The following is a 274,968-nucleotide window of genomic DNA, read 5'->3' on the forward strand; positions in this document are numbered from 1 at the left end:
TTTAAACGAAGATTAAAGACCGAAAGAACAGTAAGTATACAGTAAAAACGGATGAATTAGACAAAAATTAAAAAATTGAAAAATATTAACATATTGCCTTACAAACACTACAATAATATTCAAACAATTCTACTGCGTGTTTAAAGCAGAGCAAGCAATTTCTTAAGTTTGATTGGTCACTAAGCGTGCACTGCGGTCACTGATCATTGAATTTCCACATGTTTTAGGAGAAAGCGATAATGGCTAACGTCAGATTATTGAATGTTGCCTTTTTTGACTGATAACCTTTTAAAGAAAATTTTCTATTAAAAAGTGATCTATCAAAATTGCTTGAAGGTTACTCTATATAATCTAAAAGTTTTCATTGCTAAGTTCATGTTCTAAAATTACTGCCTTCCTACCTGATACATAAATCTTATGTCACTTTCCTTCGCTGACATTTTCATGCTCACTTGACGACCACTCCCTTTCTGCATTTATTTGTAGAAGGCATATTGCTTTGCCAGTAATACGAGTACTTGTACAATGTGTCTCACAATCACATGATTATGCCAACTTGGTTCATATTTTTGTTGTCAAGCTGTGGTCGTATTTTATAATTAAAGATAGGAATTCACTCGGGCCTTTCCGTTAATGATCGGAAAAGCAGAAGAAGAAAAATGATGCATTCCGATTGACCTAGTCTACTTTCGCTTTGATACAACGAGGGCGGATTTTTAAAGAGGTAAGATAAAATAAATTTCATAGGTGCAAATGGTCCTTTCCAACAAGACTCGATTAATATTAAATTCGTAGTAAATACACGTATTCAGATTGTGGTTGGTCAAAGTGAAAAACTGTTGGTTAAGAAAAAATTTCAAGACATTGTCGGTAGGATAACTTACGTCTCGAAGGGGCACAAATCATACTAACAAATGTGGTTGAAGCAGAACAAGTACGATAAATAAATCACTTCTGGTATATATCTAAACCGGCATTCAGATGCTTATTCACCGAGTTAAGAAAGAGGGGTGAGGTGCATGTTGTGGTGGTGGGGCTATACTGTATACATTCGAATCATATTAACCTTTTGAGAATATGCGAACAGATAATTGATATCGGAATATTTGTTTGCTTGCCACATGTGTTTGTCAGTATTTGATTAAAGATACAAAACAATGCAAAATATAATCTATGCCATGCTGAATTAATTTACTGGACAACAAATTCAAAAAATCTTTGGATATTTGGGGTAAACTTATGACTTCTAGCGGGAATCGCGCCAAGGTTTGACAACCGCTTGGTCAAATAAAGACCCCTGGCTTATAACAGTATGTTTATTCATAAAGCAACATAACTAGGTCTATGTGACATTAAGGCTATCTTCTCTATATCCTTCCTGCAAGATATCAAGTTGGACCTAATTAATCTTCAGTATCTTCTTAAGACCATGACTTTCATAAATTTCATAGAATTGAATCAAAAACAGTGCATTTATTTTTCTGAGCACTATTATACACAACTGAGTTAACCCTGTTAGGAATCAAGGTCAAACGTCAATTTCTAAACTGTTGTCTTTTTGAGATAATTAACACAGTGACTTGTACTGCACAAATGTATTTAGGCCACACTTTGTATTTAGTTGTATTCCAACTTGTAACTTAAAATAGTGCAAATAATTATTGAATTTGATCAACTGTGACACATGGTATAGCTTGGCAGTATAAGGGACGAGCTAGGCTAAATGGACCCTTTCTAATATTTTTTCATCGATACTAATGCCCAATTCAAGACGAGGCTAACTAAACATAGCTGCCTTAGTTGTTATAGGTTTCATAGTGATATAATAGCCACTTCCTTGTGTCACAACGATTTAGATTTAGTGCCACCGCTTATGTTTGTTTTTGAAGATTATATCAAGGTAAAAAAGAACTCATCTGGTGATAAATCCATAAATAAGAGATTCGGGTATTTCAGTGAAGAATTCGTCCATGATCTAAGAGGTAAGTGGTGTTTTCCTTATCACAAACACTCTGAATGAAACAATTACGCTATTGATATATATATATATATATATATATATATATATATATATATATATATATATATATATATATATACTTAGCATTTATTTCCGCTCATTTTGTTAAAATTTATTACCCACCCAACTCCACCCCAGGGTGTTACACAGAAATAAAAAATGTGATGTTATGAGCGATTTTTTTTATACATCTAATTAGATATATTCCTTACTGATTGATCTGTTCAAGATTAAATCCATCCCGAGGGTATCGTTTGCCACAACGATAAATGCCGATATAATAGAAGTTCGTAAACCCAAGTTAGTTGATCAAATTTCAGTTTCACCAAACGATACCAAGGTTAGAATATTTATGGCATCGATGACTGCCACGTGTTGAATAGCATTTTCAGTTTTGTGATACCAAATGATAAATTATTAAATAAGTTATATAATCAAAATAAGGGTGGAGTAGTTATTATTATTATTATTATTATTATTACAGTGAAAAATGTTGTTAACAGGTCAGAGGCAACGAGTAAATGCTATAGATCTCAGAACAAAAATGAAACATCACGTTAGATTAAAATAATTTGTTTTAATTTTTAGCATGAATCATGTCTATTTATGTATACAATTTATAAACTCCTTATAAACTTGAATAGTTTATATGTATTCAGTTTAATCTTTGCCGCTTGCATTTAAAGAAATAGATGAGGCTACATCAACTGCTGCAATCTGCACTTGCTCTATAAGTCTAACATAATATTGTGGAAATATCATTGGTCTACTCTATCAGCTAGCCAAATGCAAAATGCTGAGACAAAGGGCTCTTCTGGAAGATATAGCAAAACATCAAAAACTCAAACCGTGCATAATGCGGTGGAGGGGAGACTTCAAGAAAATCAGAGCTGGATATTCTAATGAAAAGATATGTCAGTACGAAGATCGGAATGTATGAAATCGGAGTTTATGAAAATGTGAATAGATTAAACAGAGAAGTCTAATTAGCAAACAAGACTTCGAAATCAGAGTGCATTATGGCACAGTATCAAATCAAATACAATTACGGCATCAAACGTGGAACGTTAAAATCAGCAAGTATTACATATTTAGCTATGTGCCACAAGTTGGCAACCGACCCGGAAGTACAAAGGCCTATGCAACACACTAAGGAAACAATACTAACCTCTATTCTTGTGGGGTGATTGTAAATTGATGTTGTTGTTTTTCTGCAAGTCCAGACAGAAGATTATACCATCAAGATAATATCCAGCGTTTAGGTTTTTTAGAGATTAAATTCACACAGGTTGAGAGTGTCATAGAGTTCTGAAACTGAATAAAAAGCACAAGTAATATTGACAACTAGTGATTTCAGTGATGTGATGTTTTGATATGGTGTCAAAATGACCAGCATTTAGAAACAATGTTTTAACCAAGCTGCCTGGCAACACGTAACAGGCAAGGTAGATGATTTTTTATTTCACCTACTATCTGTAGGGAGGATATTTAAGATCAGCATTTGACCATACTGGAACAATATGACCTCTAAAATTGTCAAGCAAACGGGCGATGGACCAAAGTTGATTTGTTAAGCCAATTAGTGAAAGAGGAATAGTGGAACGTATGATTACACGTTCATTCCTTATTTTTCTGATGTGTTCTGTTGATCATTTTCATTGATAATTAACTGGCTTATACTGCTCTGAAAAATAAGTTATATTTAGTGTAATACCCCTTTAAGCCAAAACTTTATGAAGAATAAAACGTTTGCCTGTCATTACACCATCCTCTGGTTCAAAAAGATCAAAATTAACCAAATACAACCTGTATAGAGTGAAGATATGAAAGTTCTTGCACAAAGAAGTGCTCTACCGAAAAGACATTTTAATATGTTTGCATTTGTGGACTTCCAAAATGACTGCGAGTTCAGTACAAAGACGATGTTTGTTGAACTCTAATATCCGTTTAATAAGTTACGATCCAGGTGCATGGATACAAAGCTCTGAAACGATACATTCATTATTTATAACTATGTGAAATCATATTAATTCTTATTAATTTTCCCTCTCATTATATAAAAGAGTTCTTAACTGCCTTTTAGAAACTGGAAGTGGAACTTCAGATGCAATCAATTTTCTCTTTGAGGGCAATGACAATGAAAAAAGGCATATTTTTTTCTAACTGGTTCCCATGTCATGTAATCACATTTTCTAAAATGTGTTGGCACGCAACTGTCGACTTCGTCAACTAATCATGGAGAATTTTTAAAAAGTTGAATTAAAGACAAGAACACAATTTGTTCTGAAAACGTGTCTCAAGCAAGAAGATTATCTAAGGCTTTTACTAAATATTATTAGGATTTAGCATTATCTGAAAAGATGTTTTTTTTTCTTTCATGTTTCCCGTAAGTGTCTTTGCTTCCTGTCACCTAAAATAATACAGTAAAGAAATATCACTTATCAAAATATTTTATTAAAAACATCGTAATGATGACTAAGTCCAAGTTATGACAATATGATTGAAATAAGACAATCGTGGCATACTATTTAAATATAAATGGTAAGTGTAATGACACTTCGATGTCTTCATTAAGCACGAATAATCGTTCCAGCTCTACAAATAATGTACATACACCAATAGAAACGAGTAATATATGCTTCGTCATGGAACATCATCAGGAGACAGGACACAGGCGTCTGGAAGATTCTCTGACAATATTGGGTAAGCTATGGTTTCTTCTGATTGGTGATTTTGCTGAGCAAAATACATAATTCACATTCAGTCAACAACAAAAAATAAATAATTATTGGCCTAGCTTAGCACTTGTGAGCTATGAGCTTCTAGAATGAATTTCAAAGTCTCCAATTTAATGTCAACTATCTCCTGCCCCATCTATCCAGACATCTGCCAATCTTGAATGCTTGCGTAAAGGTCGAAGCCAACAACATACTTAATGCCACAGAAGATATCGGTCTACTCTTCTTAATAGGAACAAATCAGAGGAGCAGTCAAAATATATCCTGAGTATGATGCGACGGCAGATCAGGGTCTTATTGTTTATAATTAGACCCGGCTTATACGCTAGTTAATATGGTACGTTTTACGTTAAACTCACATTGGTGGGGCATTTGTGCCCCAAGAATACATTTTCCTTCCATATTTTGTTTCTTCATAGTCAAAACATGTAAATTAGGCATTCAGTTGATGCATGATATTAGAAACAAGTGAACTGAACCCGGCTCCCAATACCTCAACCCTTACCATATTCCCCATTACTTTGCCTCCATCAGGAGTTTTGGCACATTTGCGTATCCGCGATTATAACTCCTTTTCGTCACCAAACGAAGTTTCCATAGGATGCTCTAGTATCATGTTACCGCAGACCAATACACTTCTGAACACTCCCAGGCAGGTCGATATTTGCTGACAAATTTTAACTCAGTTTTTACAAAATGTAAATCAGCTACCCGTGTGGTGGTCGCTAGCGCCCTTGTTCAGTTTGGTGGTTTTCTATTTCAATCAGAACCTATTCCATCTTAACCATGCTAATCGTTCTATCGTATATAACCACAGAGTACAGCTTGGCAATTGTGCTGAGACCAGATTCTGCTGCCTCAAATTTTACCGAACAGACAAGTGTTGAGTTATGTAAACCTAGCGAAATTATTTTCACAGTGCCGCCCGCGACAGTAGTTACTATCGATACAGCTCCAACAACAAATCTGACTGGTTACCCGTAATGATTGGTGTTGTCACAATTACAGCAACACCAATGTCCATCAATAGCATCTACCATCTCACACTCACGTTTCTATTTGATTTGTGTCAGCAACGATGGTTCTCGTTTTCGCCCAAGAACTGTTACACAAACAAGTGCGTAAATCTTGAATAGCAGTCAATATTTTTTCTCTTCATTCAATGTTGGTTCAACATAATCGCCGGAGAATATAATCGGCGTGAATATGTCGATGGATTTTTCTACACAGTTTCATAAATAATACTTGGGTGTTTCTTCACGCATGTTTATTTAGTCCTGGACTGGGTTTCTACGCGTGCACGCGCGTGATTCCAAGCTGGTCTGGATTTGGCATTTGTATATCATGGTTTCAACAGTCAATTTTCATTTGACCCTTGGCAATATACTATTTCATTGTATACAAAGGTTTGTTAATGCTCCTCTCATGCAAATATTCGTCAACAATGAGCACAAAACATCATCGATGTTGGCACCCTTTCACCGTATCCACCACCCCATCAGTGATTTCCACAACATCGGCATGATTATATAATGACCAATCTAAAACAGACACCCCAAAGATGTTTCAGCACCGATCTGGATGTATGTTGAATACTTAAAACTGTATTGCTTTCTCCTGATAATAGTGACGTTGATATTTTACAAGTGACAAATTATGTAATTGTACCGGTTTTATCGATGAGTTGCATCGGTAACAAAAATCAAAGATGCATCTGCTCATTTATCTACACTGATATTCTGCCAAATCCATCTTTACGTTCGGTTGTGAAAAACAAGAATGATCCAGATTCGTACACTTTTAAGAAGTGATGTTTAGGTCTATCAAAGATATTTAAGAGGCTGGAAAACAAGTCAATCATTTAATAAGATTAAGCCATAAGTTTTTCCCCATGCTTCTGTGGTCAATACACATTGAATTTCGTTCCATGATGTTCCTATGTGCGATGGTGGAGGACTTGGCCGATTTTTTTTATCCGCATACAACTTGCAATTTTGGTCAATGTCCAGTTTGATCATAAAAATCACAAGTTTGCCAGTGTAGTTGGCTGGTAAACAAGGTAAAATCCGCTTTGGTGGCAAAACTAGTCATTTACACCTCAGCGTCGCATCTGTTCGTTTCGCTCCCTCTTCTTTAAATGTCAACCGGCATTTCGTATAATATCAAACGCAGTTTTTAAGTGACATTACAAACTCAGTAAGCACTATTGGGGTTGGGCTTCTACGAGTGCAGGTAATGTATCGCAACGGCAATGTTGAATTACACAACGGTAGTCAACTTTGTCGTCCAAAAGATCTGCTTCAACTACCATGGAAATAATCGATGACCTCAAGTGGTGATGCAAACCTATAAGAGTGAAAATACAAAAGATATCGAAACATTGCCACCTACGTGGCCCAAGGAGCGCTAACCCAGCTGCTTTTGCAACCATGGGAGCCCCAGCGCATCAATCGATGCAAGGAAGAGAAATAATCCACCGTCGTGTTTCATCTGACGACCCTGAATGATGACAACTTAAAAATTATTCCTCAAGTTCTTTCGATGCTTCGAACTGTTGCACCTACGTCGGTGTCAATATCAGTCGGGCGTTTCAAGATAACTTGTCCTCATTTTTTCATTGCGGTTGAGAACTCTTCCTGTTGATCTCAACTTAATGTCACACGTTTACGCAGATGTAATATTTTATTTGAAACCCTTTAAATTATATTAGAAATACGAGGATCACAACAATGCATCTGTAATTATCATCAGGCGCATATACACGCACATGTCGATCACAGACTGCATGAGGAACTCAGGTGTTCAAATGAAAAGTATAAACCAGGTTAAATGTAGAGAAATATTTCTAGGAAATCTTCATACCATTGTCAATGATTTGTATGCATGACACTAGCTTGTGAGATGAACTTGCGATTCGCCTCTATTCGAAGTTATGAAAAACTTCTTCATAGGATTTCTGTTACCGTTGTACCGAGGGGAAACTGGATACACTCCTAACTGGTCAAATATCATCAAACTACTCTCTTTTCCAACAACGACTGGATTTTTAATTTCAAACACAGGAATACGTGTTTTGGTGCGATGAGACCATGATGGGTACTTAGTTTGTATGTAAACTCACTGAATACCGATGACGTATATGGCCAACATCCAGTAATTGTCCATGTAACTGGCGAATTATAAAATTTTCGTGGGAATGTCGACGTTGTCGAACATTGTTTCCTTTTCCTGTTTATCAATGCGATATCGTGCGCTTATGAACAACGATATGACGACGTTTGTGCGAAATCCCATATTGGTGTTGACATCCGTTAGTCTCGATAGACGATGGAATTGCGCCCATGAGAGATGTCCCGGTTGGTGGTTGTGCAGCGTCTGCTGTGGCTAAGTAGTCCAATGCGGGAGTGGCAGTCCCTGCTGCACTTGCTGAACTTGAAGGTTGTGTCAGGTGTTGGTTGGAGCTGCTTCTTCTTCCTCTGCGATCGTCTTTCATCAGCTAGCAAGCGTTGCTTGTCCTCTCCGGCTTTCAGACCAGTGATCAGAGCATGTCGCCAGCTTAATCAGTCTAGAGCGGGCTCTTCCCACGTGTTGACATTGATATCAAGGGCTTTCATGTCATGCTTACAGACATCCTTGAAGCGGAGATGTGGCCGTCCGATCGACCTTTTGACAGAGGCGAATTCCGAATAAAGAATGTCTTTGGGGATCCGTCCGTCACCCATCCGACGTACATGGCCCAGCCATCTGATGCGGCGTTGGCGGAGGAGTGTGATCATGCTGGGAATCTTGGCACGCTCAAGCACCTCGTTGTTTGTTACTCGATCGCTCCAGGTGATCCCGAGTATGCGTCGGAGGCATCGCATGTGAAAGGCGGTCAGTATTTTCTCTTGTCAGGCGTACAGAGTCCAGGTTTCACTGGCGTACATGAGAGTGTTTAGCACGCATGCACGGTACACGGTGATCTTAGTGTTCATGGTCAGCATGCTGTGGTTCCACACTCTCTGCAACAACCTGGAGAGAGTTGTTGATGCCTTTCCGATCCGCTTGTTGAGCTCAGCATCGAGCGAGAAGTTGTTGGTGATGGTACAGCCGAGGTACATGAACTGACTCACCACCTCAAGTTCGTAGTTGTTGATGATGATGCTTGGGGGGTCCGCGTCCTGAACCATCACGTTTGTTTTCTTTAGGCTTATGGTTAACCCAAACTCATCGCATGCTTTAGCAAAGCGGGCCACCAGGCGCTGAAGCTCAGCTTCCGTGTGGGTGGCTAGAGCAGCATCGTCTGCGAAGAGCATGTCCCTGATGGTTACTTCACGCACTTTTCTCTTTGCCTTCAGTCGTGCCAGGTTGAACAGTCTGCCGTCTGATCGTGTGTGCAGGTAAATCCCTTCTGTGGACGTCCCAAAGGCGTGCTTTAGCAGGAATGCGAAGAAGATGCCGAAGAGCGTGGGGCAAGGACACAGCCCTGTTTAACTCCACTGCGGATGTCAAAGGGGTCAGATGTTGAGCCATCGTACTGCACTGTGCCTTTCATGTCATCGTTGAAGGACTGGATCATGCTTAGCAGCTTTGGAGGGCAACCAATTTTTGCCAGGATTGTGACGAGTCCATCTCTGCTGACCAGATCGAATGCCTTGGTGAGGTCTATAAAGGCCAGAAAGAGGGGTCTGTGTTGTTCTCTGCATTTTTCCTGCAGTTGCGTGACAGAGAAGATCACGTCGATTGTGGACCTCTCTGCAAGGAACCCGCACTGTGACTCTGGGTAAACAGGCCCGTTTGAGGTGTGGAGGCGGAGGGATAGCAGTCTTCCATTTCCTTGTTGGCAGGGTTCTATTATCCCCAGCAGAGTCTTCATGACAGCGAATCCAACACCAAACTCTCTGGCTTCATCTGCACTCTTTCCTTGCCAGAAGAATGTGTAGTTCTTTTCTCTGAGGGACCCAGAATCTGGTAGTCGTGTCTCCTGTAGTGAGGCGATGTCGACCTGGAGTCTTGCAGGTTCGTCGTTGATGACTGAAGTCTTACAAACATCACTGATTGTCTGGAGATCATCTAAAAGGCCATTCAGCATGGTCCGGATATTCCAGGTACCTAGCTTGAGGATTGAAGTCTTCTTTTTATGTTTTATTTTGTTTTTTCTTGGTGCAGTAGTTGCAGTCCGCTTGTCAGGTACTCGCGTACCTTAAGCCTTACGCACCCAGCAAAGCAGGCGAACTGTGGCGGGACGGCACCTTATTGGCTGGTGGCTGCCCAGTTTGAGGTGGGCGGTAGCTGTCCAGTGAAACATGTTGGTCTCTCCCACCGTCAGGAGCAACCCCTGGCGTCTGGCAATACGTCAATCGAGCGGTGACTTATAACCAGGAAACTGCTGCTTCCCGTGTTGTGTCGACGCTATGGAGCGAAGCTGGAGTGTTCTCTCCAGGGCGCAAGCCTGGGCAGGGTGATTTGGAGAATCAACTGTTGCCCATGCAGATGATCCCCCCTCTCCATGCAGCTGATGGATCCAAGGGAAAGGACAAGCCGATACGTCATGGCACCAGCTGCGTCGCAGGAGTTGCTGAGATGACACTGAAATCAATGCCAAGTCGCCTTAGGGACTCCGTCTCCGTATTTTCTGTTAGGGTGTACTCCCTTAGCCTTTCCCACAAAAGGATATAGTGGCAAGACAGCGAAGGTTTGAAATCGGAATTTACCTTCTCCTAGATGGGCAACCACCCAAGGTTAACGAGCCCCATCTGCCCAAAGCATCTGGTTTTAAGGCACCAGCAGCACGCCTGTCTTCCCTTCTCCAGTCAGTTTAAACAGGTTCCGCCACTCGTGAAGGCCTGGAGCTGGATTTGGTTGTGAAAGGCTCTATCAGACGCAAGCCATTGGGAGATTTCCAAGGGAAGTGGGTGCTTATCTTCTACAACCCTTGAAACCCTCACATATTGGTACAGAGGGTGTAATCATTACCGTTATAGTCATGTGTAACGTTTCCGTCAATTTCCAATTTCCATTAGACGATAGAAAACATCAAGATTTTGTGTACGAGAAGCACCTTACTGGCCCAAATTGCATTCATGTATTATTATTATTAATTCAAAGGTTTCAAGCCATAGTGCTGTGTATGATACATCAGCCAGTCTTTATGTAATGTTATGGATACTATAAGAAAGTTCTGATTAATGTTCATTTGTGAATCTAAATCAAGATTCTTTTCTTTTTATTTTCAGATCTTAAAAGGTTATCCAGTTTAAGACCTCCACAGCCACAGGTACAAGTCCACGTATCAAAAGTTGTATTATATAATGTTACAATTTTTGTTTTCTGTGCCCATTGATGTAAGATCGGTATTGTTTTGATTGATCCAGTTTAATTTATACACATCTCACTAATTTGTCGGTTCTAATTATTCCCGACCTTTTCATCCATCCACACCAAAGGCATAAAGGGAACGGAATCTGTCCCACTCTCCAGCCATCTGCAGACAAATGTGTTTCCACAGCATGACTTTAATTAGTAGTGTTTCTTATTTCAATACTTATATATGGCTTCCCTATTGATAGCGACAGAAGTCTGTTGATTTTGACACTGATACCATAAGACCAATACCAAGGTGACTAGAAAAGAAAATGTCATTTTGCTATCTCTGGAATAAATCAAGTTTTCTTGAAATATACATTCATCAAAATCACTCATATACAAGTTTGTGCTATAAAATGTTTTAATGCATGATATCAGATCCCCAAATTCAAGAGTTTATAGTATTTGACATTGCTTAATCTCGTCGCTAAAAGTCACTTGAATTTCACATGCATTACCTCACCATGAGCATTTGCCTTATTCAACAATGCGGAAATAGCGTCTCATTTACTACAGCTATTAAAATGTGTTTTCTTTTGTTGTTATTTTGTTCTGTTTTGGTAGGGATAAAGCAAAATTGAATTATGCAAAACGTACCTGATACTATTTCAAAGGGAATCCACGTGTTGGTTACGATGTTGATCTCAGCTGCTAAAGTGTTCCATTAAGCATAAATAAATCATAAACATGAAATTGAGCAGCTACGAGTAAACATTTATATGCAGGATCTGTCTCGTGAAAATCAATTCTTTTCATATAATGTAAATCATTTTAGTTCCATAATGTTTTTAATTGAAAATCAATACATGCATCTAAACTAATTCGTGAAGCCTTTTTCTAACATTCATAGATCTTATCGAGCTAAGATTTGGCACAGTTAAATAATATTCCATCGTGGAAGCAATATATGCAGTGTAGTATAGAATTCGGACTTATTTAAGTAAATTTTTCTTGATTCAACTGAGTAGGGCAGATTTGAATTAAAGCCCGTTAAAAGGTTGTTAATATGGTCATCTCTTTCTAATTATTATTTATTGACCTAAAAGATTTTCGTCTTAGATGTTTTCTAACAGACAATTATTAATTGATAGAGATAATTTGAGGTTTCTTAACTTTTGATGTTTTGTGATGTCTCCAAAATCAAACATTTTGTTTTGCCTTCATTAGTTACATAATTTCTTTGTTGTGCAGAACTTAAAACTTTAACTAGGTATGAGTCTAAACTTATTAGGGTAACTTTATTATTAGAACTTTATGTATACAGGGTTGAATCATCTGCAAGTACACTTGTAACTGTGGTTCTTTCATATATAGTTGTCGTTAGTGAGGCCTTTCTCTTGTGCAGGAGGCTGAGACTGGATTCATTTGACAGGGATAGGACACATATGTCCAGTTCTCGATAGAAAGTCAGGTGAGTCAGTATTAAATTACCTAATCTCAAAACCTCTCTTGTACTAGAATATATAAAAGAAAGCCAGGTATCTCCATGAGTCTATGTATTATTGAAGAATTGATTATTCGTATTCCACTAATAATTCATCTGTATGTTTTTGTTATGATTATCTATATATTTTGTAATTCCTGGTACATGATTCTATTTAATTTTCTTAATTTTTATTCATGGTTGTAAACTGCATAGAATTTATTTTGTTATAAATAGTGTACATGACATGGCTGTATTAAGAACGAAAATTACATAGGATCTATAAATAGATGTTTACGTACGTGTTGACAATTACTAACAATAACCTTAATAATAAGACTTAAAGTGGCGCCTATGGCGTAGTTTCTCAGTGCCTCTTGAAATATCGTTGTTTCCAGAATAATTATTTGGCTACCCATTGACTGTGCTAGGAAATTTGAATATGATTAATTCGACGGAAAATCAATAGTGTATGCTGTCACGTGGGGTCTATTGCAAAGTACTGTCGCGATATACGGTGTATATAAGGAGAAAATAAAGTACTCAGAGTCAGTCCGATATTTGGAGTCATTCACACTAATGTGTTTCTGTTATAAGTCTGCAGAAGTATTTTATGTTGTGCTTAGACATTTTTCGAGTGGAAAAATGTGTGTTTGGACTGTTTAATGGGCATAAAATGTGCTCTTTTATTGGACTGTAATATTATTTTTGAACTCTTACACATTATTCGAAGGAATTTTTGATAACGCCATCTTGACAACTTCGCGGTTCTTGGAGGACCCGTTCATTTCCGGTATTGAAATGTATAAGGGACTTTTCATTCATTTGAGACTTTCATAGATCGTTATAAGGACTAGTTTGGATTAACTTCATAATATTCCACGTTCCTCGCACATTTTTTGTTCATAACTTTGATATTTAACTTTTTTATTAAGTTTTATAAAACATGTTGGTGTTGCTTTTTTTTCTGTTGCTTATGTTTGTGACCATAGAGTCGTAACAGTATTTCCCAGTATTTGTTCCGATTCGTGAGCGTCACAATGGACTACACCCTCAGGGCAGCATTATATTCAGTTGGTGACGGGATTATGTCTACTTCTGCTGACTAGTATTTTGTTTATAGGTGTTTATATCTCATAAGTTTCATAGGTTGTGAAGTCTAAATAGGTTTAGAAAATCTGACGAAAGCCAGAATCTGGAAAATTTAAGATATATCGTTATTGGGAACATGTTGCTTTAGTGTGTTGTGTATTGCCTGGATACTTGCTTCTCTCTTGTTCATGAATGTTTCGACAAGTACTAAATGAATGTATTTCATACGTTTGAACTCGTTCCCGTCATTTATCACCTGAAACAAAAGCATTTACGTGACGGCCTAGAGCAGGTGTTCTCCAGGATAGTTGACTTCCTTTGAATCCCTCAATATTAAATTGCCTTTACCATAGCCTTTTAGAGGGTCTTTACTACGCAACCCAATCTCTCTTAAAATGTTTCTGAGAAAATATATGTATCCATGCTAATTTTGTGTTGGAAACTTCATCTTAAATCAGATTAAAAAAAGTAAACTTAATTCTAGTTGATTCTTTCTATGTGGATGTCTTTAGCAATCGCTCCCTGGCTCATATTGTTGATATTTACATCATTTAGCAAATATTGGTTTCATACTAATCCGGGTGTCTACCGTTTTTTAATTTTAAGCTTTCTTTCTCAAATTGACACTTTAAAACATAATATTTTGTTGCACGCTTTGCAAAATAGACTTCTTCAACTCATTTGGATCATATATTAAGGATTAAAATTCAGTAATACTATTTTAAACACTCTTGGAAGGAAGTGTTTTATTCTTTATTAAAATATTAAAAGTGAACAATTTTTAAACTAAAAACTTATCTTCTGCTTCCTCCTCCTCAAAGATAAATCAGCAAGTTTAATATACATTTAAAAGAACGGTGGAATTGAAGAAATGTTTTAATAATGGAGTTTGGTTTGTAGACTGTTATTTTGATGTTATTTCCAACACATTTTTTTGTTCTATCCTGTTAAGAAAAGTGGAATTGATTTTGAGTATCTTTCTTAAGAGGACATTGAGAAAATCAGTTCAGGCTACACATTGTTGGTATCAAATCAAGACCCATTCATTAAAACTCCGACACACCGACAGTTGAGTTCCTTCGGTACTTTGATGAGTCAGTTTGCTCAAAGTAAATTGTACATTTTTTTTATTTGACTCATATTTTTCTGATTTCTTTTCTCCAAAAGGTTTGCATGTGATGGGGTTAAAGAAAAGGCTTCTGCACCAAAACAATGATCATTCTGCCGGAATTCATTTTATCTACTGCACAGGACTGAACAATGTATAAATTGTTATTAGGCAACAGGTGTGATTTACTGTTTGGTAATGGGATGATGTATTAAGCTATCGACGTTTCCCTGAAAATCAGGCTGCACATTGATAGTCTGTTTCTGTAGAGCCATATATTTAATAGATCCTTTTGATCGATTATCATCCTACTTGACTTAAATTTATATGCGGGTAAGACAGTTCATACTGTAACATGCAAATATCGCCCTTTTGACCTTCTGGGTCAAGATCACATTCACAACATTTGCTTGAAAGGTTTGGTTAAAGTTTTTAATAAGTTTTCTTACATTTGTTGTCCACCCCTACCCCAATTGTGTGATTGTCATATATGCCTTGACTTCGTGTTCTACAGCAATCGTTTTCATATAAGCTGTTCTGATTAAAAACGGTACACAAAGTTATTATCACCTTGATTTTAATTTACTATCTACAGACTAAAACGTATATTCTTACATTTATATTAGGAATTGGACTTCTTTGTTCCCGATACTTTAGCATCGAGAGCATACACTACAGACCAAATACAATAACTGCGTAACAGTTGTATAGAAATATACGGAGTTGTGTAACTTCTTACCAGATGTATAGTGCAAGGAACTATGAAGAATCCCTTGAAAATAGACCCAATATTGAACTAAACAAACAAAGCAAAAGCATGTCTTCAATCACTTCAGACGAGGCGTCACTTAGATCTCTGGGTAGATTAGACAATATGACTGAAGTAGAATTCAAGGCATTGGAGATTTTAGAAAATGGCTTTGAAAAGATGAAATATTTAAATATTTCATGGAATGGTGATTCTTTTACAATATTTGCACCAACATCATTAGTAAATTTTGCAAAACAAAACCTATACAGTCGGTTGAAGGTTCTTAGAAACAAACAGTCCGACGAGATATCTGTGGATGAAAAGGAAAAGAGCTATATTAAAGATGTCATAGGAGAAGTGCAGTCGAAAGACATAATATTTGTCCATGATGAGAAGAACAGTCGAATAGTTGTTTACAGTGACAAGCAGGAAGACATCACAAAATTTAAACACCAGCTCAAATTCAGAACTGGAAAGTTGAAGAAAAATGGAAGGAATATTGAACGATTTGCAGAAGAGACCCAATCATTGACAACATCACAGGAATATCTCAGCCCACTTATGAGATCCTCAGAGGTTGAACGGGAAATTTCTAGGTTCAAGGATGCATCTAATGTTGAAATATTCAACACCAGTGAAAATATTAAAGTAGCTGTATATAATGCAAACATTCTCCGTCTTCCAGTTGAATGCATTGTAAATGCTGCTAATGAGAACCTGACACATAGCGGCGGGCTTGCCAAGGTGATATCAGATGCTGCAGGTCCTGAACTAGTAAAGGAAGGGAATGCAATAATCGTGGAACAGAGAAAGGGAAAGATCCCAGTTGGCTCTCAGGTGACAACAACTGCAGGTAAACTTCCATACAAGTATGTGATCCACACAGTGGGACCATGCTGGGCAAATTATGAACCTCATAACCTTCAGAAGGTAAAGGAATGCGAAAAAGACTTGCATGCGGCTATATATGGATGTTTTCTTGAAGCTGAAAAGTATGGCCTTTCTACAATTGCACTGCCTCCGGTTAGTTCAGGTAATTTTTCATACGCTTTTTATTGTGCCTTATGATATAGTTCTGTATCCACCATTTATGTGTATATTGTAGTATATGGTAACATGTGCTATTTGCAACATTAAAAGCCTGAGACATATATTTACCCCTTTCTTCTCAGTCGTTTCTGTTATGGTATGCCTGCCTTCCTCTGGATGATTGGCAAATGCATTAAAATTGAAAGTCTAGTAGAGAGAATTCCTGTATGACGCCACAACAAGATATTGTGGAGCTCGGGTTGGCAGAGCAACCATGACAGTGAAGAAACAAGATAATTCTCATACTTCGAAAATGTTTTACAAATGAATCACATGCTCACTATATGCAAAAGTTCTATGGCATTACAGGTTAAAAGGTACTACCTGATCCATATACATTCAGATCAGAATGGATAAGATTTGTCTTGCTTGCTTGTGTTTGGCTGTTATTGTGCATATTTACAGCATTCTTATGTTTTCAACGATGGCCTTTTGACATAGTTCCAAACTATCTTTTGTTTTTCGTGTTACAAACTGGAATTTTATTATTTTTTACAAAACATTTTGAAGCAGTGTCATTAAATAATGACGAGATTGATGAATAGAGGCTATTTATACCATTATGACAGAAGGGTTATACACTGTTTCATACATCCAGACTTTTTTACCACCTCTTCGAGCTTACTGGTGTCCACATTTTTAATTAAAAGAGCCCTTAAATTTGATTGCCATCTTGGAGTTTGCATTACGGTATTATTGACAACAGAGAAATGTTTGCCTAATTTCGTAGTAAAAACACACACAAAAAAGTTTAAAACACAGTGACTAACTATAAAAAGGGGGTCAGGTTGATGCAGGCAGAATTCATTATCATATATGAAGCATTGTTAGAAACAACATAATATAGTCAATAACTGAATTATTTAGGTTAGGTATACAAACAATGTTCATATTGTCACCACATTTAATATGCCGATAATTTTTTTTTAACATACGTATGTAAGCATTTACCCTTATGTATATATTTCTTGATCTAGTGTTATTAGTTTATTAGGCAATTTATACTTAATTTGTGCGGTATTATTGAAAAACGTAAAGCAATCGGCACGATAGTCAAAATAATTTCCAAGAAACTCATCTATTTCCAAATAATTATTAATGTTATGGGCTCTGGAATTAAAACATCACATTAACACCCTTATTTATTCGAATTTCATGATCGAAATGTATGAATTTCATCATAGGTATAAAACTTAGAATTTTGGGGGCGAACATTGATGACTCCATAATAAACAGCATCGTCAGGTTTAAAACCAATTTTAACGAATTTAAATCAAAATATGTAATCTGAGTCAAAATGAATGATAGTTGCATAAGCAGATTTTTATTAATTTTGTTAACGAAGCAATTAGTTGACAAACATGGAATAAACTTTTTTTTCTTTCTGCCAACCTGACTAGGGCACACATATACACACACACACACACACGTAACAATGTCTGATGAAGTCATGCGATGATCTCTATTTTTATGTTGTATCTAGGAAAGGGCATTTCACATATTTTTGTCCTAACTCGATAAAAGTTACAGATATGACTTATGATGTAACACATTTTATATATTTGGCAAGAATATGTATGCACTGTAAGATTTCTATTTTCGTTTATAATAATATAACTCAAAATGGCTTTGATTTTTACCCTTCTTACGGTTACCATATGTTCGTATAATATTCATACAAATTTATAAGTATTAAAGGAAAACAATGCGATTTTAAATATGAAGAATTTAAAAATAGTAAATGTAAGCTTGTCACGAAAGTAAAACTAAAACTTTAAAGTTCACTAATCATGAGTTAGCACAAAAAGTGTGAATAATATGATTAAATAAAACCCTGGCCTAGACTGTATACCATGCTAAACTCCCCGATGTCAAGAGAAAAGGCATGTGATGACCAAACGTCATAATTGGCTCAAAGCTTGTCTGACTGTATATGTTACTGATTTCAGCACCTTTCTCAAACTCTGCTTCGCTTCGTCTAATGATAGCTCCACATCACTACGATTATGAAACTCTATATCACTCCCGTCTTCCGCCTTTTCTAAGTCCGAATCTGATATCCAAACAGGCAAACCTGGCAATGGAGTAATACTGTTAGTATCTTCACTATCCAACTCTGAAAAGATCGGCTCGCTATCTGAGAGTGTTCCAGAAATATAATGTCTGATTAAACCTCAGCTAAGTATCATAACTTAATCCACACGCCCTTTATGTGAATATTCTTTCTAGACAGTTTTTGTGGGGGTCATATTTATTTGTGCGGTTTGATGGTTTCAAGACCGGATATGAAGTGGGATAGTCGTGTTACTACATGTGGTCTAGAACGATGATTTGCAATAATAATAAAAATATAGAAGTTAGTTGGCTCTAATGGCCTCTTTAGTGTGCAATAAGTTTAATGTAAGGTAAAATATTAATAATTGATTCATGCTCGAATGAAACAGTTTGGGTCTTTGCATAATGACAAATGATGCCAGACTGTTCAATTGTATATTGTTCATTCTTATAAATATTAAGTTATTAATAAGAACAGTTAGCATGACTGCATGCTATATTTTTATCTTATTCATTTTAGTTTTATTTAATTTTGAAAGAACAATCCACTAATCAAACACCTTTATTCAATTCCAGATACTTTTATTTCTATTTTCTAGGACATGAACACACACACACACGCACACACACACACACACCACTTATATTAAAACATGGCTTTTACAGTGTTGGTATAAGGCAATAATACTGTTGGCATATAAAATTGTGATCCACCCATGGCAAAATAATACGTATTCATAAATATTGTTCAACATTAGGCTATATTTCAACAGTTGGCTATCGCTTCTATATTATCTAAATCTGTAATAACTTTCCGTTGATTAATCATTAACTTTGTAATAAAATAACGATACAATTAATGATCCCCATCTTCTGATTTAATTAACCATGGTGTAGAATTTCTTCGTGATCCACCTTTCATGCTTAAGAGAGATAATACGGGGATTGGAGTGAGAGAAAAAGAAATCTGAACCTGCTTCAAGTAACGTACAAGAACATGGGACATCGTAAAGGTTTGGTATAAACGTTCCATGAGATTTTAATACAGTGTTCACATTACCGATGATACAAATTGCAATAGCCAATCAAGATTTGTACGGTACATTTGTAGTAAGGTGGAATACACAGTGTAACCTATTTAATACTTTGTATATTTTTATTTCTTTCTTTATGTTTTATAAGACCTATTAACATGGGTCCAAAACTATATTTATTTAGTATTAAAATAGTCGAAGGCCGCTCTATCGTCCTTCAACCATTCTCTATCATTCTGTTGGTTGGTAAGGCAGCAGACTACTCGACCAGTAAAGAAATATAGGGATGGCAATTATTAAATCATAGAATGCATCCATGGTAAGTCTATCCAACTACACCACTACACACCCCCCTCCCATCTCTCTGTCTCATAACCCCCATCTCTCTCTCTCTCTCTCTCTCTCTCTCGTACCGTCTGTCATTATGTTTTAACACAGTGTGTGTGAGTGTACCTTCGTAGATAAATGCCAGCGAATATCAGGTGGATGTTCGCCTTTGTCATGCGACGATGTCGATCTCTGGACCTATGAATGATGGAAAAAAGTAGTTACTCAAAGCAACGGAAAGGGAAAAGTTAGATATGAACGATGGAAACAATTGTATGAATGGTAGTAATGTTAATTATGTATAGTAATGGCTTAGATGAAGTGTAAATACATTTAACTGTTTGAATTTCATCTTGCCGGTTCCTTATTTCCTTACTGTATATTTCCAACTCGTTTAAATATGCTAACCACTATGTGAAAGCCAGCGTCTTCAATGTTCAAGTAATTAACTTTACCGTGTTAGCAGTGCTCTACTCTCTTCATTTAAACTATCTTTCTTGTTTAAATTACGTCTGTCTCATATTTATTTAATCAATATGAATAAAAATAGAAGTTCAAAAACTAAAAGAAGCAACTTATAAATTTGCAAAGGAGATTGCGATTATTCTCAAAAAGTTTAGAACTACAATTTCTAACGGACACACTTGACAAGGCTGTGCATAGTTCATTTATTTTTTCAATACACATTTGCGTATTGTCAATCTTCCCTGCGTTCGAAATGCAAGCATGTGTAGTTGTATGTGACATGAATAAAATATATGCAAGCTGTATCTTTGATTTACCACTTGTTGTAATCATTTGTTTTCTTCTAGAAATAGAAAAAACAACAATGAACATCTGCATTTGTAGGAATGATACACTTATTATACGCATGATATATCTCATAACATGAGTGCTCCTGACTCTTTTTCAATATTACCACAGATTTTGAAAATATATCAAATAAAAAATAAAAAAATAAAAAAATAGTATAAGATACAATTTAGACAAATGGATTTTTAGTTTGACAAAGTTCTCATCGGTGTTATAAGCTTTCATATATTTGATGATAGGATTATACTGAAGAATGTCAAAAGCGTTGATTTATTAGGATTACGCTCGCTTTGTAGCCATTGTCTCGCGTGCCCTTTCAGTTCCTCCATCAGTCTCACTAATACGTTTTGACATCCATACTGTATTCGAAAAGTATATGCAATATTAAGAAACACGTTATCAAAGAGTAAATGGAGCCTGACTGCATAAAACTCTTCAAATGATTTTGAGTTGCATCGCAAATACTAACTGGTATGTGATTGCCCATTTCCATTCGATCAAATGGTTTTATACATTTGGATTAACCGTGCTTAGCTGAGGAGATTTGAAAATGTCCATGTTTAATACAAATATTAAAGAGTTTGCTAATTTTAATTTCTGAGCATATCATTGGTAAACGTCATATCAAACTTGTAGCTGTTATGTTTTCAACAGCTGTGGTTTTCTTAGCATTAATGCGTTTGATAGTGTTCTGAAAAATGCGTTCAAGTGCTACATATTTCAGTCGTTTGTTTGTTAAATAACTTGTTAGCTAGGGTAAATAGTAGCATTATCTGTGAATTCACTTAATCCAGTTTATTTTGAAATGATGATGTTGTAAATGTATTCATCAAAAGACTTTATTTTGGTCAGTAATCGGAAAATCATTGTTCCATCTGAGTAATGATGCAATATGAACATTAGCTTTTGGCATTGACCCTGGTTTATTGGTGAACCAATAGTCCTTTGAATTTGGATCACCACTACATCTTGTAAACGATATAAAATCTAGTAGATTTTCACGTAAGCTTGGTGACATTTTTATTTCTTTTATAAATTTTCGTACAATGGCTGGGTTTGTTCTTTATGTGTTTGCTATGAGCCATACGCTTTTAAGTATGGTCTTCCTTTCATATATCGAAGTAATTAATTTGGGGGGAAATTGTTGTTTTATTTGAGCATGATTATTAATGACATCTAATTGTAACTTTTCGTATACCCAGATATCTGTCGTCAGTATCATCAACTGTACCAGTGCCATAAATATGTATTTCATGTGTATCATTATGGAAGTATCTTTTCATTAAATGGTTTTTTTTTTGTAATTTCTTTGAGTGGTTTTCTCTTGTCTGTGTGGGACATAACATTCCGTATAATTGTGTTTGTCATGTACAGGCAGTCAATTACGATATATTCTGCCTTTATACTATGATCAAGGAAACGTAGATTGTAAGTAGCGATGATTATATAAGGTTATAGGGAATAGGGAGGGTGGGTGTGGGTGGAGAGCGAATGGGTCAGTCTATAACATTGTAAGTAGCATTCCTGTGATATCTGGTAAATTAAAAGTATGAAAGATTGTCCTAAGGGTTTCACTTTTCTGTGCTTAAATATGCTAGTTTGCCGTAAATTAAGGCAATGTATCTTCATACATTATATAGGTGTTATTGAACTTCTCATCTTGACCAGAATAAAATCAGCATTTACTATGCTCATATGAAGAAAATTCCAGACATGTTTTCAACATAATTTTATGAAGATTGATTCTGTTTGATTATATTCCAAACTCTGTGTTGAAATGAATCTTCACATATCAAAACAGGATCTTCAACTTTAAAACATTCCCAGAATGCAAGTTAGTGTTCTTTTCCAGAATGTCATACCAATTCTATTTGTTCTGCAGGAATATATGCTGTACCACAAGACATGTGTGCTGTCCAGTATGCCAAAGCTGTTCTAGACTACAGCAGACAATCTATACCTGGAAAATCCTTGAAAGAGATCCACTTCATTGACAAAGTCCCAGATATCGTTGAAATGATTCAGGATACATTCAGAACCATGATTGAAAATGGGAAGGTACCCAACTATAACATACAAAAATATGTTGCCTGTTCACCCAACTACCAGAGACAAGAAACAAAGGAGACTGGACGGAAAGGACGTAAAAAACAAGATATTACAGCAAACAACAGGCAATATGAAACTACTAAACTGAAAGAATTGTCTCCTTTTTACTATGAGCCAATAGTGCAGCACACAAAACAATTTGTATTCCAGGTTTCCTCAAAACCAGTTATTTGTATTTATGAAGGAGACATTCTTAAAGTCAAAAACATGGATGCAATAGTTTGCCCTGATGACACCAAAGGGACTGGGAAAGGCAGTATTGCTTTAGAACTTGCGAAAAAAGTAACTTATAAGAAACAGAAAGAAAAACGATTTGAGAGTGAGAAGCCAGATCTTGGAGATGTTGTTATAACCCGTAGAAAGAAAACTCCTTTTAATGTGGTTTTTCATGTTGTGATTGAAAATAACTCTCCCCAAAGGCCGGAAATCATTTCTACAATGAAAAAGTCCATTGACAATATTTTTAGGAAGACAAATGAATGTGTAAACGTGAAAACCATAGCTATGCCTTTGTTTGGTGTGGGTAAGTATGCATTAATTCTGAAGGTATTAGACCCGTATAAATATTTGTATGAAAATCTTTTCCATTAATCAAGAAGATTGTATTAAAGTAGTGAGTTTTCTCCAAACTTCATCTTTGAAGTAAGGTCCCAGATCACATGAACGTTAGGGGTATAAGCCTGATACCTCACGAAAACAGAACTTCTAAAAAGATGATATCTATCTTTTATGTTATGTCATACAGACAGTGTGCAATGACTCCTGTATATTGCTTCCCCTTGCCATCACCAGGTGTAGATAGATTTAAGATCCGTATATTTAATATCAACTTAGTACGTGACACCTTCCACAAATCCGCGTAAATATCTGTCTAGGAATTTTGGACTCATTTTGTGTAATAATCATTTCTCCATTGGTAATATGCATTATGTTTACATTTGTTTCTAAGTTTTAGGTGAATATGTCCTATTCTAATATTTCGACTATTTCGGCCATGTGCACAGTACGCTATTGTTGAATGCACGTTTTCATTTGCGGTGTACCGCGATGCTGAAGATTGTTTCGTACTCAGATAGTAGCGGTGTTGTTTTAGTTACTTCTTAACATGCTAAATTCTTAATTTATGCTTTCTGTTTTCTTGTGTCGTGACAGTAATGCATGTCTACCAAGCACATTAAGTGCAAGAAATTTAAGGCAAGGGAAGATACACAACGAGCCTTATTTAGTATGTACCCTATGTATTGTATCACTTACCTCCAGCGTGAGCGCTGTGTGTTCAGAGGAAGTCTTGACTGAAGTTTTACAGAAAGCATCGTATGGGAAAGACCAAGGAAATATATTTCTTAAAAATAACATCAATATCTTCGGCATGCACCCTCAGTTAGCATCTCTTGAGATATTTTGGGTGTGACATTTCTGGTTCTCTCACCACACCACACCCACACACACACACACACATAAACACGTACACACCCTGCAGTGCGATGTTTAGAACCGTCAGCTATAATTATTGCAGCGAAAGTTTCGTTCAGTGGTAAAACATCTACTCCGATACATTTCACGTAGACCCCCAGGCTCTGGATAAAATAAAAAAAAAACAAGCAGTGGTTCATGTTTTTCACATTGTTTTATATCGGGGACAAGAGTATATTCCTTAAATTTCAAAGCTAGTTCGAAGTGTTGTCGCCACGTCTTCGGTGCTATATTGGCTTCACATGCGAGTTTTCGCTGAATGGGGGAATGAAACATTGAGTTTTTGCAACCTACAACATTTGAACAGATCCGTTGTCTGGTTCTGGAAATGGCGACACTATTAAATTTAGGCCAAATTTCACCCTTGCTTACATTTCGTGCCTCTACGGTTTTTCAAGCTCATTTGGGGATGTACAGTGACAACGGCACTGCGTTATGTATACCAATGGATAAGCAAGTCTAACCAAAACAGGATGATACACGGAGAGAATGAACGATACTCTTAAAAGACAACCTTACCCAGATCCAACCATAGAGGGGATTGAGTTAAGTTTCAAGGCTTCAGTCGAAGAAATATATACTTGGTTGTAGGCTTCATAATGACCTCCACCCAATACAGTCACGCACGACTATAAAGTCAAAGCGTTGGTGGATCTCGATGAAGATGAAAGTACTCCAGCCTTTCGCCTGCTTCCCAAGAATCTGTGATCCGAGGAATGCAGAGGCTTTATATTTTGAAAGCTAAGTGTCAGCGACATTCGCATCTCGCAGGCACAAAATCCACTCCGACGCATTTCATGCTGATCTCCAGGCTCTTGATAAAAAACAAACAAGCAGTTGTTTATATTTCTTTCACATTGTTTTATATCGTGGACAGGAGTGTATTCCTTAAATTTCAAAGCTAGTTCGAAATGGTGTAGCCACGTCTTCTGTGCTATATTGGCTTCACTGGCGAAGCCAACTCGAGGAAAAATTGGGCAATCAACACGCCTGGGAGGTGACGTACCTAGTTTGTCGGGTTATTAATTGGGCAGCTCAACACCCATGGTCAATGCTCTGACCGCCTTTGCCAATCTCACCCTGATACAACGTGATGTATGTTCACTCTCCACGTCACTCAAATCATATCCTATCATAGCACTAAGGATAACCCTGTTTAGCTCGCCATTATTATCTAGGAGCAAAATAAAAGACATTAAGTTGCCCTTCCAATTTACCGCACAACCCACGTTGGCTTTTGGGACCAATCCGTCCTGTCTTTGCGAAGGAAAAATAGATGGGCTTGGGGAAAAGGATCTTTTAAGTCAAACATCTGGCTCAGATCCAAGCTTGATGTCAGGAGGCAACATCCTAACGTATTTAGGAGACAGGCTTACAGGGGAGGCAAGAAACCAAGTTAATCCGCCTTCAAGACTCAGACGGAATATTGATGCGTATACGGCTCCTGAAATTCTAGTCTTACTGAATCATGCTATTTGAGCAGAATGAATGGGTGTTCCAAGTCATTTCAGAGGGACTTCGGATGTCATTTATCAAATATCCTCCTGTTTCATCCTCTCTGTTTTCACACGCGTACCCACACATTGGGAAACGGACGCTTTACTGAAACAGGAGATACAGTCGCAATTCAACCAATGGGCAATGGACATTGTGGAGGAAAAAAAAAAACACCACGATTTTATTCCAGGATTTTTATAATCCAGAAGGCAAACAGCAGGTTGAGACCGATCATCGACCTGAATCACCTCTACCATAGTCTCTGCATCAGAAGGGACGAGTATGGCGTCAGTCTTGATCTAACTGACGCATATTTACACAGCCCTATATACCCCGTCTCAGAGATATTTCTCCGTTTTGCTTACAGCAACTCGTCTTATCAATTTCAAGTCCTCAACTTTGGACTAAACATCAGCACCTGAGCTATTACCAAAGTATTGAATTGTGTCGTCATCCTGTTCCAGCTCAATTCATCCACAGCGACAGCGGCATTTCTGGACGGTCTCCTAACACTTTTGATTCATTTACGTTTTCCAGTGAGTTACCGATTTTCATCCATACCAGCATCTTGTTCATTCGGGTAGGGAGTTCCTCACCAACCTAAATATAATACGGCTTCCTCACTTTTGCATAGTCCAGACTGTTTTACTCGTTGAGTCTGTTTCCAACAGGACTTAGATTTCATTGAGAAAGTTTCATCAGTCCTAATTATGTCAGACAACTTTTAAGTGCTGACCTACCTCCTCAAACAGGTTGTCAATAAATCACCCGATATGTGCATTCCGATTCAACAATTTTTTTTTGGTACCAACTCCATATCAATGTACAAGTCATGTACATTCCCGGCAGAGTCACTGTCCTAGCTGACACTCTATCCAGAAAGGGTCAAATATTTCATAAAGAATGTCTGTCCGTGAATCAGTCTTTTCTCGTATCTAGGTACATTTTTGCATCCTATGATAAATCATTTTTGTGACAATGTGGTCTCACAAGTATTCCACCTGTGGCTCTCCAGTTATGGACAGTCATTACGATGGGAGGGGTTGTGGACCTTCGCCTACCCTTGCGTCGTCCGGGTGCCGAAAATAATCCAGAAGTAGCGGGGTCAGAACTGCACGGTGCTTTGGATAGCCCTTCTAATAACGGCAAGTCCCGGGTCACCGATATACTCATTCTAGCGATAGATCTGCCCGGGATGATTCTAGACAGCCCAAAATGTTCTCAAAATGTATGTGTGTTCTACTCTTTCCCAGACCGTCTCTTTCTTCACTCTTGGATCTCGTCCGGACAACATTGAGAGAGAAAGAATTTAAACCTTCAATTGTAGAGAGCATGTCGCAAGCAACAATACCCTCCATTCTGAAGGCTTATGAGGGATTGTAGTGGTTGTTCCAGGGACTAGTACATAATCAATTCGGTTGGCCCCAATTGCTATCAAAAGCTACCGCTACGTGATATCTGACACATTGTGTCATCTTGGCAGACGGAACACCAGTCATGATACAGATCTATCTGAATTTTTATCCAACTTTGATCTGAATTCCTTAACCTGTTTCTGAAATGGAATATGTCCTGGGTTTTAATCTGGCTAAGTTCAGATAATATCGAACCAGGTATCCTAAGAGCATTAACTTCAGCATGCAGGGTAAGAGAGTTACACGCCTGTTTCCTTGACTCAAACCCTTCAGCTAGATCTGATGGTTCGGTGGTCCTCTTGATGCAGCCAGGCTTTGTAGCCAAAAATAATTTATCATCAGTCAAGAACACAGCAGGTATGTAAGACCCTATTCACACACTTGAGCACCGATTGAAGTGTACAGAGGCAAGACCTAGCACACGCAAGAAACTCTTTACCGGAAGTTGCATTGTGAAGATTTCAGCTCATGAAATTAGAACGATTTCTGCTAGCCTCGCGTTTGAATGTTTCTATCCAAGACATACAAGAAGCTAATGACCGGCATGCAGAGTCAAATTTGTTTTAATCTCCAAGACAAAGTTTAAAGCTGGTGAATCTTGGGGTTGCAGCCCAAATGACCACCAAACCCATTTAAAGTCTACGCAGCCTATTAGCTTCTCTGGATTTGCCAGTGAAATTTTGTTGGAAAGAAGATGTTAATAATCATTTTCTTAACAGGATGTAATTGTCACATATCATGTGATTCTAGGCTGTGTTACTTATCAGATTAGGAGAACAGGTTATTGTTTGTAGGTGGTATCCACTCGTTATTACCTACAAGGATATCGGAGGTATAGGTCAGATGCTCAACATTCCTTCCTGCTATTACCTATTCTCCTTACGTTAATGTGATCGGAGAATGTATTTTGAAGGAGAAAGCAAATTATTAAGTAAATCATGTTTCCTAGGATACGTACCTTCTGACTTTAGTTAAAAACCTACTAACCACCCCGCCATGTGAGCATCCTTGCTTGCATATTATTTCTCTTGAAACCTCCCAATACCTTGTGGTGGCAAGGGGATGTAATGGGCAAGAGCTATTGCCATTTCTCTTTATGAAATAACAGAAAATACGAATTTTCATCTTTTTTGTATGGCTGGATTCGGGAGGTAACGTGCTTATATCATTAATGTTACTGTGATCGGGTACTTATTCTCAGAGAAACATAATTTACCTAAAATTTTGTTTTCTTTGCTTTTCAGAAATTAAGATAAAAATGGATATCCACTATTGTAGTCTAAAGATAAAATAATTATTAGCTGGGATTACCTCTTGCCCACCATCCAAAGCCCATCCAGTGTCCATCAATCTCATAGCACAACTTGTTGATTTTTAGATACTAGAAGATTTTCCATGACATTAATTACAGGAATTACTTGGTTATTAATGAAAATAGTGCCTCTAGGACAATCTTAAGTTTTTGTAGTATTTCATCTCATTGTCTTACTGAGTACTGCTCAGGGACAAAATGAAACTGAACACGTGTTGTGCTCACAATATCACCTGCTGTGTTATATGAAAAACAATAATATTGAATTTTAGTGAGTAATACAATACCTAACTGTGCCAGGGAACTGTGATAACAGCCATGTCATAATATGTACAGCAACTAAATAATTAAAAGAACAGTGTATTGTCTATACAGATATTCATTGTAATGCACATTAGCTCAGGAAACAAAATATTTAAGTTCAAATTATTCTGTCAATTTTTTTTAAATTTTGTATTGCTTATACTTGGATGTTCTTGATTGTCATTTTGCTTGATGTATCAAACAGCAACACAAAAAACTAGATTACAGTTAATCTTGCATAAACTGAGTTGTTGATTCCATGCTAATTTTCTTCTATAAAGTCATTGTCAGGATCAACTGAATAGTCATGTTGTATACATGTATATGGGTGACAAAATTTTCTATACCGTTTAATTTGACATATGCAACCTTAATGGAGTATGGACATTGTCAAACAGATTAATAAGTAATTGCATTAGGTATGGCATTTTTTGATGGTTCATTTTATAAAGCTTGTAAAAGTGTCAACACAGAAACATATTTACAAACAATTTTATGTTGTATACACCCACCACAAGGTGAAGAATGTATTGCTATGATGTCCATCCATCCATTTGTTTTTCCATTACCAATTTTATTTCTTAAAAATATTTCAAGTTGTATTGCATCAAAAGTTACATTATAACAGAATGCACTTGGTGTAAGGAAGAAATTTATACATCTGGGAATCAAAAGCTGACAAATCGAAATCACATTGACCGAAAGAAACAAAATGTCATTTTCACATAATAACTCAGGTTCTGTACCATATATGAGTTTTTATGCATGGCTATAGCACTTGTAGTAAGGAAGAACCTTATAGATTTTGTTGTCATAAATCAAGGTCACTACTAATCAAAAGAAGCAATGGTTTCCATGAATTTGTTTTGTAGTTTTCTGCCATTTACATTTTCCAATCATTGTCAATGACTTGCATTTATTTTGAAAAATCCTATCAATTTGATAGTGTATTTCAGATTGGTTGTTTTAACACAATGGAAGAGTCATTTCTTTGTATAAAAAAATCAATTAAGATGACAATGCTAATGTAAATTACTGTTATTTCTGTTTATGTAAATAAGTGTTTAAATTATGTGTTTAGGACCACATCAGCAGGACAATGAGAACATCAGAGTAAAACAACTCTGTTCTATTACTCAAGAGTTATTTGGTATATCTAGATAAATCTTGTCACGAATGTTTCACTGCCATAAAATATCCCAAATATATATTCCACATCCTATCTTGACCTTTAAACTCAAGGTTGCAAGTCAACATTTTTTTGTCTGCTTTAGAACTGTTTAACCATTTTGGATAGACACATGAACCTGCATGTTTATATATCACTACCACAATTACGACAGAGTGTGCTGCATACATCAATTCAGTCATATGTATGGTAGATCAAGTCACAGTCATTGTCACTTTACATGTCTTCCAAGGAACATTATTGAACAGTTTTCTGATATCACTGATATTGGTTCAGGGGCAGATAATTACAACTGCATTAGCCTTGAGCTTGGATCTATTTTACTGCATTGGGTCATGTTTGCAAACATAAATGTATTTGTACTCTAAAATAATTCATAGCAACTAATGAAAATACCATGCATAATTAGTTGATCTGAGCCTTTAAGTAAAGTTACATGTACTGTGTATATTTGTCAAACATGTTCCTGAATTTGACCAATGAAAGTTTTAGAATTATCTCCTATTTACAATTTGGCACTTTAATTAATTAATACTGTCTCCAAACAGGTACATTATAGTGAAATGGTTGACCACATGAGTTATGTGTCAGGGGCATACAAGATTTAAAGATGTTAATTCCAACTCAGAAGATGACTCTGTGCAAATAGGCAAACTGTGTGTGCTTCATAGTGATCCTCTTATTTGTGGAGGTGACAGAAATGCTCCAGCAGAACAAAAGTGGCATACTTAAAAAGTGGATTTAATAAATGTAAATAATTTTCCCCATTTTATTTCTCATTTGTCTATCTATCTAGAACAACAATTGCTGACTGAAACATCTTGGGCTGAATTATTCCTGGAGAGATTTGTTGCTTTCTGTCGTGAAGTGGAAAATCCCAATCTGGATGAAGTCCATATTATTATGCATGTTTCATCAAGCAGTGCTTATCCTACAGTGAAGAAGGTTTTCTGTGACTATGCTGATGAAATAAATAAGACACATGTCCAAAAGAAGGTGCCTCCACCTAGACCACCACCACCTAATATTTACAGAAAAAGTGATCATAAAAAAGTGAGTGAATGACAATAATAGGTTGTAGAAATTACACATGGACTAACATTAGGTTTTGTTGTTTTCACCTTGGCAGAGGCTTGACACAACAGTCACTTTGGAAAATATATTCATGTCCATATATCAGTCCATGCTATGGCACCCACATCCTTCATTAATTACTCAAGTTTGTTTTCATACTAAGCTCACTGTGAAAGAGTTTTGCTTTTCTTATATCTATGTATTCTCTATATAAATAAAAAGCAATTGTGACAAACATGGGTCTCATATTTTTCCAATGTGAAGACATAAAGTATAAATATGTATGTTTTTCTCTTTCACAGATCTATTTTGAAAGGAAGACATTAGTCCTGAAAGTAATGACTAAGTTCCACATGCTGCTTGTCTATGGTTCATCCTTGAAAATTTTAGTCTTTGGTCGATTGTTTTTCAGTGTGTTTTTATGTGCATATATTTTCAAAATGGTAAGTTCTGGAATTAAACCAGTAAACTGAACATTATATGATGAAGAATGTACTACACTATAGTGTTTATCACATAATTAAAATTTAAGACAAAATGATTTTATGAGAGATTCACTTTCCAATTTCTTTGTTCAAATATCTCATTCAAATTATTACTGTTTTACATTTGCCATAGGGTCTAGTGTCAGGCAGAGGTAATGAATCACAGAATGAGGAGGGTGATACAGATGACAGTTGTACAATATGTTTGTGTCCAAAAACTGACCCCAAATCTCTCTCCTGTGGCCACTCATTCTGCTCTGAATGCATTGATCAGATGTTTAAACACAAACCTGTTTGTCCAATATGTGGTAAAATTGTGGGAACACTTACTGGTGACCAGCCAGATAATGGGAAGATGGATGTGAAGACATTTTCAATGAGTTTGGCAGGGTATGAGGGACATGGCTGTATTATGATCACCTATGATTTTCCCGCAGGCAAACAAGGGGTTAGTACACATCAATTCAATCATGCATTTCCTAGTACCTCTGCCAGATAATGTCATTAACGATAACATGCAAAATCCACATGTGTACTGAAGTGATAACAAGGCTGGTCTGTAGATAAAGTGGGATGGAAAAGTTATTTATTTTCATTTCTTCTTGTTTTATAAACCTTTCTTTTCCATGATCTTGATTTATTAGTTGATGATGGCAACTAAATATTCCATACAGGTTATATCATTCGCCTGGTAATCAATAAAACATTTGTAAATAAAACTCTTATTGGCAAACGTATCCTAAATTTACACATTGCACTACCTAATGGAAATTATTGTACTTTGTTATCGTAAGGAATATAATTATGCAAACCTGGAACTTGATCAAAACTTGATGTCGCAAATCAAGACTGACTTAAAGGTTGCCACATTGCAAAAAAATAAATCAAACCAACTATCCTAACATTTAATAATATGTAAGTTAGGAATATAACAAGATGAAAAATATAACTGTGGTAATTATATTGTTCAAATCTCAATTGTGAAAATGAAAAATAAGTTAAGATAACCATAGATAAATCCTTGATCTCCAATGTTTAAAACTATGTGAACCATCTCCAAAGAGACAGTCTTGTGTATCAAAAGCATTAATTTTTCATTTATTATTTCCTCGTACAATAAAAATTAGAGCATTATTAAAAATATTCAAAAATATACTTTTGTAAATTATGAAATATAACTAGATTTTATAAACTTGATTTTGGGATCAAAATCAAAAAGTTTCAGACATAAATCAAAGTTGCATATTACAAATTACATATATTAAGATACACTGTATCATAATATCCCTGTGCTTTTAAATAAGCGAGGCACCGAAAATAACATTGCACAGAATATAAACTTACATGATACACCTTTCCATTTTTGCTGTAGGAAAATAAGCTTTTAAAATAGACAGACATACAGATTGATAAGCTCCTGATTAAGTGATAACCACTTCCTGCAATTCTGCACAACCTATAATCAATATTTCTGTCTTCTCCTTCTTGATATCATTAATTTCTTGTATATTTATGTACCAGAAAGTATATTTCAAAATCAAAAAATGTATGAAATTAACCAAGATTTTTATTGTGATCAAATTCACTGTCAATAAGTGCATATTTTTAAAAAAAGCATAAAAGCATATGAAATCCAATGAATTATATTATTAAGCTCATTCATATTTGAAATATATTTTTAACTTTTCAACCACACACACGAACACAATAGAGAAAGCTAACCTGAATCTTTCATCTTCATGCTGAGGACTTCAACAGCAGACTGATTTAATCTCTACTGACTGTTAACATCCCTTATTGGAATGGTGAGCGAAGTTAACAAATTCTCCCAGATATGTGGCAGGGTGTAAAGGTGTAAAGGCCCCCATCCGTTTTCAGTGTCGGTTTGTGTATATGGATGTAGAGTGATTCCTTAACCCCCAGCTCAATCCAGGCTTGTTCTCAATCTAGGATTTTTATTGAGTTCCTAGTTAAAGTATGGCACAGCAAACATTCTGGATGTGCCATGATACTTCAGACAAGCTTGAACTTGGTCTTCTATGTTTATTAAATCCTGCTTTCAATGTCCTTTCACACTTAATGTGATAGATAGGTCCCACAAATATCTCTTCTTAGACTTACCCATAGGGTAAGGACCAAATCTTCAGGTTAGCTTTTTCTATAATGTTTTTGTGTATGTGGTTGAAAAGCTACAAATATTTTTCAAATATGAATTATATTACCACACAGCTAAGCTTTCACCAAAGTACATGTAATATTCTTTTAGGCTGTTTCTCTCTCTGTGAAAATGTATATTATGCAGTTTTTATTGCCCATATATTGGCTGCAGAATTTGTCATGAATATGCATATTTATGACTCAGTCTTCAATTAAAGCTATAAATATGTTTTTGGCCTACTGGTATAAAACTATATTAATATAAATATAATTACAATGATAATTACCAGCTGGCTACAAAGCTGATTTGTTCATTTATGTATGACAGTACTTAATTATAATATATTTCAGCCAAGTCATCCATCCCCAGGAACATTTTATGATAGCATGAAAAGAGTTGCATATTTACCTGACACCAGTGAGGGCTGGACTGTATGCAAAATGCTTCAGTTGGCCTTTGAAAGGAGACTGATGTTTACCATCAGCACATCACGAACAACAGGAAAGGAGGGACTTACATGGAATGACATTCATCACAAAACCAATCCAAAACCAGGGGGACAGTAAGCAATATGTCATTAATTATAGTGCAGTACATGTTGTCTCTTTTACGGTCATCAGGACATGATGGCCAGTGAGATTATGCTATGGACCTGCATCCATCATGCATACAGCAGCTAATACTCTTTTCAACTTCTTTGCAATAAGCACTAATCAAAAATGAACATGAAAGCCTTTTAAGTTTGTACAGTTGATGTTGATTTGCCATCAGATATGGTCATGTTACTAAATATAGAGGAGGGGTCTAAAACACATGGTCTGTGGGCTGCATGCAGCCTGCCAAGCTGCATCCTGTGTCCTGCAAAATGATTGGAGTCACAAGGTTTTCATGAGAGATAACAAAGGTGGTGCAGCCCTTGGGCCATAGAAAATGCCAAAATGCAATCCTCAGGGAGGTTTGAGTTTTAGACCCCTGATATACAGGAACCTTCACACAACTTTTTGAAAAAATGCTCAGCAAGACTGAACTAAATTTGACAGCATTCTGACATGAAGTGCTTTTAAGTTTGTACAAATGATAGCAGTCTGACATGAAGTGCTTTTAAGTTTGTACAAATTATAGCATTCTGAAATGAAGTCCTTTTAAGTTTGTACAAATGAGAGCAGTCTGATTTCTGATATGGTTGCAGTTAAAAAAATAGAAAGGAAAAAAACATTTTTTTAAAATTCTTCAAACAACACTAAACAAAATTTGACCAAATTTAACAGAATTCTGGAATTAAGTGCTTTCAAATTGATATATAAGCTTGGAATCTGTTATCAAATGTGGTCATTGTTAAAAATAGAACAATTTGCAAACAAATTCCTCTCAAAAGCTGCTGAGCAAACATTCACCAAATTTAACAGCATTCTTGCATAATTTTAGGTTTTAGCTCTGCTTGGCCATAGATCGGAAGAGCCTTTTGGATGCACTGTTATTCCTTTTTTCTTGTCTGTGATTTGCCCATTTGTTCAAGTTTTGATTGCTACTCTTCCTAAACTACATCAATGATTGCCATTAAATTTTACACACAAATGAAAGTGATGCTACTCACACAGCTAATATTTCCTTTTTAAATTTTTAATTCTGTGATCACTTCTCTTGAATGGATGGTCATATCAAAATGGGGTTTTCAATAAAAGACTACTTATGATGTCTAGTTGGCACTAAGCAAAATAGTGCTGTTCTGATTCCAATCTGGCCACCACAGCAGCCATCTTGAAAATAGTGCTATTGCTTCTCCATCTGAATGGAAAGTTATATTGTCATGGAGTTTTGACCAGAAGACTTTTTAAGATGTCTGGTTGGTCCTAAATGAAAATAGTTCCACTTGGAAATCCAATATGGCTGCCATGATGACCATATTGAAAATATTGTTATCTCTACCCCTCCTGAATTGATGCTCATATCAACTGGTGGTTTTTACTAAAAAACCTTTTATGTTATCCAATTGTTCATAAATGAAAATGGTGGAGATCTAATACCCTGCATCTGTCATTAGCAGAGTATTATAACAAATCAGACTCAAGGTCATCATTTAGAGTTGTAGCCACTGATTACCCATCCCCTAAGGTTGCCTTTTGTGTGATAACTTTACTAGGAATATTTGGATTTCATTCAAATTTTGTATGCAGCTTGAAATTGATGGATCCTTAAATGATATATTCCCAGCATTCCACAGCACCATTTTCGAAGAGTTTTAGCTATATTCAGTCAGCTTTGATTTCTGCAGTATAACATTACTTTGGTTGTTGGATTTGTGCCAGATAGAATATGTAGCTTTCTATTGATGGGATCTCCAATGCCTTTGATTTCCTGTTTTCTGCAACATTCTTTACAAGAGTTATGTCCCTGATTAGTTGTCCATGCAGATTTCATTTCAACACCATACCTTATGTTGATTCACAACATCTATAGGATGTATGGTGCTTGACAGTCTTCTGTCTTAACTTTGGTTTCAACAGCATAACTTTAGTAAGCATTCTTAGGATTTGACTATGTCTGACATGTTGCATTGTATTAATTAGAACTCAAACAAGTCTGATTACCAGCTTTCAGAAATGCAATTTTTATGAGTTACAGACTGGTATTTTTTGTCTGCATTGTATCTTTATCATCTATTTTTGGATTTCAATCAAATTTACATTCTGCTTTATCTTAATGAAATTATGACTGAATTTTAGTTCTCATATTATGTAACATCATTAAAGGAGTTATGGCCCTTGAATACTTTTCCTTCTCATTTTAGTTTCTGCAGAATTATGTAACTAAAAATTGTTGGATTTCAACCAGGCTGGCATGCATCTTAATATTGATTCAGCATTCCACATCATTATTCAATGAGTTATGGGCCTTGATTTTGTACATTGTCTTTACTTTTGGTTTTCCAGCAAAACTTAATAGTTCTTTTTACTAATTTTAGCAAGCAGCTTTATATTATTGATACCTTAAATGAGTTTGATTTCCAGGACCTCATTTACAAGAGTTGTTATTACCAATTAATTACCTGTCATCCTAAATATTTACTTCTGCACTAAATCCAGCGTGTCGCCTAGAGTTGCAAGACTGAGAGTCAAAAATCTCCATGGAGTCAAACCTGGGGGACAGACTGAGTAAAAAAACAAACTTGGTATCAAAAATGGGGGTCAAATTAAAAATTTGGGAGTCTCTGAAGCACAAATGAGGGTAAAGGGAAGCACTGATATCTTTACCTAGAAATGACAGATTTCGTTTTTTATGCAGGTTTATGTTGATGAACTCTGTGCTGCATTTAATTTCCAGATTTTCTACATCCCACAAGATTTATTGTAAGGTTATGCAATCATTCATGAATGACATAGTACCCAGTTTTCCCTACTTTTGTATTTGTTCATCATGGATTTCAAAGTCAGTGTGCTTTATGTGCAGCATACAATTTTCAAACTCATACACAATTTTTATTGCCCAAATATGACAGCACCATTTTATTGATGTATGGGCCATTATTGTTGTTTCAATAAAATTGCTCTGTTTATTTAGGTCCAGCTGCACATATTGTAGAGAGTAGGACCCTTTGTAGTCCACCAATTCATCATAGCTCTAGCTTTATTGTTAAGAGAGAGAATGTTTCAGAGTAATACAGCCAGTACTCCTAAACATACCTTTACAAGAACTATACAGCTAGGTTACACTTCAAGACACAAAGAAACCATCTGCTATCAGGACCTAAATCTCTTTAAAAAACATCACATTAAGCCACAAAGGAACCACTTAATCATCCTGACATCTACTGTAACCAAACACATATGTCCTTAAGATTACATGCATGCATATTGAATCTGATATAAAAATGTCCAAGGTCAAGGCCACTAAACTTAAATGGAAATTGTCAATAGCCAGGATTATACTAACAGCAGTTCACTTAACCTTAAACATATCTCGACCCAAAATCCAAAAGAGCAGATATAATTTCAGATCTATGCTTGAAATACAAGGTCACTGTGCACCAAGGAAGTAGAATAGTTATGGTGCATTGCACCTACTTACATCAAAATTTCAAAGTAGGTTGCATTAGCAGCAAAATGTCACTCATAAAAATGTATTACAGTATGCACTTATTTCACTTGCCAGTTAGCAGGCTAGCTGTATATTGTATATTACACTCCTTTAGCAGTTTGCAGTAAATTTCTACCCCAAAAATATTAATTTACAAGAATTTCTCCAGGTCACATTTATGAAGTTGTTTTAATTATGTATCATGTTATTGGCATATTGTAACTACTCACAAATAGAATGATAATGTTGTAAAAAGTCAAGGTATTTTTGGATGAAATTTTTTTATTTCCAGATTTGGTTACCCTGATCCAGAGTATCTCTCAAGGGTGAAAGATGAGCTGGCAGCCAAAGGAATTACGGAGGCTGATCTCCCACAGGAAGAGACTGGATTGTCTGAATATGAGTCGCTTGTTTAAAATAGCTGTGAAGTTTGCAAGATAACTCCATGCATATGATTGCTGTTATAGTTTAAAATTAAGCTATTATGTCCCCACTCCATGCATTTGCTTATTTTTACAGCAAATGTTTTAATTTTATTTCTAAATGTTGTATCTGTGTAATATAAATTGTTCAACACAGGATAGTCCTACCTAGAAATGTTCGCATCAGAAATGAATTATGTGGCATATGTGTTTGAGATCATAATCATCACTCACATTCTACGGTGTTTCACCATTTTAAACATAGTTAGCAGTTTGGCTGTGTAGGTGTACATGCACCTTTCCAACAAAGTATACCAATATATTATAAATATGGAATGACCCATTGGCTTTCTGGGTTTATTTTTTTATTTTTTTGCTTGACTTTTTTAAAACTTATTTGTTTGAATACCATGTATTCATTTATATTTTCATCAGTATATCAAAAAACTTGAAAGTCCAAGGTCCCATGGAGTATAAGATAATTTCTTTTCCTGAATATTAATATGGCAGTTAAAGAGTTGTAAAATTATTATAAAAACATTCAAAGGAGTTATAAAGATCTTGTAAAGATAGATGTATAACCAGTTCTTAAATGTACTGATGAATCTTAGTTTTAGTTAAAGATTAGCTGTAACATCAGTTTTAGTATAATTATTCCATACTAAACATGGTTCTATCTGGTTTTTTTAATATTAAAAATGATTTTTTTTATTTCAGAATTAAATCTGTCCCATAAAATTTTATCCAACAAGATTATTTTATACAACTATACTGTTTTAATACTTATTTATTTTTTGCACAAATATAATTGAAGGTGTTAATACTGTTTAAACATTAATGGTGCCCAGGTAAAGCAGGGTTTTTATTTTAAAAAATATTTGCCCAGGTACTCTTTTTAGTCAGGTCATTTGAAAATGATACCAACTTCTTAATTACCTGATGACTATTCAACAATGAATGTGCTTTCCCGGGGTCCCAAACACAGGATCAGCCGTGACATAAAAAATGTTGACATATTGACTAGGGCATAACCGACTTTTGATCCGGAAATCGGATTCCACCGGATAGTATGAACTTCCGATTACTCGGGGTCGGACAAGGCAGGAACGACCGATTCGGATAATAAAAATAATAAAGTTGAATTTCTATAGCACCGTCTAACACTGCGTGTCATTCGATAGTGCGTTAATGAAGTTAAATAAGAAGTCAGAAAAGTCCAATATGGTCAACACAACGGGGTGAAACGATAATACATCGGTGTGATATGCAAAACGTGTGTAACACGGTTTAAAAAGTTAATTTGAAAAACCTTTTAATTTAGCATTTCCGATTAATTGAATCGTATCCGGAATCGGAAAAATTTCATGCCCAAAATCCGGAATCGGAAATCAGTAGAAAAATGCTAATCGGTTATGCCCTAATATTGACACTTAATCAATAGGCATTTCCAGGCAAGCCCCACAGTAAAGTTTTATCAGCTCAGGTGAACAAACATGTTTGATGATGTTTATAAAGGTTAGTTGTTTTGACTAGTATTACTTTCTTTTAATTAGGTTCTAAGGTGTGCATCAGAGATGCAAAGAATGTGTGTGAGTGTGTGTGATCAGGGTTTTATTGTAGCTTTAATAATTTTTCAGTAATATCTATACAATGTCTGTAGTGTGGCAGTTTATAGTGATGTCTAGCATTGATTAATCATGCTGCAGACATGAATCACAATGTCCCACCCAGTCACATTATCCTGACACCAGGCCAACCAATTTTAACACTGACCTCTTAATGCTGAGCGCCTAGCAAGGAAGCTGTTAGTACCATTTTTATAAGTCTTTGATATGACTTGGCCAGGGTTCAAACCATGACCTTCCACATCCAAGGCAAACACTCTAACCACTGGGTCACTGGAACAGACCGAGATGTACAGAAAACACTGAGCTTGATAAGTCAAAGCCCAATTTATGTTTTTATTTAAAAATCCCCAACACTTGGGTTCACCATCATAAATAAATTTGATTTAATTAAGGCCTAGGTTACACACATTATATTTAATAGGGCTGATCCGTGATGCCACACCTCTGCACTGTTATAAAGCACCTGGTATGAGGGGCTGAGTTTAGCAACATCTGTAGTATAGGCCGTATGGTAATTGTACACTACAGCAGAAGTTTTCATTTCGTTTCGTCTATACATAGGACTGATGGTAAGTAGCAAAAAACGTCCTTACTAAAAAGGTGATCATTGAAATTTGCCACACTTAAAATTCAAGTTGCCCTTCCCTGACCCCATTTAACTAGCTAACTATGAGATGTGTAGCACTCAGTTTGGAACCTTAATCAATGACACCTTTATGGATTGTCCGACAAAGACAAAGGTACAGGCCTAATCACCTCTGAACTTTACTTGTGATATTTGTTTGACCTGTTGACCATTTAATGGATGAAAAAATCAAATACAGTTTTGTTAAATGACATTTGGGATATCCTACAAATGATGGCTTGTTCTTCACAGTTAATGCTTTCAAATGTCAATAACACCAGGTGAATACAGCCAAATCAGGATCACTGATATATGTAAGTGCCAGTCAAAACCTTTGATCTGTCATACAGATGGAAGATCTTGCCTATTCATTTCTAGTCCAAAAGATGAAGAACACACCTGTCAAAATTGTCTTGGACAAGTAAATAGATGTGACTCCCCACTCTCTTATTTTATCTTGTGTTTATTTCTATTTCAGATAATATTGCATGTAGCTAGATTTGAATTGCTCTTTTTTCTTATAGTACATACCTTACCACTGATGTTGTCTCTTTCTCTCTCTCTTATATATATTTATATATAAGGATCCTTGCTCCAGTGGCCTCAGCACTAAGTAACTTATCTTTGCTGCTGTGCCATAATGCACTAAAAACCTAGCAATATCTTCCTAAACTACTAGTTGGATTGCCATGATGTTTTACACACACATTATTCTCCACATGACCTAGTTGGTCCTGAAGAAATATGCCAACATGGCCACCACAGTGGCTATCTTGAAAAACTCCTACTGCTAATCAAAGGAGGGTCATATCAACGAGCTGATTCTGAATGAAAATTATGCCAAACTGATGTTTAGCATGGCCAACATGGCAGACATCTTGAAAATCCTGCTATTTCTTTTCCCTCTAAACAAAACATCATACAAGCATGGGTTTTTCACCAAATGGCTCCTTATGGTGGTTTTAGTTGGTTCTAAATGAAAAATGTTCTAATTTGGGTCCAATATGGCAGCCAATCCATCCATTTTGAAAATCTTATTATAGCTACTCCTCCTGAACGATTTTCACTGGAACACCTTTTTCTGATCTATTGTTAGTTCTAAATGAACACTGTGACAATCTAATGTCCAACATGGCTGTTGTGGCAGCTATCTTGAACATTTTGCCATCTCTACTCCTCCTGAATGGACAACCATATTTCCATGGGGTTTTCACCAGAAAACTTATGATGTCTGGCTGGACTTAAACAAAAAGTGTGCTGATCTGATATTTAATATGGCCATCACAGTGGACGGCTTGAAAAGTTTGTTATAACTACACTAAATGAACTCCTAAATGAATAGTCCTGGAATTGGGTTTTCATTTAGTGACTTCTTATAATGTTGTGTTGATCTTAAATTAAACTCAAGCTGATTTATCATCCAAAATGGCCACCATGGTGGCAATCTTGAAAATTTTGTGATTGCTACTGTTCTTAAATTTCTTAAGCGTAAAATCATTTGATATGGGATTTCAGTCAGAGGAGTTCTTGTTGAGTGTAGTATTCCTAAATGAAAATGTCAGATCCTCAATGTGGCTACCATGGTGGTTATCTTAAAAAAAATTATTTCTACTGCTCCACAATGGATATCTATATCCATATGGTGGTTTAACCAATACACTTCTTATGATATTAAGTTCGTCCTAATGGAAAATGGTGCCAGTTATGCATCCAATATAGCTGCTGTGATGGCTGTCTTGAAAATCTTGTCACTACTCCCCCTGAATTGATGGTCATGTTGACATCAAGTTTCCACCGTAAGATTTCTCATTCATAAAGTCTAAATGGTCGTAAATGAAAATACCAATCTGAACCAATTCATGTTACAGATCTAATTTGAAAATCTAGTTTTCAATGAAGAATATCATAAATGGTTTCAACATTCAGCAGTTAAAAAGAAACAAATGGTGTTATCTTGAATTCCTGGAGAGAAAAAATTGCCCAGTTGAGCAGCTGTCCCTTCAAGGGATTCTTGTTTTTATCTATCTTCACTTTTACTTAATTAAACAATTTTTTCAGAGAGTCTTAGTTTTTGATGTGTGTTTGATCATAAATAAAAACAAAACAAATTGAACTTATGTAGCATTTGTTTTGTTGAGAAAAGAGATGCATGTATCCACTTCATATCAGGTTGATTTGATTATCATTTTATTGTTTTATTTCTCATTTTGATTGTATAGTAGGTTTTTGTTTCTTTTTCTGTATATTAAGAAATTTTTCAAAAGTACTGCATCTTTATATACACTTCCCAACATTAAATAATAACTGTTAACATCACCTTTGTAATGATTTTTCACAGGAATTACTGTTACAGCTTTTAACAAAAACAAAGTGGAATCTGTCAAAAGGATACCAGTATATAAAGGTGAAAGTTTTATATCCAATCATGTGTTTTGAAAATAGCATATTTTGAAATTTGAACCCAAGTTAATGCTGGCTTATTTTTCTTTGCATATTCACTTTGAAAAAAATAAACATTTTATCTTTATTTATTTATTGATTTTATTTAATTTTTAATTCACTTATCATAGGAATTATAGTATTGATTGTACTTGGTGTACATGATAAAAAATTTGAAAGATAATTTAGCAACTTGAAATCCAGATAAAAATGTGCTTTTGACAAGGTAAATCATGCAGTATTGTGTAATACATTGGTAGAATAAGGAGGTACATCTGTTGCACAGTTTGAATCATCTAAGAAAGAGACAACAAATTGTTAGTGTCAGCAATATAGAGCCCATACCTTAAACAATATCATGTGGTGTACCGCAAGGTAGTGTTTTAGGACATATTCTATTTTTATGTTATGTAAATGATATGATAAATAGCATAGGCACTGTTTGTAGGCTATTAATATATACAAATGACAGTGCTGTCATGTTTTCACATCAAGTTCCTGATTACAGCCAACTGTCATTACATTTAGATAAGACAGAATACATCCTGACTTGAAACTTAAACATAAAACAATGTCAGAGAAATTTACTTATCCTGTATTGGTTGTATAATCAATCCTGAAAAGTTTATTAAGTACTTAGATCCCCATACAGATAAGTTACTTTTGGGTGAATGTATTGTCAGCAGAATAATTAAAAAAAGTAAATACTACTAGTAGGTTAAAGTTTCTCTTTAGACCAAGTCAATTTATATCACTGAAAACTAAATAAAACAAGCTCTAATTTAAAAACAGTATAATTTCAACTACTCCTGTTGTTTGTGGCTTGCCAGAATTGGTGAAAACCTCAAAAACAAATTCCAAGTAGCTCTGATTAAAACTACATGATTCATAAGTAACCTTAATCCCAGGTCAAGCATCTGACAAAATGAGCTTGAAAGTATGGGAATTATGACTGAAGTTTAAATATTCAGATCATTATTAATTGTAAACATATTTACATAAGCATGAGTTATATATACAGTCTTGATTCTTACCTTCGAAGGTTCCAGAGTACTTTCAAAAAATGGCAATTGCAACATAGGTCAAATGGAGGCATATATAAAGTTGTGAACCTTAGGATTACTCATTTCAACCTTTATATCCAAAGTGGGATCAACCATGTTGTTGTGTTCAGTTTTTTTTTTTTAGTGGATTTATTTATTTGAATTATTCACTAGAATTATAAAATGCATATTAATACTTCTTGGACTAAATCATTAATTTGGAGTCATAGTGAATTCAGACATGGACATTTTGGATTATATTATTGTAATACATCAAAAGACTGTTAGCACATCACCAGATTCCAGGCCATTGGCACATTAGCACATTCAAGACTACAGAAACATAAACACATTCAATATTGGAATTTATTTGGAACACCGACGGAATTCAATTGGAACTTCAAGTATTTGAAATTGTAATAGAACTTTAAGGATTATTTGGGATTTAATTCACAATACTGTAAGTTCTTTTTTTAATTTGTCACTATGTATTCTATGGAAATAAATTATTTGTTGAATTTTGCAAAACTTGTTGGTTGTTGCTCTTTTTTATTACTTAGCTGAAGACCATAGAGGTATAACAAATAATGGTTCTCCCTGTTATTGTCATGTTATTTTTATCAGTTGTAATCTGCCCTACTGTGTGCATGTATGTGTCCTGGCAGAGAGGTAGACAGATTGCATGTTGTCACATAGTCTGTACACTTTACATGTAGGGGGCCCAGAGTGGCCGAGTAGTCTAAAGTGCTCACTGTTCTGGATCACTGCCATCTCACCTCTGTCTGTGTGGGTTTGAGTCTCAGGCTCGGCTAACATGGGTATGTGAGAAAGCCTGCCAGTAGCTTTTATGGGTCGGTGGTTCTTCCTGGAATTTTCCAGGGATCTTCCTCCACCAGTTATACAGGCCGCCATGTATAGCCTATCTTGTGCTGAAAAATGGCATTAAACCCTACTGCAGCACCAACAACAACTTTATATGTAGAGTGTGCAGTTTAATATTTTTGATATTACAACATGTTAACCTATCCTTTTATGTGATTCTGATTGGTTCAAACAGTCTATGAAATTCTTGCACTGTATTCTCTTTACTGATTGGCTGTGATCAGGGTAAAATTTTCATTACCCTGCCATCTGGAACTCTTTGTTGTTACTATTATTATCAATATTATGGCAGCTATTTTTCAAATCAATTGCCAAAAGGGAATTTGGGTAAAGAGGTCAAATCGGTCTTTATAAATGGCCAATTTATCCCACAGGACAAGTTACATACTGTATTGCAAATCATGTGCTGAAAAATGGTATTAAACCCCAAACAGCAACAACAAATAAAACGAAGGGTAGTGGTCAATTGATAGCAGGTGTGGGGGTGGGGTGGGCTATATACCTGTAACATGGAATCCACCCTATATACAAGAGTGGTTTAAATGCTAACTTATAGGAATAAATAAACTAACCTCTGTTCATGAAAGAATGTGACATAAACCAGTCTTCCAAATGACAGAACATTATCAAACCACAGCATTTTTACATGGTAAAATAGTTCAAATGATTTTTGCTATATGATGCAGTTCTGGCTGTCTACTGCTCCAAATCAAATAATACAAATATCTGATCAAAAATACATTACAGTAAATCTGCATTTGGTTATCATCTTTTTACATGAATATCCAAAAACTTCCAGTAGTGAAACTGACACGTTAGATGTAACATTGATTGTCTAACCTAAACGGACTCAAAATATATGCCATTACATGGAACTTCTGTACACATTCTGTGTTGAATTATGATATTGTCTGAGTAAAATGTTCTCTTTATTTAAAGGGACAGTTGCTCTTTGAACTATAATTTGTAAAGAAAGTCTGCTTTTAAATGTTCTTGTTATAAAATTGTGTTAAAAATTTGACAAGATTTTGGACTATTTTCTTGCGTACAAGAAATAAAGGGTATCTTAGTTGAGTCAGAATGAATGAATTTATTTCTTCTTCTTTATCTCTAAGCTATTTCTATTTAATCTGTGGTAAACAGAATCTCAGATGGGTTTTGACTTAATATTAAATTTATGAAACTCACTGAATAATGTTAAGCATTTGCTCAGAAAGGCTCACAAAAGCTGGACATTATTCAATTAGTTTCATAAATTCAACATTATATTACCTCCAATTTGAGATCTTTTCTATGTCAAATGCCAGCAAATTAACCCACTCAGTTGTACATTGTCATTAATGCAATTCTAATTTTACAAACATGGGTTAATTATTTCACTTTGCTTAATTCATAATGCTTGTGATCATTAAATTAAGGTATATCTGATGATGTAATGGACAGATCTCTAATGAGACACTGTATCAATGTCAAATGACATATTCTGATTGATTAATATATGTTGTCTGAGTTAATTGTGATTGGTATTCAACACTTGGTTGTGTACATTCTTAAGCTACTAACCAAATACAATTTACTGTAAACAAACTTGTGTTTCTCAATGACTTTTTATCTCTCATCAACATTTCACAGATGAGAGTGGATTGGTGGATTTTGTATAAATTATGTGTGAAGACAAGTGGATAATTAACTTACGAAAATGTAGAATCTTTTATACTAAAATATAGAATCTTTTATACATAAATATTTGTTTTAAGTAATATTGATGCTAATAAATGTACTGTGCAAATATTTAGTACATACATACATATTCTAACTATTATCATGAGCCAGATGTGCCTGTATGACATCTACAAAATAGGAAGGGAGTTAATTATGTTGGTCATAAATAGACAACAAGTTATCTGAGAATTAATTTTGACCTATGTCTTTATTTTTTAATAAAAATCTTTCAAAATTGGTACAATAACTTAGAAGTAAATGAGAATTTAAATACAATGATAGAAAATTTGAATGCTGGATTTTCCATTTGATATTCAGAGTGTTATGTGTTTAGGCTAGAATAAACAGTAACACAGAAACAACAAGCTTTTTAAAATTTAATCAATAATTTATTTTCCTGGAAAATTCTGTAAAAATGAAAAAAGGAAAAGAACTTACAGTTTCAAGAATCAAATCCAAAAATTATCTAAGAATAATCCATGAAGTAAATTGCAAAAGTCCTAGTAATAAATGTTCTAATAATTTCAAGTTCGAATCCTGATGGAACATCCAAGATTGATGACGATGACGTATGCTGTAGTCAGTACTGCGCTTATCTACAGTTCCTTGTAGAAATACAAATAATGGCACTCCAGTGATGGAGATCCAAATTAAATTTGCAAGCAATGTCTTTCCAAAATTTCTATGTGAGCACTCCTCAACATATTTCCAGAGAATAAAGAATTAATCCTTTTGAAATCCAACTGATCTGAAGAATTATTATAGCTCAAATCTGGCTACAAGAAATTAACTTGACATCAGTAAGAAAAGCCCCAAAACTGAGAAATCTCTCTCAAAACAAAGATTATATTGTATCATAAGATGCAGTTTCGAAATTCCCCAAAGTTGTGAAATGGGGGGGGGTCACATGATCATGTTTATATTACATACACAGAATATAGCCTTGATTAGGCCAATGATTTTATTCCCAGAATAAAAAATTAAAAAAGTGTTTACTTCTTAACCCATGTAGTCCCATCATGACCTTGACAACAATCAATCATTTTAAAATAAAATAGAACTTTGTTTACTAATTCTGAATCCAGTTCAGAATTTAGATCACCACCTGTTGTTTATAAACTAACAGTCAAGGTCAAACAATTTTCTGAAAAAGTATCATATCTAGTGAATAAATATACATTACAATAGCATGTAAGAAAAATAATTATATATATATATATATATATATATATATATATATATATATATATATATATATATATATATATATAAAATCAGATATGCCTAACGTTGTACAGCAGGCTGTCACTCCAAGGTTACTTAAAGTCTGACTTTCACCTAGTAAAATATCAGTGATTGGGTGGACAACAAAAATAGCTTGCAATGCCAAGCTGATTTTAGAAACTATTTTTTATTTAGTTTGAAAATCCCACAAAGTCAACATTTATCTCTGGTTTATATCAACTCATTAAATTACTCTACTTTGATATTAAAGAAGAGAACATTCTTTTGTATCATTTATGACCTTTCACAGTACGTGAGTATTGGATGAGCAGGTAGGTGATTAGATAGTATATAATCTCAATACTGGTTATATAGTGCACATTAGAAGTTATTATTTTCAACTGCAGATTGATTAAAAGTTCTTGGCTATTTAGGAGATGCCAGCTAGGTGAGCAATCTCAGGCACCACTTGGGCCTCCTGATCAAGGAAACAATTACTTTGCTTTGAATATATAATGTAAACATGTACTGAGGAAAATTTACATTAATATGACAATTGACTGTAATAGTCCAGAGTGCTTTTATATTGTTCATAAACCTATTTTAATAGATAGCTGGGGGGGCAGTGCAACTTCTGGGGGGTGGAAGTGGGGAATTTACTAGATTACTATTTGCATTAGCACCATGGTCCTAAAAAATTTCAAAAATTAGTCTAAAAATAGATGCTGACCCCAGGAATGTACCAGTTGTATTTAATCATGCATGTAACAGATAATCCAGTGCTGTAACTTTCCACTCACTTCACTGAAAATCTAAGTTGTTTTAACTTTTTAATATTCGTTGGATTACTCATGTACTGTTTTAATTATCTGGACATGCTGTAATGGATATATATGGATCGATAAGAGTTGATAAAGTAGTAATTTCTTCTTTTTTTAAAAAAAAGGGGGCACATTTATTTAGAAGGGAGTTTATTAGAACAACTCTGTTATTTTCAAAATCAGGTAATGATACCTGAAGGTTTGAAATCTTTTTGTATAAATCTTGTTGCAGTATATAAAACTGTCAAAAAGTGATAGTAACGTGTGATTTTCACAAGACATCTTATGGCTTCTAGTAATTATAAGTGAAAGTGAGGTCAATCTGACGTACAGTATATTCACCTACATGGCCATCTTGAAAATCTTGCTTCTACTCCTATAAAAGGATAGCCATATTGACAAAGGGTTTTCATGCAAAAAATTACCATTACATCTAGTTGCTTCTAGATGAAATGATTCACTATGTTTGCCATGGTGGTAATTTTTAAAACCTTGCTTTTGCTGAGGATTGTTAGACCTGGTATCAACACTCAGCATTAAAAAAGTATAAACTGTCCTTAGTAACCTAAGATTCCAGAAATTTTGTCTCTGTCAGTAGATAACCAATCTCTTCAAGCTAGGCTTTCTTGTTTGATGAATGAGTTGCATTTCTTACATTATAAAGCCATTGAGTTTTCATTTCCTTATCTTGTACATGTAATAACCATTATGTTGCAGTATAAAAACATAGATTTTGAAAATAAATACATTTTTTATAGTAGTTAGAATAAACAAATAATGTTGCAGTCTTATAATTGTCTGAATTTACTTTCATACTATATACAAAACTGTATAGTATCTTGTTCAGAATTAATCTATTACACAACTGACAAAATCAAGAAACACCAAATAAACTTTAAGTTTCAAGGGCTTACCCTTAAGTAATTAAAATTTTATTGTTCAACTATTAAATTTGTTTTAAACATAATTGTAAATTGGTGTAGTATCAATATTTACCAGATTAACACTAATGCATTTAAAATGTACACACACACACACACACACACATATATATATACTTGTTGGACATGTTAAGTCTGGCTCTCTTTTGCTGTAAATTAAATTATATGCTAAATTAAAATATAAATAATGTTTTACATCTCTCCAAGTAAATATTAACTATTATACTGTATATAAACCTTCATAAACTTCATATTTGTGTTTTATTGTCTCAGGAAATTAATTTAATGATTATTTATAACAGAACTACCAACAAATGTTATATAAAATTTTCAATTTCAATGATTTTGGGTGTTTGTACCTGTTGCATATATCGTTTTATGTATATTTAAAGCATAACTACAAAGAAGCATCTATAAACTTCACATTTGATTTGGTCATGATATCAGTGTCTGCGGATGATAAATAAATATGGATTAGTTATATTATGATTGGAAATGTCACCGGCTTAGGGATTTTTATAACTTTTACGATCTGTGGCTAGGATGAAGGACATTGGTCAAGGTTCTGTTTTTAAAAAAATTAAAATGTTAGAGAATTGGAAGAGAGTGGACAAGGATGTTTAATACATTTGAAGGCCACTATTCTAGGGATTTCTTAGCAATGTTTTTGATGTCATCTAGCTAGTGGCCTAGGTTGAAGGCCACTATTCTAGGGATTTCTTAGCAATGTTTTTGATGTCATCTAGCTAGTGGCCTAGGTTGAAGGCCACTACTCTAGGGCTTTTGTCATAACATTTTGAAGGCAAGTGGGCAGGGGTTTTCCATAAATATATGAGGAAAGGAAAGTCATCCATTAGTTGAAAACAGTTCAAAGTGGATGAAAGCTGGTTAACTGGTTTAAAGTGGATAGTACTCAGGTTCGGTGGCTCAGAACTCAGGTTTATCTAAGTAATCTATTCTTTGATGGACTGGAGTGTTAAACTGAGTTGCTGGACAAAGGTAAAGTCCATGCCTTGTTAGTTTTCCTTTTATTTGAAGACCATTATTTATTTTTCTAAATATCTGAATGATGACCATAAAATTATTATGAATTCTTATCTACATGAAATATAAAACAAATGAAGTAAAGAGTGAAGAGCTTGGTGTACTCTATTTGTACTGAAGATTTTAATGCTTTCATGAGTTAATGCTTTACAAATTTTGTTTACTTTCTGGCAGCAAAGTCTACTTAAATAAGGTTTTTGTTAGGATTTTTTGTTTTAAATTAAATTATGTTTACCTGCTAGAGTGTGTCTTAGGGGGCATCTGTATGACTCGGTTAAGAAGTGCTTGTGATATATTTGAAACTCATGCATTAATACAGATAAAGGTTAGATTTTGAATTATGGATGGAGGATTTTTAAACTTTGGGGTGTGGATATTTGTTGTATTTTTTTTAACAGTGGGTTGGTGGAGTCTTTTATTTAAACAAAATTGATGATATTAAGATCTCTAATATTTCAAAACAATTTGGGGAACAGAATGATTGGTTGCCAAGTGTTGTTTTTTTTTCTTTTTCATTTGGAAGGTTGGCCAAATAGAAAAAAACATGGAGTGTCGGTGAGCTATAACTTAAATTGAAATGTCTTATTATAGATTGTTGGTATTTGAAAAATGTAGAGGCGGATGGACCTGGTCTATTATAGACAAAATAAGTGGAGGACAAGAAGGTTGGTGGCCTAAAATCTTTGAAATTTGGAGGATGGATGGATGGGTTTGCTCAGCTTTTGTATTTTTTAAAACTGAAGGATAGCAGGGTGTCCTATGGAGATTCTGAAATAGGATGGTCACAGTAGAGTGTTGGGTTTTTGAAAAAGTAAAATTTATGGGTTGAGCCTTGAAAATATATGACCCAATTTTTTTATTACATTGTGGAGGGTAGGATGTTTATTCTTAAAAAAACATCAAGACAGCAGAGGAGGCTGGATGGACCAACGCAAAGGTCTTGTATGATACTGTTTACACTGTCTGGCTTGAGGTTTTGCTACAGTTTACATTGTCTAGCTTATGGTTATGCTACTGTTTACACTGTCTAGCTTAGGTTATGCTACTTTTTTGCTGTCGAGTTTGTGGATGACGGTTAATGTTCAGCAATGCCTTTTCTTTACTAACCATTGCAATATTTCTGGCTTTATATTTTTATAGTTTTCTTTGGTAAATTAAGTATACACATCTCCAGTATGGCAGATGCAATGTATGTTGATAATACATTTGAAGACGATCCTTTTTACTGTATACTGCATGTACATAGTAAGGTGATATTGTTACCAATTTGTGGACTGTTTTCAATTCATGCACATTCTAGAATAATTCATGAACCTTTTGATGAACTTTCATGAATGGTTCTTGAACCAAGTTCATGAACAGTTCATTCATTATTCATGATCATTTCATAGGGGCGTGACACTTGCAGCTAGGGGAACACATAAAGCTTCTGCAGCCTTGGGTAACCTTGCAGTGAATGAATAAACTTGAACAATGGAATTAAACTTAATGTTTTGGCGGAACAGATTTGTTTTCCACTGCATTGCAACTATAAGATTGCATTATTTAATCATTAAATATGCAGATTACTTCATTGGAATGAAGTAAAACTTTGCAATATATTATGATAATTTGGTCCACCAGGAGCAGTTGAGTCTAAAATGCATTTTTGGACAGGGGCCTTCGGACTCCCACACCCCCCCCCACACACACACATTTTCAGGGGGTTTTATGGAAGTGGGGAAAACACAATCATGTCTGATTTTTGAAACCCCAGATGCTTGTAGCAAGAAATCTCTGCAAGCTTGCAACAAGCTAGTAACAAGCTTGCACAAGCTTGTGTATACTTATTGTACTAGGTAAATAAACAACAAGCTTGCGCATGCTTGTGCAAGCTTAAGCTTTTGCAAGGTTGTGGATCCTTATGACACTTTTGTTAAATAAGCTTGCGCAAGCTTGCTGCAATGTTCCAAATACAAGCTTGCCGCAAGCTTTATAAATAAGCTTGCGCAAGCTTGCTGCAATGTTCCAAATACAAGCTTGCCGCAAGCTTTATAAATAAGCTTGCTGCAATGTTCCAAATACAAGCTTGCGGCAAGCTTTATAAATAAGCTTGCTGCAATGTTCCAAATACAAGCTTGCCGCAAGCTTTATAAATAAGCTTGTGGCAAGCTTGCTGCAAGCTTTAAAACAAGCTTGCAATTTTGGTTTGGGTATGCCTAGCAAATTGAAGTGATTTGTGCATAATTGTTCAAGAATGGATTTTCAGAAAAAAAATCTTTGCATTAAAATTTTAAACAATATGTACAAAGCTGAAATATGAGTGTTATGATCTGAAAATGTAACTAGGTCATTTACATATGTATACAGTAAGTCGAACAAATTTCATTTGTAGTCACTGAGTTTTTCTGCACTATTTGGTTTTTGCTAACAAGCTTATCATGTTGGATGACTGTAAGGTTAGAATAATATACAAGCTAAACCAAATTAAAATGAAGCTGTTGCAAACAATACGAGTGTAAGAAGAATAGATTTAGCAACCATAAAAATAGATTAGTGGGAGATTAGTAAGAAAAAGCAACACTATCCATATATGAAAAAGTAAAAATAGTGAGTACAAAATGCATGACAAATAAGGTCTACTATAAAAAGGGCCATAATCCTGTTAAATTTTGCAACAAATCTTGATTGAGATCTCACCAAATAAGATGTGCCAGTACCAAATACGAGATGCATTTATTTCCTCATCTTAAATCATCACAATATGTAATCTGGGTCTGTCACCAATAAAGCTGAACAAGGGCAACAACCCTGTCATTCACACTGCTGGATACAACTAAAACATTAATTACATTGTAGATATGCAACATATCAAATGTTTGTATCATGATTTTAGTAAACTACTAAGATAAAACAGATTTAAAAAATAGTATGTACCAACATACAGACATAAGCAGAATTCATGACTTCCCCATCGTAAGCAGTAGGAATAGAAAAAGCAAATTTGTCATAAAAGATTTTGCAGGCATCATTGATTAACACTTCCATATAATTGTTGACATAGGTGTTGTATGTCACTTTCTTTTTGCCATTACCATCCAGATATGGAGGTTTTTTGAAGTGTGAATCTCCAAAAATAAATTTTACCACCAAGACTTTAGCAACAAACATGAACTTGCAATTTTTGTCATCTGTAACTGTGTAACAATCAGATTATTTTGTGTTTGAGGCAAAATAGGCTCCTTGTCTAAAAAGGGCACCACATGTTCTCTGGTCATACGAAAGTCAATGTTACTGTGACAAATGAGATCCACAGCGTCTGGTGTTGTTCCATGGTACAGATGCATCGCACTATGCAGGCCATATTCCTCCTGCCTTAATTTCCATCTCTTTCTTTTGCCAAGAAGAAAGCAAATAATAAATATATTTTCTTTATGTAAAAAATATTTTATTCTTTCAAAATAATGGGCCTACATAGTTGCATATTCCAAACTTTAAGAAAAACTTCTCCTCTTTTTCCCTAGAAACAAAAGACTAAAGAATTAAATCCACAAAAATTATTGTATAGGAAAATATATACCACCTAATAGTAATGGGCCTAACTACTCCATAATTGCCAAAACTTAATGAATGCATCATTTGAAGCACATATTTTGATGTAACGGAGAGTGCTTTAGACCATTCAGCCACTCGGGGCTCCGGGCAGTAACTGAAGTTTGACATAATTGAGTTACTGATTGTTAGTTTTCCTAGTCTGTTCAGATACACCTCAATCCTTCTCAGACAATTTAATTGCCGTGCAGCCTTCTTACATATATTTGATATATGAGTACTAAAATTATGCTTAAGTAGTAACACCTAGTACAGAGGTGCATAATCCCCGGCCCGTGGGCCGGATCCAGCCCGCAAATGTGTTCTGTCGGGTCCTCAGGGCAAATTTAAACAACACAGAAATCTGGCCCATGAACAGCAATTTGTTTGCGGCACTCATTGGTCTTAGAAATGCAATCTGGCCCTTGGCTGAAAAAGGTTGTGCACCTCTGAACATTAGTTTAATCTCATCATCTCATGTTATTGCAATACTATCTAAATTAAATGTAGTGAGTTTTGGTACCAACAGCAAAAGCTTGAGTTTTTTTCCAGGTTGCATTTTATTTACAGACAACCATCTAATTAGGGACATGCTATCTTCTTGTAGAGATTTAATAAATTTTGCCAAGGATTTATCAATGCCATCTCACCTCTGTCTGCGTGGGTTCGAATCTTGGATTCAGCTAATGTGGGTATGTGAGAAAGCTTGCCAGTAGCTTCTCATGGGTCAGTGGTTCTTTCCGAGGTTTTCCCGGGTTCTTCCTCCACCATTAATACTGGCTGCCATGTATAGCCTATCGTGTGCTGAAAAATGGCATTAAACCCTACAACAACAACAACAACAGTTACTGCCCATTAACTTGGCATTTTTGTGATGAGAATAATACAAACAAAATCAAGAGATTATTCAAGGACAAACACTCCATTACATTTATGACGATTTTTATTGTTCCTATGACTATTTATTGGAAAAATCTACATTACCATTGCTTAAATCTAGGAGGATGAAAATCAAACTTTTAAAAAGTCCTTTGTTTTTACAAGACCTAGTTATTATAAAAAATAATTCATATAACTTCAGATATACAAATATTGCTAATATTCCCAGGCTATGGACACCAACGTATGGTAGGAATTCTTTCAGATATGAGGTGGCTAGAGTGTGTAACTCTGCCAAATGAGGCTAGGAATATAGTCACATTTACTCCAGATCAAATCTTACATTAATAGATTGTGTAGTGTTCATGCACTGCTTGTAACCTCCAGATGATGATGGCTCATGGCTGAGGGTACTAAATATAATGGATATGTTGCTTTGATTGTGTACTAAGACTGCTTATTGATAATATTTCCAGATGTACGTTATCAACTTTTTCTAAGAAGAAACTGACTTTTGCTGGCTAACCAACAATGAATTAATGTAGTAAAATAAAATTTAGTAATATGAGCCTGACCTGAATAGGTTTCTAGGCCATTGAACAATCTTTCCAGTTTGTACACATTTAGTAAAATTTTGAATTTGGCTTTGTTTGAAACCAAAACGAGATCAATTTAGAAGGAAAAAAACACTATTTGATACTAGCAAGGTACACATGTTGATGTGCATATGTAGTTGACTTCATTGTATTTCATGTTATTATATCAGTTTTTCTTATACTTTACATCTGGTCACAAAATGTTCCCCTTTCACCTGCAAAATCAGGGATTTCATGTCACTGTTAGGGGATAGGGTACCCCACTTGCCATGTGGTGCTTTGGTTATTGTTATGTATGAGATGATCAACCATGGTGATATATTGCCCAGAACAAGTAAATAGTAGAAAAAAATATGAAATTAATGGATAGAATAACAGAGATCTGAGCAGAGATATAGAATAGAACAACATATGTCAAATATAAAAATTTAATCAATTACATAAACAAAATTGAATTGAACACGACATTTGGAATGATACAGTTTCTTTCAGAAATGGAATTAAAAATTTTATACCAAATGCAACTAGCCATTCTTTTATACCGATTAAACAAATTTCATCACAGAATTGAGTGAATTGTCAAGCTCATTTGTAGGGTTTGGGATCACTCAAAGGTGCAGGATGGGTGTTTTGGACCATGGGTTAACGTGGTTCACTTTATGTTATCATGTGTGTATCATATATTGAGGATTTATGTTGATTTGGTTTGGTAGTGTCCATGCCCGTGTGTGTACTCCATCAGTGGACTATAGTTTATCATCGAATGGGCATAGTCCTTTTATGGTTAATGAGCATTGTAGATATTTTGTGCTGTTGCGAGTGGAAAGTTATCATGGAGTAGTGTTGGATATGTCCATGTAGTGCTTGTGTGTAATGATGTGGCGATATGGGAGTTGACTGGTCTTGCTTTTACACTTTTAGCTTTTTCATGATGACCATCGAGGGTGATGCAATACATTTTGGCTAAGATCCATGCCAATCCTGACTCTTAATAATCTTTGATGCGACATTGGATAAATGACCATGCAACATCGATGATGTGACTAAAATCGTCACTGCGATAAACTATCAATGATTTGAATTTCATCCATGTGTCAATGCTCTTTTAATCCATGGCTTGCACAAAATGAAAGTTGAGAGGTACTCCAAGTTTGATGGCTGTGTTCCCTTAGTTCTGCATCGACAGTAGTTTATAGAATGCATTGTATGAATTCCTTATTGACTCCTTGCTGAAGCATGTGGGGCCGATTGTAAATAAATCCTTTGTCGATGCCTCCGTATACTTTTTAATTGCATCTTAGTGGTTGGTGGCAATGGAGACATTGTGGACAACTCTGTTCCTGCCCACGTGATTTTAGCACGTTGTTGTTGTAGGGCTTGTGGATAGATTTTGGGTATTTTTTTCTCGATATCAGCTTGATATGATCAACTCATGATCTCATGCTGAAGTCAAAGGAGTCTGAAAGGTTTAGCAGGTTTTCCTGAGTGCCTTGTACTTGTCTAGCAGTTGATTCATGCACTACTGCGTGGTGATGATTTCTCACTCAGTCAGCGTTTTGTACTTGCTGATGAGCTTACGACAAAAAGTGCTTTTTGGCATTCCCTTTAGGACTCCTCTGACTTGTCTGATCAACTCATGCAGAGATGCATTTGACCTTGGATACAGCACTTTGTTGCTGACACTGTTTTCCAGAATCCTGCCACTTTCAGCAATTGAGCATGCCCATGATACGAAAAACAATATCATTTCATAGGATAAAATCTTTTCCTGGATATACCACTACTTCACGCAAAATTGTATACTCCACTGGTACTAGAGAAGCTTTTAGTCTATCCTTGCACTGATATATATATATATATATATATATATATATATATATATATATATATATATATATATATATATATATATATATATATATATATATGTATGGATGGTATGGTCCCTCTATTGTTTATATAACTGATTGTTGTTTTTGTCTGGTCGGACACAAGTATTTGATCTTGTATATATATATAGTCCGTTGACTGTTTCTTTATTTGCTTGTTATGTTGTTATGTTTGCCTGATCAGAGACAAACTTTTTATATCATGTGTGTATATATGTATATATATATATATATATATATATATATATATATATATATATATATATATATATATATATATATATATATATATAGTCAGTCTTCTGGATCAAATAAGTGTGTGTGTTTACCTAAAGACAGCACGGAAAAGTGAAACAAGGAATTCTTGGGAGAGTATTATGCACATCATAATGCCCTCATCAAGCGGGGGAGTCCAGGACTTAAACCCTGCCTTGGTTGTCAAGAAGGCATTCAAGGTCAGTTGCACGTATGTCAGAATTGTGGTGGCCAAAATATAAGAGTGATTAAATATTACTATGAGAAATCGAGAACTACTCACTGACTCAAAAACATTCAGGGGTGTTCTATAAGTTTCTGGCAGGAATTAAGCTTGATGCAATTGCGTGAGGAAACGACGTGGAGAGTGCATCCCGTACAGACCTGGCCATTCCTTAAGCAGTACAGTAGTGACAAGATTTTCAAGATGGCTGCCATGATGACTATACTGAATTTCCCTGAGGCATCATTTTATTTTATGACCAATTAGGATAGATGTGTTATTAAAGTTACATGGCAATCATAGTAGTTTAGTAGCAGTAGTGATAACATACTTGTGCTAAAAAAAATGGCCAATATATAAGCTTTTCAGGTCTATGAAAGCAGAACTGAAAGAGAAAGACACCACAACATAAAACAAAACCTATATGAAACAAAAACAAAAAAAAACCAAAACAGTAACAACCCAGAAAAGATGGTCATGTTGCTAAGTTTTGTTTTCTGTTAAATTTATCCACTGATCAAATTTCAAGAACATTCCCACATGGGTTTGGTTTTGCTATCCTTGGTTATGGTACTGCAAAGTTTCATGACTTGAGTAAGTAAGAAAATCACCTTAAAAGATTTCATTCCTCTCAATATAAGCTGGTCTACTGAGTCTAATAAAAAAATTATTCATGAAATGACAAATCAGGATGGTAATAAGCTCACTTAATAGAGGTAAATTTACTGTAGTCTCAGTGCTAGATATGTGATATGCCAGACATGTGATCAGAATGGTGCTGCTTCAAATCTTACACAGATAAAGCCAGATCAGCCGCTTTGTTGTGTCTCTGGGCAAAACAGTTACTTCCAAATGCCTTAACTGACACAATGTAAACTTTCATGGCAACAACAACCAGATCACTAAATGACTTTTGCTTCAATCTGCCTCAGCATCAAAATATGATGCTTTATTTATGGAAAGTTTCTTACATCAATAGGAAAATAAAGTGCAAAATCATACCAATTTTGAAATGATCATAGGACAAAGCTTTGAAATAAAAGATTAAAAAATCTGTGCATAAACTAGACTTCAATATTATGCTTGGACATGTATATACCAGCTCACCTTATTCACAAATGCAGATAGAACTCATAAAACAAATTCATTGGAGAGTGTGTGATAAGACAAATTAAAACATCAAGTATAATGAAGATTTGTTAAAAAGTACAGTATTTGGGGTGATAAGTTCAGAAAACCTTATGCCAGAGCATCAAGATTTGCAGAGGGCATTCATTATAAACGTATTCAAAACTCTTTTTAGTTTAAGTTGTAACATGTTTGATCATTTTAAATAAAATACACAATCTAAAGTGTTAAAATGTTTAGCCACAGGTGCAAGACCATTCCTTTTAACATACAAGGATAGCATTCATAATCTTACTGTTCCAATATTTTGGCTACAGTATATTATACTAGTAGGTTTTCCTAAAATGTTTGGTTAGAATCTGCTTGTCAATATATCATCATTATCATTAATTAATTAATGAATTAACATAATTGCAAAAGCTCTTCATGATTTGAGCATGCATGCCAAGTCTGACGATAATGGGTTGAGAAATGCCAAGCTGCCTTTCTTAACCTGTTATCATCAGACTTGGCATATATGGTGGTAATACACTTGGAAAATCACCATCTCATTCACAAGAATAGATATCTATTGCAAATAGTGATTCAGGATATTGATATTCCAGTTTTAATATCTAACTTGAACAAAGTCACCTCGATAATTAAGGCAACAAGTTGTCTAGCAAGACATTGGTTTAAAGATTTTGTTGGATTTAACAGCACTTTTAACAAATTAATGGCTATATCATACGAATGAATTCAAGCTAAGTGTTCCAAGGACAAAGTACAACTGACTTGGACTGGCTTAGGTGCTTATCAAAGCTGTAACCCTCTACAAACTAAGCTACCATGGCTTGCCAATATTTGAAGACTGATATTAAAATTCATCAGAACTTATCAGCTATTGAATTAAAAAAATTGGTTAGGGACATTTCCTATGATTTTTGTGGAATGTTACCAGATCATCAAGGAATTTGTTCAATATGGTTCACGTACTGTGACACCAAAACGTTTCAGACAGCATAGTTCTTGTCATGTGACATCCAAATGAACAAGCAGAGCTGTGAACACTTTGTTATAGTTAACACTGTTGGCACTAAAATATGTATCACGAAAAGGTCACTTTGGGGGACCCTCTTAGGGAAGCTTTCTTGCAAATATGTCAAATTTGGTGAAATATTTCTGATATATTTTGCATACAAGCAGTTTTTGGTCTCTACAGTAATATAAAGCACGCCATAATCCCTAATGAAATTAAAAGTAAAGTTACAGTCACGCAAACTGAATAAGCCCTTCAGACGCTCCAAGAAATGGCTAAGAGGCAAATTTGGTGAAACAACTGCAGAGATTTATTATTTTAGGTCTGCAAGTATCATGCTAATGCTGAAGAACATAAAAACAGCATGTCCCCCACCTGTTATAGGATAAAGAAGAGGGTGCAGGGATGGGGATTTGTTTTCATTTTAAAAAATGCAATTTTAATATGATTCTACCTATTTTGAAATATAATAAAGAATGGTGACTGGGATCTGAAACCACATCTTTATCAACTTCTAATAACACACTATTTTGTGATTTACATTATTACATGATTCCTTTGAGCAATGATGATAATTCATTATTTGCACTGTCCTGTCATGATCTCAGTGACCTTTATGTGACACCATAACAGCTGGTGTGATGTAGCTGAGATGGCCTTTTCACCATTCTGACAAAAATTTCATTTCAAAGATATTTTGCACTGAATCACAATAATAAACAATTATCCACCTTCATACTGGTCAATACAATTTATATAAGATTTCATATCATCAATTCATACTTTGCTTTCTAAACCAGAAAAGTCTATACAATAATCATTTACCTTGGATAATACAGGTAAAGAGACTGAAAATATCCCTTGTGTGTCAGAAATGTTCATCAAAATTGTATAATGTTGTAATCATAACACAATTATGAGGGACAGAAATCTAAAACTGATCTTAAATGAAACAATTATATACAATGACAACAATACTATGCAGAATAGAATGATTACAGATCAATATAAAGCAATTAGAACAGACAAAATAAAAAAACTTTCATCACTGATTTTTGCAATAGTTATTTTTTCACCATGATTAATGGACCTAAAGAGCAATTATGAACATGTTATTTTCACCAAATTAATAAAAAGGAGGCAAAGATTTTGATATTATCAATGCTTGTTATGATAACAATATTAGCCCATATATCAGGATATTTAAAGTATTTCCCAGTCTATTTCATACTCTTGCTTTTGTACATTTGCTTGACTAGTCATCAGTTGACTACAATTGGGTCAGCTGAAGAGAAACAAATCTGGCTAGAATTAAACATTTTTTTGTAAGGTTCAAAATTCTGCCTATGCTTAATTGTGACATTCTGCATAAATTGAACAGAACAGAGAATAATGAAATTTAAAGATGTTCTCTGCAAAGATGCTTATTTTAAACTGCATGCTTCACTCAAATTATTAATTTTACTTGGAGGTTTTAAAGCTTGAATAATGTGCCAAAGGGTATCAGAAATACTGTGGCTATAACATATACCATAATCAACTTATGATTTACTATACTGATTTTATAAGAGGAAAACCTATGTATTCTTTGCATTACCCTTCAGCTGCATTGTTCTAAATTCTCTTTTATATAAAGTTGACTCTATGGGGCCAATTACAATTTTTGGCTCGGTGGGGCTTTCAGTTTACCTAGATTGATTATTATCTGTTAAGAACGAAAAATGTGATTAGGTCTGCTGCCAAGACAAGTCAATGTTCTTATGTTTTAACAAAACCTGACTAACCAATACATTTTTAAAATAGATACATGTCATAATAAAGATTTAATTACATTTATGTTTGGCTCTATTTTACTATGCACGGTTTCAGCCTGTTCACAAACCACTGGCTGGCCAAATGCTCTGATTTAGTCAAATTTTATAGGTTTTGCTTTGCTGTAAACTTACATTTGGGACCAAGCATTTTTGAAACAAGCTTCAAAGTATATTTTTTTTTACTGCATTGAAGAAGAAAAATGATACAGTGTAAATTCAATTACTGAGGCTTTGGACTTGAAAACTTTCAATGTATATTATACATTAAAAAAATATGATGACAAAAAGTTAATAGTACAATTGATTATGGTACTAATTATCTGAACATGTTATAAATCAGGCATTTCCCATCATTTATGACTGCAGTTTCAAACAAATTCTGAAATGGTGAAACAAATGTGCATGTCAAAATATCCAAATAAAATACCCATTTCTGATCCAGAAGAATTTGTATAAATATTTGAATAAAAAAAAGCACTGGAGCTATCATTTATAGTTGCATCACAAAAGGCCCTGCTCTCTACAATTTGCTGAAAAGAACTTTTGCAGGAAAACAAGTCTTAAGATGGGCATTCAAGATTGCTTCAGTACCATGCAGCATAATTTTGGCAGAAATGCAAAATTCCTAAATACAGAGCAAAGTTAGGCAGATGGAAAATAAGGCACCGTAATGTTTTTGAATGATAATGTGCAAAACCTAAACTCATTCAAAATCTCATAAATATGATGGCACATGACAAACTATGTTGAAATGCAACAAAGTCAAATAAAATTATGTTTGGGAATTAAAGTCAGGATGATTTGCAGTCAGGGGCAATAATTCATGAAAATAAGTTCATGATATACTGGAAATGAAAATCAATCAAGATGTCATCAATCAGTCTGAAGCCACATTCCAAATCGACTTGAAATACAAGTTTTGGTGGAGTTGTCTTGTGCTAACCAATGTCACAATGATGAGCAATCAGGTGGCTAACTCTTGGGAACTAGACTAAAGGGTACATGGAAAGTCTGAGACAATGTTCATATCAAACTGCTCCTGACTGATTCTTAATCAGTGCTACTTGCAAACAACAGCCAGTATGAATATATAATGTTAATTGTCATGGGCTTCAATTCTATCCAGAATGGAGATGATTGGAAAAAAAACACACATAAATGGCACATTTAGGTCCATAAAACAATGTATACACCAAATTAGAGTATTCTGAATTATTCGGATGTTATGCTGCTTCCATTTGTCTGCTGTTGTGGCAATTTAATAATGACGGAAAAAGGGCTGTAACTCTGTCAAAAGTTTGAGCTGAAAGACAAAATATTTGAATGTCACATGTATATCAAACAGCCAATTCACCTACCATGTGGCATCCATTTTTATGAGGATAGGTTGCAGAGCTTTTTCTGGTTACAAGTAACACCCCATTTGAAGATACAAACTAATTGTCAAGGGCCATATCTCTAACCAAAATGAAGTTGACGAGATAAAACTCATGTAAGACAAATTTTAGCATATGAGACAATGTATTCATGAAATTGCATCTAAATATGTTGCATGGTTCCTAAACTATTCTGGTTACAATGCTGCATGTAGGGGAAATGTAACATGGATGGGAAAAGGGAAATAACTCTGCCAAAAAGGACCTCAAAAGATGAACATTTAAAAGGCACATTACATGCATTAGGTAATTCACCTAACAAATTACAATCAATTATAATCAAGGATTATTAAGCTATACTGGTGACCATAAGTGTGAATAGACAAACATTATGTGAAATATTCTCTTTCAAAACACTTGGGAACAAAAACCTTTCAATTTGGTTGCAAATTGCTGCATCTAACAAAATGCTACAAGTATGTCCTATACTGTCCATAGACTTGAAGGGACTGATGCTTTAGAGTGGCCACGTGGTCTAAAGCACTCACCATTATGGACCACTGCCATGTCACCTCTTTCTGCGTGGGATCAAGTCTCAGGCTCGGCCAATATTGGTATGTGAGAAAGCTTGCCAGTAGCTTCTCATGGGTCATGGTTCTTTCCCAGGTTCTACCTGGTTCTTCCTCCACCGTTTATACTAGCTACCATGTATAGTCTATCTTGTGCTGAAAAATGGCATTAAACCCTATACAGGGTTCATACAGGGTTTAATAATGAAATGACACTGGGTCATCAAAAGAAAGAGACCAGGAAAACTCAACTACATCCAAATCTAACAACCCTGGACAATTTTATTTGTGATTATGGAAAGAAATTGAAATGTTTGGGTTTATTTCCATTTTCAAAGACTTTTAAAGACCTCAGGGTAATCTGCTCAATTTTCCCAAACTTTCAAGGCCTTGAAAATGCTACCTCATTTGTCCCAAACTGTCAAAGACCTTCAAAGACCATAAGAACCCTGCTATAACAACAACAAGAACAATAACTGATGCTCTACTGTCTAAAAAGAATTTCCAGGAATGCAAAATGTGACTATGTGTTCCTTTTAACCTCTGAGTGTTGAAATTATTCCTAATATACTTGAGCAATTAACCACTGAAATTGAAGCCATTTACATTTCGGACAAACTAAACAACATTTGAAGACTTTCGTGAAAACCCCATTTTGGCATGACCATCCATTTATGTGAATCAGTGACAAGATTTTCAACATGTTCATTGTGGCAGCCACATTTGCGTTCAAGACCAATCCATTTTCAATCAGGATCAACTAGATATTATAACTAGTGTTCTGGTTCAAAACCCTTGTCAATATGACTCTCCATTTAAACAGAAGAATGGCAACAAGAAGATTCTCCATGTGGCTGTAACAGCCACCATGCTGGATGTCAGATCATAACCATTTTAATTTCGAGCCAACTAGACATCACAGGAAGTCTCTGAATAGTTGATATGACTTTCCATCTAGGCATAGTAGTAATAACAATATTTTTGAAATTGCTGCCACAGTGGCCATATTGGACATCAGACCAGCACTATTTTTATTCAGGACCAACAAGACATCATAACAGGTCTTTTTATTGTAAAGTTCATCCTGACATGACCAAACATTCAGGAGGAGTAGTAGTAATAAAACTTTGTTTTTAATATGGCTACCATGGGAGCTATATTCAATACTTGAGCAGCACAATTTTCATTTAGGACAAATGAAACCTTAGGATGACCATGTATGTAAAGTTTCATGCCAATCCTCCATGCACTTTAGGAGATGTAACAATAGCAAACTTGTGCTAATGGACAGGCAGACATGGTATGATGAACATGTCATCCTATAAACTCTTGTTATCTATGACCAGTACAGCTAAAAGAAAAACACTGAAACTGTTCAGTCCTTTTACAGGGAGTCAATTAGGGATGCTTAACTATAGTATGGGAATTTGCCAAAATAACAACTGTGGATTTATGTGAATTATTATGTCAAAGAGAAGCAGAGCTATCTGTGTTCTTGCACTCAGTCAATTCCTGAATTTGTGTCCTATTACTTAAGAAACATATATCATATCAGGAAATTTGTATATCTGTAAGCTAACTGCCTTATCTATTTACACAAAGATCAACATGAAAACCATTACATATATATTAGTGATAAAAATAATGAAATAACAGCTTTTTCTGTGCTATCTCACAGCCTTTTAAAGTAAGGAAACCTTTATGAAATTCCACAAAATGGTTCTGAGGTTAACATTTGTAGTGGTAATTTGTATGCAAAAGTTTTCCTTCTTTAAGTCAATTATGCCCACTTCTGCAAAGAATATGTAATCTGAAGAAAAAAAATTGTCATTTTAGAAATTTCATCAAATTTTGCAAGAATTCTTACATAAGGCAGCTTTGGTAATTTTAATTGCAGATTCATGGCTAAATAGCAAATTCATCTGGCATACATATTAAGTTTAACTCCTTCTCTGCAACCTTCATCCAAATATATAAATGCAGGAGTGGGGGTGTACATCACTTTTAAAGATATATCCCATACATAAAAGCAGAATATAGTGAGACAAAAGACAATTATAGGCAAACTTATGATTGAGCAGGGTTAAGTCTCATCGAACCATTGGGGTAAACTGAACATTTTCTACCTAATCATCATACATTTTTGATTGATATGCAAATGCTTCCTGTCATGCATGTTAAATATGTGTCAACTATTCTATGAATGCATCATCTGTTTTATGTGGGGCAAAAATTCACCAAGCTATCTCTACAGTTATTGGATAAATATATAGGTATGTATGTTATTATACATGCAGGGAGTAAACATTTAACCAACCATTTAAAAACATTTTATTTTTATACCCACCATTATACATGCAAGTCATGATATATCATCATGTAATGATACATATTAAAACAAACACATGGGTGTCTGAATACACACTGCAAGAAATTCACACATTCATCTCTTATTGGACGTTAATTTGGCAACAGAATGCAAAGCTATGAAAAGTGCATAATGGAAACTGAATGAGTTAGTAATTTACAGTGAGGGATCAAACGTTAGTGATGTTATGCATCGCTTAAATAATTTTCCCTTTTTGTCAGGATTTTGTGAAAGTAAATAATTGTTTTTATGACACCCTTTGTTGAATGAACTTAAATGATATTTAGAAGTATGAGAGGAAACCCAAATGTGACATACACAAGGTTTTAATCCCTGTTACAACAAATACAGCAAGAATTTACATTGCAACTTAATAACAGAATAGATTAACTAACTCTAGAGCTTATTAAATGATTTCAATGTCAGTATCTTCCGAAATATTTTTAAAAAATACTAGAAGTGTCTGATGTTACCTGACATGTCAGGTTTAACCTGAAACTGTCTGATCAGACGCTCTGACAGGATAAATCTGGAGGGAAAATCATGTGATCAATGTTGATAAATGATAGAAACACTTCGATTATAAAAACAACCTGCTACAGAAAATGTCACAAATCATGTATGACAAGAGTGTGCAGATAAAACAAAAAATGGCTTCAATGTCCAAATACCTCAGACTCTTCTTTAAACATAATTACAACATGTATATAGTCACAAAATTGCATGAGTATATACATTTTATGAATTAATTTGTACAAAATCTTAATGTGTACATAAAATTGGTATTGCTAACATTATAATATAAAAAAAGCTATGCTTTGCTATGGCATTACTTTTACAAGAAATGTCATCATACATTTCACATAAGCAAGTTGATGAAAAACAAAATACTATGCAAATGCTGGTACATATTATCTAAAGCTCTCAAGACTGACATGTGTGTGTGTGTGTGTGTGTGTGTGTTGGTGTGTGATTTGGATTTTTAACATAGCTTTAACAATTTTTCAGTCATATCGCTACGATGTCTGCAGTGTGGCAGTTTATAGTGATGTCTAGCACTGGGGCATCATGCCGCAGACATGTAGCATGATTTCCCACCCAGTCACATTATCCTGATACCGGGCTGACCAGTCCTAACACTAACCTCTTAATGCTGAGCGCCAAGCGAGGCAGCTGTTAGTACCATTTTTGTAAGTCTAAATTGGTATGACTTGGCCGGGGATCGAACCCACGACCTCCCGCATCCAAGGCGGAGGCTCTAACCACTAGGCCACTGGAGCGGTCTCAAGACTGACATAATATCTTCAAACAGGAATGCAATAAGATTTACACAATAACTAGTATCAAAAGTAATTAGTCAAGCCTGTTTAAAGGTAATGATGATGTTATCTCTGTTCAGCAATTTCTTGACTATTTTACCAGGTTTCCTAGAACACCTTTACAGAAGAAATGAGTCTACACTGAGCAGCCACTTTACTTGCAAAGCAAATGGCCATATTCTGTACATTTCATTTTGATTGTTATGCAGCAAAACTGCCAGAAACCAGAAACTGATGGGACACACATTTTGGCTGTCATATAGGTAACCAGGATACAGAACTTTCTTTAGAATCAAAATAGGCATTATACATGTATGTAACCAGTCTGCAAAGGAAGTCAGGTTACAAAGGGACCTCTCATTTCCTTGGTATTTTTTATGATATAGCTTGCAGGGCATACTCTGATATTGCTGACATTTGCAATAAAAAGCAACCAACCAAAATCAATCATTCTTGATAATGGAATCACAGAAAACTATACTTTAAAATAGTCATAAAATACAAACAGATGAACATCCAATCTTTTGCAATTCTTACTGTTGATCAATTAACAAAATTTACAACCTTAAGCCACAGTGACTAATAGTGGTTAAAGTACTGGACATTTTACTAGAAGGATGCATGTTTGATTCCAACCATTGGAATAGCCTTGATTGGCTACTGCAGTATGTCCTTAGGCAAGGCACTTTACTCTCAAAGCATGGTATGATATTACTGCAAGAACCTGTAATTTTTAAAACTTTGTAAAAGTGAAAGTTCAGAATTTTTATGCAATAATAAGTTTGATTTAATATCAGCCAATCAGATATGACTGTATGGCATTTACACAGTACATTTATAGTATGTCAAGTTATAGGATCATGATACAAGTTTAATTTACAATACATGGTGAGGGCCGAGTGGTCTAAAGCGCTCACCGTTCCGGATCACTACCATCTCACCTCTGTCTGCGTGGGTTCGAGTCCAAGGCTCGGCTAGCATGGGAAAGCCTGCCAGTAGCTTCTCGTGGGTCGGTGGTTCTTCCCTGGGTTTTCCAGGGTTCTTCCTCCACCAGTTATACTGGCCGCCATGTATAGCCTATCCTGTGCTGAAAAATGGCGTTAAACCCAGAAAAACAACAACAACAACAACAATACATGGTCATACACATACCCTTCTTGGCATATATACTTCAAGTTTAATTTATGAAATATGTTTAAAAATAATTTCTGTTTAATTCCAGCTAGGAAGATGATAAAGACAATCAATTACTAAAAGTTTGTTCTAAAATTAATATATATATATATATATATATATATATATATATATATATATATATATATATATAATGGAAGCAAATAAATAATTGCAAGAATAAAGTAATCCAAATCAATATAACTGTGACATATACTGTGACATATAATCAGATGCTTCAGACTTTCAAACCCCCAAGCTAGTGATAATTAAGATGGGTTACTATTCTGATATTTAAATACAATGACAACGAATGAAACCTCATCACAATGACACAGAAAACAACATGCAATTTTTATTTGCAAATCAAAAGGGATCTCAATCAACTTTTCAATCAAATGTATTCCTTTGTCAATACTGAATATGTAGCCACTGTTGAACTCCAAAATGTAAAAAGTACAATTTTGGGTTTAACATTTGTTGCATATTGTAAAAGTAAAAAGCTCAATAGGTGTAAGGCAATAAATTCAGCTATTTGTTAAGACATACAAGTATCTCTCTTTACAGAGTTGGTCTAAAAGTACGCATCATAGAACTATATAGGCTTATATGTTCTCTTTTTCTTGAAAAGGTGATGCTTATGCATACAAGACAAACTAATCAAGTGTACTTTTTCCTATAAGACATATTACTCAAACTATTTAACTTTCTCTGTCTCGTACATCTGATTCTTGACAGGTCTTTACACATTTCAACAAATGTAAAATGAATCTCTTACGGCAAAATGTACATGGAGGAATATATTGGGAATACAATTAAATTCAAATAAATTAACACAAGTAATCACACAGCACTGGACATATATTGACAAAAATACAAATATGTTTAATGTTTAGTGCTATATCTGAATTATCCAGTTCCTTCTTTTCGGAGATCATCCTCTGTAATTCCTTTGGCAGCCAAATCATCCTTGACCTGTGACAGATAATATGGGTCATGGTAACCAAATCTGAAAGCAAACATATCAGCTGTGTAACCTAATAAAATATATTGAATTTTAATGCAAAATCATTTTTAGATTTAACAAAAAAAAGACAAAAACAGGATGATAATCTACAAATATCAATGGAACACCATAAATTGAAAGAAAGGCAAAAGATAGAAGGTGTTATCTCCCCTGACCATTAGGTCATTAATATATTCTTAACTGGTGCAGGGTTTACTCTTAACTGAACTTAACATTCTGATGAAAAAAATCCCCTCCAAGTAAACAGTGAGGAACTTTTATTAATATATGAGGGATTAAATAAAGAAATAAAGTGGGGTTTGAAAATGTAATGTACAAGCTTATGGTGTAAAATTTTTAGAAATTTGGAACCTCAAAACTGCTAATCCTAAAATAGACACCTCTGGTACTACTCGTTTCAAATGGTCATCTGAGTCACCTGTGTCAGAATCCTATGCAGAGCATAGCTTCTGTTTGTCATTGGAATCAATAATTGTGTGATACTTCCAAACTGGAGTTTTTACTTTCAGCTATTTTGAATAAGAACAGGATATGTTATATGTCATTTGTTATGTGCTTTATTTATTATTTTTACAGAGGTCAATTTTTATAAGCGTTTACAGGGCCAACGTGAAACAATGTCATTTACATGTTGACATGATAGCCTGAATTTCAAGTGAGTTAATCAGTCCAGTTTTGTTTTGGTGAGGGATTAAATGACATAGCATGACATTAGGGAAGATTTTTGACAAATGATAATCTGACATAATTAACATACGCATCTCAGAAGGGAAGTGTCTGTGAGAACTGATTGCAATCTGAGAGTGGGAGAAAATTGTGATACCTTGTACTTTACAAAATTGTTAAATGTTTGGAGATATAAGTGACACACTTTGACCTACTTGTTATGGAAAACTAGATGGTTGTTTGCAATGTCTATTACCAACTCACTGTGACATGTACTGGATGCTAATTATATCTGAAATGTAAATCACAATATTTCTGAAGATGATCATCTAACACTGACTGAAAGTTATTTTATTAATTATACACAGAAGACAAATAGAACTGAACAGTGTGTCCTATATCATAATTTTAAATTTTAGCTATGCATTAATGTTTATTGTTTATTTTTAGGCACTTGACCACATTTACTGTTTATTTTCAGGCACTATGTTTTCAGGTGCCAACTTCTTTTTTTTTTTCAAAAATAGTTTTTAATGCCTTGTAATACTGATGGATCATTTTAAAAGAATCTTTTTAATACATCTATGTTTTCAGCTGTAGTTCTTGAATGAAAAGACAAGACAACATTTTAACATCATTTTCAGAAAGGTGGAATGTCATGCTTTTCACTACAATTTCTTTATCAAAAATTGGGAGAACCTAGGTCTAATATAACAAAGACAATTTATTTAAACTCTATGCACCAAGAAAAAAGTCAATCATAAAGAACAAATAATATGTCATCCTTTATTAAGAAAAAAACAACAGTTCAAGTCATCAATATGAAAGAGATGATTGATACTGTCATTGTGATCTACCAAGACCTGCGTCCAGTCACATAATGGGCAATGCATAGGACTGTTTCACTGGAGAATAACTTAATAAAACTTTATCTAAAACATCTTTTTAATGTAGGAAAACAAAGGCTAAAGATGGTAATGAGAATGCTGACCTAAAATGTGTCTGTGAAAATTATCACAGGTCATTATACTTTTATAGATATTCTTAGTCTGGTGACTTTTGAAAAGGAATGAAATTGGAAAAGAATATTCTATTTACAAACAGAAGGTATGTTTTTAAAAAAAGAAACATTTCTAGCATACTTTACAGGCTATTGTATCAAATCAAAAGGATGGAAAATTCATCTTCTTAATACAAGAAAACATTGATTATTCAGCCCATCAAGATCTTGTCCAGCTAAATGGTTGTCTCAGTAACTGAAAAATTTATACAGCATACATTTTATATCCAGGGAACACTGTTGGTCAGTATTCTTCGAAATATTCATAGAAGTAGCTTGCACATAATCATGTATTATTGTATAGTAAATATAACTACAATGAAACATGTCACAGCAGAAACTTCCATATAAAGAACATACAGTACAGCTCACATATTTTCAGAACCCAATGCATAGTGGGGGAATTAATCCCCTCCACTTTTGCTCTGTGATAAAGCTCTCGATGAAGAAATAAAGTGTGACCCCACCATAGCATGCTGTTATAACATGAATTCAGATATAACATGATCATAGCATGGATTCCAAAATTCATATGCGTGTATTCTTCTCATATGTGAATAAATATTTTTTCTTATTAAAAGTATAAAAAATGTGTTTCCAATCATTTTGGCGAAAAGAGTGTGCATGAATTCTAATATAAAACAATCATCATATTGTGGCTCCTGAAATTTTGCATGTATGTATATTGCTCATACATGAACAAATCTTTTAAAAGTATGAAAAATAACACGTAAAACCTTTATTTATGGATTGCGCTGGGGTTTGCCAACATTGCAAATTGCAATTTGTTGTTCCCTTGATGGTGACAAAATATACCATCTGGAGATTTTTTGTGACAACATTGTTGCCTGTTTAAACTTGTATATACAATTTTGGATCTGGAGTGGAGAAATTCAAATGTGCTATGAAAGGAGGCCAAAACTTGGATACAAAATACACTGGAACCTATCTGTTGTTATATAAACAAATCTTTTGTTCATATTGACAAACCATCTTAACAGTGCACTGTAATATTTATTATCCACTTATGCTGACATCTGGCCTGAATACTGCATGCTGTAATACACTCAAATAGTCATGCTATTGCACTAGCTACAATCGATCAACCTCTAAAGGCAGGACCAAGAATGACTACAATTGACCAAAGCACAGCTATTTTATTTTTTAAATGCACCCCTCCAAAAAATGCAGTTATGCTGAAATTTGAAAGAAAACTGATTACTTTTCAAGCACCAATCATTCTGCATAAATACTAAGCAAATAAAAAAAATTCAGTCCAATCCATGTTCTACAACTATTTTATGTTGCCACCACCAGAGTAACAAACTGGTATTTGTCTGGTCCTCCAAAATTGTTTTCTAGGCAGTGACTTCAATAACACATGCACCCTTAATTAAAGCAAGTTGACTGCAATCGTCAATAAAAAGAAACACCTTTCTTCAAAGGAAGTCAGCACCTGACTTAAAAGCAAATGCAAAGGAATCTGATTATTGCATTTTACAAAGTGACCATAAGATATTTATTGTGCCGTTAAAGTTTCCTCTTTGCAGGGAAAGTTTATGTTTACAATCACTCCCAATGGCCGCACAAAATGCAAAACAATTTCCAACCTTTTGAAACCACAGATATCTGGCCATTAAATTACTTTTTAATTTGACCACAAAATACAAACCAATTTCCAACCTTTTGAAACCACAGATATCTGGCCATTAAATTACTTTTTAATTTGACCACATATTTTCATTTCCCTATGAATCGCCTCTTCCTTTGGGCAGCCTTGGCTAGATGATAGCTGCCTCCAGCTGACCAAGATCTAGGCCAGTTTAAGTATATGTACATGTAAACAACTATAGCCATGTACTACTGGTGACAATATTGTAGAGAATTTATTATTGACAGGTGTTTGATAACAATGGGATATAGATCAAATGAGGACTAACACTTTTTATATATGTGTTATTTATTTTCTAACAGGATGTGACTGATACATGAATTTTATGTGATCTATAGTCAAGTTCATGGATTTTTCATATAAGAGTACAGTACTTAATGATTGATTATGGACTGTACTACACAAATGTAAGTTGTCAATATACAAGTGCATGTCAGACTAGTTTTGTCATCATTTAATCAAAAGCAACATATTTTTTGGCCCTCTTTTATCACCCGCCCCCAAAACAATCTTTCTTTTCTACATGCATTATTTTCTTCAGCTAACTGACTTGGTTGGTGATAATACAGTTCAGTCTATAACATGGTCAGGTTCTGTGGACCCCAACCATCATGTTATAGTCTGGTCACAATGTGCCTACAAGTCACCAGTGCACCTCAGCCAGCATGCAGATGGCATCTCCACCATGATCCGCTTTACTGATTGATATTTTAACACTCAATGAATGAAGACTACCAATGGAAGGAAGGAGACATCATGAGTCATTTACAATCAAATGCCATCTCAACAATCAGTGATATTTTTTTTTTGATAATATATGTGACAACAGAAATTAATTCCAAAAGTCAAGCTTGTATATTCAGTACATTTTGAAAACTTATGCACAAACTTGATGAGATGCACACCTTGTTGAGCTTTTCTTGAACACTGTAAATTTATCTTACTGTCTGAGCATGAAAAGTAATCCTCTGAGGTATGGACCATTAAATTCCAGAAAACAGCTGCTTCTGTTTACTAATATAAACAACAAAACAGAAAACAATTAAATGTGAACCACATGTTTAGTCCTTAACTCATTCAGCCCCAATCCCGCCTGTAGGTGTGATGAGGCTGTACCCTATTTCCGAGCTCTGCTACATCAAGGTCATTCAAGATACACCAATGTGGGTGGTATAACAAAAACGCAGACCGACAGAGCTCTAAAATGATACCAAATAATCTGGAAGTTACAGTTGCACTACAAAATCCTGAGGGAAAAACCTCATTCTTCTGACCCGTCTTTTTTTTCACCCAAAATTTGTTCATGGTGGGAATGCAATTTTTTGTCCGGATTTTAGACCTTTTGGCCTCAGATCTAAGGCAGACCAGTCTGAACTGCACACAGACAGGTGAACCTTTGCAAAAACTAGGATAAGGTGGGCATTTGGAAGAAAGAGTGGTCTCCATACAGAAATGATGGGTCCATTAAGCAACAACAAAAAAAAATTCCAACTTTTACCCTTCTGCTCATGAGCAAGCAAAATAACCAATGGAAAATTATGTTTCTAATACATTAATTTGACATTAGTCTCATGGAAAATCTGTTGAAAGCCAATGTATTACGAATGTATTCAGAAATAGCCCCCCAAATGTCTTTCCTACATGCATTTCAGGCAAAAATGACAAAAACCTCTGGGGACGAATGAGTTAAGTAGTAATGCAGCTATGAGGCTGTTTATACATGTACACAACTATGAACTAGTTCAATTCTGAATACTATTATAATGCACTGACCATTTCATTTATGGGGCTAAATTGTTCCTTCCAACTGTGGTATTATTTATTCTTTCAATTATCACAAGACAAATTTGCCTCAAGTAAAGCAAGGAATGGCATATTGTCCTTTTTTATACTACAAATCAGAAGAGACAATAGCTTATAAGCATTTACCACCACCACCCAAACTTAAATGGTCTCTCCCTAGTAGACTTGGTTTCAGTAGATGTTCAGCAGAAATCAAGGCAGTGACCATTGTAAACACTGTTATTAAATGTTAGCATCAGATGGTGGTATCAATTTCAGCTTGGGAAAGGTGCATTTCTATAACACTAATGACTTGGTGTGGTTTTACTTAACAGTTCCAAGTATGATTATTAACAATTTAAGTTGCTAATTGAATTAAACTGATCTCATTAGGCATTGCTAAAATGAACAAGGAGGAGAATTATCAAATCTTAGATGTTCAGAGATTTTAATTTCTGACAAATTTAGGGCATTCTGCATGGATGTCTCCTTCTGTATTATGTTCTTTGTTTGTTCTTGTAAGGAAAAGATATAAAAATAAAGTAAATAATCATGGAAATTATGTGTCAATAACTTAATCATAACATTCTATCAGTTTCCTGTTTGTGATGTTTGGAAAGTCTGGCAACTGAAACAAACAAACAACATGCAAACTAATTTCTTTCAATAGTATTAATCATGTTTCTGTGTGTGGTATATTGCTTTGCAGCTAGTTACTATGGCAGAGTGGATAAAGTGTGTGACACCTGCACGCACGCATGCACACACACTTGACTTTGGAACATGAGGTTGTGAGTTCACGCAAAATTGTGGGAATATTCATTCTTTCATTCTCATCCATGATGCTAGGTCTAGCACGATTACCCAATTAATTTTCTTAACACCTCTGAACCTTTTCAAATTTCTGTACATTGGTCAAATTTTAATATTTACTTACGAAGAGTGCCTAAAAATGTTGGCATTTCCTTGCATTAACATAGTAAATTGTTTAGCATTAATAAGCATTTTCGCATTTTTAAACAAATCTAACATTGGTGAAAATTCATATATACACTGTCAGAATCATTAAAATCTAGGATAAAAACATCTTTTTGCCATACAGTACAGGGTCAGTTAGCTTTCGTGAATGAATTTTGTTTTCATATATTCATGCAACTAGTGTGGGAATGATGATTTCTCCAGTTTAATTCACCCCAGATCTATAACCCTGTGATTTTATGTCAGAAAAAAAATATTACAATATGTTACTCAGAACTCCTCAGGGCCCCAAAACCCACAAAAAAAACAAAAAAAAAACATACATCCAAATATCGCTTGTCTTTTGAAATTTGACCATCTTTTTATTTTTGGGCATGTTTATGGGTATTATACAATTTTAGCAAATAGACACATGGAATTTTGCTTTGGTGCCCTTTTGAGGAACGGCAGGTGTAACTATTGGAACTTCAGCGAAGCATGAATACAGTCTGGTTGTAAAATGTTTTAAGTTTATCATTCACTATCATTCTTTTCACTGCAGGGAGTAGCATAATCACTGACTTTCAAGTGATAATTAACAAAGTGTATTGCACAAACTGAAACAGAAATTAGGAAATTAATGTTGTCTGTACATTCCAATAAAACAGTACTGAGAATATTTTTTTTAGCAAGATTCATTGTGCAAAATGTATTTGAAACAGATCAATTAAAACTGTCTTAAGTTTTTGTTTAATTTTAAGTAGAGGATTCTGCAAGATGCAGTAGAAACCACTAAAACCAATTTGAGATAAATGTAGAGACCAAACTTGGTATTACTGCTACTGATAGGTCTTTTATTTGTGTAAAGTCATTATGTCATAACAGAGAAATATAAATTTAACATGCATCATTTTAGATTGAGAGAATGTTGTTGTTTTAGGGTTTGACGCCATTTTTCAGCACAAGATAGGCTATATATGGTGGCCAGTATAACTGGTGGAGGAAGAACCCTGGAAAATCCCAGGAAGAACCACTGACCCACGAGAAGCTACTGGCAGGCTTTCTCATGTACCCATGTTAGCCAAGCCTGAGACTTGAACACACATAAGCCTGAGACTCGAACACACGTGAGACAGAGGTGAGATGGTAGTGATCCAGAACAGTGAGTGCTTTATACCACTCAAATCCCCAAGAGAGAGAAAGAGAAAAAAAGAGAGAGAGATATGAGGAATTAATCCCTTGTCTTCCACTTAACCCATTTTATCTGCAAAGTGTTACACCAAATACAGACCAATAAACACTATTGACAGAAATTGGTTTGCATGTTCTATTTTTTCCTCTTGAAAGCCAAGTGCTCTAATAGTCATAAACAGGAAACTGTATTGAAATAGTTAAACATCTTAGATCTATATTATGATTAAGTTACTGAGACATTATTTCCATATGACTGATTAGTTTTGTGTATTTTGATAAAAATTTTGTTTTTCTGTTTTTCCTTACAAGAACGAACAAATAACAAGACACATGTGGCTACAACCATGCAGAATGCCTTAAATTTGTTGAACATTTAAGGTTTGACCAATTTTCCACATTGCTAGTCATTTCAACAAAATGTTGAGGTCAGATTTTTTAGGAAAAATTTACCAATCTTCCACTGTTAATGATGGGACCATAATCTGAACTGAGTACAAAGTGCCAAGTCAGATGGCTTTGTCAGAAATGCAACTTTCCCAAGCTGAATATGACATCGTCTTCTGATGCTAACATTTTATAACAGTGTTTACAATGGTCACTGCCTTCAATTCTGCAGAACATCTTCTAAAGTCAAATCTTTAGTAGGAAGAGAATGTTTAAGTTTCTAAAGGGGGGTTCATGATTGAAAACAATTGTCTTGTTCTGATTTGTAGAATAAAAGGACAATATCCCATTTATTAATTTATTTGAATGACAGAATTAAATAAAAAATACCCCAATTGGAAATAACAATATATAGTCCCATACCTTAAATGACCAGTCCCTTACAGTATAAATGCAGTTAGAATGTAACTATTTCTTAGCTGTGTACATGTATATTCAGTTTAGCAAATGGGCCATTCCATTTTAAGGACTAAACACATGGTTCTCATTGAAGTAACTTCAGTGTTTTTATTTTGTTGCTTTTTTTTAAAGCAGCAACTGCCATCTGGAATTTAAATGTACATACCTTAGAGGATCAAAATTTCATGTTTAAATAGTAGGATAACTTTACACTGTTCAAGATGCTCAACAAGGTCTCATCAAGTCAGTGTGCAAGTTTATTAAGATTTCTTTGAATAAAATAAAAGCAAACTTTATACAAAAGCTGTCTATCAGCCTTTTCTAAATGGAAAGAATACATTAGTATTAGTACGGTTTTCAAGTCAATGAGACTATATTAATATTATCTGTAAGTGTAACTTGGATTTTTAACATAGCTTAATAACAATTTTAGTCATATTGCTATGATGCCTGGTAGCCTACAGTGATGTCTATCACTGTGGCATCATGCCACAGGCATGTAGCATCATGTCCCACCCAATCACATTATCCTTAAATCAGGCAAACCAGTCCCAACACTAACCTCTTAATGCTGAGTGCCAAGTGATGCATCATACTCAGCTGGGGTTCGAACCTGTGACCTCTTGCATCTAAAACAGACACTCCATTAAAATTATATAAACTCTGATTTGGCATGATGTCCAATAAATGTAATTGTGTCCTTTCCATCTTTTATTCAAAAGAATCTGAATACTCTTTTTTATTCTTCTGTGTTGATTATTAACACTTTTCTAGAAGCTTATTTTCCCTTTCATATTCAACATGCATCACTTTCTGGATGCCATTTTTAAAAAAAATATATAATCAACAGTTTGATCATGCAGATGCTTCGCATGAACAAACAGGTGCAGTTTAAAGCATCTGGGGTGCTGCTGTAAACTTAGTCTGGTTCCCTGACTAATTTCACTAATTCTAATATAAAACCTGGATCCAAATCAAACACAGATGAACCAATTATCCGGATTTTTCAGCAACGATCATTTTTCTGTATTTTTTTTATTGTATCCCATAAGTCCATATTTTAAAGGTAATTTTACAGCTAAACTGTAAGAGTTGGCAGGTCTGCAAATAAAGGAGGTGGAAAAAACAAAAAAGTTTAAAGGCATACAAACCCTACATGTTTAAGAACCAGAGGCCCCAGTCGTATGTCAGGTAACTCATTTCAGTTGATTAATAGACCACTGATATAAATGTTATTGTGCATGTAATTTAATTAAACAACCTTAAATTAACCTACTCAATCAGAACTTTAATTAAAGATAACAAGGCAACCAAGCAAAATGAGTACATCATAAAATAAAGAGCTTTGTTTCACAGATACAGACCACTGTGTGGAAAATGAGTTTCAGAGAATTCCTGAATTCGCACATAGAGATATCCTCAAGGATGGTAAGAAGTTTCACTGTTACTTGCAATGAAATCACGGCATCAATATTTCACTAACTGAACAATTCAAAAATTGAGTTTTGATGTAGACAATTGTCTCACAAAATGTTGCGCTTTTTTATATAAAAATGAAATCTTGTTTGATAGTGTATCAGCAGTTAGTCTGGTTCCCTGCTTTATTAACTGCTTTTCTCGCAAAATACTGAACACATCACTCCGGGAACCAGAGTAATAAACAAAACAAACACTGACATAATACGCGAATCGGTGGTTCTTTCCGAGGGTTTTCCCAGGTTTTTCCTCCACCATTAATACTGGCCACCATGTATAGCCTATTGTGTGTTGAAAAATGGCGTTAAACCTACAACAACAACAATAATACACAAATGTTTTCACCTATGGAGTTTTGCTGTTGAAAACTGTTGGAATCATGTTTTTGATCTTTCAGATGTTGGACATTTTGAAAATAAATGCAATTTATACAGAATCACAACCAACTTCATCAGAGAAAGCATTTTATTAACAAATATTCTTGACGTGATTATAAAATGAGGATTCAGTCATTTAACAGCCCAGTCCCCCCCCACATTGTGGTTCTCTGGATGTCTAGCGTATTCTTTTGAGGTCCCTCGGTAACTCATGCCCTCACTTATAAAGTGATCTATGTTTTTGGACCCCGATGTGCGTGAGTTATCAAGGAGAGGTGTATAAGGCATACCTGACCATTAATAACATGATTTTTGTGGTCCCTTGAGTGTCTTTTAACTATATGCTAGATAAACAGTAATATTCCTCTGTAAATATGACTATGAGCCTCCTTACTCTGTTCCTGGGTTACGATTGGTTTTGTGATGAATGCCGTTCCATGTGAGTCCCTCCTTTCCTGTTGCTCGCAATTGGCTGATTGTGAAGACCAGTCTTCTCTCAAATGCCAGCTGAAGCATTCTGCATACAGTTCTGCCCTCATAGGTGTCTGGTAAATATGCAGTTCTATCAATGCCACTATAAAAAGCCCCTGGTGATGGATGACTTGGCTGAAACACCCCAAGAAAGTAGTCAGTTATGATAGTTCTAGTATTCTCAATGGTAAAATCAGTGAAAGTTTCTAAAAAATGAAACTCAGCTCTTCCCTTTGAAACAGTAAAAGATATTTTTTATTTGATAATATTTACCTGATCATAATGTATTAGGAGATTTCTTAACTCCAGCCCTGCGAAAGAAAACTGAAATTATCATGGTTTTTACATCTTCGGCACTAAAAGTGCTAGAACACTGTAAGAAGAGATATCTTCCTAACGATACTCTTGATTGGTAGGTGTCAATATACATACAGAATCTAGAGACAGTTACTTCTTGGAGTGAAATCTTGAAAAGGAATGGCAAGAAGTCTTGGGAGAAATACACTATTTTTATCAATGAGTAAATATCAAAGAAATGTAATACTACAGTATAAACAAGAGGCCCCATTATGTTGAACCTGCCTTTAACACAGCTAGAAAGCAATGAGATAAACAACATTAACACTGAACTTAATTTAAGAAATAGAAATATATGGATGAATGGACATGCAGATGAATGACAAGTGATTGCTATGTTGAGTTTCATCTAAAGCAGGCTCAACAAAAATGATTTTCATCTTCAAACGTATTACCCAAAAACATTATCATGACTCCTTAAAGAATTATCTTGGTAAACATAATCTGCTATATCATAGACAATTAGACTTTCACCCAAATCATTTATGTGAAACTGCACTTGCTAGTATAATTTGAAAAATGGCTCAAAACTTTAGATAACAAATTTCTAATGGGAGTTGTGCTGGTTGATTCTGGGAAAGCTTTTGATTGAGTTGATCATGATATTTTACTTGAAAAATTAATACTTTAGTTCAAATGATGCAAATGACTATATTTTCATATACAAATCTATATTCATTGGGATTTTTACTGACTGAGTCTTGTTGGTTTCCTGTAATTATTCTTTTTTTAGTTTTATTTACAATCCACTTTAATTCTCTTGAATTGGAGTAATAATTAAAGAAGTTCTAATGTACTTCAAGCTGAATAAGGAACTCTCATCACCTTCTATCAATCTGGATTTCTGGCTAAGCTGAAACAAATAATCTTCAGTAATTTTAATACTTTTCATTTAACTTACAGAAGGAGGACTCTATAAAACTGCTACCACAACCGCAATCAGTTAAATAATGAAATTTTAGTTTTGGGCTGGTACTCTTTAACATCAATCAAACTAGTTTGAAATTAGCTTGTTATAACTGAACACTGCACTTCCTGCTAGAACTTTTGCATGTTCACTGAGAACTTTTGGTTGGTTCTATTCTCTTATTTTCTCATCTTCTCTATTCCACCAGTAATGTTTAATTATATCTGCACAATCGTAACATGTAACTTGAATTTTGATTATCCATTTTATTAGTAGGATTCATAACATAAAACATACAACTTGTTCCACTGCATAGAAATTTTTACATATGGCTACAATGTTCTAGATAAACTCAAGACTAATGTGTCATCAGGACTGCTTTGATTGGTGGTAGAAATGACATCAGTGACTACTTTCATGACACAAACATTACTCTTCTGGCCCTGAACTATTAAAAGATTTATGAAATCCTTTCTATTATGCCAGCACTAATATTGTGCCATTCTTTACCATTTTAAAATTGTTATGTATATCTATATTGTCTGTTGAATTTTGTTGATGACTGTAGATGGTATGAGTCATTTGTAAAGAACATGTTATGTAACTGACTTTTGTCCATAACTGAAGATTATACTTTAAGATAATGACCATTTGTAAACAACATGTTTACTTGGATTTGAGTTCAGGACCTTGGTGTTTCCCTTGGAAATTCTATTGTCTACCTGATGTTTAAATTGTTTTTAAGTTATAAACAAGTTGTTTACTGATATTTGTCTTCAAGGTCTAGTCTTAAGATGTTCTAGAAGCAAAATTGTTTAAGAATCTGATGATCACATTATTGTTTCTTACGTCTTTATAAAAGGTTCTGAAGTAAACAGAATATATCATTCCTACCTTGAGTTCAGTCTCTTCGAGGTAGGTTCTGTTGAGATATAATTTGAGTGTAATCATTGAAAAGTATTCATTGGAATTACAAAATATTATGTTTTGCACTATATCATCACTATACGTCAAGACTGTTGGCAAATCTGCACATTCAATACTAGAATACATTTGGAACACTATATGTTTGGAATTGTGGTAGATATTTGAGGTTTATTTGGGATTCAATTAACAATACTGTTAGTTCCTTTAATATTTTCACTTTGTATTCAATGGAAAAAATATTTGTTGAATTTTACTACTCTTGTTGGTTTTGCGTTCTGTTATTTAATTTTAGAGCATCAAGTTGTAACAAACTGTTCTCAACCTAAAAGACATCATTTTGTTTGTCATACAGAGATTTTTATGTTACTTAGCTTTAGCTACAAAGTCATAACTTTCAATCTTTAATACATTTTTTTGTTTGTCATACAGTTTTTCTGTTACTTAGTTTGAACTAGTCATAACTTTCAATCTTAAATAATTCATTTACTTTGTCATACAATTTTTATATTACTTAGTTTTAACTAAAGTCACAACTTTCAATCCTTAATACATTATTTTGTTTGTCATACAGATATTTTTCTGTTACTTAGTTTTAGTTACAAAGTCACAACTTTCAATCTTTAATACATCATTTTGTTTGTCACACAGATTTTTCTGTTACTTAGTTTTAACTAGTCAAAACTTTCAATCTTCAATACATTATTTTGTTTGTCAAATAGAGATTTTTCTATTGCTTAGTTTTAACTAGAGTCACAACCTTCAATCTTTAATACATCATTTTGTTTGTCATATAGAGATAATGTGTAATATTTCCCTCATTATTTTCCAAATTTTCTAATTACAGGAATTCCTAATTTTGCTTTTCAGATTGTCAACATCTCTTCACTGAAATTAGGAAGATGTCCTTTAGCCAAAACTGGCGTACACTAACTTATTTTGTATTTGGGCAATCCATCGGCATCTGTTTTAAGATAGCTAAATAAGATAATCTATAAACATGACATGTTGCTAGATTTACCAGCTTCAGTTAGTGGTATAGCTATAGATCTCCAATATATCTAATGTATCCATCAAAATAGATTTATAATATATCTACCTATGTTCTGATTTTATTTTTATTACTTCTAACTTCTTGTCGTCAGTGTTTGATTAACTTTTCCATTAAAGTATGGATGCTTTCTGTCAGAACAAGTGGAACAGTATTCATTATTTTCTTTCTTTGATAATTCCTAGACCATTATGTTATAACATTCCTTTGAACCATATTTTGTACTGGTTTTATAAAGATGTGTCAAATATAAATGCAATGACACGTGGGATAACTTTTAGACTGGGGCTGCATGGCCTTGAAAGACTTTACTGATGGACTCTATGGGTGGTCAGGATGATTCCATATCTTGGTTGGTTGTAATAGACCAGGAGCAGCTGTGAGAGACCAATGTTGCTGGTCTCTCAACTCTTGTGAGGCCATGGAGGGAATTAACCCTATGCCTGCATGGGATCAGTCCAGAGATGATTCTGCCTGCATGGGTTCAGTCCAGAGATGATTCTGCCTGCATGGGATCAGTCCAGAGATGATTCTGCCTGCATGGGATCAGACCAGAGATGATTTTTACTATGTTTGAGTAATATCTTTGACATGTCCAAGGCATGAATAATGTCTTGGGCTTCCAACAAGCATTGAAGAGCATCTGGTGAGAGAGATTCCTCCTTCTGCCTGCAGAAAGTTGCCAAAAAGCAGTAAGCATATGAGAATATGGTCACCAGTGACTGAGCCTTATGCCCTATGGCCTTCAGTATCTTGACTGGGAGGCATGCCATGTTCCCACTGAAATGCCCAAATGTCTCATTGTGAGTGTATTGATGGAGGGGACCAACCACCCCTTTTATTGCCTAGCAAACTAACAGCCCTTGATAAATCTCTGGGTGAGCTCTGCCACCATGGGTCAGTGTGGGAGCAACAAGAGAGCTAGGCTGGCAGTAGGCCCAGAGAGTCTCTCCAAGCTGGAGAGAATCCTAAACTTTTCAGAGACTGCTGGCTTAGAAAACAGATCCTAGATAACAAGGCTGTACACTTTGTGTTGACCACCTCCAGATTTCTTCTAACTTTGCTGTCTTGATTGACAGCTGGTGCAGGGGGGGGGGGTACCTGAAGGGAAAAGGTGCCAAACTAGTGTGCATCCAAGAAGACTGACAAAACATCATCATGCTCTTGCCCTAGGGAGGCAGAATTTTGGGACCCAGTGTCTCTGATGCAGGGGAGACTTGGGTGAAGAGGGGACCCTGACCCATAAGTCCTCAGGTGAAGCAAAGGGAGTGTTCCTGGTCACCAACTCGATGGGGGTGGGGTGTGAAAGAACAACTTTAAAACCTCCTTGGGCATTTATGGGAAAATCTGCCCAACCCACCTCCTCCTTTTAGGCTCCACTTGGTGAGAATGTGATGCCAGACCACAGACTGCACCATAATGCTATAACAAGTATTGTTCTCTGTATATTATTTCAGGTCATCAATGTATACAAGAAATAATATAGGTCAAAGAATTGTGCCCTGAGGCTAATTTATTTGACCAGAACGTGATAGGGTGCTCTTTAGTTGCACTTGCTGGGTTTTGTCAGTAAGATAGAACTGTATATCCATGGAATATTTATTTAATTGGAATATAAGTTTCAAAATACAACATATTCAAGTCATTTTTTATATAGCATGGAGGACTTGGTAGAGCTGCAAAAAATGAATGAATTTTAGCAAAAACATGGATTTTATCAAAGTAATTTTTCCAAAATGGGATATATTTTTTAATATTTAAAATCAAATAGCTTTTGATTTAAAAACATTGCAGTACAGACCTGATGTCAAGGAAAAGTCAATAAAATCTGCATGATTGTCTTCAAAGACCAAGGAGAAGTAGCATCAGTGGACTGACCTAATTTGAACTCAGTTTCATTACAGAAAATGCCTGTAATACTTGTGTTCTTTTTTAGTTCTACTGCAAGAAGTGTAATTCCAGTTATAAACAAAAGGATGTGAAAGGGTCTCCCTGGTAACAACCTCGCCAAATTAAATATAGGGATAAATGTTAAGCATCAATACCACAACTTTTTGATTTATTGCAAAATACTCTTCATTGAAGAACAACTTATTCCTTTATTGGCAATTAGTAGTTATCAACAAGATGTTCAGTATTTGCAAAGTGCACATATCACATGACATTTTTTTTTTTAGTGTGGTACCCGGTTAAGTACATTTCATAATGTATGAGAGGAAGGCTACGCCATGTTACCATATGGTGACCAGATGTCACACTGACTTGGGCTTTGCTGTCGTTAGCTTTTGTCATCTTGGCCAACGGTGGTGCTAATAATAGCCACTATTTATGAAAGTGACAAAACCTGACATCTAAGGAACACACAACAGTAAGTATAATCAGATTACTGACCTCTTTGTATGAATTAAAAATGATTTATCACCATGCTGGAACAAATGTCTATGTGCTCAATTTAGAAACTAACAACTATTAGTGAGATTTTTATCTGTAAGTAACCATTATGTGGCCACATGTCAGGGGTGAATTTGACAGTTTCTGCACCAATGTGCCAGCCACTGGCTGGTGCAATCCTTGAAGGTTACTTTTGATCACAAACTTATAGGTGACATGTAATTCTGGCTGTATATAGCTGGTGGCTATTGGTTGGGGGGGTTGCTGTTCAAGAATGGGACCATTATATAGCCTGCTGTTGGGCCACTTCTTTTTCATTATTTAATTAGCAGAATAACAGAAGTTGATATTCAGTTGTTATGTTCATCTATTTCTCTGGTATCAGATAGGATTTTTAATTCCATGTGTCATTTAGGTTGGGAAATCTGGACTTTTTAATAATAATAATAATAATAATAAAAACTTTATTTAGAGAAGGTAACTCAATTAGTTACAGAACTAATCTACCTTGAGGCCTTCTATCTGTTATGTACAATATATACAGTAAATACAACATGATGTTTTCAAGATATAATTCATTATTATATTTCTAAAGTGGCTGAGCTTTGGTGTGTGGGATATGTTTGTTTTGATTTCCTAATAAGGGACACTTTTTTATACCATAATCTACCATGTCTCTCAGCAATTTGTTTGTGATTCTGATCTTAAAGCAGCATGGGTTGTTTCATACCAAAGAGGCTGATGGTTGTTTTCTTCTTTTGTTTTTCTGGATCATGAAAGGTTAAAAACACATAAACAGTCACGATGAAGATACACATGACTGGCACAGAATTTTAATGTTGACATCTATCCAATGATCAAACTATTGCAAGAGAGACAGAACATCCTTGCATTTAAAAGAGGAATATATGCAACATCATTTGAAAGTTTAAAGCTAAAAATGATACATTATTAACATTTGTACAGAGTATATCTGATAGTTTCTTGAAAATTGGAAAAACCCTGTATCTGACACAGAATAAACTTTTTCATGAAACAATCTACTGGGCCTGTGTTGAGCGGATTCTGTAATCTAACTGATTTAAATGAAGTTTATGGTATTATTTTGTCACTGATTTTGCCATCTAATTTGATTCATCTTGGACTCAAGGAATTATAAAATCACCCAGCAATAAAAATTTCTACAGCACATGAACAAATGAATAAACTACTTGATTTTCAAGGCACTAGGTGGAAGGTAAATCTCTGCATGAAAGTCCTTGAAACATGCATGGGATAGTTTGAATCTTGTTAATCTGCCTCATGGAAAATTCTACCTTTACACAAGTTTTACAACCCTAATTACATATTTGGAATTGAAAATGTGGATAATTTCCCTTCATAAATTCACAGCGACCGTATTGCAGCTATAATCTGATTCATATCATGTAACTTTTTAATTGTCAGTGCTTCATTGGTGACCCATTGCTCAGCTACCTGGTTAATGTCAATGCTACAGATGGTTTGGAGCTGTATGAACAGTGGAGCCAGGTGCTGCAACAGCCCAATGATAACTCTTCAGCTAATGACTTAGGAATATGGAGTCATTTTTTATTATTTTCTGAACAACTGACTTATTGTTGTACACAAAAACTATGCATATAGAGTATAAAAGTTGTAAATACCTTTGTCCGTGTTCCTCTAATCTTTTTAAATGTCATATAAACTGTACACAAGCTCACTATTTCTTAAGCAATTATTTAACATAAAATTATAGGTCAAAGTTGTACACATAATTACTTACAACTGTTTCACTGGTAATTTTTTTGTTCTACTAGACCTGGGGATGTCAAAGGACACAAGATACCTTACACAAAGATGAACATCACTGATTACACATAACAGACACATCATGCCACCTTTGTTCATTCAAACACTGTTTACACTACCAGCGTTTTCAATTCTGAGGAGAAATTAACCTTTTAATATCAGTAATCGATAGTACCAGTCTCTTTCTTGCGCAAGTACAATTAAAACGTCGAACTGTTTCTGAATCAGACTTCTTAGTTTTGTTTGTGAAAAGTTTATTGTTTGGAGATTCTCGAATAGTGATAACGACATTTGCATCACAGCTGAACCAAAGGAGATATTCCATCTTGTAGCTATGCAGCAGACCAAGTATCACATTTTCTTTTGTACTGCCATTATATGAACTCCCAAAAAGTATATGTTGTGTAGTTTGAAGACAATCAGAACCATATCTTTCTTATATTTTTCAATGCTGGGCCAATAGCTCTCTTGTCCACAATGCACTGTCTTCATCATCAACCTCAATTTCTGACAGATGGGACAAAGATGACATTTCTGTAATAACTCTAAACTCATTAATTTAGTATCATGAATTTCATCCTCTGAAAAACCAGAAACTTCTGATTCTGAATCACTAATAATATCCATTATGGCTACTGTTAACTCTAACATGGTAAAAACTCCCCCTCCCCCCAACTTAGTAACATATTTAGCTTACGTCTTTCACTTTCTTAACTCTATCTTGATTAGTTAAATGTCATTTAATTACCAATTAATGACAAGTTTATTTGGTAAATTAATATACAGAGCAAATTAGTCCATCACTAAGGTCTAGTGCACTTAACCTGCAAGCACTTGTATCTTCTTTGGACATTGATTTATCAGTCACTGGACAGGCACAGCACAAGCGGATATACATGACAGTAGTAGAGAAAGAGTATCTTTTAATATAAATTTGAATCCAGCTTTTGAAATGTTGCTAAAAGTTTAAAAAGGATTGATAAACAGCTGGGTGCATCATTTACAAGAAAATTAAAGGCCCAGCATAATATCCCTTGAAGCTTGTATGAAATTGTGTAAAAAAAACAAAACAACAGCAGCTAGCAGTTTATGAAAGAATCTATGCAAATATTTTATATTTATAGCAGATGCTGGGATTCACACAAATTTACAAGTACTTACATCATGATGAGTGTTCCAGAAAAGCGTAAATAGAGGAACACTACGCCCTGCCCAACTTTTTTTAGTGTCTGTCAAATTTATGATGCCTTTGAACATCCCTATCAAATTTAAAAGCGCCCTAATCATTCACTTCCGAAATTTAATTATGTTCTGGCACCATGCCCTTGGCTGGTTTTACCACAGCTGTACCATTGGTTAACTTTGGTTGTTATTATTAAGGCTCATTATCGATGCGCACACAATCAGTACAGAGAATGCCTACCACACTGAGTTCACTCGCAAAGATGGGATCTAAGCAAAAGAGGAAAGTGACAGTATTTTCACATTTTCAATTTATTCATGAGGTCGAAATTTTCATTTTATTCCTATTTGATACCCTTATCCTTGCTCCATCATCAAGACTCATCTTGGTAACTAAAACCATTTCTGTTGGGTATATGTTGCTTTAAAGCATATAAAAAAGAAAAATGCAGCCTATTTTTTCATATACTGTTACTTATGTATGTATAAAGAAAACATACTGATGAGCAGTAGTCATCAATTTAATTTAATTTATTCTTTTTTTCATTTATACTCATCATTAATTAATTGTACGACTCTAATTTATTCAGAACACATGATACATAGATGGACATATTTCTTTCTAACCATCAGTACAATGATGAAAAGGAATACGAACATTGATTTACCTTTATAATGAAATTAATATATCTGACAATTAAAAGAATGATGTTTCAACAAGAAAGTAACTATTTTTAAACAGTACATATTCTTTACATTATACAGAGAGAGAAAGAATATATACTTTAAGTTTCATGGTTTTAATTTTTACGATATTAAATTTCCAATTATCATCACTTATATTGTGTTTACCATAATGTCATTTATTATTATTGTTGTTGTTTTATTATTATTATTATTATTATTATTATTATTATTTTCATTGAAAATTTGAAACTTTGAATTATATAAATATTATTGGAGCATGAACAGTAAAATGACCATTTGTATTTCTTTTAGATTCTCTCAAAATGAACCTACCAAGGAAACCAGGACAGATGAGACAGCAACAGACCCAAAACCTACAACAAATAATGAAGAAGAATCCTAGCTTTTAGCTACATATTGGTTGAAATAGTGTATAGTTTTGAGAAATAAATGATGTTTAGTTGAAGTTACTTATTTTTTCTCTTTTTTGGGAGGTTACTATTTGACATCCTTTCACACATGAAGTGCCCTGATCTTGAAACATTGTTCGACCATGCTTAAAGTGCCCCGGTCGGCATCCCTGTCATTTGAAATCCTAGCTGGAACAGGAAGATGCTCCATGAGAAAAAGAAAAAATATTAAACATTTCTTGAGATGAAGTTGGGTATAGTTTCTTTTCTATTTTTAGTGATAGTGGCCATGTTGTGTTGTGTATTTTCATTGAAAAAAGTAGTACATGTATGTGTACAATCAATGATCTTTTACTGCATACATCATATCTGATACACTGACTGAATTTATACTTGGATCCACTAGATATTTATATAGAGATATAATAACCTTTTTTTTTACATAAACAAGAACTGTATTTGCACTATGGTAGGTTAACTACTATAAATATACAAAGCCATTCCATGAGGAATACAATCTTCAGTTTTACCTAAAGATTAGCTTACCCCTTGTCTGCCAGGAGGAAAAGTGTAGGTAATCCATATACTGTCATGGCCTTCATACCCAGCTAACTGCCACGCAAACGTTTTTATATCCATTGTCCCATCTTCAGGTTGATCCCCAGTAAGTATACCCATAATTTTACCACAGGTTGGACAAACAGGCTTGTGTTTAAACAGTTCATCAACACAGTCATCACAGAAGGAGTGACCACAGGGTAGAGTTTTAGGATTTGTCATTGGACACATGCAAATGACACAATCATCTGCTGCATCCACATTCACACTTGCTGATCCATGCCCCTTTTCTGATGAAGATTCCTGCAGAAAACAAATGGAACACTCAGTTTTTAAAATCTGTTTATAGAAAAAAACTCATCAAAGGAATTACTGATATCCCCAACTGACCACTGTTGATGTAAAATGTAAAATTAAAATGACCTTGGCCTGTAATTATTTGACCTGACACTGTTATGCTTAACCCAAGTCCAAAACTGAATTACAGTCCCTTGTGATTTGAATTTTGACCCTCGAAGAAATGAAAAGATTCCTATACTATTAGGCTGTGTGTGTGTGCGTGTTGTGTTTTGTTTTGTTTTTGCTGGTGTTGCTGGTGGGGGAGGTAGCAACATTACTCAATGCCAGATAAGTTATACATGGTGGCCAGTATAACTGGTGTAGGAAGAACCAGGGAAAACCCAAGCAAGAACCACTGACCCATGGGAAACTATACTCCTTTGTCACATACCAACACTGGTAGAGCCTGAGACTTGAACCTATGCAAACAGAGGTGAGATGGTAGTGATTGGTAAAGGTAAGCACTTTAAACCACTCAGCCAATTTAGGACTCATAGAAGATTTTAAATGTTTATGTGTGTCTAATGTACATGTGCGTATAATAAAAAATTGCATTTTTAGTTCTGGCAGCTTGACCTTTGACATACTAGCTACCAAATTTAATTAGGAACTGCTACTGTCTGGATGCAGAATACATGTGAAGTCTGAGGGAAATTTGGTCCATGTAGTTGAGCTATTATGCAAAAACCAAGAATGCATTAAACTCCTTTCAAATTAGTACCCCCTTTCATTGTTATTCTCCACCTCTCATAAGACAATGCATAATTTAACAGTGATGGGCATAGTCTCAGTGAAATGTGGAGGGAAGAAATGAACAACTGAATGAATGAATGAACTAATAATGAATCAAAATTATTCATAAAAAATGTTCATATAATTTAATGGAAATAAAGACTGAATGACAATAGAAAAAGGCTTTAACAAATCTCACCTGATGACTAATATGATTCCTTGTTGAAATGAGTCACAAAGAAAGATCTTTTTATTATTACTTTTATTTAATGAAAACTGCAACTACTGGAACTAGTGGTGAATATCTGCCTTGGATGCAGGAGGTTGAGGGTTCGAACCCAGGCCGAGTCATACCAAAGACTTATAAAAATGGTACTAATCGCTGCAACCCTATACATTCAGCATTACAAAGACTTATAAAAATGGTACAAACAGCTGCTTCGGTAGATGCTCAGCATTAAGAGGTCAGTATTAGGACTGGTCAAGCTAGTGTCAGTATAATGTGACTGGGTGGGACATCATGCAAAATGTCTGCAGCATCATGCCACAGTGCTAGACATCACTATAAACTGCCACAATGCAGACATAAGAGCAATATGACTGAAATTTGTTTTAAAGACAAGCAAAAAACCCAAATCACACAGACATAAACACACACACAGCCTTTGCCAAGAGCAAATGTGACAGTAACAGAAAGCAGCTGAAAATCAATCAGTTTTTCAAAAAGCAATAAAGTAATGTGATCTGCAGATAAGAAAACTTAGCAGTACGAAATTTATACAGACACCATTTATTGACCTTGGGGCAGACTGAGAAGTAAATGTACTTTATCATTTTGATATTTTTTCCATTAAATTCAGACACACAATGATATGTCACAAACTTACTGAATATTTTAAATCTGTGTGTGTGGATATTTTTAAATGACTTGATATAATTAACTATCTTGAAGAAGTGGTGAAAAGTGTTTCAAGATGACCATTGTGGTGGAAATATTGGACATCAAATTAGCACCATTTTTTTAGAACCAACCAGACATTATAAGAAGGTTTATGATGAAAACCCTGTGACAATGCTACTTTCCACTTTGGAGGACTAGCAATAACAAGGTTTTTCAAGAGGGCCACTCTGGTGACCATATTGATAATCAGATCAGCACTAATTTAATTTAGGACCAACTAGATATTATAAGAAGTCTTTAGTGAAAACTGCATATTGATATAATCATTCATTCAGGGGTAGTCATGATAGCAAGATTTTCAAGATGGCCAAATAGATATCGTAAGAAGTCTTTTAATGAAAACCCCATTTAAGACCAATGAGACCATGGGCTGAATGTGTGGGTGTGTAAAATTTCATTGCAATCTGCCAAGAAGTTCATAAAGGGTAGCAATATCAAACTCATGCAGATGGCCACATAATGGATGAGGGACATCAGACTAGGAACAACAGGCCATTCCATAAGCTCTTCTAGTCTACAACCAATAGACCTAAAAATGTCCTCTTGAAATGTTTCTTCAAATAAGTTTAAAATCTAATCTGATCTTTTAAATGTGGCTAGAAACATGCCCAAACAAGAGTCCCCTTTGGGGACTGAAACAATTTCCAGGAATTAAAGATAAAACTATTTCTTCTTTTTCTTTATAACTGCTGAGTGTAGAAACCAGACGTTTTTGTTTATATATAGAATACAAATGTTTTCAGTCATATTGGATGCATCATGGGTCTGCACTATTTTTATTACTTTATTACGGTTCAACTAGAATATGATTGGGGGTCTTTTGCTGAATATGACCATCCATTCAAAAAAAGCAGGGATAACAATATTTATATGATGGCAGCCATTATGCCTATTGTTTGATGTCTGATCAGCACCATGTTCAGCTAGGACCAAATAATCATGATACTAAGTCCTCCAGCAAAAATCCCATATCAATATGACCATCCAACTAGGTGGAGTATCAGTAACAATATTTTCAAAATGGCCACCATTGTGGCCATATTGGAGGTCAGACTGGCCCCATTTAATTTAGAACCAACTAGATATCCAATAGTGTCATTTGGTGGAAACACCATATTGACATGTCTTTCCACCAAGCAGAAGTAGTGAGAACAACATTTTCAATATGGCATCTGTGATTTGGTAATATTATATGTCAGATTTCCATCAGTTTATTTAGGACCAGCTAGTCATCATAATAAGTCTTTGGTGAAAACCCCATATCGATATGGCTGCTGTGGTGGCCATATTCATTTCTATGGCTGGTGTGGTGGACATAACTGATGTCTGAGTGGCCCCATTTTCACTTAGGTCCAACTAGACATAGTAAGATGTCTACTGGTGAAAATTCCAGATTGATTAATGCTATGATTTTCCAGTTAGGAGGAGCGGCAATATTTTTAAGATGGCTGCAATTGTGGCCATATTGGATATCAGAATTGCACATTTTCCATTAAGGACCAACAAGGAATCATAATAAATCTTACGGTGACAAGCACATGTCACTCTATTTGTTTTGGAGTAGTGATATGAAGATTTTCAAGATTGCACTGTACTGTTTGTATTGGATATCTGAGCAGCACCATTTTAATTCAGAACCAACTGGACCATCGGACGAATGTGTAAGGATTCTTGGCAATCCTCCAAGTAGTTTAGAATGAGTAGCAATAACATGTGCTAATGGGTGGACTGAAGACAGACAACAAACCATCCCATATGCTCTTCTGGTCTACCAGTAGATCTAAAAATAAGATGAACAAGAGCCAAAAAAGGGTAGATAATTCATACCTAAACACTGCTTTTTCTAATGTACAGAGACACTGCCAGCTGAGTCAGGCACAGAACCCTTCAAAATTAGCAAAAGGAATGCAAACAAACCTTGAAATAATGCAAGAACTGGGGAGAAAAGTTCAATCAAAACAAAAAGATTTATGATTGTCCAAAGAGACATTCAAAAACTACAAAAGGTGAATACTAATGAACAATTTGGTATTCATTACTCGCTTTTTGTCGAAGGAAAACGAGGAAGGTATTCTGTATGTTGGCTATGACCAAGGACTCAGACTGGGATCAAGTTCTTTTTAATTCTGGGCCTCTTTAGCTTAGACTGGGGACTTGGAATCCCGGAAAATGACTGTTTAGCTAAGACTGGGGACTTGGAATCCCAGAAAAGGTATTAGCAATGCAGTAGTAGCAGGCTTTGTATTACTGCTATTAAAATGCTATACCTGTTCCTGGCTTTGATGGTGAGGGGATAAAAAGCTGATTTGTTATGCTTGGGAATCATTGCAAGAACAATCACAAGCCTGACCTACATGTATTTCACATTATATTACATCTACTATTGTATTCTTTTGAATACAAGCTATGGCTCTTGGAAACTACAGGTTTACAGACATTTTAAATGTTTAACTAGAATGTTTGCATATATATCAACTTAGACCATTATATTAAATTAAAATATTCCTTTAGATTTTCTTTCTTAAACTGACTTACTTGTATACCAATGTTGTTAGTGCCATATCCAGAAGGTAGTGGTGGTTTAGATGGGGGTACATTTTTCTTGTTTTGAACTCTGCTTGTCTCCTCATAACAGTCACGGAAAATCTTCTTCACTTTATCATAGGCACTGCTAGATAAAAAATGGGTGACAATGTGGATTTCCTCCAGATTGGGATTTTTGAATTCACAGCAGAAAGCTACAAATCTGTCTAGAAATATCTTTGCCCAGGACTCCTCTGTCAGGTATCCAGTATCTGTATAAAATGAAGAAAAATATTTAGTTGCAACAATACTGCACTTGCTGTGGTTTGAAAACAGCATTCTTAGGGTAATACCGGTATATAAACTTGCAAGTAACTACTGTGATTTCTTTAGTTTTTAAGACATTAAAAAATAATTACTTCCCACACTCTCCAGATAATTTCTGTGCAAAATATCTTGACTGTCTGGAAAATTATTATTGTACTGTGTTACTGATGCAACCAGTATGTTCAATGGCATCTGTAAGGGATTGGTAAACTACGTTGCATTATATCGTAGCTTGCAAATAAAAAACACCAGACAATGTTTTGTTCTCTTTTTTTTCACAAAATAATTCTGGTTGCAGTTCTGGTGTTTGTTTTTCTTATTGTTCATGTAGATATTATACTTCTATTGGAGATAATTGTGTACAAATGTCAAGCTGTGTCAGAAGCACATTTCCCAACAAGTTAACGTGTTTGGTAAATATGATATTCGTTTTGTTGTGCATGTGCTCCTACAGTCAAAATAATGTTGACTGTGTGCAAATTAGATAATCTATACATCAGAAAGGAAGTATAATTCGATTCTTAATGTAGTATCTGATGAAAGTACAATTATTTGACCCTCCCTGTGTACTAATTCATGACAAGATATCATTTACATAAGGTAACTGTGTGTCAGAATACTGTGATTCCTTGAAGCAGAGCTACATATAACATGTGTTATGTACATGTATTGTTTTGCATATTTAATGTGATTGTTATTGTTAGGTTTTTTTATATTTCATTAAATGCTATTGTAATGTAACATTGTTTGCTGAACTTGACCTTGTCCAAAACTAAGTTCATTTCTGCTTGACCTGATTGACTTTTTTTTCATTTTATGGAAAAAACTAATTCAAAGCTTCATTATTCTCTATGTTTATTAGCTTAATATCAGAATTATTATTAGCAGAAGAAGTAAATATGTTTATTTGGGTTAGGGTTTTGGACTTTCCTAAGTGAATTTTACAGTTATGGTTTTGATTTTGCAAACATCAGGATTATTCTAGAAGGCTATTTTTCATTAGGTAATGTTTTGTTTTAGAAAAATGCTAATTGTGACCAGAGGTCAAGTACAAAACTTTATAATCTTGTAATTGAGGACTTGATCATTTGTGCTTTAACATCTAGCACTTTCATGTTGTATTATATTTTGACCAGTTGGGCTGAATTTTATTTTCTTCAAATTACTAAATTCAAGTGATTATTTTCTCTGGAAATATAAGTGTTCTGATAAAATTCTTGTTAAAGATATTCACTGGAATTTATACTGAATTCAAACTTGGAATTATATTACTGTGATTCAACAAAAGACTGCTGACACATCAGCACTCCATAAGCTATAACAGACAAGTCATTGCCTTTGGTTTTGAATTTCTTCTGGACTTTTACTGAATTTTATTCAGGACTTTAAATTATTAAGACTTGTGTCTGTAATTCTTGATTATTTTGGGATTTAATTCGCAATACCTTAAGTTGTTTTTTCTCATTTTCACTTTGTTTTTTAGGGAAATAAACATATTCGTTAAATTTTACAAAGCTTGTTGTCTTTCACTCTTTTCTGTTACTTATTTTAAGAGACTCGTAATAATGTGTCTAAGCTCTTTATGATGAATAATTATGATGGGTAAAATGATTCATTTTATTAGTAATCTGTTTGGCTACATTCACTAAATCATAATTTGCCTCAGAATGGGCTACTGAATTTTATTTTGTCAATTGCTTTTCAAAGTATGTGTTAATTTCTGCTGGAAATTCTGTAAATTGCAATGTAATTTCTGGTATTTATGATCATCAAATTAGCACCAAAAGTGACTAAAGAAATATAAGGCTTCATTTTCTATCTTTTCACCTACCTTTTTAAGAGCAAACTGACATGTAAGTTGATGTTTTACTTTGGTTATCAATGCATTGTACTGAAACAAAATGGAGTGTGGTCAATTTGGTAATGTTTTGAAATCAATCTGAGGAAAAATAAACTTCATTTTTAAAGCCTGTTGAGGTGAAATGACAGACTCTAAGGTGACTGTTTTAACTGTGTCATGACCTATCCTGGACCCTGTGATGTATTTGGATTCTTTAACATAATTATGTGCATTGTTGAAAAACTGACAAGAGTGCTGACAGCTCCCTATTTTCATTGTGACAGATACACCTTCCATAACTAGATCAATTTCTTGATTAGCTGTTGAGATAGATATCACTGGTAATGCTGTACATTTTGTGTTTTGCGATTGTCTGCTAAGGTATGCTTGGAATAACATGGTCAAGTATGAAATGCTAATGACTTTTTTACTACTGCTTAATTCAGTGAAAATGGAATATAGTTTTATGTAATGTTTATTATTCTAGTTAGTTAATGTATGGTAAATATTCTGCCAAGATTGAATCCTATGAAACATTGAACTTTAATGCAATGCAAACACAACATGTAACTAATGATGGCATATGATCATAGGGCAACTTTATTAAAATAAAACCAGTATGTTGCATATTATTTGACTGAAATAAACTCAATGTCATGTATTCAAAGCCTGATTTGCTAGAGGTGATTATTACATAAATTATATTTTCATATTGCACTAGACTTGATTACACAAATTATCACCCAGGTTCTACCATTTTAAATGTAGAATACTTACCGACACCAAACAATGGCACAACTATCTTTTTCACGTGCACCCATTCATGTGCCTTCTGGAGAATGTTATCAATGCACTTTCTCATTACAGACTCAAAGTCTGGCTTTTTGGTTTCATAAGTTTCAATCACAGCATGAAAAATTACATGGTAGGAATGTTCCCCTGCATACGTTACAACTACATCTCCAAGGAGTGGTTTCTCTTTTTTGAAGCATGCTTCTTTCTGTTTCTTGTACTTTTCCTCTCTCTTAAGTTCTGAAGCAATATTCCATGATCCTGAACCATTTTGATCATCAGGGCAAATTACTGCATCCATATATTTTACTTCAAGAACATTTCCTTTATAAATCCTAACCACTGGTTTCGGGGAAATTTGAAACACTGATTGCTTTTTACCATGTTCTTCAAACTCATAATAAACAGGGGAAAAGTCTATCTTTTCATGTGGTCCATAATGTCTGCTGCTCCCTGCATTTTTCAATCCAGCTGGTTGACCATGCTGATGATGTTCATGTGATTGATGCCCCTTCATTGTTATTGCATCTGATTGTCTCTGGTATCTGGTGGAGGAAATGACGTAGTTATTCACATCGTAGTTTAGTTCCTTCCCATCTTGCAGCATGGTTCTAAATGTATCTTGTATCAGCTTCACAAGATGTGGGAGCTTGTCAACAAAGTGAATTTCAGTAAGAGATTTTCCAGACTCAGATTTACTGCTGTAGTCTAGAACAGCTCTGGCATACTGGGCAGTGCACATGTCTTGTGGTACAGCGTATATTCCTGTAAAAAAATGATAAAATATAAAGTTTATATTTATTACAGATATATATCATGCAAAGAAAATGTGCAATTATTGCATTTAGAGAATTTACTGAAGATTTCATATATCTCATAGGGCATGTATACATGGACAATTTAGTTCAGATAATAGGTAATTTTGTCAGCATTCATACAAATAAACAAGTTTTCATTCAATTTGAAGAAAAAAGTATGAATTTTTATAAAACTACTATTAAAATTAATCATTTTATTTACGGAGATAGATTTAACGTTTCAAAGTACATTTAGTAGGTCTGTGTCAGCAACAAGTATGCATATTTTGGCCTAATTTAGAACATTTGATTGGTTTGTTAAATGGTATACTTCAGCTGATAACAAAGGTAATATTTCAATATACCAGCAATAATAATAATACTAATAATAATAAATGTCTTTATACAAAGTACCTCAGTTAATTAAGTACAACTTACCTCAATCTGGGCCCTCTGTGAAATACACAATGTACAATGTATTATCACATATAAACAAGCAAAGGATGCTTAAGCATTTTCTCTTGGCATGTGGCTAAATAAGTGTTTTTGTAAGTATATGAATCTGCAATAAGTCAATAAAAATATCATTATTGAATCAATTTATAATTGTTTTGAAAGAGAAATGGCTTGTTTGATTTCCTTGAGAATGCAGTTCCAAAGTTGTGAGCTGGAGCATTGACAAATGTTCTGCATTTGGTTTCAGTATAGAAAGTGCCCCACAATTTAACCATGTTCTCTCCTATGATATCTGCCAATGAATCATGGGTCTCTGCAACCTATTCAATAAATATAACTCAAACCAGCTTTGTGCTACCTCACTTGTAGATCTTGAGTTTCTGCAACAGTATATCACGATAGGATAAAATGCTACAGCCTTTCTAAAATCAACTACCCTCACTAATACACCTTGTCCAATGTTTTTCAGCCATCAATCAACCATTGACACAAGTGCAGTTTTATATGAATCACCGATTTTCATGAAGATATTTGTGATTTGTAAAAATAAACCAAACTGAAATCAATTATTACAAAGCTCACACTATGAAGATTTCAGTAGTACTCCATTACCCATTGTAAATTTTAACATAGGTAGATGTATGGTACTATAATGAGGTCATTAATTTTGTGTATCTTCTTTCTGAAAGCAATGGATTTTTAAAATCTCCTGCAGAAGCTATTGATATTGTTCTCCTCTAAAAGTAACAGGCTTTGAGTAACCTTGGAGTAAAAACCAATATGACCATCATATATTACAGGCACATTACATACATTAGTAACTGCCCTGATTAGCTCAAATTCTGAGATCTCACATGAAATGCATACAATCAACACCTCAAATTCCTATACAATAAACAGTTACCTCAAGGTCTCTGAATATATATCAAAAAGGAAGTAAAACTAGTAATTTAGGTAAACTTGAACAAATAATTTATTTCTCTAAGTTGCAAAGTGAAATTTTAAGAGACACAGTTTTGTGAATTAAATCCCAAAAAATCCTAAATGCCCTATCACAAGTCCAAAAGTATAGAATATTCTGAATGTATTCCAAAAGTCTTAAATGTGCTGATGTACCAATATTATACAATGTACTGATGTACCAATATTCTTAAATGTGTTGATGTACCAAAATTATATAATCCAGTATGCCTTTGAATGAGTTCTCAATAATCCCAACATAATGTTATAGTCTAAAAGTCAATGAGCATTTTATAATTCCAATGAATAATTGAAATTCTTCTTAAAGAATTTTATCTGAACAGAACTGCAAACTTTGATGACAGGTTCCCAAAGATGGATATGAAACAGGAATAAACAATTATTTATCAAACCTCTTTATATATAAACCAAACTTGACCCATAAAAAATGTTGATAATATCTCAGTTATCATTACTGAAAGTTTTAGAGGACCTGTATGCGATGATTTATGAACACTTATTTCTCCTACATTTTTGTTCTGCTTTCTTTTGAGAAAAATTGCAAATAATTCCTTAAAGTTTTGGAGAAGAAAAAAATGTATAACATTTTCTTTTGTTGCATTAATTGCAAAATTTCTAACGGTTCAAGAAAATTCAACCATTTGTTTACTTATTCATTTATGAGGTCCATATCCATCAATATAGAGAAAACTGTCACTCTGACTAGCAATCATCTTTCTTTATGACATGCCAGACTGATGTACCTTGTTATATGGAGATGTTAACACAAGTTTTACTTCATCTATTTTCTCTCTAATACCTTGAATATTTATGTGACCAATATTAACAGCTTTTCCTGAAATTCCTAAGTTCATAACTGTAACAAGGTTGCAATGACAATTTTGGGCACTCAAAGAAACATAACTGTTTCTACATACATGTACCATCTTCTTTTACTACCAACCTGACAACATAAATCTTCTGGTCAAAATCCAATGTCGTTATGATTCTATATTTGCAAGTAGTGACAAAAAGAGATTTTCAACATGGCTTCCATGGTGGCGATATTTGAGGTCAGACTGGCACCATTTTTATTCAGGACCAACTAGATTGCATAATAATTCCCCATGTTGATAAAACATTCCTTTACTAGATGGCTACTATGATGGTCATACTAGCTATCAGACTGCATCATTTTTATATAGTACCAACCAAACATGATAAGTCTTCAGAAGAAAACCTAAAGCTGATTATGACTTTCCACTTAGGAGAACAGCAGCAAAAGAGATTTTTAAGACTGCTTCCATAGTTGTCATATTAGCAGTCAGATTTGCAATATTTTCCTTCAGGACCACCTAGACTGCATAATTAATCATCAGGTGAAAACTCATGTTGATATACTTTCCAATTAGTAGGATGGCAAGATTTTCAACAAAGCTGCCATGGTGTTCATACACTATAATAGATGAACATCATTTTCATTTAGTAATAACAAGAGATGACTAATTTTCTAGTGAAACAAAGGAAACATTTTCAAGATGGCCACTGTGGTAGCTATATTGTATCAGATCGGCATAATTTTCATTTAAGACCAACTAGATACTATAAGTCTTCCAATGAAAACCCCATGTTGATAATTCTGCAGAGTAGCAAAACAAGATTTTCAAGGTGGCTGCTGTGATGGCCATATTGGATATCAGATTAGATTTTTTCCATTTAGAACCAGCTAGACATCATAAGAAGTCTTTGATGATAATCCACACATGTGGAGCAGTGATAAGACTTTGAAGCTAGCCACTATTCTGGCCATATTGAATGTCAAGCTGGCATCCTGTTCATGTAGGACCAACTAGGCAGCACAAAATGTTTTCTGGTGAAAACCTCATGTTGATAATGACCTTCTGCTCAAGAGAAGTAGCCATAAACAGATCTTTAAGATGGCTGCAATCGGTACCATGTTCATTTAAGACTAACTAAATAGACATTATATGAACTATATTTTTAGTGAAAATCACATGTTAGTATGACCTTCTATTGCAAATACATCAGTACACAAACTAATATTAGTATGACCTTCCACTGCAAACACATCAGTACCACAAACTAATATTTTCAATTTAATTTATCATGTCCATAACCGTTGACCTTTAGACCCAAAATTTAAAGGTTTCTTTATTACCCTAATACTGCAAACCATTAATAAAGTACTGATCAAGGAACTTACTTAGATCAAAGGTATTCTGCACAATCCAATCATTGAATCACAGTCAATCTGACATTTGACCTTTCAACCATAAAAAATTTGCCAGTTTATTATCGTAAATGCAAGCTATCCAGAAGCTTTGCTCATGGTATGTGGTCTAGAGCTGAAGTTACTGTTCAAAAACATGTTCTTCTCTCAGATGGTAGCAGTATCCTATGAACCACAAACTGAATAGGCTTGTTTCTTATCCAATGTGCAAGCATGCAGTCCACAAACTTTAGCAATAGTACATTGTCAAGTACTGAATTTTTTGTGCAGAAGCCATTTTTAACATTTGAGTCTGTGACCTTAACCTTTTAGCCCCAAACCCAATGGTTTCCAATCAACAAAATTATTAACAGATATGTATTTCATCAGTTCATTATCACCTTTGTTCCTCCTGTACATTATTCACACCTCTTATTTTCACATCAGTAATTTGATGAATAATATTAGAGTGTTTGTAAAATACATATCCCATTATTTGCTCTCACAATCTACCAAATTTCATGCCCCTAGAATCTGGGTCCTGAACGGTCACAAAGAACAGATGTTGTGGCCAATTGAAGGGTCACAAAGAACAGATGTTGTGGTCAATTTTAGTCATGACACAAGGCCCACAACTGTATGCCCCAAAGAACCTTGTTCTAACCCCTATCTGATGTGTTGACATATGGGATAGTGATCATACAAACCAATTCTCAATTATTTTAAATTTCTGCATAACCAAGCTCACTTCAAGGGGTTCATCAAAATTCCAGACTGTATCTGCACATCTAATGAACACCATGAATCATATTCCAAGGTCTGAAGTCCCTATCTTGAACTGTGTAGCAGGAGTTGTGTGATATTACAAATGTTTGTGTAATTTCTTAAAGAATATCATTCTGAAATCAAGCCATGTTGGTAGATTGTAGACATGTTGCTTATTGGCAGTAATTTTTCAGGCCTGACAATTACTTTAAAAGCCTTGAGAAGATACTGCCTAACATTAACTAGTATTTTGTTTCTTATTTATAGTACAAGGATTTTTAAATGTACATCTTTTTTCCGCGTACCAGGAAAATGCATCAACAGGGTTAGCCAGGAAATACAATCCTTGCCAAAACTAGAATTCTGTGTTTGTAAAATATCTATATCTACAGTTTCCCATTTTGACATCCACTCCAAAGCAGTTCTTCTTGTGTAGGTCCCTAAAGGTATGGTATGTGCTTGAGACACATGTAACCTGTGTATGTGCAACTTATCTCTTCAAGCCCAGCAGGTATGCAGAGTTATAAAGTGATGATCTTGTTAGTTTTCCAGCTATGATCCAGGAATTCAGTCCCATTTTGGTAAGAATGGACTCCTGTATCAATATCAGTTGCTTGTATAAACATGACTTCTTTAAGCCCAGCATGTGTACATGTCATTATATGAAGGGGGGTCTCATTAACTTCAAAGTTATGACCCAGGGACTAAATCTAAAAGTCAAAAAAAATAAATCCCTTCTTACTGGTAGCTTCTTCACTGTCAGAGCTCAGTGATCTATCCCTTCTGTCAAAGAAGAGAAACCAGTTCCTTTGTAGACTCAAACAAACCAAAAGGCCAAGTTTCAATCTCAACAAATCAGCACTAACCTAATGTTAATATGTCAAACCTTAACAGTTAATGAGGAGTCCTTAAACGTTACAAATGTATGACCTTATGGATGGATGGACCTATCACAGCAATAAATAAACAAAATTTAGCTGAACAGAGATCAAACAATGAAAGGTCTGATTAATTACCTGAACTAACAGCTGGCAATGCAACTGTAGAACAGCCATTCTTTTCAGCTTCAAGGAAACATCCAAAGATGGCTGCATACAAGTCTTCCTCACAATCCATGACCTTTTGGAGATTATGAGGTTGATAATCTGACCAGCATGGTCCCACTGTGTGGATAACACATTTGTATTGAAGTTCCCCTGCTGTTGTAGTCACCTGAACACCAACTGGGATCTTTTCCTTCTCCCTTATTATTGCATCCCCTTCCTGGACCAGTTTATGGCCTGCAGCATCTGCTATCACCCTGGCAACCCCACCATCATGATTCAGGGTATCATTAGCAGCATTCACAATACAATCAACAGGTAGATTGAGAATGTCTGCCTTGTATACAGCTACTTTAATATTTTCTTTGGTGTAAAATACTTCTACATCAGATGCATCCTTTGACCAAGAAAACTGCTGTCCTTGCCCTCCTGACCTAACTGGTGACCTGAAACATTCATCAGGAACCTCTGTTGCTTGCGATTTATTAACATATCTTCTCCGACTTCTCTTGACCTTTCCACTCCTGAATTTGAGCTTGTGTTTAAATTTCATAATGTCATCCTTTATGTCACTATAAGCCACTATCTGACTGTTCTTTTCATCATATATGCATATTGTGTCCTTGGACTGCACTTCTTCTATCACATCTCTCACAACTTTCTTCTCCTCTTCATCTAAGGAAAACATCTCATTAAACTGTTTGCCCTTAAGAACTTCTAACATACTGTTTATGACCTGACTGATAAATGGTTCAACCATGACAGGTCCAAATATTAAAATGCAATTGTCTTTCCATGAAAACTTTATGTTTTTCATCAATTCATTTCCAAGTATCTCCATAACCCTGAATTCAACTTCAGACACACTGTGTACTGTTGCAATGCAGACGGAAGATTCCTTTTTCTGTAAAACCAGAAAGTACTGTATAGCATTATAAATCTGGATTATATGTGCAAATACTTATTTTTCAAAAGAAAGTTGTATTAAGCTTGATATGCTTATTGTAACAAAACAACTATATGTAAATTTTCTATACTCACCAACCAGATTTGATGACAATATACTATATACCAACAAAAGAAAGAAACATTAGCAACTGCTGCCCCATGTTTAATAATCCTCTGTGTAGGCACTATTAAGTTATTGTTGACTCTAGAGATAATTTATCATTGGGTCTCATAAATCTTGACCTTTTGTCTTTGGTCAAAGTGCAGTACATCTCATAAGATTTTTCATTTCTCTGCCCATTGAAATTGGGCAACTAATCCCCTACATGCTGCCCTGCAGTGGAAGTGCCTCCATCACAGCTCAGCAGGCAGGTGTTGCACACCTCCACCATGGTGGGGACTGGCAGACATAAACTGACTGACACTAGAATAACCAATGAATGAAGACCACCCATGGAAACAGTGATTTACAACTGGATGCCAGACAAATAATTAATCAGTTTAATATTAAAAATATATTTGGAAAATTAAAAAAAAAACATTTTGAAAGTAGGTTGTATAATTAATACACATTTTTAGAAAAGGTTGGTCAGTATCTATCTGCAGTTACGGATGTGAAAATTTATTTCAGTTTAAACATGTCGCACAACAATTTTATGTCATAATCAGTAGAAAATATATATGACACTTCTAGAAAATTTACATTTTTACTTATTCAAAGAAATCTGAATCTATGTGCATGCTGATTTGATGAGGCATGCACTCCTCTTTCATGACAAAAAATTATGCATTTGCATCACATAAAAAGTAATCCATTGTGATATGGGCAATTAAATTTTGAATGACAACCACTACCATTTCAAATATTTAAAAAAAGAACAGAAAACACACCAAATTTATACTGAAATGCAAAGTACATGCTTAGTCACTAAGCAGTAATTTGGTACATACTGTCCTCTGACTTGGAATGTTGTATTTAACCCATTATTATAGCCCAGCAATTTTAACATTGAAAATATGTTAACTGTCCACAATAATACTGAATTAAATTTTATTGCTGAAATGAATTATCATGTTGGAAAATTGTCGTGATTCCACGTCTAATTCTCCACCATCTCTCGGTGCAAAGATTTACAGAATTTTATTTTCCATTGTAAATATTGAAATACATGTACTCCAGTTTTTTCTGATAATGTGCATTAGATATACTCTTTACTTTTATACTTAATGTATTTAAGCATCTTTTACTATTTTTTTATCCTCATGAACATACTATAGTTTTGTTCGTCATGGGGTCCTGAGGGGAGAATATTATATTATACAGAGTTAAACTCATCAAACTCTTTCTCTGTCTTTAGTGTTTAGTCACTATTTAACTAGTTTACTTATTCAGTTATTGCTGATATTAAAATGTTAATTTGTTCATGCTTTTCACATAAAGAAATGTGTAAAGAGCACTGCAATGCACTATGGTAGGTGAGGATGCTAAACATCTCCAACTGACTTAGCACCTAAAATTGTCAGGGATTTTCTGGGGAGCTAGAAGGAAGAGTGGAGGGAGGAGCATGGGAGGGACAGAGTACCAGTGTGATTCTGCCAGTGTGAAACCAAAACAGATGTATATCAAATCATTTCAAATCTGCAACTGAAGAAGGAAAAAAGGCTGATTTAAAATGTTTTGATGTAACTTATCTTTTATCATAAAATGCTTGGTGAAAATAAGCTAAGTCTTGTAATCTGTCTTTAGACGTTATGTGTACAGGTCACTCTCTCTCTCTTTCTGTCTCAGAAATCCAAAGATTTGATAAATGGTATTTTCAGCTGATTTGTAACTTAAAATGAAATAGGTTTTGATGTTCTATTTTTATGATGTTAAGGCTGAATGTACCTACTCACTTAGCCAGGTTCTAATCATGTCATTTGCCATTTGTCTCTCCATCTCTCTGTTATTCTTGCCGATTAATACTACAGCTTTTCCCATTTAGGGTTAATTTAACATAATACAATTATCTTTTATGTTTAATTCAGTATCTGCTGTGCAGTTTTCAGTAACAATGCAAAACCTATTTCTCTCTTTCACTCTCTTATGGCTGACTCTCACGATTATTGATAAACGGGTCTCAAAGACCTTGACCTTTTGTCTTTGGTCAAAGTACAGTACAGCTCACATGATTTTTGATTTCTCATTTGAGACTGCGTGTACCCACTTGTTTGCAGACTTTAATCTTGTCATTTGCCATTTGTCCCCCCTTCTCTCTGTTATTCTTACAGTTTAATTCCACGGTCTTTCCCATTTCAGATTAATTTTAAATAATAAAATTCTCAGCAACAATGCACATCCTACACACACACACACACTCTCTCTCCATATTATGAATTGACTCAGTAATTAATTTTTAAAGAAAAGATATCACTGAAAAACATTAATATGCATGCAGCTAAGAGCATCTTCACCAAAAATCATGGGTCTTTACCTGTGATGTATCTGCTTCACACAGACATGCTAACCAAGTTTTACCTATTTCATCACTTTTTTTAAAATTAGTGGCTATATATAAATCTTCCTAAAATATTATACAGTATTATTTGTACATTTTTTGAGAGGGTGAGAAGGAAATGCATGTACTATGAAAATACAGTACAGATATATATGATTAAACCAATGCTCTCCATATCAGTGTCTCGTGAAAGAAATTGATGACTGAGTACAATGTATTTTCAGTCTACATTTAGATAATAATAGAACTACTAGTTAATGATATATATCATGATGTCGAGATAGCTCAGAGATACACATTAAGCCCCCAATCTTCCTCTTCTGAATCAATTTTAGGCAACCACTAACAACCAACCTAGTGCATTTAAAACATTCATTATCAAGACAATTATTATACAATTAACAATACTGCAAGTTTTTTTTCCCTATAACTAACAAACATGGGTTTCATCAGCTGTTGCAGCAAAGATCTTAGTAACTTCTATTTTAAAAATGTCAAATTTTAACTATCAAAGAACTGCAATTATTATTCCAATTTTTTTTAATCATAACAAAAATTGCTCATAAATCCAATAAATATGCAGCATTTGAAAAGTAAATGAAAAACAACAAAAGTAAATGCTTCATGCAAATTACAGTGTGACTGACATTAATATTACAGGTATCAAAAATTGGATTCAGAAGAAATGAAGAACAAAAAATATGTCTATTATTTTACAGGGACAATGGCATAGATAACTTGCTACGATTATAAATAGTAAATGATGCCCACTTCACTTGTGCCATATCCACATTGTGGTCATTGTAAGATGTGATTCTTCAAGAAAGAAAGCATGGAATGTGGAACTATTCTCTGCAAGAAGCTGCAGTAACTCTTTAAGGACACGCAAGGTGATTATTGGTGGACTCTTTCTTAACCTTGTGCACCACCATCCCACTTCAACCATGATTAAAACAAATATGAAAATAATGAGAGCTGTCCTATAAGCAATCTTGAACAAAATTTACTTACAATTATGCTCTGATGAGACTTGCTATGGCCTTGATATTTGACCTAGTGACCCCAAAATCTACTGGGATTTTTTCTTACACTATGTGCAAGCCCTCAGCAAAGTTTAGTCAAGGAACCTACTCTAGAACAGAAGTCAATGTGCAAAATCTTTATCTTTTAGACCTTACACCCCAAAAATCAATAGTCTCTATCTAACCTTTATTGAAAGCACTTTACAAACTATGGTCAAAGTAATGTGGTTTCAAACTCATGGTACTATATAAAAACTTTTTTCTTCATACAGACAGTTACATGACCTTTAACCTTTTAACACCAAAGTCAATATGCTTTTTTCTTACCTAAAGTGAAAGCCTTCCACACACATAGGTGAAGGTACATTGTTGTGAACTTGAGTGTTTGTACAGCAAACATTTATCATTTTTCAAGCACAATTATTTTGAGCTTTGACCTCAAAATAGTCAATAAGCTTCTTCCTTACTCCAAGTTCAAACTATCCACAAAATTAGCCACGTGTTTAATTTTAAACTAAACCTATTGTGTGACCAAAAAAAAAAACATTTTCAATTGCAGTTACAGTGATCTTGCCTTTTGATCCCAGAATCAATAGGATTTTTTTCTTTTACCAAGCACAAGCCATACACAAAGTCTGGTAATCATTGATGGCTTAAAACTAATGTGATTGCATGAAAATAACAAGGTAACAAGAAGGATGGATGTACAATAGAGTATATACAGATGGATGAACATCAAAACAGTGAACACTTCTACCTTCATAACAGAACATTCAGTACTTTATAACAGAACATTCAGTACTTTACTTAAGACATCTGCAATAGCACAGTTGGTAGAGTGTCATTCTTGGATTCTAAAGGATATAGTTTCAAGAACTGCCAGACCAGCACACATTGTATTCTTGGTGTGTCTTTAGGAAAGACACTTAGTTTCCATTTCCTCACTCTGGTATAAAAACAATGTAGTTTTAATTAAAAAGCAAACCAATGAAAACCAGTATTTTCTTTTACTATATCATGCTGGGGAAATGAGAGCTAAGTGTCTTTCTTAGGAACATACAGAGGCAACCAACCCAGGCTGGCCTGGCTTGGCAAGAGTCCGACACTCCATCAACTGAACCATCAAGTCTCCCAGGCAGGCTTGTAAAAAGGATGAATCAGAATAAGGTTAACTGTTAATGTAACCAGTCTAATCAATAAGACATGCAGTTACACTTAATTTTGATACACAAATATTGAAACTTTGATGTCTTGCACACTTCTTCTTTTATATGTCTATGTTAATTTTCATGCATGTTCCACTTCACCCAGATTTTATATTATATTAGCATCATTGCACTTTTACTCCTTCAGCAGACATTAAGCAGATTTACACAAAATTAGGCAACTTGTTCATTGGCAGGAGAAATACGGTGTAACCATTTTGTAAATATAAATGGAGATTTTGCAAAAATATTTACTTTACAAGAATTCTAAATCAGTTCAGGTCATACAATTTTCAGATTCAGATCTTACTATTGTTTGACCTGGTCAGTAATTAAGTAGTTATAATCAAAATCAGAGATAACTAATGAGAAAGGGTGTGGATTTCATTTTTCTCAACTCAGGCTTGATTTGCTGTCAAGATGTGTGCCTGGAAAAGGTGCTTTACTCCAACTTCTGCAAGATTATACAATCTTTCATGTGTTCTTGTTCCATTAAGTATCAAACAACCAAACAAATATAATGGCAGAGTGTATATGAGGAAAATGTCTTACATATTTGTATAAAATATAATTGTTTCAAGAGAAGAAACATTGATCTAATGATAAAAAGGATGTGAATATGTTTAAACAAGTTTTTCATTATCAAATCCAAACATAAAATTTTTAATACTAGATAGCATCAAAGTAAATATCAAATAAATGTTTTCTTTCAGACCAAATGTTATTGCCAGCAATATGAACTCATGACAGATATCTTGCATTGTACTACCCATGTACCTGTTCATCTTTTGTATCTACTTCATGGGGTCTATATTTGTTCTCCTGTAGCCTTCTACCTGAAAAGATAAACAAAAGTACTACAAATGGCTCAATACATTCATGTTGTGACCTTTTCCCTACTAATTACCTTGGCCTTTCAATTAGGAACTTGATCATTGCAAGGTAAGGCATGTACATGCATAAAGTTTCATCTGTGGTGGTAACACAAAGTAACATATTTGGATAACTAGAAAGGCCACCGACTTACATTATATCTTGGTTTGACATTAACTTGAGGAAAGGGGGTATAACTAAAATTAAATTACACTGTAGAGTCAATATATAATATATAGTTTCATCAAAATATCTTCATTGGTTCAAACATTACACTCCAGAGAAGCACACAAATCACCGAATTATATTTTTCCTTCACCCTGACATAATAATTTAAGGCAGTGGGCATGGCTATGGTAATCGATACATGAAATGTCCTTATGAAACATATTAGGAAAACTCTCCAACTGTACTAAACATATGGCCTGAACAAATCAATGTCAATGAATGGATAATACACATTAAATCAGTAATGGTCAAGTCAAAAAAAGTAGTTACAACCTCTTGTTTTGTGTGTAAGTAAAACCTGTATTACAGTAACTGATCTATTGAGTTTGAAATCCTATTTGATTAGATTTTTTGTAAATGACATTCACTTTTTTAATAAAAAAATGGTAATTTATATAAACTAAATATTCAGGGAGCTTGAGACTACAACAGCAGACCTTATGACGCTACAATCAGTTTTTCACAGACTTAAATACATAAATTAAAAAATTAATTCAAAATTTCTGAAGCAGACTATATTTGTGCTAGTTAAATATCTTCTGAGACTGAATGTCAGGTATGATTCTTGCATCAAAAGCTGACTATAACTATATTCAGTTGCCAACATCAATGTTGAATACTTATGTGACACAAATAAATCACTGGCTTTCAACACTCAGTTCAATCTATTTCAGACAAAAATATAGGATACTTGAGTCACACCAAATCACTGGCTTTCAACACTCAGTTCAATGCATTTCAGACAAATAATTATAGGATAATTTAGCCACACCATATTAATGGCTTTCAACACTGAGGTCAATGCATTTCAGACAAATAAATAAAGGATAATGTACCGACAGTCCACATCACTGGCTTTCAACACTCAGTTCAATCCATTTTATACAAATAAATATAGGATACTTTAGTCACACCAAATCACTGTCTTTCAACACTCTGTTCAATGCCTTTCAGGCAAATAAATAAAGGATAATGTACCAACAGTCCACAACACTGGCTTTCAACACTCAGTTGAATGCATTTCAGACAAATAAATATAGGATACTTTAGTCACACCAAATCACTGGATTTCAACACTCACTTCAATCCATTTCAGACAAATAAGGAACATGTCTGAAATATATCAGTGGACCAGTCAATGTGTGTCCTTGGGCAAGGCACTTTGCTTCAGTTGCCTTGGCAGTCAAAAACCTACTTGTGTTGCTGTGATGTAAAGTACTAAACCAAACCAAATCATAATTTTCAAATCATTTTCATTTAGTCATTTTTTTTAAGAAATGAAAATGAAATTGAAAATATTCGAACTGGTCACAAATTGTTTCTTATACACTTGTGTCATGGGATATCACAGATAACTGCAGAACATGTGGATACTGAGTACACATGAATAATTTGTGTCAGCTGTCAGGGACATGGTGAACAAATGAATAAAGAATATCAAATTTTCCAATTTACTATTGGTCTTCCAGACTTTCTAACACGTTGTTAATTAGGATTCAAATCAGCTGTGAGGAGGAGGTTAAAGATTATGCATGATAGTGTTTACAAAGCTTTTTTACTTTTAGCATTTTAAATATTGTAACTGTCTACAAATAATACTTATTCAAGAAGCTTAAAATAGAAAACCTTTAAATGAATTTTAGAAGAAAAAAAACCCTCAACATAATTTTATCCAATTTGATATAAAATATTCTGGGATAAAGTCCCTTAAGTTTGTTTATAAGTGATGTCAGTCCAGCATCAAAATGAGCTAATGTTACTAAAACTGGGAAAGCCTTTCAATGATCTCTTCTCAAAAGTCACTCTGGAAATCTTGACCATATTTGACAGAAAACATACTTGCATGAACACTTTTCGATTTTAAACACATTATGCTTATTTGCCTCAAATAAGGCCACTATTATTACAAAAGAAAATCCATAAAATGTCTTCTCAAAAGTACTCAACAGAATTTTATCACATGCAGAAGAAAGCACCCTGGCAGAAAGGGTTTTCACGTTTACACAAATTATGCCAATTTGCCCTCTTTTTCAAATGATGTTACCACACATGGAAAAAAATATTGGCAACTTTTTCTCTAAAACAACTTTACAAAATTTGACCTTTGACAGAAAGCATCCAAGTTTGAAAGCCCAGAGAAACCTTAAAAGAAATGTTTTAATAAGATGTGCAACAAAAGAAATGATAGAAATTTCTATGGAAAGCACTCTTCTGACCTATATTTCTTATCCAATTGCTCTTGCATTTTGGTGTTTAGGCAGGTGTCATCCAGATGAGCCATCTCAGATCCACATTGGTGTCTTGTTATGATATGATTTCATGATGCTAATAAAGGTGATTGTTATGTAATAAGATGTTAAGATTGTTTCTGATGAACTATTTTGTCAAGTTTACTTGGATTTCTATTAAAAATACTTCTGTTGAAATGATATTTCTTTAACTATGCTTTTTCAAGAGGACATTTTCTCTCCAGGTTATCATTTTGAAATCCTGACTTATCACGCAATGCAGAACTACATTAAAAATTGTATCACATTGCCCTCAACAAATTTCATCTGGATGCCGAATCCTCAGACTGAAAATGTGCACATATTTTACAGAAAATCTGAGTTGGTAAGGGGCATAGGTAAATTAATTAAAGGTTGCATCAAAGATGCAAGGTTGGATGCCTCTGATATAATGATATCAGGCAATAAAAAATGGTTCAGGTCATTAATACTGTAAAATTTCTTCAATATATCATATTGATTGCACCCTTTAATTTTCCATGTACCATCAATCCAAAACAAATAGTTACCATCGGTTCTGCAACTTTTTGCATACAGCATTTTATCTGTATCAAAGATTTGCAAATTGTACATATTTAGAATTTGGAAAAAGGTTTCCTAACATAAATATACCCCACCTGCTGCAGCCCACTCCCAACACAATAAAGTAGATGAGACTAGAGAAAAGTTTCAACAGAAAACAACTGAAAGCCTTGTTGTTATTTACTGACTTATATTGAAAAATAAATGTATATCCAAAGGTTTAAAGATAAATGGAGAAATGATCTTAATGAACTTGAGTGCTTTTTTCTAGAAGAACAAATATTTATTGGTACCTAAGTATACAAATGATACTTATCTTAAATAATTTCAATTTATAAATTCCCATAGAATTCTCCCTACAAATGTTCTTTTACACAAAATGGAAATCCGAAAAGACAAGTTATGTTGTTTTAGAAGAATCACTATTTGATTTGTTGCATGATCGTGCTATAACTACATCTAATTACAACTATTCAGGTGGCTGCAAAATAAGCATACACTTTGTAATTTTAACTTCACAGCATTAGATACAATATTAGGAACAAATAAACAAAACAATTCTAATTAATGTTAAATTTAGAAAAGAACTACACATTTAAATAGCATATTCGTCACAAAGCACCAAACATGGAGACTTGTAAGAAATATCATATAGGTAAATAATAGAAGAGAATAAAGACTACAAAAATTGTTTTTGGGGGAAATTCAGTCATAGTTGGGCAACTTATCAAAGTATAAGTGATATAGCACTTTTGTTTTAAATCATTTACAAGCTATTTTAACATGTAAAATATAATATATGTATCATCATACAAGAAATATGAGGAAACGTCTTCAGTTATCTGTATTAACATTCAGGCATTAATATACTTTGATATGAAACTGCAAATAAAATCCGGTTGAATTCAAACAATCCAAGGTAAAATTATGCTGAGGAAACTACAGTAGAGAATTCTGTAAAATCAGGGACCATAACTCCTCCAAATTAAAATACTTAAGGCTGAATATTAAACTCATCTGAGGTCTTATTACAATAAAGCTGCATAACAAATTTAATTGAAATTCAGCAGTCTTTGGTATCATGCTACAGAAACTCAAAGTTTAGTGAAATAATAGTCATCAGGGGTGATAACTCTTGTAAATTATGTTTTGGAGGGTAAGAAAACTTTTGGACAATTTTTTTTTTCAAATAGCAAACTGCAGTGCTTGGTAATGTGATGTTGGGGAAGCAAAGTAAAGAGAACAGTCTATAAGGGGCCATAACTCTTCTAAATACATAATACACTATAAATCAAATTCATTTAAGTCATAGAAATATAAAAATACATGCTTTTATGGTTCAAAATAAAAAAATAAAAAAAACTTGATTAATTTATGTTGCATAAACCAAAGTTAGAAGATGGGCAATCAAGGGCCATAACTTTCTATAACGGATGTTGTGAAATGCTGTAAATCCAACTCAAGTTCATCAATATAAGGGTACATATAAAACAGACCTTTCTGACATGTCTATAAATCATGCTTAGCACCTAATTATCAGTTTAGAACTGCTGTGAGTAATTGCATCATGTTACATAATTTGGGATATACATGACATGTTCCACAACATGGACAATAAAATATACGATATATATAGTAACTTTAAGCCATTTTGTTTCAAGGCCTTATAATCTAATGTCCATCCATTCCAAGTAACTTAACTTATGGAGCATTTTACAATCTTAACAATGCCATGCCTATTCTGTAGTTGTGGATGTGTCTGTATAATTGTACAAGTGACAGCCATGATCTTTATGTTTAAAATATTTTTATATTTTATAATTTAATTTACATGTAAAGACTATGCAGTCTTATATAAAGAATTCTTATCTTATCTCTTATCTTGTATTCTTATCTTACTTTATCATAACTTGTAAGAAACACTGAAAATGAAATTGACCTAGAACTGTTGAATTCAATTTTGTTTGGTTATTCTAAAGTTATATAAAGATAAACAAGTCATTAAAAAGTGAAAGGTGTAATAGAGATATTAAAAATCAAAACTTTACCTATAACCTTAACTGTCCTACTACTAATCTGAAATTCGGCTGAAATTCATGCAAGCTTGACAAGCTAAACTAAACATGAATGAACAGAAGATGAGCAATTTAAAAAAAATTCTTTATACCCCACCTTCCCTTAAAATATCCTGGAAACATAAAAAATACTTTTCTTCTCAATAACATAAATAATGGTGCAAGAAAGTTATTGTAGAAAATTATTACTACATGAACAATAATTTGTCTTGATCATCAGGACTGATTCATTACCACTGAACAAAAGTTGTATTAACACCAGGTTATGGCAACAAAATTTCCAAAAGTGAGATATAAACCTTGTCAGTTATCTTTCTTAATTTAAAAAAATTAACTCAAAATCTATAGGGTTATTCCTTACGCTAAATGCAATCGATTTACAATGTTTAGTAACTGTACATAGTGGACAACTCAAGTTATTGTGCAGGAATTGAAACAAGCAAAAGGACAATATCGTAACATAGTATGCTCTGCCTTATGTGTATAGAAATGCAATAAATATCAACAATAAATAGGTATATATATATATATATATATATATATATATATATATATATATATATATATATATATATATATATATTCAGATGCACCAGTTTATCTTATTTTACATCATACCACAGATTAAAGGATAACTGTATTTCTTTCCTTTATTATAAACCCAAAACCACAAAAAAATGTGACTGTCCAAGACCTAGAGTTTCAGAGAAAACATCTTTTGATATCTTGTCAATTAACTAAATATGTTACCCTAAACTTTAAAACAAAATAGTTATCACAGAGTTATTCTCCCTGAGATGCTGCCATGTGCACAATGACTGGCATGAGTGTAGGTGAAATAAGGTTAAAGATAATGAGGAAATAATGTTTGGACCGATGAACAATCAATATTCCATCCCAATATTGTTGGCAAGTGAATAATAACCTGTCCCTCTTTCTGCCATTGTCAGGAATTCATAACATTCAAGTTTTGAACATCATATTTCTTTATGCCTGAAATGAGATAATAATGAAAATTAGGTAAGGTACTTACCAGAAATCATGAATAAAATAAGAAACCATGACAAAAAAATCATTACTTTAAAAAGTAGCTACACTGAGAAGGTGCTTAGTATGTCCCAATAAAGTCATCAATCATTTATCAAATTCTCAGAAGTTTCATTGAATTTCCTTTCATTTACAAACCATACTCAATAATGTCCTTGGTTTTACGGTTTCTTTTTGCATGGTAATGGAGGAATTACAGATCTGTGTCTGAGTTAATCTTCCAAATGATGGGTCTGAAAACACAGGCTACTTGAAAATAATTTTATTCACTGCCATTTGATATCTCACTCTAAGACATTTCTGTTTGGTATTTCTTATAAACAAGGCAGGCATTAGTGCTGAAATGAATACCTGACTTTACTAATCAAATATTCATACCCTATATATATTTCATATTCCAATATTTATTGTTATCCCTATGTCATGTTTATCATTGTTACCATCAACTTTGTTTTCAATCAGTCACCATAAAACCAGAATTGTGAATGAATGCTGTAAATATTTGCAACCTATCTGTCTTGTACATAGACTTATCTTGTCTACCATATTGCAACATAACCCTTATACAATGAAAACAGTAGACAACATTTAAAGAAAACAAACACTTAAAAGACTATTGTAATGTACCCACATTAAATAGACGTGCAACACATACAGCCTTTCTAAGCATGGCTCCATTGTGAATTCACAGAAGATCTCTACTTCATTCAGATTTTGCTATCTTAATATACTATTAATTGTACAACCAGCACATTCATGGATAATTGTATTGAAAACTAGTCTTAGATTTCACATATTTTTGATTTTAAAAAATTACATTGAGTACACACCAAGGCTGAGAAGTTTCATTAAAGCTGGGTCTAACTGGGTGAGCTTTTCCAAGTCTGCATTCGGCTCTTAAAATTGAAAAGGCAAGATTAACCAATAGCCTTCACTTTTTAGAATTGGTATTAATACTCTAGCACTTAGAAGTAGTTATACATGTCTGATTAAGTTTATGGAATTAATAGTCTTCAAAATTATTCTATAATACAAACACTCAATAAGAAACATCAAGTACACTCAATTTTAACCCATCATTACCTAATAAAAATTTAAAACTGCTACTTTTCTTTCATATGATTGCTAAAGAAATACTACTGCAAAGAAACAAAGCCATTACATTAAATGCTTTATGTGAAACTGAATTACTGAACAACTTTAAATATTCAAAGTTTCAAACAAAAAGAAAATTCTGATTGCCTCCCAAGATTTTAGTGCTGGCAATGGCACTAATGTCTCAAGAGAAGCTGTCAAAAAGTTCATATTGTCTGTCCTGGGAATACAATTCATTAAGTTCCCATACAGTGGAGTACAGTTTGTCCATGTTACCAGTCAGGTTACCAGACTTGCAGGAATACAGTTTGAATGCATGTACATAGTATGATTACAAGCAGCACAATGAATCAGGAGAGGCATTCTAAAAGTTTGAGTAACTCATGAGTTGCATGAAAAGTGAACAACTTCGTAAATAAATAATACAAGAAATATATAAATACAATGTTTCAGTTTGGACAATTTGCCAAACAAATTCATATTCAAATACTCTTTTTCAGCACTAGCAGGCATCATATTCCATTACCCAACATGAATTATACTTTTAAATTCTAACAAAAAGATAACTGACATTATATAACTAGCATGCATGCATCATATTCCATTACCCAACAAGAATTTTACTTTTAAATTCCAAAGAAAAGATAATTGATGTTATATATCATCGTTACTCATTCCTGATGACAACAAATCATACAAATATTTCGTAATACTGGTAGTATGTAATAGTGTGGTATTACAGGGCCCTGGGTGACTGTGTGATCTAAAGTGCTTGCCTTTACAGATCATTGCCATCTCCCATCTCACCACATGGGTTAAAGTCTTGGGCTCAGCCAATGTGGTTATGTGAGAAAGCTTGCCCATAGCCTCCCATGGGTTTTTCCAGGTCCTTCCTCCAAAAGGTATTCTGGACACCATATATAAAAATATTGCACTGAGAAATGGTATTAAACCCAAACCAACAACAGTTTCTGAGGCAAAAAGCATATTATTTTTACCTAAATCTGCATATTTATTTCAGATTTGTAAAGCAAAGTTGAATCTTGTGATTTAGACCATTCTGGTGGCGTAGTGGTTACAGCATCTGCCTGTAAAGCTACATTAAAAATCCAAAATTTATACACAAATGTACACAAACACACTTGTGTTTCAATAATAAACTCAATGAATATAGATAGTATTAAGACTGAAAATTCATCTGAACAAAATGAAATATCACCTGACTTCATTCAAATTATGAGAATGCTTTGCCCATGACTGGTGATGTAACAATACATGGAAATATTGGTATTTATGGGTATACTACTATATCACAAATGTCATCAGCACAAATTACTTACACTAGTGGTTTTGGAACTAATTTTGCTTAATGAAAATAATGCTTGGTATTATTAAAGAACACTGGAAAAACTTGGCCATGTGCTTTATTACTGGATGTGGTCCTACAATGGAAGATGTATCACATGTTCTTTATGTTTTGGTGCTAAAAAAATAAACGTATTATGTGATACATCTTAGGTTGTAGGACTATTACTGGCTGATGACCAGTCACTCTGTTGAATATGCCTGAACCAGATAGTAAGTAGACAAACAGTACATTCTGAATTCACTTTTTAGCTTTAAATGTAAAGAATAAAATTCATAACTCATTAACAGTATGCCTAAGATGCTTAATTTCCTTGACTTATTCAAGTGAGTTTACTAATAATCTTGCTATGGACATATCATCCATCTGTGAAGGTTGGTCTTTACTTTAATCCTGCAGTTGCAACCTTTCATCAATGTTCCCAAAATAAAAAGAACTATAGCTTTTGGAACGTGACATGTATTATTATAAAACTTACAGATCAGTAAAGCACATTGATAGTTTGTTTTCGCAATGTCCAACTTAGTAGCAATATATATATATATATATATATATATATATATATATATATATATATATATATATATATATATATATATTGCAATACAATAACTTATATCAGAATCCAATTTTTTTAGCTTGCAGTACTATCCCCTACCCACTACAGAGCACAGATTTTTATTTAAATTCAACATTAATATATTAACGTGCCAAATAAAATAAAAGAACTTTGTGATGGAAGTTCGAGTCTGATATTTGGTCCATTTATAAAAAAGCAAAAAGAAAACAAACAAGTTAAGGATACATATGGCTCTATAATATTAGGATTTTCTTAACTTTACATCCTGTTTTATAGTTGAAAAGTCAAATTCCTGTATACATTATCCAATCAGTTGGAGATATTCTTATCCAAAATTTCAAAATTTACACCTACATTTAGCTGAGTGATTGGATTTTGGCGACGGTTTCATGGAACATTTGTTATATCACCATTGACCGACACAAGCCCAGGTGCTTTTTATACACCATTAGGAACAGTTGGAACCCCTGGTGGCAAATTTCTAAATCAACCCAAAATCTTTTCCAACAAGACAAATAACAATATTTTTTGGTGCTAAACATAAATAACATTAGCATGAACCAACATGGGACACAACTCCTACTGCATTAAGAAACCCAGCCTCACTTTCATGTCCACATTGACTGGCCTCTCAGGGGCATTCTATTACAATGTTTCTTACCTTTATTTTCATTGGCTAATTAAAATTAACACTGAATATAAACTCTTGATACATTAAACTCATAGTGCAGTCACATTAAGTTCCAAAAACCCACTGGAATCATTTATTCTGCTCGTTCTGAAAAGTTTAGAAACTTGATTTCCATAGCAATAGCTGCTGCACAGATTTAATTTTAGCATAGCTTTGAAGCTCAATCAATTAACAATATATGCCTTCAAAGATTTTATGTGTAATTACTGTCAAGTGTTTGAAATTACTTTGATTTCAATTGAGCGGTCATGTATATGCAAACCAGAAGTTGATAAATCAAAGATGTCAGCCGCCCAAGACATTTTGTGTTTTGGACACTGACTTTATGTTTCTGCATCTTATAACATTTGACTGGTTGAATATTACAGGGAGAATGAAAGGTTAAACAAAGTCACAGTATTCTGTATCTAAGTGTAGTATGAGACAACACAAATCAACATTATTGTTAACATTACACACTTACATTGCTGTTTTAAAATAAAAAAATTAAAGCAGGGGAAGCCCTAGTGGCATCAAAAGAAACTTTCATTCTGACCTTTGATGTGTGGGTATATTTAAATTAAAAGAGTATTTAGCATCGTTGGTAACTGTCACATTTAGTATTTTGCAAAGGAAAAATGCCTTCCTTATGTATCCCACTGTACATAGACAAAAATCCATTTACAGGTTTTACTGAATATTGCATTTCTTCTATAATGACATGCTATGAAATGACAACTTTTGTCAGATAAGAAGGAGACAAACACAAAGAGACTGTTTCTATGTCTTGAACACCATTTGCTTGTTTTTTCCATGGATTGTTAAGTAGTAATATTGCAAATTTTGAAACAATGGAAGTTCAAATATTTTTGCCATAATTTTCTCATTCTTTGAATACAGGCCCTGTAAATTAAAATGTTCTTTCACAAAAAGTCTATGTGAAGCAACATTTATGTGGTTATCTCTCCATATTACAATTTTGTGTCTCTAGCTCATTTGCCCCAAACTGACCAAAAAAAGCCGTTAAAAAATTGCTATAATCATAATATATAAAAAAATCTAGAAAATCTATTTCGGTCCAAATTTTAAAAAGCATAGCATTTTATACACAGCTAAATAATCTTTATGAATGTGCCAAATTTGGTTTTGATATCTCTACAAATAAAATCGTGCTGGGTATGGTACCACTTTTTGGCAGAAAAGTAATTAATTCTTAAACATTATTAAGTCGACGTTGTTTGAAAAAATTCATTAAAAAACACAATTTCTGACATATTTTCATAAAACAAACTTTTATATGCTTCTTTCTACTAGCATTACATGTGTGCAAAATTTGATTGAGGTATCTTTGAAATAATAATAAAAAAATTGATTGGTTCATGCTAATAACATGTGATACATCTTACATTATAGGACTACCCAAAAACCCTATCACACACACACAAACACACACACCGCCCCCAAGTCGCTAGTCAAGGGTCATCGAACCACTTCGTTCCACGCGATGCGAACGAAATGGATCAACCATGTTTGGATTGCAAAGATGCCGTCGCCCCAGTCTGATTCAAGTATTTGAGGAATCAATTGTATTAATATATTATCAGACGCAAAGAGATAATGGAAATTAACGGAAATGTAAAAAAAATTCATAATATACCATTATCCTGCTACCGTCTTCGAAAACGAAAGTCGGCTTCTTCGATTCTTGTAATCAATATATGCGATCTGAATGTCTTGGTCTTTTCCGTTCAGTAGAGAAAAAACCAAACTTATACATGTACTATTGCATTTGGAACAACCTCGGGTATTTTTGCAGGACAAAACAACGCATCGGTTGTGTGTCGGCGCAGTAATTTAAGAAAGAATTGTACAGTTTGTTTGACGTGTGTATGATTTGGATTTTTAACCTAGCTTTAACAATTTTTCAGTCATATCGCTAAAATGTCTGCAGTATGATAGTTCATAGTGATGTCTAGCACTGCGGCATCATGCCGCAGACATGTAGCACTATGTCCCACCCAGTCACATTATCCTAAGACCAGGCCGACCAGTCCTAACACTAACCTCATAATGCCGAACGCCAAGCGAGGCAGCTGTTAGTACCACTTTTTTTTTGCAAGTCTTTGGTATGACTCGGCCGAGGATCAGACCCACGACCTTCCGCATCCGAGGCGGATGCTCTAACCACTAGGCCACCGGAGCAGTTTTGTTGGCCACAAATTGTGGCTATAGGTAGCACGGTACAAGTTGTGACTCCATAGACGTCAGTACTAAAGTTTGGAGAAATTAGTATACCTTGCATCCTACCTCAGCATGTGTATCACACACTGTCACAGAGGATACTGGATTATTTATTGTGTTTCTACAAGGAACTTTTTCTATGTTACGCGTTTAGGCTCAAATAAACAGTAACACAAGAAAGAGTGAAAACAACAAGCTTTGCAAAATTTAACAAATAATTTATTTCCCTGGAAAAACTCTGTAAAAATGAAAAAATAAGAACTTATAAACAATTAAATCAGATATAAATTAAATCAAATATACATGACACTTCCCCCATAAAGAAAAAGAAAGATTTATATGATAAAGCTTTCTTTTTACCACATACTAATTATACATGAGGTTAAAGAGAACTCATATAAATTACACACAGTGTATATGAAATAACACATTGTTATACACGGGAAAGTGCGTCTGCTATTAAATGATCTTTTCTCTTGATGTGCGTGATGTCAAGATTACATTCCTGTAACAAAAAACACTACCATAGTAGTCTTTGATTTTTAATTTTCATCTTTCCGATGAAAGTAAGGAGGTTGTGATCACTAAACCCAATAATCAAAGAAGGAGCTGAACTAATGTAAACTTCAAAATGTAATGCCAATATCAAAGCCAAACATTCCGTCGCGATTGTTGAATAATTTCTTTGGTGCTTATTTAATTTTTTAGAAAAATAACAAACTGGATGATCAATACCATTTTCATCTTCTTCAGTCAAAACTGCTCCAACACCAACATCACTTGCATCAACAGACAGTTTAAATGATTGGCTGAAATTTGGAGCTGCAAGAACTGGCGCGCTTTTAAGTATGGCTTTTAACTTGTCAAAAACCTCCTGACATTTTCAGTCCAAAGGAACTTGTTTTTATTACTCAATACATCTGCATGGGTTCAGCAATTTTAGAACAGTTGGAACAAAATTCCATTTAGTATCCAGGTATACCTAATAATCGCACCAGTGGCATTTTATTTACAGGCACAGGGAATTCAGAGATAGCCTTGACCTTAGCATCTATAGGTTTAACTTGTCCATGTCCCACGATATGTCATAGAAACGTTACACTAGCACGGCAGAACTCAGTTTTGGATAAATTAATTGTCAAACTTGCATCTGTGAGTCTGTCAAAGACTTCCGAAATGTTGCAAAATGTTCTTTCGAGGTGTCATTGTAGATGATGACATCATCGATGTAAGCATTGCAATTGTCTAAACCAGAGGTAATCATATTAATGAGAAGTTGAAATGTACTTGGCGACCCTTTAATCCGAAACGGAATTACTTTATATTGGTAAAGTCCGTCTGGAGTCACCAATGCCGAAATTTCCTTTGCTCTTTCCGTTAGTCGAATTTGCCAAAATCCTTTCAGAAGCTCAAATTTGGTGACATACTTGGCATTCCCGATCTTACCAATACAGCCATCGATTATTGGCATTAGAGATGAATCTGTTTTTGTCACACTATTCATTTTCCTATAATCAGTACATATATGGAAAGTTTTATCTAGTTTTGGAACAAGTATGCATGGTGAACTCCAGTCACTTTTACTGGGCGCTATAAAATAATTCTCCAGAAAATATTGATTTTCTTTTTTTCAAGTAGTCCTGTTTGAGAGGGTTCATCTTTTACGGGTGTTGTTTGATAGGTTTGGAACTGACAGTTTCATCATCATGGAAAATTTTGTTTGTTCTTGTAGAAACATCTGGAAATAAGTGCTCATATTCAACTAATAACTGTTTAAGTTCATTTCTTTTTGCTCTTGCAAATGTGAAAGTTTCTGGTCCAGATCTTTCATAATTTCTGAATTCCGAAGATTTTTCACTCCCATATCAGTTAAATCCGATGATATTCCTTCACTTAAATCTTCAGTGAGTGGGACAGGTACAACTAAATTAATTGCATGTTTAACCCGGCTATCTCTTTCAATATACTGGTACTCCTATAATTTATTTAGATCCCAGGAGCACTAGTATCATAATTTAGCTCATTCATTTTCTTAACTTTGTAAGGGCCGTAATATCTAAACTGAAGAAATTTTGAAGAATGAGCAAGAGAGACAGAAACCCATTATTACCAAACTCAAAAGTTCCATCCATTGTAGTTCTGTCAAACCATAATTTCACTTTTTACTTGAACTGCTGGTTGCCAAATTTAAGCATAATAGGCTGGAAAGTTCCAGACCTAAAACTTTAACCATGACCCGATTGGACAGATTTGGGACGGCCAAATTGAGTAAAAAAAAAAACTTTATCAAAGTTTTAATATTCCTCGAAGGAATTACCTCTGGAAATCTTGTTGACGCACATATAATGGTCAACAGGTATTGGTTACCTGACTTGGTCTTAGGTAAGGGACCAACACAATCTACCATAATTCTACTAAATGGTTCGTCAAAGGCAGGAATAGGTTGTAGAGGAGCCTTATGTATCTTCTGATTGGATTTTCCTACCATTTGACAAGTATGACAAGATCTACAGTATTTACAAACGTCACTTTTGATTTTTGGCCAATAGAAGTGAGTTAAGATCCTGTGATCAGTCCTATTAATCCCTAAATGACCAGCCAAATAAGTTTCATGGGTCAGACTAAGTATTTCTTGTCTATAAGGTTTTGGAACTACAATTTGATAGTTCACTGACCACTCATCACCAACAGGCACCTCAGGAGGTAACCATTTTCTCATAATAATTCCATTTTTAATGAAATAAGAGGCAGGAACTGAAGTGGTTTCATTTTCACTAATGACCCTTTGAAACAAACAGATCTCGGGATCTTTTTCCTGTTCTACGACAAGTGATTGTCGCTTATCACCCTGATTAGAATAAAGAGATTGAGTAGTTAAAAGAGGATTACTGTGATCAATACCCTCTGCTGGAGCCAAACAACGAGTGAAAGGGACCTCACCAAAAGCCTGAAGAATACATGTGTCAGCTAGAGGAATACTTTCCTTATCAACATCATTATCAAGAGCATTCTTTGCCATAACTCTGGTAACTGCACAGGTTGGAAAATTATCAGAGAATTCTTTTTCAATTGGATCGACTCTCTGATCCAAGCAGGGCTTGTCAGTTACAAATGGATTAACCACAATCCTGTCTCCAGCTAGGTCGTTGCCTAGTAATAAATGAATGCCCTGAACGGGTAAAACATACACTGTGCCGCTTGTCACGGGTCCTGAGACTAAGTCTGATGACAAATTTACACAGTGGAGAGGAACATCAGCAAAGACGCACTCTACCCCCTGAATAAGAACACTCTCATTAGAAGAAGACTTCTCAGAAAAAGGCAAAGTACCTGACAATTAAAGACTCTGAGAAGCTCGTGTGTCCCTTCAAATTTTAATATGGATAGGATTGGTCGAATCACCCAAGAGTCATATAGAACGCTTCGATATGAATGGTTCATAATTCTCCATAATAAAATCAGACTGGGGTTTATTGGACCTAACAAATATATTGCTTTCAATACATGACCGTGACCTTGACCTCTTAGAAATAAGAACATTTGGAATAGATCTGTCTTGATTCTGATACTTATATTTCAATTTGTAGCAATCAGAAATAACGTGCCCTTTTTATTGCAATAGGTACACGTAGGAAGAGACAAGGATCTTGAATCAAGCTTATCAGAAGCTTGATTTTTAGAAGTTGTGCCAGTTTGAGTTTTAGAAGGGCTTGTATTAGGCTGAAATACTTTTCTGTCAGAACACTGTTGAGTATAAATATTATTTACAAAAGAAACTTTATGAGTTAAAGAATGCTCAGCAGCAGCACAAGCAGCATTTTCCAAGGTTTAATTATTATCTTGTTTGAAATTTTCAAGTAATAGAATCTTGGGATTTTCATAATCTTGTTCAAGTTTTGTGGCTAAGCACCATCTATCAAATAACTGCTCTTTTTCTCTAGCAAATTCGACATGAGTTTTTCCCGCTTCTTTTCTATAGTTTCTGAATTTTTGCCGATAAGCTTCAAGGACTAACTCAGAACCCATTTAAGATGCATTACTTAACCGTATCATAGTCACCACTTTGCTGAACTGACAGTGAACGGTAACTATCACTAGCCTTACCAGTGACTACACATTGTAATAATTGAGTACAATGCTTCCTTGGCCATTTCAAATTTTCAGCAACTGTTTCAAAATAAGAAAAATATTTGTCTACATCTTCTTCTCTAACCTAATGTTCTTTGTAAGATCAAAACTTAAATTTGTATTGCTTTTCACATACAGCTCCATTTCTTTTATTCTAAATTGATATTCCCTCTCTTCCTTCTCTCTTTGCATTTTCATCTCTCTCTCTCTCTCTCTTCCTTATCTAACTGCATTTGCATTTGTTTATCTTTCTTTCTTTCCTGTCTCTCTCCCTTCTTTCTCGTATTATAACTATTTGTTTTTCTTGTAACAGCTTTTGTCCTTTTTTCTCTCTTTCTTCTCCTTGTAAATGCATTCGTTTTTCTTGTAAGTGCATTTGTCTCTCTCTCTCTCTCTCTCCTTTCTAAAGTTCCAGCTTCCTTAACTCCAATTCCATCTTCTATTTTATTTCTAATTCCTTTACTTTTATGTCAGAGTATGATACAGACTTACTGATCGAAACCAAAGCACTTTTATCCAAAACATTCTTTTCTACCAAATACTGAACAAAACTATTTCTTATTTCTTGTTTCGCTAAGGATGCCATTAGCTCAGAAAGATCGTATTTTCTGGCAAGCTGAATCACTTCATCTTTTTTGTTAAAGATCTGATTGTTCCTGGGTAGGAATTGAAAGAAAGATTTCCACTTTTGAGGACATTTTAGAAAAAGCTTATTGATTTCACTTACGATTTCAAAAACTAAGAAAGAGTGAAACAACAAGCTTTGAAAAATTTAACAAATAATTTATTTCCCTGGAAAAACTCTGTAAAAATAAAAAAAACAACAAAAAGAACTTACAAACAATTAAATCAGATATAAATTAAAAGAAATATACATAACAGTTGCGTCAAATGCAGGTACGAACTTTTGAACTTTTGTTACTGGAGTTGACGCTGGCCAAATTTGTGTAACTAAACTACGGTTCAATACTCCAACATTTATTGGTACAGGTTCTGTTTGATTGTCTCTTTTCAAAAAGGTGTTGTGGGTCTTCAAATTGTGGTTAAAGAGGAATAGGATATTTTCACAAAGTGGATTATTCTGTCGACAACGAGTGATCTGCCTTGAAACTAAGATGATCGTCTATTCCATAACGTGTAAATGGTGCTGTAGATGCCCATCTCTGAAGAAATGGATTCTGCGGCATTGCTCTGTGATAATGCTGATTTTGTCATTTGATAAATATTTCTTTGGCATTTACTATCTGCATAAAGGTGCTTGCTCCTTTGGTGAATGTTGACTGAGCCCTTCATGAAGTACTACATATCAGGATGACAGCTCTTAAAAAAGAGATGATTCAACTAATTACGTTATTTGCATTGAAACGTCATTTCTACCGTTTTAGAAATAGGATGCTCATGCATAAGATGGAAATATTAGTTGTCTTACATTTAAACAATATTGTTTGATTTTAATAAAATAATTTCAAATTATGCCGTAAGAACAAACTATTTGGTCGAATACATAATGTTGATTCTAATAGATATTATGTACTACAATGTTATCTCTAAATCAATTTTATAATCCATTAATTTAATCATTTAATCAGAAGTAACCTAACTTAACCAATTAGCGGAGATTATACTGATCCAAATATTATATAGCATTCCAAAAGTTTAAGATCGTAAATCATAATCTTAAAAGGTACATTTCTTTGTGATAAAGAATTTTAATAGAAGGATTTACAATATTTTTCATAATTCTTATGTTATTCGCAACTAACAGTACAATTATTTTGTCAAAATTTCACGATTTTCTAAGTCCGACATTTTCATCATACGTTAATGATAAAAAAAATAAAAAAATAAAGATAATTGCAACAATAATTATAATTCTTTAATTGGTTTCTTCACAGAATTTTCTTTTATATCTAATTTTAAAATCGTAGAAGAATAACTACAATGAGGATTCTAATATTTATTCTGACCCTATCAAATAAGTTTTGAAAACAAATGAAAATAAAAGAAATTTCCTATTGATGCAAATAAGTCAATGAAATATTGATTATGTACCTTTTTTGATTGTTTTTCTTTCTTTCTTGCATATAAATAAAACAATGCCAATTAAGAAAATCGTATATTTTGTATTATGCTTTCTAATAGTGTCAACATGTGCATTCAGTGTCTACAACACTTTAGCAGCTTAATCTAACGGTAAGTTGATGTCACCGATGAGAAGTACAAGACACAGGTGCCTGGCAACTTTGGAACATATTTTATCCCAGAGTTTTTTTTATGCGGTAAACAGTGTGAGAAGAGAATGCATACCCAGGAGGTAGGTATTTGTTGAAGCACTTGGTCTGGGAATGAGCTGTCACGAGAACAGAGTGAGATTTGTACTCAACTTTGTAGGTATACTGAACGAATTTGAAGGATCTATTTATACTTTATAGATTTATATACTACCACGAAACTATTTATCGCTTTCCATGAATACGATTTGAGATTTGCCCGTTCATTGATTGAACTTTTAGAACTTCATCCAACCAAAATTATAATTGCAGTCATTTTTAGCATTAACAAAACTTAAACCTCAAAACATCTCTGAAAACGATGGCTTCAAAACTGTGAACACTAGAATTTTTCTGTTTGCAAAAAAAATACAGACAAGCCTGGTCTCAAAAGAACTCTTAATTGTCTGGCGGACAATGATGAGCATTTCTGTACTCAAACCTCAACATTGAGTGCGTAGAGCAATAAATATATAACACGTACGTTGTCACCTTTGTTTAAGTTTAATTCCCTCACTAATTCTTTTTTTTAAATAAAACACATAAAGAACGTGAAATTTTCTTCAAATATTTTTCATAAAATGAAGCACGATATCCAATACAGCAGTTCTAATTTTTTGTCGTTTCGGTTACATTTTTATTAGTTAGCCAGAAAACACATTATTCCAGATAAAATAAGGGAAAAAATAAATAAAAAGACATATCTTTTCTTTAACATTACAGTTTAATGGTAATCTTAACAAATATAGTATTTGTTGTGTGATTCATTACCAAATTTATCTACGATAATGTGTTTTAGTTAGGGGAGTTTTTGGTACGGATACATGCACGATTTACACCTTTTAGTACACACCTGGTGTGGGTCTCCCTAAACACAGTAATGTACAGTAATGGACAGAAATGGGCTGTAATGAACAGTAATGGACATTAATGGGGACAAAAATATAATATTGCGAAAGAAATTATAGGAATGTACATTAAATATTATAATTTTTATTGTACGCACTCAGAGACATAAATCATAAATAACAAGTGTGGTTGTGATATTGTTTTATTAGTGCACATAATACACTTTAATTAAAATATTGCCAAAACTTTAACAACTCTCTCTCTCTCTCTCTCTCTCTCTCTCTCTATATATATATATATATATATATATATATATATATATTCTTTACTAAGACTGTCCACCTTTTTTATTTTGTTCTAGTCTGACCCTGCTCAGCTCTCATCCTTTTTCTCTGGTGAGGTTTTTTGTTCCCTCCTGAAGGTGTCTTTGGTATAGTGATTTTACCATTTGTCGACCTTATTGTTAACTTATTTGTACCCTTGTCTTTGAGAAACTTTCTAAATATTGCTTCTCGTTTAGTTTCTCTTTCTTGACACCACACATCAATAGAAACTCTATGATGCATATAATTGGATGCCAGCTTGAAATTGCCGCTTCCAATCAATGATCTTTCGGTGTCTTTATACTGGTTATAATCGATTGTAGTTCGTCTATCAGATCGGATATATTTATGTGCTTCCATTTGGCTCAAATCTTCATGATATTATTCGCAGACTCTGCATTATTATTTGTCCAGTGGGCGTCATCATTTTTTTTTTTTACTCTCGAAGGATAGTTAACATGATCTTTCAGTATTGGAAGCATTCGTTTTTCGAAGTATGGTTGGAACCCGACACTTTTTCCAAAATGACATCTGATGCATGTTTTATTCTTGCTTCTAATACTACAGAATTATTGGCCTGTGCAATTCCTTCGTCACCGAAAAGGGTGTTTAGGATTGAGACGGTGTTGAGAAGACAGTTTCCGTCCCCAGTTGTTCTTAATGGTATTCCTTTCTCACCATGGTACCGGAACAAGATGCCAGCAGCAATTGCATCTTCTGGTAGACTGGAGTGTTCAGCATACTCGCAAAAATAGTACCTTTCATCAGTCATCAAAGCCTCCCGCTCAACTGAAGCTTTGGGTTTTCAAGTCCAATCTTAGCAGCCTGTTGTAATGAGAAAAAGAAAAATATAACATTATAAACATTTATAACTTTGTAGAATATCTATTTCAAACATAGGTTTTCTACAACGAATTTCTTGAGAGGATATTTATTTAAAGATTAAAATGAAAGTTAATAAATGTACCAATAAAAATGAAATAGTTCATGTCAACCAGATATCTAATATACTGGTAATTTTATCATTTTCAAACAGTAGATATATTGATTAAAACGACACAATCCAACATGTACTCCGCAATAATAAATACAAGACATGTACACATAAAACTATGTTTCAGTAAGTAAACACATAGACTAAAAATCAAACTTCAGTAAGTCTCAGTAACTTTACAGATTCCTAAAATTACAGATCATTACAATCAAAAATATATTAGGTCTCCTGAAAAGTTGGAAGAAATTGAAATCGAGGTTATATAATTACAAATCTAATAACAGGACCATTATAAATGTTTGGGAGAAACTTATCGAATAGCCTAGAAAATAAACAATTAAATCCTTATAAGATAATTCATTACTTTTTGAAGTCGTGTGATACCCATCATGTAATCACATTTGCCTCCTAGCGAACGACACTGAAGACAGATGTATCCCTCATCTATGGAAGACCAGGTCTTAAAGTCTTTGCTTCTTATAACTTCGCACATAGAGTGGAACCAAGAATCGCAAACCTGAATCAAAATGTATAGATGCAAACTATTAGGACAGAATTTTTTAGTACAAGTAACAAGATTGAAATTTTCTCTAAATTGTGTTAAGAGTAAGTTTTGATTAAATTGTATTAGAAGTAAATTGATAAATCATACTGAAAGTAATCTTCTACTAAAATATATTGAGATTTAATCCAATTATTCGTATTCTACTATTCAACAGTGATTGCGCTATTATGATCAAGTACGAACCGTCTTATACAAAATATTACTTGTATCGCAGACTCAGCACAAAACAGTATGTTCAGCAGGTTATAAAAATAGCGAACTAGACAGATTCCAAAAATTCTCATGGAGGGCAAATGTTCTGATCTTGCAGAAGTACTTACGTAATAATGTACATAGACCTAGACAATAATCTGTAAGAGACTACGAAGCCCCGCTTTGAGATTCTGGCCAAACGCAAGAGCTAAAGAACACGCCATATTTGGCGTTGTCTTAAGAAAGCGGGTATATTAAGCCCAGCCGCGGGTCGACACCAGTTTTGCTAGCCAGAAACTCAAGCAGGCTCTGTCTTTTGCAGGTAAGATAACCGTCTATGTACAGTTTTTCATAGTATAAGACCTTTTAATGTTATAAGAAATTTAAGTGTCATAAGAATTTTTAGTGTTATAAGAATTTTTAGTGTTAAGATGCTAATTTAACATCAGTATGTTTAAACATTAGATTATTTTAATATTTCTTTGCTACTCTTTAATATAATGTAACGGAAAGTTTAATTGTTTGAATAACTTATATTTACTTATAACTATATTATTGATTGTAGTAAAAGCAACGATCGTTACCAACGTCATACTCAGTAATAGTTAATTTAGAAATAAAATACTCTTTAAATAATAGAGTTTAATATGATGACTTTTTAGAATAAATTCAGTAAAATATATTTCAATTACGGTATTAGTCTGAAATATTGAATTTTAGATTCTTTTGCTATCGTGAATTTATTCGATATCTAATTATCTGTATTACATTCTAAACGGCAGATATTATACAAGTATGATGTTGGTAAGTGAAAGAATATCGTAGTTTTATATGTATTTCTTATATTCGAAAATTGAGCTTGTTGTAGTTTGATATTGAAATGTAAGTTTACATGTTGAGTATTTCAATAAAGTTTTGCTAGCCAGAAACTCAAGCAGGCTCTGTCTTTTGCAGCTCGATCCCGAGTACCTTCAATTCCCCAAGAATGTAGTCACGTCTTCATCATCGAGTGACACTACATCAAATGACTTGAACTTCCTTCCTTTCTTCTCTCTCTCTACCTCTCTCTCGGAATTGAGAACGGATTAACTTAGAATTACGAATTACAAAACTCTTCGTAAAAGCTGGTGGAGAAAGAACAAAACAATTCGTAAAAGTTGGAGGAGAATAGAACGAAGTGAAGATAACATGGATAAAGTGTCACCCCGCATAATGAGGATTCACGAGAGAGACTCGCGCCAAAACTTTTGCGACCATCAGATGTCACGCCGCCCAGCTACGCTACATGAACTCCGGAACGATTTGACAACTCTTCTGTGATTTTCGTACTTTTCGCACACAAGAAGGGTTTGTTCTGAAACATTAGCGCCAGAAACTTTACAAAGGCAACGAACATATTACAAGTATACAATGTATACACTGCCGGTGAGAATTCTTCTTGCAGTAACACCTGAAGTTCCAGACATGTCGAATGTATACTATTCATAGTCCAGCCCCGAATTCCAGCTACCTACAACCCAGTCTGAAATACATATATCCATGCCAAAAACAGATTTTCATGGGTCCAACAGCGACATCTCCGCCAGGCCCCAAGTCAACGACAGTAGCAACGACAGATTCCTTTCCAGTGATAGTGACTCGAACTTTTACAATTTGAACTCTTTCTATATTAAAGACAATAAGTGTATTGTTTACTATTCATTTAATATAGAATTCGTTTCATAAGGAGAATATTTCTGGACTGTGGTAATTCTCACACAGGTATGTTTTTGCTATACCATATTTTGTATCTTGAATTACAAAACAATACAAGGTCAGTCCGTTAATTTCAAAATATTTCCAAACAAAATGATCTAATTTATGCTGTATTTAATGTCTTATTTAGTAACAGTAACACTTTCTATATACCTACTTCAGTAACATTCATCGCGTTAGCTAAGGTTTCCACTACAGAGAGTGAATGAACCTACCGACTTTAACTTGCATTCCAGACTAAGCTTTTACATCAAACCTGTTGTACTGAAATCTGAAACCACCGTATACACGTTGTAGCCTACACATATAATAATGTCTTACCGTATTCGCATATCTTAGGGAGAATTGTAATTTCCGGCTAGCCGTCTCAAACATATTGATGCAGATGTTTATTGTGTCAGCCCAATGGGGTTCGATAATGTTATTGAGAGTTTTCTCTTATGTTTTTATACGAATCGTATGAATATATACCTTATGGTATTGTGTCACGGCGATAACGCCATAGAAACGGCTCTAATGCCTTCAAACCAGTCAGAAGAGGTGCTACCTTCCCTGGTTAGGCAACATCGATTGATGTTGTCGTGTTGTTCATTATATATGTATGCTAAAATGATAAATTAGTCAAAGTGTCGGAGCGATTACTCGAAACCGAGTTTTCCGCGTTGCATAGCTCTCATAAGACATGAGCAGCTATTGGCCTACATACGGCCAACTTCTGCGTCTACTTTGTTTGAAACGATAACGGCGATACATTCTCTTTGCTACGTCACAGGTAACTTCGGTAATACACGCCCATTTCAAAGTTGTACTAGACCACACCAACCAGTGTTACGAGTATAATGATATTTTCACTTTTGCTCTTACGTTAGATACGATTTCTATTTCATACATCCGCAGTTCAAGGTTTGATTGCAAGTGAATAGACGTTACGGTTATAAGGTAGGACATAACACAACATTAAAATTGTTACTTTCCTTATTCTTGGTTAATACCAAATTCTTATGACATTCTCTTCGCAACCATTTTTACTTCATTGTTGCTGGTATTTCATTGTTGATATTATCTATGCAATAGGAAGATGCACTCAATATCGGCTCACTAGTACTATCCATGAGAACGGGAATTCTTTTCACCACACTTGGCTGAAGCAAAATAATAACCGTAGTCACCCAAAAATATATTATGCTGATGTTACACAGAGTAACTTCTTTATAATAAAAAAAAAATAAAAAATAACAAAAAAAGAGTAAAATAACATACAAAAAAGAAAGATTAAAGATAACAAGAACTGCATGCTGATATTAGTGTTATAATTATTTAATAAGCCTCGTGGTAGAAGTAGTTTGCGTAAAAATTTCTACTAGTATTGGTCAGCGTTATTTGAAATTTTATTTAATGTCGTGCCATGACCTCCTTATTGTATTTATTTTAAGAACAAAAAAATAAGAAAATAAAAGGTGATTTCTAACCGATATTGTCAAATGTTCCATCCATTATATTGAGAATCTTATTAAATATTTTGAAGAAAGAAAAACAAAATACTTTTTATTGCATTTTTGTTATTTGATGCTTTTTAGTGAGTATTTTAAATTACTCACTGTATCTTTGTATTTTACTAAGTACGTTGCAATGATTTTTCTCATGGTAATTTTTGTATTTTACTAAGTATTTTGCAGTGATTTGTTTCAATGTATTTTCAATTTTAATGAATATTGTACAGTGATTTTTACAGTGATTTTTCTTATTGTATTTCTTCAAACTATGCTGAGTATGTTGGAGTGACCTTTCTCAATGCATTTGATGTACTTTACCGAGTATTCTGCAGTGATTTTTCTTATTGTATTTTTTAATTTTACTGAGTACCTTGCAGTGATTTGTTTTCTCATTGCAATTTTGTATTTTACTGAATATTTTGCAGTGTTTTTGTTCTTCTCTCATTGTACCTTTTGATATTTTATGAATAGTTGCATTGTTTTTCTCATTGTATATTTTGTATTTTATTCTGTGTTTGCAGTGTTTTTCTCATGTATTTTTGAATTTACAATATATTTCACAACATTTTACTATTGAATGTCTTGATCTGTCGCCTTTTACCTTCTATTTATGAATGTAATTTTTTTCTCTCGAGCCTCGAGGACTCGGCTCAAATGAACCGGAAGGTATTATTAGGACAGAATTTTTTAGTACAAGTAACAAGATTGAAATTTTCTCTAAATTGTGTTAAGAGTAAGTTTTGATTAAATTGTATTAGAAGTAAATTGATAAATCATACTGAAAGTAATCTTCTACTAAAATATATTGAGATTTAATCCAATTATTCGTATCCTACTATTCAACAGTGATTGCGCTATTATGATCAAGTACGAACCGTCTTATACAAAATATTACTTGTATCGCAGACTCAGCACAAAACAGTATGTTCAGCAGGTTATAAAAATAGCGAACTAGACAGATTCCAAAAATTCTCATGGAGGGCAAATGTTCTGATCTTGCAGAAGTACTTACGTAATAATGTACATAGACCTAGACAATAATCTGTAAGAGACTACGAAGCCCCGCTTTGAGATTCTGGCCAAACGCAAGAGCTAAAGAACACGCCATATTTGGCGTTGTCTTAAGAAAGCGGGTATATTAAGCCCAGCCGCGGGTCGACACCAGTTTTGCTAGCCAGAAACTCAAGCAGGCTCTGTCTTTTGCAGGTAAGATAACCGTCTATGTACAGTTTTTCATAGTATAAGACCTTTTAATGTTATAAGAAATTTAAGTGTCATAAGAATTTTTAGTGTTATAAGAATTTTTAGTGTTAAGATGCTAACTTAACATCAGTATGTTTAAACATTAGATTATTTTAATATTTCTTTGCTACTCTTTAATATAATGTAACGGAAAGTTTAATTGTTTGAATAACTTATATTTACTTATAACTATATTATTGATTGTAGTAAAAGCAACGATCGTTACCAACGTCATACTCAGTAATAGTTAATTTAGAAATAAAATACTCTTTAAATAATAGAGTTTAATATGATGACTTTTTAGAATAAATTCAGTAAAATATATTTCAATTACGGTATTAGTCTGAAATATTGAATTTTAGATTCTTTTGCTATCGTGAATTTATTCGATATTTAATTATCTGTATTACATTCTAAACGGCAGATATTATACAAGTATGATGTTGGTAAGTGAAAGAATATCGTAGTTTTATATGTATTTCTTATATTCGAAAATTGAGCTTGTTGTAGTTTGATATTGAAATGTAAGTTTACATGTTGAGTATTTCAATAAAGTTTTGCTAGCCAGAAACTCAAGCAGGCTCTGTCTTTTGCAGCTCGATCCCGAGTACCTTCAATTCCCCAAGAATGTAGTCACGTCTTCATCATCGAGTGACACTACATCAAATGACTTGAACTTCCTTCCTTTCTTCTCTCTCTCTCTCTCTCTCTCGAAATTGAGAAACGGATTAACTTAGAGTTTACGAAATAAAACTCTTCGTAAAACAAACTACCGGCATGAAATTGAAATGGTAAACTATTGTAACACGCACACGGGTATTTACTTGACCGAGCAGTTGTCAAACCCTGGCGCGATTCTCGCTAGAAGTCGTAAGTTTACCCCGACTTTCCAAAGACTTCCATACAACCTCAGTTGTAAATTAGAAAGCCCGACGTGTCCATTCTATACCTAAATTTTCCTCTAACTAATGCAAGACCACAGATAAACCAAATTGCCAACTATCTATCAACCGTACATCTGCGTGTTTTGGCTTCATTATATTTCCGTACCACCAACCGTTCACGTCTTAGAACATATATGAGTACTCCCCAACAATGGGAACTATTTTAACTCCGCCACCTTAGGCCAGTCAATCTATGCTTTCCAGGCACATTTCGCCGATATAACTGCACCATATTCGCCCACATGGCGACATAAACGGTGTCTGCCAAGTCCCTTTTTATTTATGCCCTTGTGTAATTTACCGGTTTAATACCGTAGGTACTGTCCTTGCAGTCACGCTACCAATGTATACCACTAGATTTTATTATGGACTATTTTACGACAGGGACATTCATTCGGTTTTAGTCGGCATTAACTACTAGTGAACCAGGACATCATGGAAACACACTAGCACTTCACTCCGTGACGTTTGTTCCTAATAATTAGCGCATTAGTTCAGGCCAGGAATATTTCCATGGCGCCGAATTCAAATAATCACACAAGTAATCACACAAATCTTAGAATTGCTTAAAACTCGGCGCTATAATCAAGTGCACATACTCTAAATTTACTACACTATTAACGTTTATATGTATGTAAAATAATAATAATAATAATAATAATAATAATAATAATAATAATAATAACTTTATTTTATGATGCTAATACAATTAGTTCTAGGAAGGTGGTGGGTGTATCTAATTTAGATATATCAGATGGTTCAAGATTTGACATAAACATAAAAATTTACTTTGTGATGTGGGCTCTTAAAAGTATGTTGAAAATAATATACATAATATAGATATACATAAAGAAGAAATGAGAAGATAGATACTCTTTTCTTGTAATATTTCCAGTGGATAATTTTGGGAGTTTAAATATAATACTATATAAGAAAGATAAAATATGATTTATTTAACAGCCTGATTAAAAACAACAATTCAACAATAATTCTAGAAAGCATATTACCGATATCATTTAAAAACGGCTTGAGCCATTACAACATGGATGATTTGCCAAAAAAAATACAGAAACAACAATAAAGTTGCTGAGATGTATGAATACCATTACGAGAGAGAGAGAGAGAGAGAGAGAGAGAGAGAGAGAGAGAGAGAACATGTATTATCGAGGTAATGGAATTCATCACCCAAAATGTTATTATGACATTCAGTACATTTTCTTCTTTTAAATTGGTTACATTACATTGACCATTTTCAAGATACATACTGGTATACAATCGGCAAAAAATAACATCGAATTGGTCAAATTTTCTTATCAAATACTCAGTTATAAGACGGAAAGATAGAATGCTAATTTAAAGACTAAAAATCATCATTTTGCGATCAGTGACACACAATAATCAATCCGATAATAATGCTAATGATAAAAGGCAATTAATACTGAAAAACGTCTACTTTACCAATTTTAACTGAATTTAAGAAATGTACTGTTATTCATTTTTTTTTTACATGTGATGTTGTTAACATTACACAAACAGGACATATATACGCTTGGAAACATAGTATTTTTAATTCTAATCGTTTCTTTCATCTTTCATTTTAACATTTGAAAGCATATTATTGAAGCACTCTGTTTATTATAAATGGCAACAATTGATACATTTTATTGGCAATTATGTATTTTATGTAGATACTGTTTAATACTAAACAAAGATAACAGGAGTTATGCATATTCAAATGAATGATTGTACAGACAGCTCAAAGAATTTGCAGGGATGATATAATAATAATTATATATATTAAAGATCATTAAATGGAAACTAAACAATATAAAAGCAATTCAAAAGTTGACATACCTCACATAAAAGGGAGCCCGACTCGCAATCTTTCTTAAAGTCACCGCAAGGAAACTGTTTCTTGCTCTTTCCATTCTGATAATATCCAAGATATCACAAACGTCCACAAAATTGAAAATTGCAACCTTCTTATATAAGGAATAGATGTCTATTGGATAGTATTATTATTTGATAACATAGATTAGTATAAATCGTTCACAAGTGCCAACATATATATTTTGTTTTGCTATACATATTAGCAGCAGAGAGACTGGGCCCACCAACTATTTCGTCCAACAGGACCATCTATCGAAAACTTTTCTGATAGAAGGTCTTATTTCACAAAAATAACCCTTCTATTCAGAAACTATGATGACTAAATCCTCTTTTCTGGCTAGAAGGGTTATTTCGACAAAGATAACTCACTATAAAAAATATTTCTTCCGGGGGTTACGTCGACGAAAACGTTGAGGACCCAGTCTCTCTGCTGCTAGCGATGTAAATATTTTAGGATTTTTAGTTAAAAAATGTATCTAACCCAACTCGGTATCGAGTCCGAGGATCATGTAAATTTATCGTCACAAACCCGTGTGGTTTTCGTTGAGCATGACTAAAGAAATTTCTGAATTTATTAAAGTCCATGTCACCGCCGCACCAAGTTCGATGAATATTTTGTAACGTGTGTGCGTCAACTCCGTTAAACACTGCAAGAACGTTACAGTTATCTCTGATCACTTTCGGAATTTGTGTATACCGTTGAGTTACATAAATCACATCGGTGTTTTTATGCCTGCCGCGGAAAAATATCCTGGCAGGATTTAATTGTTTGTCCAACATGATGTCGTCGTACACGACTAAATTATTAACCGATCCATCGAGATCATCGATACTCGGTGCTTCATTGATATCGGTTATAAAATCAATAACATCTTCGTCGTTTATCGATTTTGCACTTTCGTTAAAATCTTTTAGCACTTGATAACATCGCTGATCGTCCACAGACGGGGCTATCAAATATAATTTATCCCACTTCATCCACTTCATTATCAAATTAAGTAACAACTGTGTCTTACCCGACCCAGATGGACCTATAATAATCATTCGGATTGAATTTGGTAGCACTGAATTATGCTTGATTGGCTCTTGTCGCTTTGTCGCGGAAAAGTCAGTGATTTCCATTTAATATATCATAAAATAAATATGGATTTATATTGTGTGAAATGCCGAGCACATACCCCAACTACGGATACAACAACAATTACAACAAAAAATAATCGACAAGCGTTTACAGGCAAGTGTGAACGATGTGGCACAAAAAAATTTAGATTTATTAATAAAAAAAAGGAGGTGATATCGCAGCCAAGTTAGGAAAATTACCAGGAGCTCCGTGGGCTAAATATCCAGGAGAAAAACATCTTCCAGGATATAATTACTGTGGTCCAGGAACCCGACTTGATATCAGACTTGATGCTCAGGATCAGCCAAAACCAGGTGAGTATCCGATAAACGCTATTGATAGCGCGTGTCATGCTCATGATGTAGCTTACCGAAGCAAGGATTTACAACAGCGCCATCTCGCGGATGTGAAATTAATTCATGCGTTAAATGCCATCCCTGATAAATCTTTCAAGGAGAGGTTAGCATCCTGGTTAGTAAAATCCGCAATGAAATCTAAACTTGTATTAGGCGCTGGGTAATTAATAGAAATGCAAGCATTTCCAATGGAGTCGATTTATTATTCCCCAAGCGGATACTGGAGAGGTAACGCGGCAATTAGTAAACTCGCTGAAGCAGCAAAAGTTACGGCGGTTACTGCCAAAAATTGGTTATCCCGACAGGCAATATGGCAAATTTATCTACCACACCCTAAACAAATTCACTTCGCGCATTTCGATGTTAGTGTACCAAATGAGGTTCATCAAGCTGATATATTATTTCTGCCACATGATACTATCCGAAGACGCACATACATGTACGCGTTAACCATAGTTGATGTTGTCAGTAGATACAAAGATGTGGAACCGTTAACAACTAAAACAGCATCTGAGGTTGCTTCTGCGTTTGAAAGAATTTATCGGCGAGGTGGTCTACGTTGGCCAAATTTATTACAAGTTGATCCTGGCAAAGAATTTCAAGGTGCGGTATCATCGTTGATGAAACAACATAACGTCACCATACGACGAGGACACACTGAAATTCACCGTGATCAGGCAATTGTTGAGCGATTCAATCGAACACTTGCTGAGCGGTTATTTGGATATCAATACGCGAAGGAATTTATTCAGGATACGAGATCGCGCGAATGGGTTGCAAGATTACCAAGCGTGATAACTGCGCTAAATAATGAAATAACTCGAACAACCAACATGAAACCTTCCATCGCGATCACGAAAAAAAATATACCACTACAACGAAAGAAAGAAAAACAGCAAATACTGGGTAATGTTACTGTAAGATATTTATATGAACCAGGTGAACTTGAAGGTGGTAAACGAAGAGCGACTGATCCCATTTGGAGTGTTACCACACACAAGATATCCATCGTGACAAGATCCACTGGCAGACCAGCAATCTACAGGTTGGATTCAACTGCTCCTCAACGTGGATTCACCCGTGAGCAACTTCAGGTAATTACCGAGGACACACAATTGCCGCCAAAATCACTGAAGTGATTTCGATCACTTAACTAGCGCTGGCACCCCGACGTCGATTACACTCAAGACAGGTCAACATGACATTATCACGTCTATGACCGCGATTGTTATCTTTTCTGTCTACGGTAAATTGTCTTGAATTTTTATTCGAATACTGCCATAGCATTATACAATTACAGCTCGCACAGTGATTATTCTGTTGTTGTTTCAACGCAACAACGAAGTCATCGTCAAGATCAAAATCGCGATTATTTTTTTGTCACTCTGTTTGTAACCGGTGAGTTTTTTTCTTATTACATCACCATCGCTGTTGTTTTCATGATTAATTTTATCAGCGTTTGAATCTCCCAAGACAATTCTTCGCAGTTGAGATATTCTTCTGACTCTGGACACAGCTAAGTAGACTAAGTTTGACCATTCGATTCGATCATCAACAATCCAGACAGTTGTATCTGAAATAGTCAGTCCTTGAGAACAATGAATGGTCATTGCGTATCCTAGCGTCCACGGGGATTTATTCATCGCTAGTGCATCTTTGACAGCATCGATGTCAACTAGCACAATATCATTCAGTACTAAATTCTGTTTTTCTGTCTTTCCTGGAATATCAACATCTATATTTTGTAACCGCGTATCAGTTGGTCTATAACATAACGGCGTTGGCAGCATTGGAAACTTTTTTCGTTGCAACCGAAATAGCTGTTGTTGAAGTGTGTCTCTGACTATCTTTCTACTTGCCACTATCAAATCGTCTGGTTTCCACACTCGTAAAAAGTCACTCATCGAAGTTTCAGGAATCATCTCGCGCATGATTTCACATTGAATTTTATTCGGTTGTAGCCTGATTAGTGTTTTAAATTCTTTCAGCGTTGCATTAAGTGCTCGGTAATCATCAGACACTTCTTCGTAATAATCAACAAAATTCCTCAGCCAATCATGAGGAGATGCGCCGACAAACGGAGGTGGTTGACCGTGATCGCCGCACATAATCACTGCAGTATTTTTCGTTAACAGCCAATCAAGAAATGTTTTTAACGTTTCCAGTGGCACCGTACATATCTCATCCCAAATTATTATATCATTGATATATTTTGTTCCCATTCGATCTGACGTCCACACACCGCCGCTGTATTTGAAAAAGCTGTGATAAGTACAGGAACTGACTCCTCGTTGTTTCATCTCTCTGGCAAGCCTGTGTGTAGGTGTTAGCACAATCATATCTGAATTTCGAAATAATTCAATCGCTCGAGTTGTTTTACCAGACCCACCCGGCCCGTTTAAATAAACAGTTTTATGTCTGGTGATTGGATCATCCACAGACGGTGCGGAAGATGTTTCTGGCATCTCGGATTTATAATAATTATCCTCGATTGCAACATCAGCGGATTCACAATACTCGTGTAACATCTCGGCTTTTATTCTCCACGAACCCCATTCATCTCCGCCGCAGAATTTCATTATACCGGTCAGTGATTCTGAATATTTCTTGTCGATGTAAAATGAATCCGTGGCAACTCTGACTGCCATACCAGTATGGTATGGGTCAGGAAATCGATTTACCATCGATAACAAATTTATAGAAACATAAGCCAGCATTGAAGATCTCAAATGTGTGTATTGAGGCGATTCTCCGTCGATATAACTTACAATTGTGCCCAACTTTTTCCAGTCGGACAAGAACACATCCTCCCTGTTACAAAATATGCCTCTGGCAACCGCGTCGGCGATTATAAAATCCAATTCAGCTTCATCGATAATCAACCGCGAGTGATGCATTTTATGATCAAATGCTGCACCCTGAGTAAATTTACCGATTATTCTTCGTCCAAGATCTTTCGCTGTGCCTTCACTGTTTTTGAGTTTAATCTTGAGAATTTTAGGAGCCTCACTGACGATGACATCCATCGGGGTATTTGGACACTCTCGTGCATACTCGCCGATAACTTCTTCGAGGGTAACACGCTCCGGTGTTGGCAACCAAACTGAGGTCTGCGGTCGATAACAAATGACTGCTTCGCTGACAGTCAACGATACCAGTATGCCGCTGTCAAGCATGTATCGCAATAACACTATTGGTACCCAGCGCTTTTCGACGAAGTGTCTGCCAAACCAAACATAACAAATCGGATGAAGTCCCGCAGCAAATTCAAACGAAGTCACACGAGCAAATCCTGTCAAATCAGCGTCGGGTAAAACGCCGTTTACGGCGACTCGTGTCATCGAGTTCGTGGGATGTCCGAATCGCGCAAAGTATTCGCGGTACTCGCCGTTCCCGAGAAAGCTTCCTGGGTAGCAGGCAATCATATCCACGGAAATCATATCCCGGTAGTCATATCGGGTATTCCACAACCCGCCATGACCATACTCGACACAACTTAATTGTATATCCGAAAGAAACTGACTTCGGGTTGGTCTCCACAAATTTCTTTCTCTGGCGGCGTGAGCGGCAACACTTGGAACTGTAAAACAATTAACCAATAACTGCTCATCGCTAGCATTTCTCATATACGTTTTTGCGAGTTTTTTCATTTCCTGGTGCAACGATTCTGTTCTGTATAATTCTCCGTTGGGCCTCACAAATTGATCATACTCGGAATCTTCGGAGCTCCTAAATAACCACACTGACACAGGGTCGGTTTTACTCAGCGCGTAAATAACCTCGTATATGTTTCCGCGATAAAACTTGACAACACGGTCTCGTGGAAATATTGTAACTGCATCAGTTCACGCGTGCGAATTATGATCAATAATTTCAATCGATTTTCCTGACTTTTTATAATGCTTCAAACTGTATAATATTTCCCCGGTTAGTGTTTTTACTGTTATTGAGCATTTTAATTTACTTGATAGCGCAGCAACATCATTTATTGTTGCCCCGGTATTCTTAACCGATTCACCCCATGATGTTATTTTTTCACGTCGTAGATCGGTTAAACCGTTTCCTCGTTTTGCGTTTTTAAAATGTTCCATTACTCGCTCGGCTACACAATTTAACACCGTCGAAGTAAATGACGCAGTCATTCGCATCGGGTGAGTTTATCAATTTTTGTTTTTTTTACGGGATATATTCCATAAACGACTGCGGTCACAGCTCGAGCGTAATATGGTTTATCAATTCCGGTCAGCATTCCTGGTTTACAGCCACTACTTAACAGAGCGGTCTTTCCGTTAGCAAGAACAGGGTCAAGTTTGTCACGGATAATCCACGTATCGGAATCTGCTTTGGAAAGTGCTTGCACTTTTACAATAAATTTTATTCTGAAAAAGTATTTCTTTTTACCCTGATGAAAATCAATATAATCAATAATTATTTTTGCTCGGGCATCAGTCATTGTAGCATCGATGATGAGGTCATCATCGAAGAAGAGTTCTTCAGCGATATTGACATCGTCAACGTCGCGGATAATTTTAAATGACGACCATACATGAGAGGCTCCGTCGTCGCGAAATTCTTTTGTACCCTCGTTGATAATATTAAACAGATCAGTTAGATGCCGTCGTCGTTGATCCGGGTTTAGCCTGTCAAGATCGAATCTCCCGGCGCTAGCTGCGAATAATTTCGAAAACACTGTCATATTATATTTAAGACAAATATTTAAATAAGAAAATATTATATATACAAATGAACAACTGCAAATGGTTAAAAGTTGGATCCGTAACAGTCTGTGGTAAGCCCTGCAGGAAGGAATTCTGCGGTGAACACATACAGAGCATCAAACGAGGAAGCACAGGACCTATTCCCTGCCTGCGATGTGGCATTGGTGTCAGGGGTAAAACACAATTATGTGCGGGGTGCGGGGGGAAACGATACCGGGAACTCAAGCGATATTACAATAAAAAAAATAACGCAGACGCGCTAAAATCTGAGAGTGATTATATAACTAGGTTTTCAGACAAATTATAAATTAGACAAATACATGAAGTATATATGAGCCAAGAATTTGTCTCACATCCCACAATCAAGAATTACGAAGCATCTCGCGAGGGAATAGTTAGAAATAGCAGGTTGAAAAAACCAGTTGGTGTTGTTACTAATACTGGTTATCTCCGATTTAAGGTTTCTGGGGGTAAAAACTATTATATTCAGAAGTTCGTGTTCGAGTGTTTCCGCGGAGAGATCAAAAAAGGTCTTGTAATTGATCATATTGATAATAATAAACTTAATAATAATTTATCCAATCTGAGAGCTGTGACGCAGAGTGAAAATTGCAAGGCTGGTAATACTGGCCGTAACAATAAAAGAGCCAGGAAGGTTGTTTCTATGAATTTAAATACAAATGAAGAAATAATATTTCAATCGACATATGCAGCTGGCAAGCATTTTGGTATTTGTGTGCCATCAGTACAAAAAGTTGCAGAAAATATTACCAAATCAGCTCTGGCAAAAAAGTATAATAATCAGAAAATTATATTTCGTTATTGTTAGGTAATTTACTGTAATCCGAGAATTTTCCAAACGGAGATAACTCTGCAGCGACTGTGTGAAAGTCAATGATACAATTATTTTCCCCTTGACAAGTCAAGGTGACAGGTACGAGCAGACGATTTTCTGCACAAGGAAGTAAATAACTTCCCTTGACGCTATCAAGGTGACAGCGCAAGAATGATTTTATCCCTTTGATTTTTTCAGGCAAACTCGTATTTATCTTTTTTTCACAAACAATATCACTATTTTATTACACTTGTTCGGGTTTATGGCTCATCTGTGGGTTCCACACGATCATATTTAAGAAAATACGTTTTAAACAAATCACGCTGAGCTATTTCTGAACTTTCAGGTATCAGTCAGTTTATATACAATATCGTCCCGATACCATATTTGGGTTTCGAAACCCAACGAAGTTGCACAACTTTCTCCGTTATCGCCCCGTTCCGGGGTAATCTTTTACCCCAAAACAGGGTTGATTTCCGGGGTGGGTGTGCAACTTTGTTAGACGTAGAATATAACCCGCATTGTGTTTGTACCGTCCTTAGGATAAGTTAGAATTAAGTTATATGTTTGTGTACCGTCCTAGGATAAGTTATACATAAAATTGTAAAATACAACTGCTGTAAATAGCTTCTACTGTAAATATTGTAAATATTATGTGTTTGTGCCGTCCCTAGGATAAGTTAGAATTAAGTACTAGGATAAGTTATATGTTATGTGTTGTCCCCATATGAGCCTTGCTAGCATATCAAATGGTAAGCTAGGAGGTTCACAAATGGGGAATGTCTCGTCGTTTCGCAAACACACCCTCTGGGCTTTCTAGACTGTTATTTGGCAGTTTAGGAGCTCAATCGGGGGTCGTGTTTCCGCTCGCTCCTGAGTTTGGTAGGATGTCATAAGACACCTTAGAGACTCAAAGGAGATGTGATGTTTTTTTATTTTAAAGATATAAAAATATATATAAATATGAATCGAGAAAATATCAATAATGTGATTGATGCTATTAAAAAATTAGAAAAACAAGGATTTAATATATTACTAAATGTTGAAACTATTCTGTCTGATTTTGAATCATTATACGAAGCTAAATGTGCAGGGCGTTATATTCTTCCTGCTCAATATCGATTCATAAAGATGATTCAAAATAATTTGTATAAATCGTTGGCCAGCGTAGCGGAGACACAAATAAAATTTGTTCCACTGTCTCGTACAATCGAAAAGATCAGGCTGGCACTGGCAGCTGAGTATGAAACAAAGAAGATAATTAATAATCGGGTCAGAAAATTGAAACATTGTATGTCCGCTGACGAAGTCAAGGGTGAAAATCCAGAGAATTTAGAAAGCAATGATAGCTTCGTCACTGACGAGGAAGTAAATACCTCACCTTGATTGCATTTTACTTGGAAGTGAAATCCTTGACGCAGTCAAGGAAGTAAAAAAAAGTAATTTTTTTTTTACTGTCCAAATTGTGCAACTGTCCGATTTCGTTGGTTTTCATAGCAAAATACCAGCGAAAACTGTCAGTGAAAAAAAATTATATTATAGTAAAATTCTGCAACTGTCCGATTTCGCTGATTTTCGTAGCAAAATACCCCTATGAATCCGTGACTTTGATCTGTTTTGTTAATTTTTACTAGCAAATACCCCTATGAATTTGTGACTTTGGTCTGTTTTGTTAATTTTTACTAGCAAATACCCTATCAAATCTATGACTTTGGTCTGTTTTGTTAATTTTTACTAGCAAATACCCTATGAAAATCAGCGAAATTGTCAGTGGTAAAAAAATGTTTATAAAGTAAAATATTTTCAAAGGATGGAAATATCTTCGATATTTTTAAAAATCCTAAAGGATGGAAATGTCAAAGACATTTCTACTGCAGTATCTTATCAAGATGATCCCGTGAAATGCACGAGTGAACAACATTGAGGATTTGGTCTGCGTCACGAGTAATCATCGTGATATTGTTTTCGCGGAATTGCTTCAGCTGAAAATCTGTCAGTAAAAAATCATCATTGCCGTACTTATCGATGATTATTTTAACAACGCCCGGGAAATGATTTCCGGTAAATATTTTTCGGATGAATTCTTCAAGCGCGCTTTTGTTGTGTGTTAAACATTTCACGTGCTGATACATACTATATCTTTTTATCATTTAATATAATTTATTACGACAGTGCTGTCGCTGATGGTGATGTCTCTAGCGTTTCCCACAGTGCTATCATCGTCGAAAACACTTTGTGTTTCACTGTCACTGTCAGCGAAATCGCTGTCAGAGAGATCTTCATCACTGACAACAAAATCACTGTCAGAATCACTTTGTGATTCACAAACATATTGTGTTGTTACGCTAGCGTCAGAACTGTCAGTGGAAATGTCGGAGACATTTTCATCTTCATCATCATCATCATACTTCTGGTAATTCGAAGATTTTTTGGACATTATTATGATATGATATCGCTAATTGAAAGTCCTTGAAAAATGCGAAGTATTTTTACGACGAAAATCCTTAAGATTTTACCAGCAAATTAATACTAACTGTCTCGCCACGTAGGTCCAAAAGTCTACCCTGTTGGTCAGTGACTTTAAAATTTATCCTTGTCAGCATCGGGTTATGACACCGCAGAAATACAGGATTGATTGGCTCTTGCACAATCAAAAATCCAGGTGGTTCTTTAGGAGTAAATGAATACAGTATAAACCCTTGCTGGGCTTGATTTGATATTGTCGTGGTTACGCTGTAACTACCGTCGATTACGTCACATACAAGATTGACCGCGACGACATCAGTGATATTTACTACGCCTGGAGAAATATGCCGGCCATCACCGCTGGTGGAATTATCGTGTTTCAAGATGACGGGTTCCGGTAGTGTTCGCTTGTACTCTGCAATGATATCCTCGAAGGATTGATCGATGAGATCACTAAGGGATTTTTTCATTTCGGGTACGTTATATCCGGGAAATTTATAATTTGGTAATTCAGCTTCTGTTGTTTTAAATAATCTTAGAAATTTTGTTTTGTCTGCACTATTAATTACCATTTGAATTGCTTTCCGGTTAAAATATTCCATGTCGTCGATTATCTGATTTAATATCTCGATATGTTTAATGATTTCGCTACGTGAACCGGATAAATCAGAAATATGTTCCTGAAAGGATTGTTGTAGATATTTTAGATGTGTTTCATAATGCTGATTCATTTCTGGATTAAACATTTTACCACCAGTAATACCACCAGCATCAAAATAATAACCCAAAAATTCTGAATCATAGTCGGTTGGGGGTTTAACAGCATTCTCCTTAAATGAAAACAACCACATAGGGTAGTATCTTGAATCTTCGGTATACTCTTCTATCAAATCTGGATTTCTCATTCCAGATAATAAATCAGCGTATCGTGGGGTAATTTTATGATATGATTTATTATCTGTTACGTAATCAGATTTTTTAGGCTCTGGTGGACGTGGTATTTCCGGTGGTTTTTCCGCTGGCCATCCTAGCACGATTCTGATTGAACTGTTATAGATATCAACGGCGTAACCCGGTGTTGAGATTTCAATGATCGTGGACAGCGTTGGCTCGTGTGCGATTATATTGATCTTTGCTTCTTTGGCGGTAATTCGTTTTATTTGACGCTGTATTTCTTTGTTGATTTCTTCTATCTGATAACTCCCAGTTGGTAACGTGATAGTATCCCAGTCTGGGGTTCCATCGTCTTTGTTTTTATACGAAAATACAAATGAATTATTCGGCGATTGTCCGTGAAATGATGTCGACCTGATATTGGGCCAACTGTGATATACTCGTAATTGTGCCAGCGCGATTTCTTTCACTGGAATTGCAGTTGGAAAATTAATATTAAACTCTGGTTGCGTCGAAGATATTGATATCATTGTGGTCCTTACCGGAGTTGTATTTGCGGCTATCTCTTGAAGTATCTCCGTCATTATTTATCTTCATCGTTTTCAAATTAAAATTCTTTGTGCGCTCGTAATCGTTGTATATGCTAGACATCAGTGTGAATTCGGAATCGGATATTGTTGTATCGTCAAGGCTGGATGATATCAACGAGGACAATTTCGAGTAGGTGCTCGTGGCCGCGTTGTTTAGCCGCTCATACTCGTGTAATTTTGTTATCGCGCACGAGGATATTTTTTTTTGCAATTATATTAGCAACTCCTGCGATCGTCGTTGATGCTGAAATTGTGACTGTAATCACAACTGCAGTTGTAATTGCAGTTGTCACTGGTGTCAGCGCTGATAATAGCACACCCGTGGATGCAACTACCGCGGATACCGAATACACTATTGTGTCTAGCACAGTTACACGCCGTTTGCATTTTTTTTATCTTTGTTGCGCATTTGTCAATAGTGTTTTTCAACGTTGGCTGCCATTCGCGTACCTGATCATATCTATATTGCTGAGCACTTAATGATTCTGTCATTAGTGTTGTCGTTGATGCTGATTTCATTTTTATTATTATTTACGTAACCAATTGAGGTGTTTCTGCGACGAATTCCAAACACCACCAGTAAGATGTTGCGGTTAATTTCTTGTCTGCGGCTTCAAGTATAAATATTTCTTCGGTTCCGCTGTTTAATATTACAGTTACAAACCCGGAAAACCTGTCGGTGGAATGTCTCCAGGGATATGTTGTGAAGATTTCAAATTTAGCGGCGGAAAACACAGACAGTCTATACACGCCAGTGGCTGTTGCTGTATATTTGATAGTATTATTTTGTCGGGACCATGTTGCAAATCCCGATGATACCGTGAATACGATGTTGGTGATATGCCCGGGGGTAACTCCAGTGGGGATTTAATCAAACTGGTTTTGTTAACGATATCAGGAATACCCGATACGATATCTTGCTGTGTTTGTTTGATCGTGTTAATGTTATTTTCTATCAACGCGATTTGATCTGAAAAACTTTTTTTCTGTTCTGACTACACCTAACCGGGTATTAATCTTGTTGACGTCGCTGGCGTTAGCGGTAAGATTTGGTATGATTTCAGAAAGTTTCATGTCGATGACTGGAGGGACCCCAAAGAACTTATCCACGGCCTCATCAGTTTTTGCGAAGTTTCTTCGAAGTCTTGTAAACGCGCCCACGTGAACATCATACTCTGCCCGCAACGTGGTTAGTTTACCGTCAATGGCGCTAGTGCTTGTGTCTACATATTGTTTGTTTGCGGCATCTTCGGGACCTTCCGGATTCGCTAACACAGTTATTTTGTTGCCGTTCATGCTGAGTTCACCTGTCATTGTATCACCGGTCTTCGCTACACGTTCCCGGGCGGCTTTCTGTGCATCATCTCGAAGCGCCGCGATTGATATCAACGAATCTCTGATTCTGCCGCTGTCAGTGAATCCAACAATGTTGTCCGCGGTAGCTCCAAGGACCCTGCGAATTATGTCATTCCACTTAATGTTACTGGTTTTTAGTTTGCCGTGCCTGTCCTGAAAAATAACAACCTCATCTGGGTCTATCCCGGTTAACGTTAAAAGATTATCAATTTCATCTTTGGTCGCATACTTCGATAAATCGATATCTTCTTTTTTTTCCTTGGTTCTGCTTGATCTTCCGTAAATATCAACCATTATCAATTATGGGGTTGTTTAAATTTGGAAATCACATTTGGAAATCATAGATGTGATTGGAAAAATCATTGATTTTTCAACGTGTATTCATGCACGACTTTGTGAGGAGGACTCGCTGATTTTGAGATCGCATCAAGAACATTTAATACTTCACGGCCGCATATCGGAGGATCGGTTAGTGTTTGTGTTGGTAACGTTGAGTACCAAATCTTACCTGACCCTGTCTGCGTCCTTGATTTCATCAAGGGGATGTTTTTTACGTATCGAAGAAACTCAACTGGCGGTGCTAGACCGTACGAATCGAAATAGATAATTCCACGTGGATCGATCGCGTAAGCAACCCAGTGAGTTCCAGGACCGTTTTTATTATCGAGATTAATAATTCCTGTTTCTAGATTATTCGGTCGTGCTGGTAAATGATCTCGCATAAATACACATCTGAAATTCTTTATACGTAATTGTTTAACAGCATCAAGCAAATCAAAATTGGACATCGGTGTGAAAACGCTAGCGTTTTTCAAAACACTTAGAACTTTTTTGGGTACCATGACGCCGGAGTTCCCGGTAGTCTGAGACCTCGGCCCGTTTTTTTTTCGATATCCTCGCCCAGTGGCTTTCTTTAATGCCATTCCAGCAGCGGTTGCAACAGCTCCTAACGCGGCTGCTTTTGCGACTGCGGGAGCAGCAGCAGCTATCAGTGCTGGTATCGCGGCGAGAAGAGGAAATATACCGCCGGTTTTAACCATATCTTTGACCGCGGCTGGAGAGAGATCAAGTCGAACTCCAGTCGTTGCTTGTTTCGCTTTATTGAAATGTTTTTGTTGGGTTTTAGTCAATGACAGTTGTTTGGACCGCCCGCTAGCTGATCGTGTTTTAGTGTTATTGATGTCCCACATGTGCTCGCGTTTTTCGATTGTAATTTCTTCACCTGACCAGGAGTCAGTGTGACATTAACATGACTGTATGACATTTTATTTAATACGATGTTGATCTAATTGCATTATTAAAACAATGTTACAAGTTTTCCACTGGTGCATCAATGACTCTCATTCGACCACCAGCACCTTCAAGTAACATTGCTTTATCGGAAAGTATGACCGCGATTGCTCTAACACCTCCAGGAACTGCTGGTGGACCAACTACCGCAGCTGGCACTCGAGCCAGGCGAGCCCGAATAACTATATCAACGACAGATTTTCTGAATAAATCCAAATGTTCCAACGAAAAGTAATAGATCGGATACAACGTTGTAAAATCACGCTGGGATATCTGCAACCCAGTGTCAACGTTTTGATCACGCCCATCATAAGACATCAATCGATAATATGCCCGTGCAACATCATTTTGTTCAAAATTTAGATTGATGTCCTCAGCGGGTTCTTGATGTCCGTTTATTCTTAATGAAATTTCAGTAACTCCAAGTGTGTCAAATACCATTGAATTTGCTTCCTGGTTATTTATTCTAGAATTTACCTGAAACGCGATAAATATATGTCGCGCTGCTGATATTCCCTGTTGTGATCCCAATTGCCACGTAAACGGTCCAGGAGCGTTGATAGAAGTACTATCTGTTGTCATCGCTAACCATGATAACAACGATTTTCCACCTTGATCCATAAAAGAAAGTAACCGTTGTTCTTCAGCGATTGATGGAGTCATTGTTGGCATCCACAGAGATAGTGTTCTTAACTCTACTTTACCAGGATCAACTCCAGCAGCTCGCCATATTGCATCATCATCAGCGTTTTTTCTGACAAGCACTACTGTGTGTTTGGCACCAAATATAACCTTTCGGACACTTCTGCAAAATCCAAAAATATGAGATAGTGGAATAGCACAGGAAAACTCTTTGTCGCCGTTCAGCATTGCTCGACGCGCGGCAAAACCCAAGTTGAAATTTTCGTTCATGGCTGCAACTGCATCCCCGGCCGCGTTCATCGTTACATTTCTATTTTCGGGATGATCAGATGTGTCCTTTACAAACATCATTGTTGGACCAGCTGATCTTGTGTAATCATCAGAATATCTTGCAAGACCAAGTATTGTCGTGGCAACATCAACATTCTCCAAACACGACTCAATATCTTTTCCATCAATCGAGTATGTGGCTTTGCTAAATAACGCCATCACACCATTATTAACAAAACCAACACCATCGCCTATTCCATATCCAGTACCATTCGCTTTTAAGATTCTACCTGAGACTTCAATAAAAGCCTCACAAGGCAGAAAATATCTACTTGTATCATGAATTTGAAACTCAATTCTTCCCGGCGCGTTAGCTGTATTTGCCTCATAAGAATAATATTGATAATCGCGCAAGGATTCATCCTTTCTGACTGGTTTATCCATATCAAATGCTGTGTTGGATATGCGTTGAAACATCTTATTGTAATGTATTATTATCTAAAACGAAGACCACTTCCCGCTGCTAAACTTGAAGCTATATTTTTTTCCATTTCTTTGGAAGGTATCAGTGACGCAGTTTCATTTATTATTTTGCTAACATTTGCAGGCATATCCGCAGTGCTTGGTAATTTTACCGGCGGAGGCTTTCTGCGTATTAATCGTGCTAGTCTGTCCTTGATCGCCGTGAACACTTTGCCGGCGGCTTCACCGATTACACCAGAAGCTTTATCTCTAATAACATCAATAGCTTTTGACGATAATTGTTTTGCAATTGGTCCCGCCTTTGGAGCTATTCTTGTAAACAATCCTTGAATAACATTTCCAAGTCCATCTCCATAATATGCACTGTAAACAGGATATCGCGAATTTACCACTCTCTCTCGTCGGGTCATATGATGAGAGTCATGTATGATTATTTTATTTAATTAGTTATTTCTCTAATCGACCTTCAATCGCTGTCCACGAGTTTATCAATAAGTTCTCGATAGATATGAGAATCCATGATGCCGCCGCGAAATAATCGCTGACAGATATCAGCCGCTTCATTAATTATTTCCGGAGAGTTATTTCCGGCTCGTTTTCCTCCTAAGAGAACTTCTAGCCGTGATACATCATTGAGAACATTATCAGGGCAGGGAATAAAACCAGACCCTAAACCTTCCCCGGATGTTTCTTTAGGTTCATCGAAAAATTCCTCTGGAATGATTTCCTCCTTGGGGGGTGATCGTTCTCGTTGTTGTATCTCTGCTAACTCTGCCAGTTTCTCATTAAATCTTATATAACCAGGATTGCTTGGATCAACGGGTAAATCATGTCTACCAAAATATACCGCACTTGCCCATTCCTCGAAGGTGTCAATTTTTTGTTTACGTTTTTTTCTTAAAAATTTTTCTCTGTCATCAAAATTATTTAAAGCAAAAGCGGGAAGAGACATAGTCATAGTATTTTCTATTTTATCAATACCGAATTTCGTAAACAAACCCCGAGGAGTTTCTTGCTGGGTCTGCTGCAACGGAGGAGGAAGTCGATATAATTCTTTTGATTCTTTTTCTGTTGGATCTATGACGACTTGCGGTTTAGCTATTTTTTTCAGAGTTGGTATTTTATGTCGCTTTGTCTGTCGCATTTGGACATCAAATCGATCTGATCCTGACATATACTCTCGATAAAATGCATCACTGGTATCTAACCGTTCAAAACCCCATTTTATTTTATAAATTCCATCGAGAAATTGTTGTTTAGATACCTTTTGATTAGGATCTTTTATAAACTTTTCTCGAGAGTGATAAGCCCCAGCAGCGTCAACACCAAAAGCAATTATTTCATCTCTATTTCTGACTGGACGATTTTTAATTTCATCCACAAAACCTTCAATAAAATCCGTTTTATAATTAAATCCTTTGATCGGTTTCGGTTGAGCCTTCTTAAGTTCTTCTATTGCCTGAAGAAGACTTTGTTGCGGTTTATCAGGATCAGGTTTTCCTACAATAGCGGTTTTTATTGTTTCAGTAGATGATGTAATGGGTTTAAATAATTCTGTTGTACCTTCCATGAATTCAGCTTTTGCTTGCTGTTGCGCTTGTAATTTTTCTCTGACACTATCACGAACTGGGAGAAATTTTTTTATTGCTTCTAGTCGCTCTCGAGCTAGTCTAGCAGAATGTGATTCTCCAATGTTGGCCATTATTGTTAACTTAAATTTTTAATTCACAACAGAAATCCTAAAATATTTACATCGCTAGCAGCAGAGAGACTGGGCCCTCAACGTTTTCGTCGACGTAACCCCCGGAAGAAATATTTTTTATAGTGAGTTATCTTTGTCGAAATAACCCTTCTAGCCAGAAAAGAGGATTTAGTCATCATAGTTTCTGAATAGAAGGGCTATTTTTGTGAAATAGGACCTTCTATCAGAAAAGTTTTCGATAGATGGTCCTGTTGGACGAAATAGTTGGTGGGCCCAGTCTCTCTGCTGCTATATTTGATTCCCCCAGACGATCACATGTGTGTATACACAGCAAATGGATTGGACATAAGTTTTTTCAACTTACCAGTTTTACTCCTTTATAAGCATAATTAATGAACACACATGCTTGAGGTATCGAAAAAAGTCGACAGTTGACATACATACATATAATTAAATGAAAGGTGTGAAAGAATGATAAAGTCAGAAGGATAGTGATTCATGTGGTCTGGAATGTAAAATTGTAAATTTCTGCATATAAATCTTATAAAACTAGTTCCAGTAATTTACTCCATTCCTGTGATTTCTCTTACATTATAGTATTTTCGTCTCCATTACACCCCATTACTGTCCATTACAGCCCATTACTCTCCATTACTGTCCATTACTGTGTTTAGGGAGACCGACCTGGTTTGGGGTTCTACTTTCGCTTTAGACGGTAAAAGGCTTAGAAATAAGACGGTATTTATGAAGTAAATTTGAAGTAAATGTGACAGTTGCAAATAATGTTGAACTGTTGCTTTTGATCAAGAATAAGTTAAAATTCATTTTATCTGGAAGGCAGCAACAAGTTTTGAAGTCAACCTGGATTAATGAGGAATACAGTTGTTTAAGGGGACTGACGATGGCGAGACCTTGTCCAGTGGGACAACTCACTATACTCGAAATCTTGTCGGTCTCCTCACAGAGAATATAAAGTTAACATATTTATTTGAAACAGAGCCGATAAGGAGGTTTAATAAATTCTGTTATCTAGTAAATACAATACAAAATACTCTTTTAATTAAGTGTAATTTTCATGTAACGTGTACTTTCGATATCAACGATCAAGGGAAGAATTGCTTGACCTTTTTTATTTTAAATAAACGGGTTCCATCATGTCTTTAAAATACTTAAAAGACGGAAAGATTGAAAACTAAGAAAAGGAAAATAACACAACTGTTGCATGGCTAAAGCAGCATTAATTTGTAAACTCTGCATGACGGAAGAAAGGATGGAATGCAGGTTGTGGAATTATGGGATAGTGTCTATAATCAAGTAGCTATTTCAATGTTCACTTTTAATGTTGTGGAAGCGGACATACACTGTGCCTTAGATTTAAGACACTTTGATATTAATTTTCAGTATTGTATCTTGATTGAGATGCCAAGAGGACATTTGTTTCGTTAGATCAACATGCAATGATTTGTTAAATACAGAAGTACACTGGCATGGTTTTATGTAAAGTCCCCAGGGATTGCACAAGGTGTAACACTGACTTTTAAAGTTTATTAAAACAAAAAGAAAAGTAGAGGATACCCTTGGGTGAGTGGGTGGTGGGAATATTCATCTGTGGTCCATGATCAAAAGCTATACACACAAGCTCCAAGGTATAAAAAAATATTTTGTATTTGCCACTCCCATGAAGTTTAGGACTCCGATACAGTACCAGGCACTTCTTTATAAACCAGTGTAAACATGAATGCCCATTAATTAGCAGCCCTATTGACTGACTCCTCCTGCAAAGAGAAGGAGATGTCCTCTCCTTAATTGATCCGTGGTCTATATAATCACTGATGACAAATAAGGTCACATACCTTGTGCATTCATTTGCTCAGACTCTACTGTTTTGATAAATATAAAAAATGTGACAAGTTGATGTTTTGCATGTACACTAAGGAAAATATTTCAAATTTCATTTGTTAAGACTTTTTCCAGCCTTAGAGCAATGCATTTCTGGTTATAATCTGCAGTTTTAGTTATGAAAAGAGAGTGAAATATGAACATGATAATGTCTATGGATATCATATCTAATATACTTTCTATGTTCACACCCACCCCATCACAGGACAGCCATGGTATAATTTGACTCGGTTTGCTGACATTTCTATTTCTATGTTTTCAACCCTTTTAGATTCATATTCATATATCTGTCTGTAATAAAGTTAGACTCATTCATATTTCATTCATCATCAAATTGTTGCATAAGTGATCACATTCAATTTTGATTTGCTAAGTTTTGTGCCATACAGGGTTTTGATTAAATTCTGTGTAGAAAACCCTTGGTCACAATGAACATTTGACTTGAGCCAATATCATATAGTACTTTTACACTGATCTATTAATTTCCAGTTGTGAGGGGTGGGGCTGTGGGTGTGATTTTTGTTTCTATGAAAAGTTTTGACTCTGAGATACCTTAAAAAATATGATATGGTTGGTACTGGGTGGGGTACAAAATTAACTTATGTATGAACATAATTTAGCTCTGTCCTGAGAGTTGTTAAATAAGTTTTGAAAAGTCAAATTCTAATGGATAAGTTGGGAAAAAATTTATACAGTGCATTTTATGATTTTACATTAGATGCTAAGGAATTAGCCATAAATAATGATCTTAGTTTATGATTACTGGGTACTCATAGCAAGGTGTTAAAAAGTGGGCAAATCATACTGTTAATTCATCATGGGATGTATAGAAAATGTCTGATTACAATCACTCTATCAGCATTAGGCAAGTGACCTTTTTAAATTGCCTTTAAATGTGAAATTTAAAAGTCTTTTGAAAATTAATGGCAGAAATCTGACTTTTAGGTAAAAATAGAAAATATGTGTGGCTCCAGTAATGATATAAAAATAATAGGGTAGGAAGGTCTATACTGATTTCCTTTTTTATTACTTTTTTATCCAGCTCTGGTTAGTTCATGTTACAGTTCTAAATTAAAGTTATCAGTGATGTGAAAAATATGGCACGGTTGGTTTTTACTTTTTTTGCATAGGTGGTACAAATATTATAGGGTCAGTTATTACAATATTAATAAGCATGGTAGTTTTAACAGAATCAAACATATTGTTTTCTTTGGGCTTATTGATTATTTTTATTTTTGCATGAAATCTGGTCAGTAATCACTAAAATTATGCGAAACATTACATGGTGATTAAACCCCAAAATGGACAGATATATTGAAATACTTTGTGCCTATTTCTCTTGAATATACCCCTTCTCCAATATGTGTGTGAAAGGATAGGGGGAATCCCAGCTATTGGAGAGTTTGAAGTTAACACGAGAACATTAGACCTCCCCTGATTGATAGGGATGACTATCACACTGCTACTGCAGTGGATGCCAAAAGATAAAGGGGGAGCTGAGAGAACATGCATAATACTTAGCACCTTTGACTTCTTGATTTGAATACTAATTGTTAGTAAAAGGGTAAATAACAGAACCCAACATTATTCTCAGATCACTCAGATATGTAATATTTCAGTAATTGTCAATACTAGACTCAGATATGTCAGCAAAGTGACTTCTGACACAGCCATAATCAGAATAGGGTGATGTACTGGTAGTTAGAATGAAGTGCACTTAAAACAACTGAAAAGACATCCTAGTGGTTTGTAAACACTGTAAAATTCACACTTTTGTTTGCTTTAATTTGAATTCACTGTTAAGCTTGTACAAGTTTCATTTTGACTATTATTATGACTCTCTTGTAAAATTCAAGAAATAATTTATTTCCCTTGAATACAGTCTTGTGAACCAAATCCCAATTAGCCCAGAAAGTTGTATCACAAGTCCAATTTAATAGAGTTCCAGTGGTATTTCAAAGAAGTTTCAATAATGAACATGTGACGTGCCTGTATTATACAATGTGCTACTGTCCCAGTGGTTTGAAATGTGATGCGTCAACAAAATGAGATCTATTACTGAAATTATAATAAAGAGCATGGCAAACATCAGGTGCACCAGGTTTGTCTAGGGGGGAATACCAATGTATTTGACTCAGATTAAGATAATGATCATAATATTTAACTTATTCTCACATAGATACAGTAGCTATGCATTATGTTGTTTACAAAATGAATGGTCCTAGTCATGTACACCATGAACTTGATTTTGTACAAAATGAAAATTACAAAATACAAATATACATTTCATATAATCATCAAGAAAAGACCCAACAAACAATACAAATTAAATGAACATAACACTATATCTTTGGTCAGCTAAGTAAAAGCAACCCATGAACTAGTTCAATAAATAAGACTCCAAATCTGTGCTGATACTGATGGACAGTTTGTGGGTGTTATGCTTAAAATTTACAATTTTGCTGCATGCAGATCTTTCTGGAGCACACCTGAATACAGTTTAGACATATACTTATCAGTAAATTCCAAATGACCATAGCACTTAGGGTTGTACTATTCGACATAGATTTACTAGTTGTCAAACACAGGATTTGATCCACTAATAATTATATGCATGCCAAAATAATCCCTTAACCAATGGTAACTCAAGACACATGAGAAATACTGGCAATTATATAAACTGAATACAGATATGTTGTGGACAGATTTGTATGCAAAACGGTTGTACATTTTAATGACTAGGTGACATCGTATGAACAAATTGTTCTTCAGTATCAACATTGCTTTGGGAATTTGATAACCCATGGGCTTGTGTACACGCTTGTGTTAACATTTCTTGCTTGATTTCAACATAATTGGCAGTGAAGTTTCAGCCAAACAAGGTTGCTGATTAGTTTTATGATGAGTAGTTTTAGCTGTACTGATCATAGACCAGACTTAACAAATGTCCTTTGTCCACTGTCTGTCCATCCATTAGCACTGTACATAAACTATTGAATGTGTCAATACTGTCAGGTCAAGATGTATTTATTAGTAATATCAAGTGAGTGCTTTTTTGATTGAATATGAGATCAGCATGTAAAATTAAATGGGTATTTAATAAAAATGAGTTTACAAGATATTAAAAATTCTTAGAAATATAATTATTGTTATTGCCATTCAGTTTAATTTTTACAGTCACCTGTATAGGATAACATAATGATGTTATAATTGAACTTACCTTTTATTAACTAATCTTCTATGGCAATTAAAATTTATAACATAGTGTATTATATCATCATTTAATAAAATTTATTTTCATATAAGTATAGTATTATATGCATATGAATCAACCTGTTTAAACATTTGCATAGCTTTAAATCATATTTTGGTGAATCTTGGAAAATACATCGTAGCTTATAGAACTTTTATTACTCATCCCCAAGCACCTTCCACATTGAATAGTTACTACACATGAATTTCTGATGGATTTTTTTTATATGTATCTTAGATTATTGACATGTCGAAGGTAACTGGCAGGTGTGATATATTGTTTCTAAAATAGAAAGTGGTAAGGGTTAGTAATGTGAATGTTTACAATGTGGCAGAGGATATGTTATTTTAGCAAGTGTCAGCAAGGTGCAGTACTCAGTCCTTTGTTGGATAATCTCATATTGACTTCAATATATTTTCATTGAACTTTTCATTTTGTATAATTTCATGTACTATATATGTGGTATATTAAGGTTGATTGTGGAAGATTGTTTTATCCTTTTGTCATATGCAATATGGTTTCCAGTAAATTCAATAACTTTCAATCATAGTATACGGAAATACAGGACAGGTCCTTACCGAAGGTTCCAGTGGTATGGATACCAAACCATTTGACTAAGGAAATACATCTCTTTTCCAGAGATCCTGAACATTTAAAGGGCATAGATAAGAGTATCAAAGGTTGTATTAAAGAGCGACTTTATCTGTTGTCAAAAGACCATTCCAAGTTCCCGCCAGAGAAAATACAATCAATACAAGAGCTAAAGAAGAAACACAAGGGAAAGATTGTGACCAATCTACTAGAATCGCCTATAGGCATACTTGTGACTACTGCAGATGACATATTTGGCATTGTTGATGCTGTAGTGAAAGCAATTATCAGCAGTGAAATAGGTGAAATTCATCCTGAGACTTGTGTTCCAGAGACTCCTGATGGAAGAGATGGACAACCAAACTGTAAATCTTAATTCAGTGTCACCAGTTCAGATATGGAAAAGAACAATTTGTCCTCAGATGGTTCTGACTCTGGTAAGAAACTTGCAAGGTCATTTGAAGTAAAAGATAAAAATTTATTTCAAAAGCTTTTGAGGGAACATATGGAAAACTTTAATCAAATAGCAAAAGAACATTGTGTCATCATTGAAATATTCGAGACACAAAGCAGAGTTGGATTCCAACTAAAAGGCTTAGAGAAAGAAATGAGTCATGTAGTTGAAATCATCCGTAGGACAGCAAAACAGCAAATGCAACAACAGCAAGATATCAGGGACACAGATGGCACTGCAGAAAAGATTCATAAACACATGACACATAGTCCAAATGCTGTAGGAAAGCCAGAGAGCAGCAACATGTCTGGTAAGTACTATTATATTTCCTTCAGATGCACAGGCTTCAGCTAATTCACTGGGGACAATAGCTGTCATTTCAGTAGCTAAATAACAAGCAAGACTTCAGGACATTCACTTTCTCAATGAACTTTAAAAATGAGGACATATTGTGCCCCAGCAACTTTGCTGGTAGATCATTTACCATCGCATGCAGTTTTAGTGAGCTGACTTTTGCTACCAATCTCCTAATTTCAAAGCCTGATAATTTAAATTCAAATGAAGTATGTCGAGTAATTAGTCATAGGTCTCCTTGCTTTATCACACAGTTTAAACATTACAACAAGTATTTTCATGAAATTAAGTAAAGTAATTAAGTTTGCCATCACATGCAGTTTTAGTGAGCTGACTTTTGCCGCTAGTCTCCTAATTTCAAAGCCTGATAATTCACAGGTTAAACATTACAAGTATTTTCATAAAATTAAGTAAAGTAGTTAACTTTCGTATCAATATTCAATTTAAAAAACTTTCTTTACATATCATATTACTAGCACACCACATCAATGCTATGGCGGTTCAACGTTGTTAAAATGTTATATTTTGAAACCGGATGTGTCAATCTTAATTTGTCTTTAAATTTTTTACAGTTTATCCTATTTCATGCCATATATTTAGCAAAGTCAAATGTCCATTAATGGAATTTTTAAAAATTGTATTGGCCTGTCATAAGATGGAATGCATTATGTTATCTGTCTGTTCCCAGTTTAGTTTCCCCACAAGAACTGACAGTCTCCAAACTTTGTGCATAGTTTACCTTTGGCATAAGGAAGAAGTTAAACAATTTTAGGTCAGAATATCAAAGTCAAGACCACTGTAACTGAAAGAATAACACATGTTACATATCACTGACCTGTACCAAACTTTATGGATGACCTTGACATAAGAATACAGAAGAAGCAGATTAGTTTTTTGGTCAGAAAGTGAAATGTCCAGTTCACAATGACTTCAGTTCTCTACATCACAGACCTAGAATAAACTTTGTGGAAGGTTTGTACATTAAGTAAGGTAGAAGACTATTGAAGGTAAATGAAAGAAAAATGGTTTTTGCACCGTAACTACATCGTATAGTTCTAGACAATATGCCATGACCAATGTTTTTAGATGGTTTGCACTGCAGGTATGGAAGAAGCCAATTTATTTGATAATTTTGATAATCTGACCAAATTCAAATATTTTTTTATTGATAATTTGCATATTCTGGTAAGTTGCAAAAAATTATCATTCCTTGACAACTTCTAATAAATTACTGAAAAATGTACTCATTAAGTACGTGTGCCATGTTTATGCTTCATGAGGTTATACCCTACGTCTGAGCTCTACAACATCAACATCATTTTCAAGACAATTTTACAGACAAGGAGAAGGATGTAGTTCTGCAATTATACCAAAGGATACAGACGTTCTACTGGCATTAAAATAAACAGCTATTATCTGTATTGATTTTGTGTGCTTGACTTTTGTCTGTGATTGAGGGTATAGTAGTTATGACCTACTTTACTGTTATAAGTTTTTAAAGTTGTTTACTGATATTTGAGTTCAAGGTCTAGTATTGTCTACAAACATAAAGTGTTCTGGAAGCAAACTTTTTACTGACATCCTGGTCATTTTATGTGTCTTAGGTTTTAATATAATAAGTCAGTGGTAAACAAAATTATTAATTCCTATCTTAAGATCAGTCTGTGGAATCATTTTGATTTCAATTGTGTTCAGATATAATTTGAGAGGAATTATTTTTTTAGAATTATTTATAAGAATTAAAAAGGTGTAATCAAATATTTTCCAATATGGCTATCACAGCAGTCATGTTGAAAGTCTTGTTATTGCTACTCCTTCACAATGGTTGTATCAATATTGAGTTTTGACTAAAAGACTTAGGATGTCTAGTTGGTGTTATACAAAAATGGTGCCAATCTAACATCAGAGTTATGGTCAGCACAACAGCCATCTTGAAAATCTTGTTGTTCTTTCTTTCTGAAAGAATGAGTGTATAATAAGCACCCAATTTTCACTCAAAGACATTGTATGATGTTTAGCTATATAAAAATAAAATCTATCTGACAACCAATATCATCTTAAAAATCTTATCGCAACTCTTATTGAACAGAAAGTTGTATTAACATTCTGTTTTCTCTGCTAGATTTCTGATGACATCCAGTTGGTCTCAAATGAGACTGGTGCCAATCTGCCACAGCAGTCATCTTGAAAATTGTTATTGCTACTCCTGAATGGAAAGTCATATCTTAAAACGATTGTTTTCTCTGTTCTTCTCCACTTGGATGGATATATCAACATGGAGTTTTCAGGAATAGACTTCATTTGATACCTAGTTTGTCCTATTTGAAAATGGTGCAAGTATGGCTGCCGTGATGACTGCCAGAAAATGCTTGTTGCTACACCTCCCTTAAATTATATCCGATGTTTCTCAAAAAAACATTGAATATCATGATGGGGTTCTTTTAATTATCCATGGATAAAATTGGTATAATACTGAGTGTACAAGTATTTAATACAAGTAGGAATTTTTATCTTAAACAATTTGTTGATAATTATTCTAATTTTTTTTCAGTTTTCAGCTTGTTTTCCAATTCTGACTTTGTGCTTCAGGACTGAAGCCTTGGTGTCAATTGTTTCTTGTTATTTTTCTTGTGCACACTGCTATGTATTTTCTTCCTGATTTATGTAACAAGCATTGGTTATTTGTGTATATGAACATTATTAGACTATCCAAATGTCTGATCATTGTTGTCTTTTCAGAAAATGATAGACAGTGGCAAGGAAATGTATTCATTACAAGAAATTTAAAGCTAATACGACACACATATAGACTGTGCCTTAGTTTGTACTAGCGTTCCTCAGATTCATCATAGTATTTGTGCTTCATGGACAGAAAGAATCTGGCCCAAAGTACTGTGAAAATATCTTAAGATCTTAAGAGTAAAGAAAGACTTGACAAGTCCAGAATAATGGAATGCAGTGTGCTGAGTCTGCACCCTTAAACATCATCACTGGCCAGTATAGTATGGGATGTCATGAGGGTTTTCCCACCCTCCTAATCAAAAGTGGTGTCAAGAATGCCAGGGGCTTATGGGTTGTTAGCTCACATTCTTCAAAGGCATGGATGGATTATTGTGCATGAGGTGACTAGTGACAATACAGTTGTTGGCCTCTGGTGAATTTGTGCTCTGTCATTCCTCACAGTTCTCCAGGAATGGCTTGTAGCTAGCTGTAGACTGTCCTGTCCATTAGGCAGCCCAGTGGGTGTAAGTCTCCCAGCATGTCTTAGAACCTGTATAAGTCTGGACATATTAGATATTGTTTAGACTTTGATGGTATGTTTTGTCATCCATCAGTCCATACACCACCATTCTGACTGTTGACATTCCAGCCAGTAGCTGGCCATAAAGGTTCATGACTGACCATAAATCCATCATATCAGTGAACCACACCATATGTCCCAGATGACTGCACCATTGTGCATAGTGTTACATTGTGATCTGATTAACCGATTTGTTTCACTGCTTGTACTGCCCATTGAGCCAACTTAGACCAGCCAGTTAATGGACCATGTGTCCAGCTGGTAGCTATGTTGACCAGCCTGTACACTTCCCAGTATTACTTGCTAGCAATACAGGCCATGACACTTGCCTGGCTGATGTCATGCAAGGACTTGGTTAATTCTTTATGATGTACCCATTTGGGAAATAATAGGCCTTAGATAGGGATGATGGTACTGCAATTTCTAAGCATCTGCCACTGTTGCAAACCAGGGTTTGAAGTTGAGGGCCTCAGTAGGCATGGACGATTAAGATGATGAACCCTCTTTCCATCTACTGCCTTAGTTGGCACCCCAGCTGGTTGAACTGATCATGATTTTGAACAAAATAGTATCTTTCCTGGATACTGTACAACAACTGACAGAAATTCCTCTTTAAGATCTTCAGCCAAACTTATGATCAGCATGGATGCCAGTTGGAAAATCCACCTGTCACTCAGCTTCACTACTTAGTACCAAATGAGGGCAAGAATAAGTCTTTATTCACATCAGCCTTTAGAAATTAAATCCATAGTAAATATGTTTCGTTTCTGAAGGAATCACTTCAAAGGAAAGGTTCTGATGGACAATCTATTGGTGGCACCTCCTTAAACCAGTGGGACAGAAACACCAGACATTTGCATTCTGTCTTGGAAGAAAATCCAGTCTGGCGTAAATGTTCTTTTTACCATTTTATTCAGACCATTGATGTCTATTTGACTCACAATTGTCTTCTTTGAAATGACATGATAGTTGTAAAAATATAACTTTCCTGGCAAATACTTGATCGGATATTAAGTTTAGCTGTGCCCTAATGTCACTCAAGTCATATGTCTATTTTTAACATTATACAGAAAAGTTGAAGTCTTTTACTATTTATCATTTGTGATTTCCATTCTTTTTTCATCTCATTTCATTTTCACTCCTTCATCAGTCATTTTGTTTACATCAGATGACAACTGTCACACCCCATGAAATTATGGGTGATATACCTTTTAATAGGGAAAATAAAAATATCTAACATGGCCACTATAGCAAAAGTGACAATGATGCATTAACTCATTATGTCATATTATCATTTTCCATAGTAAATACCATACCTACTATAATGTTTTTCTGATCCTTCCTTTGTCGACATGGCAACAGAAGAAGATACAACTCCTATTCCTCCCTGTAGAGGCAAAAGAATGAAATCATCTGCAACAAAGAATGCTGGGCTACATGAATGAGTCAAGGATGGTAAGAACCATATGGAATTTTCATGTGCTAGACTACTTGTTAAGCTATAGTGGAAGTCTTTAGGAGATTTAACCTGATTCAAAGTTACAGATATTAATTACATGATCCACTTGAAGCTTGTCTGACAATTCAGTGTGTGATTCAGTTTCACACGTCTGATTTGCTCATACTGCTTGAGTATAGTTTTTGTGTATGTGGTGTAGTTAATATTCAGTACATCTGTATACCCCTACTAGCAGAAAGGGGTTGACAGATTTATTGGTGTTCACACATGGGCAAAATGCATAGGTTCGTGCATTCTTGTCTCAAAATTAGTTAGCACAGTTACATCAGGTAGACAGAAGAAAGTTAATAAGCTTCTGTGGATACTCTGGTCATTAAATAAATTTAAAAATCAAAAATATAGTTTATTTTTTCACCATTTTAGTCAAACCTATCTTAGCAACATCATACACAAGCCAATTGATCTAGGCAAATATAAAGTATCCTTTATATAATATAAAAATGAACTGATTAGGTTTTCATGCCATTTCAGCAATTTGAATATCTCCAAGTGCAAATTTCTGAATGAATATCTGGGCTTGTTGAGTGGTGCAGTCCTTTAAAGCCAAGAGTTGGTCGAATCACTGTTTAACAGTTAGTTGATACTGACTACATTTATGTCAGAAATACTTCAAATAACTTACATTATGTCATTCTAAAAATAGCATTTAAAAAATTGTGGTTGACTATTGCAGTTGTGGCAAGATGTCATCAAATAAATGAATGGTTTTATATATTCATTGATGTGTACTATGTTTATAGGTGTTTACGTTTGTGTTCGGTCACTTGGCGGTATTGGTCTGTGTGAAACAGTTTCACAAATCATCATCTAATTCCTTATCATTTGCAGTCTATATCTGTCTTTGTTCAAACCCAGAATTACCATCATGGAATTTATCATGAAATTTCTGCTCATCCTTAAGCAGGCCTAAGAGTGTTGACTCAGCAGTTTTGAGTTCACTTACAAACATTCTAACTTGTTTCACCATTATGAAACCTATCTATGATACAAAGCTTTTCATTCACTGAGTACTCCTTTTGCTTAATTTGTTCCATGATTCCTTTACACAGCCAGACTGTAATAAGGTTCTCACAGAAGTGCTGGCAGGTTATTGTTGTTGTTGTGGGGTTTAATGCCATTTTTCAGCACACGATAGGCTATGCATAGTGGCCAGTATTAATGGTGGAGGAAGAACCTGGGAAAACCCCGGAAAGAACCATCGACCCACGAGAAGCTACTGGCAAGCTTTCTTACATACCAACTTTGGCCGAATCCTAGATGGCAGTGATCTATAATGGAGAGCGCTTTAGACCACTCGGCCACTCGGGGCCCCATGCTTGCAGGTATTGATGTGTTGGTTGATTGACATTTTGCATGTTTTAGAAGAAGCGAACATGTCATGATTATACAGTTTACATTTTAGAAAAGAATCAAAAGATTTAAAACATGAATTTCACCTGATAAGACAGCAGATAAGGATTTTGGTACCGAAACTATAAAACCTTTAATTGACTTCTTTTTCAACAGCCTCTTCAACAGACTTTGACCAAATTTGACAGAAAGCATGTTAATAAAGTGTTTACAGGATTTTACAAATGATACCAACATGCTATCAAATGTGGACACTTCTACTGAAAATAGAAAAATCTTTTTTAAACATCTTTTCAAAAACTGCTTAGCAGGATTGGACCTCATTTTGCAGAAATTATTCTGATATAAACAGCTTCCATGGGTTTACAAATAATTTCAAACTACCATCAAGCTGTTATTACTTAAAATAGAAAGTATTGTACTTCAAACAGCTTCTTAATGTATAAACGTTGTTGTAGGTGAGCGTGTTGGTAAGACCCAGGAGCGTCATTAGAATTAGGGAAACACTGACCTGAAACGAGCCTCACGTAGGTGTTGTTTGATTAACTCGATAGTAAGGACTAGTTAAATGATTTGTCTGTTACAATAAAAGCCTATTTTCTAAGGTTGAACAAACTCCTATTATAATTCAGTCACCTTGGTGGTAACAAGCTATGTTTAACAGTTAGCCAATCAAACGAATGATTACTTTAATTAATATGCGTAGATCTTCTTCCAACATCTCAATAATATTTCAACACATTTGAGTGTGTGTGTATGTGTGTGTGTGTAATTTGGGATTTTAACGTTGATTTTGTTTCAGTCATATCGCTACAATGTATGCAGTGTATAGCGATGCCTAGCACTGGGGCATCATGTTGCAGACATGTAGCATGATGTCCCACCCAGTCACATTATCCTGACACCAGGCCGACCAGTTCTAGTACTAGCCTCTTAATGCTGAGCGCCAAGCAAGGCAGCTGTTAGTCCATTTTTGTAAGTCTTTGTTATGACTCGGTCGGGGATCGAACCCATGACCTCCCACATCCGAAACGAATGCTCTAACCACTAGGCAACCGCTTCGGTCCAACAAAGTTGATAAGAAGATTGATCAGAAATCTTATTGCTATGGTGTTGGCAATCGCAGTCGGTCAGTTGCAAGGTCATTTATTTAATAATGATCAAATTTTAATGAGGCTTGTGCTCTACCAATATTGTCATGGCATAGACCTATTAGCCAAGTTTGATCAAACTAATACCCCCCCCCCAAAAAAATGTGATAATGATAGTTGTTGAAAAGTTCAATGAATCAGGTACAGTGTCATCTCATGTGTATATATTATTCAAGTTCATAACAAAACTCATCCATATTTCAATGATATTAGACTATTTACTAAGTTTAGTTGTAATCAATAAGAATTTCAGTCTTTCAAGTGTTATGAATCTCAACCAATCATATGCATGATCCCATGATTGATATACATTGATCGTAGGCAAGATTAAATAAATTCTATATCTTGATGACATACGAATCCTCAACAAGTTTGAAAAGGACCATATGATTAGGAATAAAGTCGCTAATTGTTGAGACATTCAGCCAGTTAGAGGAAAAATCGCCTTATCAATATGTACTCATTTTTTTTAGCATATTCGTCCTAGTCCAATATCATGGTGATTTAAAAGTTAAAGCAGCTTAATTATCCAATCATATCCCAAACAGTTTTCTAATAACCTCTGAGATTAACATGATAGAATCACACTTAAGAATCTGTTCTGAAAACGTGTTTTGTAAAGCTCTGGAAACTAAAGCGTTCACCTCTTTTTACATATGAAGCATTATTTATGATAGAGTGCACATGCAATGGATGTTATTTCATATATTTATAGAGCGCTAAGAGACGTTTCATCAAATAACCAATAAGCAAATGTGTTCATTGCATTATAAAATAGTTCATGCTATAGCAAGCAGAAGTACCATCTCCACTTCAAAATTCATATCTACTGGAATATGTATTTACAAGCACTGTATAAATTGTGATTAAAAGTCGGGAAGGATTCATCCAGAAAGAAAAAGCTATCTTTTTCGTCCGTTGCAAAAACGCGAAAAGAAGCTTTCGAAATCTCCAGAGGCAATTTATTATCTCAGAAAATGATTACATTAACAAATATTTAGAGATAGATCAAAACCAGTTTTGGACAGCTGTTAGTTACCACAACAAATTTTATATATCCTATGAAATTAAATTTAGTTTTTTGTGGTCATGCAGGTACAGTAGATTAGTGAGAAATATGCTGCTTGAAACGTTTGCTTTCATATCTTAAGGTAAACACTACCAAGGTTGCGATGTGTTAACTCTATCTACATCTTGGCGGATCATACAGATATTTAAGAGCTTTGTTCTAGTGACATCTATTGGATTTCATGAGATGTCTCCCTTAGTATGTAATGCCAACTAACCAATAGCGTGTGACAGCAGTGCAGTGTATGGCAGAAAATGGTGGAAGCAATTGACTTCAAAAGGATACTTTATAAGTTTAACATCAAATGTATAACTATATAAAAGAAAGAAGCCATTACACGTATATTTGAGGGAAGGATCTATTGAAAGAACAAGATGGCCGCTATCACTTAACCGGCTTGAAGCAGCTGTTCCGTTTTTTGGTGCTGTTTTCAAGATATTTGTGCTTGTTGCCTGTTTTCATCTTCGTTATTGTGTTCATTATGTATTGGCTGTTAAATTTGTATGTGTTTCTTCATCTCCTTGTTTTGGAAACGAGAATAATTAGACTTTTTCTCAGCTGTCTTGCCCCACTGTTTTTGAACAAACCGAAATCACGTGATACTCGCCTGTCAACCTGTTTATGCTACGATGGACCCTAATTAATTGCTTTAAATGTTCACTCCTTGGCTCTCCACACTACATTGTGCTCTAGACTAAACAAACTGGGACTACATTCATCATTACCTAAATGTAAACAGAAGCGAAAAAAGAAACGTTTCAAAGCTGGCCAGCGTAGAACAGGAAGAAGAATTCCAGTTATCTCCCTTATTTTGACACAATCATTTTAAAAAAATTCGACCCTTAATTTAGATAACATAATTCATATTCCAATTAATTCGTCAACCTTTATGTCAACTATCCAAGTAATACCTCTGCGCAATATATTATTCAATGCCCAGTCAGTAGGACCACTGGAAAAACGCACAGAAATAGTTAATTTTATCAACGACAAAAATGTTGACATATTATTCTTGACAGAAACATGGCTAAAAACATCAGGCAATGAACCCAAGTGTGCGGATCTAACACCCACTGGTTACTCCATCAAGTCGTTCCCCTGTAATTCTCACAGAGGTGGAATTGCTGTAATCACAAAGAACTCCATGATAAAACATCTGAACTAAACATACAATTTCGACCACACATCATCTGAACTAGTCCAAACCACACTCACACTGGAGCAAAGGTCAATACATTTTTTTTTTCTGCCTATACCGCCCTCCTCCTAGTAGAAATAGCAACCTGGCTGATTCTCTCTTTTTGGAGCAGTTTCCGAATCTCCTGGAGTATGGAAATTCTAAACATGGCAACCTGATTATTCTTGGAGAATTCAACTTTCACTGACTGTCCCGGAAACCCAAAAACATAAAAACTCATAGATTCCATTAATGTTTTCAACCCCAAACAGTCACTTAACCAACCCACCCATAAATAATGGTTACATTTTAGACTGGATTCTTCATAGACCTGATGATAACATTCTACGGTCCTCCCTGGTATCCCATGACCTTGCATCAGATCACCTCTGCATTATATGCCATCTTGACGCATCAGTCCCTAATCCTCCACCTTTATCTGCTACTAAAAGAAACCTCTATATGATAAATAGAACCAAATTAATGCACGACGTCCAAGCTAACCTAACAACTTGCTTACCTCCTACCGCAGAACAACTCTTTAACTGTCTGCGTTCATTACTTGACAAACATGCCCCAGCTACCAAGTGCAGAGTATCAATTAAAAAGTGTTCTCCATGGTATAGCAGTGTTAGGGACCAGCTTCGCACTGCTAAAAGAGACCGCCGTAAAGCTGAGAGGCTCTGGCTTTCCACCAGACTCACTATTCATAAGCAAATCTATGAAGTCGCTATGAAGAACGTCACAAATATAGTCTATGCAGCGAAATCAGCCCACGACACTACTAAGATCATGGAAAGTTTCAGCTGCAAAGAGCTCTTCGAGATTACTAACAAGCTAATGTCAAGGAACAAATCAACACCACTTCCAACGACCTTCTCTCGAGTCGACCTTCTGGACATGATTGCAAAAAATTTCCATGACAAAGTACAAACCATTAATAGAATAAGCTTGACACCACAATTTCAATTGACTCGTCGTCACCATACAGTTGGGATACAGAATTTGAGCGGCAACCATTAGCAGCATTTAAACCTGTCTCTATGGATTTTGTACGTACAATCGTGATGAAGAGTGCACCAAAGTCATGTGAACTTGATCCAATTCCAACATCACTGCTGCTTGAGTGCTTAGATCCAGTATTGCCTTCACTAACTGATGTTATTAATACTTCTCTCTTATCTGGGGAATTCCCATTATTTTTCAAAACTGCCATTGTAAAGCCTCTGCTGAAGAAACCAACACTCGACCATAACGATTTAAAGAACTACCACCCAGTTTCTAATCTCCCATTCATTTCAAAAATCTTAGAAAAGGTTGTTCTATCCCAGCTTGTATCTCTCATCTAAATTCAAACAGTCTTTTTAGCAATGTACAATCTACATATCGCCCTTACCACAGTACTGAAACTACTTTTTTAAAAGTAGTTAATAACATTATCTCTGCATTGGATAGCGGAAAGATTAAAGTCCTCACCCTCCTTGACTTGTCTGCAGCATTTGACACAATAGACCATGATATATTACCTCACCGTCTCCAGCATGTATTTGGCATTCATGATACAGCTTACTGTGGTTCAAGTCCTACTTGGTCAACAGGACACAAATCATATCTGCAAATGGAATACACTCCAACCCAGTTGATCTATGTTGTGGTGTTCCACAGGGGTTTATTCTTGGACCTGTTCACTTCATTCTGTACACTCAGTCGCTCTCAAGTGTCATAGATCATCATCCAGTGTGTCATCAATTGTACACTGATGACATGCAAATATACAAAACTAGCCACCCGACTGAAGTTGATGCTACCATCCAAGGTGTAGAGAGGTGCATTTCTGATGTGAAATCATGGATGACATGTAACAAGCTGCAGATAAATGATGATAGAACTGAAGCCATTCTGATCACAACACAAAGACTTTCTCATTCACATTCTTTATCTAAAACAATAAATATCAGCAACACCAACATTAAATTCACACAATCAGTACAAAACCTAGGTTTTACTCTGGACAGTATTCTCACATTGCACCAACATGTCATGAACATATGCAAGGCTGCATATCTTGAGCTGAGATGCATCAGCTCAATTCGCAAATATCTTTCAGTTGATGCCACTAAAACACTTGTGTGTTCATTAGTACTTTCAAGACTGGACTATTGTAACTCAATTCTGTCTGGTTCATCTCAATATCTACTCCAGAAACTTCAAAAAGTTCAAAACACAGCTGCTCGGATCCTACTTAGAGTACCACGATCATAGCACACCTCCCCGCTGCTCTGTACCCTACACTGGCTATCCATTCGATCCAGAATCAAACACAAAATTTGTTCTCTGTGCTACATTTCACTTCCAGACTCTAGTCCATACCTAACTGACCTCACTCATGTGTACACACCAGCAAGATACTTACGCTCCTCTTCTGACAATCGTATACTCAGTATTCCAAGTATGAAAACAAAGTCATATGGACAGCGTTCTTTTGCATACCAGGGCCCAGCAACGTGGAATGAATTGCCCACTGACCTTAGACACAAAGAAACAGTGATCACATTCAAGAGGGCTCTCAAAACTCACTTATTTTGACAGCAAAAACAAACTTAAAGACCTATTAATGTTTTCACCTGAAATATTCTCAGCATGTTGTTTTTTTTGTTGTTTTTTATATAATGTTTTTCTTATTTCGAGTTGTTTGTTTTTGTAAAAATATTATTATGTTTCTTATCTTATAGGCATTGTCTAAAGTTGTAAAGCGCTTAGAGCTTCTAAAGATTAGGGGCTATATGAAGTCCTCATTAACATTATTATTATTATTATTATTATTTATACAAACAGTGACTGGTAATGGAAAAATGCTTATTTATGAATACATTCGAGTTGTGTGTTCCACTTGCCTTGATCTTATACAAACAGTGGTCAAATTTGAACAAATTGATTTTGATTGGATGATGTGGCTTGCCGCCGCATGGAATGCAATGCACAGACCCGAAGCACCGAACTATCTGAACGATCTGCCAAGGAGTAGTTAGAGTCACCACAAAGGCACATTGGCTAGCAAAGATGGGTGAACCTGGAAAGGCGGGTGTTGTAAATAATATAAATTATGAAGACCTTAAGTACGATGGAATTGCACTCGGGTCAGTCTTGGTTTTACTTTTCAGCTCTGGTTAGATATTTGTGTATATTCATGATCAACTACAAGAAGTCTTGAATGTAGCTGTTTTTAAAGGATTGACCACCAAAAATATGATTAGAATAATTACAAGACAAAGTTCGTGTTATTCTGGTATGGTTTGTTTATTACTCAAACATTAGCTCATGCACATTCTTATCAAAGATAAATGCCAGAATTAGAATATTTGCCAGAAACTATACATAACTGATTCTATTACAGGATTAAACACGAACTGCCAATTTTAACCTCGACTTGCTACTTCAAAGTGAGGTACAAACAGCCATCTCAGAAGAGGTTCGAGATGTTTTGTGTTATTCAACGGTGTGTACAGCAGCGACGTAGAAGCGCCCGATGTGACGTATCAGTCAATAGATTAACTGTTAGTATTAACATAATTTATTATAAATTATCTTTACAGCCAAATAGCTGTATGGCATGTTGATAATACAGCAGATTCAAACAACATACCGGTAAGAAAAAGGACTGGCTTGTACTCTTATTTTACTGGTAATTACCAGACATTATTTTGTCCTGTCTTCCATTTTTTACATTTTGAAAAACAATAATAATCTCAAAAAGGATTTTTTTTACTGATTAATGAGTGGAAAAAAGCAATTTAAAACACCGGTTGATGGGATAAAACTTGGGTAAGGCGAAATTTCAAGAAATTGTAGCTCTGTCTTTAACGCGACCGGTTACCCAAAAGTAGGAAAACTCCAAAAATAAATAGATAAGAAACAATATCAACTGAATAAAACAACACAATAAAACAGGAACAGTTAATGACAGTTTAGCCACAATTTTACCAGACTGCAAGTAATAATATCACAAAATGCTTTACAACCAAAAGCTATTCCTCCACCACTTTTACCAGAATTAGGACAGGAAATTAGCCGCATGATGTCCAATTTTATGGCAGCGTAATCCGAATTATTTGGCATGGATATTGCAGGTTTAAACAAGCTACTTAAAAATATAACTGATGCAAGCTTTAACGGTGAAGGTTGGTGCATCAGCTTTGTCTTCTTGATACTGATTTTAAGACCGAAACTGTCACGTGCTTAAAATAAATGGTTTATACTCTATTGCTTGTCAGACTCAGATTTGACATTCAGGGAACAGTTTCCTTCAGATTAAAGAGCATGTCTAGTGTCATAGTCCTGGAAGGCATCAGCAAACATTGCAGAGAAGATCATACTGGGGCCAACAGACAGCCTCAAGGAGTCATACCCCAGGAGTACAAACATGAATTCAGACGGTTCAAGCAGAAAGACCACATACGAACTTAATATAACCATTCAAGAATCTCACTTGCAAGAAAAGCCAGGAAAATCCTCGCCAGAATTCTGCTGAATTGCTTAGTGCATTAAATCGATCATTGCTCCTGCTTGAGAGTCAGTATTGCTTCAAGAAAGGACGATATATATATATATATATATATATATATATATATATATATATGCAGCAACATATTCGAGATTATTAGTAATTAATATTCAATATTGGAATTCATTCAGAACATTTTATTATTTTGGACTTGCGATAGGACATTTAAGGTTCTTTTGGACTTAATTTGCAGTGATTTAATATGCGCTTAAATCATCACTTTTATAATTGAGAGAAATAAATTATTTGTTAATTTTAATCAATGTGTTGGTTTAGCTTCTCTCTGTTACTTCGTTTAAGACCATAAAGTTGTTACAATATTCGTAAAGCATCACAACCTTTAACCATTTTAAACTGTTACAACCAAAAAGATTTGTCAAACTTAACAAAGAATTAAATTAGGAAAGTGATACATGAAAATATGAGATGATCTTACAGTATTATGAAATAAATACAGAATAATCACAATAAAGTTGAATGAAAGTCATAAATTAATGAAAAGTTCTGTCTAAATTTCAAAACCGGAAATGTACTGCTCCGCCAAGAATTATGACGTTGTCAAGATGGCGTCGTCCAGAACTCCTTTGAATAATTCACAAGTTCCAAATAATATTTAAGTCCTAATAATTTCTATTTCTACTGAACAGTCCAAACAAACGTTTTTCCTCTCGAATAATATATAAGTACAGAATAAAACACATCTGCAGACGTACAACAGGAGCACAAGAAATGAGAATGATCCCAAAATATGAATGAATCTGACTGTTCTGCTCTTTCCTTATATATGTTTTCTGTTGTGACTATATTTCACAATATACCAGATGTGACAGGTCATACTGCTCACTTTGCTTCGACATTGCCTATTTATATGATCTAGCCCAACCAATGGAAATTTACTAAACTCTTCTAGAACGGTTCAAACCCCATCAGCCAATGAGAAACTAATGCAAAGGTATCATTTGGTCTTATTATTAAGAATATTATTAATAACTGTCAACACATAAGCCACCTTTTATTTATAGATCCTACGGAATTTTACGCTGTTAACAGACTCGGGTCGCGTAGGATAAATTTAACTAAAGATTTTCTTACAATTTACAGCTATGAATACAAAAAAGCAACAATTAAATAAAATCATGTACCAGGAGTTACAAAAATATAGATATACATAATAAAATAAAAATCATCCGCTATCCCAAAAAGTTGCACTGTTAAAAATTATTTATTCAAAGATAAAATAATAATAATAATAATAATGACCTTATTTAAAGAGAGTAACACAATTAGCTAAAAACTAATCTACCTTGAGGCCCTCATACAAAGGAATTTATTTATTTTATCTACATCTCTGAAGCCACTGGATATATTGGAAGAAGGAAATAGAGTGGGCATTAAATCACATTAAAACATTAAATCATGGTTTTGTTTTCTTCACTAAAGGAAATATACAAATTCTCGGAGAAAACTAGTGTAGAGTCATTTAACTTACATGTCACAACTGGGACACAACTACAGGCAATGTAAGTTTATGGTCAGGAATATTTTGCGCATTACAGCCCCTGGTTGTCTTGCTTATCTTGTTGTTGGAGATATCAAAGGTCATAGTCGTATCAGACAACGAAAGGTCAATAAACAGTCACGTGTTTTAGACTTTATATAAATTCATTATTCGTTGTAGACTTTATATTATTCAATTAATTGGAAGGTTCTGTCTTGAACAACGATGTTGTTACTTACTTTTCTTCTTGGCACAATAGTCTTCAACCATTTGATATTTGCGGAATTCATTGCAGGAGAGGGAAAGGTGTCACACAGTGGTGATGCTGAGGTTGGACTTTTCGAATTCCTGCGTAAGATGCATTCAGAACTGATACAGTTGAAGCAAGAGCAATATAAGACGCAATCTGTACAGGACGAATTATTGATAACAAGGAAGGAATTATTGAAAACAAAAAATGAGTTTTCTATAATGCAAGAGGAGTCAAAACGTCGTGTCGATGACCTCGAGGTCAACAACAGACATTTAGAAATACATGTGCAGAAACTCATGACCTCATGCAGGGTAGATAATTCACCTAAAAATAGTACATTCATTGGTGCCATAAACTTTGGTCATAATCGTAGCGACCGGAATATTACTTCAGATTACTTACAAGGGGAGAAAACCGACAATGTTCAAAAAGGTATTGATCACACACATGGACAAAAATACACACACTCTTACTCTCTCCTTTGACATTTATTGAATGTGAATTAGTTTTAAACTCAGTGAACGTACCTACATTGTATGCTTTTTAACAGGGTAAAAATCCAAAGATCTAATTTAGGAGAACTTTTTGCAACGGTCATTTTCATTGGTATAAACACTTAATGATATATAAATTGTGCTGCTACCTTTTTTGCTTTCATAGCTGTTGAAAAATTGTAAATTTCAATCGCATCAAAATGGGTTGGACTTTTTCGAAAACCACATAAATAACAAGTGTGTTTAACTATACTATGAGTATTACTATGAGGTAAATATGATGCTAACAGCAATATCCAGATAACTCCCGCTGTACATTAATTCGATTTACACGCCTTGATTTTAACCTTATTCATAATAAATAAATAGTATATAATTTGCACCATTTTACTCTTTTTTTTACACCATCGTTAGCGCCCTGAACTGTAACTCACCAAGGTATTTTATGTATTAATTTGTTTGAAAAATATGCATTAATAAACATAACTTGAAACTTCAGCCGTATAGTTTGCCCACGATGATTTTTTATTCATAGGAATCCTACTGGAAAATTTTCGATTTACGCCCTAACCTCTGGAACGCATCTATGACGTAATGAAATCGATCGTCACCTCTAAATGAATAATGCAAGCAAATAGCCTAACAAAGTGCGTGTTTCGTGTCCCTTTACTGATAATGTGCAGATCCTAAAATATATCGGTATAAGTGTTTAACCTATGTATCTACCAATCTCTATTCGTAGTGATAAAATGGCACATCTGAGCTGAGCGGAAATGGGTCATCCATTTTTTGAAAGGTTCACAGTCATATAACCTTCACATTTAGAATCCTGTTTGAACAACATAGAGGTTCTAAGTTTTGGCATATTTATAACGACATGCGACCACATATCCGACTGATAACCATGAAGCCGCAAGGTTTTATAGAGGGTTTGCTTTTAAATTGTGCAATAGATCCAATCTAATTATCATCCGTTAAGGTTATTGGTTATTGGTCCACTTATTTACTCTGCAAACAAACAAACAACAACAACAACAAAAACAGCAGAATCGTCAAGTCTATTTTGATCTAAATTAATCAAAATGTTCCAGTTATAGTTGTAAGATAGCAACTTGGCACCATGCTGTATCACTTTTATTAAGTTAGGTTTTTTTTGTAGGGTTTAATGCCATTTTTCAGCACACGATAGGCTATACATGGCAGCCAGTATTAATAGGGGAGGAAGAACCCGGGAAAACCCCAGAAAGAACCACCACTATGTTACTTTTTTTCTATGCATCAACATACAACTAGATAGAGAATTTTCATTTTGGGGCCTAGAACTTGGAAAACAGCAATGTAATAATAACGGACATGAGATTCACAATGTAATAACAACTGACACGAGATTTATGTTTTGAAGATTATACCAAGAATCAAGTATAAGGCACACAGAAATAGCCATAACGTTCAGATTTCATTGCTCCTTTTCAAATGGCTTTAAGATAGAATTATAAAAAAGACACGAACATATTTTTCTATTATTACGTCTATACGCTGGAAAAAAAAGAGACCCCTTTTTCTTGATTCTGACAATTATCTAGCTAGAAAATCATAGATTGAAAGTATAAAAAAATTAAAAGTGAGCTTGATATATAAAAACTTGAACAATTGGGTTACTTTACATTGTGGCTGAGCATATGTATAGACTTTAATACATATCCCAAAGTGATAGCTCTATTGATCTCCACCAAGGCAGGTTCTAAAAAAAACTATTGGTTATCAATGTGTAATTTGCTGCTATTCATCTTGTCAATCACTCTCTTGTTTATGATCAACTGTCTCATAAATTTTAAATGGCCAAGGTCTGAGTCGAGTCAACGTCTCTTATATATTTATATTATTTCAGCAAAGTCACAGAAAACCTTCTTCAAGGTGGAATAAGCACTGCTGGATGAAACATGCGTAATAATGTGGATTTCCTCCAAACTTGGATTTTTCACTTCATAGCAGAAGGCAACAAATCTGTCCATGAATAATTCAGCCCAAGACTTCTCAGTCACTAAATCTGTAAAAAGAAGGAATAAATGAATACATTAGCAGTTATTACAGAGCTACTGAGGCCACTATTATCTTTGAAGAGCAAAATGGTAACCTCTAGAAAACTGAAGAAAAAAATGTTCTTGATGCATCATCAGTTAAGCATATTACTTTATTATTTTTTATTACTCCACTGAATTATTTTGCTTCATATTTTTAAGAAATTCAGTGCCTCAGTTACAATTGTAGATGCACCAACACCATATTATTTATCTTAGGCCCTAACCTGGAAACAACATGTCCAAATTCAGCATATCTTAGGTTGCATTTTCTGGAAATAGTTGCATTAGACTGACATGACTGGAAATTTGTATGCAAGCAACATTTAGGGAACTGTGCAAATCATATATGTTTGCTCTGCATCCTGTGCAAAACAAGACAGTGCTCAATAAACATTTTATTTTCTGTTCAGGCTTTAATATTGTTTTCTGCTGAAAGCAAGTAACATTGTTCACCAGTTTTAAATCTCCAAAATCTGAGAAAAAATAGTAATGATTTTCTTAGGGACTACAGTAGCAGCAGACTGGCCTAGTTAGTGAAGTGACTGGTTGAAGAGATAACAAATGTTGCAAGTATTTGTTGACACTGCTTTCTTCTCCAGTGTGGTTTTCTCCATAGTATAATTTATCCTAGTAGACAATAGACCTCAGGGTCAATATCATCTGTGCATCAAAGAACAGTGATGTTTACTCTGTCAGTGGTGAATCACAAAAGTGACTTGAACTAATAATAAAATAACAGTAGAAAGGAACATAAACTAAATTATATGAAGTGCCAAAAAGTAAAATAAAAATTTGTTGGCTTTATTTCTCTTTGAATCAAGGAAACAACAAAGAATAAACTAATCTTTTTATTTATTTCTGCTTGGTGTTATCTTCATATTTGATTTTTTTTATTGTTCGCTCCCTTCTTTTTGTTGCAGAAACTGAAACCATCTCTGACATTTATTTAGAAATAACAAGATTTTTAACTCCCATTTCAACAGCCATCACAAGTTTGAAAAAAAAGAGTATTCTGAATGAATTTTAGTGGTATTCCAAATGAATTCTGATAATGAATGTTTTGATGTGCCAGTAGTATAAAATACTGAGAAGTGTTTGAAGGATGAATTTATTGTTGTTGTTGTTGTTGTTGTAGAATTTAACGCCACTTTTCAGACAAGATAGGCTATACATGGCGGCCAGTATTAATGGTGGAGGAAGAACCTGGAAAACCCCTGGAAAGAACCACCGACCCACGAGAAGCTACTGGCAAGCTTTCTCACATATCCACATTAGCCGATGAATTTAATTTATTGCATTATAAACAATATGCAGGAAGAATTTACTCTGATTTTGATATCCAAACTATTATTATCCAATGACAATTTTTTTTTCAAAGGTCCATATTGATAAACTAAAGTATTTTAAGGCAAAATTTAGTCTCTGTTTTTCTTTTCTGATGAACACATTTAGTACAATCAGCACCCAAACCAAACACACCCCTGAAAAACAAAGTGTGTTTAGGCTTTTTATAAGAATGACAATTTACCCCCAAAACAAATTTTCTAAGCAATTTTAAGTTACACCAGTTTGAGTTGGCAGATTTAACTCAGTATGGTGAATATAAGAAAGATAAAGCCAGTTTACACATCAATTCACATGACATGTCCTTACCAAAGACAAAGCTATTCTTGGAAAAACAAACCATTTGTGCAATAAAGACATGCTTGAGTGACCACTTAAAGTAGCATTAGGAACCATTGTTTAGCTGAGGAATATCTTACTCTGGCAGTGGACAGCATTCAACTGCTTCATACAGGGCTTTTAACAAGGAAATCATGACAAAATAGAAATGGTCTGGGCTTTTCATCATACAACATGCATTTAATAGCAATGAAGGTAAAAGCTCATCACAAAGAATCTAAAACTAAGATAATTTATTTTATGGATACTTACTGGCACCAAACAAAGGTATGGCTATGGTTTTCACATTTACCCATTCATTTGTCTTCCTCAAAATGTTGTCAATGGACTTCTTGATTGTTACAGTAGACCTGAATTCTTGCCTTATTGTTGAGTTATTTTTTATCACCACATGAACAACCACATTAAAAGGATTGTCCTCTCCATATATTATAACCACATCTCCAAGGCTATGTTTCTTGCCCTTGAAACATTTTTCTTTCAAGCTTTTGTACTTAGGTTTTTTCAAAAGTTCTGAAGCAATACTCCCTGTCCCTGTCCCTTTGGAGTCATCTGGACAAACAACTGCATCCATGTTTCTGAGTTTAAGAATGTCCCCTTCATAAATATGAACAACTTGTTTTGCAGAAACATGAAATACAAAATGTTTTTTATGATGCTCTTTGGACTCATAATAAACAGGAGACAATTTCTTAGATATAGCAGTTTCACACTGGCTGTTGTCTGCTGCATGAGTTCCTTTCTTATGACCATCCCTTCCAGTGTCCTTTGATTGCTGCCTCTGAAAACTTGATGAAGATGCAACATAATTTTGTATGTTGTAGTTTGGTACCTTCCCATTTTCAATCATGGTTCTGAATGTATCCTGCATCAGCTTAACAACATGTGGGAGTTTGTCAATGAAGTGGATCTCTGTCAGGGATTTTCCTGGTTCTGATTTTCTACTGTAGTCAAGAACAGCTTTGGCAAACTGGACAGCACACATGTCTTGTGATACACTATATATTCCTGAAAGAAAAAACAATGGATGATCATATTAACATTATCAGGGCTGAGCAAATATTTTTTTGACCACTAGTCCAGGACAAGTGGTTTCAGAAAATTCACTAGTCCCACCTTTTTCATCACTAGTCCCATCTTACTCTTCACTAGCCCCACCTTACTTTTCACTGGACCCAAAATGGCAATCACTTGCCGAGATTTGATGAGACGTATGTATTTAATCCATAGAAAAAAAGAAGAAAAAATAATGAAATAATATACAACATAATTATTTCATAAAAGAATTTAATTTTTCAAAAACATTGGTTGTTGTATATTTCGCTTCTTCAGGTTCATGTATATATGTTTTAGCTGATGGATTTGAAAATATGTCCATGTATATGTCTGCCACCTGCACCAGCACTAAGCCAGCAGTTGATAGCTGTGTCTGGGTTAAAGTCCTCAAGCTCTTGTCCATTTGCAGAAATGTTCATTAGCATTTGTAAACTCTTTTGGTTTAAGGAATTCCTCAAAGAAGTTTTCTCCGAATCGCCGTTATTACCTTCCTTTTTTTTTGGGCGGGAGCACCATACAGATGTCCCCCCCCTTCCCAAAAAAAAGAAAAAAGGTACTTTATATATGTGTGTATCCCCTCAGATATGCTGTGTGATGTTTAGTTACAGAATTTTTTATCAAAAATTTATTTTGAAATTTTTGATGGGGTATTTTATTTCCCTTCCTTGCAAAAATAATTTAGCAAACTCATTTTATCCACAGAGTATCAGCTTGCTTGACAACTACTTCTAAAGTGATAATAACATCAATTTTCTCTTTTAAATACGAACTGAAACAGCTGAAAATTAGTGTAATTGTTTTGCTTCAAACACAATATTGCATGTGGAAGGTAATCATCAGTATAATCAATTATAAATTAAAGAATCATTACTGTCATTTAATCAGTTCATAAAGGAAACCAACACTGATGTCAGTAAAGTACATTTCATTAATTTAATTATACTGACTCGCTGGATTAAAATCATAGTGAGTGCTCGTTATGATCTAGATTGAGTCAACTCATTGCAACAAAACCGCTTACAACACTGCTAATTGATCACAGTGGCTTTCTTTTGTTTGACGTGTTTTGATTTGCCGATAATTTGGTCACTTAGCCCAATATGCAGTCTAGCAATAATAGGATGTAAATGTATACACGAAAGGGGTAGAATCAAGTATTCAGTATGCCCAGAGGGCATGATTGGCCAAATAAAGGTAGATATAATGATTAAAGCATGAAAATAAGGACTAGCCCGACTTTTTTAAAAGCATTTGTCCCAGACTAGCGACCTGGAAAATTTTACTTGCCCGACTTCAAAAATGACTAGTCCGGAACGTCGGGCTATGGGATTTGCTCAGCCCTGATTATGATGATGATATATGCACAATTAACAAACTAAATCTGTCATCATCTAACAAAACCCATTTTTACACGACATACTTATAACCTCTTGACATGACGATAGTGTATACGAATTTTATGATCATGTTTCAAATGGTTTGGAAAATATTAAAGTTACGTTGAAAATCCAAATCACATCACACTGTCAGTGAATGATTCAGTGATAATTGAATGTGCAAAACAAGGTTTTAAAAAAGTCAGTGAGGCTGTGAATGGGGTGGGGAGGTGAACTGGTGAACAGGGCTAACTGGTCAATGAATGCTAGGAATGCAGACTATACTCAGCGGTTTGAGTACGCAATATATAGCATTAATGTTAGATTCTTGGGTGAATAAAATGGATTATGGAATGATGTGAATGATTACCTTTTCACTGTTAGAGAAAGCAACATGGAGCTGCAATGACAATCCAAAGTTCATTGATTACTGTTACTGGTTGCAATGAGAATTTAAGATGATGTCACTCTCACTACTCCAAAATAAATGACAGTCTAAAAAAGATGCTGTATTTGATTGCTGAAGCCACTTTTAAATGGTTGACAATTGATCTATTAACATAAGGTTATGAACATTATTAATACAGACAATTTTTAACATTCCAACTTACTGGTACACAAATAATGATTTTGTTATGTATTGAATTGCATAATATATGTTTAAACAAACTGCATAAGCAATAATTTATATGCAACAAAAACCAACTAAGTTAACTTCATAATATTAATTATGCATGTAAATTGACCTAGGGGGACTATCTGCTGCTAAAGATGCATTTCAGTCCATTTTGTCAGTGAATGACTTGGCGGTCACAACAAAACATTACAGTGGGGCTGTGAAACTCCAACAGAGTTCTACAAAACATTACAGTGGGGCCGTGAAACTCCAACAGAGTTCTACAAAACATTACACTGGGGCTGTGAAACTCTAACAGGGTTGTACAAGGCATGACACAGTGGGGCTGTGAAACTCCAACAGGGTTGTACACGACATTACACAGTGGGGCTGTGAAACTCCAATAAAGTGTTATGGATAAACCTTTGATAAGGTATCTTCAATAGCAGCTTAAGCTGCCCAGCTAGAATTGAGACAGACCATGAATGTCAGGGATGATTGCAATAGATATGATGATTCCAATAAATGGATATAGTTTGAACACATACTACAGTGTGGACAATAGAATTGGAACTTGATGCTCAAACTGCTAACCATGTTCTTGTCTCTTGAGATGTCCTTGCCATAATAAGTTAATTTCTGCAGATTTCTGCATAAATGCATGTTTCTGTTTTTGCCTCGCTTTACAAGGGATTGACAACTATAACAATAATAATCATAAAAATAATAATAATAATAATAATATATTTAGAGAAGGTAACTCAATTAGTTATGGGAACTAATTTACACTGAGGCCATCTGTTATGTGCGATATGAACAGTGTATACAGGACACTGTTACAACAATATGGTTCAACACTAAAGAATTGATTTATTCTAAAAATCACAGTTTCAAGCTCATAACACATGCACAAGCATCAGTGAGAACATAAAAATAAACAAAATATAATATACTAAAATTAGTCTGTGAAAAAGAAATATAAGCTCAAGAAAAGCTGGAGGTATTTAGAGTGAGAGTCTTAAGATTTCATCCATTTAAAGCAGTGATTTATGAAAAGAAGAAATGCCAGGAGCTTGCCCTATGTCACTGGGAATAATGTTCCATACCAGTGGACAAGTATAGAAAGCTCTTTGTAAACAATTCCTTCTTTGGCATTGGTATAACACAATTTTAACTTCTAACTGACCTTACATTTGGAATACTGTCCACACCTCTTTGCTGGAAAATATTGAACTAGTAGACAAAAGTATCTTTTCTAAATACTTTCTACGTAAAATTGGCCTTTCTAATGAATATTCTGTCATATACTGGTACAAGTTTTATATAATTCATTTCACCCTGAAATATATAAAATTGTAAAGCCTTGAGCCAACAACATGTGCACTGTTATAGTTAACCTTTCATTACTGTGGGGCCAAAATTCAGGACAGAAAGAGAAATGACTGAGATGACAACAGGTCAAACAGTTTGTACAGACAGTGGTATTGTTTACTTGTCTTAAGAACAGTTTACTATGCTCTGTTCTAATCCAACAGGCATAATACTATGCTCTGTTCTAATCCAACTGGCATAATACTATGCTATGTTCTAATCCAACAGGCATAATACTATGCTCTGTTCTAATCCAACAGGCATAATACTATGCTATGTTCTAATCCAACAGGCATAATACTATGCTCTGTTCTAATCCAACAGGCATAATACTATGCTATGTTCTAATCCAACAAGCATAATTATGCTAAAGACCTGTTAATTGAGGGCCAGTCTCAGCCTGCCACGACTGTATATAGATATTAGTCTTTGGAGGGGAAAGAAGGTGGAAAAATGCACCCCCTTGAAGGTGGTTTATGTCAAGTGGATACATTTTAAACTTATCCCTTTAAAAGTGGTGACATCATGGAGACTATGGTGTCATGATATGCATGGCATAAAAATTGAATTATTATTACACTAACTTTACAAAGTATTACAAGTTCTACTTTTGTCAGCAAAATGTGTGAACTAGCTTGGCTTGTTTTGAATATTAATCCGATTTACCAAAAATGGTGATAAATAGAGATAAAGGAAAGAGGAAAGAACATGGGTGCTTGGGGATATGTCATCCAAACAAAATCAAGCTTCTTTATTTTTTTACAAGAAGCCATATAATGGATACCAGTATTCTAATTTTAGTAATGCTTGCAATAGTTTATCATGGATTGCCATCATTTAAACTAAAATTGATTGGATGCCATGGTGGGTTCTTTCAAATTTGGTAAAATTCTATTAAACAATGTTCAGAAGTTGCTTTTTGGCTTTTTAATTCTTTTAAAATAATATCAATACTGTAGTCAAATGTTCTCTGTTCAAATAGGTCAGGCTTTAAAAGTTGAACACAACAAATATTGATGAACATCAGACAATATAAGACACTGGGTAGAAGCAAAGATATGCTAAAAAGCTCACTTGTAGCATGGTCATAAGTCTTTGCTCAAATATTTAATTAATTAAAGGCAAACCAAAAATGTGCCATATTACCTGAACTGACTGAAGGCAATGCAACTGAAGAAAGGCCATTCCTTTCAGCTTCAGTGAAACATCCATAGATAGCTGCATACAAGTCTTCCTCACAATCCTTGACATTTTGAAGATCATATGGTTGATAATTTGACCAGCATGGTCCCACTGTATGGATAACACATTTGTATGGAAGTCTACCTGCAGTTGTAGTCACCTGACAACCTACTGTGATCCTGCCCTTTTCACTGATTATTGCATTCCCTTCCTGGATCAGTTCTGGGCCTGCAGCATCTGCTATCACTCTGGCAACCCCATCTTCATGCTGCATTCTGTCATTAGCAGCATTCACAATACAATCAACGGGAAGATTGAGAATATCTGCCTTGTATACAACTACTTTAATATTTTCTTTGGTGTAGAATACTTCTAAATCAGATGCATCCCTGGACCATGAAAACTGCTTTCCTATCCCTCCTGACTTAACTGATGACCTGAAATCTTCAAAAGAAGCCTCTGTTGCTTGAGATTCACTGAAAGTAGTAAATCTCTTTCTGCATCTCCCACTTTCTTTGACTCTTCCACTTACTGCTTTATCCAATGCATCCTTTGACCCAGAAAAATGCTGTCCTTGCCCTCTTGACCAAACTGGTGACCTGAAACATTCATCAAGAACCTCTGTTGCTTGTGATTTGTTAACATCAGTGAATCTTCTCCCACTTCTCGCACTTTCCTTGACCTTTCCACTCCTAAATTTGAGCTTGTGTTTAAATATCATAATGTCATCCTGCTTGTCACTGTACACAACCACCTGACTCTTTGTCTCACTAAAAACGCAAATTGTGTCCTTTGAGTGCATTTCTTCTATGATGTCTTTTACAACATTCTTTTCCTCTTCATCAAGGGAAATCTCCTCAAATTCTTTGGTTCTAAGCACTTCTAACTGTCTGCTCAAGTACTGTTTTATGGAAATTGTAAGTCCTGGTGGTCCTTGTATTAGAATAGCATTATTTTTGTCCCAAGAAAGTTGTATATTTTCCATCCCTTTAAAGCCATTTTCAAGAATCTCCAACGCCTTGAATTCCACTTCAGACACCTCATGTAATGTATCAATATCGCTATATGATTCCTCATTTTGAGTACTTGATGTCATGTTTTTGCCTAAATCATTTATTTTATTACCTAGCCACTTTTCACATAAGTCTTCCAAATAATGCTTTACAATAACCTGGTTACTTGTTTTCTTGATATGAACACCACCTTTTTCTTCCAAACTGGTTGTCATTGTTTCCATCTGGCCTGAGTTATATACCCTCTCTACAAGAGCATCAGGAAGAAGAAATTCTAAATTCTGAAGTAACTGTAAGAAAAAATATAATTGAATAAGATATTAGATGATAAAAAACAGACATATGAAAATACAATGTTGTGCGCCAATTTTAGTGGGTCTAAACTGATTTGAAACAGGAACATGTAATTGTTGGAAACACAATAGCAAGGCAAGAAACACTGAAATACCAAAATAGTACATTACAATACATATCTGACAAACCATCAGAATTTATCAATCTGTTTATAAGATATACCTTTATGTTCAAAATACATGTAAATACTAAACTCACTCTGGAGAAGATAACAAAATATGTGACCTAATGCTCAGCTTACAGAAATGACCATGGCATGACATACAAAATAATATCCATGCACTTTAAAGCAATCTCGTTGTAATCTTTGTTGCAACACTTGATGAATGTAACATGGTATTGATAATAGGGCACAGGGCTCAAGTGCAAACTGCAATTCAATTCAGAGTCATCTTTGTGTAGGTACCATTGACCCACTTCTGACATCTGATGCACATCTTATAAATTCAGTGTATATTAGTATGCTTGAGCTGAAACAATATTAAAAAATGTTGACATGTGTAGTGCATGACAAAACAAGTACAGTAGGTAACATTGGCTATTCTGTACAAAAACGTTTTTTTATGACACCTGATACAAGTGAGAAATCAAATATTTTCTAGTAAAATATGCTTCTTTGATAATACTTACTAAATCACAATACCTTAGGAGTACTACTACCTCACAAATCCAGCACTCATGGGCTAAAACTTTTTAGCTAAAAAGCTAAAAGCTATTTGCCCACCTAGGTGGCAATTAGAGTTGTCTCCCGCTGATACCAGGATTAATGCCAAATCCCAAGAAATCATCAGTTGCTACTGGAGTGGAAGGTATGCTTTCGATATTGATGCAGTTTTGGGGAGTCTGTATGTATATTATGACTGGGTAAGTATTATCAAAGAACATCTTTTACTAGAAAAAAATTAATCAGTTTCTTCTTCAAATAACCTACCTGACCATAACACCTCAGAAGAATATGTAGGAAATGAAGAACAATACATCCCCTAACCCTGGAGAGACCATCTATGGTCCCCTAATATATGAAAGACAGCTAGCTTCGAAATAACCCAACTGGAAAATGGACTCCATATGTCGGGGAGCAGCTTTGAAAAGGGAAAACTCCTGCAAAAAAACTCCCTCCTGCAAATCCAGTGGAAGTCATGAAGCACATCTTTATGAAGCTGTCAAGTGACCTAGATAGGTAGCCTTGTGCATCATGGATAAAGTTTGTACCAGAACGTGTTGCGTCTTAAGGATGCAATATTACTGATAAAAACTGGATAAGTGTATTGGATCTACATCCCACAGCATCATTAATTAACAGGGAACATGTTCACTCATATGCATTGTTTGTGGTGAATGTCCTGACTTTGTTAGCCAATTTGCAAATCAAATTCATTCATGTGGGGTTATTTCCAATATTCGGAACAGATATCCCACTTTATCCAGGATGATAGTGTCCGTGTTGATATATCTCCCTTCACTCTTTTGAAGGCAAGATGTTCCCCCTCAATGCAATTGTTCAGTCTTCCTTAAGCATAACTTCAGAGCTTGCACTGATTCCTGTAGATGACCTTGAGATGAAGTGTCCAGAGTAGACACGAATTATTACTGATATCTGAATACCCATGAATGGTAGTGTGTTCTTGGCAATGAAATCAGGGTGAATCATGAATGATAATGATCCATCTTGTCAGAACTGCATGTATATGAGTCCACCAATTTGGAAAGGCATTTGCTGATTCTGCTGTGGCAAGGAGGCAGGACTTGTTGAGCTGAACTTACTATGCTCGAGAGCAGTTCAAATGGTGTCTTGTTTAACCAGGTTAATACCCATGATATATTCCACTTCAGCAAGGATCCAGTATCATTGGAAAGGTGAAATCCAAACAGAGAATAGGATGATCTAAGATATGCCATTCGAGTGAAGTAACCAGGATGTGGAGACACTCCATATCTATTGTTTCCTGAATCACCTTCAGAACCTGAGAAGCTGGAGAAGTGTATACATTTGTCTATTCCAATGTACTGAAAGTGCATCGATGACCCAGAACTTTTGGATCTGGGACTGGTGAGCCAAAGTTGGTTTTTGGCACTCCATCTTGTCACCAGTAGTTCCATCACAGGTCAATCCAATCAAGCATCAGTTGTGTGAAAAAGTAGCAATGAAAAGACCATTCTGTTTGTACCTGTTCATCCTTGTGGAAAAATGAGTCTGCCAATATATTAGCCAACCCAGAATATGTCAAACTTGGACATGGATTTGTTGTTGAGGACATCACTTCAGAATATACCAAACAAGAATACAAAAGTCAGGAGGCTTGGTTCTGCTTTCACTGGAATTGTCAGACTGAAAAAGAACTTGATTCCCATGAAGGTTCTGCAGCCACCAATGAAACAATTTCAGAATGGGTTTCATTTCAATAATGTTGATATGGCAGTCCAAAATGATAGGAGACTTGTCACTCCCAGTCCTCTGTGTTTGCATCCATACTTATCATGAATGTCTGCGGTTGTGCTTGCAGAGGTTATCCTTGATGCAAGTCCAGAGTGGTTTCTTTGCCTTCAAGATGCAACCTCATATTGTGGTGAATGTGACAGTTATTTTATGGAACCTTGAACCACTTCATAGATCCAGTCCGGTTTTGGCAGGAATTTCCACTGATATCCCTCACTCAGGACAGTAACAATTCGGCATGTAAAAAGCCAGATGCATCACCACTCACACCCAGTCAGTTTCTTAAAACCAATTATAGCTATTCTGCTGAAACACTACCATTTATAGGAACAGTACACCCTAATTTGTGTCGACAAACTCAGGAAGATAAAGATGTAAATTTGGCAACATTTTTATATCATATTACAGTGGCCCAGATTTAGATCCAACCAAAATCGACCTGACCCTAGGTTAAACAACTCTCTGACCCTGACCCAATTTATTCAGGTGTTTCCCATATACATAATTAGTGAGGCTCATTCACACAGAAGACAAGAGATTGATGAATTAGATATTGGTGATATGGCACCAAGGTATATGGGATAGGGGTTTTATGAGTATCACAAGATGTTCTCAGCATAAACAGCAGCCCATCTTCATTGGTTTCTGAGAAACAACACATTGTTCTGTGGTTTCTTTGCAAATGATTGTGCAAATATATTTTCACTGTTTAACATCACTCTCCTATTATCAACCTTTTATCCTACCATTTTGGATAAAAACAAAACCTTGGCTCAATCCACTCTGTAAGCTCACTAACATTTTAGGTCAAACTCGAGATGAATTATAGTGCAGTAGAGAACATAAACCATGAAAGGTCGTCAACTGGATAGATGTAGGAATTTACAAGTCTGCCTAAACTATAAAGCAGAACATTAACAAACTGTGTGAAAGACTTCAAAATCATTGCAGACTCATCAAACAGACAAATCAAAATTGTTAAACAATTATGCCTTGGTTGTTTGCTATTTGGTTTCTGATTAGGGTTTGATACAGTCAGTTTGATACAGTCAGGTTTAAAAGGTTTAGCCTCACTTTCTTCTAAATGCAAAAACTTTGTCTTGACATGTAAACAAACTGCAGTCATTTCACAGTTATTGCAAACCTGAACTGGATATGGTTACTTGCTTGGTCCTTATGACAGAATTCCTTCCTCCAATGATTGCAGAATTAATCCTTGCCGAAGGAAACTATTCTGGGAAAAAGATACTTATTTTTGACCTCCATCCCCCATGATATTGTTTTCCTTCCCATCTTAAAGGATCTAATCGACAAGCAAGAACACTCTTTGTCCTATGAGACCATTGATCATGCTGTTCTCATTATACAGAAACAGGGGGGAGGTAGCTGGCTTAGCAAGACAGACATTAAAGATGCTTTTAAACTCATGCTTATCAAAGAATCACTTTGGGCTTTTATAGAATTAGGTAGAACAAAAAAATACTATTTGTTCACTTGCTTGGTCTTAGACAGCAGATCCAGTCCAAAAATATTTTAAGACACTTATTAACTCACTTCAGATCAGAGCACATCAATTTTTGGGACATTCATTCTGTATAGAGAGAGCCAATGGTCTTCACACTGTTACACACATTACATTCAAATGGATTCATGCTAGATTCAAAATGCACAATCAAGTGCGTGTTCATAGGACTAAAACTTCATTTTATATTCTCAATTTTTATGTTCATTCTTGCAGTGCCATGTAACAGCCTGTTTAATATTTTGCAGTCTCTTGTGGGTTCTCATTTGCTATTTTCTTATCTCAAAATATCAAATTAGTGTGGCCTCTGTTTTACTCCCAATTCAAAAACTCTTTTCACCCAAGTACAGACCTCAGGATCACCACAGATCAGTGGAATATTAGAATAAGGGGTACATCAAGGCTGGGATCAATCCACCTTAGACTGCTTCTGGAAGCAGCCCAGCTCTAAGTAGCTATTACACTGGGATCATCTCAGTACAGATCCTGGAATCACCTCAGTACAGACCCTGGGATTACCTCAGTACAGACCCTGGGATCACCTCAGTACAGACCCTAGGATCACCTCAGTACAGATCCTGGAATCACCTCAGTACAGATTCTGGGATCACCTCAGTACAGACCCTGGAATCACCTTTGTACAGACCGTGGGATTACCTCAGTACAGACCCTGGGATCACCTCAGTACAGATCCTGGGATCACCTCAGTACAGACCCTGGGATCACCTCAGTACAGATCCTGGGATCACCAACAGGTCATTAGAATGTGAGCAGCCAGCTCTAAAGTAGGGATTATACTGGAATCACACAAGCACAGAACGAATGACGAAGCACATTTACTTTTCAGTACATCCCAAGTCATAAAAGTTAGTTTGTGTTTTAAGCCTCCATTGGTAGCAATCATAAGCTATAATTTTTTCCCTGCAAAAAGGAAACTTTCACTGCACAGTTAATGTGTTCCAGTCACTTTGGAAAATGCAAAAATCCATCAGATCCCATTACTTTTATTTAAGCTTGGTACTGACTTCCTTTGAAGAAAAGTCCTTTGTTTTTAATAAAAATTCTTGTCAGCTCTCTTTGATGAAGGGTGAATGCATTATTGAAGTCATTGCTAAAGGACAGCTCTGGAGAACCAAACAAATACCCATTTCTTATTGTGGTCAACATCAAATAATTGTATTGCATAATTGAGACTGATTTTTTTCTTCCAGTTACTGAGTATGTTTTCATAACAATTGATGCTTCAAAGGTAATCTATTTCCTTTGAAATTTCAGCAAACTATTTAATCTGGGTACATTTTTAAAAAGGAATTGGCCATTATTTGCACTATTCTAGTAACTAATCCTCCTTGCCTATTGAATAAACCAATAAGTAAGATTTTTTCTTTTTCTTTTACATTTGTGGTAGCAGCATGATGCTGCCTTCAAAGCATGCATCCGAACTTTAACACAGGGTCAACAGACAACAGAGACGCAGGTGTTCCGGCCTGATGACAGCAATTATTACAGAAAATATGAGTGTTCTGAGGGATTTAATTCTGAGTGAAAAGAAGAGGAAGTTTACTTACCATCCAGGTACAAATGTCAGTCGTTGTAAATATATTAATTACTAGGGAGTGGCTGAAAATCTGACAAAAGAAAGATTACTAGATAATGCCTCATCTGGTTGATCTCCATTACCAGATATGATAACAACAAAAAGCAGATATCTCTCAACATACAGTACTTAATGCTAGATGTCAAGATAAGTGGATTATGATATAATAATGTACTGTTTAGATGATTTGTTGATATGGACAAAAAAATTGTTTATGTAACAATAGATAAATTTCAGTACATTTTGTATCCCGTTTGTGGCTTCGTTTCATGGGGCCTCAGAATTTCACCATTCCAAACCAATGGTTGTACAGTAGAACCTGTCTTGAAAGACCACCTCTTCTGCCAAAAAATATTGGTCTTTCAAGGCAGGTGGTCTCTCATTACAGGTAATAACAGTATATAATCAATAAATCCGTGCATGGAGATACTGGTCTCTCAAAAGAGGTGGTCTCTCATAGCAGAGGTCTCTCAAGACAGATTTTACTGTATATACAAGTTTAAACAGCCAACATTGTCACCAATAAATAAAAAATGCCTGACGGTATATTTTGCCATCAATAAGGAAAAACATTTTCCAAGTCTGCGATATTGGTGAAGCCCTACGCAATCCCAGAATAAACTTTTTATGTATTGTTTCTGTACTTTTAAGAAGAAAAAACTACTTTTGCATGTACAAGAAAAATACATACAAAATTTCAGGAGCCACGCCATGATCATCTTGTATTATTCATATGCGATCTCTTCCCCAAAATGATAATAAACTTTTTACATTTTTTCATACTTTTAAGGAAGATTTTTTTGTTCATGTACGAGAAAAATACATGTATACGAAATTTCGGGACCCACATCATGACCGTGTTATATCCAAATTCGAGTTATAGTGGGGTCACACTGTACCTGCAATTATGACATATTCTCTTGTATTGTGGTACCTATATACATGTACTTGCAATCACGACTGATTCTCTTGTATTGTGTTACCTATATACATGTACTTGCAATCATGACAGATTCTCTTCCATTGTGCTACCATGTACCTGTTGACTACAATCAATTTGTAGCAAATGAATCAAAGTAAATACCAAACAAAAATGTCCTCTCAGACCGAATTTTGTTATAGGCAATATGAATTTAATAACTACTGACCGTATTTACTGCAGCCATGACAGATTCTCTTGTATTGTGCTACCTATATACCTGGTTAATGCAATCATGACAGATTCTCTTGTATTGTGGTACCTATATACATGTACATACAATCATAACAGATTCTCTTGCATTTTGTGCTAACATGTACCTGTTTACTATAATCAAGATAGATTCTCTTGCATTCTATGTACCTGTTCATTTTTTATATCTACTCCAAAGGTTTTGCATTTTTCCTCCTGCAGTGTTGTACCTGAAAAGATAAAAAAAACATACTGCAAATGGCACAATACACCCATCATGCAACCTTTATCACTACTAGTTATGGTGACCTTTGACCCATGGACTTGACCTTGGATTTTTTTAACCATAACTAAACCACACATATTCAATCTACAACAGTTTTCAAAATAGCACTTATAAACAATACCATACTGGCTATATCCAGTTTAATTCATAATTAATGCAAGAATAACAGTCAAATGATACATGATAAACTTACCAGCACTATGTCCGATGTTCAAAACTCTTACCAGTACAATGCAATTTTCATAACAGTGATGTTTAAATTTAGAATTAAACTGTCAAGAAAGAAAGTAAAACTTTGAAAACTGAATGAATATGTGAGAAAAATGTTTCATCAAACAACAGTTGCTTTTTGAATGTACACTTTCAAACCAAAACTGAAATTAGGTTAAATGCACTGCAGTTTCCAAAATAAGTAGTTCACTTGACTGGAAATGGTGCCAACATTATGTTTTTTGTATTACTGTATACAGGGATACTTCTGAATATTCCAATCATTAAATCAACACACTAAATTTGCAATCAGATAAATTACAATTCTTAATTCATTTTTTTACTGACTACTAATAAATAACGGCTTTTCTGCAACATTGAGGAATTTCGCTTTAAAAAATATGGGACATTTCTTGATCAGTAACAAATCTGTTTTTATTGCAACTTTTTCCACATGAGTGTTAACTCATGTCTAATGGGATCCCAAGGTATTAAAGTTATTGTCACTGCATTACAATAAAGAAATATTTGAGATCACCACCCTACAACTTATATGTATATGCAAATCATGCTTATGAAAAAACGAATTTAGATATTAAGAATTTTTTTGGGCTTCTGGTCTATTCTTTTTTTTTTGGATTTGACCCAATGGGAACATATTTAATTGAGTGTGAGTGGGACTAAGTGGGGGAGCAAGCATGGAGAGATGTGTTTTACAAACACTAGCACATGTAATATCATTGAATTTTACTTGCTTTGGCACTTAACAGTATAAAACATAATGTGTTCAATGTTGCTTTAATGGTTGCTGATTATATTCAGCCATATTTTGGTCTGATAATTGTTGGCTGTTATTTGGCATTATTTTCACTCAACACAGCATCTGTTCCACCCAATCAACTCCTTTAGAAAACTGAGATTTCTCTGCTTACTCTACTAAATATATACTTCTTAAAAACTGGTTGGGTGCTTTCTTTCATAAACTTCCAAGTCTTTGAAATATGACTTATAACAATGATACAAATATTCACATATATTAACTGAACTGTTGGCTTTTCATTGGAATCACTGTATTTGTTGAACAACAAATGTCATCTGCACCTGAGGGGGCAACTGTTTTAGCTGTATCAAACAATAAAGGTGACCAACCTTCTCTCTATCATCTCTCAGTGTTATTTGAAAGTATTCTATTTCTAGCAATGGCAGCCAATAATTGTTATAATTTTGTACAAATTTCTAAAGCTTTTAACAGTTTAAGTCAGGACTCTTTCAATGAAAACTAGTGAATTTCACATTTCTAATTATTAAATTATCATTTTTTTAAAAATTGATAAGATCCTGTTTCATGCATCTCTTCCCAAGACCATTTCAAAGTCCTCAAACTGGGACATGTTTTATTTTTACATAAATGATTTTTACTCAACTGTCTAAAATTTATATGACTCTTTGAGTATGTTCTCAACTGTGCTTATGCATGTTGAAACCACAAATTGACAAAAAACATAGATATCAACACATTTGCCCATGATAACTCATAAATGACTAAATGGCCATAATCAAAACCAAATTATCTTTCAAAAGAAAGTAAGATGACAAAATACAATATTGATTAAATAAAATATAATCTGATACAACATCCATGTGTTCTGTATAAACTTGTGATGTCACATGACACAAGTGTATATAATAGTGTACATGACACAATATTTTGTGACCAGTTCAAAATATTTTATTTTTCATATTCATTTTTAAATCTACAAGACCACATGGAATTAATGTGTTGTTGTTTTGGGTTTAACACAATTTCTGAGTACAAGATAGGCAATACATGGTGGCCAGTGTAAATGGTTCAAGAATAACCAGGGAAAACTGTGGTAAGAACCACAGACCGTTGGGAAGCTAATGGCAGTTGTGGTGATAATGGTGGTGTTCAATAAGTGAATACATACAATTATAAGCAAGTAAGTAAATTTGTAACTATCACATTTAATCAGTCAGATTCTATGCATATGTCTAACTCCATAATTATATCTACATCTATGATGGTCCCAGGGGTGGTTTTAGACAAGTCATAGACAAACAATGCATGAATATTCTAAAGGAATGGATGCATATTTGCTGCCTATGAAACATCATGCTACAATTTGTAAGCAGGCAAAAATCAACCTGAACGCCTATCATTCATTGCCCTTTCATATCAAATGAATACTCATGTAAGACAGTCAGTCTATTTACCAAATCAATACATGACTGGCTCAAGAACAACAAAGTGGTCAAAATTAAATACAATTAAATTCTGATATTAAATATTACATATACTCACAGTTGATGAACCTGACCTAATTTGTATTTATATCATGTGAATTTGTTTTAAATTTCCATAAATTCTATAGATAATCAAAATGACTAGCAGGTATACAGTGGTCAACCTCATGACAAGAAGCCACCTACCTTTTATGGTCAGAATACCTTGGCACATATAAGTTTGAATTACAAAGTACCCCTCAAGTAAGGCCACCTCTCTAACATGACCAGTGGTCAGCATATTAGTGCAAAACTGTAAAATGTACCCCTCACAAGCAGCCACCTTTTATTTTAATATGTACCCAGAACCAATATTTAATTCATATGGTAAGGTAAGTAATCTGATTATATTTACCGATATCTCTTTCCCGATGTCAGGTTTTCGTTACCAAAAGAAGTGTTGACTAAAGTACATGCACCACTAAGGCCAATATTACAGTGTTTCCCTTTATGCATATTTGTGTCAGGGATGCATGCTGGAGAAAAATGACACACATTTTGTCGCTGTGCATTTTTTTTATGCAAAGGATAATGTGATCAGGATTGATATAATATCCAATGCATTTGATACACAATGGGATCATGTATACTTCAAGCACAGGCATTGACTGGTTCCCACTTTTATTGCTCCCTGTGTTTTGCTCCTCTTTTTGTATAGCAGAGGGCAACGCAGGGAACGTATGAAACAAGGAACCAGACTAGCATAGACAATATTATGATGGAGTAGTTTCCTCTAATGTTGCGAGCTCTCACGCAATTTCCATCGAGTTCAGCAAGATGTCATCTAGATGTTTAACCTCAGTGCTTGTTGCACTAGAAAGTGATCTCTGGATTAAAATGTCGTGCACTAAAAATCATTAGCGAAGAAAGTGAAAGAAGCAGAACACAAAAGAGTAACTGTGGATCTAACTTTAATGAAACATGGAGAAAATAATTCCCTTGACTGGAATATGGGACATCCATTAGAATTACTGGTGTGGCTTCTGATCGTGTGATTTTGAAGACAGCAAAAGTGAATAATCCTTTCACGATAGGGCTTAAGAATTTTAAAATATCTGCCCTTGTTCACCACAAGAAATCTAGAGAACATATTATAACCCAAGACATTCTTTCACAACAAAGAAATCAGTAAACATATCAAAATAAATGCATTATTTGGATTACAAAGTCAGCAGGTCTTTGCAGATTATTTTGGTTTTTAATTTTGCTGCAATAAAAGAAAGATCTTAAAGTTCAAGTGTAACTTATTACAAAGAAGATGAATTATTAGCCTTCTTGATTTCAGGATAAATATGATCTAGGACAAAGTACAATGAAACCAATGATAGTACACATTTTATGACAGGTAGTAAATTAACTGCCATCTGGTTAAAAAGATTTGGCTTTTTGTATCGGCTTGTATGTAATGTGTTGGTCTATAATACTGCTTCAAAAATATTATAAGGAGATGTTTAAAAGTACAACTTTAAAAGAAAAATGAACTAATAAAATTATTCTTTGAATGGACAATGCATTTGTTTATTAATTGTACATGTTGGTTTATTTGTATGTTTTGAGAAAGAGTATGTTGTGCAAGTTGCAATATCCTACTTCAAGCTGAAAAAGTATTAGTCAGATTAGTATTAGTCAGGAAATTTATCAGTACATTTTTGACATCAAACATTTTTTATTCGACCTCTAGTTCTGACACCAAGGTTTTTTAACCCTCAATTTTACACCCCTGGGGAATAAAATGATACATGTATTATAACATTAACAACAATGTTTACAGAAAATAGGGTCATCAATGTTGTGATATAGTTTTGGGCTTCACATAGGGATGAGATCTTCTCTTTCATGATTTAGATTGGATGAAACTGTCAAGATCATAACATGATCAACATAGGATAAATATAGATTTTGTGGATCAACACAAAGAAAGAAATTAATCCTAAAAAGCAGGGTACCAGACGAAAACCAAAAAAATCACATGACCGTAAATGTATCCCTTCCTTTATATACAAGGCATTTCATCTACTCTACGAATTTTTTATCTGCATAATTGAATTTCAGTTCCATACAATTAGCTACATAGGAATAAATCATTTCAAAACCTTAACATGTCATCATATAAATGGAGAATTAATACTTTAGAAGAAAACGTTATTTGACTTGATGACAATGGGGAGAGATCTAGAGTTATTGCTAAAATATTTTATGTTGTGAGGATTCAAATAACAACAACATGTGTGTGTGTGTGTGTGTGTGTGTAGCTTTAACAATCCAAGTCATATTGCTATGATGCCTGATTTCTGACAGTGGGGCATCTTGCCCCACCCAGTCACATTATCCAGACACCATGCCAAGCAGTCCTAACCTCTTTATGCTGAGCACCAAGCAAGAAAGCTCCTAGTACAGTGTACCATTTTTATATGTCTTTGGTTAACAATATCACAACAGATAAGACGAATATCCTGCAGCAGTGGAAAAATGCAGTAAATGGAAAGAAAATTAGTTTAAATGCCAAGTAATGTATGTACATAGTTATAAATGACATTTTTGAATGATACTGCCAACAATACCACACTCACATTTCATGCTCAAGAATAAGAACTATTAATATTAATGTATGTTAACTGAAATAAGTCTGTTCTTAAGACAAGAAGAAGTTTTTAAATAATTACTGCTACTTTTAAACGAAGATATTAAATGCTTTGAAGTTATCTGTAGCTTTCTTAATCTAGACACATTCTTCTCACATAAATAGTTCCCCTCTGGAAAGGCCACCTTTTATACATGATCACTTTCCCAGTGCAAAACTGGTAACCATATAAGAGGGGGGCCAATGTACTTGTAAACTACTGTAACATAAATAGTGTGAATTTCTTTAAGTTGCTTGATGTAATAATTCATATTTATACTTACTTAAATTTGTGAATTTGTCCTTTACCCCACCCCTAAACAACATAATACAATATTTTGTGATCATTTATATAATTCCAACACTTCAATTATAGTTTTCAATGTTCTTAAATAACTCTGTTAAAACATAAAGGTCTTGTCAATTAAAACTTAAGCACTAGTACAATGCCAATGACAGTTAATCAGGCTTTTTTAAAACAATGTGCATATTTTTAATATGTAAACATGTTTGGTCAAACATGAGTTTCAACATTGCTGACGCAGTGGTCAAACCATGGGAAATGTGAAGCAAAATCTACCATTACAAGCCTTTGTAATCCCTAAGAATCCTGTTGGCTGACCAATTTCTGATGTGAACTCTGTGCATGACTCCTTGACCGATAACGTGAACAGAAAGTGTTAATAAAGTTTGATGTTTTCAAAGCACAATAAGGGCAATGGCTGTTGACTCATTTAAATGAAAATGGCATCATACCATTATGCCAGCCACATACATGAATAAGTTGAGACCCCAGATTTATCTCTTAACAAACTCTACAAGATTATCTCTTAATAAACTCTACAAGAATGAACTCAAATGATACTTTCATGAGTGACATAATAGTTTACCATCATTTATTTGCCTTTCTGGTGTTTCAACAAAGTCACTCGCTTTATCATAATCACTGGAAATACTGTCTGAAATAACTTTTACAGAGTTTTCAGTTGATGTGTCATCCAGCGTTGCAGTGTCTGAAATTGACATCAAAGCAAAATTTTCATTCAAAAATATATATTTAAAAAAAAACAATTGTTTTCAAAAGATATGCTGCTCATCAGAGCTATATGTGTAACTTTCCAATTATTAATCTCTGTTTACAAGTACACAATATAACAATATCAGGCAATAATTAATGGTTTAGGTAATTATTACTGTAAAATGTCTTCATTATCCTGTACTGATTGCACCCTTTAATTTTCTTTATACCATCAATCCATAAAAAGTATGATACTTTCAGTACTGCAACTTCTTGTACAGAACATTTTATCTGTATCAAAGATTTTCAAATTGTACATACTTAGAGTTTGGAAAAGGTTTGCTAACATAAATATATCTGGCCCAATGCAGCCTATACACAACACAATAAAGCAGATAAGAGCAGTTTCAACAGTAAACAATTGATAGACCTGTTGCCTCCACAGTCGATGTGATGTAAAGAAACCTAATCATGCCCTCTTAAGTGGATTTTTGCATTTCCCTTCAAATCTTTTCTTTTCCATATTTAACATTCTAGATATTAACTAAATTTAATTCATGTATCATGAATACCACTACCCCTTGTTATGACTCTAGGCCTTAAAATATTTAACAGAAAGAAATTAGTGAAATCAACAATTTAACTAAAATTAACAAGCAATTTATTTCTCTTTCTTTACAATACAAAATGAAAATTCAATAAACATCTACAATATTGTGAATTAAAGTTCAAATAATCCAAAATGTTCGAAGTCCTATGACAGAGAATGTTCCGAAATGAATTCCAATAATCTTGAATGTCATGATGTACCACAATTATGCAGTCGAGAATGTTTGTTTCAAGTGTTATTCCAATAGGCAATAAACACTTGGTAATTCCAATGAATAATGTAAATAAATAATTCCTCTCAAATTTTATCTGAACACAACAGAAAATTCTGATCAAAATGTATTCAAACAGACTGACCTAAAATAGGAATGATTTATTAATTTATCAAATCCCTTTTAAACACATTTTAATTTATATTAGATGTATAAAACTTACAATTATAGACAAAAGTTAGCTATGTAAACATACTGTTTACAACTTACAAGCATGGACAAAAGTTAAGTAAACAATAACATAGTGTGTTAATGCATAACACTCTCTATGTTTAAGATTATTTATATGAAAATAGTTTTTAGAGATTTCTATCTAGATTCATAACTAGGTTAAACTCTCTTACCATAATAACATGATATATATATGGAGTGTTTTCTTGCCGTAAGCTCATTTATGCCTTTTAAGGTGATACTCTAAACCAAGATATTTAATTTTATGACTGGGTAGATATTTTGATATTTTTCATAATGAAGCTCTTCACTTACAATATCTTCCATACACAAAAAAGGGTCTTCCCTGTGAAAAACAGCATAGTAGAAGACAAAAGTGAAACATTGTAACATACAGGCAATTGAACAATTCTGAATCATAAAAAACCAAGGAGAAAAAAACCATTAAACCTTCTAACTCACCATCATCGTTACCTCAAAACGGGTAAATACGAAGTATGGACAAAGGGAGCTAATCCAAATACCGACAGATGTATGCTCCATGGTTGCATAATGAACATTGGAATATACATTATACATTACAATACAGGTAATTAGCTAAATCTATGTCAATGATAAAAACAGCAAAAAATGAAGAAAATGAAAATGAAAATAAATTTTTATTGCATATGACATGATTCCAGGTAACAAAATGGGAACAAAAAAATATATGTGAGCCTATTGAGGGAAAAACAAAGAAACAAGACTGAACTGAATAGGACTGCCAGGAGGAGGGAAGAAAAAATATTTAGTTTTTTTCTGGACTGGGACTGGATAATTTAGGGCAGTGAGCTTTATCTCTAAATGAAAAATAGCCTGAATTAAACTGGGCCTATGTTTAGAAGAAAAACAAAAACAAAGCAATCTACCCTAGGGAATGGCATTATGAAAGAAAACAGATTATCTTGGAGCAAAAAATTAACATTGCTATGCATTATTAAATTATTATTAATACATATAATATTAAACACCATTACATAATTTAATTTTATCTTTTCCTTTCCACCTTTAGATTTTTTTTTCATCATTATCAGCTGGAAATAACCCATAAGTTAATTTGCAAGATTTCGTGCATTAATTTAAATCATTGTCACTATCATAAAAGTCACGGGTGTTTTCACAGTGCATGCATTAAAACATAAAACAAATGTAAGAGACAGATAGAATTGAAATAAGAGAAATAAAACTTATGTTCTCACAACAGTCCACAAGAAGTTTTAAATCTTTTTGGAAATATTACTGTTCCAAACAGCTTGCCATACCCAAAATAAATTGTTGATTCTTTGTTTACAAAATCTATCAGAAACTATCATGAATAAATCGAATCAAATGTATTTTAATTTCTCATGAGATAAATTTAATGATAAGATAAAAAGACTAAATCTGTACTCAAGAACATTCTAGAGGAGAATTAAAAGTGGTAACCACTAAAATATTTATGATGACAGAGATGTGTAGGTTCATTTTGTATATCTTTAAGTAGAGAAACTTGCTAATTAAAACATGTCCGAAATTATATGATAATTTTGTTTGAGGTATTTAATTTATTAAGAGCATTTCTGAGACAGTGTTTTAATGATGATGTTGAAGTTAGAGATCAGAGCATTTTCTATAAATATATAAACAATTATGAAGTATATAAAACTGGGAATTTCATATGCAACAATCTGTTTATTAGTATATTCTTTTTTAAATAAGTTATCCGTGTGAAATAAATGTTTTGTATTATAAGGATATAAAAAACAAATTTAAAAACCATGGTAACTAATGTTCCTGGGCAACCAGCTTTGAAAAGCTTGTTTCCCAATACATTTTTCTAGATACCCAGTAAATTACTGCAGTTGCTTCCAAGACAGCTGGTATAAAAAAATGTTTAAACTTTTGTTATATGTCGAGTCCTTGTTTCATACAGTGCTAGTAGCTTACCATCAACCAAGCTAATGGAAAGTATCACATACACTGATCCACTTATTTAATCAGAATGAGATCAGCAAAACGATGGTAATCAAAACATTTCCTTTTTATTTGATCGTGTTTTGTACTCAGATAAATCAGCCCATAACCTTTAATGGTATTATGGGATCCCACTAACCAGAAGTACGTCTATGTTTTATTTTTATCTGAATTTTCATCACCATGAATCACATTATTGTTAATCTGTGCCTAAGCTGTCAGTCAAATATAAACATTCCATATTGGACTTCTGCTTAAAAATTATCCTACAAGCCAATATATCATGCAACATGAATTACAACAGATTTAAGTCTTTATACATGCCAAAATGAAACAAATGTTGTATGCCCTACAGCGAGTTCACATTTCTTCATATGGCCAATGAGATATTGTGGAATGCTTGGACTTGCTCATTCAAAGTTTCATCAATACATGGATGCAAACCAAATTTGAATTAAATCCAAAACACCCTGGTAAAACTACAGCGGAAATGAAAGGCATGAGAATGGGCAATTAAGGGAGGCTGAAACTTAAATTACTTTGAGGCCTTTATAATCTGCATTCCAAACTTTGATCAAGATCCAGCCAAAGTAATGCAAATGGCACAATACACCCATCATGCAACCTTTATCACTACTAATTATGGTGACCTTTGACCCAGGGACTTGACCTTGGAGTTTTATTAACAGTAACTGAACCACACATATTCAGTTTGCAACAGTTTACAAAACAGCACTTATTAACAACACCATACTGGCTATATCCAGTTTAATTCATAATTAACGCAAGAATAATACTGTTAAGTGATACATGATAAACTTACCAGCACTGTGTCCAATGTTCAAAGCTCTTACCAGTACAATGCAATTTTCATAACAGTGATCTTTAAATTTAGAATTAAACTGTTAAGAAAGTAAAACTTTGAAAACTGAAAGAATATGTGAGGGAAATGTCTCATCAAACAATTTTTGTTTTTTGAATGTGCATTTTCAAACCAAAACTGAAATTAGGTCAAATGAACCTAATTACCCTAAATACCTACTTCAGAACTTTAAAAGGGATTTGTGGCTTAAACACATTTCTGCAGTTTCCTAAATAAGCATGTGTCGAACTGCATAATCATATCTACATCTATGCTGAGAGAGTACAAGATATACGATGATCCCAGGGCTGGTTTTTGACAACTGAAGATCCTAGACAAACAATGTATGAATATTCTAAAGGAATGGATGCATATTTGCTGCCTATGAAACATCAGGCTTCAATTTGTAAGCAGGCAAAATTCAACCTAAAGGCCTATCATTCATTGCCCTTTCATATCAAATGAATACTCATGTAAGACAGTCAATCTATTTACCAAATCAATACATGACTGACTCAAGAACAACAAAGTGGTCAAAATTATATACAATTAAATTCTGATATTAAATATTACATATACTCACAATTGATAAACCTGACCTAATTTGTATTTATATCATGTGAATTTGTTTTAAATTTCCATAAATTTCATAGATAATCAAAATGATTAGCAGGTATACAGTGGTCAACCTCATGAATGGTCCCCTGACCCGCAGCCACCCACCTTTTACAGTCAGAATCCCTTGGCACCAACAAGTTTCAGTTCAAAAGTACACCTCAAGTAAGGCCATCTCTAAAACATGACCAGTGGTCAGCATATTAGTGCAAAACTAAAATTTACCCCCCACAAGTGGCAACATTTTATTTTAATATGTGTCAAGAACCAATACTTAATTCATACAGTAAGGTCATTAATCTGATTATCATTACCGATATCTGTTTCCTGATGTCAGGTTTTCGTTACTGAAAGAAGTGTTGACTAAAGTAATTAATATTATATCATTAACAACAACGATTACAGAAAAATAGAGTGATTAATGTTGTGATATAGTTTTGGGCTTCACACAGGGGATGAGTTCTTCTCTTTCATGATTTGTGTGTGTGATTTAGATTTTTAACGTAGCTTTAACGATTGTTCAGTCATATCGCTATGATGTCTGCAGTGTGACACTTTAAAGTGATAGCACTGGGACATCATGCCGCAGACATGTAGCATGATGTCCCACCCAGTCACATTAGCCTTACACCAGAACAACCAGTCCTAACACTAACCTCTTAATGCTGAGCACCAAGTGAGGCAGCTGCTAGTACCATTTTTGTAAGTCTTTGGTATGACTCAGTCGGGGTTCGAACCCATGATCTCCCACATGCGAGGTGGACACTCCAATCACTAAGCCACCAGAGCGGTCGCTTTCATGATTGAGACTGGGTGTAATTTTCAAGATCATAACATGGTCAGCATAGGATAAATATAGACTATGTGGATTAACACAAAGAAAGAAATTAACCTTAAACAAAACAGGCTACCAGACAAAGACTGAAAAATCACATGACAGCAAATGTATCACTTCCTTTATATACAAGGCATTTCTTCTACTCTACACATTTTTCATCTGCATAATTAAATTTCAGTTCCATACAATTAGCAACATAGGAATAAATCATTTCAAAACTTTAACATGTCATTTCATAAATGGAGAATTAATACTTTAGAAAAAAAAGTTATTTGACTTGATGACAATGGGGAGAGTTCAAGAGTTATTGCTAAAATATTTTATGTTGGGAGGATTCAAATAACAACGTGTGTGTGTGTGTGTGTGCTTTGATTTTTAAATTAGCTTTAACAATCTGTGTCATATTGCTAAGATGTCTGATTTCTAACAGTGGGGCATACCAACCAGTCCTAACCTCTTTATGCTGAGGACCAAGCAAGACAGCTTCTACTACAGTGTACCATTTTTATATGTCTTTGGTTAACAATATCACAACAGATAAGAAGAATATCCCGCAGCAGTGGAAAAATGCAGTAAATGGAAAGAAAATTAGTTTAAATGCCAAGTAATGTATGTACATAGTTATAAATGACATTTTTTGAATGATACTGCAATGAGCATGCCAACAATACCACACTCACATTTCATGCTCAAAAATAAGAAGTACTAATATTAATGTATGTTAACTTAGAATAAGTCTGTTCTTAAGACAAGAAGTTTTTAATAATTACTGCTATTTTTAAATGAAGATATTAGATGCTTTGAAGTTATCAGTAGCTTTCTTACTCTATGCATATTTCTCACATATATTGTTCCCTTCTGGAAAGGCTGGAAAGGCAACATTTCTTACATGACCACTTTCCCAGTGCAAAAATGGTGGCCATATAAGAGGGGGACCAATGTACTTTTAAACTACTGTAATATAAATAGTGTGAATTTCTTTAAGTTGCTTGATGTAATAATTCATATTTATACTTACTTTAATTTGTGAATTTGTCCTTTACCCTCCCACAAACAATATGATACAATATTTAGTGATGATTTACATAATTCTACCACTTCAATTATAGTTTTCAATGTTCTTAAATAACTCTATTAAAACATAAAGGTCTTGACAATCAGAAATTAGGCACTAGTACAATGCCAATGAAATTCAATCAGGCCTTTCTAAAACAATGTGCATATTTTTAATATGTAAATGTGTTTGGTCAAACATAAGTTTCATTTTCTCAACTATCACAACATTGCTGACATAGTGGTCAAACCATGGGAAATGTGAAGTAAAATCTACCATTACAAGCCTTCCTAATCCCTAAGAATCCTGTTGGCTGACCAATTTCTGATGTGAACTCTGTGCATGACTCCTTGCCCGCTAATGTGAACAGAAAGTGTTAATAAAGTTTGATGTTTTCAAAGCACAATAAGGGCAATGGCTGTTGACTCATTTAAATGAAAATGGCATCATACCATTATGCCAGCCACATACATGAATAAGTTGTGACCCCAGATTTATCTCTCAACAAACTCTACAAAATTATCTCTTAATAAACTCTACAAGAATGAACTCAAATGATACTTTCATGAGTGACATAATAGTTTACCATCATTTATTTGCCTTTCTGGTACTTCAACAAAGTCACTCGCTTTATCATAATCACTGGAAATACTGTCTGAAGTAACTTTTACGGAGTTTTCAGTTGGTGTGTCATCCAGTGTTGCAGTGTCTGAAATTGACATCAAAGCAAAATTTTCAATCAAAAATATATTAAAAAAATAAACAATTGTTTTCAAAAGATATGCTGTTCATCAGAGCTATATGTATAACTCTCTCCAATTATTAATCTCTGTTTACAGGCAATACATAATGGTTTAGGTAATAATTACTGTAAAATGTCTTCATTATCCTGTACTGATTGCACCCTTTAATTTTCTATATACCATCAATCCATAAAAAGTATAATACTTTCTGTCGTGTAACTTCTTGCACAGAGCATTCTATCTGTATCAAAGATTTGCAAATTGTACATACTTAGAATTTGGAAAAGGTTTGCTAACATAAATATACCTGGCCCAATGCAGGCTATACACAACACAATAAAGCAGATAAGAGCAGTTTCAATAGTAAACAATTGATAGACCTGTTGCCTCCACAGTCGATTTTAAGTCAAGAAACCTAATCATGCCCTCTTAAGTGGATTTTTGCATTTCCCTTCAAATCTTTTCTTTTCCATATTTAACATTCTAGATATTAACTAAATTTAATTCATGTATCATGAATACCACTACCCCTTGTTATGACTCTAGACCTTAAAATATTTAACAGAAACAAATTAGTGAAATCAACAATTTAACTAAAATTAACAAGCAATTTATTTCTCTTTCTATACAATACAAAATGAAAATTCAAGAAACACCTACAATATTGTGAATTAAAGTTCAAATAATCCAAAACGTTCTATCATAAGTCCTAAAATAGAGAATGTTCCAAAATTAATTCCAATAATCTTGAATGTCATGATGTACCACAATTATGCAATCCAGAATGTTTGTTTTAAGTGTTATTCCAATAGGCAATAAACACTTGGTAATTCCAATGTATAATGTAAATAAATAATTCCTCTCAAATTTTATCTGAACACAACTGAAAATTCTGATAAAAAAGTATTCAAACAGACTGACCTAAAATTTGAATGATTAATTTATTTATCAAATCCCTATTTATACACATTTTCATTTCACCTATAACACAACAGAATGTGAAAATCTCCAATAGAAAAATCTAGACTAACCGTAAACAAGACTGACCTTGAACTCTTAATATGTAAATAAGATGTATCAAACTTCATATTGTTTACAACTTACAAGCATGGACAAAAGTTAAGCAAACAATAACATAGTGTGTTAATACATAACACTCTCTATCTTTAAGATTATTTATATGAAAATAGTTTTTAAAATTTTCTATCTAGGTTCATAACAAGGTTAAAATCTCTTGCCATAATAACATAACACTGTAATCCTCATTTCATAATATACTTATTTCATTTAATATCTCCATACAAAATTCCCATTAATAACAGTTAGGAGTAATATATTAACCAGTAAGAATTGTTTTCCTCCTAATGCTGCATTTAAATTTCACCTTTAATCCATTATATCTTTTATCCAATTATTTACTTTATACACAAAGTTGTTGTCAAAAAGCATTGCATGGAACATACTGGCCAGCGAAGGTGTTAAAGTGACATTCTTATCAACATATGGATTGAATGATTTTCCCATTTCAAAAATGTAAGATATATATGGAGTGTTTTCTTGCTGTAAGCTCATTTATGCCTTTTAAAGTGATACTCTAAGCCAATACATTTTACTTGTATGGTTGGATAGATATTTTCATATTTTTCATATTGAAGCTCTTCACTCAGAGTATCTTCCATACACAAAAAAGGGTCTCCCCTGAGAAAAACAGCACAGTATAAGACAAAAATGGAACTTTGTAGCATACAGGCAATTGAACAATTCTGAATCAGAAAAAACCCAAGGAAAATATAACACTAAACCTTCTAACTCACCATCTGTATTATCTGAAAATCAGTAAATATGAAGTATGGACAAAGGGAGCTAATCCAAATATTGACTGATGTATGCACCATGGTTGCATAATGTTGTTGTTGTTGTTTGTAGGGTTTAACACCATTTTTCAGCACAAAATAGTCTATACATGGCGGCCAGTATTAATGGTGGAGGAAGAGCCTGGGAAACCCCAGAAAGAACCACCGACCCACGAGAAGCTACTGGCAAGCTTTCTCACATACCCACATTAGCCGAATCCGAGACTCGAACCCATGCAGACAGAGGTGAGATGGTAGTGATCTGTAATGGAAAGTACTTTAGACCACTTGGCCACTCAGGGCCCCCGGCTGCATAATGAACTTTGAAATATGTATTATAGATTACAACACAGGTAATTAGCTAAAACTACGTCAATGATAAAAACAGCAAAAATGAAGAAAATGAAAATGAAAATAAATTTTTATTGCATATGATATGATTCCAGGTAACAAAATGGGAACAAAAAAGTATATGGGAGCCTACTGAGGGAAAACAAAGAAACAAGACTGAACTAAACAGGACAGACAGGAGGGGGAAAGACATAATTGGAAAATTTAGGGCAGTGAGGTTGATCTGTAAATAAAAAATAACCTGATTTAAGCTGGGTATATGTTTAGAAGAAAAACAAAAACAAAGCAATCTCCCCTAGGGAATGGCAATATGAAAGAAAACAGATTATCTTGGAGCAAAAAATTAACATCGATATGCATTATTAATGTATTATTAATACATGTAATATTAAACACCATTACATAATTTAATTTTATTTATTTCCCTTCCACCTTTAGATTTATTTTTACATCATTATCAGCTGGAAATAACCCATAAGTTAATTTGCAAGATTTAGTGCACTGATTTAAATCATTGTCACCGTGGTAAAAGTCACAGGTGTTTTCACACTGTATGGCATTAAAATGTAAAATAAATGTTAGAGAAAGATAGAACTGAAATAAGAGAAATAGAACTTATGTTCTCACAACGGTCCACAAGAAGTTTTAAATCTTTTGGAAATATTACTGTTCTAAACAGTTTGCCATACCCAAAATAAATTACTTGATTCTTTGTTTACAAAATCCATCAGAAACTATTATGAATAAATCAAATCAAATGAATTTTAATTTCTCATGAGATAAATTTAATGATAAGATAAAAAGACTAACTCTGTACTCAAGAACATTCTAGAGGAGAATTAAAAGTGGTAACCACTAAAACGTTTATGATGACAGAGATGTGTAGGTTCATTTTGTATACCTCTAAGTAGAGAAACTTGCTAATTAAAACATGTCTGAAATTATATGATAATTTTGTTTTGGGTATTTAATTTATTAAAAGTGTTTCTAGAAATAAGAAGGACAATTTTTAAAGGCAGTTTTATTCAGCTGGTTACAAGTACAAAAAATAAATAAGCCTTAATCATGATAACCACTTCTAGCTGAGACTGTGATTCAATGATGATGTTCAAGTTTGAGATCAGAGCATTTTCTATAAATATATGAACAATTATGAAGTATATAAAATTGGGAATTTCATATGCAACAATCTGTTTATTAGTATATTCTTTTTTAAATAAGTTATCCATGTGAAATAAATGTTTTGTATTATGAGGATAATAAAAAACAAATTTAAAATCCATGTTTGTTCCTGGGCAACCAGCTTTAAAAAGCTTGTTTGCCAACACATTTTTCTAGATACCCAGTAAATTACTGCAGTGGATTCCAAGACAACTGTGACAAAAAAATTTCAAAATTGTGTTATATGCAGAGTCCTGATTTCATACATGAGCCAAGCTAACGGAAAGTATCACATACATTTATACACTTTATATTTAATCAGAATGAGAGCAGCAAAATAATGATAATCAAAAAATTTCCTTCTTATTTTATGCTGTTTTTTACTCAGATAAATCAACCCATAACCTATAATAGTATTGAGGGGTCCCACTAATCAGAAATACATCTATGTTTTATGTTTATCCGAATTTACATCACCATGAATCACATTATTGTTAATCTGTGTCTAAACTGTCAGTCAAATATAAACATTCCATAAAGGACTTCTGCTTAAAAATTATCCTACAAGCCAATATATAATGCAACATCAATTACAACAGGTCCGAGTCTTTATACATGCCAAAATGAAACAAATGTATGCCCTACAGCGAGTTCCCATTTCTTCAAGTGGCCAATGAGAAAGTGAATTACTAGATCACAGGCATTCAGTGAGTCAAAGATGAAAGACGCTGCAACCAAATGTTAGCTTTTTGACAAAAGAGAAGCATTTGTAAGTCTTGTTTCTTTACTGCAAGTCTTGTTTCTTTAATGGTTCATCCCATGTAGTCTTGCATTTGTAAGTCTGGTTTCTTTACTGCAAGTCTTGTTTCTTTAATGGTTCATCCCATGTAGTCTTGAATGTGATTACCTATCAGATAATGAGTAGCTGACATGTGTGAATTAGTGTGGCATCTTAAAAGAAATCACCCAAAACTAAAACATGGAATGATATCAAGATAATCTGGGCACCTTCTTGCAATGGAAGCCACTTGAGACAATTTGTAGATCAAATATTTGTAGCTAGAAATAACATATATTGTAAATTTTCATTGTAATTTCAAACATGATAATTTTTAATAACATTTATTAATTGCCCAACTGGGCTTTCACATTGGTTAAAATGGTTCCCTGGAATTAATTTTTGGTTGTCCTGGGCTCCTGGACAATGGACTTTTCTACCCCAGTGAGAATATTTGACAGAACAAATACTAGAAACATCAGATATCATTATTAAAATACAAATTATGTCATTTTCTACTCACTAATTTATATCTGAAGGCATAAAGATAAATGAAGACACGTTCTCAGCTTATAGTAAAAGTCACATGGATCATATAAGCATTTACTGATATAAATTTCAAAACTAATTTTATGTTTAAAATTTAATTACAATACAGTATAATAAATTTATTCAATTGTAATTTTTTTTACTGATCTACACATTAATTGTCATAACAGAATTTTCAGACGAAAATTATCAATCACTATGGACTTTAACAGTAGCACTTCAGCATTACACTGGGTCAAGAAATTTGATGGTCGATTGAACTATTACTAGAGGAGGGGGAATCAAAAATGTTTGTATGAACAAAAGGTTATGTACAAATTGAAATAAAAGGCATGACATACCATACAGAAGATATATACCAAGTTACATTAATACCTCCAATTTATTGGAATTGTGTTCCTATTTTTTTTGGGTTGGGGTTCTTCCTGCCAATGTTTTCCCTGGCTTTGTTTATAAATAATGACATCATCATGACACTGTTTATTCTATAGTACAACTTCTTCCTTACCATAGGCATGTTCCCACTTACATCATAGCGTGTAACAAAAACCAGTTTAAATGGGATCACCTGCTTGCTTGAATGCCTAAAAATGTCGAAGTACATTATCAGTGAATTTGCTGTTAAGCATCTTTTGAGGAATTTTTACAATAATATCTTCAACGCAATTTTGAAGGACAATGCGCAAAATGAAGTGAATAAATTCCATTTAAAGGTATTTGTAATCAAATTCTCCAAAATACAACCTAGCTAAAAAAAGTGACTCAGAGCGTGTACATGAGCTACGTGAGTTGTACTTTATGATAGATGAGTGATTGTCTGGAAAAACAAATATTTTTTGGCACATAAGTGTACATATGATTCTTATCTTAAATGGTTTAAATTTTTAATTAACCAATGAATTCTACCTACAAATGTTCTTTTACACAAAATGGGAATCAGAAAAGACAGGTTATGTTCTTCTTGAAGAAAAACAGAAAAAATCACTATTTCATTTGTTGTATGATGGCACTATAATTACATATTATAATTACAACTATTCAGGTGGCTAAAAGATAATGCAAACATGTTAACTTAGCAGCATTAGACAGAACATTAGGAATAAAGATGCAAAACAAATCTGATTAAATGTTACATTTTGGAAAGAAATACAAATTTAAATTAGGCCAAATAAAATATTAATGTGTTTCCAGTTGCATGGATTAGGATAGGTGGGTCATTTTTTCTGTTTATTTTTTTAAACAAGTTTCATCAATAAAAGGGTACACACAAAACAGGCCTTTTTAACAAGTCAATAAACCATATTCAGCACGTAATTATCTAACTGCCTATAGCCAGTGGAACTGTTCAGACCTGCTTTGAGTTGTTTCATTATGTTAAATAATTTGGGATGTATGGGGTATGTTCCACAACATAGACCAATATATATATATATATATATATATATATATACACTACTTCTTCAATAACGCATGCCCTCATTTATACTGTGGTCTACATTTGTGGACCATGCTGTGTGCGAGTTATTGAGGGAGAGGTGTAGTAACTTTAAGCTATAATACTTAGAAGCAACTGTTTTGATTTTGCCCCAATTTTCAGGGTGCCTTTCTATAATTTCATCTGGTAAGTCTGCTAAATGTCATATTTTTGGGCATGTAAAAAAAAATATTTCATTATTCTAAAAAGCATAGGCAGGGCTTACAGCAGATCAAAGAAATATCTATCTGATTAAAATATAACGAACTTTTGCTTCAGATTCAAAACGAGGGCAATAGGAAATGCAGGGACACAACTCCTATAAATTTAATGATGCTTTGGAATGCTGGAAACCTAACTCACCTAAAGTCTCATTCAGATATAGCTCTAATCCAAATTTAGTTGAAATCCAACAATCATTAGTAAAGTTTGACTCCTGAAATACACAATCAGGGGCCATAACTCCTGTAAATGATATTGTGGAATGCTCATTCAAAGTCTCATCAATACATGGATGCAAACCAAATTTGAATGAAATCCAATGAACCTTGGTAAAATTACAGTGGAAATGAAAGGCATGAGAATGGGCAATTGAGGGAGGCTGAAACTTAAATTATTTTAGGCTTTATAATCTGCATTCCAAACTTTGGTCAAGATCCAGCCATTCCAATAACTCAACTTATGTGGAAATTTAAGACCTTAGCAATGCCAAATACATTCTGTAGTTGTGGATGTGTCTGTTTATTTTGTACATAAGATACCTATGATCTTTTATGTTTGAAATACTTTTATATTTTACATTTTAATATAAGTGTTTCTCATCTCTTATTCTTATCAAGTTATAAAAAAATTTATATCCAGGAATATCTGAAAAAATGTATATTGATATCAAATTGATAAATGCCATAGGCACAAAATAAAATTAAGGCAAGTAGAACAATTACTAAGCATCAGTCATTCAAGTGTTGTAATGGGTATTTATAAGTATACTTGTACTTCAATAGTACAGGAGACTTGTACTTATAGTACAGGATATTTGCAGTACAGAGCAGAAGATTTTCATTCACTTATCAGCATATTCCCAATACAGCTTGTTGTTGCCAAAATTCAGTTCAAAAGATTTATTTTAAAATAATGATCTCTTTAAACTTTATGGGCAACATTGCAAATGAATGAGTAGTGGATAGTGACAGCCCTAAACTACTCTTTTGTTCATTTATCTAACGCTGTCATATATCACTAAATGAAGACAAATATGAGAAAAATATAATTGCAAAATACTAAATCTGCATGCCCAAGAAAGCGTGATATTTAACTTAAGATGACTGTAAATTCTGAAATATATAAAGAAAACTTTGTGAATTTGTTAAAAAGATGTATAATTTGTAATAATCATTTAGGTCTACATTATTTACTCCTGGTGCACTGCATGGCTGTATCTTTTTAACAAGCTAGTATTTAATTTAAAAAAGCATTTATTTTATGTGACTGGGTATGGCAACTAATTAATTAGCACCTTACAGTTATTATAATGGTCACTTTCTTAGCTTGGAGTTTTCGGGCAACTGTGGGTGTCACTAAGCTGTATTTCTGGTCCCTTCAGAATAGATTTCTAACTTAAGACATAATTTAATATCATCTGGGATCAATTATACACAATGCCAATAAAGTTCTTAAATGGTATTCAATGTGTCCTTATGGTTCTGCCAAATGGAATGCCTTGCATATGCAAGTATTCCGTAATGAGAAGGAAAAAAAACATTAAACGGTAAACTTTGGTTCTTAGCATTTAATAACAATAAGTTTATTACCAATGTAACACGTGCATCCCTAAAATTAAACTTTTGACTGAAAGAAAAATGTATAGCCTGGTATCTGAGACTTATCTCATTGTTAAGTACATCTTAACAATTCATAAAATTAATGAAAGAATAAACAATGAGAGATTAAGTCTCCTAGAATGGAGATCAAAGGTTTTACATCTTTTCCAGGTGACCTTGGAAATTCCAGAGAAGTTACATGCATGTATCAGGTACATAAAATTATTAAATTTAAAAGCACATTATTACAACGTAATTTGAAGACATATTTTTTAATCCCTGAAAAATCTTTTACACAAGATGAATACCTTTAATTCCTATGTTTGAAATCTTAAAGCACAAATGAGATCTATCAGTCGAAGATCTTCTCCCCAGACACTCATGGTGGAGGTGAACTTTTACATCAGCACCATCAATCTTGTGTGTTTGACTCAGCACTCTGTCAATGACTGAAAAATGATAAAGAACCCAATCATAAGCTGAAACTTAAATGATAGATCACATGTTTTTCTCTTGAAAAATTATATTATTTTAATCTGAGAATAATTATAAAATATTCAAATCTTTGAAATTAATTCTAAAGAAACTTGGAAAAATCCATGCTTTCTATTGTGAGATTGTTTTCAGGAACAAATTATAGAACAAGTCACATGGGTCATGTATGCGCAGTTACTCATTTACATTAAATATAAATAGTTTTTTTAAAAGTCTGACACTAATTTTCTTTAATCAAAGTCTATTCAACCCTGGTTATTGAATGCTCTTCATTTTAGCTGTCAATAAGAACTTCTAGATGAAAATTATCTATCACTCTGGACTTTTACAATGGTAGCCATGTACTAAAGTTCGGTCAAAATAAGAGCATGTCCAGAGGAATCATCACAAATGAGGGAGGCACAAATTTGTTTATCAATATATGTAGCTTTCATTATGACATCACAGTGCGCAACATTCTATCCAGATTGTACTGGATCACACCTTTAGGTTCATTTCATCCAAGTATTTTAACACTGATTTTGCCTTATGCACCACCAGAGGCATCTAGACAATGACCTGCCAAAGGAATATGGATGTATGTAAAATCATAATGAAGTGAATACTTGCCACTTAAAGGTATGTAGAATAAAATTCTAAAAAATCACACCCATTACTGAAATAGTCAGTGTTGAATGCCTACATGACCCATGTGACTTGCACAATAGACATTTATCATGAACCTAATTACAATCTCCTTTATTTTTTTATGACAAATATTGTGGACACTGCTGTGAATTGAAAATTGAAATTTCATGGGTATACATTTTCATGAATTTAAACAAACTACTCCTTAGATAATGATGACTCTGTGGAACAAAAAACACTTCCTCTCCTGACAATTAAATTGCATGCAGATAAAATATGATTTATTGCAAAAGCACAAAAATTTAAATCCATGAAAATAAAAAAAAATTGGGGGGAAAATTATAGTTAGTGATGCATCTAATTATTGTCGTATCAGTCCTAGAACAAAGTTTTGTTTTAAGTATAGAAAAGTCCACAAATAATAATAAACCTTGTGTACAAAGATTATAGAATAATGTTTTTTCCCCAATAACTATAAAGAGAGATGGTAGCCTTAGGTCAATTGTTGTTCTTAACCATATACAGGTTGCTAAATTTATAGTACAGTACCATTATTATCTTCAAAATAAACCAGACAATATCTCTCCTCTGGCACCATTTCAACCCTCTCAACTTCTCCTCCACCACTTCTTCTCTTGTTCTCAAAATATAACAGTATGACCTCATGGGATGCTGACAGTTGTAAATTCCACACAAGGATGCAATTAGAAATCACAACTTTGGCAACCTGAAGAAATGTGTTTTTTATTCTTGTTTCTCTGCATGCTTTTCTAAGTGCATCAAAATCTGAAAGAAATTAAAAAGCAGTAAAACTCACAAAGTCCAGAGAGAACAATTTACTCAAAATGATATAAATAAAAAATACACAGAAAAAACAGACACGCTTTCACTGATATGTATTGTTAAATTTCCTTTCCAAATAAAGTTGCCAATGTCTTTTCAATAGCAGCCATGCAAGAAAAAGTAAAATTATGTGCCCCATATTCAAATTTTGCCACCTGTGATTTTTTTTTACATAAATTGAACATTTAAATTTAAAATTATATCTGATTTTTCCTACCATGTAAAGTTTATGAAAATAGTTAAATTCTGTTTTGGTTATTAACTGACTTAAGCCTGAATGCAGATCAGTACATGGTGTCTTTTAAAGGTAAGGCAACAGGAATAAAGTGCCCTGTCCAGAAACAAGCACCCTTGCTGTCCACCTGGTCCAGTTTGCATAAAACATGCTCATACTCAAAACTAAAACCCTTGAGAGTTTTATAAAATGTGCCCATCTCAACTTTAAATGAGGAGTTTCTCTAATGAGATTTAGGTCAACATTTGTTTTCTGTAATGTAAAGCAGCTCTATTTGAATTTGATGCCCTACACTTATTAATTTGGCAACCATTTCAATTGAGCAAAAACTCTTTTTTAGCCAGTAATCAGCCCAGTTCTTTTTGGTTTGCATGATTTTTTAAAAATAATAATGCATAGTCTGGTCAGGCAAGTGCATGCTTTTTAGCTATGGCAAGTTATCAAAATGATTTGTTGTAACTTCTGAGAAGATTCGCCCCCAAAAAATACAGTGATTAATAGTGTTTGAAAATATAAAGAATGAGATATTAAAAAAATTTTAAATATTCAAAATGTTCTGGAGTGTGTGGCAAAGAGAAAAGGAAGAAGAAAACAAATGATGATGATGTAAGAGGAGGCAGAGGATGGGTGAAGCTGAGATGAATGTTGATAACAAAGGAAATGATATATATGTAGCAGCAGGGGGGCAAACAGAATAAGTTATTTGGAGATGAGCCATCTGCCTCCAATCCCTCATCCCACCTTTCCAACCCCCTCCCCCAAAATAGCCAACAAATGACAATCCTCCATTTTTAAAACATCCTGACAAAGCTATCAAACAGTCGAACAAGAACAGGTATGTCCCCAAAAAGTGCTTGTCTCAGGAGAATGCATAGGGATAACCCAACCCTCTCAGTCTCAAACAATACTCCACCCTTATTTTTATCTTATATAAGAACACCCACATTTTTGTTTGGTGTGTAATGGCTACCAAATAAGAGGCCACAAATTCAAAACTCAAAGTGGCACCCCAATGTTTTTATATACTTTATTTGTATTTTATCTTCAAACGTTCTTTGAAACTCACTTATCCCAATTTACTTTATGGGTTTGTTTTTTTACTTTTTTTAAATTCCCATCCTTGGACAGGCAACTAACCTAGTTCATAAATATGCCTTCCGTATGATGATTTCTAATCAATTGGTATTAAAGATTTAACCATGTATTAGAGAACAGTCACAAACATGTCTACTGGATATTATAGTATACAAAAAAACCCCAGCCTATAAAAGTCACTTTAGGGACCACAAAATGTTGTCCTTTCTTGAACAGGTGTCCTGTATATAGATATATAAAGGTGAATTATGTAAGTAAATTTAAAAGAGTTAATGAAAATTGTCCTTTAGGAACAAGTGTCCTATATATAACGATATTCACTAAGGCAGATTTTACTGATGTTCTAATTGTGAAATGAAGTCATTCATTAAATGCTTTCTGATTTTCTCAGTGGATCAAAATTTGAATTTTTCTTAAACAACCACTACAGTATGAGAGTATCACAGGAATTTCATTTGTTCCTGACATTAAGCAATGGGATACGCTCAGCCATAAAGAGAGTACTGAATCAATCTAACAAAAACATAACAAATAAATTTTAAAAATCATTACCAATGCAGCTTGAAAATGTTACAACAACTCTTCCCGCATCTTCCCCATAAAGGATTTCTGTGACCTTTGCCCCAGTCTCTGTCATCAGGAACTTCGTCAGAAGTTTTTCTGTCACAGCACTGTTCAGTTCCTGGACAAGGACCCTGTTGTCATAGCAAGGCTTTGTAGGTGGAGGATGGTACAGTGTCACAGTCAATGTCTGCCCTACCACTTGGTGGAAACTACAGGAAACAACTCTCTGGGCAGCTGAGGGAATAAAGAAAAACATCTCCTTAAAGGCATGATTAGTGAACAAAAATGAAATTTGTCTATTATGAACAAATAACTAGGAATGCATTTATAAGGTCCATTATACTCACCACAGACAAAAGTTGAATGAACTAATGTAATGGCCTAAAAGTATAATCACATCATCTACATATGAATAAAAATATGTACACTAAAATTGAAATGTGTACAATGGTGCTAACAAGCTTCTCAGGACTGATGGATAACCATTAGGCCACAAATAACAAATCAAGATTTTTCTACTGTATGCACAATGAATCTGTGAATTCTGAAAAAGCAGCTTTAGCAACAACTAATCTAAAGCAATGAAATGTTGTAAAAACCAGTAATTTATCTAAGATTACTGTTGCTATTTCTGTATGTCTTCATACCCTTTCTGTTTTTGGATACTAACATTCATTTGCCAAACTAATTTTTAATGCCCTGAAATCTTTGACTAGAACTTTTTATAAACTTAAATTTTCAAGCATATACCAAGGAAACCTGGTGCTTTATTTTCAGGCAAATGTCTCAGTGTGTTTGCAAGTAACTAAACAGAGACAGGCATTTCTCCTGAAAAGTGCATAAGTCATCTACAGTACAATTCACGTGTATTTTCAGAACCCCATATATCGCGGGGACTTAATCCCTCCACTTTCTGGGACAGAGCAATAGAATACTAACAACCCATCATCAGTTTTGATTGACATCTGAACAGCCAATCAATGAAAACTACCCATGGAACGACCAACGTGTCATGAGTGATTAACAATTAAATACCATTCACCAATCTGTCATCTTTATTTTGATCATATATATGGATAATAGAAATAAATTTGAAAAGTCTTGTATATTTTGTACATTTAGAAAATTTATGTGCTGACTTGACGAGAGGCCCACCTTGTTGAGATTCTCTTGAACAGTGTAAACTTATCCTACCATTTAAATATGAAATGTAATCATCCAAGGTATGGACAATTAAATTCCAGATAACAGAAGCTTCTGTTCACAAACACCAGCAACAAGAAAGAAAACACTTAATTTACAATTGAATGCAAACCACGTGTTTAGTCCTTAAGCAGTAATGGCCCTGTTACGAGATTGAATATAGATGTACACTGCTACCAATTTGTTCAATTTTTTGAAAACACATGTACTGGATGGGTCTGGTCATTTAATTTTATGGAGCTAAATTATTATTTCCAACTGTGGTTGTTTTTTTTATTTCATTCATCACAAGATAAGTTTGTTTCAAGTAAAACAAGGAATGACCACAAATCAGAATAAGATGATAGTTTTCAAGCATTCCTGTACCTCTTAGAAATTAAAATGGTCTCTCCCTAATACAGTCTTGGTTTCAGTGGATGTTCAGCAGAAATCAAGGCTGAGACCATTGTAAACATTGATATAAAATGTTAGCACCAGAAGAAAATGTCAGTTTCAGCTTGGGAAAGGTGTGTTTTTATCATGTGACTGACCTGGTGTGTTACACTTAATACATGTAGCTCAAATTATGGTCCAGTCATTAACAACTGATGTTCTACTGATTGGCATTCGAGTAGTTTATGGATGATGACCACCCATGGAAAGACCAAAATGTCATGCGTGATTTACAATCAGATACCATTTCAAGAATCACGTTATCTTAATTTCTATATTAAAAAAAATAATGGAAGAATATCTTGTCTATTTTGTACATTTAGAGAAGGTTGATCAATTTATTTTGCAATAGGTTTACACTTTTACTTTATTCAAAGAAATCTGAACCAACTTACTGTCACCCAAAGGTTTAGACAGTTAAATTCCAGTTGACAGCCACTTTTGTTTTTAAACAAATGAGCAAACCAAGTAATGAGGTTGAATAGACATACTTGTTCAATTTGAGCTACACATGTACTGCATGGGACTGGCCATTTAATTTATGGGGCTAGATTATTTTTTCTGACCGGGATATTTTTGTGTTATTACATTCATCACAAGATAAATTTATTTTTAATAAGAAAAGGAATCGCATGGTTCCCTCTTATAATATAAAGAACAAGTTTAAATCACATGGCTATAATCCTTTGATTGGATATCAGAAGAAATAGTATAAGATACTACTGAGAACTCATCAGGGTCAGATAAGGGCCACTAGCCCACCACCCCCAACGCACTAAACAAAAACTTACACATAAACATACAGTAACCTGTCACTCAAAATTTGACTATCACTTTATTCTTGCACGTGTTTTTTGGGTATTATGCACACTGTGAGTAACTACGCATATAGACCTTTGCTTGGGAATGACACGTGATTGTACATACGTGCATGTGTGCGTTTTTTCTCAAGCTACTCATGTCATGACATAAACTATGTGTAAAAAACAGCTGTAACCTGTTACCTTTAATCTCTGACCATCCACTTTTCCTCTGACCCTCTGAAAAATGTTTGGGGGTCAAATAAACCTCTGGAAAAATAGCCTACAGGTTATAAGCCCTACTATAAAATATTGAAGGAAATATTATGATTTGCCTCCTTATCATGCTGGTTATGAAATCGTATCTTTTTACCTTGCTGGATAGCTTATTTTATCTGCTTAATCTTAAAATCAATGGCTGGTCTGATTAGATTACTTTGGTATTGCTGCTACTCTGTTTGCAGCCTAATTTTCCCATTTTCAGCTTTTGGCATTCAGGTTTTAGTTCATTTTTGAAGTTATCATATAAAACAAGCACTAATCTCATAGAGAACAGAGCAGAGATAGTTAAGACATCTTCCGTTGAAAGTACAATAATAGACATGACCAGGCAATTATGAGGTTAGATTGGCACCGTTTTCAATTAGGATCAATTAGACATCACAAGTCTTTCAGTCAAAACCACATGCTGATACGACAATTCATGCAGAAGAATTGTTGATAACAAGATTTTCCAGGTGACCGATGTGACGGCCATTATGGATGTCTGAGAAGCACCATTTTTATTGAGGACCATCTAGAAGTCTTTTAGTAAAAACACCACGCTGATATGACCATTTTTCAAAAGGAGTAGTGATAACAAGATTCTCAAGATGGCCACTCTGGCAGGATTATAGGATTTGCAAGTGGAGCCATTTTTATGTTTACTATCAATAAAATTTGGTCCAAGTTTGAAAAGCAGAACTTAAATGTTATTGACCATTTTTCTCCTTTCAGTTTGTGACTTTGACCTTTAACCTTTTAACCTCAAGATCAAGAGACTACTTCATTACACAAAATGCAAAGACATCAACAAAATTTGGTTAAATAATATGATGCAAAATTGATGTTTTTCTTTAGTCCAAAAATGTAAAATTAATCACAGAATAATTAGGAAGACAAAGCTTTCCAAATAGATGTAAATAAATGGACAAGACAAATAAAAAACATAAAGATGTTTAAATTCTGTAAAATGTATATAAAAGATAAAGATAACACACATAAAATATAAAAAACATGGTAAATATTTGTCATAGAAACTGCAATCCCTTAAACAGTGCAAGATTTATTCAGATGGAACATCACACACTTTATTCATGCAGTTCATGTTAAATACTTCAGTTTTCTATAGTGTAGATTGACAGTCTCATCAGCCATTGCCCTTGACCTTTGGACTCAAATTAATACGTTTCTGCCTTACCCCACTTGCAAGCTATCAACAACGTTTATGAAGGAACATGTTCTTATGCAGAAATGGAAATATTCTTGGACACAGAGAGACATTATCATAACATAATATGTTCCCCAAAAAAGCAGATGTACAAAAACTGAAAAAAGGGTTTTTAAAGATGTAAGATCATATACTTGGTTCTCAATTACCAAGAATTAAAAATAGCTAAATTAATTCATGTAAATATGATAAAAGAAAGTTCCAGCAATTGACTGGGATGAATAAAATACACTTGCAAGGGCAGCTGTATATAGAAGGACTTTATAGTGAGGGACAACTGAATTAACTCTATCCTGTGCATTACATCATGTCCTCCATAGATGGGCATAGTGTAACCTATATTCTTATATTCCTCATCAGCATGGATAGATTATCCTATCAAACATGTGACCTGTATCCAGACTCTGGCACTATTTTGACCTTATACTGTAAGCACACAAAGTAGCAAAAATTCCCTGATTTCCATCAGAACAACAATTAAAATAAATATTAACTGCAAGATATTTATGTACTAAAACAAACTGTGGCTGAAGTTATGTATCCCATAAACAGGATGTTTTGCAGTGATTGCCCGTACTACATGTACAGCTTGTGTGAATCTGATGTTGAATAGAAATTAAAGGCTGTAATTTTCTTAAAAATTCCTGTTCTTCTTATTATCAATGAAGAGAAACCACTTCCAGACCAAAAGTGAAGTAAGGACTATATCAGTATTGTTGCCATTCCTGATTAATATTACAGATAACAGTGAATTTTTTTTTTTTTAACATTTTCACATTTGTATCATTGTGTGTTTCAAACACTGTCTATAGCAAATCATTTCAGTGTCTAATTAACTTTTTTAAATGTCTATTTTAGTGCGAGGAAGGTTTCACTGGGTGTTTCAATGTTTGAAAGTGTCTAATTAACTTTTTTAAATGTCTATTTTAGTGTGAGGAAGGTTTCACTGGGTGTTTCAATGTTTGAAAGTGTCTAATTAACTTTTTTAAATGTCTATTTTAGTGCGAGGAAGGTTTCACTGGGTGTTTCAATGTTTGAAAGTTACATCGTGCTTCACAATACATCATTTTTACTTCAACCCTTGTTTTTCATTTAGGAATGTGAAAAAAAATAATCCCTCCATTATGGATTGGTGCTGGATAGGAAAATTTCAACATTGAGATCAGAATTTTGCATCATACACTTGGTAAAACCTCTCGACGGATGCAAATTCAGATCCTTCAATGGAGTTTTCCCACTCTTGTAACACAGTTGTATAGGAATGATTCTATTATGCTACCTGCTTTTTGGCGTATGGGTCTAATTAAAAGACAAGGTATAAAATGCATGTGCATTGCATTCCTTTATGTCATATGCACATTCATGCTCCTCAAAAATCTAATCATGACCTCTTTCACATCATCTGGAATTCCAAAAATAGGTCCAAGATGGCCCTAAACTGCTCAACTGGCTGAAAAGAGCATGATTTCTGCCTTCAAGTCAAATCCAAGAGAAGCTGGCAAGAAATCTTAGTTAGATACTCTCAATCAAAATTTCATCAACGTTTGTTTATCAAATATGAAAAGAATTGTTTGAAAGTATCTCAGTCTCTTCAAATATATTTGACAGATCAGTATAATTTCTATAGAATAAAAAAGCCTTCAAACCAGTCTGGTTTCTATTACATTTTGTCAAATCCAATTCTGCAGTTTTTAAGAGTCATTTAAAGGTTTTCCTTTTGACTATACTGGATTGCAAATCAACATTATTTGTACAAACATAAAAGGTCTTCATGCAAGGATGTTTCCAATCAATTTCTCTCATTTTATTTTTTTATCCTTTTGGTATCACCAGCAAATTTAGTCATATCCTTTTACAAGCTTTTGAGAGGAAACTGCTGAAACATTATTATATTTTTAGTAACATGACCAAATTTGACAGTTGATTAGCACCATTTGTATAAAATTGAAAGGTCTTCAATGTTTTCTGTCTGATTAGATACACTTCTGTTGGACAGGTTTTGAGAAAAAGTCATAATAATTTTGTTTCTATTTTTAGTAACAGTAGCCATTTTTGATGGTGGTTCTGCAGAATTTAAATAAATTTAAAAGACCTATTACCAGAATGCATTCGATCAAATGTGATGGAATAGTGGTGAGTGGTTTCTAAGAAGAAAGTCATTTAAAATGTTTTCTATTTTTAGTAATGGCAGCCATATCTAATGAAGGATCAGCATCATTTGTACCAACATGAGTCACTTGATGAAAATGTGATTTTTTTTAAACCTGACAATGTATATAGTAGAAAATCTGGACAGAAACTTAACTTATTATGCATAACATATAAAGGTCAAAGGGTCATATTATAAGCTAACATTGCCTCAAGACCAGGTGAGCTCAAACCTTGAAGTCACAAAAAGGAGACATCTTCAAATTCATCTATGTCATACTTACTTTCAGCCTCCACAAATGTTATGTAAGCTATTCCATCTTTAATCTGAACCTCCTCTATATCACCTCCTCCAGATCGCCGGGAATTCTCAAAATACATTTCCACAACCTCCTGACTAGTGTCTGCAGATAAACCGTGGACCTCAACAGTGTTTGAACTGATCCCTCCATCACCTGCTATCCTCTTCTGGTCTCCCCCACTGTTTAATTTCTCTTTAGAAGAGTAAGTTACTGAAAGGGTAGAATAACTTTTCTAACACGACGGTCTTTAAGGTCTTTTATTACTATTTTGTATGATTCCTTGGAAGATGTTAAAACTTTAACACAAAACAAGAGAGTCAAGTGGGCCTTATTTACCAACCTAGTTGAGATTGGCTTTATTGCCAGGTAAATGCAGTTGACCTGAATGAGTACAGGTAATCTGGGTTAGTAATGGCTGTCATGCATTGAAATCAATTATGGCATCCTTATTAGATTCCATCAGCATCATCTATACAAAATCATTAATTGATCAATGACTTTGATGCTGCAGTGTTTTCTATCAAATGTCGCTAAATTTTGTTGAGCTATTAATTTTCAGAAATATATTTGTCACATGGATATTTTCAATAGTCTGTTACACTCACAGTGTTAATAAAGTATTTACAGTATGTGTAATGTATAAATTGCTATCCATTGCTGCATTTCAAATTCCAACAACCAGAAGTTCTGAATTTTAGTTTTCCTGATATCTGCTTGATACATTTCAACATTTTGCCTTCTAAAATTATTTAAACAATTCCACAGTGACACAACTCCTAACTTTATCATTCAAACTAATGAAATAATCATGCGTGTTTTTCATGTTATGTATGGAGTAAAATCAGATTTCACAGAAACTATACTCCAAAAAAAGAACTAGCCAACAAGAATAAACATTCTCATTCAAGGCAATAAAATGTGTAATAAATTTATTTCTTCAAACCCCATCTCTAAAGAAGGTTGTTCCATTTGTATTCTTACCAATGTAAATTAATCTGATGTGCTCTCCCACAACAATAATGAAAGGACTATGAAACACAAAATCACCCTAGTTATAGTCCGTTAGTTAAGTAATCTGTGGACTAGTGTTAATTTATTTTCTTTTAATTATCCTTATAACAATTAACAACATAAAATGTCCAATGGTGATTGCTTTCCAATAGCACTGAACATGAAGCTATGCATTTTCTGTTCATCAGGTGACAAGTTACAGGCTTTCTGTGGCAGAAAGGTCATGGTGTATCTCTTTTTTAAAAATAGTTTATTAAAACTCATGGTAGATATAAATTAACACAATACAAATCACGTGGAAGATGCATTCACATAATTATAATTTAAAAAATCTTTGTTTTAATCATCTACAGTTTTGCTCAAACATGCAATTTATGATTAGAACACCTTCAAGGCATGTTCTTTTTGTTCATTAAACTGTGACCAGACAGAAAAATATGCATGAAAAATGTATTATTTTGTGAGAACTGTAACTCAGGAAGTGCAAGATTTATGGTGATTTCCTCCAAAAATACTGAGAATGTATTTTCACAGTGAAGTATCAAAGGCACTATATTCTATGTAATGTCTGCACACACCTAAATAAGCAAACACCACTCTTTATAATTGAAACTGCTTTTAAAATAAGCCTATTGTAAGAGAACTAACCTAATATATTACTGCTACTTAAATTTATAGCTTAACTCAGTCTTAACTGAATCCAAGACTTGAACCGGCACAGACAGAGGTAAGATGGCAGTGATCCGTAACGGACCGCGTTTTAGACCACTCTGCCACTTGGGGCCCCCAGCCTCCAAAGTGATAAGCTCCCAACATACAGTGATCTAACTCTTCTAGTATGCACATAAATGTGACGGATACAATCAGCATGATGGTGTAAACATGCATGTATTATTATAAGCCTTATCTTCATAAAATAAGCCCTATTATAAAGTTTTAAATGCAGTGTGAGTATTTTGTTAAGAGTGAACCTGTCACCCACAAAATGAGTAACCAAAAGAACTGTGAAAAGCATATTATGTCCCATTCATATTTAATAGTTCTCTGTTTCTCTGTGTTGATAATATAAACTTGTATACTTGAAAATAACTTTGACATTTGACATGTTAAGCCCCAAGTCAATAAGCTTCTTCCTTAAACAATCCAAAACATTATTTTGGTCCAAATCGGTATTATATAAATATTGTAATTGTGCAGAAACCATCTTTCTTCTTTCTGTCACAGTGACCATGACCTTTAGACAAAAAAATCAAAATGCAGAATTCTTCCTTATCTGAATAATGAATTGCAAGACATCCATGGAATATCATAACTGCAGATCATGAAGAGCTCTAATTATTGTGTGGAAACCTTTTTTCTTGCAGTCGCAATGACCTTGACCTCTGACCTTTTGACCAAAATATTTATAGGGTCCTCCCTTAACTCAGCCATCCATTGAGCTTCTCACACTGAATTTGTGTTCTTGAACTCAAAATCTGTAGGGTTCTTCCTTACCCTAAATGCAATCGATTTACAATGTTTAGTAACTGTACATAGTGGACAACTCAAGTTATTGTGCAGGAATTGAAACAAGCAAAAGGACAATATCATAACATAGTATGCTCTGCCTTATGATATGTGTATATAAATGCAATAAATATCAACAATAAATAGGTATATATACATATACATACATACATATATATATATATACACACACACACACACACACATATATATATATATATATATATATATATATATATATATATATATATATATATATATATATATATATATATATATATATATATATATATATTCAGATGCACCAGTTTATCTTATTTTACATCGTACCACAGCTTAAAGGACAACTGTATTTCTTTCCTTTATTATAAACCCAAAACCACAAAACAATGTGACTGTCCAAGACCTAGAGTTTCAGAGAAAACATCTTTTGATATCTTGTCAATTAACTAAATATGTTACCCTAAACCTTAAAACAAAATAGTTATTACAGAGTTATTCTCCCTGAGATGCTGCCATGTGCACAATGATTGGCATGAGTGTAGGTGAAATAAGGTTAAAGATAATGAGGAAATGATGTTTGGACAAATGAACAATCAATATTCCATCCCAATATTGCTGGCAAGTGAATAATAACCTGTCCCTCCTTCTGCCATTGTCAGGAATTCATAATATTCAAGTTCTGAACATCATATTTCTTATGCCTGAAATGAGATAATAATAAAAATTACGTAAGGTACTTACCAGAAATCATGAATAAAATACGAAACCATGACAAATAAATCATTACTTTAAAAGTAACTACATTGAGATGATGCTTACTATGTCCCAATAAAGTCATCAATCATTTATCAAATTCTCAGAAGTTTCATTGAATTTCCTTTCATTTACAAAGTATACTCAATCATGTCCTCAGTTTTACAGTTTCATTTTGCATGGTAATGGAGGAATTACAGATCTGTGTCTGAGTTAATCTTCCACATGATGGGTCTGGAAATACAGGCCACTTGAAAATAATTTTATTCACTGCCATTTGATATCTCACTCTAAGACATTTCTGTTTGGTATTTCTTATAAACAAGGCAGGCATTAGTGCTGAAATGAATACCTGACTTTGCTAATCAAATATTCATACCCTATATATATATATATATATATATATATATATATATATATATATATATATATATATATATATATATATATATATATCATATTCCAATATGTATTGTTATGCCTATGTCATATTTATCATTGTTACCATCAACTTTGTTTTCAATCAGTCACCACAAAACCAGAATTGTGAATGAATGCTGTAAATATTTGCAACCTATCTGTCTTGTACATAGACTTATCTTGCCTACCATGTTGCAACATAACCCTTATACAATGAAAACAGTAGACAACATTTAAAGAAAACAAACACTTAAAAGACTAGTGTAATATACCCACATTTACATCCTGTTTTATAGTTGAAAAGTCAAATTCCTGTATACATTATCCAATCAGTTGGAGATGTTCTTATCCAAAATTTCAAAATTTACACCTATATTTAGCTGAGTGATTGGATTTTGGCGACGGTTTCATGAAACATTTGTTATATCACCATTGACCGACGCATGCCCGGGTGCCTTTTATACGCCATTAGGAACAGTTGGAACCCTGGGTGGAAAATTTCTAAATCAACCCAAAATCTTGTCCAACAAGATGAATAACGATATTTTTTGGTGCTAAACATAAATAACATTAGCATGAACCAACAAGGGACACAACTCCTACTGCACTAAGAAACCCAGCCTCACTTTCATGTCCACATTGACTGGCCTCTCAGGGGTGTTCTATTACAATGTTTCTTACCTTTATTTTCATTGGCTAATTAAAATTAACATTGAATATAAACTCTTGATACATTAAACTCATAGTGCAGTCACATTAAGTTCCAAAAACCCACTGGAATCATTCATTCTGATCGTTCTGAAAAGTTAAGAAACTTTATTTCCATAGTAATAGCTTCTGCACAGATTTAATTTTAGCATAGCTTTGAAGCACAATCAATGAACAATATATGCCTTCAAGGATTTTATGTGTAATTGCTGTCAAGTGTTTGAAATTACTTTGATTTCAAATGAGGGGTCATGTATATGCAAACCAGAAGTTGATAAATCAAAGATGTCAGCCGCCCGCGACATTTTGTGTTTTGGACACTGACTTTATGTTTCGCATCAAATAACATTTGACTGGTTGAATATTACAGGGAGAATGAAAGGTTAAACAAAGTCACAGTATTCTGTATCTAAGTGTAGCATGAGACAACACAAATCAACATTACTGTTAACATTACACACTTACATTGCTGTTTTAAAATAAAAAAATTAAAGCAGTGGAAGCCCTTAGAGTGGCATCAAAAGAAACATTCATTCTGACCTTTGATGTTGGGTATATTTAAATTAAAAGAGTATTTAGCATCGTTGGTAACTGTCACATTTAGTATTTTGCAAAGGAAAAATGTCTTACTTATGTATCCCACTGTAAATAGACAAAAATCCATTTACAGGTTTTACTGAATATTGCATTTCTTCTATAATGACATGCTATGAAATGACAACTTTTGTCAGATAAGAAGGAGACAAACACAAAGAGACTGTTTCTATGTCTTGAACACCATTTGCTTGTTTTTTTCCATGGATTGTTAAGTAGTAATATTGCAAATTTTGAAACAATGGAAGTTCACATATTGTTGTCATGATTTTCTCATTCTTTGAATACAGGCCCTGTAAATTAAAATGTTGCTTCACAAAAAGTCTATGTGAAGCAACATTTATGTGGTTATCTCTCCATATTACAATTTTGTGTCAGTCTAGCTCATTTGCCCCAAACTAACCAAAAAAGCCGTTAAAAAATTGCTATAATCATAATATATAAAAAAAAATCGAGAAAATCTATTTTGGTCCAAAATTACAAAACATAGCATTTTATAAACAGCAAAATAATCTTTATGAATGTGCCAAATTTGGTTTTGATATCTCTACAAATAAAAACGTGATGGGTATGGTATCACTTTTAGGCACAAAAGTAATTAATTCTTAAACAGTATTAAGTCGACGTTGTTTGAAAAAATTCAATAAAAAAAAAATACAATTTCTGACATATTTTCATAAAACAAACTTTTATATGCTTCTTTCTACTAGCATTACATGTGTGCAAAATTTGATTGAGCTATCCTTGAAACAATAAAAAAATATTGATTGGTTCATGCTAATAACATGTGATAAGTCTTACATTATAGGACTACCCAAAAACGATATCACACACACACACACACACACACCGCCCCCAAGTCGCTAGTCAAGTGTCATCGAACCACTTCGTTAGAAGCGATGCGAACGAAATGGATCAACGATGTTTGGATTGCAAAGATACCGTCGCCCCAGTCTGATTCTTTTGAATTATGTTACTAGATTCAAGTGTTTGAGGAATCAATTGCATTAATATATTATCAAATGCAAGTAGACAATGGAAGTTAACGGAAATTTAAAAACATTCATAATATACCATTGTCCTGGTACCATCTTCGAAAACGAAAGTGGGCTTCTTCGATTCTTGTAATCAATATACGCAATCTGAATGACTTGGTCTTTTTCGTTCAGTAGAGAAGAAACCAAACTCATATTATTGCATTTGGAGCAACCTCGGGTATTTTTGCAGGACAAAATAATGCATCGGCTGTGTGTCGGCGCAGTAATTTAAGGAAGAATTGTACAGTTTGTTTGACGTGTGTGTTTGTGTGTGTGATTTGGATTTAACAATTTTTCAGTCGTATCGCTAAAATGTCTGCAGTTCATAGTGATGTCTAGTACTGCGGCATCATGCCGCAGACTAGCTACGATGTCGTTGCCTCAACTTGATTTGTCCACGAGGTACGAGTAACGGTACTAATATTAGTACTAGCCGCAGACGTGTAGCATGATGTCCCACCCAGTCACATTATCCTGACACCAGGCCGACCAGTCCTAACACTAACCTCATAATGCCAAGCGCCAAGCGAGGCAGCTGTTAGTACCATTTGTTTGCAAGTCTTTGATATGACTCGGCCGGGGATCAAACCCACGACTTTCCGCATCCGAGGCGGACGCTCTAACCACTAGGCCACCGGAACAGTTTTGTTGGCCATAAATTGTGGCTATAGGTAGCACGGTACAAGTTGTGTCTCCATAGACCTCAGTACTAAAGTTTTGAGAAATTAGTATACCTTGTATCCTACCTCAGCATGTGTATCACACACTGTCACAGAGGACACTGGATTATTTATTGTGTTTCTACAAGGAACTATTTCTATGTTATGCGTTTAGGCTCAAGTAAACAGTAACACAAGAAAGAGTGAAAACAACAAGCTTTGCAAAATTTAACAAATACATTATTTCCTTGGAAAAACTCTGTAATGAAAAAAGTAAGAACTTATAAACAATTAAATCATATATAAATTAAATATACGTAACACTCCCCCCCCCATAAAGAAAAAGAAAGATTTATATGATAAAGCTTTCTTTTTATGACATACTAATTATACATGAGGTTAAAAAGAACTCGTATAAATTACACACAGTGTACATGAAATAACACATTGTTATACACGGGAAAGTGCGTCTGCTATTAAATTATCTTTTCTCGAGATGTGCCTGATGTCAAGATTATATTCCTGTGACAAAAAACTCAACCTTAGTAGTCTTTGATTTTTATTTTTCATCTTTCCGATGAAAGTAAGGGGGTTGTGATCACTAAACCCAATAATCGAAGAAGGAGCTGAACTAATGTAAACTTCAAAATGTAATGCCAATATCAAAGCCAAACATTTCCGTCTCGATTGTTGAATAATTTCTTTGGTGCATATTTAATTTTTTTAAAAAAAATAACAAACTGGATGATCAATACCATTTTCATCTTCTTGAATCAAAACTACTCCAACCCCAACATCACTTGCATCAACAGACAGTTTAAATGATTGGCTGAAATTTGGAGCTGCAAGAACTGGTGCGCCTTTGAGTATGGCTTTTAACTTGTCAAAAACCTCCTGACATTTTTCAGTCCAAATTAACTTGTTTTTCTTACTCAATAAATCTGCATGGGTTCAGCAGTTATAGAACAATTTGAAAAACATTCCCTATAGTATCCAGCTATACATAGAAATCGCACCAGTTGCATTTTATTTACAGGCACAGGGAATTCAGAGATAGCCTTGACCTTAGCATCTATTGGTTTAACTTGTCCATATTACTTGGATTCAGAATGATTAATTCTGTTATTTTTCTGAAATATACGCATGCTCATGTAATATTGTGGAACAAGAACAGTTTTTTTAATAAAAATTTATTCAGCTATCAGAAACCGGAGTGATCATTTTTATTTCTACAAGGAACTGTAGACTTCAGCACTACAGATTGCAGCTTACGTCATCGCCTTCCAGCTTGGATTCTTCGTCCGGATTCGAACGTGAAATCAGAATAACATTTTGTTATTAGGACTATTATAATTTTATTATTGGATTATTCTTGGATTATATTTTGGATTTGATTCTATAAAACCATAAGTTCATATTCTATCATTATTACAGAATTTTTCCAGGGAAATTTTCACTCTTTCTTGTGTTACTGTTTATTCGAGCTTAAACAAGTGACAAAAGAGTATCTTATAATTTCTCTCCCCGTTTTCCAAGCACACCATAAAATACTAAATTCTCTCGATGAGAATGTACACATGTTCCTCCATTTATTATTAATAATAATAATAATAATAATAGTTTTTTATGTATTTATTAGTAATATAGGCCACTGGCCCACGATACATATCCATACATATCCATACATCATGCGGTACAAAATGATGTTATAGTGCATAACAAAAGAACATTGTATTTATAAGAATATACATGAAAGTAATACTTATTGCTTTTTCGAATAAAGGCAAGATACAAGTATATACTCTTATGTATATTTGATTTGATTTTATCTGATATAAAATATATTTATATCAGTTTAATTGTTTGTCAGTTTTTTTATTTTTTTATTTTTCATTACTTTAATGTAAATTTATTCACTAGGGATTTTACTTTTTTTTCAGAAAATAATTTGACTTTGTTAGTTTATAAACACCAGGTGTTCATCTAAATCCTGACAGTAGTAAGGTGGGACGGTCTAGGGACTAGGGGACTTTCATGTTAAATAGGGGTATGTCCACTCTGGGGACTATGTAAATTTAACATGGGAAGCAATATCCACTCTGGGGACTATGTAAATTTAACATGGGGGAAAAAAAGGTATCCACTATGGGGACTATGTAATTTAACATGGGAGAAAACAATATCCATTCTAGGGACAAGGGGAATTTAACACGGAAGAAAAAACTATCCACTCTAGGGACAAGGGGAATTGAACATGGGAACATAGTGTGGGACTGTCTAGGGACTAGGGGAAATGGAAAAGGGTCGGGACCCTATTTTAAAACTGTCCCGACCTGATGGGTCTATGGAAATGGAACAGGCGAAAATTGAAACAGGGAGGGGTCTCTATTTTTTTATATATAAAAAGGGGTAGGCAATGAAAGTCAAGGTCTTTTCGAGATATAGGAATGGCCCTGAAAAGGCCTTTGGTTTTCCTCTTCTTCTATTTCCTCCACATCTTCATCCATCCCCTTATCTTTCCTAATAATCTTTTCTTCTTCTTCTTCTTTATTTCTGACTCTGGTAACCAGTCAGGATGGCCCAACTCTCTGAACTTGGTCTGTATCTTCATCCAATTCTAATTTAGCCTCTCAAACTCTGTCTGTTTCTTTTTGTTTTCCTTATCTTTTCTTTCTTTACTCCATGTCTCTTTAATCTTCTCTACTTCTTCCTCCATTACTTTTCTCATCAGATCTTCCCCTTTCTTCATCTTGTCCAAACCCCATTATATATTCCTCCACTCTGTCCAGTACAATATCTTTTCTAGGAAGCACTGGACTTGGATGACATGATCCAGTGCTTCCTTCAAACTTCCCACTCTGACATAAGGTGGGTCAATGAAGCCTCTTGACTTATTGACTTCTTCTTCTATCATCCCTGCTATGATATCTCTGGCTGCCTTTAGACCTTGAACTTGACTGGTTACCAAGTCTTTCATATCTCCATGCCTCCAATCCTTTTCTATTCTTTCTACAACATATTCTACATCTATTATCCAAAAATAGATGTCTCTCAACAGATTAAATAAAACATACTTGAGTCATTTTGTCTCGGTTATTCCATAGAATGGTGTGAATGACGAACACTGTGGATTCTTATACGAAAAGCGCGGACGTGAAGGAAAACATCCCCCTAAGACCCAAAACTTATATTACCTAGATCATCAAATAAAACGTGCGGACGTGAAGGAAAACATCCCCTACTTTTCTAATATTATCTACTATTCACACAGTAATGACTAGACAAATAACATAACCATAATCTACTATCCACACACACACACACACACACACGACAAGCAGCAAAAAACATTATCATAATCTGCTATCCACACAAACGTACCTGAGCGCTTACAAACACAAACACATACACTCACACTCGGCCGCTCCGGTGGCCTAGTGGTTAGAGCGTCCGCCTCGGATGCGGGAGGTCGCGGGTTCGATCCCTGGCCGAGTCACACCAGAGACTTAAAAAATGGTACTAACAGCTGCCTCGCTTGGCGTTCAGCATTAAGAGGTTAGTGTTAGGACTGGTCGGCCTGGTGTCAGGATAATGTGACTGGGTGGGACATCATGCTACATGTCTGCGGCATGATGCCCCAGTGCTAGACATCACTATAAACTGCCACATTGCAGACATCGTAGCGATTTGACTGAAAAATTGTTAAAGCTTCGTTAAAAATAAAAATCACATCACATTACATCACTCACACTCGGAAAAAAAGTCAGTGTTTATATTCACACTACTCTACATACACACATTGGCAAATCGATTACTATTTCTTTTCTAGAGATTGGTGTAGCCCTGAAAAGGGCTGTTTGTTTTTTGAATTCCATGGTGCCTGGTTAATGGTTGCACCTCCCCGGCCTGGCACCACACATACACATCTTCTACTCCAATCTCCTTTCACTCTTTTGACTGGTAGCGCAGAGGGAGGATGATTGGCTTCAGCACCCCAATCCTCTGTCTCTGGTATGGTGTAAGTCATCCTCTCTCCTATTTTCTTTTCCTCCTCTTCCCTCTGTCTTCTCTCCTCCTCTTCCTTCTTTATCCTTCCCTCTTCTAATACAGCCTCTGAGGCCAGCTCATTCAGTATGAGCCTGGCGTATTCCAGGTGCACATGAAGTTCTAACAGTTTAGCTCGTCTGGTGTTCATTCTCTATGTTGATCAATCAACAAGGGTAACTAGACGGCCGAGCGATTTTCAATTTATACGACGTGAAGGAAAACATCCCCCTAAGACCTAAAACTTATACAACGTAGATCATGACCAAACAATGCGCGGACCTAAAAGAAACACTCACTCACTTTTTTCACTACCCATTACTAATTTAAAAATTTTCATTAAATCAATAATATTACTATCCACGTACGTAAATCAGTCAAATCAAACCCAGATATACTATACCCACACTTCAAACAACAAAAAAACATTATCATAATCTACTATCCACACAAACGTACCTGAGCGCTTACAATCACACACACACACTTTCTAAGCAAGATAAATAATTCATGTGCTTATACATGCACTTCTATTTTTAACTTATTATAGGCAATCAATTGTTATTTCTTTTCTAGAGATTGGGTAGCCCTGAAAAGGGCTGTTTTTTTGTGTGCGAAGTTGAAGCTAGGGCGATCTTTTATATTCTAAGAATGCGACATCCTCTGATGATAGGCTTTCTGACAATAGGTCTTATTCTTCGGAAAGAGAAGAAGAACTCTTTTGTGTCGATACGACAGTCGACAAAGCCTTTGTCAGGTTCAGGTTGCTGCTGCTGCTGCTGCTGTTGTTGTTGTTGCTGCTCTCTCGGCTGTTTCTAAGTCTGTACTTCTCTGTCCATTCTTCTTTCTCCCTGTTAATTTCTTCCCTGAAGAGCTCTTCTATCAGGTCTTCAGTGACTTTTAACATTCTCACATTCTCTATCTCTTCAGGCTTCTGTATCAGACTGTGTCTGACCCTATGCAAATTCACGTAGGCATTGTTTAGCTTAGCTAGTCTGGAGCACATCTTCATAGGAGGATGAGTCGACAATGGATGGTTAGACTGGAGACTACCCCCGGTTTTTAAAGTCAAAGTGCAGACATAAAGGAAAACATCCCTACACGGTTTTCGAGTCGGACCGTTCAATGAGTGTCATGGGAGGGATAGTAAGAAGTCAAAGAGCATGAATAAAAATTCTTATAGCCAAACAAAAGAAAAGGCATTTTTTCCTTCAGAACAACATTTTTTATTCAAAATCACTTAACACTAACAAACAACTTTAACATTTTTAACAATAATCAAACAATATAACGTCAAACATTTTTTCAAATACCAAACATTTTTTCAACTAACACATTATTGTGGACAGGGCTGACAACTTTGTGAATGAAATTGTGATTTCCACTGTTGGAAGTCATTAGGCCATTGATGGACACTACGTTTCCTAGCTTGAGACAAAAGATAAGCATACTGGTCACAAAACCATCGATCTATTTTCACGTCGTTTCTAGAAGAAGAACGAGGATCAAAATGAGTCACTAAATGTTCTAAGGAATAGCCCAGGCTGCGATGATGCAGAAAATACACACAATATTGTCCACACACCAAGGAATCTGTGTCTTGTAATTTCACATTATTGAATCGGGTGGTCTGAGCATTTCTTCTCATAAAGTCGATGATATCGTCTTCCAAAGGGGGCAATCCGTACGAATCGAAATATTCCACACATCCTTCTTGAGGAAAGTAGACGGCTACCCAGTGGGTTCCTGGGAGATGACTGTCGTTTGTGTTGATCACGTAAGCTTGATGGTCTTTAGGTTTGCGATGAGGGAGTTCATCTTTAGCACAGACGACAGGATTCCAAGAAGCCGTATACGAACTGTGGTTCAAAAGGTAATAAAGTTCCCAGGTATCCATTGATTTGTGTGTGTTTTTTTTCTTCTTCTTCACAGGTAATAATAAGTCGTCAATTCGATCCTGACTTTTTGCTTGAAAATGTCTGACGAATAAACGGTTATTCGTTCTGTTTCCTCACTCTGATTCAGGAGAGCTTCGATACGATGGATCTCTTGAGTGGTTAATGGTGGACAAGAATGTTCACGCAAGTCTTTATACCACTGGTGCAACACGTCTTTGTCCGAGATGAGACTCCCAAGCTTCGTCCAGATACTCGTCCAATTTTTCTTCTTGACTCAGCATCAGGCATTTATCATGTTGAATTTGACTGGGATGATCGTTTTGACATCCATAACAATTTTTCTTGATCAATTCCGTCATTTTTTCCACCAAGTGTTTGGCAAAACAGGAGACTAAATGGGCTTCTTGTTCTGGCCATCTTGACTTCATCATGAACACTTCTTCTTTTTCCACGGTCTCCTCACATTTTATGTCCAAAGTTTCTCCACTAGGTAAAGAGGGATAACAGTCTTCCATGGCTTCTAGTAATCTAGAATAACTTCTCTCAAACTGTTGATTTCTATGGTATTATCGAATTCTGCATACAGGATGACATTCACCGTTTCATCAGGGTCTCGGTCTTTAAACTGAATTTCCACACGAATCTGGCCGGATTTTATAGGGTGGAAATGTCCCTCGTCGCTGCCTTGGTCTGGAGTGAAATCAAAAGCCCACAAGCGTAGCCTCCTGCATAATCCTCGTACGTAATACCGTGACTGGTATTGGTTCCTAACTGTCCGGTGGCTTCGTACAAGGACAAGTACGATCTCAAGTAATTCTTCTTGGTAAAGTCAGGTTCAAAAGGTCGGGTACACAAGGTTTTGCCATCGCGACTGACTTCGATTTTGGACACGCCAAAGTGTTGAAAGTAGAAAGGATTTTTTTCGGCAGCTCCGTTGAAGGCTGTATTCTCGACGATACCAACGATCAAACGTTTGGGTAACTGTCCTTGGAACAGATGACCTTCGATCATGGATCGCTGTCCCTTGGGAATGGTGAAGGTTTTCACTTCCACGCGTCGTATGGGATACTTGGCGGTCGTTCTGCTCAAAGTCTGACTGATGTCGTTTCCCACTTTAGGTAACACTTCCACACGGCGTACGTAGAGTCTGGCTTCTTGGATTTTGGTCTTGTAACCGTCACTATCAGCCAATAAATGGAAAGCGGTACTGCTACGATTCAGTCTCAGGCGGACATCCACCCCGTTCAGCAAATACTTTTCTTGCAACCACATGTCCAAATGCAAACGATCCATCAGTTCTAAACTTGTGTCGACTCCCGTGATTCTCTTTCTTCGTTCTAGAAATCCATCATTGTTGTCTTTCTTTTCATCAGTTTCCAATATTTCAAACTTGGTAGGTTCGTCAGCTTCCCATACCACACAGGCATTGAGATGAGTGTTCTTGGCATCTATTCCGTACGTCAAGAGATTTTCCAGGTAGGCACGATAAGGGTAAGTATCCATGCTGCTACTGACCAGTTTGTTATTCAAGTACAAGTCCACTCCACTGAACAAGGAATGCATGAAATTGTTGACGGGAGCTACTGCTTCATCGTCTATAGGACCTCCAGTCTTATCTAGAATTTTGACTTTCAGGTACAAGTAACTGCTATTCAGATCGATGTAATCTTCGGGCTGTCCTTTGATTTCAAACTCGATGGGAGCGGAATCGGTCAGTGAGGAGACGGGGTGAAATTCCACCCATTGGGATTCTTGCATCGTCATCATGGTGGGGAGCATGGCAAACAGGTCCAGTTCCGTCTTGGAACAAGCGCAAGATTCTCGGTGCATCATTTTTTCTCTGTGTCTCAATAATCGAAAACGTCTAAGTCTCGAACGGTTCTTCTTTTCTTGGCCTTTCTCGCTTGAAGTCAGGTGAAAGGGTGTTTTCTTCGTTGTCTCTTTCTGCCTTGTCCTTGCTGAATGCCTGACTCGGTAGCATGCAGAGCATTTATAGGTGTTTCTCGGCGACCCAAAATGTCTTTGCCCGTTTGCAGCAAGACATTTTTGCCTGCCCTCATGAAGGCTTCTTTAGGGTTTTGTTTGTCGATGATGACATTTTGGAGAAATTCTTTGCCTTGCGTCAGTGCCGCATCTTTCAAGGCGTGCAATCCGCGTGTCACCATCGGTTTCAACACCGGGGCCACCGAACGAAAGGCCGATTTCAGCATATCTCCTAAACCGTGTCCTCGCTGTCGAGCAACCCCTCGGTACACTGGATACATGACTTACGAATCGTGAGAGAACCGTTTTCGAAAATGGAGTTTCACCGTGACTTTTCCTTTGGTGAATGGAATATTTTGTCCCAAATCTCCTTTTATAGCAATGTTGACTGTGTCCAAATACAAATTGCTGACCGGCAAATAGTGAGGATGGACAAATTCGCGGTGGACGTGGTAAGTGTTTCCACCTTCCTCGTCAGCGTTCGTGGCAGAATCTACTTTGAAAGGAATGACACGCAGTAACGGTATGGAGGTGTGTCCCACCACGTTGTACTCCACCACATCGGAATACACAAACATCAAATTCAGTCCTTGGTTCAGTTCTACCGGGGCACGAAATAACTTGCTAAAAGACTCGTTGTCGCAAACGATGGGTAATTCGTTTTTCTTGAGTATGACCATTCTCATGTTCATGTCTCCGCCCAACATGTCAAACAATTCAGGACAAAATAAAATGGACATGATTTTACTTCGTTCAAATTTCATCGAGAAGCGACGAGCTGCTTTGTGGTACTCCATGGTGACACTTTTGTTGACATGCTCCAAAGCTTTCAGAAACACGACATTAAACCTGGTGGCTATGGTGCTGACCAAATGTTGACCACTAAAATAATAGCCTGGGGGAATGAACAAGTGATAGGTGGTGTACTTTTGTGTACGGGTTTTCTTGTCATATTTGACATTGCTATCCATCCACTGTTGCATTTGCTCGTCATGAACTTCCACATCAAAAAAATTTTGATTGGGAAGGACATTGAGGACTTGGGTCGGGTGAATGATTTCTACTAAAGCCACTTCCCAATGGGCTTCGTGATCTAAGGGGATGGCCTGAGGTAATTTGGCCGTGTAACAGCACAACGTGTTGTGGGGAAACACCTCCATGGAACTGTCACTGGGTAAGGTTAAGTAAAACTGGTTTTGGTGACTCATAATTCCAGAGTTCTGTGGCTCTCCGAGGGGTTAGTGGACGTCAGAGGCGTGTCTCCGCCCAAAATGGGGTTCTGGTTGTTGTTGGAGTGGTGACTGACACTGGCACTGGACACAAGGTTCCCGTTGGAAGAGAATTTCAGGGAGGGATTGGGAAGCAGGTAACCGATGCAACTGCTCAATAAAATGGTCCACAATTGTTTGTCTCCTTGTTGCAAACTCAAATTGGCGATGGCTGCCCCGATGACACAATACACCACGAAGATTTGGCAGAAAAAGACGATTTGCGTTTTAGGCACACGTTCTCCACACCACACCCACAAGGGTTGTTTTTGTAAATCTTGCACAGAAGAACTAGGTGAAGGAGGAGTGGTCGACGTAGCTGCGTCTGCTGTGTGAAAGGGCATGATGGTTACTTCTTTTTATAGTCGATGACTTGCGAAGCGTCGATCCAAGAATCGAAACTGGGTGGATATCCTTTCCAACGTACTTTGACTTCTTTGACACGTCGTTTGCCCACTTTACGGGTTCTGCGTTCGAGAATGCTTTCGATGTCGTACACGTCGTCTTCTTTTTTGGTGACACGTTGTAACTCGGGCAAATAAAACGTTCCTTTGAGCACTTCTCCGTTCATGTCTTCCAATTTATAGACGGCAGGATGACGGCCATGCACTCGTCCAGTGACGCGAAACAATTCGGTCGTCCAGTTAGGTAAGTAACCTTTGTCGAAATTGCGTTTGGTTTTGCCAATGCGCACCCAATCTCCTACGGCCAACATTCCACTTTTCTTGGGGACAGCCCTCGTCGGGGACGTACCGAACAGACGCTCAAACATCAACACTTCGTTCTCGGGAGTCACGTCTTGCGGGGCATGTCCGATGCTTCGATAGTAAGATTGGTTGTACGCTTGCACCAGGTGCGGTAAGATGTCGATGTACTTCAGAGTGTGGTGATGCGTAAAATATTTCCACATGCGTTCTTTCAAAGTGCGTTGAAAACGTTCCACGATGCTGGCTTTGGTTTCGGGATTCTCGGTGGTAAAAAAATGAATGTCACGTTTCTTTAATTCTTTTTGGAAAGCTTGGTTTAGAAATTCGGTGCCTTTGTCCGTTTGCCATCGAAGAGGGTGACGACCGCTTTGTTTCAACACTCGTTGCAGGGCTCGCACTAACTCGCTGCTCGATTTGGAAGTCAAGGGCACGACCCAGGCAAATTTGGAAAAGACGTCGATGACACAAAACAAATATTTGTAGCCACGATTGTAGCTGGCCAAATGAGAGACATCGGCTAAATCGGCTTGCCATTGATGATCGATGCCTTCCACTCGGGTGCGACTTCTGGCAAACTTGCGTCGAATGGGTTTGTGTAAAGTGTAAGTAGCTTGTTCTTGTAACCATCGTTGCACTTGAGGTAAACGGAGACTTTTCAGTCGAGTTTTGGCAGCACGATACAATTTTTGAACTCTTGCGTAACCTGCAGGATGCGAGGGATCGTAGTAAATGCTGGCTAAGACTTTTTCCATTTTTTTGTGTTGGTTGGTGTGTTAATAACGCACCCACTCTTGGAGGATGCTACTCTTTTTCTCTTGGGGTATTTTCTTGGATTGCAATGCTTTGCGTGTGCGACCGGCAATAGGTGTTGAAGAGGAGGATGTCTGAGCGGGGGATATCGGTTCTTGTTTCACTTCTGTCTTCACTTCTGTCTTCACTTTCTTTTTCACTTGTGATGAAGAAGGGGTGGCCATCATCTTTTTAATCCATCCAGTTCTGGAGGTAGGTGGTGTTGTTAACTTTTTCTGGTGGAGTTTGAAACCCTTCTTCTTCTTCTTTTTCTGTCTTGGTCACTGGTAGTGGTGGTACTGGTACTGGTGATGGTGCTGGACTTTTCATCAAGGTCTTAAAATCTTTCAGAGTGGGTAGAGCTGTTTCGTCTAAAGCTTTCTGGTGAAAGAGTTGCAGTCGTTGCAAAAGTTGACCGTACTTTTGCGATTTTTCTGTTTAGGACAAATCTTGGCGATCCATCAAGGACTGCAATTCGTGTTGTAACTGGGACATCTCGCTCAAATGGGGATTGGGAGGTAAATGCGGGGTGCGTTGTTCTTGCCACCGATGGTATTCCATCCATCGTTTGTAAGGCACTAAAGCTAGTTTTCGTCCTTCCATGGGGTTGTCAGGGGTCGATTCTGAGATCTTGGGACTTCCGAGGGCCTTTTTATCTTGCTCCCACCAGTCCTCCCAACATGGTTCCCAAGACTCCTTTCAGTATGGGACCTAACAAGAGGGGTAAAATGCCTCCACGTTGGACCAACATCTTCTTTTTTTGACGAATGGGAATTTTCTTTTGAACCATTTGGCGAAGAACGTGACGATGTTTGCCTAAGCATTGTTTCTGGTGTTTGGACAAAGGGATCGTGCCTTTCAAGACGTTCAAACAACATTCGCACACGGTATCGATGACCTCTTTGGAGGCCGTTTGAATGAGTTTTTTTCGTAGGGGTGGAGAAGCTTTGGACAGGACAGATAACATGTCCCCATGTTTGGCTAAACGTGGTGGCAGTCCTTTCCTTTTCTTTCCTTGGGGTTTTCTGCAGGGTGACATCTTTGCTTGTGGGTTCCGGGACATTCACTAACGTCGATGACTTAACACACACCCTTTTATCTTTTTTAGGACTATCGCTTTGTCATAAAGGTGACAATGTTTTTCCCAAAATCGCCAAGGAATCCTCCCCTTTGTTGACGCCTCTTTTTCTTGGAACGACTGTGTCTTTTCTTAGGGTAATGTCGATGCTTGGCTAAGCGCTTTGTCGGATGACGCGTCTGCCTTTGTCTCTTTCTTTTTTGGCTTCTTGGAGGTGACATCTTTTACAAGTTCACTGATACCCCTACTTGGTCACAGGCCTTTTTTATACTGGAACGCGTCGCCACTGATTGTCTTTACGTCGTATTAGTTTGAGGACAGGCATGACACGTCGTGCAGGGGTACGCAACGGACTAAATCGAGCCATTTCTTGCTTGGACAAATCCAGTAAACTTTGTAACATGCCCGATCTTTCATGGACTTTGATTTTGGGAGAAGGTACTTTGTGAGCAGCAGCCACTGCCGCTAAATTGGAGGGTCCTGCCACTGGGGAAGTTCTTTTGGGGGTCATCAACGGAGAAGTTCTTGGTGTGATCAACGTCTCCAAGTACTCTTCAGTTCCTGGTGTCATCAACGGAGAAGTGGACAAACGTGAGGATGCCGGAGATACGGTCACCGCCGTGGCTGGTGGTGGTTTGCGAGTGTAAGGTTGCGTCCTGGCCGAAGTGCCTCTCTTGCGACTAGTTTTCTTCTGTGGACTTTTCTTTTTCTGGGGACTTTTTTTCTGTTTCGTTTTCTGGGGGCTTCTTTTCTTTTTCCGGGGTGGTGGTGTCTGGTCAGAGGAGGGTCCTGCCACTGGAGAAGTTCTCCTTGGGGACCTGGTCTTTTTCTTTTTCTTCTTGGGGCTTCGTTGGACTTTTGTCTTGGGTATAACTTTGGGGGCATTAGGATCCCATCTTAAGAGAGAGCGAATGATGACCCCTCCTAGAGTACCGCTCCCTCCAGGTTTCAAAATGATTTGTTTTTTGGTTTGAGTGTCGATGCGGGGATCGGCCAGTTGGACCAAAGCGACTTTGTTTCGATCGAAAAAACGTTTGGTTTGATGAGGAATCTGAATGATTCCTTGGAGTAATTAACGTGCCGTCACCGTGAACCATCGTAAGACTTCTTTGAGACTAGCTTCTAAGACACGAGCTCGTGTTTGTGGATTTTTTTCTCGACTGATGCCATACAAGGCACCAATCAATTTGACGGGAAGATGCGACTGAAGGGACGTCATGTTCACACTGTGTGAGACAGACGAAAAAGGGTCTGAGGTTTTTATAGATTTTTTTTATGTGGAGTGAAATGAAGTCGAGGACGGAGACGTGTACAGGACAGGCCCTCCGTCTTGGCACCAGTGGTGAAACAAGTGGGTACGAAATCGCAAATCCTCGGGAGTCGTAGGTTTCAAATCGACGAGTAAATAGGCGTGTGGTGTTTGAGTGGCATCGTTGTACGCCTGAGTCAGCCAAGGCGTTCCTAACTGTTTGGCTAAGACTTGCACTTGCGATTTATCTCGAGGGCTTTTAAACAAGACCACGTAATGCGTATCGAGACTGATGGTGCGATGGGCTTTACTTTGTTGAAACAAATTTTGGGTGATGTAAACGACACTGGCATTACGGTGATGCCCTTTGCGCGTGAACCACAGTTTAATTTCTTCTTCGTCTTCTCGTAACATGTCGTCGAAAATGACCAAATGGGTTTGACGGGAGTCAGAGACGATGCCGTCGTCTTCTTTAGGAATGCCTTCCACAAACACGATGGAATCGCCTTGACTTTCTCGCAAGAGGCTGTACGCCGATTGCCACTCTTTGTAACACCACACGATCCGTTGAGGTGGTCGATCGATCAAATGATGTTTATGTTCGATCAAACGTTTGACGAATTCTGTTTTGCCTGAACCGCTAGGTCCAGCAATGAGCATGTTAAAGGGATGACGAAGATACAAAGCCTCCCAACTGGCACGATCTAAGTGTTCGTCGATGACTTTGACAGTAGAGGAAGAGGGAGCAGAGACAGTAGAGGTAGCCATAGTGTGAGGAATGTCACTTGTGACACGAAAACAAAAAAGACAAGAGTTTATATATTTTTTTCAGAACACGTTTATTGAATGTTTCAAACATGAATACGAAAGACAAAAATACATAAAACCCAAATAGTTATGTACAGGAATAAAAAACACATCAAAACGATCAAAGTGGAATATAAACAAGTCTCTGTACAACATGTTTTGGGGAACCAAGATGTCCTAGGGACAGTGTGTAATGTTCTTACAGTCTCTACATGAGGTATTGTCACACAAGTGTCCTCCCGGAATGACCTTTCAGGAATGTCCATGACAGTCCTGTCCTGAAGCGAGTGGTTGTTCTCGGTGACGGGTTCTTCTGGCACTGTCACTAACACAGGTTGAAAAGTAACTTTTTTCCTTGAACAACTCTTGTGCATACTGGGCCACTTCTTGGGTCCAAGCCTCAAAACCCCCCTTTTTCCAGTCACGAACATCTGTCCAATGAGGGTGTAAGTCACAAGCTACACACACATCGTCATACACGTCTTGGGTAGCTAAAAGTTGACGAATCTTTTTTTCCTGTTGAGGTCGAGAAGTATCCAGATGAAACCGCAAGGCTTTGAGCAAAAGGAGTTTTTCGTGACCATTTAAGGCCATTGAGGTGGTAAGTGCTGTTCGTAAAGAGTCCACAAGGAATCGGCTGGTAAACGAAATCCCAGAAAACAAGTCACTAAGACACACACCACTTGTCGTCCCAAATTGAATGGATACAGTTGTTGTAATAATTGATGGTAATGATCCACGGTTTGAATATGGTCACTGAGTACCTTCCACGGAATCTGTTCAATGATATGTGACATAATCCGTGGCATGGCAACTTGATTTTATAGTGTCTTTGTTTCGGAAGCAATAAAGGTAATTTCTAACCAAACATGTTCGTTCTCCAGTAGGGAATTTAAATGTTACATACTGTAACTGAAACGTCAGAGTTTGTCTAGATGTTTCGTCTTTTTCTAAGCAGATTCCATGTAACAAATGTTGGTAATCCTTTAACTCGTCTTCCTCAATACGTTGCAGTAAGTGTATCTCGAAGTAACCAAAATTACGAACGTCTGGTCCATCATCATTCACAAACTGAAAGTGTTCAACAAGGTCTGACCACTGAAAAAATTTCTGACGAATCAGTCCTCTTATACCATTCTGGTACCAGTGGTTAAAGATCTGGTGACGTAATGGATGCAATTGATTTTTACGTTTCACTTGTATTTTCACCAGCTCACGGTAAATCCTTTCTCTCAACTCCTCAGGCAAGCCCAAAATGTTCTCTTGTAAAGTATCCATAAGTATATACACTGTTTTTGGAATCCTTGGGTGGTGGCCAATAGCCTCGTTTAACTTTGTGCCTGATGTAATATCCACTCATAATCAGTCTTCTTGTACTTTGGAACAGAGCATAATTTGAAAACGGATGAATAACTTTGAGTTTGCGTTTCACTTGTATTTTGATCAGTTCTCGGTAAATGCGTTCTCTCAACTCCACAGGCAAAGCACGAATGTTCTCTAGCTAAGTATCCATGAATAGGTCATACTAAATCCTCTTTGGTCTGACACAAGAAATGTACTGTTTGCACAAACATGGTTTTACTTCAGTGTCGAATTTAAATCGTTCAGTCACTAATTTGCACATTACAATTCGTTCAGAAGTTTCCTCTTTCACCAAGTTGACATTGTGTTCAAGATGTTGGTAATTCGTTAACTCTTCCTCTGGAATTCCATGCAGTACGTTTACAATGATGTAGGTAGAATCGTCCATACCAAACCAATCCTTTTTAAAACCAGGGGATCGTTGATTAATGTCTTTCAATTGAATCAGTCCTTGTATAGCCTTCAGGTACCAGTGGTTCAAACACCGGTGACGTAACGGATGCAATTGTTCTTTACGTTTCACTTGTATTTTGACCAGCTGTCGGTAAATGCGTTCTCTCAACTCCACAGGCAAAGCACGAATGTTCTCTTGTAAAGTATCCATGAACAGATGATGGTAAGAAGTTACTTCAATGTCTCGGTCCCACTAAGGGTAAGTAATGACAATTCGGTGACCAGCGAGCATGTTCAACGTAGGCCGAATCTTGCGGTTCCCAGTGGTGAAGTGACACACCGCAACTGAAGCACTTGACTTTATCTCCTTCGCCCAAGTAGAAAAATCCGGCTCTGGCTAATTCTTCGGGGGTCGGTCCTCCCAGATACTTAGGCCATTTTCCTTTGAACGATTGAAGACGATTTTCAAAGTCGCAGTATTCCGACAAACGCACAGGAAACGAATATTCGTCTTTCACAGGTTCGTTTCGATGAGGGTTGAGTGACATGGGCAGGAGTTTGCTCAGGGCTGGATGACATCCGTAGGGGGGGTAGACGTGAAGGTGAACATTCCTCTTTAAAACGAAACTCAGTAAAATGTCCAAGAGGACGAGCGGCATCACTTTCGCATCCCTTAGGTTTGACACGCACAGCATCACTTTCCATGATAGGGGTAGGGACACTAAAGTTCCCATGATGCTTTACGGCATCGCTCAGGTCACAAGGTACAGCATCGTACCCATCGCCAGGCTCACAATCGCATTCCACTTCAGAAGCCTCACACTTGAATTGTGCCTTTCTAAACAACTTGTTCTGTGTTTCTCTGAAAGTATTCATCTTGTTCGCTCGGTCTTGGTAGTCACAATGAACTATCGATCTTGCCTAGGGTTCCTTTTTATATACAGACCAATACCGACGTGTCCATACGGTAAGGTGAAATGATTGGGAAGTCGCACTCGCTTCTGGTACACGATTTGATAGACTTTTTCCAAGGGCAGACTGACGATGTGGTGAGTGGGTAAACGTACAATCTTGTTCGGTTGGTAAGTGGTCACTTTAAAGTTTCCATCCTCTCCCGATTGCAAGGCTTCTTTCAATACCCCAAAGTTGACCACTCGACTGGTACGATGATTCAGAGTCAGTCCTTTCACTTTGCACGTCGTGTGCACATCTCCTTGTTTGTCCCGGTATTCGTAGCCGTAATTTTTGGGACCACCACTGACGAAACTTAGAATCTTGTCGTCGGGATGCTCGTCTGTCCAGGCTCCTAAACGGTCTCCTTCGATGTCAGGGTGATGTTGAATCGGGTGATGGATGTAAATGCAACTGTCCGTGTCAAAGTACATGACGCGTTCCCCTAACAGTTCTAAAGCTTCGTACAATTTTAAGCGAGCATGAGCTGTCACGTAAGCCGCAATGATGACATTTCCAAAAGGGTCGTCTTGTACAAAGTCCAGATCTTCTTCGTAATTGACCAAGATCAAATCCTCGCGAACGACGTCCACGTGTTTCATGTATTTGGTTTTGTCGTGAATCATCTGAAAGTAGCGGGAAGGTTCTGTCAAATAATCCGTCTTGGGTAAACACGGTCGTTGTGCCATTTTACCCCACAAGCAATTTAACATCACTTTGGCAAACGATCGCCTGCCTTCGTTTTTCTCGATGTGGTCTAAAGTGATGCCTTCTTGTTCGTAGTATTTCTCTTTGAATTTTATTTGGTCTTCGGGAGTGTGACACCAGGAAGGATAGCCGCTGGCTTCTTGCTTCAGTTTCAAAAAGGCATCCACGTAGTCTGCGAAAATGACTTTCTGAGTAGGGTCACCCTTGTGGTATTGTTGTGTCTTGGGAAAGTGGCAAATTTCGTACACTTCTAACAGTTGGTATCCCATGTCCAGAGCTTTGAACAATTCCACGCTGACCCAGGTTCCCGTCAAGGCCTGTTCTTCCTGGGTGTGCTGACAAGGTTGGTCTTGGTTGCACGTTTCGGCACAAGTACGGCACAAGGGAAACATCAGTTTGCCTTGACAATGGTGAGGTAAGACGGGATGGTATAGGTTCGTGGGAGGCAAAACTTTACACTTGATCAAGCCTTCGTATTGTCGAATGTTTTTCAGGTCGATGTGTTCCGTCAGCAATTGCGGGTGCCCTACAGGAAAGCGACAATATTTGCACACGTAGGGATACAGCGAACACACGTCCAAGTATTTCATTTCTTCTCCTTTCTCTTCGTCGGCTTGGTACAGCAAACAGGTGGTATTGGTCCTTCCTCCGTACAAACTATCCCTCGGGTTCAACGGGTCCATGAACTGGTAACTTTCCACGAGGCGTTTAAACTCGGGATCGGTTTTCATACGGTGATCGTACTCGTATTCCCACATTTCCACCACTTGGTATCCTTCCTGTTCTAACTTTAGGCGCCGCTGACAAGTGTCCTGGTACAAGTCTTCCATGCTGAATCCACTTGCCTTCCTTGTCGCACAAGTAATGTAACCAACGTAGGGCTTTGACCGAGTATTGACGTTTGACAAAGTGGGTCGTTTGAGGACTGATGACAGCCACGGTGTTTTCAGGCATGAATCGTTGTCGATACACTAAGGAACACGCTTTGGCAATGGTGCAAGCTTCTTTCAAAGGATCGACCCCTCCGTGTTCCATGAACAGTTCTCGAAATTTTCCACAGCAACGCCGTAAAATGTCCACGTCGGAACGACAATACTTTAGCATTTCTTCCTGAAAGTCGAAAGGGCCCGAGGCGTGAGCCTGGTACCAAGCGTAGAAAGCTTCTCGTTGTTCGGTACGCATGTTGTCGGGGTCGTAATAGTGAGCCTCAGGTAAATGGGGTAGAACGGCGTGTTGATTGGCTTCCGTATTGAAAAAGTGTGGAAAGTACCCTTTAGCCATTTCTGTCATTCCAAACGTTTTAGGCATTCGACTCAAAGGCATGGCCAAATAGCTCATCGAATCTTTAAACTGTACTTGTCCCACTTGCATGAAAATGATTTTGGCTCCGTTCAAAGTCACTTTGGGACGTTCGGTGCCTTGTTCCGTATAGTATCTGAGAAGAAACTGTCCATCGTATCCGGAGAAATTGTGAGCCATCACCGTGGCAAGACGATGACAATCTCCGTAACGTTCGATGTCCTCTTGGCTCCACGTCTTGTCGACGGGGTCTAAGACCCATTGGGCAAAATCGGCTAACGTGTTCGGCCCCCGAAAGATTTTTTCACGCCCTCCAGGAATCTTGCTACAGAGAGGGCAATGACTGAAGATAGGTTCTTGAATGCACTTCTCGCACGCTCGATGAGCCACGCAGAAATTAGGAATGTGAATGCCGGTTTCTTGCATGCATTCGAAATCGAAAAAGATGAAATTGCCTTTCTTCTTGTGACCATCCTCTTTCTCTGGTGGGGGTTGGTATTTTTGCACGTAGCATTGGTGTTCCAAGTCCACGATGTGGTGACAAATGTGACATTTTTTCTTTCCTGAACATACGTGTGCCTTGGTATTATTGGTACGTATGACTTGTTCACACGTAGGGCACAATCTCAGGAGTTGACAAGCACATTTCTTCTGTGAACCTTGCGTTTTCAGATGTTGTTGGTAACAGGTAGGGCTGACAAACGTGCGCAGACAAGTTGAACAAGGCACTGGTTCTTCGCTCAGACAGGGTGAAGAGGCCAAACATCCTGAGCATTTCCATCCACAATGCTTGTGTTGCTCTCGATTATTATAACCATGGTCACATTTCTCACAGTAATAACTGTATCCCAGGAATCCGGTGATACTGGTAATGGTATCGAAATGGTCATCGTGATAATAAACATGAATGTATTTTCCGTCCTTAAAATCTTGCCCTCGAAACAACAGAGGCCCGCGCATTTCTTGAGGGTGCACTTTCAAGGTGTATCGTGGAGCTAGGGCATCTTGCAATTTTTGCATCTCAGGAATGCCACAGGGTGTGTCTTTGGACAGGCCAGCTTGTTGCGACAGGAGTTCTGCTTCGTTTCGTTGTTTGGCTCGATCGGATCGTTGAATAGTGTTCCAGGTTCTTTTCCATTCTACCGTGTCGTTCTTGTTGGCATAGGTTCGTCCCACTACGATGGCACGGGCTAAACACATCTGGTCATGAGGGTTGTGAATTCGGACGAGACTCTTTTTGGTGCTGCGAAGGTCGTCCACCAATAACATCTTTTTGCGTCCTGTCCCTTGAGGAGGAGAGACGTGGGTCATGTCCAGTGTGGCTTTACCATCGGTGATGTCAAACTGATCATTAGATTGTTGTACGTGTTGAATCTTGTCCATGACTTTGGAAGCGGTCAATTCTGCAGGGGTGCTAAACTCGATCCAAACGGGATTTCAAACCGTCGTGTTGTATGGAAAGTCTCAAGCGATCGTCTTCTTTGGGTTGACATTGTCGCTTGAGTGCAGTGAGCAAAGAATCCCACACCCCAGTGATGAACACTTCTGCATTCTCTAACGGCACTTCAGCCTTGAAATCTTTAAACTTCACCGTGTATTTGTAAGCCGTGGTTCTAAATTTTCTAGAGGAGCGCTTTTCCGTCTCTCGAATGGAATAGTATTTTTCAGGGTTGACTAAGGGTGGTGAACTTGGTTTAGAGGTTTCAAATTCTGGTTCACTCATGTCCTCTTCAAAATCACTGGCATGAATTTGTGCCAAGATTTCAGCCCTGGTACGAGGCGATAGATCACGTTTCTGCCTCTTACTTTCTTCTTCTTTCTTCTCAAATGAATAGGATCGTTTGATCTTGAGTGCAGAACGTCAAATGACTCAAGTTTAAACACCATAGACTAATTTATAGTCATGGCAGACCAGCGTATATAAAAGGGTGTGTATCTTGTCCTTTTCACTATTCATTTCACTCTCAAGCCGAGCACAACGATGGAAGAGACTAACCAAATCGAACGTTTCGTCAGAGCTTTGCGAGGGGTCATTAGAAAATTCTCTTCAGACCAGCCCACTGACTACTCTCCTTCCTTTCGAGATAAAAGTCAGGATACTTGCTATATCTGTCAGAAGAAAGGGCATTGGACTTCAGAGTGTCCAGACCGTCAAAAAAAAAAACAGGGGCTAAAAAAGACAAAAGTCAAGATACCTGTTATTATTGTAAAGAAAAGGGACATTGGTCTCCAGATTGCCCAAAAAGGAAACAAGAGGAGTCAGAAGAAAAGAGGAATTCTTCAGAAGAAGAGAGGGATTGTTCGGAAGAAGAGAGGGATTCTTTAGAGGAAGAAGAGGAAGAAAGAAGACAATTCTATTCACAAGAGGCAAAGAAACAGGAGAAGAAAAGAAGAAGGGAAGAAAATGAGGAAAAAACGGTGAAGAAATTCAAAAAACAGAGAGACTAAACAAGGAGAAAGAAGACGTCAATGAACTTTTAATTAAAGTGTTCTGTTGTGAATTGTGAATTGGATTGTAACAATGGATAAAAGAATAAATTAATGATATAAGGTAAGTGTCTTTGAGTTATGATTTTAAAATAAGAAGCTACACTCACGCACTCGTACACAGACACGTACTATAGGGGTAAAATGGGTTGTTTTGTTTGAGTTATTGGCAAATTGAAATTGTATTTCTTTTCGAGAAATGTGGGTGGCCCTGAAAAGGGCCTTTTATTGGTGTAGGGGTGAGTTTAAGCAATCAACTTTAACTGCCTTAAGCCTTTGCCACGGCCAAGGCCTACTTCTGGACTGCGTAATGTTGATGATGATTGGGTTGAAATCACTAAGGGTGGTACGGTAGGCTTAGTCACAGGGTTGACGTGTTTAGCTCGGGAAGGTCGTATTCTCTTCGGTCGTAATAAAGAAGTCTGATACATTTGTTTCAGACTTCTTAACTCCGCTAAAATGTCCAACAGTACCGTGACCGTTTGATTTTCACCCTCTTGTTTCTTTGCTTTTGCTACTTCTTCTTGCTGTTGTTTTTTTCTTACCTCTTCTTCTTGCTGCTGTTGCTGTAGGAGAAAAGCTTGTTCCGCATCCTTTTGTCGTTGTATAAATTTCTCCAATTCTTCTTTCTGTCTCTGTCTAAACTTCTCCACTTGCGGTAATGAAGAAGGTGACGAAGGTTCCGGAACAAATTCTTGCGAGGAGAGAAAATCCACAAAATCCCAATTCACCTCTTCTGAAAGTAAGTCCGGGTTCCCTTGGGCGGTCTCCCCTGTTGGTGCACCCCAATGGATCGTTTTCTGAATTTCCGTCATGTTGAATCACTGTCGCATAGATTGACTGCACACAAGCGCTAGCGAATCTATATAGACCACGTGACGTCACAGACTGTTCTCTTCGGATTGGATGCGAGCTGACTGAATTTTGTAACGCGTGTTCGGATTGGTGAATGAACTCAATCCGTTTCAATCCTTCCTCTACCTAAAAATAAGCGCAGTTCACTGCATTGATTCACCTGTTCTCGTCGCTTCAAGATGTGGACCACAGTTGAGTCATCCACCCTTGTGTCTTCCATGATGTTTAGGACGGACATGCTCATGTATGTCCGATCCAAGTGGACCGTTGTCCACAGGACAAACACCTGCCTGTGGATACGTAGGATCTACGTTGAAAGACAAGGATGCCTGAAAAGAGTGCTGATTTACGGACCAACAGTAAGACGCAGCCTAAGGACAAGAAGAAGACCAATGAGGTGCCCTTTATGTTAATGAATACATTAACATAAACCCAAAGGCCCTTTTCAGGGCCAGCCATATTTCTCGAAAAGAGATAGCCTTTCCATTGCCTACCCCTTTTTTTAAAAAAAAGAAAAAAAATCCCATATTCAATTCCCCTTGTACGTAAAGTGACCCACGATTTATTCCCATGTTAAATTCCCCTTGTCGTTAGACAGACCCACACTATAGTTCCATGTTAAATTCCCCTTGTCGGTAAAGTGACCCACGATTTATCAGCACTTATCACCATGTTAATTCCCCTTGTACGTAATCTGACCCACGATTTTTCGCCATGTTAAATTTCCATTGTACGTAATCTGACCCAGGGGGGTCTGTAATGCTAATTCCCATTGTACGTAAAGTGCCCCCCTTAACTACTAAAGCTTCTTTGGGATTTTGTTTGTCGATGATGACATTTTGGAGAAATTCTTTGCCTTGCGTTAGTGCGGCATCTTTCAAGGCATGCAATCCGCGTGTCACCCTCGGTTTCAACACCGGAGCCACCGAACGAAAGGCTGATTTCAACATATCTCCTAAACCATGTCCTCGCTGTCGAGCAACCCCTCGGTACACTGGATACATGACTTACGAGTCGTTAGAGAACCGTTTTCGAAAATGGAGTTTCACTTTGACTTTTCCTTTGGTGAATGGAATATTTTGTCCCAAATCTCCTTTTATAGCAATGTTGACCGTGTCCAAATAAGACTTGCTGACAGACAAATAATGAGGATGTACAAATTCGCGGTGGACGTGATAAGTGTTTCCACCTTCCTCGTTAGCGTTCATGGCAGAATTCACTTTGAAAGGAATGACACGCAGTAACGGTAGGGAGATGTGTCCCACCACGTTGTACTCCACCACATCGGAGTACACGAAGATCAAATTGAGTCCCTGGTTCAGTTCTACCGGGAAACGAAAATACCTCGCAAAATGCCCATCGTTGTCAATGTCTGCAATGTGAATCCTTTTGGTCTGCTTATCCGTGACCATATTGAGGTCTCCACCCAAAATGTCATACAATTCAGGGCAAAATTTAATATGTATACTTTTTCCTCACTTTCAAATTTAATTAGTAGACGATGAGACAGCTTATGGTACTCAATGGTGACACGTTTTTTTAGTCCGGTCAGAACTTTGTCAAATGCTACATGGAATTTGTCAGCGATTGCCTCCACCAGATGTTGACCACTAAAATAATGGCCTGAGTTAATTTTAAAGTGATAAGCGTAAAAAATAGGAGAAGTGTCACTGCTGCTGCGTTGTACTGTGTCCTTCGGAAGTGATCTATGTTGATTAGTGGTAATCATGGTTTGCTGCACCGTTTGGTCCAGAATTTCGATGTCAAAAGTGTTTTGAGTTTCAGTGATGTTTTTGATTTGTGTTGGGTAAATCATTTCTACCAAAGCCACTTCCAAATGGGCTTCGTGATCTAATTGGATGGCCTGAGGTAATTTGGCCGTGTAACAGCACAACGTGTTCTTGGGAAACACCTCCATGGAACTGTCACTGGGTAAGGTTAAGTAAAATTGGTTTTGGTGACTCATAATTCCAGAGTTCTGTGGCTGTCCGAAGGGTTACTGGACGTCAGAGGCGTGTCTCCGCCCAAAATGGGCTTGTTGTTGTTGGAGTGGTGACTGACACTGGCACTGGACACAAGGTTCCCGTTGTTCCCGTTCGAAGAGAATTTCAGGGAGGGATTGGAAAGCAGGTAACCGATGAAACTGCTCAATAAAATGGTCCACAATTGTTTGTCTCCTTGTTGCAAACTCAAATTGACAATGGCTGAACCGACGACACAATACATCACAAAAATTTGGCAGAAGAAGACGATTTGCGTTTTAGGCACACATTCTCCACACCACACCCACAAGGGTTGTTTCTTGCAGAGAAGAACTGGATGAAGGAGTGGTCGCCGTAACTGCGTCTGTGTGAAAGGGCATGATGGTCACTTCTTTTTATAGTCGATGACTTGCGAAGCGTCGATCCAAGAATCGAAACTGGGTGGATATCCTTTCCAACGTACTTTGACTTCTTTGACACGTCGTTTGCCCACTTTACGGGTTCTGCGTTCGAGAATGCTTTCGATGTCGTACACGTCGTCTTCTTTTTTGGTGACACGTTGTAACTCGGGCAAATAAAACATTCCTTTGAATACATCTCCGTTCATGTCTTCCAAATTATAGACGACAGGATCACGGCCATGCACTGGTTCAGTGACACGAAACAATTCGGTGGTCCAGTTAGGTAAGTATCCTTTGTCGAAAGTACGTTTGGTTTTGCCAATGGGTACCCAATCTCCAACGACCAACACACCACTTTTATTGGGGACAGCCCTCGTCGGGGACGTACCAAACAGGCGCTGAAACACTAGCACTTCGTTCTCGGGGGTCACTTCTTGCGGGGCACGTCCAATGCTTCGATGGTAAGATTGGTTGTACGCTTGCACCAGGTGCGGTAAGATGTCGATGTACTTCAGAGTGTGGTTTCAGGATTCTCGGTGGTAAAAAAATGAATGTCACGTTTCTTTAATTCTTTTTGGAAAGCTTGGTTCAGAAATTCGGTACCTTTGTCCGTTTGCCATCGAAGAGGGTGACGACCGCTTTGTTTCAACACTCGTTGCAGGGCTCGCACTAACTCGCTGCTCGATTTGGAAGTCAAGGGCACGACCCAGGCAAATTTGGAAAAGACGTCGATGACACAAAACAGATATTTGAAGCCACGATTGTAGCTGGCCAAATGAGAGACATCGGCTAAATCGGCTTGCCATTGATGATCGATGCCTTCCACTCGGGTGCGACTTCTGAAAAACTTGTGTCGAATGGGTTTGTGTAAAGTGTAAGTAGCTTGTTCTTGTAACCATCGTTGCACTTGAGGTAAACGGAGACTTTTAAGTTGCCTTTTGGCAGCACGACACAATTTTTGAACTCCTGCGTAACCTGCAGGATGGGAGGGATCGCAATAAATGCTGGCTAACACTTTTTCCATTTTTTGTTTGTTTGTTAAAAAGGCACCCACTCTTGGAGGATGCTACTCTTTTTCTCTTGGGGTATTTTCTTGGATTGTAATGCTTTGCGTGTGCGACCGGCAATAGGTGTCGAGGAGGAGGATGTCTGAACAGGGGATACTTTTTCTTGTTTCACTTCTGTCTTCACCTTCTTTTTCTCTTCTGATGAAGAAGGGGTGGTCATCATATTTTTAATCCATCCAATTCTGGAGGTAGGTGGTGTTGTTAACTTGCGTACTTTTTCTGGTGGTCCTTGAATCCTTCTTCTTCTTCTTGTCCTTTTTCTGTCTTGGTCACTGGTAGTGTTGGTGGTAGTGGTGATGGTGCTGGACTTTTCATCAAGGTCTTAAAATCTTTCAGAGTGGGAAGAGCTGTTTCGTCTGAGGCTTTCTGGTGAAAGAGTTGCAGTCGTTGCAAGAGTTGACCGTACTTTTGCGATTTTTCTGTTTTGGACAAATCTTGGCGATCCATCAAGGTTTGCAATTCGTGTTGTAACTGGGACATCTCGCTCAAATTGGGGTTGGGAGGTAAATGTGGGGTGCGTTGTTCTTGCCAACGATGGTATTCCATCCATCGTTTGTAAGGCACTAAAGCTAGTTTTCGTCCTTCCATGGGATGTCTGGGGTCAATTCTGAGATCTTGGGACTCCAGATGGCCTTTTCATCTTGCTCCCACCAGTCCTCCCAACACGGTTCTCAAGACTCCTTTCAGTAACGGGCCTAACAAGAAGGGTAACATTCCTCCACGTTGGACCAACATCTTCTTTTATTCGATGGGGATTTTCTTTTGAACCATTTGGCGAAGAACGTGACGATGTTTACCTAAACATTGTTTCTGGTGTTTGGACAAAGGGATCGTGCCTTTCAACACGTTCAAGCAACATTCGCACACGGTATCGATGACCTCTTTGGAGGCCGATTGAATGATTTTTTTTCGCAGCGGTGGAGAAGCTTTGGACATGACAGATAACATGTCCCCATGTTTGACTAAACGTGGAGGCAGTCCTTTCCTTTTCTTTCCTTGGGGTTTAGAAGAGGAATGTTTTCTGGAGGGTGACAGCTCTGCTTGTTGGTTCCAGGACATTGACCAAACAGACACTAACGTCGATGACTTAACACACGCCCTTTTATCTTTTTTGGGGGACTATCGCTTTGTCATAAAGGTGACAATGTTTTTTCCAAAATCGCTAAGGAATCCTCCCCTTTGTTGACGCCTCTTTTTATTGGAACGACTGTGTCTTTTCTTAGGGTGACGTCGATGCTTGGCTAAGCGTTTTGTCGGATGACGAGTCTGCCTTTGTCTCTTTCTTTTTTGACTTCTTGGCGGTGACATTTTTTGGGAGTTCACTGATAGCCCTACTTGGTCGCAGGCCTTTTTTTATACTGGAACGCGTCGCCACTGATTGTCTTTACGGCGTATCAACTTGAGGACAGGCATGACACGTCATGTAGGGGTACGCAACGGACTAAATCGAGCCAGTTCTTGCTTGACAAATCCAGTAAACTTTGTAACATGCCCGATCTCTCTTGGACTTTGATTTCGGGAGAAGGTACTTTGTGAGCCGCAACCACTGCCGCTAAATTGGAGGGTCCTGCCACTGGGGAAGTTATTGGGGTCATCAACGGAGAAGTTCTTGGTGTGATCAACGTCTCCAAGTACTTTTCAGTTCTTGGTGTCATCAACGGAGAAGTGACTGAACCTGAGGCTACCGGAGACGCGGTCACTACCGTGGCAGGTCGTGGTTTGTAAGTGTAAGGTTGCGTCTTGGCCGAAGTGCCTCTCTTGCGACTAGTTTTCTGTGGGCTTTTCTTTTTGTGGGGACTTTTTCTCTGCTTCTTTTTCTGGGGGCTTTTCTTTTTCCGGGGCGGTGACTGGTAAGAGAAGGGTCCAGCCACTGAAGAAGTTCTTGGAGACACGGGTCTCCATGGTGACCTGGTCTTGCCACCATGGCTCTTTTTCTTCTTCTTGGAGCTTCATTTGACTTCTTTTTTCTTGGGGAGAACTTTGGGAGCATTAGGATCCCATCTTAAGAGAGAGCGAATGATGACCCCTACTAGAGTACCGCTCCCTCCAGGTTTCAAAATGATTTGTTTTTTGGTCTGAGTGTCGATGCGGTGATCGGCCAGTTGGGTCAAATCGACTTTGTTTCGATCAAAAAAGCGTTTGATTTCATGAGGAATCTGAATGATCCCTTGCAGTAATTGACGTGCTGTCACCGTGAACCATCGTAAGACTTCTTTGAGACTAGCTTCTAAGACACGAGCTTGTATTTGTGGATTTTTTTTCTCGACTGATGCCATACAAGGCACGAATCAATTTGACAGGAAGATGCGACTGAAGGGACGTCATGTTCAAACTGTGTGAGACACACGAAAAGTGACCGAGGTTTTTATAGATTTTTTTTGGTGGGATTAAGTCGAGGACGGAGACGTGTACAGGACAGGCCCTCCGTCTTGGCAGCAGTGGTGAATCAGTTGGGTACGAAATCGCAAGTCATCGGGGGTCGTAGGTTTCAAATCGACGAGTAAATAGGCGTGTGGAGTTTGAGTGGCATCGTCGTACGCCTGAGTCAGCCAAGGCGTTCCTAACTGTTTGGCTAAGACTTGCACTTGCGATTTATCTCGAGGGCTTTTAAACAAGACCACGTAATGCGTATCGAGACTGATGGTGCGATGGGCTTTACTTTGTTGAAACAAATTTTGGGTGATGTAAACGACACTGGCATTACGGTGATGCCCTTTGCGCGTGAACCACAGTTTAATTTCTTCTTCGTCTTCTCGTAACATGTCGTCGAAAATGACCGAATGGGTTTGACGGGAGTCAGAGACGATGCCATCGTCTTCTTTAGGAATGCCTTCCACAAACACGATGGAATCGCCTTGACTTTCTGGCAAGAGACTACGCCGATTGCCACCCTTTGTAACACCACACGATGCTTTGAGGTGGACGATCGTTAAATGATGTTTTGTTCGATCAAACGTTTGACAAATTCGGTTTTACCTGAACCGCTAGGTCCAGCAATGAGCATGTTAAAGGGATGGCGAAGATACAAAGCCTCCCAACTGGCACGATCTAAGTGTTCTTCGATGACTTTGACAGTGGAGGAAGTGGGAGCAGAGACAGCAGAGGTAGCCATAGTGTTAGGAATGTTACTTGTGACACGAAAACAGACAAGACAAGAGTGTATATACTTTTTTCAGAACAGGTTTATTGAATATTTTAAACATGAATACGAAAGACAAAAATACATAAAAGCCAAAGGTTTAAGTACAACGATAAAAGGTACATGAAAACCATCAACGTGGAATAGAAACAAGTGTCTGTACAACATGTTTTGGGTAATGTTCTGACCAGTTCTAAAGGGGGTAAGGTCACACAAGTGTCCTCCCGAAAGGGTCTTTCAGGCATGTCCACCACAGTCCTGTCCCGGATGACGGGTTCTTCTTCTTCTGGTACTGTCACTAACACAGATTGAAAAGTAACTTTTTTCCTTGGACAACTCTTGTGCATACTGGGTCACTTCTTGGGTCCAAGCCTCAAAATCCCATTCTTTCCAGGCACGGACATCTGTCCAATGGGGGTGTAAGTCACAAGCTACACACACATCGTCATACAGGTCTTCGGATCTTTTTTCTCGTAGAGGTCGAGAAGTATCCATATGAACACGCAAGGCTTTGAGCAAAAGGAGTCTTTCGTGACCATTTAAAGGCACCACTTTCATGTTGAATGGGGTGGCAAGTGCTGTTCGTAAAGAGTCCACAAGGAATCGGCTGGTAAACGAAATCCCAGAAAACAAGTCACTAAGACACACACTATGCGGCGTCCCAAATTGATTGGATACAGTTCTTGTAATAATTGATGGTAATGATCCACGGTTTGAATATGGTCACTGAGTTCCTTCCACGGAATCTGTTCAATCACTTGTGACATAAGCCGTGGCATGGATTCCTGATTTTATAGTCTCTTTATTTCGGAAGCAATAAAGGTACTTTCTAACTAGAGATCTTCGTTCTCGAGTTGAGAATCTAAATCTTGCATACTGTAACCTACACTTCAGAGTTTGTTTAGATGTTTCCTCTTCCGCTAAGCAGATTCCACATAAAATATGTTGGTAATCCTTTAACTCGTCTTCCTCAATGCGTTGCCCTAGGTGAATCTCGAAGTAACCAAAATTATGAACATTTCGTTCATTCACTAACTCAAAGTGTTGAACACTGTCTGACCACTGGAACAATTTCTGACGAATCAGTCCTCTTATACCATTCAGGTACCAGTGGTTAAACATCTGGTGACGTAACGGATGCAACTGTTATTTACGTTTGATTTGTATTTTGACCAGTTCTGGTAAATGCGTTCTCTCAACTCCACAGGCAAAGCACGAATGTTCTCTTGTAAAGTATCCATGAATAGATCAGTCAGTACAATTCACAATCTTCTCCAAGAGCAAAAGTAATCCACATAGTAAGTAATTTCTGACCACTGCCACTCAGGGTACGTCCAAGAATCTCATTGAACTCTTTTGATGTAAACGGTCTAGAGTGATATAATAGGACGAATGCACACTTGACCCAGAGAAATCTAACACATTGATTTTTTTTTCTTCACATTCCTCTTGTGAATTTCTCGACACAAAAGTTCTACAGTTACCCACTGAGATTTCACTCTGGCAAGTCCCTGCCAAACTTCCTTATAAATCTTCTCTTACAGTTCTTTAGGTAACGATTAAATATCATTTTTGAAATGAAGTTTAAATACTGGTCTCGGTGATATCCAACATTTGACTCCTAGCCAGTCTGGTTTCTTCTTCAACGACATGGTAAGTTACTTCAATGTCTCGGTCCCACTAAGGGTATGTAATGACAATTCAGTGACCATCGAGCATGTTCTAGGTAGGCCGAATCTTGTGGTTCCCAGTGGTGAAGTGACACACCGCAACTGAAGCACTTGACTTTATCCCCTTCGCCCAAGTAGTAAAATCCGGCTCTGGCTAATTCTTCGGGGGTTGGTCCTCCCAGATACTTAGGCCATTTTCCTTTGAACGATTGAAAACGATTTTCAAAGTTGCAGTATTCCGACAAACGCACAGGGAACGAATATTCGTCTTTCACAGGTTCGTTTCGATGAGGGTTGGGTGACATGGACAGGAGTTTGCTCAGGTCTGGATTACATCCGTGGGGGGGGGGGGTAGACGTGAAGGTGGACATCCACATTTAAAACGAAACCCAGTGAAGTGTCCAAGAGGACGAGAGGCATCGCTTTCGCATCCGTCAGGTTTGACACGCACAACATCACTTTCCATGATAGGGGTAGTGACACTAACGTTCCCGTGATGCTTTACGGCATCGCTAAGGTCACAGCGTACAGCATCGTTCCCATCGCAAGGCTCACAATCGCATTCCACTTCAGAGTCCCCAAACTTGAATTGTGCCTGTCTGAACTTGTTTTGTGTTTCTCTGAAAGTATTAATCTTGTTCGCTTGGTTTTGGTAGTCACAATGAACTATCGATCTTGCCTAGGGTTCCTTTTTATATACAGACCAATACCAACGTGTCCATACGGTACGGTGAAATGATTGGGAAGTCGCACTCGCTTCTGGTACACGATTTGATAGACTTTTTCCAAGGGTCGACTGACAATATGCTGAGTGGGTAAACGAACAATCTTGTTGGGTTGATAGGTGGTCACTTTAAAGTGGTCATATTCTCTAGACTGCAAGGCTTCTTTCAATACGTCAAAGTTGACCACTCGACTGGTACGATAATTCAGCGTCAATCCTTTCACTTTATACTTCGTGTGCAATTCTCCTTGTTTGTCCCGGTATTCGTAGCCGTAATTTTTAGGACCGCCACTGGCGAAACTTAGTATCTTGTCGTCGGGGTGCTCGTCTGTCCAGGCTCCTAAACGGTCTCCTTCGATGTCGGGGTGCTGTTGACTCGGGTGATCGATGTAAATGCAACTGTCCGTGTCAAAGTACAGGACACGTTCCCCAAACAGTTCTAAAGCTTCGTACAATTTTAAGCGAGGATGAGCTGTCACGTAAGCCGCAATGATGACATTTCCAAAAGGGTCGGCTTCTTCAAAGTCCAGATCTTCGTAATTGACCAAGATGAAATCTTCGCGAACGACGTCCACGTGTTTCATGAATTTGGTTCTGTCGTGAATCATCTGAAAGTAGCGGGAAGGTTCTGTCAAATATTCCGTCTTGGGTAAACCCGGTCGTTGTGCCATTTTTCCCTACAAGCAATTTAACATCACTTTGGCAAACGATCACCTGCCTTCGTTTTTCTCTATGTGATCTAAAGTGATGCCTTCTTGTGCCCAGTATTTCTCTTTGAATGTCTTTTGGTCTTCGGGAGTGTGACACCAGGAAGGATAGCCGCTGGCTTCTTGTTTCAGTTTCAAAAAGGCATCCACGTAGTCGGCGAAAATGCCTTTCTGACTTGGGTCACCCTTGTGGTATTGTTGTGTCTTGGGAAAGTGACAAATTTCGTACACTTCTAACAGTTGGTATCCCATGTCCAGAGCTTTGAACAATTCTACGCTGGCCCAGGTTCCCGTCAAGGCCCGTTCTTCCTGCGTGTGCTGACAAGGTTGATCTTGGTTGCACGTTTCGGCACAAGTACGGCACAAAGGAAACATCAGTTTGTCTTGGCAATGGTGAGGTAACACGTGATGGTACAAGTCCGTGGGAGGCAAAACTTTACATTTGATCAAGCCTTCATATTGTCGAATGTTTTTCAGGTCAATGTTTTCCGTGAACAATTGCGGGTGACCTGCAGGAAAGCGACACTATTTGCACAAGTAGGGATACAGCGAACACACGTCCAAGTATTTCATTTCTTCTCCTTTCTCTTCGTCGGCTTGGTACAGCAAACAGTTGGCATTGGTCCTTCCTCCGTACAAACTATCCCTTGGGTTCAGGGGGTCCATGAACTGGTAACTTTCCACGAGACGTTTAAACTCGGGATCGGTTTTCATACGGTGATCGTATTCGTGTTCCCACATTTCCACCACTTGGTATCCTTCCTGTTCTAACTTTAGGCGTCGCTGACAAGTATCCTGGTACAAGTCTTCCATGGTTCGTTGTAAAAACTGATTTTTAGTGCCACGGTCAGTGTAACAGACGGGGCATCCGTGAAATAAGTAACCGTTAAACTCGTACACGATCTTGGGGTTTTCTAAGTCCCAGCCATCGACCGAATGCGTTCCGATGGTCTTTTCACCCCCTCCGTTGCGGGCATGCTGAATCCATTTGTCTTCTTTGTTGCACAAGTAATGTAATCAGCGTAGGGCTTTGACCGAGTATTGACGTTTGACATAGTTGGTCGTTTGAGGACTGATGACAGCCACGGTGTTTTCAGGCATGAATCATTGGCGATACACTAAGGAACACGCTTTGGCAATGGTGCAAGCTTCTTTCAAAGGATCGACCCCTCCGTGTTCCATGAACAGTTCTCGAAATTTTCCACAGCATCGCCTTAAAGTGTCCACGTCGGAACGATAATACTTTAGCATTTCTTCCTGAAAGTCGAAAGGGTCTGAGGCGTGAGCCTGGTACCAAGCATAGAAGGCTTCCCGTTGTTCGGTACTCATGTTGTCGGGGTCGTAGTCTTTAGCCTCAGGCAAATGGGGTAGAACGGCATGTTGATTGGCTTCCGTATTGAAAAAGTGAGAAAAATACCCTTTAGCCATTTCTGTCATTCCAAACGTTTTAGGCATTCGACTCAAAGGCATGGCCAAGTAATTCATCGAATCTTTAAACTGCACTTGTCCCACTTGCATGAAAACGATTTTGGGTCCGTTCAAAGTGACTTTAGGACGCTGTGTGCCATGTTCCGTATAGTATCTCAAAATAAACTGTCCATCATATCCGGAGAAATTGTGAGCCATCACCGTGGCATGACGATGACAATCTCCGTAACGATCGATGTCCTCTTTCCTCCACGTCTTGTCGATGGGGTCTAAGAAACCATCGGGCGAAATCGGCTAGCGTGTTCGGTCCCCGAAAGATTTTTTCACGTCCTCCAGGAATCTTACTGCAGTGAGGGCAATGACTGAAGATAGGTTCTTGAATGCACTTTTCGCACGCTTGATGAGCCACACAGAAATTAGGAATGTGAGTGCCAGTCTCTTGCATGCATTCGAAATCGAGAAAGATGAAATTGCCTTTCTTCTTGTGCCCATCCTCTTTCTCTGATTGGGGTTGGTATTTTTGCACGTAGCATTGGTGTTCCAAGTCCACGATGTGGTGACAAATGTGACATTTTTTCTTTCCTGAACATACGTGTGCCTTGGCAGTATTCGTACGTATGCCTTGTCCACACGTAGGGCACAATCTCAGGAGTTGACAAACGCATTTCTTCTGTGAACCTTGCGTCTTCAGATGTTGTTGGTAACAGGCAGGGCTGACAAACGTGCGTAGACAAGTTGGACAATGCACTCGTTCTTGTCCTTCGCTCAGACAGGGTGGAGAAGCCAAACATGCTGAGCATTTCGATCCACAATGTTTGTGTTGCTCTCGTTTATTATAATCATAGTTACATTTCTCACAGTAATATTTGTATCCCAGGAATCCAGTGATAGTGATAATGGTATGGAAATGGTCATCGTGATGATAGAGGTGAAAGTATTTTCCTTCCTTGAAGTCTTGGCCTCCGCGCACTTCTTGAGGGTGCACTTTCAAGGAGTAGCGTGGAACTAGAACATTTTGCAAATTTTGCATCTCAGGAATGCCACAGGGTGTGTCTTTTGACAGTCCAGCTTGTTGTAACAGAAGTTCTGCTTCATTTCGTTGTTTGGCTCGGTTCGATTTTCGAATGTTCTCCAGTCTTGTTTCCATTCTACCGTGTCGTTCTTGTCGGCATAGGTTCGTCCCACCACGATGGCACGGGCTAAACACACGTGGTCTTGAAAATTGTTAATTCGGACGAGACTTGTTTGGTAATGCGAAGGTTGTTGACCAATAAGGTCTTTCTGCGTTGTCCGGTCCCTTGGGGAGGAGAGACGTGGGTCGTGTCCAGTGTGGCTTTTCCATCGGTGATGTCAAACTGGTCATTTGATTGTTGCACGTGTTGAATCTTTTCCATGACTTTTAAAGCGGTCAATTCTGCAGGGCTGCTAAACTCGATCCAAACAGGGGATTTCAAACCGTCGTGTTGTATGGAAAGTCTCAAGCGATCGTCTTCTTTGGGTTGACATTGTCGCTTGAGTGAGGTGAGCAAAGAATCCCATACCTCAGTGATGAACCCGTCTGCTTTCTCTAACGGTATGTCGGGCTTGAAATCTTTAAACTTCACCGTGTATTTGTAAGCCGTAGTTCTAAATTTTCTAGAGGGACGCTTTTCCGTCTCTTGAATGGAATAGTGCTTTTCAGGGTTGACTAAGGATACTGAACTTTGTTTAGAGGGTTTGGATTCTGGTTCACTCATGTCCTCTTCAAAATCACTGGCATGAATCTGTGCCAAGACTTCAACCCTGGTACGAGGCGATAGATCACGTTTCTGCCTCTTACTTTCTTCTTCTTTCTTCTCAAATGAATTGGATCGTTTCATCTTGATAGCGACAAGTCAAATGACTAAAGTTCAAACACCATGGGTTACTTTATAGTCATAGCAGACCAAGTATATAAAGGGTATGTGTCTTGTCCTTTCACTATTCATTTCACTCTCGAACCGAGCACAACGATGGAAGAGACTACACAAATCGAACTTTTCATCAGAGCTTTGCGAGGGTCATTAGAAAATTTTCTTCAGACCAGTCGTCAGACTACTCACCTTCCTTTCGAGATAAAAGTCAAGATACTTGCTATATCTGTCAGAAGAAATGGCATTGGTCTTCAGAGTGTTCAGACCGTCAAAAAAGAAAAAAAGGGTTAGAAGAGACAAAAGTCAAGATACCTGTTATCAATGTCAAGAAAAAGGACATTGGTCTCCAGATTGCCCAAAAAAGAAACAAGCGGAGTCAGAAGAAGAGAGGGATTCTTCAGAGGAAGAAGAAGAGGAGGAAGAGGAGGAAGAAAGCAGACAGGTAAAGAAAGTAAAGAAAAAGAAACAGGAGAAGAAAAGAAGGGAAGAAAGTGAGGAGGAAGAGGGGGAAAAGACTGTGACTGTGAAGAAATTTAAAAGACAAAGAGAGTAAATAATGAGACAGAAGAAGTGTATGAACTTTTTAAAGTGTTATGTTGTGAATTGTGAATTGAATTATAAAATTTGTACAAGAATAGAAAATCTATAAAAGGTAAGTGTCTTTGGGTTTTTATTTTAAAATAAGAACCTACACTCACACACTCATGCACACGTACTATAGGTGTAAAATGGTTGGGTTTTTTTTAGTTTGAATGGATGTTGGTAATTGAAAGTCTATCTCTTTTCGAGAGACGTGGGTGGCCCTGAAAAGGGCCTTTTTTTGGTGTAGGGGTGAGATTAAGCAATCAACTTTAACTGTTTTAAGCCTTTGCCACGGCCAAGGCCTACTTATGGACTGCGTACTGTTGATGATGATTCGGTCAAAATCACTAAAGGTGGCACGGTAGGCTTAGTCACAGGGTTGGAGTGTTTAGCTCGGGAAGGTCGTATTCTTTTCGGTCGTAATAAAGAAGTTTGATACATTTATTTCTGACTTCTTAACTCCGCTAAAATGTCTAACAGTACCGTGACCGTTTGATTTTCACACCCTTGTTTCTTTGCTACTTCTTCTTCTTCTTGTTTTTTTTTTCTTACCTCTTCTTCTTGCTGCTGTTGCTGTAGGAGAAAAGCTTGTTCCGCTTCCTTTTGCCGTAGAATAAATTTCTCCAGTTCTTCTTTCTGTCTCTGTCTAAAATTCTCCACGTGCGGTAATGAAGAAGAAGGTGACGAAGGTTCCGGAACAAATTCTTGCGAGGTAAGAAAATCCACAAAATCCCATTTCACCTCTTCTGAAAGTAAGTCCGGGTTCCCTTGGGTAGTCTCCACGGTTGGTGCACCCCAATTTATCGTTTTCTGGGTTTTCGTCACGTTGAAAAACTGTCGTTTGAATTGACTGCGCACACGCGCTAGCGAATTTATGTAGACCACGTGACGTCACAGACTGCTCTCTTCGGATTGGACGTGGGCTGACTGAATTTTGTAACGCGTGTTTGGATTGGTCAACGAACTCAATCCGTTTCAATCCTTCCTCTTCCTATAAATAAGTGCAGTTCACTGCATTCCTTCACCTGTTCTCGGCACCCCAACATGTGGACCGACGTACAATCTTCCACGCTTGTGTCTTCGATGATGTTCCGGACGGACATACCAATGTATGCCCGATCCAACTGGACAGTTGTCCACAGGACAGACACCAGCCTGTAGATGCGAAGAATCTATGTGGAGAGGCAAGGATGCCTCAAAAGAGTGTTAATCTATGGTCCTTCAGTCAGGCGCAGCATAAGGACAAGAAAAAGATGTCACAGATGCATTTTAAGTTAAGGGTATATTAACATAAAACCAAAGGCCCTTTTCAGGGCCATTCCTATATCACAAAAAGACCTTGAATTTCATTGCCTACCCCTTTTTATTTAAAAACAAAATAGAGACCCCTCCCTGTTTCAAGTTTCGCCTGTTCCATTTCCATAGACCCATCAGGTCAGGACCTATTAAAATAGGGTCCCGACCCTGTTCAGTTTCCCCTGGTCCCTAGACAGTCCCACGATTTATTCCCATGGTCAATTCCCCTTGTCCCTGGAGTGGATAGTTTTTTTCTTCCATGTTAAATTCCCCTTGTCCCTAGAATGGATATTGTTTTCTCCCATGTTAAATTACATAGTCCCCAGAGTGGATACCTTTTTTTCCCCATGTTAAATTTACATAGTCCCCAGAGTTGATATTGCTTCCCATGTTAAATTTGCATAGTTCCCAGAGTGGATATACCCCTATTTAACATTAAAGTCCCCTAGTCCCTAGACCGTCCCACCTTACTACTCCTGACCTTGTTTCAAAAGTTGTTGCAACCACGTAAACAAGTTCTACTTTTATTTTAAAATGATTTGTTGCTGTCAAGGTCATGATGCGACTTCTTGTTTAAGATGTAAACAATTTGTTTTTATTTTTTATTACTTAGAGGAAAATGATTCACTTTCGTCAGGGTCAAACTTGTGTACGTAACATTTAACAAGTACTTATTTTCTATGAACTTCGAGAACATGATCACGTGACCGCTTGTTTACGTTTAGAAGGCGTTATAACCTGTGTTTTAGAAACTTATTCTAAGGAGAAGCTGGGATGTTAAACTGGAAGCTGTATGTTGTGTTGTTTGGAGTTATTTCGAATTACTTGGATTCTAAAGGATTAATTCTGTTATTTTTCTATAAATATACATGTGCTCATGTGAGATTCTTAATCAAAGATAGTTCTTGTAAAACATTTATTCAGGTATCAGAAACCGGAGTGATAATTATTGTTTCTACAGGGAACTGTAGAATTCCACACTACAGATTATACCATTAGTCATCGTCTTCCATCTTGGATTCTTCGTCGGTATTCGAACTCGAAATCAGTAGAACATTTTGTTATTCGGACTACTAAAATTTTATTCTTGGATTATTCTTGGATTATTTTGGATTTGATTCTATGAAACCGTAAGTTCATATTTTCTTTATTTCTACAGAATTTTTGCAGGGAAATGAATTATTGTATTTTTTCAAAGCTTGTTGTTTTGACTCTTTCTTGTGTTACTGTTTATTCGAGCCTAAACACGTGACAATACTGCACAGTAATCAAACACGCGGATTTAAGGGTAACCCTAAAACTTCTGTGGTGCAAAATTTGTGATATTGATCTAAGGTCTTATGTAACAGAAGTTGTTCATAAAACGGTATCTCTAATCTTTAAAGCTTTTATAGAAAACATTGCTAAATTAGTCATCAGAATTTTACTAGTATCATTGTGTATAAAGGACCGAAATTTTTATAAAGTTGGATTTTTGTATAGAAAGGTGGGTAAATATTTTCTTCGTATTTCTCCATGTAGCAGTAATAAAATGGAATTCATTTTCGATGTTAACGTTACAAATTTGATACAATCTTTCCGCATAGCAGATACTTTCATATCTTCCGGTATTACCTCTGACTGGCAAAAGAAGAAGTGCCATTGTTGTTGTTGTTGTTGTTGTTATTATTATTAGTATTATTATTATTACTCCTAAAGTGAACGTTGATTTCATAACTCTATTATTATATTTTACTAAATGAAAATGTAAATATAATAAAATTAATTGAATAACTACATAAATCTAATCAACACATATATTAATAAATAACAATGTTACTTAAAATTAATGTTGCATAAAAGAATGAATGAATATCCAATGAGTGAGTGAATGGTTGACTGAACGAGTGAATGTCTGCATAAACGAGTGAGTGAGTAAATGATTGATTGGAAAAGTGAATTACTGTATAAACAATTGAGTGAATGGTTGACTAAACGAGTGAATGACTGAAAAAAATGAGTGCGTGAAGGGTTGACCGGATGAGTGAATGACTGCATAAACGAGTGAGTGAGTGAATGGTTGACTGAACGAGTGAATAACTGAATAAATGAGTGCGTGAATGGCTGACTGGACGAGTGAATGACTGCATAAACGAGTGAGTGAGTAAATGATTGACTGGACGAGTGCATGACTGCATATACGAGTGAATGGTTGACTGGACGAGTGATTGACTGCATAAACGAGTGAGTGAATGAATGGTTGACTGAACGAGTGAATGACTGAACAAATGAGCGATTGTATGTAAACTTTTCCTAAGCTGAAGATTTTTCAAAGTATTATTGTTAGCCAGTGATTAATGTTACATAGGTCTTCGGTTAAGTTATTTACTTAATATAAATTTAGATAATGCGCGTAGATTTTTAATTCTTTTAAAACATAAGTTAAATAGACATATAATCCAAAATTATTTTACATGCAGCATTATCAGTTTGGATGTTTATATACATATCATTGTCAATGCTGACATCTTTGACGGTTTTTTATGCTAGCATTGATTTATTATGTAACGGAATGCATACAATGGAGAAATAGCTATTCCGAAGTGAAATGAATCGAGCGTAGAATAAAGGGGAGTAAATCTTAAGGTAACAACTCAGATTGAAATGCCCGATTTAACTGCTGTAGCTGCTTCCCTTGGACCAGCAAAATTTGCAGCAAAGACTGCCGATAAAAAAAAAAATAAGAATTTTAAACTGAAATATTAAGCTTTATTCACATGCATTAGATGTACTGAAAATCAATATAGCGATTCCAATAATCTGTAATCTAAAGCTTCTAAAATACATAAGATGTATAAATGAATCCACGAATCTGGTCATGGAGAAAATGTAG

The 274,968-nt window shown here is 35.7% G+C and overlaps 4 protein-coding genes and 1 long non-coding RNA gene across 10 annotated transcripts; 3 read left to right on the forward strand and 2 right to left on the reverse strand.

Moving 5' to 3' along the window:
- Window positions 1–662: 662 nt before the first annotated feature.
- LOC149795871 (uncharacterized) lies at window positions 663–44,569 on the forward strand. Of its 2 annotated transcripts, none has more exons than XM_089965790.1 (9): window positions 663–724; window positions 10,974–11,014; window positions 12,449–12,514; window positions 15,353–16,510; window positions 22,678–23,427; window positions 30,890–31,146; window positions 31,786–32,100; window positions 34,161–34,372; window positions 38,177–44,569. In XM_089965790.1, exons 4-9 carry the CDS (start codon window positions 15,469–15,471, stop codon window positions 38,298–38,300), a joined length of 2,700 nt encoding a protein of 899 aa, XP_089821916.1. In that variant the 5' UTR covers window positions 663–724; window positions 10,974–11,014; window positions 12,449–12,514; window positions 15,353–15,468; the 3' UTR covers window positions 38,301–44,569. The 2 variants fall into 2 exon arrangements, with proteins under 2 accessions (XP_089821916.1, XP_089821917.1); XM_089965791.1 differs by having other exon boundaries at window positions 692–724; window positions 12,418–12,514.
- An 11,565-nt stretch (window positions 44,570–56,134) lies between these two features.
- LOC149795872 (uncharacterized) lies at window positions 56,135–122,580 on the reverse strand. Of its 2 annotated transcripts, XM_089965794.1 has the most exons (10): window positions 122,493–122,523; window positions 117,955–118,020; window positions 117,003–117,070; window positions 110,869–110,927; window positions 104,392–105,322; window positions 98,153–98,932; window positions 95,221–95,480; window positions 90,642–90,956; window positions 80,301–80,512; window positions 56,135–69,861 (listed from the first exon to the last, which is right to left on the reverse strand). In XM_089965794.1, exons 3-10 carry the CDS (start codon window positions 117,019–117,021, stop codon window positions 69,762–69,764), a joined length of 2,676 nt encoding a protein of 891 aa, XP_089821920.1. In that variant the 5' UTR covers window positions 117,022–117,070; window positions 117,955–118,020; window positions 122,493–122,523; the 3' UTR covers window positions 56,135–69,761. The 2 variants fall into 2 exon arrangements, with proteins under 2 accessions (XP_089821920.1, XP_089821919.1); XM_089965793.1 differs by lacking the exon at window positions 117,955–118,020 and having other exon boundaries at window positions 122,493–122,580.
- A 9,639-nt stretch (window positions 122,581–132,219) lies between these two features.
- Window positions 132,220–137,463, forward strand: LOC149795873 (uncharacterized). The gene is made up of 2 exons (XR_016422437.1): window positions 132,220–132,719; window positions 133,352–137,463. It is a non-coding gene; the product is annotated as an uncharacterized LOC149795873 (long non-coding RNA).
- Window positions 137,464–157,143: 19,680 nt separating this feature from the next.
- On the forward strand, window positions 157,144–179,055 carry LOC149795874 (uncharacterized). 2 transcript variants are annotated; one of them, XM_089965799.1, is made up of 4 exons: window positions 157,144–157,181; window positions 162,235–162,950; window positions 167,658–167,750; window positions 175,956–176,216. In XM_089965799.1, exons 2-3 carry the CDS (start codon window positions 162,584–162,586, stop codon window positions 167,738–167,740), a joined length of 450 nt encoding a protein of 149 aa, XP_089821925.1. In that variant the 5' UTR covers window positions 157,144–157,181; window positions 162,235–162,583; the 3' UTR covers window positions 167,741–167,750; window positions 175,956–176,216. The 2 variants fall into 2 exon arrangements, with proteins under 2 accessions (XP_089821925.1, XP_089821926.1); XM_089965800.1 differs by lacking the exon at window positions 157,144–157,181 and adding an exon at window positions 178,916–179,055 and having other exon boundaries at window positions 158,441–162,950; window positions 175,956–176,115.
- On the reverse strand, window positions 175,840–234,776 carry LOC149795875 (uncharacterized). 3 transcript variants are annotated; one of them, XM_089965796.1, is made up of 12 exons: window positions 234,709–234,776; window positions 231,794–231,860; window positions 228,622–228,849; window positions 222,254–222,499; window positions 220,078–220,314; window positions 218,715–218,855; window positions 210,264–210,386; window positions 203,137–203,259; window positions 196,998–197,056; window positions 188,697–190,035; window positions 183,384–184,139; window positions 175,840–181,414 (listed from the first exon to the last, which is right to left on the reverse strand). In XM_089965796.1, the coding sequence occupies exons 2-12, from the start codon at window positions 231,810–231,812 to the stop codon at window positions 181,242–181,244; spliced, it is 3,444 nt and encodes a 1,147-aa protein (XP_089821922.1). In that variant the 5' UTR covers window positions 231,813–231,860; window positions 234,709–234,776; the 3' UTR covers window positions 175,840–181,241. The 3 variants fall into 3 exon arrangements, with proteins under 3 accessions (XP_089821922.1, XP_089821923.1, XP_089821924.1); XM_089965798.1 differs by having other exon boundaries at window positions 181,284–181,414; window positions 183,964–184,139; XM_089965797.1 differs by lacking the exon at window positions 203,137–203,259.
- Window positions 234,777–274,968: the final 40,192 nt, after the last annotated feature.

This window comes from Sinohyriopsis cumingii, chromosome 7 (assembly GCF_028554795.1).
Source record: "Sinohyriopsis cumingii isolate HCF-2022 chromosome 7, ASM2855479v2, whole genome shotgun sequence".
NCBI classification, from domain to species: domain Eukaryota; kingdom Metazoa; phylum Mollusca; class Bivalvia; order Unionida; family Unionidae; genus Sinohyriopsis; species Sinohyriopsis cumingii.

Excerpts from the sequence above, each read along its gene's own strand:
- LOC149795871 (XM_089965790.1), top strand. The coding sequence starts at position 15,469 with ATGTATAGTGCAAGGAACTATGAAGAATCCCTTGAAAATAGACCCAAT. Across the intron at positions 32,101-34,160 it reads TTCCCGCAGGCAAACAAGGG|CCAAGTCATCCATCCCCAGG; the intron begins GTTAGTACACAT and ends AATATATTTCAG. Across the intron at positions 34,373-38,176 it reads AATCCAAAACCAGGGGGACA|ATTTGGTTACCCTGATCCAG; the intron begins GTAAGCAATATG and ends TTTTATTTCCAG.
- LOC149795872 (XM_089965793.1), bottom strand. Across the intron at positions 80,513-90,641 it reads TTCCTCCTGGCAGACAAGGG|CCAAGTCATCCATCACCAGG; the intron begins GTAAGCTAATCT and ends GGGGTGTTTCAG. Across the intron at positions 69,862-80,300 it reads AATCGTAACCCAGGAACAGA|ATTTGGTTACCATGACCCAT; the intron begins GTAAGGAGGCTC and ends GTTTGCTTTCAG.
- LOC149795874 (XM_089965799.1), top strand. The coding sequence starts at position 162,584 with ATGGAAAAGAACAATTTGTCCTCAGATGGTTCTGACTCTGGTAAGAAA. Across the intron at positions 162,951-167,657 it reads AGAGAGCAGCAACATGTCTG|AAGAAGATACAACTCCTATT; the intron begins GTAAGTACTATT and ends ACATGGCAACAG.
- LOC149795875 (XM_089965796.1), bottom strand. Across the intron at positions 218,856-220,077 it reads TTATTTTGAAGATAATAATG|TCATTGACAGAGTGCTGAGT; the intron begins GTACTGTACTAT and ends ATCATTTTTCAG. Across the intron at positions 181,415-183,383 it reads CATACCTTTGTTTGGTGCCA|ATTTAGTGACTGAGAAGTCT; the intron begins GTAAGTATCCAT and ends TTCTTTTTACAG.